The 231,264-nt window shown below is 45.0% G+C and overlaps 6 protein-coding genes, 3 long non-coding RNA genes and 1 pseudogene across 15 annotated transcripts; 4 read left to right on the forward strand and 6 right to left on the reverse strand.

Moving 5' to 3' along the window:
• Nucleotides 1-43,291: 43,291 nt before the first annotated feature.
• Nucleotides 43,292-90,361, reverse strand: FOXO1 (forkhead box O1). Its single transcript, XM_082216383.1, has 3 exons — nt 89,558-90,361; nt 48,466-49,821; nt 43,292-46,621 (listed from the first exon to the last, which is right to left on the reverse strand). Exons 1-2 carry the CDS (start codon nt 90,107-90,109, stop codon nt 48,475-48,477), a joined length of 1,899 nt encoding a protein of 632 aa, XP_082072509.1. The 5' UTR covers nt 90,110-90,361; the 3' UTR covers nt 43,292-46,621; nt 48,466-48,474.
• LOC309528875 lies at nt 47,867-112,043 on the reverse strand. The gene is made up of 3 exons (XR_014217948.1): nt 111,987-112,043; nt 48,096-48,169; nt 47,867-48,060 (listed from the first exon to the last, which is right to left on the reverse strand). It is a non-coding gene; the product is annotated as an uncharacterized lncRNA (long non-coding RNA).
• Nucleotides 112,044-114,010: 1,967 nt separating this feature from the next.
• MRPS31 (mitochondrial ribosomal protein S31) lies at nt 114,011-130,152 on the reverse strand. Its single transcript, XM_082216476.1, has 7 exons — nt 129,987-130,152; nt 128,131-128,427; nt 126,393-126,548; nt 120,045-120,179; nt 118,056-118,129; nt 116,484-116,627; nt 114,011-114,571 (listed from the first exon to the last, which is right to left on the reverse strand). The coding sequence occupies exons 1-7, from the start codon at nt 130,073-130,075 to the stop codon at nt 114,312-114,314; spliced, it is 1,155 nt and encodes a 384-aa protein (XP_082072602.1). The 5' UTR covers nt 130,076-130,152; the 3' UTR covers nt 114,011-114,311.
• A 270-nt stretch (nt 130,153-130,422) lies between these two features.
• Nucleotides 130,423-133,669, forward strand: LOC309528805 (WD repeat-containing protein 5 pseudogene; annotated as a pseudogene). The gene is made up of 2 exons (XR_014224689.1): nt 130,423-130,561; nt 132,289-133,669. The product of XR_014224689.1 is annotated as a WD repeat-containing protein 5 pseudogene (transcript).
• Nucleotides 130,423-154,615, forward strand: SLC25A15 (solute carrier family 25 member 15). Of its 2 annotated transcripts, none has more exons than XM_082216503.1 (7): nt 130,423-130,561; nt 141,210-141,338; nt 146,355-146,613; nt 148,179-148,316; nt 152,634-152,803; nt 153,542-153,700; nt 154,343-154,615. In XM_082216503.1, exons 2-7 carry the CDS (start codon nt 141,284-141,286, stop codon nt 154,462-154,464), a joined length of 903 nt encoding a protein of 300 aa, XP_082072629.1. In that variant the 5' UTR covers nt 130,423-130,561; nt 141,210-141,283; the 3' UTR covers nt 154,465-154,615. The 2 variants fall into 2 exon arrangements, with proteins under 2 accessions (XP_082072629.1, XP_082072628.1); XM_082216502.1 differs by lacking the exon at nt 130,423-130,561 and adding an exon at nt 138,836-139,001.
• Nucleotides 134,128-137,764, reverse strand: LOC309528858. Its single transcript, XR_014217927.1, has 2 exons — nt 134,650-137,764; nt 134,128-134,619 (listed from the first exon to the last, which is right to left on the reverse strand). It is a non-coding gene; the product is annotated as an uncharacterized lncRNA (long non-coding RNA).
• On the forward strand, nt 149,433-152,581 carry LOC309528889. Its single transcript, XR_014217961.1, has 2 exons — nt 149,433-151,205; nt 151,572-152,581. It is a non-coding gene; the product is annotated as an uncharacterized lncRNA (long non-coding RNA).
• Nucleotides 154,616-157,030: 2,415 nt separating the features above from the next.
• LOC309528764 (phosphatidylinositol 3,4,5-trisphosphate 3-phosphatase TPTE2-like) lies at nt 157,031-187,920 on the reverse strand. 2 transcript variants are annotated; one of them, XM_082216397.1, is made up of 19 exons: nt 187,685-187,920; nt 183,945-184,038; nt 181,413-181,490; nt 180,603-180,650; nt 179,488-179,649; nt 177,454-177,573; nt 175,189-175,288; nt 174,004-174,067; nt 172,183-172,247; nt 171,091-171,151; nt 168,427-168,508; nt 167,315-167,407; nt 166,127-166,184; nt 163,935-164,015; nt 162,624-162,729; nt 162,345-162,442; nt 160,764-160,862; nt 159,431-159,501; nt 157,031-157,331 (listed from the first exon to the last, which is right to left on the reverse strand). In XM_082216397.1, the coding sequence occupies exons 2-19, from the start codon at nt 183,992-183,994 to the stop codon at nt 157,229-157,231; spliced, it is 1,539 nt and encodes a 512-aa protein (XP_082072523.1). In that variant the 5' UTR covers nt 183,995-184,038; nt 187,685-187,920; the 3' UTR covers nt 157,031-157,228. The 2 variants fall into 2 exon arrangements, with proteins under 2 accessions (XP_082072523.1, XP_082072524.1); XM_082216398.1 differs by lacking the exon at nt 187,685-187,920 and adding an exon at nt 187,298-187,466.
• A 2,753-nt stretch (nt 187,921-190,673) lies between these two features.
• Nucleotides 190,674-204,340, forward strand: LOC309528804 (fibrinogen-like protein 1). Of its 2 annotated transcripts, XM_082216497.1 has the most exons (10): nt 190,674-190,814; nt 191,418-191,546; nt 193,609-193,655; nt 195,719-195,802; nt 197,328-197,538; nt 197,706-197,865; nt 198,819-198,916; nt 199,383-199,471; nt 200,381-200,571; nt 203,104-204,340. In XM_082216497.1, exons 4-10 carry the CDS (start codon nt 195,728-195,730, stop codon nt 203,282-203,284), a joined length of 1,005 nt encoding a protein of 334 aa, XP_082072623.1. In that variant the 5' UTR covers nt 190,674-190,814; nt 191,418-191,546; nt 193,609-193,655; nt 195,719-195,727; the 3' UTR covers nt 203,285-204,340. The 2 variants fall into 2 exon arrangements, with proteins under 2 accessions (XP_082072623.1, XP_082072622.1); XM_082216496.1 differs by lacking the exon at nt 193,609-193,655 and having other exon boundaries at nt 190,675-190,814.
• A 2,242-nt stretch (nt 204,341-206,582) lies between these two features.
• THSD1 (thrombospondin type 1 domain containing 1) lies at nt 206,583-223,709 on the reverse strand. 3 transcript variants are annotated; one of them, XM_082216345.1, is made up of 4 exons: nt 223,575-223,709; nt 217,249-218,187; nt 210,927-211,091; nt 206,583-208,235 (listed from the first exon to the last, which is right to left on the reverse strand). In XM_082216345.1, the coding sequence occupies exons 1-4, from the start codon at nt 223,630-223,632 to the stop codon at nt 206,833-206,835; spliced, it is 2,565 nt and encodes an 854-aa protein (XP_082072471.1). In that variant the 5' UTR covers nt 223,633-223,709; the 3' UTR covers nt 206,583-206,832. The 3 variants fall into 3 exon arrangements, with proteins under 3 accessions (XP_082072471.1, XP_082072473.1, XP_082072472.1); XM_082216347.1 differs by lacking the exon at nt 210,927-211,091 and having other exon boundaries at nt 217,516-218,187; XM_082216346.1 differs by lacking the exon at nt 210,927-211,091.
• Between the last annotated feature and the right edge of the window lie 7,555 nt (nt 223,710-231,264).

Below are 231,264 nucleotides of genomic sequence, written 5' to 3' on the forward strand. Positions count from 1 at the left end.
CCACAGTGCCACCCGCATATGCCACTTGTTAGAGCATTTTAATTTGAGCCACAAGAAAATGTGTAGAGAATTCTTCTGGAAGGGGTCATGTGTTTCTTCTGCCTCCCCGTTCAGTGCAGGATATGAGTCATCAAAGAGGTTTTGATGACGTTTTAGATTTAGGTGGTGCAGACTGAGGGCCAGAGAGCTAGCTGGAGCTCTTGAAGATTTCAGGCTGTCTTTTGAGGTGTTAAGTTGTGAGCCTGTAAATAAATGCAAATATTACAAAATGTCAGTCCCCTGGTTCCAAAAGAGACCAAATCCGTGTTGCCGGTGTTGTTGCTACATACTTAAAACATCTGAGGCACAGAGACATAAATTTACATAAAATAGGCATATGCTAATTTATGCATAATTATGCATTATTTATGCAAATGTACAATTTAAATGTCACAGGCGACAAGCCAACTCATTTTGCATCCAAATCGACCCAGATCAATCCCTCATATCACTTTTCACTCCACCCTAGGTCATAGCAAATCTGTTCTTCAGTTAATTTTCCACTAATTTATCTGCCAGCATATCCTGCTCCAAATCAATTAAATTTGCCTTTAATTACCCCATTCATTCGCTCCCAGATTATCTCTAGGTAAAGTAATCTTAAATAAATTTATTTCCCCAAATTAATATCTCACCCAGATAGCTCCTTCCGTTCAATTATCCCTGAATTCATTACTCAACCAGAACCACATGGGACAGTTAGAAAAGAATTTCCAGGGCCCACCCCTGACATTACCTCATCTGGGTAACTATCTGCAGCACTTCAAGTTTCAGGGTGCACATAACAATATAACACCTCCTGTCCCCCAATAATTTGGTCTCGCTGTCACACAGACCCAGTTCAAGAGGCAACATCTGTGGGAAGTAGGCAATGACGTTATTTTTAATCTGTCGAATTCAATCAGTTTTCTGAAATCCAAAATGTTATGTACTGAAGTTCTCACCCTGGGCCAGCAGGGGGATACTGTAGATAGTTTTCACTCAGGTCCACATATGCAAATAAGGGATTGAAAGTGACATTCAGTGATTGGATAGTTACAGAAAGTGGTTACAGTTGCATTGTAGTGGACCTCTATATAAGCAGGCTGACTGAACCCTTCAGTTTAGTTCTATTTTGGCCTGTGAATAAACAAGAGCTGTTTGAAGAATCGCTGTGTTGTCTGATATGTTCACCCACAACTTTTTTTTATATGAGCTGCCTTTAAAACAACTGGTAAGGTGTAGCTGTGAACCACTGAATGTAACATGGATTCCTGTGGCTTATTTAAAAAAAGAGAGCATATTCCAGCAAACCTGTTTTTTGTTTTGCCTTTACTGATGGTGTCCAGCTTCAAATTGGCTGAAAATAAAGGATTCTCAAATGATATTCAGTGTTTGGGGGACTTAAAGTGTATGCTGATCTGAATCAGCTTTGCACCAGCCTAAAGCGAAGTCATTTTGAGGAACTATAACGTGTTGGCAAGTTTCTAAAGCATCACTGCCAGTAACAGAAACCAGCCAGCTGCAGCTGCGGGGGGGGGGGGGTCAGACGCTGTGCCCAGTTACATCACTGTGTGGAGAGCAGCTGCCACTCAAACTACTGCAGAAACATGAACAAGGTCTCAGGTCTGGCCTACACATGTGCAACAGCAAAACGAGAGGGTAGAATGTACTCTACCGCTTTAGGCTGTGTGGCGTTACCTTTCTAAATGCTTCCCTTCGTTTAAACATACACTCCTTATAAATAGGAGGTAGATTGCAGGTGAGGAGAAGGCCCTCACTTCTTTGAGATGCTGTCAGATATTGTTTCCCTGGCCAGGAGCTCAGTGACAGCAGCCTAATAGCCGCATTTTTGCAAAACACATTCCCCTAATATAACACATTTTTGAATGCTATTTTCACTAATACGTGAATTTTAATGCACTCTTTAGTGTGTGTATATTCTGTTACAAAAGTTGGGTGCCACCCCCACTCCCTGCTGAACAATAGCAAGATCCCAGTGGGTTCCAGGCACTCGTCTGGGGGTCTGTGTTCCTTTGGAGAATTGAGACATGGTAGAGATGGTTGTAGCTTTAAGAAATATGGTTTCTCCACCTATTTACACCTTCACTCTGCATGGAGGGAGTCCATATCTTACAGCAAGGCCATTTCAAGAGGGGCTTGTCCCCCACAGCAGTGCAGCCATGGAATCCAAGGCATCTCACCCAGCCAACCTTCAGCCAGCCTGCCCAAGATGGAGCCCAGTCTTTTCTCTCCCTTCTTCCCAGAACGCCTTGCTCAAAAGCTCTCTTCTCCTGTCCCTTCAAACACTGCCCCCCATCACCTTGGCAACATCTGTCTCCCCAGGCCAAAGGATTTGTCTGATGTCCCATTGACACCTTTTGTCATGTTAACAGATTTGCTCTTCACCAGGCCAGCCAGGCTGGTTTGCATAAGTCAGCCCTGGGATTCCCTGTCTGGCACAGCTCTGCAGCTGGTATTTTCATCCATATCTCAATCAGAATTGTACCATTTATTAATTGCTAGGGTTTAGGGGGTTTCCCGCCCCCCACAGCTTTTTGATGGTGAAGAAAAGTTTCTATTACTACCAATGGAAGTTTCTTTCCTAGGACTAAACAGCAGCTTTGGGACAGGGTGGGGCAAGGGGAGCAATTTTCATGACACAATTTTCTGTCTCATATTTGAAAAAGGCAGACTGCTTTAAAAAAATAATAAGATTAAAAAAAAATCAAAGTCAACCCTATTGCATTCTTTTTATTGGCCTGAGTTTCTGCTCGTGGGTCAGTCTCTCTCTGTAAGCCTAGACTTTGCCTTTTCTCGTTTTCTACAGAAGTGTGGTTTGAGTTTCACAACCACTTGTATGAGGAAATGCAGTTTCTGTTTGCCCTTCCCCCAACCCTCCTCCATCTCCCAAGGCTCTGTCATAGGCTTTCATTTCTGGCTGCTAAAAATTAACCGGTAGAATTAATTTCTGGTGCACACTGGACAGGAAAACAAGATACCACTATGACCAGCTCCCCATTCCACCCATAATGGCAACCGCTGACATTCCATTCTTCTCAACCCTGAACAAGATAGACCTGGACTTTGGTGTGAATGGGTCAGCCCAGAGTCTTCCTTCAATGAGCCCTTGCAACAGTGATGGGGGAATCTGCAGCCCTCCAGATTTCGCTGGGCTCCCCCACCACTCCCATCAGCCCCGGCGAGCACCAATGTTCATAAACCTATTGGAGCCACAGCTTCCCCATCTCTTTCTTATGATGAGCCGGGAGGGGTAGCCACAAGCCACAGACCTTGGTTATTAGGTAATGGAGGCCTGTTGTGAAACCCCACCAATCAATCTGGAGGAGCATGAATTTAATGAAGCATACATACATAAGAGGGACGCAGGTGGCGCTGTGGGTTAAACCACAGAGCCTAGGACTTGCCGATCAGAAATTCAGCAGTTCAAATCCCTGTGACGGAGTGAGCTCCCGTTACTCGGTCCCTGCTCCTGCCAAACTAGCAGTTCGAAAGCACGTCAAAGTGCAAGTAGATACATAGGTACTACTCCGGCAGGAAGGTAAACAGCGTTTCCGTGCGCTGCTCTGGTTTGCCAGAAGCGGCTTAGTCATGCTGGCCACATGACCCGGAAGCTGTACGCCAGCTCCCTCGGCCAAGAAAGCAAGGTGAGCGCTGCAACCCCAGAGTTGGCCACGACGGGACCTAATGGTCAGGGGTCCCTTAACCTTTTTACATACGTACATAAGAACTGCAGACTCGGGAGTAAAAACACCACCCCTTCTTTCTCTTCTCTCCTTCCCTCTCTGCTTCTGTTTTTTTCAATAGCTTGCCTGAGAACCTTTGGAGAACTTGAAAACTTTCTCATGGCTTTATGACATATTAGTTCCTCCTAATAATGGCATTATAACACTGTGGCTTTGAGATTTTCCTCCTACCTATGGGCCATCATGTCTTCCTCCTCCCTTTTTTATGAATCCCATTGTGTGTTTTTTAAAATATATTTTTATTAAACAATTTTAACAAAACAAATTATCAGTATAACCAATTACACGCCCCTTTTTTATTCCCTCCCATCCCCCCTCTTCCACCCAACAATGACTTCCCTCAGCTCCCCTCTGATTTGTTTACACATATTATTCTCTGCATGTTATTAAATTGAACATATCATTGCCTTATCTATCATATATTCTACTAATAAATTTGTGGATGTTCATTCAAAACCTGCCAAGGAGTCCAAATCATTTTGTTGTCTTTTTAGATAGTTTGTAAAAAGTTCCCATTCTTCCTTGAAATCATGGTTGTCCTTCTCACGTACAGTGGTACCTCGGGTTAAGAACTTAATTCATTCTGGAGGTCCATTCTTAACCTGAAACTGTTCTTAACCTGAAGCACCACTTTAGCTAATGGGGCCTCCTACTGCCACTGCGCCGCCGGAGCACGATTTCTGTTCTCATCCTGAAGCAAAGTTCTTAACCCGAGGTACTATTTCTGCATTAGCGGAGTCTGTAACCTGAAGCATCTGTAACCCGAGGTACCACTTTAATTTATATGTCAACTTTGCCAATTTCGCATAGCTCATCAGTTTTTCTTGCCATTGTTCTTTCATTGGGATTGATGAAACCCATCTTGCATTTGAAGTATGGTGAGAGGACATGCCAGAACTCTGCCCAACCTCCCCGCTACCAGATTCATCCCTCAACCTATGAAAATGGAAACAGAGAATGCTTCACATAGCTGAATGCACTTAGAATCCAGGATTCCCATCCATGAAGAAGATTCTGAGGACATCCAACCAAATGTAAAAAGGACCTCGCTTCTTCCTTTCCTATTCAATGCGGGAAGTTTTTGGAGGCATTGAGGGGGGGCATTGATAGGAACACTAGTGGGGCACAGCTGGCATGCCACAGCCCATCCATAGTTCATCCCCACATGCTTTCTTCAAACTCTTGAATAGATCTATGGTTGAAGTGTTTGTTGTTGTTTAGTCGTGTCCGACTCTTCGTGACCCCATGGACCAGAGCACGCCAGGCACTCCTGTCTTCCCCTGCCTCCCGCAGTTTGGTCAGACTCATGTTTGTAGCTTCGAGAACACTGTCCAACCATCTCGTCCTCTGCTGTCCCCTTCTTCTTGTGCCCTCAATCTTTCCCAACGGAGTCTTCTCTTCTCATGAGGTGGCCAAAGTCTTGGAGCCTCAGCTTCAGGATCTGTCCTTCCAGTGAGCACTCAGGGCTGATTTCCTTCAGAATGGATAGGTTTGATCTTCTTGCAGTCCATGGGACTCTCAAGAGTCTCCTCCAGCACCATAATTCAAAAGCATCAATTCTTCGGCGGTCAGCCTTCTTTATGATCCAGCTCTCACTTCCACACTTCTCACTTTGTTCTGGAGGTCCGTTCTTAACCTGAAACTGTTCTTAACCTGAGGTACCACTTTAGCTAGTGGGGCCTCCCGTGGCTACCGCGCCACCACCACACAATTGAAGGGTTAGCAACCATAAAAATGGAGGCCTGGAATGTGATTCAAAACACTTGCAGAGGGGCTTTTCACTTCTCTGTTCCCAATAAAAGTGCCTTCCTTTGCATTGGAGGATATTTCTAAAGCTCTCCTCTGTGTATGCGTTTTGCGAGGGGAGGATGTCGGTTATCCAAAGTTGCTGACAAAAGGTGAAGACTCAAAAGCCCCAGTTCATATGCAAATTTCGATGTGCAGCCGCATGTTGAGATACCCTTTATTGAGCCATTAAGTGTGGTTCAAATGGAGGTGGGGGGGATGTTGAGCAGGCTTTCAGATATTCTTGAAAATGAAGGTTGGAATGGGGTGAGATTCTTTCGGTTTGAATTTTAACGTGAACCTACCTGATTCATACTTCCTTTGAAAGTCACATTTCTTTGAATTGCGTGACACAGTTCTCCAACCCAAAAAAAAAGCAAAGCAAAAATTAGGGGAAGCGCATACAGAAATGCATTGCATTAGATCAAACTGGCTGCAAAAAATGTGTATATGAGATGAACGTGGTTGCAAACATGTGCCCATTCAGAAACATGTGCAGAAACACACACTTTTTGTGCAGACTTTTAAAAAAGAATTATTTCAGCAAACAGGTGCAGAAATCAGTCAAGCAGAATTTAAGACTAGGGAAAGCAAGAGAAACCAAAATTTGTTCTAGTTTTTGCTGTAATTTTTACTGCCTGCTTTTTATTCCTACTGGCTGTTGCACCAGGGCGGAAGGAGGGAGGGTCTGAATTCTAATATCTCCTCATGTTTCCATCTCCCTTTGGGTTGTTGGTGGTTGTTTTTTGTGTTGTGTGTGTATATTCCCTAACCATAGTGTGCTAACGGTCAAGTCAGGAAAAGAAAATCTGTTTTTTCAGTGTATACTTACCGATAAAATGAGGTCTCTAATTTGCATCTGTGATTGTAGGAGTCAAACATGCAAATATTCAGGTGACACAGTTCTGCCACAGTCCTGTAACTGTTTTCCTGCCCTGATGCTTGGTATATAAAACAAAGCACTTAAGTAGTATTAAGAAATAATTAACTCTGAGCTTGACTATGCTGTAAAGGTAAAGTGACCCCTGACCGTTAGGTCCAGTCGCAGACAACTCTGGGGTTGCGGCGCTCATCTCGCTTTATTGGCCGAGGGAGCCGGTGTACAGCTTCTGGGTCATGTGGCCAGCAGGACTAAGCCGCTTCTGGCGAACCAGAGCAGTGCACAGAAACGCCGTTTACCTTCCCACCGGAGCGGTACCTATTTATCTACTTGCACTTTGACATGCTTTCAAACTGCTTGGTTGGCAGGAGCAGAAACCGAGCAACGGGAGCTCACCCCGCCGCTGGGATTCAAACCGCCGACCTTCTGATCAGCAAGCCCTATGCTCTGTGGTTTGACCCACATCGCCACCCGCGTCCTCAATGAAGTTAAAGTCCCCTTCCAGGGTCACCATGTGTCTGTAATCCTTCATTATTCCCAATCAACTAAAATCTATAAAGTAGGAGCTGAGTGTGTCTCGCGTAGTTACACAGCAGCAGTTGCATTTCCTGCAGCAAATGCATAAATGTAAACAACAGGTGTACCACAATGCGTCCAATCATGGCTTTGTGCTAGGTCTTGCACCTCCTCGGGCAAGGCTCTCAATTTCCACCTCTTCCTCCTACCTAACAATAGTCTTCCACATCATATGAAAGGCCTGGAAACGATGCCTTATGAGGAACGGCTAAGGGAGCTGGGCATGTTTAGCCTGGAGAAGAGGAGGTTAAGGGGTGATATGATAGCCATGTTCAAATATATAAAAGGATGTCACATAGAGGAGGGAGAAAGGTTGTTTTCTGCTGCTCCAGAGAAGCGGACACGGAGCAATGGATCCAAACTACAAGAAAGAAGATTCCACCTAAACATTAGGAAGAACTTCCTGACAGTAAGAGCTGTTCGACAGTGGAATTTGCTGCCAAGGAATGTGGTGGAGTCTCCTACTTTGGAGGTCTTTAAGCAGAGGCTTGACAACCATATGTCAGGAGTGCTCTGATGGTGTTTCCTGCTTGGCAGGGGGTTGGACTCGATGGCCCTTGTGGTCTCTTCCAGCTCTATGATTCTATGATTCTATATCTCGTAGTGTTTTGGAGGGATCCAGAGGGCTGCAGTGGGTAGGTTGGATCAGCAAAAGAAAAATTTGGTGTGCCACTGTGTGAGAGCCAAAGTATTTTCCACTACTGTAGTGCAAAGCCGTTATGGGATACAACACTGTTTGTTTGTTTGTTTGCTTGCTTGCTTGCTTGCTTATCACCCCACACATTCATCTTGGGGTGTCAATTCCAATGAAAACAGGAGCGAGAACTGCTGTTGTTCGCTTGTAAGTCTCATGTCTGGAACGGAAATCAGTCTAGCGACTACAGTCAGTATCTGCTGCTGCTGTTATTTTCAGTCCACAAATGATACATAAAGATATGTCATTAATGATGTGTTGGTCCACCCCCACCGCCAATTTGCACTCCATTTCATTTGCATTGAAACAAATGGTGTGGAATAACATACTGATCATGTTATTAATGATGCCATTAATTACGTAGATGTAGATAAGCTTTATTGTACTAGCCAAAGGCCGTGGCAAAACCCTGCAGACAGTATCAGAGAGACCATTAATTGTGGGGGGGAATTCCTGAAGCTGAGCTGCAGCAGAAAGAAAACAGCGCTGCATGTGATACTTACTGGGCGGAATGGAAATTGATGCTTTCTTACACCCAACCTTCAACACATTTGTGTTTTCAGGTGTGTTTTCGGGGGGGGGGACTGGCATAATTTCAAAAACAGATCAGAATGCAGAGTCTGCCTGTTGAGGAACCCCCCAAAAACATTTTCTTAAGCTTCAAGAATGTCTGCCCCACCCCCAAACAACACCTGCTGTCACCCCTTGGATAAAATGCAGGATTTATTTCCACTGCAGAAGGGGAAGGTGTCTGCCTGAGCTATTTCATACTCATAGCTCTGTTAGGGAGAATTTTGCTTTTCTGATTGCTATGCTAGCGCACATGGAAGTGAGAGCTGGACCATAAAGAAGGCTGATCGCTGAAGAATTTATGCTTTTGAATTATGGTGCTGGAGGAGACTCTTGAGAGTCCCATGGACTGCAAGAAGATCCAACCTATCCATTCTGAAGGAAATCAGCCCTGAGTGCTCCCTGGAAGGACAGATCGTGAAGCTGAGGCTCCAATACTTTGGCCACCTCATGAGAAGAGAAGACTCCCTGGAAAAGACCCTGATGTTGGGAAAGATGGAGGGCAGAAGGAGAAGGGGATGACAGAGGACGAGATGGTTGGATAGTGTTCTCAAAGCTACCAGCATGAGTTTGACCAAGCTGCGGGAGGCAGTGGAAGACAGGAGTGCCTGGCGTGCTCTGGTCCATGGGGTCACAAAGAGTCGGACACGACTAAACAACTAAACATCAAATGCTAGCCCACACTTATCTCATCACTGGCTTTGAGTTACTCCAAAACAGTCGTGATCTCCCTTCCTGTAGTCCTGCTCCATTGATCACTGCACATATTGTGTGGGGTCAACCTCTCCTTTTTCAACTTCCCCCCACTGCTGTCATTGCCCCCCACTGGTCCACAGTTCAGTTGGGTGGCTGCTTGCCTCGGTATCTTTCTCCTTTCTTAACAAATGTTTATTAATTTGTCAGGTTCCACATGAGGTAATATTTAGCCACGGTGGAATGGTTTTGACACATCACTGTGACTAACTGTACGGGAAATGAGCAATAAGGCGATTCGCTTGCTGCCAGAAAAGCAAGCTATATCCAGCCACCCTCATTGTATTCTAAAGTGGTTAAAGACTGGAAAATTTGCATGCATACTATTAGCAATCATTTCTCAAGAATAGAGCCAAAGCAAAACATACCGGAGGAGATATTGGTATTGGCATCAGAGACATCAGAGGTCAGGGATGTGAAGGACACCAAGCTATTACTTCAAAAATAGCCAGAAAGCTTTTTAGTGTGCATCATTTTTTGGAAGTAGCCGTACTGAGTTCAGTGAGGCTTATCCCTGCGTAAGTAGGCATAAAATTGCTTTGAGTACTCTTGGGACTTAACTTCCAAGTACAGGTGAAACTCAGAAAATTAGAATATTGAGACCCTTATGGAGGGTCTCAGTGATGGCTTTCTGCACAACTGTCAGGTCAGCAGCCTTCCCCATGATTGTGCTTCCTACTGAACCAGATTGAGAGACCATTTAAAGGCTCAGGAATCCATTGCAGGTGTTATGGATCGACTAGCTACTTCACCTTTTCACGATATTCTAATTTTCTGAGATTGTTAATTTGGGGTTTTCATCAGCTGTACCCCATAATCATCACAATGATAACAAATAAAGGCTTGACATATCTCGCTTTGCATGTCATGAGTCTATCTCATATATTAGTTTCACCTTTTAAGTTGAATTACTGAAATAAATGAACTTTTCCACGATATTCTAATTTTCCGCGTTTCACCTGTAAGCAGGTGTAAGATCAAGTTGTTAATGTTATTCAGGCCATCATAGTGATTGTGGTGGCCATCTATTAGAGGCTGTGTGCACATCATGCATTTAAAGTACACCCCCCCCCCAAGAATCCTGGGAACTGTGCTTTGTTAAGGGTGCTGGGAATTGTAGCTTTATGGGGGTAAATTACAGTTTCCAAGATTCTTGGAGGGAGGATATCTAAATATGCTTTAAACAATTCAATAACCAGCTTCCAAGGAATTTACCATGGTGTAAATGGTTAAACCACAGAGCCTAGGACTTGCCGATATGAAGGTCGACGGTTCAAATCCCTGCGATGGGGTGAGCTCCCGTTGCTCGGTCCCTGCTCCTGCCAACCTAGCAGTTCGAAAGCACATCAAAGTGCAAGTAGGTAAATAGGTACCGCTCCGGCGGGAAGGTAAACGGTGTTTCCGTGCGCTGCTCTGGTTCACCAGAAGTAGCTTAGTCATGCTGGCCACATGACCCAGAAGCTGTCTGCGGACAAATGCTAGCTCCCTCGGCCAATAAAACGAGATGAACGCTGCAACCCCAGAGTCGGTCACGACTTGACCTAATGGTCAGGGGTCCCTTTACCTTTATCTCAAATATATGGGCTACATAGCTTCTTTTCACTCTGATACTATATATAGAAAAATAAGATATATAAGTAACCAAAACTTATGTGAAGACTAAACCAGAGAAATGTGTGTAGAAGCGTTATGTTTTCGTCATTTATTCCAGTTACAAAAATCCTTCAGGGTGCATCATTTTTGGGATTTGTTGCCAGTGTAGTGTGAATCTTCCAGGGTACGTTGGAAAGCTCTCTCCCCTCTAAATGTGAGGGGAAACAAAGGCAGGCAGACACAAAGCTGACTGGACACTAAGCCGTTTAGGAGCAGGTTACCAAAGGGAGCAGCTCACCTTGTGTATTTCTGCTTGGCAACTGTGCATCTCGGATGAGGCCCTGCTGAAGGTACCACATGCCCAAGAGGTGTGCTTAATTTGTACATGAAACCAGGCTTTTAGTGTTGCCATACCAGCCCTCTGGAATCAGCTATTAGCTAGACAGGTGTCTGCCATCTTTATGTTTTGTTGCCTCCTGAAGATGCTTTTGTTTGAGAAGGCTTTACCCAAGGTGTGACCATAGGCGCCGACTCCATGGGGCTTGAGGGGGCTTGAGCCCCCTCAAAAAAAAATTTGGGGGGGCTCAGCCCCCCCAATAATCTCGGGCGCCCTTGCCGCCGTCCCCCGCCTCCTCCCCACCTGCTCCCTCCCCAGCCAGCCAGCCAGCCGCGCGCCCTAGCTGGAGAGCCCCGGCCGTCCCCCGCGAGAACAGGGGAATCCCCGGGGGCGGGGGCTTCTGCCTCTAGCCCCAGGTTTCCCGCATATCAGCTGTTCCGGAGCTGATTAATAGGCAGCAGCACGCTCTCCCCTATTCGCTCACGAGGGGGCGGCGCCACTTTATTTGCATATTCATGAGCTTATTTGCATATTCATGAGCTTATTTACATTTCACGAGCTTTCCCGGGCCCCCCCAATATTTTTTATAAGTCCGCGTCCCTGGGTGTGACCCAGTCGTTTATGGAATATTACCTGTACATCTCTATACATCAGAAGGCTGATCGCCGAAGAATTGATGCTTTTGAATTATGGTGTTGGAGGAGACTCTTGAGAGTACCGTGGACTGCAAGAAGATCAAACCTCTTCATTCTGAAGGAAATCAGCCCTGAGTGCTCACTGGAAGGACAGATCCTGAGGCTGAGGCTCCATTACTTTGGCCACCTCATGAGAAGAGAAGACTCCCTGGAAAAGACCCTGATGCTGGGAAAGATGGAGGGCACAAGGAGAAGGGGACGACAGAGGGTGAGATGGTTGGACAGTGCTCTTGAAGCTACCAGCATGAGTTTGACCAAACTGCGGGAGGCAGTGGAAGACAGGAGTGCCTGGCGTGCTCTGGTCCATGGGGTCACGAAGAGTCGGACACAACTAAACGACTAAACAACAAGCAACACCTGTACAAACTCCTGTTTTGGAGTTTGTAGGAATTCATTTTGTCTCTTGTGCACTACTTTGAGGGCCTAAGGCTGTGAAGCAGTTTATATATTTGTAAGATAAATAAAGGCCAGCAAGCCAAACTCCTCCAAATGTTTTGAAAGATATGGCTAGATTACATCTAAGATTTCCCCCCACAAGTTAACTAGAGATAGATATTTGTTTGTTAAAAGAGAGAGAGAGAAATAAATAAAAGCAAAGCATGAGTTGATAGCAACTTCTCCAGATTCTCTTCTTACTGTGCTTTGGCACAATATCAGCCCTGCAAATTTCTAGCGTGCTTCAGAGTTTTATTCTAAAACCTGCATTTCTCATCCAAATATTCTCCCTGCTTTCACACTCCCCTGCCACCCCCTAGCTCTACCTGGGTCACTGCAAAAAGTTCATAATTGTAGATTTTAAAAAATTGAACCTTCTCAGGAGCATTAAAAGAAGAAAGGTTGTTTCCTTTCGCCATGTGTCAGCAGAGCATGTAGTTAAGTCTCCTAAGATTATAATGAGAGAGGATATATTAAGCAATTACAGTAATAGCAACCTTGTTAAGAATGAGTTACCTGATATGAGATGGAAGCAATAACAGTGCGCTGCTGGATACATGTGCAGGCTTGTGTTGTTCCAGAGTTGAGCACCTGCAATTCACCCACAGGATTAACCCACTGAGTCCCAGGAGAAGCCCAAGTGGCATGTTTCCCCCCCATGAGCTTGTGACTAATTCAGAGCAAAAAAGTTGTGTGATGTTAAGCACCTCTGGAGCTACCACATTATATATATATATATATATATACCGCCAATCTCGGGCTTCGCTAGGCGTGGTGGCGGCGGCGGCGGCAGCGGAGGCGCTCTCTCTCTCTCTCTCTCGCCCCCCCTCCCTCTCCTCCTCCACCCGGCCGCTGCCCACAGAGAGGCGGGGCTCCGGCGCCCCCACGTGACCAGACGCCTCTCTGCTGCCCCTCCAAGAACGTTGGAGGCTATACACCACACCCCTCAACAGTATTTATAGGAACTCAAACACCAGATTCTGCTCTGTTCCAGTAACAAGAAGCCGAAAGCACCAGCCTGAAGATGACGAGTGAGACCTCGTCGAAACGTCGCACAGACACCCCGACTCTTACACGGGAAGACACCCGAAGACACCAAAACCTGCATTCCTGTACCCGTGAAAATCTACGAAAGCAATATATATATATATATATATATATATATATATATATATATATATGCAGGTTTTGGTGTCTTCGGGTGTCTTCCCGTGTAAGAGTCGGGGTGTCTGTGCGACGTTTCGACGAGGTCTCACTCGTCATCTTCAGGCTGGTGCTTTCGGCTCACCTCTACAAAATCTCGCTAAATTTCTCGCTAAGCAACTTCAGCCCTATGCAGAATCCATCGCTTCACACGTTACTAACTCCTTCCAGTTCATAGAAACAATAAAGAAGCAATACCTACATCCCGATGACCTACTTGTGAGCTTCGATGTTGTATCTCTCTTCACTCAAGTGCCCATTAATGAAGCCTTGACAGCCATTCAAAACAAATACAACCCCCCCAAATACATCCTGGACCTGACCAACCACTGCCTAACCAACACGTACTTCATCCACAATGGACAAAGATACAAACAGATAGAAGGAGCACCTATGGGATCACCCCTCTCACCGGTCATCGCAAATTTGTACATGGAACACTTTGAAACCAATGCTTTAGACAAGTCAGAACACAAACCCAAACTTTGGCTCAGATATGTTGACGACACCTTTGTAATTTGGCCACACGGGAAAGAAAAACTAGATAGCTTCCTCACACATCTCAACAGCCTACACCCCAAAATACAATTCACTATGGAAATAGAAGACAACAACCAACTCCCCTTTCTTGACGTCCTAATCTACAAAAAACCTGATGGCTCCCTAGGACACACTATCTACCAGAAAAAAACACACACCAACCGCTACTTACATGCACAATCACACCACCACCCTGCACAAATAAACTCCGTAGCCAAGACTCTCATCTCCAGAACCAAACGCCTGGCTGACAAAGACCACTTGACAACTGAGTTACAGAATCTCTCAAATGTGTTAATCGCCAATGGATACCAGAAAAACAGGGTTACGAAGCTAATCCAAAAAGAAACACCCCCCAAAAACCAAGACACAGAAGAAAACAATGGCATGGCCCTCCTTCCTTATATCAAGGGCACTACAGACAAAATCAGCAAAATCCTCCATAAACACAATATCAAAACAGCCTTCTGCACCAACCAAAAAATAGCCAATATCCTCAGAAACCCAAAAGACAAAATCCAGCTGGAAAACCAAGGGGTCTATGAAATACCCTGCAAAGTCTGCCCAGCCACGTACATTGGACAAACAAACAGACGAATAAATGCACGTATCGCAGAACACAAGAATGCCGTCAAAAAAGAAGAAAAAACTTCCTCTCTTTTCCAACACATGAAAGAAACAGGACACGAAATTAATTTTGCAGATTCCAAATTGCTCTTTAACATGGAACATCACCACAAGAGAATAATCATGGAAGCCATCGAGATAGAGAAACACCCTCACAACATGAACAAGCGTGACGACACGTCCCGCCTGCCAGACATCTGGAAATTAGCCCTCCCCACAAAAACCGACACCAGAACCAGAGGCACACAGAACGCCGTCTCCAATCAACCACACCAGACCCAAACCCAGACCCTCTCCACAGACATATTACAGACTCCATCCAGTAGCCAAACTATAGTGGCACCTCCGGATGCTGCACCCCCCTGCAATCCCTACACAGATCTGGCTGGCACAAGGCACAAAACCACAGCTCGCCCCTATACGCGAAGCCAAGCCAGAGCACAACTAAATGCAGCACAGCCATCTTCTCAGAAAAACTCTTCACAAGCTCAAGAGGTCAAGACACAAAAGCTTTAGCAACTAATCTACACTTAATGACCCACCCAGTGGTATTCAGAATATCACTCATGAAATCACTCAAGATATCCCTCAAGTAATTAAGGAACAAAAGAAGAAGAGGCACACTAATCTAGGAACTTCCTCTCTGCCCAGAACGTTGGAGGCTATACACCACACCCCTCAACAGTATTTATAGGAACTCAAACACCAGATTCTGCTCTGTTCCAGTAACAAGAAGCCGAAAGCACCAGCCTGAAGATGACGAGTGAGACCTCGTCGAAACGTCGCACAGACACCCCGACTCTTACACGGGAAGACACCCGAAGACACCAAAACCTGCATTCCTGTACCCGTGAAAATCTACGAAAGCATATATATATATATATATATATATTGTATATATGTTTGTTTGTTTGTTTTTTAACATAGCATTTTCAACAGTAACTAAACATACTTTTACATCGTATTCAATTTTTTTGACTTCCATCAGTCCTGTTTGAAAATTTTCCAATCTAATCTCTTAGTATGCATTTCTTATTTTCCCTATTACCATTCAAACTCATAACCAGTATCTCTATCTTTTTCTACTTTGTAGCACTTCGTATATTTCTCCTTACAAAACTTCTTGTAGTCCTACTAGCGTAATTTGTTGATTACAGTTGCTCTTCAAATAATTCATATACTTCTTCCAATCTTCTGTAAATCTCTGGTCCCGCAGGTTTCGAATCCTTCCTGTCATTTTGTCCAATTCTGCATAGTCCATTAATTTCGTCTGCCATTCTTTTTTTATCGGAATTTCTTCTTGCTTCCATTTCTGGGCTAACAATACTCTTGCCGCTGTTGTTGCATATAAGAACAGTTTGACATCTTGTTTATTAATGTCTTGGCCTATAATACCAAGTAAAAATGCATCTGGTTTTTTTAAGAATGTATATTTCAACATCTTTTTCATCTCATTATATATCATTTCCCAGAAGTTCTTTACTTTCTTACATTCCCATAAGTTCTTTACTTTCTTACATTCCCACCACATGTGATAAAATGTTCCTTCTTTTTCTTTACATTTCCAACATTTATTATTTGTCTTGTACATTTTAGCTAATTTCACTGGTGTAATATACCATCTATACATCATTTTCATCATATTCTCTTTCAAAGCATCACAGGCTGTAAATTTTATCCTTTCATTCCACAACCTTTCCCATTCTTTAAGCTGTATATTATATCCAAAGTCTTTTGCCTAGTGTATCATTACCGGGAGCTACCACATTTCCAGCACGTGTTCAGTAGGGCATTGGGATCAGGCCCCTTTCCTATTTCCTCCAATCTGTTTATTTATGAAAAGAGACCAGAGCAAGATTATCCAACATGGTGGTCTCTAGATGTTGTGAGACCCCAACCCACAACAGCCCCAGCCACCCAAGGGTGATAGAAGTGGTCCATTGGCCACCCCTTGGTCTGTCAAGACCAGGCAGGCAAACTTGGCCCTCTAGATGTTTTGGGACTACAACTCCCATCATCCCTGACCACTGGTCCTGCTAGCTAGGGATGATGGGAGTTGTAGTCCCAAAAACATCTGTAGGGCCGAGTTTGCCTATGCCCGGTCAAGACCATCATTTGTTACAGGGGTGGGGAAACTGGTGCCCTTCCGGAGAGGACATCAGCCATCCCATCTACAATGGTTGCTCTTGAAAAACGTTGCTTTGGGTGCAGGATTTATTCTTGTTGGCAGTGTGCTTTCCTCGGGTTAGCTTAGCTTTTCATACACTTGAAAACTGATTCTTAAGTACAGGGTTAAGTACTTAATTCGTTCCGGAGGTCCGTTCTTAACCTGAAACTGATCTTAACCTGAAGCACCGCTTTAGTTAATGGGGCCTCCTGCTGCTGCTGCGCCGCCGGAGCACAATTTCTGTTCTCATCCTGAAGCAAAGTTCTTAACCTGAAGCACTATTTCTGGGTTAGCGGAGTCTGTAACCTGAAGGATATGTAACCTGAAGCGTATGTAACCCGAGGTACCACTGTATGTAAAGTCATCATCATCATCAACCAGATCTCCTAGAGATCTGTCTACAATGCCATACACAGGTAGTTCCTTTTTTAAACTGACTACCCCCAATGCTTGGGGCTCTTGCTTTTTGCTCTTTGGTACCTCGGGTTAAGAACTTAATTTGTTTTGGAGGCCCATTCTTAACCTGAAACTGTTCTTAACCTGAGATACCACTTTAGCTAATGGGGCCTCCCGCTGCAGCCCCTCGATTTCTGCTCTCATCCTGAAGCAAAGTTCTTAACCTGAGGTACTATTTCTGCGTTAGCGGAGTCTGTAACCTGAAGCATCTGTAACCTGAAGCGTATGTAACCTGAGGTACCACTGTACATCCCTTGAAGCCCCTTCACTGCTGGCAGTACTGTTAGTCACCGTATACCCAGGAAGAAGGAGCAAATTTAGGGGGGACCAGAGTACAACTTTGTCAGCATACAGTAGGAATGGGGAGTCCATGACTCTCCAGAGCTTGTTGGACTCCTGCTCCTATCATCCTCAGCCAGCACAATCAGGGATGAAGGGATCTGTAGTCCAGCAATATCTGGTAGGCTACAAGGTTCCCCACGCTGGCATACAGGATGAAAAAGCCACAAATTTCCCAGGAAGGAAGATCCATTCAGGTGACTGAAGGGAAGTCACTCTGGAAAGGAAGAGTAGCAAGGAGAGACCCAGAAGGAAAGGGGAGACTGGGGAACCACATCTGTGTGGGAGATTAGCAGCCAAACCTAACAAATGCATATTCTTGCTAGTTAGCATGAGAAGGGGCTTAAGTCCACAGAGCTGTCTTGCTTATAGGCAGATACTCAGACCATAGAAATACAGTTGGTAGAGAGGGCTCTGTGTGATGTCATTTCCCCTCCTCTCCTGGAGAGGAAGGAGCATATAGTACTTCCTGTTCCTCTCTTTCTTCTTTTCAGCAGTGTTGGATGCAGACATGCTTCCTCTTGCTCCAGTCTGAAGCTGGTTATACGATAAATAGAAGTATTTTGCCTGCATAGTTTTTACTGCTATTGTTGCTGTGAACCAATGCAGGATTATAAAGTAAGCAGATATTTTTAAACCTAGCCTGATTCTTTGTTAAGTGGGGTAAAAAGCAGAAAGGCAGCTTGCTCAAAAAAAAATAATTATAACCTAATTCTAGTGCTTTTAATTTTGCTGCCAAGCATGGCCTTTTGAAACTCTGTTGAACCCACACATGTGGGTGGCTTGGAGGGATAAAATGCAATTAATATATCCTCTCCTAACACATTAAAACCTACCCTACAATCTGTCCTGCGGGTCAGATGCCCCCCTCCTGCCCTAAAAGATTGGGTTTGCAACTTGGATGTGTCAGGCGATGTACATTTAACACGGAAGGTCCAATTGGGTTATGTGGCACAGGATGACTTCCTTCAGCTGGTGCAACAACCACAGTCTGTCTTCGGCAGAGGTAGGCTGGCCATAGTTATCAGTGCTCCAAATTCTACTGCTGCAGTGTGCTGCTTGGAAGATTGTTTAGAAGTGTAGTTAGTCCAAATGCAGCTGCAAGGAGACTCTCTGGGACTAATCGGTGGGAATAAAGTAAAGGTAAAGGGACCCCTGACCATTAGGTCCAGTCGTGGCCGACTCTGGGGTTGCGGCGCTCATCTCACTTTATTGGCCGAGGGAGCCAGCGTACAGCTTCTGGGTCATGTGGCCAGCATGACTAAGCCGCTTCTGGCGAACCAGAGCAGCGCACGGAAACGCCGTTTACCTTCCTGCCAGAGTGGTACCTATTTATCTACTTGCACTTGATGTGCTTTCGAACTGCTAGGTTGGCAGGAGCAGGGACCGCGCAACGGGAGCTCACCCCGTCGCGGGGATTCGAACCACCGACCTTCTGATCGGCAAGTCCTAGGCTCTGTGGTTTAACCCACAGCGCCACCCGCGTCCCTATTGGTGGGAATACATATCACCAAATTTAACCTGGCAGCTGGTCCATTTCCAAGCTGTCCTGGGCCCATCTTGCTACTGTTTTGTAGTCAAGAACAGGTGAAGAGGCAGCAATAGCAAGGGGGAGATCTGGAGGCCTCTGGAGTTCATCAATGGGTGGAACATGGATTTGGGAAGTGCACAACTGTTGTGGCTCCTCACATGTGGCCCTGTTTCCACCACATTCTCCATGTGCCTCCTCTGCAAAAGGTCTGGAGCATGGCTATATGAAAATTGGCCTTTTCTGCAGTGGCTCCAGTTCATGGAATGCTCTCCCCAAGGGAGACTCACCTGGTGCCTTCATTACATATCTTTAGGCGCCAGGCAAAAACGTTTCTCTTCCACCAATTGGTTGGCAGGTTAACATTCTATGACTTTTAAAATGTGTTTGTGGAGGGATTATTGGTTTTGTTTTGTTTTTTATAATGTATTTTGTATTCTCATTCTCTATTTTTTTGTTGTGAACTGCCCTGTGATCTTCAGACCACAAATGGTGGTAATAATAATAATAATAACAATAATAATAATAATAATAATAATAATAATAATAATAATAATATAACAACAACAACACTTTACAGTATAATATTTATACTTCTCATAAGATACACACACATATACATAAATCAGCAGAGTGTTTGTTTTAATCAGAATCTCTTTGGCACAAAGTATGACATTCCCTTTTGCCAGCCTTATTATCTCTTCCCTTGGGCTTAGTCCAGGCTTCACAAATTTGCAGCCTTCATACTTTCATCAAACCACGACTGCCAGATCATCTCAGTCCCAGGGCTTTGATCCTAAGCACGCATCCTTGAAAAGTAAGTCTCGCTTGCAGTCAGTGGGACTTAACTGTTGATGAGTAAATGTGTTAAGCATCTGGTTGTGAATCAGCACTTCTTAAGTAAGGGAGAAGGAATGAACACACCTGAAGCTATGGCTGGGCACAGAGAGAAACTGAATCTATGCGGCAAATGCAGTCCTGCCCCCTTCAGAACAGAAATAAAGTAATCAAATTCTAATTAAGCACAACCGAATCGAAGAGCAGTGACGAACGTGTGGCATAGGAAACATGAACGATGCTGCTGGAGTAAAATTCCTAATACTTCTCCCAGGGATTAAACCCAAAACAGGAAAGTACCAACTCCATAAAATGTACATCCTGGGACCCAAGTGAATGGGTGAAGAGAAGAATTCGAAACAGCATAAGCCCATTTTTTAAAAGTAACATTTATAACTAAGTGCTGCAGATGTTGAATATTCATCTGCTATCCTGACCTACATACCAAAGCTAATGCGTCAGCGTTTTGCTGGATCCATGTGAGCAGACTGGTTATTCAGGAAATACAGTGTGTTTTTCCATAGCGTATATACAGTACAGTCGTTTCATATTACCTTCCAACCCTCCACATCCTATGCGACAAAAATGTGCAAGAAGCGCATTCGTTCGGAGAACAACCCAAGAAATGGGCTTCATAACAAAAATCACTTAGCAGTCCTAAGGCAAACTGTCTCTTGACTTGCTTGCACACGCCTTTGATCACTCAGGTAAGCGCCTGGGAAAACAATTTCTCAGGAGCAGATTCTTATGTGCACTGGCTGCACTATGCTGATCACACATTGGCACACGACGGTGTGTGCATTGCTGTGTAGCTTCCCTCACACACTCAGGAAAAATGCGGCTAACGGCTGGTAAGCACAATTTAAGGCTGGTTCACGTTGGAGCAACGTTCCTGCACAAACACTCCTGTCTGCAATCGAGCCTGTCTCCTCGCTCTGTCTCTCTAGCTGATGAATGCAGATAGACATCACGCTGCGGGGCAGAGGGGCAGAATCTTTTTCAGCCTGAGGGCCCTATTTCCCTCTGAGCAACCTTCTGGGGGCCACATGCAAAAGTCGGCAGATGTCCCGGTGCTGCACAGTAATCGCACAGCTCAAAGTTGGAGTTAATTCTACATTAACAAAAACACAATCTCCACAGACTTGGCTGATACATTTCAGACTGATATACTGTATTTTTCGCTCTATAAGACACACTTTTCCCCTCCTAAAAAGTAAGGGGAAATGTGTGTGCGTCTTATGGAGCGAGTGCAGGCTGCACAGCTTTCACTGAAGCCAGGAGAGCAAGAGGGATCGGTGCGCACCGATCCTTGCTTCGCTGGAGAGGCATTGCGCAGTTTCCCCTCTGCTCAGCGCCCCTTCAGCAAAGCGGGAGGAGAAATGGAAGGGGCTCCGTGTCTCCTGCCACTTTGCTGGAGAGGCGCTGAGCAGAGAGGGAGAGAATTTTTTTTTTCTTGTTCTCCTCCTCTAAAACTCGGTGCATCTTATGGTCGGGTGCGTCTTATAGAGCGAAAAATATGGTATCAGTGTATTTAGCTACTGATATATAACAATGTTGAAAACCAGATACCGCCCAACTCCAACAAGCAGAGGCAGGCAGCTTGCCAGGGCCAGCCCTACCATTAGGCAGAGTGAGGTAGCAACCTCAGGCACAGGTGTCAGGGCAGCAGCAGGCCTCATCCTTCCCCCTGGATCACTTAAACTTGCTCTCCTATGCCTTCCATGCTAGCCTGATGCCTTCATGTATAGTGGAGGATGTTGCTCCCCACCTGGGCAGGTGCTGTATGTAGAATGGGGAGGGTGTTACCTTGTCCGTCACCTCAGGCAGCTAAACCTTTTGAGCTGGCCCAGGGGCTTGCCGTGTGATTAGACTCCAATGAGGATTGTGCATTATTACGGGACATAAATTTCTGACTATTTGGGTGGAGGAAGTGTTTGTGTTTTGGAGATGGAAAACAATGGAATATCCTTAAAGAAAGTTATGGCTGGCTGGAACCCTGAACAGGCACACTTTTTTTGTTTAGTCGTTTAGTTGTGTCCAACTCTATGTAACCCCATGGACCAGAGCACGCCAGGCACTACTGTCTTCCACTGCCTCCCGCAGTTTGGTCAAACTCATGCTGGTAGCTTCGAGATCACTGTCCAACCATCTCGTCCTCTGTCATCCCCTTCTCCTTGTGCCCTCCATCTTTCCCAACATCAGGGTCTTTTCCAGGGAGTATTCTCTTCTCATGAGGTGGCCAAAATATTGGAGCCTCGGCTTCAGGATCTGTCCTTCCAGTGAGCACTCAGGGCTGATTTCCTTCAGAATGGAGAGGTTTGATCTTCTTGCAGTCCATGGGACTCTCAAGAGTCTCCTCCAGCACCATAATTCAAAAGCATCAATTCTTCGGCGATCAGCTTTCTTTATGGTCCAGCTCTCACTTTCATGAACAGGCACACTACACTTTATTATTGTAAAAATAAATCAATACAAAATATTATTGTAATAATATGAATGGTGCGGGAAGAGGAGAGGGAGAAAGAACACCATTTCCTCTGTCGTTGTAGGTCATTATGGGGTCACATAATGAGGCTGACCTCTGCTTGCATTAAGGACAGGCCAAAGAAAGTCCTTCGTTATACAAGGTACAATTAAACCTATCGAATTTGCTGTCACAAGATGCAGCGACAGCCTTTGGCTTAGATGGCTTTAAAACTGGATTAATCTTTATCCTCCATGGATTTGTGTCGGACGACAGGTATTCGTTATGACATCCATATGGAATGTACCTGTACAGGAGGGGCATTGGCTCTGAAGAATACTGGCGTATGTTGGGGACAAAGAGAGATCAGAAGGTGGTCATCACCTTCATGTTCCGCTCGTGAGCTTCCCAGAGGCATCAGACGGGTCGCTGTAGATAACAGAAGACTGGACTGGACCAGAAAGGCAGCCCTCACGCTCCTGAACTGCCGTATCAAAGCACTGCGGCCTCATAATCCTTGAGAAAAGGCAGCCAGACCAAACAAGTCAGCCTTTGGCAGTTTAATTTTACAGTATATCATTCTTGTTGATATAATTCACTGAGCAACCCACCAAAAAGGCAAGGTATTGCAAGCCACAAATGTAAGCTCCCCAAAATAGCCCGTCTGTTCCCGATAACCAAGAAAAGGAGGGCAGAATAAAGTGGGACTCGGGAGATAAAGAAATCTCCTCTTCTGGAACTGATGTCAAAGAGTAAATATATTCTCTCACGGTGGTGGTTGTCCAGGAACTACCCGGCTAAGATCTTACATGTCTGGCACGTCTAAACAAAACACTACCATTCCGAGCCACCTACTTTAAATAGCAAATGGAAGTCGGTTTTGGAGCCTGGAAAATGGTGCCGCCTCTGGTGTCTGGAGTTCATGTTGCTTCATGGTACTGCTGAGGTCGCTTGCAGACAAGTTGTTTGTTGACCATCCATGCTGATGGGTTCAAGTTTGATGATGTTGCCTACTTACTGAGCATTTGTTCCGATTTGATTGGGTGGGGGGGTTAGATGGTGATCCATCAAGACAAGTGTTATTTTGTGTATTGCAGAATACACAAAAAAGTATATATTTGCTGCAAAGAGACACAAAATTGGAGTTAGCTTCAGGGACGCCAGTGTTTTTTATTGCTGACCTTCACCTGACTCCAGCTCCTGACAACTGATTGGCAATGGTATTTCTCAGTCTCCCTAGAGATGGCAAAGATGGAACCTAGGGCAGGGGTTGGCAAAGTTTACCAGCCATGGACCGGATCACTCTCACGGAGATCGTTCGTGGGCCGGACTGGCGCAGAAGCGATTTTTGGCGTCTGGACATGTGCAGATGCAATTTCCGGTATCTGTGCAGATGTGATTTCCGGCGCCACTTGGCGATTCCCCGCCAGTTTAGCGCAGCGCGTGGGGGACTCGCCAAGCGAGCAGCTCAGTTCAGGGGCAACTTGTGGGCCGGTAAAACGGACTTCGTGGGCCACATCCAGCCCATGGGCCACACATTGCTGACCCCTGACCTGGGCCCTTTTGCATGCAAGACAGCTGCTGTACCACTGTGCTACAACTGGCCTACAACTGGAATCCCTTCCTTGTTGTGCCCAGGGTTTCCCTACCTGGCACTGATGACAAATAATAAACCTGTTTCTTGCTTGCTTCATGAAAGCTGACTTCATCCACCAGCGAGGAAGTGGTTAAAGTAAAACCAGGAAAGCTGTGACCCGTTGGAAGGGAATTTTCTGGTGCCTCAGGGCCTCAGGGGCAGGGCCTGTGATTCAGGACTAATCATACCAAAGCAGCACAGCTTTTCATTCTATTTCTGTGCCTTTCATGCAGCGCCGAAAAGGTTTCCGCATTCAGAAACGAGATACGAAATCATAAGTACACTTTTTCAAAATGTGCTCTGACTGTACGTTTGACACTAGGATTTCCTCCTGACTAAAATAGGGCTGTCCCAACGCAACGCTTGCGTGTCCGTGTTTGTGTTCCTGTGGAAAGTGGTTGCAGCAGGAGCCATATTTGGCGAGGGAGAGAACGAAAAGGTGGAGTTGCTCAAAGTGTAACTCTTGGGGAGAGGGGCAGAAGTAGGCAGTGCATCTCCTAAACGAGGGGAGCTGTCCCGAGTCTTGGTGCAAGAAAATTCCTCTCCATCGCTCCAAATGGGAAGGTTGTTGTTGTTTAGTCGTGTCTGACTCTTCGTGACCCCCTGGACCAGAGCACTCCAGGCACTCCTGTCTTCCACTGCCTCCCGCAGTTTGGTCAAACTCATGTTGGTAGCTTCAGGAACACTGTCCAACCATCTCGTCCTCAGTCGTCCCCTTCTCCTTGTGCCCTCCATCTTTCCCAACATCAGGGTCTTTTCCAGGGAGTCTTCTCTTCTTATGAGGTGGCCAAAGTATTGGAGCCTCAGCTTCAGGATCTGTCCTTCCAGGGCTGATTTCCTTCAGAATGGATAGGTTTGATCTTCTTGCAGTCCATGGGACTCTCAAGAGTCTCCTCCAGCACCAGAATTCAAAAGAATCAATTCTTCAGCGATCAGCCTTCTTTATGGTCCAGCTCTCACTTCCATACATCACGACTGGGGGAAAACGGGAAGGGGGACAACATTAAAGTCCTCTGGTATGCTTTAAGTAGTGATGGACAAAATCGTTCACTCCCGTTACTCTCAGCTCCCCACATTCCCACATAAGTTTTGGGCTTCTTGTTTTTAGAGCCTTACTGAAAATTCATCAGCGTTGTAGTGTGAATTTTTTCTCCTGATATACACGAAAGTATGCAATTTTGCTAGTTATATCCATTTCCCCAATATTCAGATTTCCCCAATATTCACATTTCCCCCCAAAAAAATCCCCCCCACAATTAATATAGATTTTTACGCACACTTTGCCTTATGACAGGCAACAACAGCCCTAAATGGCCTCGGTCCAGTATACCTGAAGGCGCGTCTCCATCCCCATCGTTCAGCCCGGACACTGAGATCCAGCGTCGAGGGCCTTCTGGCGGTTCCCTCATTGCGAGAAGTAAGGTTACAGGGAACCAGGCAGAGGGCCTTCTCGGTAGTGGCGCCTGCCCTGTGGAATGCCCTCCCAGCAGATGTCAAAGCAATAAACAACTATTTTACTTTTAAAAGTCATCTGAAGGCAGCCCTCTTTAGGGAAGTTTTTAATGTTTGAAGCTGTACTGCTTTTAATATTCAGTTGGAAGCCGCCCAGAGTGGCTGGGGAAACCCAGCCAGATGGGCGGGGTATAAATAATAAATTATTATAATATTATTATTATAACAACCACTTGGCGCATAGGTTGCGTTCCTCCAAGCAGGGGACCTGAACTCAGCTGTCATTTGTTTAAAAAAGTAAGTCGAGCAGACATTGTTGGAAAGCAGATTTGATTTATAATAATAAATAATAAAGCAAATTTAATTTATAATAATAACAAAGCAAACTGTGTAGGCAACGTTCTAAGGCTTATTAGGCAGTTATGGAGGTGCTGCTGGTTCAAATGACATTTAGTAATTTTATCACTGTTGGTAATTAATCAGAAAAACACGTGTGAAGAACTTCCTGTATCTTCCCTGCTCTCTTCCAGCGGGAGCAGCTTGCAGTGAGAGGAACAGGGGCAAAGCAAATAAACACATTTTGCTTTTAACACCTGTGTGACTGGCACAAATTAAAAAGGATAAGCATTTTCTAGAACGAAAAGACAATTATGGTGAAAGCATCACCTGCTGATATTCTGTATGTCCGACATCTTATTACTTTACTTTTGGATCCTACACTTCATCACCACAGCTTCTAACATTCTAAATGCTGGTTATTCTTATTACTATTTTACCAAGGACAAACTTTTTAGGATCTAAAAAAAGTTCATCTTGTTTTGTGAAAGGAAAAATGTGAACTGGAACGGTTTTCTTTTAGGACAGGATGAACTTGAACTTGTTCCTATAAAAAATGGACTTTTCAAGCATTGTAGTTATTATTTCTTCCAGCTCCACCAACCAGTGACTGCAACCCTAGACTTGGTTGAGAGGAAAGGTAGCATATAAGTACAGTGGTACCTCAGGTTAAGAACTTAATTCGTTCCGGAGGTCCGTACTTAACCTGAAACTGTTCTTAACCTGAAGCACCACTTTAGCTAATGGGGCCTCCCGCTGCCACGCTGCCGGAGCACGATTTCTGTTCTCATCCTGAAGCAAAGTTCTTAACCTGAAGCACTATTTCTGGGTTAGCGGAGTCTGTAACCTGAAGCGTATGTAACCCGAAGCGTATGTAACCTGAGGTACCACTGTACAATGAAGTACAGAAACCCTTCTGAAGATAGTGGGACTTAATTGTGAATAAACATTCCTAAGATGGAACATTAGCATGCTTTCTGAAGCTCTGTATAAATGTTATAAATATTATTTATAAAAGTTATAAAAGACAACTGAAGGCAGCCCTCTTTAGGGAAGTTTTTAATGTCTGATGCTGAATTGTTTTTAATATTTAATATTGGAAGCCGCCCAGATGGGCGGGGTATAAATAATAATTATTATTGTGCAAAGCACTGTTAGAGCACACACCTGCTCCGAAGCCATGTTCATTAAAACACAGCCAGTTCTTGAAAGAATGAGAACTTATCTGTATATGTTGCAAAGCCAGTATAGTAACAGAGCAACCAAGTTCTATGGTTTTATTTTATGACTCGCTATTTATTCAGCACTAAAGAAACCATGTGCACATTTCAGGAACTCTTGCTCAACAAAAATAATGAGTTTCATTCCTTGCACAATCCTTACGGGAGGTGCCCTTTGGTGCATCTTATTTTATGTCTTTATCTGCATTTTGTCCTTCATATTCTAAGGTTCTAGGAAAGCCTATTTCATACATGCACCCATAATTTGGATGCCGCCAATCTACAATTCGGACAGCTGGCAACATAGAAAAAATTGTATGTAACTGCAGCATAACAAATGTAGTCATAAACAATGAATAAAACATTGAAAAATACAAACCAAACTGAACAGTTTCCATATAAATCACAATATGTCCCATCATCACTGCCCAGGGAGGATACGTAAACTATGCTAACAGTATAAGCCTAGGAATGGATTGTCCCACCGTGCTCAATGGTGTGTACTCCCTATAAATGTGGTTGGGATTACAGCCTAAACGGCAAAAAGAAAATAAAACTGAGATGCGGTAGGCAGGCTAAACAACGAGGACTGGAGAGTAGAGGCATCTATCGTAATCCACACGTTTTTGCAAGCAATTTCCCCCAATATCGTGCATTTTTGTACATTATTTTGACAAGTACAGTGGTAAAGTGGTGCCTCGCAAGACGAAAAGAATCCGTTCTGTGAGTCTCTTCGTCTAGCGGTTTTTTCGTCTTGTGAAGCAAACCCATTGACGGATTAGCGCTATTAGCGGCTTTTAGCGGCTTATCGGCTTAGCAGATAAGCGGATAAGCGGCTTAGCGGCTTAGAAAAAAGGGGGGAGGGGAAAAACCGCAGGAACTCGCAAGACATTTTCGTCTTGCGAAGCAAGCCCATAGGAGATTCGTTTTGCAAAGCACCTCCAAAACGGAAAACTCTTTTGTCTAGCGAGTTTTCCGTCTTGCGAGGCATTCGTCTTGCGGGGCACCACTGTACCTCGGGTTACATACACTTCAGGTTACAGACGCTTCAGGTTACAGACTCCACTAACCCAGAAATATTACCTCTCGTTAAGAACTTTGCTTCAGGATGAGAACAGAAATTGTGCAGTGGCAGTGGGAGGCCCCATTAGCTAAAGTGGTGCTTCAGGTTAAGAACAGACCTCCAGAACGAATTACGTACTTAACCCGAGGTACCACTGTATTTGCATTTTAACATGCACTTTCTCCTAATAGTGAGAGATGGGAGAAGATGTTTGTATCGTCCAGGTGAGCGATTGGGAGGAAATGATGGAAGGGCGGTTTGTTTGTTCTTTTGGCTTTTCACTTGTTGGATTCGATTTCATTGTTGTTTAATGTTCCAGAGTTTTGCCGAAGTGATAATTTTACGGATGAAGAGATGTGCTGAGGGCTGAATGAGTGGGTGTGTCTTCAGGGTGACTCTTTTCTTTTTAATATTCCTGTGACTTATTTGCATCCGAACCTTCTTGGCTCTGTGAGCCAGATCCAAAGTTGACTGGTGGGCGGGGCCTGGTGCCTGCTGCAATATACAGCCATACCTCGGTTTACAGACACTTCAGGTTGCGTTTTCTCGGGTTACGGACCGCCGAAACCCAGAAGCACCGGAACGGGTTACTTCCAGTTTTCGGCGGTCTTGCATGCGCAGAAGCGCCAAATCGCACTTTGCGCTTGCACAGATGCGCTGCTGCAGGTTCTGAACGCGGGTTGTTATTTATTTATACCCTGCCCTCCCTGGCCAGAGTCAGGCTCAGGGCAGCTAACACCAATAAAATCACAGTAAAAACATAATAGAGGAAAAATTTTAAAAAATAAAAATACAGGTTAAAATGCCATTTAAAATGCAGCCTCATTTTAAAAGTAGCCAATAAATCAAGACCATAAGGGGAGGGAAACATAAGAGTCAGACTGAGTCCAAACCAAAGGCCAGGCAGAACAGCTCTGTCTTGCAGGCCCTGCGGAAAGTTGTCAAGTCCCGCAGGGCCCTAGTCTCATGTGACAGAGTGTTCCACCAAATCGGGGCCAGTACTGAAAAGGCCCTGACCCTAGTTGATACCAGTCTAACCACTTTGCGACCTGGGATCTCCAAAATGTTGTCATTTGTGGACCTTAAGGTCCTCTGCGGGGCATACCGGGAGAGGCAGTCCCGTAGGTACATGGGTCCTAGGCCGCATCTCTGAGTTATTTTGGGGGCATAGGAATTCATTCTTTTTTTTAAAAAAATCAAAATATAGTCCACAAGGTCTGAGGGGCAGTGGACCGGCCCCCTGCTGAAAAAGTTTGCTGACCCCTGGGTACACTCCATTGTCTCTCAAGTTTGAATTGTTGTGAGTTTGGGGCGGGTAGGCTGCTTAGGGATTGAGGGGGCAACTCCCATCTCTTGCGGGGGTGCAATTAGTGCCAGCACCGTCCGTTAAGAGTTTGGATGTAATCTTCGATACCTCCCTCTCCATGGAGGCGCAGATTACAGCTATAACAAAGGCGGCATTTTTTCATCTCCGCCAAGCTAAGCAGTTGGCCCCTTATCTCTCTCGCCCTGACCTAGCCACTGTGATCCACGCGACGGTCACCTCCAGACTGGATTATTGTAACTCGCTCTACGTGGGGCTGCCCTTGAGACTGACCCAGAAACTCCAGCAGGTGCAGAATGCTGCGGCGAGACTCCTTATGGGGTCTCCGCTGCGAGATCACATTCACCCGGTACTGTACCAGCTGCACTGGCTCCCGGTGGAGTACAGGATCAGGTTTAAGGTGCTGGTTTTAACCTTTAAAGCCCTATACGGCCTAGGACCCTCGTACCTACGGGACCGCCTCTCCTGGTATGCCCCACAGAGAAACCTACGCTCTGCAAATAATAACATCCTCAAGGTCCCAGGCCACAGAGAGGTTAGGCTGGCCTCAACTAGAGCCAGGGCCTTCTCGGCTGTGGCTCCAATCTGGTGGAATGCTCTGTCACAAGAGACTAGGGCCCTGCAGGACCTGACATCTTTCCGCAGGGCCTGCAAGACAGAGTTGTTCCGCCAGGCCTTTGGTCAGGGCGCAGCCTGACTCCCTCCTCTGGCAACCTGCACAGAATTTTGCTTAATCGGTTGCCATCAATTTGATTTAATTCATTTTTATAATGAAATATTTTTAGATTGTGTGACTATTTGACTGTTTGATTATTTGATTGTTGTTAGCCGCCCTGAGCCCGGCTTCGGCTGGGGAGGGCGGGATATAAATAAAATTTATTATTATTATTATTATTATTGTTTGAGTCCCTTCTAATTCCTGGATCCTCGGGGTGTAAGACTGTAGCTTTAGTACCTGCTGACAGACCGGTTGTGAGGATCCTTTTCCCCCTGCAGATGTGGCTAAACTAAAGGGATGATGGGAACTGTAGTTCAGGGCCATGAAGGAGGCCAGAAATTCCCCACACTTGATACACACACAAACACACTTACACAACCTAACAGTGATCTCGCAATAGACTGGAATAGTCACCTACTTTCCATGACCTGGCTACACCCTAGGGTGGAATGCGCAGAAGAAAACAAATCCCTAAAATAGCAGAAAAGCAAATCAAGCACTGCATTGGGTCATTCGGCTTTTAACCGCTAGCTGATGGGTGATTAAATAAGGAGAAAAGAGTTTGCTTTATACCTCTGCACGCCTTTGGAAGAAGCAAGGATTATTAAAAAATGATAGCAGTTGTGAGTAGAGAACCAGGGAGTGGCAGTGATTCCAAGCACATTCAACTCCAAGGTTGTGATATGCCAGGAAAAAAACAACACAATATTCCAAACATAGCAGAATTTATTGTTATTATTAAGGATTATAAATGATTTGAGGGAGTATCTATCTTTCTTTAACCGGCCCTTTGGAAGACACAATTAAAAGTAATAGTAGTAGAAATACCTAATCATAATCATTATTAGTTTATTTAATATATTTGCTATTGTTAGGGTTTTCAGATTGCCTAATTTTGCTCACGTGCAAATTTTTAAAAGTACTGATAGAATATGGAAAGAATGGCAGGGGGAGGAAGCCTGTACATTGTGACCCACACACTTAGGACATAAAACAGACGGTTAAAATTAACATGGAAATCAAACAGTATTTATAAAACCATTAACAGCACAGTTTGTGCTGTACAAGGGAGCAGCTAGGGTAGCCAAATGCAGAAGAGGACAGGACTCCAGCACCTTTAATATAGTTGCATGACAAGCTGTACCTACAGAAATTCCTGCTTTTACACAGCTCTTAAAGATCTGGGTGCCCTAATGATATTCCTCCCAAACAGTGCTAGCTTGGCTTTTCCCTGACATGCATGGATGTCAATCCCATGTGCCGCCTGCAGTCTGATATGTACAGTGGAACCTCTACTTGCAACCATAATCCGTTCCAGGGGTCTGGTTATAAGTAAAGCTAAAGGGGCCCCTGACCATTAGGCCCAGTCACGGACGATTCTGGGGTTGCGGTGCTCATCTCACTTTACTGGCCGAGGGAGCCGGCGTTTGTCCGCAGACAGCTTCCAGGTCATGTGGCCAGCATGACTAAGCCGCTTCTGGTGAACCAGAGCAGCTCATGGAAACGCCATTTACCTTCCCGCCAGACCGGTACCTATTTATCTACTTGCACTTTGACGTGCTTTTGAACTGCTAGGTGGGCAGGAGCAGGGACCGAGCAATGGGAGCTCACCCCATTGCAGGGATTCGAACCGCCGATCTTCTGATTGGCAAGTCCTAGGCTCTGTGGTTTAACCCACAGCACCACCTGCGTCCCTTTTAAAGTGCATTACTTCTCCCCAAAGAATCCTGGGGACCATAATTTGTTTAGGATGTTGGGAATTGTAGTGGGATGAACCACAGTTCCCAGCAGTAGCAGCCTGTACAGCAGCATAGATGCATCACCGCTGCTCTTGAGGCACGGGGAGCTCAGGACTGGGCTGGGGAGTCAATCCGACGTCCCAGCCATTAGATACCTAGGCTGCCCCCGCCTCTCCCCTCTCCTTCCAGTAAGCACCAGCAATGTACTGTGGGAGATCAGCAATACCCCACCTTTGCCGCCACGTGAGCCACTTACTGGTGCCCAGGTTGCTAGGGCTAGATGGGTGCTTTGAATGTGCATCATCAAATGTATTGTATGTTTGCAGCCTGCGTGTCTTCAGCAGAGGAAACACTGCAATTCTATGATTCGAGGGTAAAGCGTGAGACTCTCAATTGCAGGGTGAAAAATTCCTGCATCGCAGGGGATTGGACTAGATGATCCGCAAGGACCCTTCCGATACTACAGTTCTATGATCTACGCTTGTCATTCATTGTTGTTGTTTAGTCATTTAGTCGTGTCCGACTCTTCGTGACCCCATGGACCAGAGCACACCAGGCACTCCTGTCTTCCACTGCCTCCCGCAGTTTGGTCAAACTCATACTGGTAGCTTCGAGAACACTGTCCAACCATCTCGTCCTCTGTCGTTCCCTTCTCCTTGTGCCCTCCATCTTTCCCAGCATCAGGGTCTTTTCCAGGGAGTCTTCTCTTCTCATGAGGTGGCCAAAGTATTGGAGCCTCAGCTTCAGCATCTGTCCTTCCAGTGAGCACTTAGGGCTGATTTCCTTTAGAATGGATAGGTTTGATTTTCTTGCAGTCCATGGGACTCTCAAGAGTCTCCTCCAGCACCATAATTCAAAAGCATCAATTCTTCAGCGATCAGCCTTCTTTATGGTCCAGCTCTCACTTCCATACAGCACTACTGGGAAAACTATGGCTTTAAGAACCACAATTAAGAGCAGAACTTGCGCATCAACTAAACAGTGCAGGGGCAATTCTAAGTGGGCGACCTCCTCAGGCCCAATGGAGTTAAAAACTCACAACTCCAGATCTGCTTTAGGGAATCAGAATGTTGTTGAAAATGTGATTGCCCAGAAAATAAAAAAGAGGGTCACATTTTGTAATAAAAGCAATGCCTTCCCTCGGGGGGGATTTTATTCAGCTCCCATGAAAAATAAAGTGCAGTCAAAAATAGATCAAAGCGAGAGTCTCCAGGAGTTGCATACTTTGCAGATTGGTCATAGCTCTGCTCTTCCCAAATCAACAGCCAATTGGATTGTGGTTGCTTGAGACTGACCAAATTGCTTAGCCACACCAGGCATGCTTGTTTGGGGGGGTGGGGGTGAGATCAAATTCAAAGCATCTCGCAAAAAGCTTAAGTGAGAACCCGACAGCGGCAGAGAGACGTTATGTGTAGAACATCTGTTTCCACGTAATGTTTAACGCAGCCCCAGACCTGCCGGCTTTCTGCAGTTCTTGCATGCAAACTGATCTATTTTGCAGCAGTTTTGATCCGCGCAAGCAACTTGCTTTCCCTTTTCAAAAGGGGGAAGTCGCTCAGAAAAATTCTAAAGATTTCCCAGCCAACCAGGGCTGCGCCTACCCTGCCTGGCATCAGGCGGCCATCCAGGTCTGGGTGGTGTTTCTGCCCCCAGGAGGGGGCTCAATGGGGCCATTGTTTTTGCCCAAGCAGCTGCCCTCCAGCTTACAGAATTGGCTACCCACTGTCCGCCAAAGGCAGGCACTGCTGTGCGAGCTCTGAAGGGCAAGGACACAAAAGACTCTTTGGCCGAGGCTGTCTAAATGGCCAGGAAGGAATCTTTATTCACAGGAAAACCTTGCTGCAGTCTGAGCGCAGGAGAGGCTAATGTAACTGACTGGCCGTCCTCTGCTTTAACTCTGTTTAAAACATCTTTGTGGCTATTAGAAATGCTGGATTGGTATACTTAGGATCCTTCCTCCTGCAGTCTAGCTCCTTCTCCCTTTCCCCCTTTATTTTCTTGTTCAATTCCCTTCCCTTCCCCACCCGCTCCAAAACAAACCCCACTTGATCTTTTCCCCACATTCCTTCCTTGGAATGGCGAAACTCTGAGCGTTTTGTGTGCCCAGAAAATGTACCACCTGGCGTGACAATGAAGCTCCTTTCAGAATGCAAGCTGCCATTCATAGAATCATAGAATTGTCGTGTTGGAAGGGATCCCAAGGGTCATCTAGTCCAATGCAGGGATCTCGACTAAAGCATCCACGGCAGGCAGCCAACCTCTGCTTAAAAACCTCCAAGGAAGGCGAATCCACCACCTCTCACGGGAGTCTGTTCCTCTGTTGAACAGCTCTTACCATTAAAAAAATTCTTCCTGATGTTTAGTCAGAATTTCCTTCCTTGAAACTTGAAGCCATGGGTTCGAGTCCTAGCCTCTGAAGCAGGAAAAAACAAGCTTGCTCCATCTGCCTTAGATATTGGAAGATGGCTATCACGTCTCCTCGCATTCTTCTCTTTTCCAGGCTAAACATACTCAATTCCCTCAACCGTTCCTCATAAGGCTTGGTTTCCAGACCCTTTATCATCTTGGTTGCCCTCCTCTGCACACGTTCCCGCTTGTCAATATCCTCCTTAAATTGTGGCGCCCAGAACTGGACACAGTTTTCCAGGTGTGGTCTGACCAAGGCAGAATAGAACAGTACGATTGCTTCCCTTGATCTGGACACTTTACTTCTGTTGATGCAGCCTAGAATAGCATTAGACTTTTTGGCTGCAGCATCACACCGTTGACTCATGTTAAGCTTGTGGTCCACTAAGATCCCTAAATCCTTTTCACAGATACTACTGGCAATCCAGGACTCTCCCATCTAATTATATTATATAACCTGTGCTGTGATTATGAGGTTCTGTTATTTTGCGGTTGTTGCTCTTTATTGTTCAGAAGCTGCTATAGGTTCCACTTGAATGTAAAGTGGCATAGAAATGCAATCCACCAGTAATTGCTGTGTGTGGCAAAAGAGGACAGATTACAGCAATAGTTCCTGAACTGGGCAGTACCACTCTTGGGGGGGTGGCATAGAGGTAAGCGGGCAGCAGGGGGGCATTGCAGATGAGCCCCTCTGAGTGCATTGATCACTTATTTACAACTGACCGTGTTAGAGTCTGGGACACGGGTGGCGCTGTGGTCTAAACCACTGAGCCTAGGGCTTGCCGATCAGAAGGTCAGCGGGACGGGGTGAGCTCCCGTTGCTCGGTCCCTGCTCCTGCCAACCTAGCAGTTCGAAAGCATGTCAAACTACAAGTAGATAAATAGGTACCACTCTGGTGGGAAGGTAAACGGCGTTTCTGTGCACTGCTCTGGTTCGCCAGAAGCGGCTTAGTCATGCTGGCCACATGACCTGGAAGCTGTACGCCGGCTCCCTCGGCCAGTAAAGCGAGATGAGCGCCGCAACCCCAGAGTTGTCCGCGACTGGACCCAACGGTCAGGGGTCCCTTTACCTTTACCTTTATGTTGGAGTATAGATCAAAATATTTCCCTCGCTTCATATTTAAAGTTTTGCTGCTTTTATCACTTTTAAAGCTATTTCCGTTGGTCACTTTTGATCCTGTGTTCTCACAAGTCACAAGATAGCCGATTATTGATAATAGCTGTTGATTTTATTATAAATTAGTTACCGAACATCTGTGGTAGTTGAAGGGATAGGTGAAATTACTGTGAAATCAATGGTTGCTGTTTTGAATTTTACTGTGTTGTTATTTTCCTTAGTGTGTCGTTCAAACTGCTGTTCTGGATAGTGCTTTTTATAGGGTAGGGCAGGGGGCAGTGAGGATGAATTTATGGACCCAAGTGAGTGAAGGCTCAAAAAGGTTTGGGAACCACTGAATTACCTTGTCTGCCACACTTCTTCCACTTTGCATCCTTATTAAGGACCTCACTTAGAATACCACGTAAAATTCATCTCCAACTATGCTAATTTAAAAATTTGCCATGTTTCTCTTTCTTGCTGGTTTCTGACTTAAGGAACCAATGTGTTTCACTGAAGGCTGGTGGGAGATGTAGAGAACTGCTGGCTTTTATTTTATTTAAAAATGAGGGATCAGCTTTTTTGTGTTCCATCACTTTGGTAAAGCAGGAAGCGATAGGTTTAATTCTATTAAAACAAAACAGGCAAGATAATGAGATACATTTCCGAGAAATCAGTAAGAAGTCCTTATGCACAGTTAACTAATAAAGCCACATTCCTAAATAACAAAAGAAAACAATGGCTGATATATTTTGTGTTATGAATTTAAGGGGCCTGAAACTGAGATACAAATAGATGTGTTCTAAAACTAACCTGAGCTGCCAGAAGGAGACTCACTCACTGGACACTGGCAAGGTGTGAAAGCCAAAGCTTGTTATTTAATTTAGCCAACGAACTTTGGAGTCGAGATCGAAGCAAAGATTTCCCGGTTGCCCCAGATGGGTCATGTGCGTGGCTCATGAGTCATCACCGTGACAGTAGTGCTGACTCACTTGCAAGAAAACAAAGGTCTTTAAGTTAAAAGGGTGCTTAGATAGGAGGTGGCATCCCCCCCCCTTTCTGGCCCTGATCCTGTGATTTAGCAGGTGAATCATCCTTTATTTATATCTGAGGAAAGACTTCACCAGTTCAGAAAAAAGTGGCAACCCTAGAAGCTAAAGGGGGGCTACTCGGTTTAACGATCTGACAAATGGTTCCGTTCATCATAATAGCCACTAGGGTTGAGTGGCGGTGGTGAAGAGACCATGGAGAAAGATGGAAGAGCCTAGGTGTTCAGAGAGAGGCAGCTGTATATTGACATTTTTTAATCATGGAAATGGAAGATGGGGTGAAGGGTCAAGACAGGGAAAGAAGCAGTGAGAATATGCTTCTGTGTGTTTCCTAAACTTGGGTCTCCAACTACAGTTCCCATCATCCTTGACCACTGGTTCTGCTAGCTAGGGACGACGGGAGCTGTAGTCCAAGCTGGAGACCCAAGTTTGGGAAACACTGATCTATGTGAACCCAGGGGGTAGGGAAACTGTGGTCCTCCTGATATTGTTGGACTACAACATCCATCATTCCTGACCATTGATCATTTGGCTAGAGTTGAGGGGAGCCAGAGTCCAATAGCGTCTGGAGGGCCTTGGCTCCCCTCCCCATGATGGAAACCATTAGGACCTTTCAATATAGCAGTTCTGCATATCCTTTTTGGGAGGATTTGAGTAACAAGGTAACCTGCTAGCCTATAAGACAGGGGACTGGGCCACATGGTCTGTGGAACTCCTTCCAAACCTAGGATTCTGTGCCCATAGCTAATTGATACAGTGAATTGGTCCCACTCTGTGTGTGAGACCCATCGAGGCAAAAGCAGCCCATCGGCTAGCTATTATGTGACTTGCCAGGCAGTTGTCAATCTCAGTGGCATAGCGTGGGGGGTGCAGGGGGGGCCGGCCGCACCAGGCGCAACATCTGGGGGTTAGGGTTAGGGGGCGCAAATCCACGGGTTAGGGAGCGCAAATTACTTGCCTTGCCCCGGGTGCTGACAACCCACGCTACGCCACTGGTCAATCTCCTGTCCTGGTTTTGCTCTCCCAGACAGACTGCAGAAACCAGGTGGGCCATCAGACATGGCTGGTGTGATACAGATTGTATATGTTTGCGTTTAATGCACACCCCAGGACTTGCCGAGCTCTGTAAACAGCTCTTTTAGTGCAGCAGAGGGTGTGAGTGGAGAAATGAGATCATTGTTCCTTTAAACCTCACGAAAACAAAAGTCACTTTGAGATGATACCAGCAGGCTGTTGACATGGGGAGCGCCCATCATGCTTTTCGGCTGAAAGGTAAAACTAAGGTCAACTCACTAGGTCCCTTGCCTATTGTTGTTTCCTCTGCTCTGCTCCTGACTGCAGTTCTTTGCCCCTTCTGGCTCTCTCTTCACCTTGAAAGTGTCTTAATTTAAATACACATGTAGTAACAATGGAAGAGCGGCAAATGGAAAAGTTTCTCCCTACTCAGCCCTGTAGGCAGGAACAAGTGGCTGAAACAAAACGTAGAATGCCCAAGTTTGCTGAATGTATTGTCCATTAAAACTGGCCACATGCTGGGTCCCTTGCAGAAGCAACTACATGTGGATATTAGGAAAAGGTAAAGGGACCGCTGACCATTAGGTCCAGTCATGGCCGACTCTGGGGACTCTGGGGTTGCGGCACTCATCTCGCTTTACTGGCCGAGGGAGCCGGCGTACAGCTTCCGGGTCATGTGGCCAGCATGACTAAGCCGCTTCTGGTGAACCAGAGCAGCGCACGGAAACGCCGTTTACCTTCCCGCTGGAGTGGTACCTATTTATCTACTTGCACTTTGATGTGCTTTTGAACTGCTAGGTTGGCAGGAGCCGGGACCGAGCAACGGGAGCTCACCCCGTCGCGGGGATTTGAACCGCCGACCTTCTGATCGGCAAGTCCTAGGCTCTGTGGTTTAACCCACAGCACCACCCGCGTCCCTATCCATATCCACGTCCATATCCGCGTAATGTGGATATTACCTTGGAATTATTTTTATAAATGTTTATCAGATTATAGTTGGATGCAGAGGTGTAGCAGGGGAGCTGTTGCTCCAAGTGCAGTTTTTTGGGGGCGACGCTTTCCTCATGATGCCCTGCTCTGCTGTGACTGTTGCATGCTTCTCACACTGCTCTCCAGCTGGTGGGTGCCTTGAGAAAGACACAACAGCTCACAGCACTCGGTGAGCCCTGTGCCGTTTTTTTGCAAGCCTTGCAAAGCAGTCTTGGGCTTGCAGGGCACTGCAAGTGCACCCCTTAAAGCAGGGCAGTGCTGGCCAAGGCAGGCGGCGCAGCGTGGCCCCGCTTAGCTCCAGTGGACGGGAGTCGCTCTGGTGGTTTTTCCTGTCCCAGGTGCCAGCAGAGAACGCTCTGCCACTGGTTAGATAAAAATGCTCGGAGGAATCCACCTCAGCAAGCCAAAGAATTGATAACAGCCATACCCAGAGACCAAACAAATAGCAAGGTATGGACAATGGTCCAGTTTGCCTGCCACCTTTTTATTGTTTCTTAAAACCATAATTTAAAAAGCACTGTGGTTTAATGTGAATATTCAGCATGCCACTTACATGCTGTAGAAAAGTTCTGCTCCTCCTTTCTTACTGATGCTGAATTGTCGGGAAACAGGTCCCTGACGAGTGGCAACATTCAAATTTGAGCTCGTGGTTTCTCTCCAGACCACAAGTCCAGGGTTGAACGTCACGACAAGCCATACTCTAGCCTATTTCTGAGCAGTGTGGCAGGAACAGGAAGAGTGGAGCAAGAACTTTTGAGCAGTATGCACCAGCATGCTGTTTGTTCACATTAAACCATAGCTTGTTTTAAACTATGGTTTAATGTGATGTGTGACCAGGAAGTGGGTGCTGCCTTGTACTTTGTGGTCTGATTTGCAGGACATGGCAAGCCCAGGTATGACTTGCAGGGACCACACAGACCTGGGCTCATAGCGAAGCCCTCTCTTCGCTAATGACAAGCTGCAGCGTAGAACTTTCAAGTTCCCATTCTTAGAGCACTATACATGTGCAAGCTTTATCGGGGTTTTGGGTCAGAGTTTGTCTATTTTTTGCATGTGCAGAATTTACTGAAGGGAGAAAAGGGGGCGGGGCTTCTGAGCCACCTGTGCATTTGTAACTTTTTAAAGCTGTTCTTACTCGATTTTGTGCGTCACCTTGGGATGGATGTGAAAGGGACTTAATAAATAATAACACAAGAGAATTTGGGGGATCTTGCCTGTTCGAGATGGAGTTGCCCTCTGAGGGAACACGTAGGCAGCTTAGTTGTGCTATTGAAAACCTATTTGTCCATGGAAGCCACTCCACTGACCTCAAATAGTGGAGGAGAGATTTAATGCACAGAACTACTGAAATATTGAACATATTTCAGTTCAAGGGCCCCAGCTGCTTTTTCTTTGAATTTAAAACGTCCTGCTTCAGAATGCCATTTTGTAGGTGTGAACTTCATCATCACCTGTAGCACGCTTGACAATGAGATAGGCAAATCTCAGGGACGGGGAGGTGGAAGAGCTAGAAGTATAGGGGGAAATGTATGGAGAGGCATAGAGGCAGTGGGTTAGAGAAAGATGCATAGAGGTGCCTTGTGTAATCACAACCTACTTAAGAGCGAATGTAATAAGAGATTCTTCACCACCCTGAAGAATAGCATTTCCTTGTTAAATTCTATTTAGTGCTCATTGCACAGAGCTTTTGTAGGTGGCAGAATGCTTGTTGGAAAAGTGTAGTCAATTCACCCCCTAGCAGTTTATAAAATATCCTCTCGCACACAGTAAACTCCTATGCTGTGTAACAGTGGGCCTAAAACACGGGGAGGCAAACTAAGGCCCAGGGGGCGGATCTGGTCCAATCGCCTTCTAAATCTGGCCTGCGGACGGTCCAGGAATCAGCGTGTTTCACACGAGTAGAATGTGTCCTTTTATTTTATTTATTATTTAAAATGCATCTCTGGGTTATTTGTGGGGCATAGGAATTCGTTCATCCCCCCAAAAAAATAATATAGTCTGGCCCCCCACAAGGTCTGAGGGACAGTGGACCGGCCCCCTGCTGAAAAGGTTGGCTGACCCCTGGCCTAAAATCACTGCATTCCTGCCTATTTTGCAGAATATGTAGCTTTTGCATTTCTTTAAGGGGATCATTCAGATTGAGAATGGCTGGCTGATGTTCTCTTTTACTAAGCTAAGCAGCGTGCCAAAGAGCATAACATAGCACATAATCTTGTTCCCCAGAATTGGCTGGTCTGTAAATGGGGACTTGAAGCTTTGTGTTGTTTCGTTCTGCATTTTCCTGTTCAAGGCACGTTTATGTGGGTCACACTTGCGATTGAAAGGTTTTCACTTAGTCTCCTGTTAGAGAGAGAAAAAGGCTCTCACTGGACTTTCCATTTTTATTGGGGTGGTTTCAGTTTGAGAAGCTTTAGCCGCACAGAGAGCTCCTCTTCAGACGAAGATTAAACACAGTAGTTGAAGCGAGCTACTATTTTGTCAGGCTGAAGCTGAATGCAATGGGGAGGGGGGGTCCGGCTTGAAATCCAAGCGCTCTTTGAGAGGCAAGTTCGCCTTTTATTAATGAAGCAAAGGTTACTCCGTTAGAGAAGGGAGGCTGCTGGCAATCGCTACTGAACTCGGCTATCGGTAGGTACACTAAAAATGACTATTTGCTCCTGGAAAACAAGGATCTTGTCTCTGTCAGCCATCCCAGCAATGGCTAGGCTGGACAACTATAACATTACACAGGCTGCTCAACAGCTTAGTTGGTGCAGAATTCCTTAGTCCTTTCCCTAACAGAAATAACAAAACACCATTTCAACAGCTGCACAGGCTTTTTTCATGCCTGAAGGTGCTGCTTTTGTCTTTTAAAACCATGCAGAGACTGGGACATGCACACTGCAGAGAATCTTCTCTATGGATCTCTTTTTCCTTAAACTGGCAAGGGGGAATCCCATAAGGTAGATCAGCGGCAGGACAGAGCAGAGCATATTTCCATTGCTGCTTGGCTGTTGTGGAATGAGCTCCCCGAAGATGCAAATACCTTCAGGTTTTAAACTAAGGTGCAGACCTCTTTTTAAAGTTAGCTTTTGAGGACTAGGGCCAATTCTGTAGTGTTCAGTAATCTTTAAAAATGTCAAAACGTGTATGTGAGATGGTTGTATTCAGTCTCTGAGCTACCTGAGCTCAAAGAACACACAAATGGATACAGTGGTACCTTGGGTTAAGTACTTAATTTGTTCCGGAGGTCCGTTCTTAACCTGAAACTGTACTTAACCTGAAGCACCACTTTAGCTAATGGGGCCTCCCGCTGCCGCCGCAGCACAATTTCTGTTCTCATCCTGAAGCAAAGTTCTTAACCCGAGGTACTATTTCTGGGTTAGTGGAGTCTGTAACCTGAAGCATACCACTGTACATTTAAATGTAAGGCAATACTGTAGTTGAGTCATCTCAGATTTCAAGCTGTCAAGGAACACTATTATATACTTTTCCTACTCCTAAAAAGGTAGCTTCCCATTCCACGGAATTTGTGTCGGCAAGTGTGGCTTGTGTCTCTGCTCGGCTTAGCTGTCTGCTCGCTACCCCACTGCACGCACGCAGCTGGTTTCCCTTTGTGAAAACGCCAGCCGTGTGGAATCACCCAAACCTAGCTTGATTCCCCAATACCTCAACATGAATAGCAGCAAAACACTATTCTGAAGAACAGAATCCAGAATTCTCTAACTCGAGAGGTACTGAACCATATGGCCTTGTTGTTGCCATAACAAGCTACTCCCAACAACCATATTTTGCACACTAGCAAATTATCACAAGCTCGGCTGCCTCCAACTTCTCTCCTCGTCTTTAAGAAACTAGGAAGTCTCTGTATAAACTCTAATGCAGGCATAGGCAAACTTGGCCCTCCAGATGTTTTGGGACTACAGCTCCCATTATCCCTGACCACTGGTCCTGTTAGCTAGGGATGATGGGAACTGTAGTCCCAAAACATTTGGAGGACCAAGTTTGCCTATGCCTGCTATAATTTAAGCATATTTTTAATAGTGGATGTCATAGGAAACTGGTTTAAGAAGTGAGGTAGTCTCCTCTGCAGCCAAACACACAAAAGGAGCAGGGAAGGAGCTATAGCTTGTGGCACGTTCATATGCAAACTGTGGTATGTTGGAGTGGCCTGTTGTATCTGAATTGCGTGGCTTGTTTCTCTTTAGTGATTTCATTTTTCTAAGTCCAACAATACTTTCTGCTGGCTTGAGTGGTGCTTTCTGAAATAAAGGCATCCAAAGACAATGCATATCTAGAGTCCACATTTGGAATACATCATGCCAGCTGAGTTAGCTCACAGTGGCACAGTTGTACTGTTTACAATCTAGATTTCTACAGATTTCCAGACCTTTGCTTTGGGGTACTAAATGTCTCATATAGAGAAAAAGGAAAGAAGTGTGGAGGATCATGAGAGAAAGAGGAACACGAACAATCTTAAGTTTGGTTCAGTGAATGCAATTTTGGATTGAAATGTGGGACATCTGGGCTGAAAAATAAAGTACCGTATTTTTTGCTCTATAAGACTCACTTTTTCCCTCCTAAAAAGTAAGGGGAAATTTGTGTGCGTCTTATGGAGCGAATGCAGGCTGCGCAGCTATCCCAGAAGCCAGAACAGCAAGAGGGACTGCTGCTTTCACTGCGCAGCGATCCCTCTTGCTGTTCTGGCTTCTGAGATTCAGAATATTTTTTTTCTTGTTTTCCTCCTCCAAAAACTAGGTGCGTCTCGTGGTCTGGTGCGTCTTATAGAGCAAAAAATACGGTAGCTATTGACTTACTGCATAGCCTTTAGCAAGTCCCTCGCCCCTTAACTTCAGCTACACATATAGGTAATTCATATTTTTGTTTGTATATCTTTATAAAATAAATTAGGTCACTTTGCCAATGAAAGATGCCCAAGACACCACACAAAAATAAGCCACCTCACAGGATTGCAGTAGAGATAAATTAGAAGGGTTTGCACAAGTAACAAAGAAGCAGAATCCTTTATCAGCATACAAGTCTTCATATGAAAGACAACACAATTAAAGCAATATATATATACACATTTATGGCTTTGTACAAAGGATTATTTTATGCTTTTCCAAACATCAGGCACTCCCCACCCCCTACAAATATCCAAATGAAATTCTGCAGCATATAGCAGTGAGAATCCTCAATGTTCTTACAATTCACACAAACAGCATGCAGAGTATTTTCATGTCAGCAGTGCTGCTTATGTAGAAAGTGGGGGAGAGCAGAATGAGGGAGATGCCCCTCTATAACAAAAGTCCCGTTTTAATGCAGAGTTACATATTTATTTATTTTTTGCTTGCATGAACCACAGTATTACTTTTAGTAATTATAAAATACAAAAGAAAAATTACCTTACTTAAAAATTAATTTTAAATTAACAAGCCTGAACATTTCATAATGCAAACTGAAAATAGTTTAACAAAATAACACCAATCCAGTTATTGATCAAGTGCAAACTTAAGGTTGCAATCCTCGCACACACCGCCATGGAAGTAAGTCCCAAAGAAGTACCTCCAAGCAGATTTGTGCAGAACTGTGCTGTAAGACTGTAAAAGAACTGGTCCACTTTAATCATCTTTTCTCCTTTTCCTTGGGGATGCTCTGTTGAACTGTCAGCATTCAAGAATACATCTGATTACCATTTTAGTCAACTTTGTCAGTTTATCTAAGCCGAGGTCTCAGTAATGCAGGTAATTAATATAACACACAAACAATATATTACAGAATTAGAGCAGTTCTGTTGCAGAATACATTTCTCACAGACTAACAGAGGTGTGAAAAGCCCCAAACAAGGCTGCTTGGTATATATTAAAGATCCACACAGTCCACAAAGCCATCATTTACATTTTTAAATCTAAAGTAAGATCTATCGAGAAGCATATTCAATCCGCAGTTACATGATTTGTTGCATTATACCACCCCTTCGTTAATGTTTTGATTCCCTAGAAACTACTTAGCAGGATTTACTAGGCTACATAATTGGGAATCGCAAGTGTGGGGGGAGCCCTGTTGTACCAGGTCCCATAAACAACTGGTTGGCCACTTGAGAGAACAGGATGTTGAGCTAGGCGGGCCACTGGACTGATTCAGCAGGCTCTCAGCATTTTGGGTGTCCAATGTGCTAAGTACGACCTTTCTGCTTTCAGGGATATGCTAAACTTTGTGTAGGTAAAACTGAGCTGAAGACTGGATGAGACGGATGAATGTTTAAATAAGCTCAGGAATGTCTTTTCTTTGACCTCCCCACTCCCCTCCCAGGTATATATTATATATTAAATGTTTTGATGGGACACTAAGTCTCACTGGAATTCCTTGGGGAAAAGAAGCTGAGAGGGGCTAAGGGCAAGGAAACACATGCTTCCTGGCCAAAAGCAGGTTTTGACCACCGAAGGGACCCCTGACCATTAGGTCCAGTCGTGGCTGACTCTGGGGCTACAGTGCTCATCTCGCTTTATTGGCCGAGGGAGCCGGCTTACAGCTTCCGGGTCATGTGGCCAGCATGACTAAGCCGCTTCTGGCGAACCAGAGCAGCGCACAGAAACGCCGTTTACCTTCCCGCCGGAGCGGTACCTATTTATCTACTCGCACTTTGACGTGCTTTTGAACTGCTAGGTTGGCAGGAGCAAGGACCCGAGCAACAGGAGCTCACCCCGTCGCGGGGATTCGAACCGCCGACCTTCTGATCAGCAAGTCTAGGCTCTGTGGTTTAACCCACAGTGCCACCCAGTAAACATGTTGAAAGGCACATTGGGGACTGTACCCTAACCTCCACATGGATGGTTTATGGCACATGCTCATCACCCCTCACTCTCTTAAAAAACATCAAAGTATTCCACAAAACTTATCTAGTTCTGAAACAGGGACACAGTGGCTGGCTAGGTGTTACAGGGTTCCAGCTCCCATCTTCTCTGACCAACGAAAGGTGGTTGATAAACCCCAATGACATTGGTATGCCAAGGAGCCACCAAAACGATAGCTCACAATTTTGTATATTCTATAATAATTACTCGCCCCTATGTTGTAAACTTGCTCTCCTAAACCCCCTTCAAAGAGAGTAAACTGTGAGGGCTTTGAGGAAACGCCACCTAAAGCTATTGTGATTTCTATGATTTGAGACTGCAAAGTTAGTCGCTGAGGTTCTTTCCTGGAAGATGTGGTCTTATACCATAATGTAATCTAAAGCAGCTTCTGGCTCTTTGAATAAATAAGAAGAGGAGGCAATGGAAAAAGAAATGGCAGACCCTACAATTAAGAACAAGTGAAACTAAAAATGGATTTGCTAGAGCGACGTTAAGCTGAGAAGTTTTTGCTCCTGGAGTTACAAACATTATAAAACTCTAGTAAAATAAATACAAAAATGAGTATATGAATATACAAACCATTTAACAACACTTAACACTTTGGGGTAGTCAGTGTTAATTATAAGAAATAGAAGTTTTCTGTATTTATAGACCAAGAGATCACCTTTGTGCCAGGAAACCACCTCCCACCAAAAATTACACCTAAATGTCTTCTCTTTAGAAATCTTACACAGTGCTAATATAACCCCCCCCCAATCTAGTTAAAATACTGTATACAAAATGTTATGAATGTTATTAGGCATCTTGGATTCTGCAAGTTTTTAAGGAGCTCATATAACAAAGTAGAGATGTAAGAAAAATATCTATATGCCTATTACAAAAATTCAAGTTGATCAATAAAATTGAAATCAATCAGGAAGTCAGCCCCACAATAAATCTACATAATCAAACACATAGGCGACAAAGCAAAGCCTTCAATCTGCTCTCTGATTTGGAAGTCCAAATGGCCAACAACTTTGGTTAGATCATATTCCACGATGTGTTCTCCTACAAAATGTGCAATTTTAATACACTTAAGGCAGTTAATCCGGCTGTCTGCAGCTCTCTCTGAGTTCATCAGATCAAAAGATATATGGGATGAAAGTTATGAAGGTTTAAAACTATCACAGTATTAAAAGCTTTAACCTTTTCTTGGGTCAATGCAAAACATGATGCACAAGTATTTTCTTCGTTCCTACGACACTGTAGTGAGTTTGGCACTTCCAAATAAAGACATTTCCAATGGCACATTTCTTACCAATAGCAGCAAATAATATGCAAGTATCTTGCAAACATCCTGTACAGGAAAAATGTATCTGCTGCCAAGTCTGACAAGAGAAAATAAAATACAAAAAGAAAAAACAAAGAGGTTGAAGGACATCTTTGGACTTCCTTGTTCACTTCCTGCGGTCAGAGATGTCTGAAGTACTTTAAATTTCAGCCTAGGATAATGGAAAGAAAATACACGATGATGGAAAGGAAAGAAAAACATTCAGCATGCAAGACAAGAATGCATATAGTGGTATCCAAATACCTAAGAGAACCAAGAAGCAAAGAGTCCACTGCTTTATGGAACACATCCGTGTTTTATAAATGTGAGCCAATTTCAGTATAATATTGGCAAATCCATGTTAAATAAAATGTTGTAGAATTTGTTGGTCTTTTAAAGGACTTTCCTGGAAAGGACCATTCCTGGGTGAATACCTTAATGCATGCCTGCAGGCACATTTGCAAGCTTTTAATTCCCATATGATAGTCCATGCATGTCTTAGCTTTGAGCATCTTTACATTTCAACGCCCTTGTTAAGCCACACTTCATACTTCTCTTTTATACTCTACTGGTATAAAGTAAATGTATGACTCAATTGTAAACTGAGGCGCTTTGGGGTCACAAACTTTAATTGAGAACATTGAGGAATTCATACCTCAGAGTGACTGGTATAAGTTCACTCTTAGCATAATAGTCTCAGCAGATTTTAAAGAGCACAAATTTAAACTGAGTTACATGACAATTTGCCACCCAATAACTATATGATGCCCTTTGAAAAACCTCCTCCTTTGACATAGTGACTAGCCTCACAAATTGTAGTTTATCTCTTGGACACCTTCAAACTGTGGGGTTTCACCTAAGGTGGTAGCTTGTTCATGAATCAGCTTATGTAGAACAGCCCATTTCATTTTTTCATTTTTAAAAAGTTAAGAATAAAGAGCAAGACACTGTAATCTAAATAAGACCTTTGCCTTCACAACTCTACTACGGCTATCTCTGATTTCCAGTTTCAATTAACTTCCCTGAACCTCCCCCCCCCTCCCCGAAGCTGCTATCATATCACAAGAATCAGCATTTCATCTCTTACTCACTCTTCAGAAACACCATTCTTTGTTTTGTAAAATCAAACCCCTTCGTTCAACAAGGTAAAGCACTGTGTCAAACTTTCCCTTCTAGAACTTATCCCTAACACTACAAATTATTGCTTATTATCCTTGGTGTATATTACCTTCCCATTTCATTCCAATTTTGAATTGGAAATGTTTCTTCTGTGGCAGTTAGGGTAATCCACACTGGAAATTTGTCAGTTTGCAGAGAATTTTTCTGATGCCCTAGAGATTTAGCATGGTTATTTTACTTCTGTTTAGTAAATGAAAACGAAGGTTTTGACACTACCAATCTTGCCACCCACTTACTGTTACAGTGGTGCCCCGCAAGACGAATGCCTCGCAAGACGGAAAACCCGCTAGACGAAAGGGTTTTCCGTTTTTGAGCTGCTTCGCAAGACGATTTTCCCTATGGGCTTGCTTTGCAAGACGAAAACGTCTTGCAAGTGTTCCGATTTTTTTCCGCTTTCCCCCCCTTTTTCTAAGCCGCTAATCCGCTAATAGCCTTTTAGCCGCTAATCTGCTAATCCTTTAATAGACACTAAGCCTTTAATAGCCGCTAAACCGCTAATAGCGCTAATCCGCTAATAGGGTTGCTTCGCAAGACGAAAAAACTGCTAGGCGAAGAGACTCGCGGAACGGATTAATTTCGTCTTGCGAGGTACCACTGTACTAATGAACTCATGAAAAGGATTTTTTTCCCATGGAAAGAAATAGCACTGGAAAACTTCCCATCCCACCTCACTATACCTTCATGACAGAGAAGGGTACAGTATGCATAGCTTCTCCCATTAGTGGAAGAAGTCACACCTCCTGAATTCTGTCCTGCCATACACCTGCTGAAGGTACAGGAGCATCCTTTGAGTCAGGAACTGATAACCATGTTATGTATAAATAAAAGAGAACCAACCTTCCAACCTTATCCCGAAACCCAGCTGTGTGTTGTTGTCTTTACGCCATGCGACAAGCTTTGGTTAGGCAACACACTGTCAAAGTTAAAATCTAATGTTTCCCCATCCATGAGCTCATTCCGAATTATTGACTCCATATCACAGTCCAATCGTTCAATCGACATGTCATCTAAGTCACTGGGAAGCTTCTCCTGATGGAAAGAGACAATTCCCAGTCTTCCGTAGCCATTGCAGCTGTTCACAGTGGTATAAGGGTTTATGCTGCTCATCTGCATAGGGTGGCTCATAGGCACTTGTACTGAGTTTTTCGCGGCGGAGGAACGATTTAAACTCGATGCGTGAGACACAGTGCTAAGTGTGAGAGACAAGGTATGGCTGTTAACTGCTGGTGTTTGTTGGACATGTCCCTGGTGTGGGTGGACACTGGGGGAAATTAGTTTGTTATGGGCCTGTTGGCTGCCATAGGGTGATATTGCCGTGTTAGTGGCCATCAGTACATTCTGTCCCAGCACTCGGCCACTAGGCTGGGAAACATGAGTATCTACAGATGCCAAGATCTCATTGTGTGGAGGTGAGTCAGAAGTAAGCAACTCCTTCAGAAGGCCTACAGGGCAGTTGTATTGGCTGAGGTTTCCATAGCTTGGTTTACTATCTTGAAGAGCTTGCATGGGTATCTGCGACAAGGAGTTCATGCTGGGCTGAGCATAACTGTATTTCCTGTAGTCGGCACTGGGCGAACCTATACTTGTGTTGGATGAAGTATATGAATAACCGGGAGACTGCTGCATCATGGTAGTGGGTGGGGACTGGGTTGATCCGGTCAGGGATGTGTTAGGAGACAAAAGATTGAGGTTATCCAGGAGGTTCTCCATGTTTTCTGAACTACTCATCTCAGAAAGGCTTGGGAGAGTCGAAGCCATTTTGGTTGTGGATGGAGGGTAGACCATGGCGTGTACATCTCCTTCTCCAAGGTCATCTTGTTCTGGAACAATTGGAGAAAGCCTCCCACTGATTGTACTAGCATTAGAGCTGGTTCTAGGTCTAAAAGTGCTCCAGTTATTATCAAAGTCATCATTGCTGTGAGAGCTGGGGCTTGCAGGCCATTTTGAGAACTGTGTGCCTGAACTGTCACAATTTCCCTCTTGACCTGCCTGAAGAGCTGCTTTTTTCTTTGCAGCTCTACCTCTGCTTTTGGCAAACTTGCTGCTGTTGTCCATGGATGCAGCCCTTCTCCTGGGCGACTTGCCACTTTTGCCTCCTTCTGGATTGAGCATCCACCATGAGCTTTTTCCTGTTCCTTCGTTCTGTACTCTGATAAACTTGCTGTGCAGTGAGAGGTTGTGACGAATTGAATTCTGGGAAGGAGAAAAAAGTTGCAAGGAAAAAGGTGAGTCATACTTAACTCCGGTATTTTTCTTCAATTAGAAAGCCATTTCATCAAATGCATGAAAACTATTGAAATCCCATTTCCCAATGCAATAGTTCACTTATTGCCACGTGGTAGACACAATTGCTCCTTTGGGGTGGTATTCTACTAATAAGTCCAGTCAATGCAAGAATTTCTGCTTGTACAATGGGTTTCCACCCTTCTTCCCCGATTGTGCTCTTCAAAATCTAAAGTAGAATAGGTTGGAGGCATCAGGGGGAGGAGAGTGTTCCATTGTACAAGGAAACATCTTTGCACTGCCGGAATGATTGCCTTTAGCAGTACATTGGATTCCCCCCCCTTTTTTTAAAAAAAAATCTTTATTGAATTTAAATTACACACTTATACAAAGAATTTACAATCTCATACTACAAAAAGAAAATTAAAGAAAAAATAATTAAGGGGGGAAAATAAAATACAAAAAAAAAGAAAGAAGAAAAAGCAAATTTACGTACATTAAAAAACACTTAATCTTCCTAATTAATACCCATTGTTTTTAAGTAAAATGGGGGAAAGACTTCAACATCTCTGCTGTGAACCGTTCCCTGTTTAAGGAAGGTTTGTACGCATAGAAATGTTTTCACAGGATTGTAGAGTTGGAAGGGGACCCCCAAGGTCTTCTGTTTTTCAACCTCATTAGCTGTTTCTATCTATCCTTGGAATTTGAATGCCTAACAACTTATTTTACTTTATTTGTGCCAGGATCCAGTATTGTGGAAATGTGTGTCTACCATTGCCAAAACGGACTTTTAAAGAAAGTTACCTGTTCTTTACCTTGAAATATAATTCAAGGAAAGGTGTTCTATTTACCACTGCTGTATTGTTCTTAAAGGTTTTAAAACCCTAACGTCAAAGCCACCTCAAGAAAAATCTGTAATCCAATAATAATATCTATCCAATCAGCCCGGGCTGTTCTCAGAGCAAACCAAAGTCTGAGCATGCACACCATTTCATTATTTTGTTCAGAGAGCTTAAAGTGCTAAATGTTGGCCAAACAAACAGTAACCCCTTTATCCAAGCCATTATTCTCAAAAGTCATAGTGTACAAGTAAGCAATAATGAATTTCAGAGTAAGTGCCTCAGAATAACTGCTCACAGTATGAGTGAATTTACTAACACCTTATATGAATAATGAACTTTACACAAATTATAATCATAGAACTGTAGAGTTGCAAGGGATCCCATAAGTTTTTTTAAAAAACACCTTGATGCATTTTATATAAAGATAACCAAATGGCCTTTAAAAAGGATCCTTAATTTGCAGCTCCACTGATCAAGTTTCCCCATACCAATTAAAAGGGGTTCCAAACAATGTCAAAAAAGTAAATTGTCAGTTGATTAAAATAGATAACAAACAAGGACAAAGTCAGTACACACTGTTTTACCATGTATACTGCTACCCAAGGAATAAGTGTTGGGAGTAGCAGTGAAACATGCCCCAAACCTTTGCCTTCCAAGAGAGAAAATTAGCATTGGAACAACAGAGTTTAGAAAAACTGAATTTGTGGTTTATTACCAAAACTATACAGATCATTGGGAATTGTCTGGCAATTGTTCAGTCGAGTCAATAAAGAGGACAGGAAGGAGATGAGGATGGCTGAGAGATAGAGCAAAATGTGAGAGATCAATGAAAGCTGGAGAGAGGAGCTGGTGAAATATAAGAATATGGGACAATTATAGATGGCAGACAGACTTGCAGAAAGCTACACTGGCTTAGAGAAGGGAGTCAAATACAAGTGATGTTTTGCCTGAAATTGTGTCGCTAACTTGCTTGGCAAGTTAAGAGAGGCAAGAAAGGAAGCAGAACTAGAGATAGGAACCAAAGCACAAATACAACCTCTCCCACGGCCAAGAGGGCAGATGGTGCCTCTTCCTTAGGGGCCTGATTTGAATCTGAACTGCTGTCCTTTGTACCAGGACCACAGAGGTGTTTGGACTGTTCTTTATAGACACCCTGGCTCTTAGATAACAAGGTGTAGATTGTTGTCAAAAAGCACACACAAAAAAGCAGTGAAGGGGGATGAAGGGAAGACCAAGGTCCCCGCCTGAGCCTCGCATCATGCAAAAAAATTCCCGGGTGAATGCAATGAACACAAGCATTGACAAGCTACAAACTCCCTTGGAAGCCTTTCAAAACCAATGAAAAATAACGCACATTGAGGAGGTGAGGGGAAGCTGGGGGAGGAGAGAGTTCTAGCTGGAGAGTCCTGTTCTAGGCTCGGCAATATGTGGGAGGATATTTCCCCCTAAAACAAAGGAAGGAAAATGCATTGACAGTGCTAGGGCGTCTTTCTCATTCCTGCCATGGGAACCAAGTGCAAAGATGTGTGAACACTCTTTGGGAGGAAGTTCTTGACCTTAATGAGTGCAGGTGCCAGTGGATTTGGTGTTTTCCTTCTTTTTTAGGTCTTGGTGAAGCCAAGCAGTAGTTGTGCCAGGAAGCTTAATCTCATTATTATTTTGTTAAAAGCTTGGTGGGGCGTGCATGCATTCCAGAGTCCCCTGGCCTGCTGAACAGAGTGTTGGGAACTTCTCCTGTGGTGTGTGTTAATGGAGGACAGACAATGTGTATTGCAGCCATCTTTGCCCTGTTTGATAAGCCTCTGCTTAGTATACCTATTTCCATCAAATTGGTGATTTTGTAGGCAGTGCAGAGGAGAAATACTAAGATGACAGCTGTGCTTAACCCTCAGTATCAACATGAAAAAATGGATAAGAACACTAATCACTAGACCCACAATATTGGAAGGAGTCCATATAACTATAGCCCTGGCCTGAAGACCCAAACTCACACCTGTCTGGTAGCATTTTAAGGTACTCACATTAGTGTTTAAAGCTCTAAACAACCTCGGCCCCAAATCTCATTGTGTAAGCTTTGTAATATGATGAAGACACACCTCTTTGCCCTGGCCTTTGGCACCAGAGACTTTTTTAAGGACCCACCCTATTCTTCCTATTGTAAATTGTGTTACTTGTTTATTTACTATTATTGTTATTTATTCTTCAAAGGCAGTGTGTACCAAGAAAGAAGATTCCACCTAAACATTAGGAAGAACTTCCTGATAGTAAGAGCTGTTCGACAGTGGAATTTGCTGCCAAGGAGTGTGGTGGAGTCTCCTTCTTTGGAGGTCTTTAAGCCGAGGCTTGACAACCATATGTCAGGAGTGCTCTGATGGTGTTTCCTGCTTGGCAGGGGGTTGGACTCGATGGCCGTTGTGGTCTCTTCCAACTCTATGATTCTATGATTCTATGAAACCACCGAGTGAAGAATAGAGAAAGAAGAAGTAATACAGGAAGAACATAAAGGCACATCCTTGCACTATAAAAGGAAATGCTGAAATGAAAACAAGGCAGCTGTACAGAAGGACAACACATCCTGCACAACAAGCATGGAAGCAGATTCCCATGAGAAATAGGGTGAAGACCTCACAGTGCCTCTGAACTGGGAGTCCAAGACACAAGAGCACTGATGGCAAAAACCACAGATTGCATATACCTCAGCAAAAAGCACCTGTGTCAAGCAGCAACTGTATCCCAAAGGAACAGCCAATGAATACAAGATTTAACTACCACTGCAAAATAGCACAAGTATCCAAGAGTCTGGGCATCAAGCTCTTCATCAATAGACACTGCTGGCCAAACACTCTTCTTGCAGGAGCATAGTTGGAGAACAAGCTCCATGATGAGCTGTGAATGTCTGCTTCAAAAAGTACTAGTGGCAAAAACCACTAGTGGGGGACTATATATGATTTTACAGGATCATGATGATCACATCCAGCAGGTGCTCCCATGAATAATCCACCTGCTGGAAGTCAACCCATCCAGGAAGAAGACTAGGCACATGCGACCTTAAGAGGTAGGGAAGGATATTGAGTCGGAGGTGTTCGCTCCCAAGCAAAAGCAGTGAAGCAAGCATCCAGTGTTCTCATCTTAAGCCACATCTGCTCTGATTCAATGACACACTTTTAGCCCAAAAAACTGCCGGGCCCAACCTCTAGAAGCAACTGACAGCATAGGATCAGGTTACCTAAAGGATCACCTCCTCCTGGACCTACCAACCCAGATCTGAGATCTTCTTTGAAAGCCATTCTTCAGGTTTCCTCACCTAATGAGTTTCAGCAGATGGCTACAAAGAAGTGAGCCTTTTCAGTAGTGGCGCTCCAGTTATGGACTGCTCTTCCTAGAGAGGCTTACCTGAGACTTTTGTGTTTATAGAGCCAGGTGAAAACATTTTTATTTTTGAAGCTTATAAACTTTAAAAGATATTAAGGATAATTATGTTTTTAGGATCCAAGATTGGAAAGTTTTGATGCTGCTATGTTTTATTTTTTGTGCTTTTTATTCTGCATTTAAAATGTTACGGTTATGCATGGTTTTTTTCTATAATTGTGGTTCTCTGCCTGTAAGCAGCTAGAGAAAACTTTGTTTATAAAATGTATATCCTGTCTGATAACAAAAACAAACAAACAGTACCTTTGTTTTTACTAAAGTGCAAACTGCAAAACACATAGGTTAAGGATCAAAATAGATGGGTATCTTAAGCGTGTTTGCATATGAAGCAGGTATGTGTGTGGAGGTGCATGCTTTGCCCACAAAAAGGAGTCCCCTTTCCTACCTTCCTCCAAGTACAGTTACTTGGTTTAAGCAGTTTTATTATTGCTGTCATTGGAGCTCAATTGGGGAAAATCTGATTACAGTGGTACCTTGGGTTACATACGCTTCAGGTTACACACGCCGCTAACCCAGAAATAGTGCTTCAGGTTAAGAACTTTGCTTCGGGATAAGAACAGAAATCGGGCTCTGGTGGCGTGGCGGCAGCAGGAGGCCCCATTAGCTAAAGTGGTGCTTTAGGTTAAGAACAGTTTCAGGTTAAGAACGGACCTCTGGAATGAATTAAGTACTTAACCCGAGGTACCACTGTAAAAGCAACAGAGCACTGCAAGGTAAGGAAGAGGGAGGGATCAGGGATCAGTTCACATGCCTACATGCTCCTTCATGTGTGAGAAATACACCCCCCCCCCAATTATTGCTTTATATGCAAAGGTGCAAACATGTTCTTAAGATGTGCAGATGGTGCCCGCCGAGTCACTACGTTCACAGGCTTCCGCGCCTGTGATTTTAAGGGTCCCTGCGTCGCCGCAGCGGTAAGACCCAGTCTCTGCAGAGCCAATTCCCTCCGGAGCTCGGAGGGAATCCGCCATTAAGCGATGGCGCCAACCCGGAAGTCCTCGGAGTTTAAGATTTTATCTTGGCTGCTTGCTCAGAATTAAGGCCACTGCTATTCTACCCAAAAAGAATTCACAAGAAAGCAGTAAAACCCACTGATTAAAAATAAATAAGAGTGCTGTTTTAAAGTTTTGCATACTTACTCCAGAGCGTTAAGTGTTTATGATGAAAACAAGAGTTCTCGTGCGCATACATGTCTACACAGAACTTCAAACCTATCTGTTCATGGAAGCGTTTAGGATTTTGCAGAAAGAAGCTTCAGACTTCCTTAGTCATCAGAAAAGTTACAATCTAGTATTCTTATACCGAGGACATTCAAGGTCACTCATGGAGTAGCAAAGCCATCTCCAAATTCTGCCAACGACAACAACAAAGTTCCAAACAGGAAAAGGTTTGTAGCAGAGTGCCTGTTACATAAATTCCTGTTTTTCACGCAGCCAGGAGAGATTAAAGTAAGGATAATTTACTACTTTGCGGGGGGGGGGGGAGTGTGAAAGGGGTAAATATTGAAAAAAATTGTAGCCTAGTCAAACATGTTGTGTCTATTAAGCTTTGCCAAAAGCAGACGACATGACAACACTAGACTGTAAAACATTGAAACTCAACAGCTGGATGAGTGAGTACAGTCACAGGATTTAGAGGCCGGCATTTGTCAGCTGCTTTGTGTCTAGAAAGATTCTGCTTGTAGTGAAAAGTGCTGGATTTTAAACATTTAACTGCCTATTCTAAAAATAAGTTCAAGTTTTACTTCAAGGAAGGGGGGAAAAGACTCAAAGAGCTGTTTCGGATGCAACACTAAGCCACTGTTTAGCACAGGAATGGCTAATCTGCGACCCTCCAGATTTTGTTGACCTGCAGCTTCCACCATCCTTGGTCCCCTGGCCCTTCTGGCTGGCGCCAACACCACCTAGGAGACCACTTCGCTTTAGCATTACAAGAATGAACCTAGGCAAGCCTCAGGCTCGCCTTCCACTCCCCAGTATGGAAGGGGCTGAAAGCATACCTCGGCTGTTGCTCATGAAGCTGGCTTGTTTCAAACTGCAACTAAGATGAACTACAGTTTGGGATTCAGACACAACCCCAAACTGCAGCTAATCTAAAATGGAAGCCAGAGTTTCCCGTCTCTGCCCCTGGCCTGAGGTTGGCTCATCCAAGAGAGTTGCTGGGGCATGGCCAAACTGTGGGTCTTTTGCACTGGAGCCCAGATCTCCTGCCATCCACCATCTTAGATGTCTACCCAAAGACATCTGTGCATATACATTAGCAGATGTGTCATGGCCCTGTGCCCAGAGTCCTTTAAGTACCTAGCAATGCCCTGGGCTCATCCTTGCAATGCTAAACCACAGTTTGAATTTACATGTGACTAATTCCATTGGCCGGTTTCTTCTTTCCTGGGTGTATAACAACTTCATCCATTTAAAAAAAAGCTTTGCAGTGGTTAGTAATTTGGGCTCCAAATTTTGTGAACTTCAGATGGAAACTCTTTGGCAGGTGCACACATTGGTTCCATGTGGCTCCAGGATCCAAATGCTATTATCCGCTGCCCCTGCCATCCTAATCTCTCCAGACTTATAACTGTCCAACCACACAGCCACCAAAAGAATTTCCCTGCTACCCCAAAACATGTAAGCAGGCAACTGTGTATTAAACAGAGAACTTGGGGTGGTATTTGAGTAAGTTCTACTCAAGAGTAGACCTACTGAAATCAATGAATATGGGCTCATCCATAATTCCACTTGTGCCATACCTAGAAAGCATGGATCCCAGTGGTTTTCCCCTTGCCCCATTCCTTTCCAAGGGAAAATCTGCTTTTTAGATCGGAACAAGGGACAATCCGGGGAAAAGAGTGGGACAAGACAACATGTGGACAAACGCCTCATCAAGTTCATTAATTTCAAGGGGTCTACTCTGAGTAAAAGTTACTTGAATTTTAATTGTATAATTAATTTTGTGTGTAGAATACACTTATAGTATGAACAATGGGTTTATTTTTACTGTAATTTTATTTTACTTTCAAGTCTTAAAGAAACCAGTAGCTAATCTACTTATTTCATGGACTAGTGATTTTTTTAAAAATAGGATCACCAGTTATCAAAATATTCCAACAGCCAAGAAGAAGCTCATTCCCCAGACACAGTTATAGGACAGATAAATCAATAAGGCACAGTGTCCTCAACCTTTCCATTACCTCAGACACAAAGTCAAACATTATAAGGAATACTCCAATATGTCATTTCAAGTAGAGAGGAGGGCATTCGGCTTAACCTAAGCAGTGCAATGCCTTTGGATGGGAGTTAAGTGCATTTACTTTGGCCTCAATGTGGCTCAGCGGGCAACTACACAACCAGGGGTGAGAAAACGCAGGCTTAACGTACCATAAATCACTTTTGGCCAAACTACACATTACGTAAAAAAAACCTGGCTGCCACCACTTCATGTCTCCTGGTAATGTTTGGTAAAAGCAGACAGATGAAGTGACGTATCTGTCGCACTTCTCCTGCTTGGTGAACCACAAGCAAAGAGGGCAAGAGTATTGTGTTCCTCATATAGACGGAGGTGGCAGCTGTCATAGCTCTCTGTGGGTGTAATGTTGCCTTCCCATCCCAAAATCAGCACTTTCTCATGTCGGGCTCCTGCGCCAAGGGCGTGTAGGCAGTTGGGAAGAAAGACACACCGAAGAAATGAAATGAACAAATGTTGCTCCAAAACAGAAAAGAAATATATGAAAAAAGATATGGCCTACAGCTGCAGCAAACTACTATAGATTGCTGCAGAGAAGGTTCTGCTATTGTTGATGCAGCAATGCGGAAGGTAGGAAATCACCTTGGAAGATATGGGATTAATGACAATTCAAGAAGGGAGAGGCAACCTCTGGTCTTCCAGATGTGCTACACCCCAACTCTCTTCATCCCTAGCCAGATAACCAGCGGCCCAAACTGACTGACTGCTGTAGTCTAGCAACACCTGGAAGGTTATTAAGTTCTCCACCTCTGCGATATGTTGTCATTAAATGTGGATCTTAAAAGGGATAATGGGACTTCAATTGTTCAATATATACACTATCAAGTACAAAGCTTGATAATAGCATTTATGTTCAAGTAACGTATCAAAGAAGAATTAGTATTAGGACTGTGAGTCATTTTTAAAGTGGTGGAAGTTATCCAGCTAACAAGAAGTTTTAATGTCTGAGAAGGCAGGCATACTCATTTTCCATTTTAGTCATCCTTTTGTATTGTTTTGGAATAATTCTAATTGATGAACTGAACCACAGGCTTTGTTGTCCGTTTTGTTAATTCCGGGTTAGACTGGATATACTGACTTTGTAACACACATTTTAGAAACTTTCACTTTGTTATTTACTATATATAGGGCACAGTAAAAAGTTTTCAGAAAGGTACTCCGAAGTTAAGAAAATTAAGATTTTGTACACAGGTGGCCATTCATTAATTAAGGTTTCCAAGAATTCCTTTAAAAGAGCACCCCTCTAATTAGTCTAATACTTTTAAAGTCAGTTATGAACTGCATCTCTGATTAGTTGAAAGCCTGCCTCATTCTTTATTATTCTGTCCTATTTATAGTAGTATTTCGAGCAATTAGAAATTACAAGAGAAGAGAACTGTAGGGAGGTTTGTTTATTCTACATCTATACTGCACATTGCATTGCCAGAAGAGCTTCTACAGCAGAGCTTTCCAAACTGTGTGTCGCGACGTTAGTGTGTCGGCTGCAGTGTGCAGGTGTGTCACAAGAACATTCCCTGCTCTCCTCCCAGGGCTGGAAAGGAGTTAGTAAAACTGAATTACTGTGAAATGATGCATGTCTAAAAAGTGTGTCACCAATATGAAAAGTTTTGAAAGCTCTGTTCTACAGTTTTTATTTCATTTTTAAAATGTCTGCAGTGTTTTTTCTACCCAGGCACTTCAAATGAAAATGAAACATAAAACAGATTTAAAATAAAACAGAAGGCCTTGGAGCATTAAAAAGTAGCAATGGAAATGTATTCAATACCAGGAAGTAGCTAAAGTTGCCATTTCTAAACCAACTTACTTGGGAGAAAAACACATTGAGCTCAATGGGACTTACTTCCAATTATACATTTATTGGATTGCATTGCGGAAGTTGTTTTTTTTACCAAAGCTCAAGCTGTATAACATAAAAAGGCTTTTAAAAAAAAGACCAAAAGCAAGCAAAGCTAAAAATTGAAAGCTCAGCAGTACTGAAGTTTTATAACTTGGTGTGGAACGACAGAGACATTGCTCAGAGGTAGCACACAGCATTTCCATGGAGAAGGTTCCAAGTTCAATCCCTGGCATCTCCAGATAGGGCTGGGAAAGTCTCTTGCTGTTAGTCTATACTCTACAACAATCAACAACCTAGTGTTGTCCAGGTGTTTTGGACAGCAACTCCAACCTGCCCTAGCTTGCTGTGCTGGTCCCGAGGGTTAACCGTGCGGTGGGATCCGAGTCCAGACCGAGGTCGAGGGTGCAGTATGGAGGCTGTCCGTCAAAGCTGAAGCAGCAGGGTCCAAGGCAGGGAGTCGGGTGAAGTCAGGAACTCTGGCAGGAGAGCAGGACACAGTGCAGGCAGGAACAGGCTACCAGCAATGTTGCTCCCGCAACCTGGGACTGGGGCTGGCTGGCTTTTATCTGCCCTGAGGCATAGGGCGGCCCCGGTCCACAGGTGACTCGCCCCTCCTGGCCTGGAGGCGAGCACTCCTCCTGCGGGAACTTAGTTCCCTCCGCCTCTCTGCCCTGAGCCTCTGCAGCTCAGGAGAGGCTGGAGGGTTACCAGGCCCAGAGGCAGCCTCAGCGTCCTCTGACGGGGTTGAGAGTGGAGCACCTGCAGGGAAAGGGTCCTCAATCACCTCTGGAGCCAGAGCAGACTCAGCTGGTGCCTGCATCTGAGGATCCAGCACAGGTGAGGACCCTTCAGGCTCAAGCCCCAGCCCCGGCTCAGCTGGTTCTTGAGGCGGGGACTCCTGTGCAGGCTGGGATCCCTCAGGTTCAGCCTCTGAGTCCGAATCCCAGGCCATCACACTTGCATAGTCAATGGTTAGGATTCATGGCAGTGGCTGCCCAAAACCTCTAGAGAGCACCTGGCTGGGGAATGAATGTTGGTGTAGAGAATACCGATGGCCTGCAAAACGTGCAAAACAGTTATCCACACTCAGAGATAATTTGTAAGTGGGCCTCTTGGTAGAACAGCTTCCTCTGGAAAAATCTCACTCTGCACCACACAATATTTCACCTCCTGCAAAAAGTGGAACACTGGAAAGTGCAACATGCTACCCAGAGGTTATCAAGCATGGGGAGGCTCAAATGACCCAAGCCATTTAGAAAGAAAATCATACCGGGAATTGAATGGTATAAAATATTGTAACAAACCCACTGTGACTGTTCTCAGAAAGTAACACTGCAATGTTAGTTCACTTCTTTTTTAAGAAAAAGAACTATTTAAAGCAACTCAGTCTGATGGTAAAGGTAAAGGGACCCCTGACCATTAGGTCCAGTCGTGATTGACTCTGGGGTTCAAGTGCTCATCTCGCTTTATTGGCCAAGGGAGCCGGCGTACAGCTTCCGGGTCATGACTAAGCCGCTTCTGACGAACCAGAGCAGCACACGGAAACGCCATTTACCTTCCCCGCCGGAGTGGTATCTATTTATCTACTTGAACTTTGATGTGCTTTCGCACTGCTAAGTTGGCAGGAGCTGGGACCGAGCAACTGGAGCTCACCCCATTGCGGGGATTCGAACCACTGACCTTTTGATCAGCAAGTCCTAGGCTCTGTGGTTTAACCCACAGCACCACCCAAGTCCCTTATGGTACCCCTGATTAATTGGGCAACATATATATCTTAAAGAGGGATTCTCCATCCTCTCCCACATGAGGGAATGTTCTTCTAAGGTGATACCTACTATATACACCTGCGAGTATAGTTCTTGCTTTAGAATTTTTTTTTACTCATATGCCAAATTAACAGACTGATCAACTAAACCCGTATGATTCACAGATCTCTTTACTTAACTCTATCTAGTAGCTAAACACCACCCAAAACTCTAAGGTGCTTCTGGAAGATACAGGATTTCTATGCAAAGGGAATTCCACAATTACCCACTACGACATGCTCTTATTATTCAGACAAGCAATACAGAGAGCAGCCAATAAAGTGGTGTCAACTGATTTTATCAATGGCCTTTTCTTCTTTGGGGTGGGAGATCTCTGGGCTATCACAGATTTTATAGGTGAAACACAGTCACTTCCAAACTTGCCTGAAAAAGGACAGGAAGCTAGGGCAGCTTGTGAAATACTGTACATCACCCGCTCTATAACACACCCCTCACCAGTTTACACACTAAACACACAAACCAAGTTTACCTTTTTATAATATTTACATTTACAACGAGCAGCATACTAAAACTGCAGGTATTAAGAGGATCAGGGATCAAGGAAGCCAGTGGTTACACAGGGCTACAGAAGCTTGGTGTCTGATTATCATCCTAGCCTATGTAAACACTTTGAAAATGCCACTTGTAGAAGAGCTCTATCCTTTCTAACGTTGACAAATAAAACATCTTAGACTACTTTAGCCCAGGCTTTGTTGCTATTCAGTATTTCCTGCAACGCCAGAGTCATAAAACAGGAATGCAGCAGGCTTTCTGATGGGCCATGGGCCAAGGAACCTCCATTGTTTTCAATGGAGGCACGCTAGAACTGGCATGACACACTGGAAATGACACTGGAAGAGGCACCCTTTTTCACACTAACTCCCCCGTCGTCCCTTCCCGTCACAGGATGAGTTGTTCTCAAAAAATTCCAGTACTGTACTACTAACACCAAGGGGACACACACACACACACACACACACACACACACACACTATAATGAGAAAGACAGTGTCTGCTTCATTTTTATCCCACCCATCCTCCACGGAGCTCAGAGCTGACTTTGAAGGCTTCCTGCAGTACCACAAAAACTAGCTTAAAGTATATGAATGGGATAGGCAGCAACTAAGATCAAAAGGCTTGCAAGTTGCCTCTAGGAATTTATCAGTGCAGTGTATACAAGACTATATAATTCTATACAGCATTAGTAGTTTCTAACTGTTATTTTACACAAAGCGTTTATTTCATTGCTGATAAAACAGCACATTATCAATACTTTTAACCTGCTTACTTTAAAATATGACACCCCACCAGTGCATCAAGCTTTAAGAGTACAATTCTGCTTTTTAAAAAGTTATTTGTGGCCTTTTTCATTTTTTAATAAAAGATTTCCTCCAGTTTTCACTTCTTTATAATAATAAAAAAATCATTTGGCAGCCAATACATTTTCTGCTTCAAAATGTTTATTTTTGTTCCTTCAAGTTATTGTCTGCCTAGCCACAATTTCTTTCCAGGCAGCCAAAAGGAAATTAGTAGTATCAATTTTTTCCACTGGGGTGGACAGAAGGCAGTCTGCAGCCCTCAGTAGACCAGCCAAGATCCTGCTGGGATTTCAGTAAACAGTATTAGACTAGGATCTAAACCTTAGGTAGACCTATAAAGCAAGAGCACAAAGGCTTCAATCCTAAACACATCTACACACAAGTAAAGACTGTGCTAACAGGTTAGATAAGGTCTCAACCAGTGCTTTTTTTTTCTTTTAAAAAAATGTTTAGGGGTACTCTCATTTTGACTCAAGAAAATCACCGTTTTATAGTTCAAATCAGGAAAAATAAATACAGTAAATGGATAAAAGTACGAAGATTCACAAAATGTTTAGGGATATGCGTCCCCCTGCATCCCGCAAAAAAAAGCACTGGTCTCAACTAATGGAGAAATCCTTAGCAGTCACTCTTGCTTTGTAATCTAATACACCTCAGTGGACATGAAAGATTCTAGAGCAGGCATAGGCAACCTCGGTTCTCCAGATGTTTTGGGACTACAACTCCCATGATCCCTAGCTAACAGGACCAGTGGTCAGGGATGATGGGAATTGTAGTCCCAAAACATCTGGAAGGCTGAGGTTGCCTATGCCTGCTCTAGAGAACTCACAAGTTATTAGCCTGATTCTAGCTCAGGAGTCAGCAAACTGTTTCAGCAGGGGGCCGGTCCTCTGTCCCTCAGACCTTGTGGGGGGCCGGACTATATTTTGAAAGGGGGAAAATGAACGAATTCCTGTGCCCCACAAATAATCCAGAGATGCATTTTAAATAAAAGGACACATTCTACTCGTGTAAAAACACACTGATTCCCGGACCATCTGCGGGCCAGATTTAGAAGATGACTGGGCCGGATCCGGGCCTTAGGTTGCCTACGCATGCTCTAGCCCAATGCTCTAATCAGTAGTGACCATGTCCAATTTTTCTGGGCATAGTACAGTGTCTTTTATTGCCTGTAGTTGAGCTGTTTTGAGCCCATGTTGCACAAAAATATCTAAACCAATCTAGGAATATCAGCTGTTTTCCATGGGTTTTTCTGCAAATTGCTCAACAGCGCCAACAAACTTTGCTAGTAGCTGTAGTGACATCCGTAAGTTATTGTGTCAACAACACAACAAGACAATTTAATACTTTATGTATGATAAACTGGATACCATCAGGTTTTAGTACCATATGAGAAAGTACAATCAAACTTTTGGAAAACAGAAAACTATACCAGGACACAGGAACAGTCATGGTCACAAAACATTTGTGAACTAGTTTTATCTACCAATTTTGCATGGCCAAGGAGTTGGAAAGATGAACATCTTTTTCCAAATTAGGAGGAATATGGAGACACTGTTTGAAATCCAAGTTCAGTCACTGACTGATGGGCCATTTTCTAAAAATGAAGTCCTTCAGAGGATGAAAAGAAATAGACTTTGAAGTTGCTGATATTAAGCTAACATATAGGCTCAGTAGATAGTCACACTAGAAGTTCAGATGGTCTGTGCCCTTTAAAAATGAGGTAACAGTACACTAGAAGTGCAAGCTGTAGAAACCAGCTTATTTTTCTATTAAAGGTACTGCATGTTTGTCAACAGGAAAAGGTGCTCTAAACCTCTTTCACTGGGAGTCTTCCTAAAGTAAGATTAAACATGTGGAGCACTCTTACTATGTAAGCGGGACACACAAAATATCTTGCCAGGCAGAAACTCCTCTTGTCCATGGGCAAGTGAAGGAAACATAGTTTGGAAAACCCTGCATAGTCTAGAGCAGGGTTTCCCAAACCTGGGTCTCCAGCTGTTTTTGGACTACAACTCCCATCATCCCTAGCTAGCAGGGCCAGTAGTTAGGGATGATGGGAACTGCAGTCCAAAAACAGCTGGAGACCCAAGTTTGGGGAACCCTGGTCTAGGAGGAGGAGCAGGCGACCCTTTTGAAGATGATGGCAGCCTCCAAAAGTGGGCAGGGGCAAAGCAGGTCAGAGCACCTCTACAAAAAAAGATAAGATACAGGCAGCTTGCAAAAGCAGAGCTTAAGCCTGCAATAAACCAGATTTATTTGGTTTTTTAAAAAATAATCCACAGTTTGTAACATTAGCAGCTACAGTGGTGCCTCGCAAGACGAAAAGAATCCGTTCTGTGATTCTCATCGTCTAGCAGTTTTTTCATCTTGCGAAGCAAGCCCATTGACGGATTAGCGGATTAGCGCTTTTAGCGGCTTTTAGCGGCTTATCTGCTGATCGGATCAGCTGATAAGCGGCTTAGCGGCTTAGAAAAAGGGGGGGAAAGGAAAAAAAACCACCAGGAACTCGCAAGACATTGTCGTCTTGCGAAGCAAGCCCATAGGAAATTCGTTTTGCGAAGCACCTCCAAAACAGAAAACTCTTTCGTCTAGCGAGTTTTCCGTCTTGTGAGGCATTCGTCTTGCGGGGCACCACTGTAGTTTCAGATCTTTCGACATCTGACCTGAAAACAAAAGTCTCATGAAGTGACCACCATCCATCCCCGCTTACAGACACTTTATTTATTTCTCTTTCTGAGAGTTGATTGAAAGCTCTCCAACTCCTAGAACAGGCAGACAAATGTGCAGGATTAGGGGCCAAACTACAGCAACCAGAGAGTTATTCCGTAGGACACAATGCACTGCATTTTATGGTTGAGTCTTTGAGCTCACACATGCACCAGCCTGCCTGCCGGCACCTCTTCTTTTTGCAAAGGTGGCACTAGATCAAAATGGAGGTGCCAGGGGGCACCTGGCACTGCACTGAGGAAAGCCAAGGGTGGCAGGTAGCCAGCTGATTGCCTAGACTAGAGAGTTAACTTCACTAATAACCAGTACAAAATAGTTGACTTCAGGGACACCATTTCCCTTTTCGCACCAACGAGGTGAAGGATGTGTGTGCATGTTCTGCCATCCATCTTTCTCCAGAGACAATAGAGGTAAAGTCAAACCATTGGAGAATTACAGCGCTGGCTGTGGTTGTAGAGACTGATAGGGGAGAGAAATGTTTTACTGCAGGTGGGACAGATAAAGGCACCCGATTTTGCTGCTACAGGGGCACCATAATGTTTATTTTCTCTACACTCCTTCCAGTGGTCAAAGTTAAGGATAGATGCCATCTTTTAGCCTACTGACAGAGGTGATCACAGGAGCCACTGGTAGGGCATCTACCAGTGGGCTTCTCCACTATTTTAAGAAAAAAATGAAAGCACTATTTGAGTACTTGTTTCCACTAAATTTGTAAACTTCAGATACAACAGCAAACCACTTAATTCTGCCATCACACACACACACACACACACACACACACACACACACACAGTGTTAAGGCAACAATGAGATCTGTGGCAATCTGTACAAAATAGGTTTAAAATTAGGAAAACAGGTGTTCCAAAGCCAGTCACCCTTTAAACAGGCCATTAATTATCTTCCATCTGCTTCCTGTTGAATGTCAAAGACCCTAACGTTCACCTTGTTCAGCCAACCATGTATATTACTCTTGCATATATAATATAAGCAAATAACAGACCTATAGTCTCCTGAATTGTACTAGTAACCCCCCTACAGAAGCTAACATTTTAGCTTTCAAAGTTATCATTACCAATTTCTTGAACTATTTTTTTCCATTGTTGTATTTTCTTTGCCTATTCTTTGAGACTTAAGAACAATAACACACTGGATTTCAAACCATGAGGAATACAGTCCTTAAGAAAATTATAATAACCTACATGTAATATGAAGTTGCAAGCAGGAGAAAGTAGAGCAAAAAATAGGTTTATCTGACCAGTCAAACATTACAAGGTCTTTTGCAACAAAGAGAGATTAATTACAATAACTATGTGGCTGAGGGCTCCTGAGTATGTGCAGAGTTTTTCCAAGGTTAATGAAATTTTTCAAAAATGGGCATATACAAGCCTTCTTCATGCGGGGAGCACACAGAGCCTCCACAGATTGTGAATTGCTGCTCTGCCTTCTGGTGACCTTTGATCTAGACTGGAGATAAACAGCATCCTGCGTCTCTTATGTTTTGACCTGCCCCTCCCTTGCGATTTATATTTTCACCTCTTCCCTCAAGTGATTGTGACAGAGGCACCCGCAGAAACAGCAACTTATTACTACCCTGCCTTGCTGGAAGATAAAAAGGTGGGCTAAACCTAGGGTTGCAACATTTCAAAAACTAAAATTCCTGACACCCCCCCAAAGTTTTAGGAAACCACCAAAATTGTTGAGCTTTTTTTTTTTTTTAAAGAAGAAGAAGAAACAAAAATTGTTAAACGATTGAATTGATTTTTGGGTACAAACCTGATTTTTGCTGTTTTTTTTCCATCACATTGCCATACATCCGGGGTTTCCCTGACAGTTTGACAAAAATTCCATTTCTGTACCTGAAAACTAGGACATGTCAGGAATTTTCCTGACATAAGGCAAGGCTACCTAACTCTGGAAAAAAATATGTTCTGGGTGCAAAAGCCTCTGAGGAACAATCTGAAAGCTCTAACCAAGACCCACAGGGGAACTGTGCTTATAAAAGTATGGGATTTATGGGTTTAAATTTCAGAAATATGTGAAAGAATATCACTTTATAGTCTTACTAAGCTGTAAATGATGTATTTTATGAGTCAAAGTAGAAAGATCAGTTAAGGTTTGATGCAAAGTAAGTACTGTACTGTATATATTACAATTTCAATGGGATTTACTAATGAGTCAACCTACATAGGATCGTGATGTTAGTTTTGTGGCAGAACATCTGCGTCACAGTCATTTGAGGGAAGAGACGAACAGGTCAACCAGAAGGGAGTGGTTCTCAACCTGTGGTTCCCCAGATGTTGTTGGACTACAACTCCCATCATTCCTAGCCAGCATGACCAGTGGTCAGGGATGACCGGAGTTGTAGTCCAACAACATCCCACAAGTTGAGAACCACTGAGTTAGGACAGCAGGTGTATTATACTTGCTTCTTCTAGTATCTCCAAACTAGACCAAAGGTCATCAGAAGAAGGCAAGAAGCAATTCATAAGCAATGAAAGCCCTTTGTGCTTTTCTCACGAAGATGGCAACACTCTCAAGGTGCAGAAGTGTACCTTGGATTTGTCATATATGTCCACAGAATACACCAGAATAATCATTCTAGTGCCACATAATGCCTTACATTCAAGTCTTCACACCTGAGTAAAACTAGGTCATAAAAGCCATTCTACTACTGTTCTGATCCTGAGCATCAATGGTAGGACAAAAGGAAGTTATGCAGATTCCCTTTTATATTCATGTAAACCAGGTGGGGGGGACTCAGCTCATTTCCCCCAAACTATGCCCACCTGGCAGACAGCTGACATTACTCTGATGGGCAGATGACATTAGTTGATAGGTGGGATTCAATTCTGTGTTGTCTGCACCCCACAAGTTCACAACAGGGAGTTGGCGTGTGAAGCCAAAGCAACAGGATTTAACCCTGCTCATCAGCTTATCCTTCTAAAACCTCCACTCATCAGCTGATGGGAGATTTCAATCCTTCTGGATGCTATTTCTCCCTGCAGCTGATGTCAGCAGAATATAATGGGAAATTTCTTAGTTTCAACTTCCTTTCCTTCTATCCTAGATAAAGGTAAAGGGACCCCTGACCATTAGGTCCAGTCGTGGACGATTCTGGGGTTGCGGTGCTCACAGAATATGACAGGAGTAAAAATGTTTCTTCCTGAAAACCAGCTTTGAACTTTGTTGCTTGCTTCCATAGTGGAAATCAGCAGCCATTGTTAACACTTAATGAGAAAGAAAACAAAGCTGAGCTTTCTTTGGCTAGAATTTTAGGTTAATTATAGAAGTCAGTCGGTAATTACTCAATGAAAGTTTGGCCAGAACACTAAAGTCAATCCTCCAATTCTTGCAGGATTTTTCCAAGGCTACTGAGACAACCTCCTGTTGAATAAATAAGGCATCCTGCTCCATTTCCTCAGACACAGATTGAAAAAACTGAAATCTGAGTAGGGATCATATATACTTACTGCCTCTATTTAATGCATATTTTATTACCCTTGGTGAAGCAGAAAATATATATTATAAAGGACCTGAACTACAAAGCAATTGACAAGTTATATTTTTATTTGGAGAGCTCACTGTAGTTCAAGTACATAAGAACAACCCTAAATAAATTAGTAAAGGTAAAGGGACCCCTGACCATTAGGTCCAGTTGTGACCAACTCTGGGGTTGCGATGCTGATCTCGCTTTACTGGCCAAGGGAGCTGGCGTACAGCTTCCGGGTCATGTGGCCCGCATGACTAAGCCATTTCTGGCGAACCAGAGCAGCACACGGAAACGCCGTTTACCTTCCCGCTGGAGTGGTACCTATTTATCTACTTGCACTTTGAAGTGCTTTCAAACTGCTAGGTTGGCAGGAGCAGGGACCGAGCAATGGGAGGTCACCCCATCACGGGGATTCGAACCGCCAACCTTCTGATCGGCAAGTCCTAGGCTCTGTGGTTTAACCCACAGTGCCACCCGTGTCCTCTAAATAAATTAAGGCAGCATAAATGACCCCTGTTCAGGAGTGTGGCTATTGCCAGCTGAGCCGGCCTAAGCCTGGCATAAAGAAAACAAGGCTTTAAGATAAAGGCAAGTTCTGCCAGGTTGCCAGGTCACATGACTGTGCTGAAAGGAACTGCGATTCAGCACAAGTCCTCCCTGCCTAACCCCTTCCCTGGACTGCTGATTTTTCAAGGATTACACCTTTGTTCTGGGCTCACCCAGATGAGCCCTGGCTTAGCTGGGATGTGGTACCTAAGTTGGCATAGTCTGGTTCTGCTGGGATCTGGACAGCTGAGCCAGAGATCTACCACATCCTAACTCACTCATCCTGGAGCATCTTAGGTTTGGACCGTTCCCTTAAAGTGGTACCTGCTTAAACCAGCAGAGTGATTATAGCTAGGCTTCCTATTCCCTTCCCCCAGAAGCTCCTCCACTGTTACATACATTTCCCTAGTCTGAGTCTTAGTCTTCTCGGCAAATTACCTTAAGACCCTTTTCAAGAGCAAATACATTTTAATGAAGTCCCTGCCTACCTATAGTACTGTAAATCTGCACAGAGGTCATTTAATTTGATGGTCAGGACAATCTTTCAGAAATCAGAAGTACCGTATTTTTTGCTCTATAGGACTCACTTTTCCCCTCCTAAAAAGTAAGGGGAAATGTGTGTGCATCTTATGGAGCGAATGCAGGCTGTGCAGCTATCCCAGAAGCCAGAACAGCAAGAGGGATTGCTGCTTTCAATGCGCAGCGATCCCTCTTGCTGTTCTGGCTTCTGAGATTCAGAATATTTTTTCCCTTGTTTTCCTCCTCCAAAAACTAGGTGCGTCTTGTGGTCTGGTGCGTCTTATAGTGCGAAAAATACGGTATCTTGTTTGTAGCCCACTACAAGCAGCAGGTTACCCCTCACTTGGCACCCAAGTTGCTGTTCTAGTATCCCCTATTATTTTGCTTTTAAAGGCCTGAGGGTCAAAAGGTTCCCAGCAAGTCAGAGCTGAAATAATAAATGGCTTATTTTCCATCCTGGTAGAGGAAATACATCACGACCCATTGTGGTGCACTCACAGATGCTGTTTTTACAGGAAAGTGTAAAAATAACTGAATCAGTTTGCCTTGCTACTTGCAGTCAAACAAAGACCCTTACTTCAATTCATACTGGAAAAGAAAAGCATGTTTTCAACACATTCAATGAACTCAAGAAGGAAGCTATCTTAAGAAGGGAAAACATTAGCATGCTAATTATTTTATAAGTGGAAGAAACTTTGCAAAACATGCTTTGCCAGGGCTGCACGAGCCCATTGCTATAAAGCACCTTGTCCCTTATGTCTAAGAGAAAGCTTGGGTGTAGACTGCTTTGGCTTTTAGTAGGGCCTTTTAGTGTCGCTGAGCTTTTGCTGTTCCTCTACCTGCAAGAAGCACAATCAAAGGTGCAATCCTATATCCACCTGCTGCATTAACTCTGATAATAGTTTCAGTTGACATATAAAGCTCTACACTGAAAAACTGGTTCCACATAGCCCTTAATATGCTACTATATTGTCCAGCAATGTGCTTCCCCACTTCTAAGAGCCTTCTATAATGTTTAGAAATCAGTCCTGCTCTGGAAAGTTCCCCTGCACTGCAAATTTAAAGGTGTCGTCCTGCAAATTCTGTCAGTTTTATTTATTTCTGTTCAACAAAGATGAACAGCAATTAATAGCCCATTAGTCAGCTTCTGTTCCCTCTTGGAAGGGTTTAATTGCTGGCTTTCTTATATTATTATTTTCTTTTAGAGTGAAATCATGCTATTTTGCTTTTAAATCAATTAAAAAATACAAGGAAATCAGTACTGAACCCCACCCCAACCCCCAAGTAGGCTAATCAGCAATCAATCACTATTTCCCTATCCAGGCTGAGCAGGAAGCAATAGAACTGGCAGACCTGCAAGCCAAAAGCTTTAATTAAAGGTACAGTAACTCTCAAAGCTCCTGCACTGCTTTGTTTGTCCAGAATGAGTTTATTGTTTGTTTGCTTGTTTTTCTAAAAAAAGCTACTACAAATCGGTTTGTGGGGAAACAAAGCACTGGAATGCACAACTACACCACGATGCTCTCAGGGCAGATAAGGAGGGGAGAAAAGAACAAAAAGCAGCAAAAATACAGAACGTAAGAACACAACAAAACCGGTTCTGAGAGATCTGCATTGGCTCCCAGTACGTTTCCGAGCACGATTCAAAGTGTTGGTGCTGACCTTTAAAGCCCTAAACGGCCTCGGTCCTGTATACCTGAAGGAGCGTCTCCATCCCCATCGTTCAGCCCGGACACTGAGATCCAGCGCCGAGGGCCTTCTGGCGGTTCCGTCACTGCGAGAAATGAGGCTACAGGGAACTAGACAGAGGGCCTTCTCGGTAGTGGCCCCCGCCCTGTGGAACGCCCTCCCATCAGATGTCAAAGAGATAAATAATTACCTGACATTCAGAAGACATCTTAAGGCAGCCCTGTTCAGGGAAGTTTTTAATATGTAACGCTGTACTGTTTTTAACATTGATTGGGAGCCGCCCAGAGTGGCTGGGGAAACTCAGCCAGATGGGCGGGGTATAAATAATAAATTATTATTATTATTATTATTATTATTATTATTATTATTATTATTATTATTATTATTATGAAAGCCTCCTCTTATGTGTGGGTTGTGCTACATAAGGATCCAGACTTGGAAAATTTGCAGGTCAAGTGCAGAGTTGCATGGAGTGACACACACACACACCCCACTCCCACACAGGCAGTACTCTTGAGTTCATTGATGCATGGAATGGAGTGCCTGCTGTTCCTTGAGGCATTGGCCAATGCAAGGTGTATTCAACCAGTGCTCCAACCATCTTTCACTGTATCCTTGCTGCAAAGGTGAGAAAGGAATGCCTGGGGACACCGCCAGTTAAGCAGGTAGGGAGAGATTTGCACAGCAGATGCAGAGGGCAGGTGAGCAGGACAGAACCAGAGACAAAGTTGGATCCCCTGGACCACAGTGGAAAGGGGCAGTGTGGGGTCTCTAACACTGGATTGTCCAGGAATCTGTGGGTTGTACTCCGTTACAACCACTCACCAATTTTGTCTGCAGTGCTTTGCCTCCGTGCTGGAGCCTCCCGCTAGAGAGCTATTGCTGAAAGGTGGCGATTTTCCTCCACGTCCCAATGCCCTCTTCGCCTCCTCCTGAGGTTGCTTTTAACCTGCACCTTGCTGCCAGTGTTCGAAACTCCCATTGTTCTAGGCGCATTTTGCAACAGGAAATTTCACTAGTGCAAGCAGTTTCTGAGCTCTGGGTGCAATACTGCGCCTAAGATTTCAGATTAATACTGCAGAGTGGAAGGAAAAGAGGACTTTTTTCCTGCCTCCTCACTTCCAGCCACTCTCTGAAGACTGGAGAAGAGACCCCCCCTTAAGAATATTAGGGGGTGGGCAGGGGAAGGACTAGACCATGTGAAAAATGAACACAATATTTTAGCTGCAGTTCATTCATTTTCAGTTTTGTATTCTTGTTATTAAAAAAGCACGCCTAGACATTCCCTTGTTGCACCCATAACCTCGGTTTAAGGTGCCTTTCAGCTCCCAGCTTTCATATCAGAGTTTCTAACACTGCTTGTTGCTGTCCATGTCTGAGTACCAGCGAAGATTGTGGGGGAATAGTGGGGGCAAGGTGCAGTGCTTTCCAGCTTTGCAGTTGTGCTTAAGGAATCTTCCTCTATTTGGAAGGATTCCTTCAAAGTAGAACTATGAACTCTGATGAAGGCTGCATATTTTCAACATTTTCAAAAAGAAATGGGCTTTACTTACAATCACAAAAATATTCATGAGCGAGCTCTAGCATTTAAGCTCTGACACTTTTAATTTTCTGTTCGATGTCAAAAGTTTTGGATAATTTTCTTATTGTGTTTTGGGGTAATTTGTTCATTTTAGGTATATGATAATTACTCATTTTGAATTTTGGGAGCTTTAAATTTAATGAAGCAAATAAATTCAGAATAGAAACCCCCCAAACCACTATGGAGGCATAGTGAGACATTAGCCAAGGTTATTTTCCAGCCACAAAGGCACACAGTAAGCTTGTTAATATCTGCTTGGTGTGGGTTCCAATGCAAGCTCTCCTTTTGCTTTTGGAATTTTTCATTCTTCTTTCTATCCATACGTACACATTTATTTTTGCCACTACCCAGGACTGGCAGGTTTTGGACTTTTCAATTTGTTTATTTTAAAATCTTGTTAATATCACAATTGCAAGCACCTATCCACTAATATAGCGGGTGGCGCTGTGGGTAAAACCTCAGTGCCTAGGGCTTGCCGATCGCATGGTCGGCGGTTCGAATCCCCGCAGCGGGGTGAACTCCCGTCTTTCGGTCCCAGCTCCTGCCCACCTAGCAGTTCGAAAGCACCCTTAAGTGCAAGTAGATAAATAGGTACCGCTTTATAGTGGGAAGGTAAACGGCGTTTCCGTGTGCTGTGCTGGTGTCGGCTCGCCAGAGCAGCTTCGTCACGCTGGCCACGTGACCCGGAAGTGTCTCCGGACAGCGCTGCCCCCCGGCCTCTTAAGTGAGATGGGCGCACAACCCTAGAGTCAGACACGACTGGCCCGTACCGGCAGGGGTACCTTTACCTTTACCTTACCCACTAATATAAGACACAGTGTGCCATAGCACAGTAACTTCAACGAGAAATTGTGAATACCAGGTCATCTGGATCATTAAGTGGTCAGATCTAGCTTCTGCTTACAGCCCATACATACAACCCACAGGCCACAATGAGCCAGTGGCCAACTTCTGGTGACACCTCTCCCTTCTGATTCTGTCTCCCACGCCATTCGAAGGCTCCTTCGCTGTTCCCAACATTACGAACTTGTCAGCAGGGAGGCATGGAGCAATCTCAGTGCCGAAGGGAAGGGATCCTTAAATCTCCCATGTACCAAGATTGGGGTGGGAAAACAAGTGGATAGTTTTATTTAGGGGGTACACAAGAGCTAACTGAGGAGGGCAAGAGAGGGAGCTTATGTTCTGCCCACCCAGCCCCCACTGCCAGCACGTGCCTCTTGCTTACCCCCATCCCCTCTGGAGCAAAAAAGTTGTCCACCCTTGGCTTACAGAAACAAATGTACTAAAATAATCAGTTAATAAAGGAAACAATGGCGAAGAAAAGGAGGTATTTCCATCCAGACGAATGGCAGAAATACCTCATTAATGAGGCGCAGCATTTTCAGCATGAAACCGGAAATGGTGGTGAATTGTGAGCTAATCAGAACAAAGAGTGGCAGGTCTCAGGATGCGGTGTAGACTGAGCTGCCTTCTTATGAGACACACCCTGTGTAGCTCGGAGATAAGGAACAGGGCCTAGATGTTCATTGCCTAAGCAAACTGTGACATTTTCAGGTGCAAACCAGCAGCATCTGATAGTGCCTTTCAATTCTGTTGAACATCACAGTGTGTGGAAACACATAAAATATATTCAACACTGTTCTTGGTGGTTTCTTCCTAGCACTGGAAGTGCCTATCAACAGCTACTCTTTAAAACCATTACTGTCACAATGGGTATGTAGAATCAATGCATTCTTGCAATTGTAGGCAACAACAAACTAGGCAGTTCTGCTTGGGTAAAACCTTGCAAAGAATATGCTTTCCTGGAAATCTAAGGATTGGATTTCAGTCTTTTTATCTAACTTTTGTGACTGCAGGGGAAAATCTGAAGAAGTGTGAGCAGCATCTGCTGAGGAGCAAGGATAATTCTGTACTACTTTTCCTGATACCACTCTTCTTTTTGCCCTCTGCTATTCCTGACGGTGACAAAATGATCCAAATTTTTAAAATACTGGCATAAAATTGAGTAATGGTATAAAAGTGGAAGCATGGAAAGAGAATCCTTCCCCCACAAGCAAAAGTATGTTCTATTAGTCAACGTCCCCAGATCACCCCAAAATCATGCCAATTTTTTTTTTAAGTGTCAATCTACTTTTGCTAGAATTAATCTAATTTCTATGCCAGCGGTAGGTGCACAGACGAGAATATTTGTCTCCTTAATCTGTACATGCATTCCTACTATACATTCATCACAACTAACTTAATCAGCAGCTAAGACATAAGTAACTTTCTGTCAATGAATGACCATACACAGAAAAATCTGGGCTTTTTAAGGCTGCAACAGAGGAAGAGACAGGAAACAAGGCCACTCAACCAGCTATGCTGAGAAATCATATCCATTTTGCTCCTCTTCTACAATTGTTTTCTAACAAGCTGGTTGTTATAAGAACTTTGCAGCTTAAAGAGCTGGCACATGAGTTTGCTTGTTTTCCTCTTCATCCCTTTTTTCATGCATGTTAGACTGCAAGCCTGAGAACAGGGACTGTCCTGCTTGTTATTGATCCAAGGTAAACCACACAAGGAATCTTTACAGATGAAGAACAGGTTAACTTCTATATACAGTGGACGCTTGGGTTCCGAACGTGATCCATGCGGAATGCACGTTCGCAAGCCGCAGCGATTGCAACCCGCGTCTGCGCACGTGCAGGTTGCAATTCGGCGCTTCTGCACATGTGCAATTTAGCGCTTCTGCGCATGCGCGACCACCGAAACCCGGAAGGAACCCATTCCGGTACTTCCGGGTTTCAGCGGTCCGTAACCCAAAAAAACGCAACCTGAAGCGTCTGTAACCCGAGGTACAACTGTACATAAATATCCTGTATTGGAGTTTTACTTTGCACAAGAAAACAACCGACATGCGCAAGGTGTTTCCACCATCCAGTACACAAATTACTTAGAAACCACAACTATCCATTTCCAAAAGCACAGCCTCACCAGGCATTTAAAACACTATGATACCAATTTAACAGTCATGGCTTCTCCCAAGGAATTCTGGGAGCTTCCTACACTTGGCACTCCCCCTGAAGGAGCAAGCATGCAATCTGAGGGTGCTACTGGATGCAGCTTTGTAACTGCAGGCCCAGGTAGCCTCAGTGACTAAAAACATATTTTACTAGCTGCACCTGCACGGCGACTATTCCTGGACCAGGAGAGCTTGACCACTGTGGTTCAGGCACCGGCAACTTCAAGACTGGATTACCGCATACTTGCAATACCCTCCCTGAGTGGCTTCTCTTGTGCTTGACCCAGGAACAGCAGTTAGTGCAGGATGCTGTAGCACGATTGCTGACAGGATGAGACCTTGTCAACATATAACACCTCTACTAAGAGACCTGCAGCGGTTGCTGATTTGTATCAATTCATTTTTATTTTCTGCATTTTGGTTCCTGATTTGTTACCACGCAAAGTTCAAGGTGTTACTATTGGTACATAAAGCCCTGAACAGTGTGGAGCTGCCTTACTTGTCTTACTCCCTATGTGCCCATTCAACTTCTTCAATCTGTGGAAGAGGAATTTCTACAGGTGCCACGTAATACACGTTTGCAGTTGTAAGATCAAACTTTTAGTCTGGCAGCAACAAGACTGTGGAACTCCCTGCCTATTGACATATGTCTTTTCAACGCCTGCTTAAAGCATTTTCAAAAGGCAACCCTACCCAGATGCATAGTTTCTGACATGTTGCAATCTCTCCAATTTTAATGCTCTCCACATATTTTTAATAGTTTTCATTAATATTCCTAATACTTATTGTAAACCGCTTAGAGGTGTTATTACAATCAACTGGTACGTAATAAATTGTGTCAATAAAATAAATTAAGTTCCCCTTTTAGGGTTACAATTCCTTACGTTGTATAACAGTCAATGCTTCTTCCCAGGGAACTATAAGAATTGTAGATCTGTGAGGGAAATGCATGTTTCGTTACTACTCTCAGCACCCTCACCAAACCACAGAATTATTTTGGGGAAGCCATGACAGTTAGAGTGGCACAATAGTGCTTTAAACATGTAGTGTGGATGTGGTCGACTTCTCTGTGTAGTTATCAAGATCTTCCACCACTCAAACTAGGAGGCTCCTATTTGTTAAAAGGTTACCCCTTATGATAAGCTAAGTGAAATTGCAGAGTGAAGAAAAACAGGCAGTGTGTCCTCCTAAGAGCTCTATCCAACACAGACAACTTATTGGTTCTCCTTAATTGTACCAGCCAGATTCTATATCTATCTATCTATCTATCTATCTATCTATCTATCTAGGCTGGTCTCTTAGAAGACCAGTCAGCCCAGCCATCCTTTGGTTTCCCTACTTGTTTTCCTCCCAGACTTCCAGTTTCCTTGTCTGCCTGGCTCCTTGCTGCTCCCATGAATGTCCCTTCCAGCCTCTTCCAGATGGGCACCCCAGCTTGAACCTTTGTATACCATATTTGTGGCCCTGCTTCCATTTCTTTCTGAGTCCTCCTGTGAGATCTTCACCGGTGCTCTACCCCAAACCTTTCAGCTCTCTTACTCGAAGCACCCCATGTGTCCATATGTCTATTGCCCTGTGCCAACATCAATTAAAATCACAAATTTCAAAATGCATCTATGTCAAGTCTTTACGTTGCATTTAACCTGGTTACTAAAGGTAAAGGTACCCCTGCCCGTACGGGCCAGTCTTGACAGACTCTAGGGTTGTGCGCCCATCTCACTCAAGAGGCCGGGGGCCAGCGCTGTCCGGAGACACTTCCGGGTCACGTGGCCAGCGTGACATCGCTGCTCTGGCGAACCAGAGCCGCACACGGAAACGTCGTTTACCTTCCCGCTGTAAGCGGTCCCTATTTATCTACTTGCACCCGGGGGTGCTTTCGAACTGCTAGGTTGGCAGGCGCTGGGACCGAACGACGGGAGCGCACCCCGCCGCAGGGATTCGAACCGCCGACCTTTCGATCGGCAAGCCCTAGGCGCTGAGGCTTTTACCCACAGCGCCACCTGCGTCCCATAACCTGGTTAGTAGGGAGGAGCAAAATGAATGGGAGTGTTCTACATTGATTAGTTTCCTTGTAGCACCACTTAATTGCACTGAGGAAATGTTTTAAATGTCATGAGGAGTTTCTGTACTAGAACTCTTCAGTGAAGCTGAGGAGTTGCTTTTCTAAAATTACCTGGATGTGGAATTTAAATGGAGGGTTCACAAAGCATTTAAAATGCTGTTACATCACCAACCAACATTCTTCTCCTAGCCAAGGCCCTTCTATGATGTCTACTCATAAGTAAGTTCCAGTCCACAAAGGTCCCTTCTAATCTCATTGAAAGGTGCAGCCAGTTTTACTGCTTCCTGATGATTCAGATCAGATAAGTAACAAATAGCCTCTGATTTGACCCTTGAAAAGGCCTATATAATTATCTCAATATCAGTTTCTTTTCCCGTGGAGGTGAGGGCAGGTGATTTCCTCTCATTATTTTACCATTAAAATATACCGTAATTAGAGGTTGATCAATAACGCTCCCCACCATGCCAAAGAAGAAATACGGACATCTGGGGATCTGAGAAGCTATTCAAGGGTCAAATCAGAATATATTTGTCAGTAAATCCCCCAGCCCAGAACAGGAGACACCCCCCCAAAAAAAAACCACACACAACAAAAAGCAGATTGTGATCTTGTAAAGAAATGCATAGTAGGGATATCAGATTTGCAGGATTTCTTTAGCATGGCTGGTTAAAGTACAAACATTTAACCTTATTTAAATAATCCACTTTAACAACTGTGCAGTTACCAGCCCTTTGAAGGAAAGCAGCCAAGTGGCACAATGCATTTTCTTCTCTCTCTCCCCACACCCAGCAATACCTGAATGCCCATCTTGACGCTTCTTCCTATTCAGAGAAGCAGTGCTATTGCCACCATGTGCTCAACAAGGGCCTGGGCTCTGGCACTCTGCATCCGTGGGCTGGCAGGAGAGGGAAAAGAGGAAAACCACATGCAGTTGTCACATAACTGCAATGACCGCTACCCGCATAAAAACGGGGGGCGCCCTTTGCGTGGACGCGCGCAGCCCCTGGATCTGGAGCAGCTCCATCAGCATAGGCTTGGCTTCCCCTTCCCTCAGGTGGGATACCTGGAGGTCTCCGCCTACCTCAGTCAGCTGTCCAATCCCACCTGGGGGAAGCGTTGCCAAGGAGACCAGGCCAGGTGGGGGAGGGACACAATATAGGGAGGATCTTACCTGGGAATCCTCACTTGGCTCCAGAGCCAGGAGAGGGAAAAGAGGGAAACCGCATGCAGTTGTCACAGAACTGCATTATATCCCGCTAGAAACAGTGCAGTGGAACTATCCTGGATGGCTCTAAATTGCTGAGCAAGCACATAAAGGTAGCATCACTACAGTAGAAGGTAGCATGTGGGAAATGAGGAACAGTCAGAGGAAATAGAATGGGGAAGGTGGAGGCAGAATCAGGAAATGGTCTGAGGGCACAGGATGCAGCCATCTTACTTAAGCTAAGCAAGTTTGGGTCTGGATGAGAAACAACCCCAGAATCCCATGTATGCCATCTTGAGTTCCGTGATGGAGGAAAGGCAGAACTTAAGTCTACTAAATTATAATATTATTATTATTAATTTATTATTTATACCCCGCCCATCTGGCTGAGTTTCCCCAGCCACTCTGGGCGGCTTCCAATCAAGTGTTAAAAACAATACAGCATTAAATATTAAAAAAACTTCCCAATTGATAAAAAGAATAAAAAAGAAAACAGTTTAAAAATTGCCTCTGAACAATTATTGGATGCTGACATTAGTATTCATTCCAGTTCACAACCTCTTCAGTTTTTGTGTGTGTTTGTGTGTATATAAAATAGTGCTCGCCTTTGCAATTGCATCAGTACTGCATAAATGGCTGAAGAGCTCTGCAAGAACCTACAGGGCAAAACCAGAAAGATGTCATACAGAACAAGATCACCATCAACTGGAATTGATTAGATCATTACCTGAAGGCTGACGCAGTTCATCACCCCACAAACCACTGTTATTTATTTGTTGACCACGTGTTCGAAAACTTTCCTACAACATGTTCAGGAAGGTACACACAAGATTCTCTCGTTTCACCCCCAACACTATCCCTGCAAGACATATCAGGCAGTGATTTGCTCAAGGCCACCCACTTAACTGCTGTAGCACAAGAGGACATATAGAAGTGAACAGCCAGTGTCACAGGAATATTTAGGGTCATCAAGATAAGCAGAAAACACCATTCAAGATTTTCTCTACAATTTAGACTGATAAAAGTTTTAAACCCTCTTCTACAGAAAGCTGGGAGATAATCCGGGAAAGAAATTAGCAGGGGGTAAATTCTAGGGTCTCTTGAACCTATTGAACTACTATGTTGTCCCCATTTAAGGCCCCTGAATTGTGTTGTTGACTTCAGTTCTACCCATTATGACACAGAATGAAAGCTACTATTAGCACTGCAGCTTTTCAAGTTGTGCGGCAGCAGACAGGTGTTAAAATCACATTTGTGTCCTCATTCTAATTAACACCCTCCATCATGATTTCCAGATAAAGAGCAGTTTCCTAAACAAGACCGCAACTAACTTGTCAGCCTTATTCTTCAGCACAACAGCAAATAATACAGAAATATTATTCCTGTATTATTATTATTATTATTATTATTTGAAAACGTTCCTCTATTTTGTAGCTTTAGACTTATTCAATGTTCTGTGGTTTTTACTACATCGATAAAGAGGATGTAAAGTAACTTTGGAAAGCAGTCTAAGAAAATTAAACTCTAGAGATGTACAACTTATATTAAAATGAAGAAACATCACACTGTTTCTTGCTTCTGAAATCAGAAACAAACACTTCTTTGCTTTTCATCTGTTTTTCATATCTAGAAGGAAAGTGGGTATTTAATAACACATTCCTTATTCCAGCCTTGTGCGTAAGCCAGCATTAGCCTTGTAGCCACAGGCAACAAAGAACTGCTTGCAGGGAACTGCAGGGAATTCCACGCAGTAAGAGTAAGAGGGTTGGTGGGAAGACTGGCAGAGCAGTCTATTCCTCCATTGCGCACGCTCACAAGCGTGCACAGAAATCAAACAAGCTGCCAACAGAGGGCTAAGCAATTTCCCAGAACATTCTTACTAAACTCTTCAAACTGACTAAGATTCTGCTGTTAAATCTTAAAACTCCCTACAAGACTACCCCCCTCCTCTTGGCAGTATCTTTGTACTAAATCCTACACTATAAATATCCCACCTCAATGTAATGTGGGTAGACCAAGTTCCCTAAATTTTGGTTGGCCTTGGTTGTGAGTCATTTTGTAGTCACCACCAATGGCAACCACACGAGTAAGAACGTAAGGAGAGCCTGCTGGTCGTGCCAAAGGCCCATCTAAATCCAGAATCCCTAGACTAGGACTATGGAAGCCCAGAATCTGTGTGCAACAGCATTCTTCCCACCTGGGAAATCCCACCAGCTGGAATTCAAATTGTGGTATTCTGCCTCCAATGGTGGAGACAGAACACAGCCATCCTGTCTGGTTTCCACAGACAGTCTTATCCTTGATGTATTTGTGTACAGTAATCCTCTTTTAAAGCTATCCACACGGGCAGCAATCTCTATCTCTAGTGGGAGCAAATTCCATAATTTAAGTACGTGCCTTGTGGGAAAAAAGTACAGTGGTGCCTCGCAAGACGAAAAGAATCCATTCTGTGATTCTCTTCGTCTAGCGGTTTTTTCGTCTTGCGAAGCAAGCCCATTGACGGATTAGAGGATTAGCGCTATTAGCGGCTTTTAGTAGTTTATCTGCTGATCGGATCAGCTGATAAGCGGCTTAGCGGCTTAGAAAAAGGGGGGAGGGGGGAAAAACCAGCAGGAACTCACAAGACATTGTCGTCTTGCGAAGCAAGCCCATAGGAAATTCGTTTTGCGAAGCACCTCCAAAACGGAAAACTCTTTCGTCTAGCGAGTTTTCCGTCTTGCGAGGCATTCATCTTGCGGGGCACCACTGTACTTGTTCTCTCCCACTCTGGAGGCTAGGACCCAAACCAATGGATTCAAGTTACTGTACAAGAAAGGAGATTCTGGCTAAGCATCAGTATAACTTTCTGACAGTAAGAGCTGTTCAATGGTGGAACTGACTCCCACAAGAGGTGGCAGACTCACCTCCCTTGGAGGTTTTTAAGCAGAGGTTGGATGGCCACCTGTCATGTATGATCTAATTGAGATTCCTGTAATGCAGGGGGTTGGACTAGATGACCCCCGGGGTCCCTTTCCAACTCGATGATTCTATACTTTCCTTTGTTCTGAAAGTTCCAACATTCAACTTCACCAGATGTCCCCAAGTTCTAGTGTTATGAGACAGGGAGAACAATTTTTCTCTGTCCAGCTCCTCCACAATTTTATACACCTCTCTTAGGTTTCTTTGCCTTTTCTGTAAACATTAAAGCCCCAAATGTTGTTAAAACTTTCCTCTTAGCAGAGCTCCTTCATTCCCTTGTTCATTTTGGTTGCCCTTTCCAGAACCTCCTCTTTCCAAAGCCTTCTAGATGCAGAGATGGAAAAAGCAGGGTGCCCTATGCCCTCCTCTTTCTAAATTAATTTGTCATCTTCCATCAGTTTCTCCAAGAGCAGCATGTGCACAGCACATCTCCATGCAAGTTAAAGGAGTACAAGGCATCTGCCTTCAGTCAATATCTTGCTTGCAAGTTGGGGGGGGGGGAGGCCTGATCCAGCAAAGGAGGCAGCCTTTCCCACAACCTGGGGTATGACTTGTGTGATACATCTTCTACTGCTGTATAGTTTATTTCGAATGTGACTATGCAATGAGCACTTAGCAAAACGTGTTCACATGACATCTGCATATCCTGTTATGCAACTGCTCTATCTGCATCTTAATAAACCATAGAGGAAGGTGTGGTGGAGCTGTACCACTCACCTGACCTCCCTCTAGCTGAGTTGCTGCTATATACTGGGACAGAGTGCAGGAGAGGCAAAATAAATAAAGTGGTGAGGTCAGTGTGGTGCAGCCACACTGACACACCTGGGGGTGAGCAGCACATCCCCACCACAACTTCTGCTAATGTTAATAGCACAGGTGTACTGTGCAATTGTAAAGGGACGCGGGTGGCTCTGTGGGTTAAACCACAGAGCCTAGGACTTGCTGATCAGAAGGTCGGCGGTTCGAATCCCGTTGCTCAGTCCCAACTCCTGCCAACCTAGCAGTTCGAAAGCATGTCAAAGTGCAAGTAGATAAATAGGTACCACTCCAGCGGGAAGGTAAACGGTGTTTCCGTGCGCTGCTCTGGTTTGCCAGAAGCGGCTTAGTAATGCTGGCCACATGACCCGGAAGCTGTACGCCGGCTCCCTTGGCCAATAAAGCGAGATGAGCGCCGCAACCCCAGAGTCGGCCACGACTGGACCTAACGGTCAGGGGTCCCTTTACCTTACTGTGCAATTGTATTTCACTAGTACAGATGAAGTAGATATCAGTTATTCAAACCCTAATTAGAAACCCGCTATCAATCTCATCCCCTCTCAGCAGCCTGAAATGCAGGGACCACTAACGGACTACAATTCAAGGTTCTTGTAAACTACTCACTCCCTCAAAAACCTCCTCCCACTAGCCAAGCCTGCAATATGGAGATAACAATGAACTATGCCAAACCTACAACACTGACAGTATCTCTAAGCCTCACCCTCATCTTCAGTATAGGAATAACAATACTGGGCAGCTTACTTTTCTGTTCCTGGTACAAGACGCGTTTGCACAGCAATTTTTAAAGAAGAAACAACAACAACAACAAATGTTTTCCCATACAAGAAGACAGTTTGAAGGAGTATAAATGTATTGCTTTGATTCTACTTTGGGGTGGGGAAAACAATGCTGCCAAATCACTGCCAAGTCCTTGTTTCCTGTGAGCAGCTGTCACTTCTTCCACTCTAATGAGAGATATAGGCAAAGCGTCAAAAAGCAACCAGGAAACCCAGTTTGCAGACAAAGGAATTATCAGCAGAGCACTTTCTTATGTATATGCCTCTGGCATGTGCAGAAAAACATGCAGATGAGAAAAGGGATTCATTGCTCACTTCACACTGGGATTTAAAGACACTTGGAATCAATGGAAGATCCTCAGCACTTTGAGGTGTCTCCAAAGCCTGATGTGAAGCGAGAGACTGACTCCTCCCTTCCTGCAAGCTCTCCATAAAACCTATTAAATAAATAAAAATAGTTTGTCAGAATACTCGCAGGACAAGAAGGGTCTGTGTCTCCTGCCCAGCATAAAGTGAGAGATTCTTCCGTCTTTTAAAGTTATTTGCTGGGGGGGGGGGGAGAGAGAGAGACACAGAGAACGGAAGAGGACTCTCACTTTGTGTTGGGCAACCAGAGACAGCTGGCCCAGTTAAGATTTATGGCTAGCACCTGCCAAACACATTTATGGGCTCCCAAAACAGCATTGCTGCCAGGCTGGCAGCAACCATATTGCCATTAAAAATCATAATAACCAGGGCGGTGTGTGTTCTAGCAATGGGACCCTTTTCTTTTCAAATAGTGGTTATGAAAAAGGGTAGCTTTTCCTGATGTTTAGCCCCTTTCAAAAAAATAATAGAGAAATGCCAGTGTGCTTAAGAGTCACCAAAGAAGAGAACTCGGCCTCTAATGTTGTGGGGAGGGGAGGATCATACTGTCCACTAAACACTGAGAAAATGGAAATTTTTGGGCAACAGAATCAATTCCTTAAGGGTGATGTCAGGAGCCCTCATTACTGGAGAGTAACAAATTGTATTGCACAACCTCCCTTCCATTTAGAGGGGGGAAAATAAGAAATACCTAAAACTAATATTCAGGTATTGATATTCCGGTTTTGGCAACCAGTTATAATCCTGCCTCATTTTTCCATCCAGAGAAACAAGTAAAACTAGATTACTAGGATTTACTTAACCAGAATTCACATAAATGCCACTAGGAATGGAGAATTGTTTTTGACTAATGGTAAAAGACATAATAAATTTAAAAAATTGTCCAGTAGCACCTTAGAGACCAACTAAGTTAGTTCTGGGTATAAGCGTTCGTGTTCATGCACACTTCTTCAGATACACAAGCACAGAGGATTGCTAAGACTAGATTTAGTAAGTAAAATCACCAAAAGTACTATGCAGATTTCAATCACTGTACTTCCTGACAAGATTCAACTGGTGCAGATAACTCACAAACAGTATGACAGTTTAAGCAGACAGTTCTCATTGGGATGTGTTAGTTTTTGGGCTCTGGCCCACAAAAGCTTATCCCATCTACAGTGGTACCTCGGGTTACATATGCTTCAGTTTACAGACGCTTCAGGTTACAGACTCCGCTAACCCAGAAATAGTACCTCGGGTTAAGAACTTTGCTTCAGGATGAGAACAGAAATCGTGCTATGGCGGCGCAGCGGCAGCAGGAGGCCCATTAGCTAAAGTGGTGCTTCAGGTTAAGAACAGTTTCAGGTTAAGAACAGACCTTCGGAACGAAGTACTTAACCCGAGGTACCACTGTATTAACTTTTAAAGATGCCACAAAATATACTGTATAACCAAATGTGTTTTAGCATCCCTTTCTCCACCTCCCTTTACAACTGCAGAACTTAACAAAAAAGTACAGTGCTACCTCAGGTTAAGTACTTAATTCGTTCCGGAAGTCCGTTCTTAACCTGAAACTGTTCTTAACCTGAAGCACCACTTTAGCTAATGGGGCCTCCTGCTGCTGCTGCGCAGCTGGAGCAAGATTTCTGTTCTTAACCTGAAGCACTATTTCTGGGTTAGCGGAGTCTGTAACCTGAAGCGTATGTAACCTGAAGCATATGTAACCCGAGGTACCACTGTATAGAAAATCTTCTTAAAATAATTGTGGGGAGCTGCTTAACAGAAATCTAAAACCAATGCAATTTAAAATGTTAACTTCCGGGGGGGGGGTGTTACATTAAGTTAAGGGTTGGTGCTAGCTTAAAGGCATATAAGGCAGATGGTATGGGGGGCACCTGCCATCAATAGAAGAATAACCGAGGCAAGTTCAACTGATGACACCACAGGTGATACAATAAAACTGCAAGCAAGTGATGGAAGCGATAGGGCAGTGCTCTCATTAGAAAAGCAATCCAGTACATGACTAATCAAAAATCATAAAAGGGGCAAATTCTACTCTGACTTATTAAGGAATGCAACCATCTCAATGACTACTCCAGGTCAAATATGAGACAATATTACAAAGGACATCTACTTTGCTGAAAGCGTATCAGTGTAGGAAGAAATTTAAAGATTATCTAGCTAAATATTGTAATATAAGATAATTAGAAGGTAGTTGAAAGTATCAAATAGGCCTAGGATTAGAAGAAGAATGTTGTATATTAATATGGATTTAAGCCAATAAGAAAAGAGATGAAGATAGTAAATTGAAGGAGTTAATTTTATTAGCAAGATGATCTTAGAGAACTGTTACAAAGGAGTCACAATGAAATTCAGTTAGAGGGGATTTGAGGAAGTCAGATAACAATGAAAGTTAATTTGGATTTTGGAAGTAATAAGTGCTTTTATTTTTATTTCTTTTTTCTTTTGGTATTGTAATGTGTTTTGTTTTGTGTCTTATATATTTGTTATAAATGTGGAAAATCAATTTAAAAAATTGGGAAAAAGCACCTATCAGTGGAGAAAACAATTGCTGTTTATGATCATGCAAACACGTGCACTGTATCTTAGAGGTTAGCATCAAGCACAGCTCCTGTGAACTAAGTTAGGAGGTTCATTATGCTTGTAAGCAATAGAAAAACTACAAAGTATTTTTGTATCCGTCTAGTAAAGTTGCATAGCTTCCTAAGACTCCCACTTTTCATTAAAATAAACAGGCATTTAAAGCTCCTAGAGAGAAGCCGCAAATCTTTCTTTTATTTTGAATGCATCATTATTTCTAAGTCTGTATACTACAACAATTTGACAAAGGCAGGTTTCACATCAAGGATGAAAATGGCAGAATGCAAATTGTGTAGAATCAGCCAAAGTCTAGCTTTAGTTTGGCATCAATAAAGTGTGTGGCCATTACTTGTGCCTAATTAGACGCAGTCTACCAGCACAGGAAGCACTGACTTATGTAGCAATCAGCAGCAAATGCCTTGCTTAGCTTTACCATATGATAGTATTTACCTGGGTAAACACCTACATTTTATCCTAAGCCAGTAAAAACTATTTTTTCCACAAGGGAAAATTCATATGTACCAACCTGGCTATCAAATACTTGCAGCATTGTTATGTAAGGTAAATAACAGATGAATACATTAAATTCAGGGCTCTGCACATAAAAAAATTAAACCGCAGAAGTGTTGATATATGTAGCTTAATATTGATCACTGAATATCCGCTTGTGAACTCTCTCAAAGCTTCCCTATTCCCTCTTACTGAAACAGAAAATCTTCGGCAGGATTTATTGTATTTCTAAGTACTGTTGCTGGAGTTGCAGTCCAAGCAGCAGCTCAACAGAAAAAGATGTACATCATACGCAGTTAGCTTATCTGAAAATGGAAACTTGATTTCTAAAACTTAGCTAACACACGGCTAAACAGTCATGGCATTAACTCAGCCAATAATTGATTTCATATGTGGGGTACCAAGTGAAAAGCACTTCATTAGCAACTAGGGTTTTCGTTTTTTTCCTCTGAAAGAGTGGGGGAGGGGGTGGAAAGGCCAATACTTCATTTCCCTCTTCCAAATGAAATGCTACCAAATCTCATTGCCCCAAATGCAGCTTACTCACATTCCTCCTTTCCTTCTGGGGTTGGAAAGTGAAAGGATCACACAACACAATCAAAGAGCTGATTAGCACAGAGATTGCCAATTACTTATCCTTAGCATATTGGGTCAGTTATATGCCTCCTTTTTTATTTACAGTTATCTGACATCTATTGCCAATCTCCAGTAATTTTGCTTAGTGTATTAATTTAGATTGTCCTATTTGGCAATAAATAAATGCCAGAGAAAACCACTTAGCTACCTGTGCTCTGTTCAAAAATGTCTCCCCTAAGAAACCCCTTAATAGATCCCTCACTAGCCAATGAGCATTTCAGGGTCCAACAGATGTTATCCAGCCACAAAATAAATCAGCAACTTCCTCTGTAAGGAAGATTAAAAGGTTAAGTATCCCAACGTGTTTTACTTTATACCAGGGGATATCTACACAGAGATACGTTATTAGTAAATGAGTGTGTGGCAACTGTTTCCTTAGTAAAGTAAGTTTAGACTTTTTCAGACAGAAATTGTCCTATTCATTTATACTACTGTGTAGTCTCTCAAAGCAAGCTGTGCAGAAATTAACATGCATTTCCTGGCAATGGCTACCATCAGAACAGATTTCAGGAAAGCAGCATACAGTGGTACCTCTGGTTACGTACTTAATTTGTTCTGGAGGTCCTGAAACTGTTCTTAACCTGAAGCACCACTTTAGCTAATGGGGCCTCCCGCTGCTGCCGTGCGATTTCTGTTCTCATCCTGAAGCAAAGTTCTTAACCCAAGGTACTATTTCTGGGTTAGCAGAGTCTGTAACCTGAAGTGTATGTAACCCGAGGTACCACTGTATACATCTGTCTTGGTGAGACCAACTTAATAATGTGGGTGTGGAGAGTGTTTATACATAAACTTAGCAGTGCTTAGTTTATCTCTTGGTTGCTGTTAATATTGTTTTATATATTATAAAGGCCGTATTGATTTGTTAATCATGTGCTATGACTTTTGCTTTAATTCTGATGTTTAGCTTTAGTTTTGTTAACAGCTTTTTATAGATTGCGATTGTTTTACTGACGATTTGTTAATTATTCTATTTGATTTGTGCTGTATTTGTGATGTTCTATCATGTTGTTGTTGTTGTTGTTTGGAAGCTGCTTTGGTGTTCATTTGAATGAAAAGCAGCACAGAGTTATAATAAACCAATCAGAGGCAGGGTACTAACCTCGAATTTGTTCACACAACTAGACCCATCACACATTCAATCTGCTATCTATGGCTTTAGCCCAACAGAGCAACCAGCTATCTCCTCCTGAGCTGCCCCAGAGCCTCCCCAAACTCTACCCTAAGTAGGATCGAATCACCGTCACTTTTAAGGGCCTCTCAAATCTGCCAGAGGAAATGACACAGCTCGAACTGGCAGCCAGCTGTGCGCCGAGTTACACATCCAGCTCGACCAACTTTGACAAAGGCAGGAAGGCAGAAAACTATCTGGGGACCGGCCGTCTACTCGGATACACCGAGCGCTTAGCCTTCTCCCACGTCCCAGAGCCAGGGGGTGGGTGGCGGGTTCAGAAGAGAGGTCGAAAACACGGGCAACCCAAACCCCCTCGGCCTGGGCATGCCCTAAAGCGTCGGGATGCAAGTGGCGCAGAGGGAAAAGGCGACGCAGGCGGACCAGCCGGCAATTCCTACCCCCACCCCCTGCTTCCGCGGGTCTGCTGGGGTGGCGAGGAAAAGGGGAGGCAAAAACCCTGCAGCAATACCTTCACCCTCCCCTTTGCTGCCCTATCAACGCGGGCCGTCGAGGAGGGAGGCAGAGCTTGCACAGCCCGGCCACTTTCCCTTGCTTGCACGCCAAAGCAAACTTTGCAAACTTTTTTTTGCAAAAAAAATAAATGCAATCGCCCCGTTCTTCCCCCCGCGCGCCTGCTGACCTTCCACCCGGCGGAGCTGTTGCTGTCGCCCTTGTCCTTGAAGTAGGGCACGTTCTTGACCATCCACTCGTAGATCTGGGACAGCGTGAGCCGCTTCTCCGGGGCGCTCTCGATGGCCTTGGTGATGAGGTCCGCGTAGGACAAGTTGCCCCAGGCGTTGCGCCGGGACGAGCTGCTCTTGCGGGGCCCCGACGCCGAGGCCAAGGCCGGGCCGGACGGCGGGTGCTGCTGCGGGTGCTGCTGCTGCTGCGGGTGCTGGAGGCACGGGAAGTCCCCGCAGAGGCAGCCTCCCGGGGTGCCCGCCGCCTCGAAGCCCTCTCCGCCGCCAGCCTCCAGCAGGCTGAGCAGGTCTCCCCCGGGCGAGGCGCACAGGGCCGCGGCCACCCTCCCGCAGCGGGGCGGAGAAGCGGCCCTGGCCGGGGTGGGAGCCGGGGTCTGGCCCGGGCTGGGCGGCGCGAGCTCCGGACGGGGCAGCGGCCAAGTGCAGGAGCGCGGGCGAGGCAGCGGCTGGAAGTCGGGGTCCGTCTCCACGGGCTGAGGAGCCTCGGCCATGGCGGGAAACGAAGGAGGCGACGACGGCGGAGAAGGAGGTGAGGCGGCAGCAGCGGCGGCGTCTCCCCTCGCTCGGCCTCCTGTTGCGCCTCCGCGGAAAATGAAGCTCCCTCAGAAGCCGCGCTCGCCTCTCACTAGCGGGCCGGCGCTGACACAACAAGCGCCCTCGCTCCCGGGGCCGCCCCTTTTGCCCCCAGGCGAGGGACGCGGCCTCCAGGGCGGCCCGAAACGCCCCTGGAGGCGCTGCTCTGAGGCGGAGCCTGAGGGAGGGAGGCCGGGCGGGCCAGCGCAGCGCTTTCCCGCTCCCGGGAGGGGAAGCGCCCGTCGGTTTTGCTGAGGGGAAGGGCGGAGAGAGGCGCCCGCCACGGCCGGGGAACCGAAGAGGGCAAGGCCCGCCTGCTTGCTTGCTTGCTTCCCCGGCTCCGTCGCGCGTTGCCTTCCTACCCCTCGAGGAAGCGGGGTGGGGGGAGAGTACACGTGTGTGCGCTAACGTCGGAAGCGTGTGAGTGAGTGAGAGGCGGTGGGGTTAGGATGTGGTTGCTGCGGCCGTGGAAGCGAGCGAGATTTCGGCAGGCAGGATGCGAGAGGGCGGAGGGCGCAGCGGAATCCCGGGGCAGGGCACGCTGAGCGGGGAAGAAGGGGCGCTAGGGTGGGGTCCCCGGCTTCAGTTATCTATGGTTTATACTTGTGTTTACCCACGTCTGACTTCTTTTTTTTTCAATTTTTTTTATTGGTTTTCACAAAATTATAAACAAACAAACACATAAAACAAACAAACATAAATCATAACCTTATTAAAATTACACTTATTAACATTGTTAAGTGACTTCCTCGCTTCCCCTTGGTTGAATTTCATAATAGAGTTGGAAGAGACCACAAGGGCCATCGAGTCCAACCCCCCCTGCCAAGCAGGAAACACCATCAGAGCACTCCTGACATATGGCTGTCAAGCCTCTGCTTAAAGACCTCCAAAGTAGGAGACTCCACCACACTCCTTGGCAGCAAATTCCACTGTCGAACAGCTCTTACTGTCAGGAAGTTCTTCCTAATGTTTAGGTGGAATCTTCTTTCTTGTAGTTTGGATCCATTGCTCCGTGTCCGCTTCTCTGGAGCAGCAGAAAACAACCTTTCTCCCTCCTCTATGTGACATCCTTTTATATATTTGAACATGGCTATCATATCACCCCTTAACCTCCTCTTCTCCAGGCTAAACATGCCCAGCTCCCTTAGCCATTCCTCATTTCAATGCATATCCTTTTAACGGTTTTCCAAATCACAGTTCTTATAAAATTTAACTTGAATATTAACATCCTTAGATCTTAAACATATTAATTCATCACTTAACTTATATAAAATCCTAAGCCAATTAAGTATCTGCAAGCTGTTTTCAGTTAATTTAACTTAACATATTTAACTAAATAATCATTAAATTTAGTCCATCCTTCCTGATACTACTACTCCTTACCCACGTCTGACTTTTATACCACCCATCTTCATAGCTCCTTGGGTAGTTTACAGATGGTATAAATAAATCTTACTTTACTTTACTTATTTATTGCATTTATATTCCACCTTTCCATCCAAGGAGTTCAAGGTGGTGTGCATAATTTACCAAACCCCCCCCATTTAATCCTAACAACAACCCTATTAGGTAGGAACGATGGAGAGGCCATGAACAGCCCTTTGTCACCTAGTGAGCATGGCCAAGTAGGGATTGGACGCTAACCATTATACCACACTGCTCTTGACCAGTGCTGTTTTTCTAGAGAAAGAGGTGCCAGAATTCACCGTGAACACCTCTCTCGTTCTCTTAGAATGGCAGTGGCGCCCACCTGAGAGGTGCCAGAACTACATTCTGGTGCGTTCCAGCTGTGGGAAAAAGCCTTGCTCTGGACATACAGTGAAATAAAACTGCTGGCACATTTGCAAAGCTAAGCAAGGTCCAGTTTGGTTTCAAATTGGATGAGGGAATGTGTGTTGAGATTCCTGCAATGCAGGGGGTTGGCTTAGAGGACCCTCATTTTCCCTCCCAACTCTATGATTCTATTATTCTAAAACATTATTACAAATTAACAGTGCAACCAACACAACCAATGCAAACGAACTAAAAGCACACTAAAAACATGTAACTAAAAATAAAAAGGGGGAATTTTTTTTAAAAGCTCTTTAACTAGGGCCCCAAAGTCTGCAATCTGAGTGCTATACAACCCTCTCTGGGGAGGGCTTTTCACAGCTGAGGTGCCACCACTGAAAAGGCCCTGTTCCCTAGTAACCACCTGCCTCACCTCATTTGGTGAGTGACCACATTTTCCACTCGCTGAAGTTTCCTGACCGTCTTCACAACCTCCCTGAGCGCACATTACAATAGTATCAGAGGTCAAGGTGAGAATGACAGCAGGAAGATTGCTATCTTCCAGCAGTGGATGTAACTGGCTCACAGTAACCCTGTGTGACAGGTTAGGCTGAGAGAGTAATAGACAACTGGCCTAGTGAGCTTCTTGGCTGTGTAAAGATTTCAACTATATTTTCTTCCCCTTGCTTCATTTTTAAAAAGAATTATGAGTGTTCCACCATATGAATGTAAGGCTATGCACACTTAGCAGGATGAAAGAACCATAGAACTCAGGTTAACAGTGCAGCAGGTTGTGTTGCCATTGTGTCACTTTCCACAAAGGAAAGAAACACACACAAGTTCACACAAAAGAATGGCAGTTCCCTGGTTCCAAGCGTATAAGTTGCTAGCAGTTCCAATAATCACACCACACCTAGGTATGTGCTGAAGAAATGGGGAGAAATCCAGTGTTTTAAATGGCATCGATTGAACAGTTAATGGAAGCCTGTCCCCCTGTTCAGTGGCTTGGGGATGGAACCACTCATTTGATACTGAAACTATTAGCAGAGTTGGGCTAGATCATTTTGGTGGTCCTCTCTTGGAAATTGGCAGGCAACTGGAACCTGGATGGGTATTAAAACATTCCTGAGTTTACAGCTGCTGGCATACAGAAGTCCTCTCTGTCAGATGGTGTCAAGCAAACAGGAGACAGAACAGTTCTGGTGCAGACAGCCTGGACCCGAAAACTTTTTTATTTCTTTGTCTAAAACATTTATAGGCAGCTTTCCCGACATTCAAAGTGGCATACAACACTCAAAAAGAACACAATACAGTGGTGCCCCGCAAGACGGAAAACCCGCTAGACGAAACGGTTTTCCGTTTTGGAGGTGCTTCGCAAAACGAATCTCCTATGGGCTTGCTTCGCAAGACGACAATGTCTTGCGAGTTCCTGCTGGTTTTTTCCCTCCCCCCCTTTTTCTAAGCCGCTAAGCCGCTTATCAGCTGATCCGATCAGCAGATAAGCCGCTAAAAGCCGCTAATAGCGCTAATCCGTCAATGGGCTTGCTGCGCAAGACGAAAAAACCGCTAGATGAAGAGAATCACAGAACAGATTCTTTTCGTCTTGTGAGTCACCACTGTAATTAAAAAAGCAACAACTATATAAACAGCCCCCAAATTATTAACTCCGCAATCCCGTAACCATTTCCCTGGGTGAAAGCCCCCATGAACTTGCTTCTGAGCAGATATGTATAGGCTTGTGCTGTACATCAATGAAATGCCTGCCAATTATGTATTTTATCTTGCATGGAAAACAGCAAAACAGAGTCTTCCTCATGTAAAGACAGGCCGTTCTACAGCTAGGGTCACTTCCCAGTGGCTTATTGCCAGATGTCCAACACAATCTTCCTGACCCCCTTGCCCTATGTATCTACATGTTGCCCACATTGGGACTGTAATACAAAAGCAGGTGTTGTTGTTTAGTCGTGTCTGACTCTTCGTGACCCCCTGGACCAGAGCACGCCAGGCACTCCTGTCTTCCACTGCCTCCCGCAGTTTGGTCAGACTCATGCTGGTAGCTTCGAGAACACTTTCCAACCATTTCGTCCTCTGTCGTCCCCTTCTCTTTGTGCCCTCCATCTTTCCCAACATCAGGGTCTTTTCCAGTGAGTCTTCTCTTCTCATGAGGTGGCCAAAGTATTGGAGCCTCAGCTTCAGGATCTGTCCTTCCAGTGAGCACTCAGGGCTGATCTCCTTCAGAATGGATAGGTTTGATCTTCGTGCAGTCCATGGGACTCTCAAGAGTCTCCTCCAGCGCCATAATTCAAAAGCATCAGTTCTTCAGCGATCAGCCTTCTTTATGGTCCTGCTCTCACTTCCATACATCGCTACTGGGAAAACTGTAGCTTTAACTCTATGGGCCTTTGTTGGCAAGGTGATGTGTCTGCTTTTTAAGATGCTGTCTAGGTTTGTCAAAGCAGGTGTAGCCAGCACCAATTATGGGAGCAGCCAACTAATTCCAGTTTTGTCCCCATCCTCCTCCCTGCTGAATTCTGCAACAACACAACACTGAGAGTCATTAGGAGGAAGCTAGCAGGCACTGCCACCCTCTGGACCGGTTGTAAGAGGGCAGGCAGCAGGGCAGACTGAAGTTGATGGGACAGTGCTCTTTTTGCCCTAATGCACCAGCAGTGAAACATTTGCGAACTTAACAGGTAAAGGTAAAGGACCCCTGACAGTTAAGTTCAGCTGCAAACAACTCTGGGGTTGCAGTGCCCATCTCGCTTTACAGGCTGAGGGAGCTGGTGTTTGTCTGCAGACAGTTTTTCTGGGTCATGTGACCAGCATGACTAAGCCGCTTCTGGCGAACCAGAGCAGCGCACGGAAACGCCGTTTACCTTCCCGCTGGAGTGGTACCTATTTATCTACTTGCACTTTTTGGCATGCTTTTGAACGGCTAGGTTGGCAGGAGCTGGGACCAAGCAATGGGAGCTCACCCCGTTGCGGGGATTCGAACCGCCGACCTTCTGATCAGCAAGCCCAAGAGGCTCAGTGGTTTAGACCATAGCGCCACCTGCGTCCCTTTGTGAACTTAACTAATGGCCTAATACTAACTGCCTAAAATTCAGGCATGTTGCCGGATTGCATTTCTACATCTTTTGCACAGTCATAAAGGTTTCATTTCTTCATCTTCACTAAGCTGTTAACAGTACAGCGGTACCTCAGGTTACAGACGCTTCAGGTTACAGACTCTGCTAACCCAGAAATAGTACCTCGGGTTAAGAACTTTGCTTCAGGGTGAGAACAGAAATCGTGTGGCGGCAGCAGGAGGCCCCATTAGCTAAAGCGGTACCCCAGGTTAAGAACAGTTTCAGGTTAAGAACGCACCTCCAGAACGAATTAAGTTCTTAACCTGAAGTACCCCTGTACAAAGAATGGCAGTGGCTCCTCGTAAAATTTCACTCTGAAGGGTGAAGAAAGGTACTGTGACTTTCCAGGACAATTGGTATTTGTCAGGAATTAAACAAAACACCTGCAGAGAATGCTAGTTCTTTTGGCCTCTTCATCTCCAGCCCACCATTTATCTCCCTTTAAAGAGGACAAGGTAGCCTTTTCCTCACTCTTTGCCTAAGACTATTTATCCTTAGCTAAGAAATACTTCAATACAACCTCAGCACAGAGTGTTACCCTCCATGAGCAGTGGACCTTTGGCCTGTTGAGAGAAATACTACTATATTTCCCTTGCTGCAGAATATTGTTATTCAAACCAAAGTACAAGTAGGAGTCTTTGGGTACCAAAGTAAGCATACGATGTGCACATAAATGTAAGCAAGCTCTACCACAGCTCTCCTAACTTTCCAAGTGTAATTCCTGTGGTGGTCCCAGCAGGCATTTATCTGTTTCATATATAAGAGCCAACTGCCTGCAAGATCCTTTTGCGAACGTTTAAATCACCCTGCTTCACTTCTTTAAAGACAGTCTTCTGAAAGGGGGAGAAAGTGGCCAAGATGGCAGGCTTCCGTTATTTCTAAATGTCTGGTGGAGTGGGGATTTATATTCTCCAGTTGCTGTCTACTCACAAGGGGAGTGAAATATACTCAGAGTCGAAAGTGGATTTCATGCTCTTTATTCAGCTCATAGTGGTGAGGAGGAATGAAAGTCTCCTCAAAGTATCTGCTTTATATACATTATTTACACAATGGGCTGCACCTGATTGGCTAATTCCGGAATTCTCCTGTAGGCCAATCAGGTTGTGGATTCACTTCCATCCGGAGCTGGATTGGGTGGCTCCTGCAGACCAATCATCTTGCTGCATTGTTCTAGGACCAATCAGACTGCTGCATTTTGGATCCTATTTTTCTAGGACCAATCAGACTGCTGCATTTTGGATCCTATTCAACTCAGTACATAACAGGAGACAAGCTCCAACCTTGCTGAAGGGCAGCGAGGCTTTTCCTGCTGTGTTTTGCCATCTTTTGCAGGGGAAAGCAAGTAGAAGAACAGGCCTGGGCTGTTTATAGCCTAGTGGGCTTCCAAACGGAAGGACCGGCCCAATAAATGTTGCCGCCTGAGGCAAATAACAGTAGGTCATCCGTCTCCATTCCATGTACAAAAGCCAACTAAAATGGCAGTCAAATCTTAACTTCCGCACTGAAAACAGGACAGTGAGCTTTACTGCACCTGTGAGATGCAAGCTAGGAAAGGTGGTGAAATGTATACCAGGTGGCGCATACAGAGTTCTGTCCTTAAATGGGTCACTTCCAGTCCCTGCCCTCCAGCATCTATAATCTGGAGCAGCCACCTCACTCTGTCTAATCATATGGCTGGCCTAAATCTACAGGGGAAAACCCTCAGGAGGGAGATGCCACCACCGACACGCCCCAAAAAATACCCCAGCATCATAAAAACTAAGTGGCATGAAATGTTTGCTTCTTTTTTTAACAGTGCAAGAACAAAGAAAGCAATTGATCAATAATAAACAACATCCCAGAAGTCAAGGCAAAGAATGCATGGCAAAATGTCTCATCTTACATATCAAGAACATGAAAGGTAAAGGGACCCCTGACCATTAGGTCCAGTCGTGACCAACTCTGGGGTTGCGGCGCTCATCTCGCTTTATTGGCTGAGGGAGCCGGTGTACAGCTTCCGGGTCATGTGGCCAGCATGACTAAGCCGCTTCTGGCAAACCAGAGCAGCGCACGGAAACACTGTTCACCTTCCCGCTGGAGCGGTACCTATTTATCTACTTGCACTTTGACATGCTTTCGACTGCTAGGTTGGCAGGAGCAGGGACCAAGCAAAGGGAGCTCACCCCGTTGCGGGGATTCAAACCACTGACCTTCTGATCGGCAAGCCCTAGGCTCTGTGGTTTAACCCACAGCGCCACCAGCGTCCCTTATCAAGAACATTACAGATGGTTTAATTCAATGGCAGGTCTCCTAAATCTGACCTGCCAAACAGGTAGAGTATGTGGATTGGTACAACTTGTTATGAATACAACAAACATCTACAAATAAATCCTGCTTGATTAAACTTTTCTGGAGAATGTTTTGGTTATGTAAGCCTTTCTGCTTAAGATATATTTGAAATCATATTAAATTTAAGATATGAAGAATCTTCAAGCTCCCTTCTAATTTTTAGCAATTTCATGTCTGGCATATGCGAAGAAAAACGCAAGCAGATATCTGTGTATGACTTTGTTGCTCACATCCTCAATGATAGAAAAAAGACAGATTGCCGAGTAATGTTAGATAAGGTCCGGAACACTTGAAACCAATAAGGGTTAACTTGAGGGCAGTTCCACCACGTGTGAAGAAAAATGCTTCTCTCAATACATCTCCTTCAGCAGAGTATCGTTTATCTAATTCATCTGAACTGAAATCAGACACCATCTTTACATCACCTTAGTAACTCACTCTCTTAATAAAGTAGATGCAGAAAAAGATAGTTTTCCATGTCATGTAGCATTCCGTTGCTCTTCACTAATTTCTATACCTAAATCAGTCTCTCTTTGACTTGGTCTATAGCTTCTTCCATAAAGAAGGCTGATCACCAAAGAATTGGTGCTTTTAATTTATGGTGCTGGAGGAGACTCTTGAGAGTCCCATGGACTGCAAGAAGATCAAACCTCTCCATTCTGAAGGAAATCAGCCCTGAGTGCTCACTGGAAGGACAGATCCTGAAGCGGAGGCTCCAATACTTTGGCCACCTCATGAGAAGAGAAGGCTCCCTGAAAAAGACCCTGATGTTGGGAAAGATGGAGGGCACAAGGAAAAGGGGACGACAGGACGAGATGGTAGGACAGTGTTCTCGAAGCTACCAGCATGAGTTTGACCAAACTGCGGGAGGCAGTGGAAGACAGGAGTGCCTGGCGTGCTCTGGTCCAGGGGGTCACGAAGAGTCGGACACGACTAAACGACTAAACAACAACATAGCTTCTGTCCAAAACAGAGTTCATAGTTTAATTCAAGCAACCAGCGGCTAACAGTTGCCTCAGTTTGAAATTGTCCAACAACTGAGAGAGAAAATACTTTTTGTGTGAATTAGGAGATTTATATATGGCTAGAGTAAGTTGCTTGTCTCATAAGGACCCATAAACAAGAGCATATAGGTAAACATAAAGGTAAAGGGACCCCTGACTATTAGGTCCAGTCGTGACCGACTCTGGGGTTGCGGTGCTCATCTCGCTTTATTGGCCGAGGGAGCCGGTGTACAGCTTCCGGGTCATGTGGTCAGCATGACGAAGCCGCTTCTGGCGAACCAGAGCAACGCACAGAAATGCCATTTACCTTCCTGCCGGAGCGGTACCTATTTATCTACTTGCACTTTGACGTGCTTTCAAACTGCTAGGTTGGCAGGAGCTGGGACCAGAAGACGGGAGCTCACCCCGCCGCGGGGATTCAGACCGCCGACCTTCTGGTCGGCAAGTCCTAGGTTCTGTCGTTTAACCCTTATAGGTAAACATATTGGGGCCTAAATAGTGGTCTCAACTGCTGCAAAAGGGAACCTTGAAGCCACAGTTGTAGCCACACCCCTAGCGTTTGAACAGCTCGTAGTCAATGCTCCAAAACCATAATTGTTAAGGAGTTTAGTGATGGAAGGTTTATGATGGGTTTCTTGCCGTAAGGTAAGTCTGGAGACTTTCCTTCTCAATTAGGGACTCCACCTTTGCACATTTAATAACAGTGCTTAAACCATTCATGTTGCAGGACAATACTTTAAAGTTAGCCAGAAGAAATCACACTTGAAAGCTAAGGTTTGCATGTCTGACAACCCTGTACGAGAATATGGATGCCTGGAAAAGGTAAGAAAAATAGAAAACACAAACAACAATACTAACAATAGCGAGTAATAGCGAGCCAGTGTGGTGTAGTGGTTAAGAGTGGTAGACTCGTAATCTGGTGAACCGGGTTCGCGTCTCCGCTCCTCCACATGCAGCTGCTGGGTGACCTTGGGCCAGTCACACCTCTTTGAAGTCTCTCAGCCTCACTCACCTCACAGAGTGTTTGTTGTGGGGGAGGAAGGGAAAGGAGAATGTTAGCCCCTTTGAGACTCCTTAAAGGGAGTGAAAGGCAGGATATCAAATCCAAACTTCTCTTCTTCTTCTTCTACTCGCCACAAGCAAGGTGGCAGCCTCTATGTTTAAACTTGCGTGGCCCTTTTATTTCAGAGGGAATAGCCCCCAAGTGTGGTAACTGCCTCACCTCAATCAAACCGAAAGGAATCAACGCCTCCAAACAGCCCAGACCTATGATTGAACATGTCAACCATGTGCTGGAGGTGCACAGAATACAGTTGTGCAATCCTTTTTTTTATGCTGCACTTATACTAGACATTATGCGGTATTCAAGATGTAAAGCAAAACCACACAACCAGTTCTATTTTTCTTGTTCTCTTATAATGGCAATGGTGCCCACCTGAGAGGTGCCAGAACTGAGTTCTGGAAAGTTCCGTCTGAAAATAGTTCTGCACACAACCCGGGCTCCTAAAACAGCCTGTTTTTCACATATTGGGAAAAACGTTCCAGAATGAGAATCAGAAACCTGAAATGGCATTCTTCACATAGCCGGCCTTGCTCACTGGATAGCTGTGAGCAGAAGTCTAAGTTATTGGATCTCTTAGAAATGAGAAAATTAAGACACAGGGGGAATATCTTCAGGGTTTGTAGCAGAGTTGTGAAAGGTATAACAGAACTGTAGGAGATGTGGCCATGGTGGATCTCTGCATATCAAGGCATAGGTGTTATGTACTGAGTTGAAAAGGATCCAAAAAGCAGCAGTCTGATTGGTCCTAGAACAATAGGATCCAGAATGCAGCAGTCTGATTGGTCCGCAGGAGCCACCCAATCCAGCTCCAGGTGGAAGTGAATCCGCAACCTGATTGGCCTACAGGAGAATCCCAGAATTAGCCAATCTTGTGTGACCCATTGTGTAAATAATGTATATAATGCAGATATTTTGGGAAAACTTTCATTCCTCACTACTATGAGCTGAATAAAGAGCATGAAATCCACACTCGACTCCAAGTATATTTCAATATGCCACTCTCTTTCAGATTGGGGTTGGGGGAAGAATTACCACTGTTATTAGAGCCTCTTCTCAGTTTCTTTTATAATCTGTTTGTTCTGAGAAATATCAGAAGATGTGTGTGCTGTGCTGCACTGCAATGCCTGCCCAGCTGTCCTCTCTTCACGCAATTGCGCTACCCACCCAAGTGGCTGGTAACAGACAGGAAATTTGACTCATACAACTAATGCTCTGGCCTGAAACTATTCCAAGCCCAGCTCTCAAATGTGGTGGCCCACAAAGGTACGATTTGTACGCTGTGTAGTCAGGGCTGAGTCAAAATGCAAAAGGGGCAGCCTCGCTACCATACAGAATGTTAAGTTGTGGGTGAACATATCAGACGACACAGCGATTCTTGAAACAGCTCTTGTTTATTCACAGGCCAGAACAGAACTGAACTGAACTGAAGGGTTCAGCCAGCCTGCTTATATAGAGCTCCACTAGAACGCAACTGTAACCACTTTCTGTAACTATCCAATCACTGAACGTCACTTTCAATCCCTTATTTACATATGTGGACCTGAGTGAAAACTATCTACAGTATCCCCCTGCTGGCCCAGGGTGAGAACGTCAGTACATAACACAGAGAAAGAGGGATGTTGTCAGGTTGTGAGGTCAAAGAAAAGTGTGGCTTGACTTCATTAACATCGCTGTGCAGTTTATAAGGAAATGCAATGGAATCTGGATTTAACACAGAGAAGCAGAGATCTCTAGGCCAGGCTTCCTCAACCTCGGCCCTCCAGATGTTTTTGGCCTACATTTCCCATGATCCCTTGCTAGCAGGACCAGTGGTCAGGGATGATGGGAATTGTAGTCTCAAAACATCTGGAGGGCCGAGGTTGAGGAAGCCTGCTGTAGGCAGTGTAGAGCAGCCTTTCTCAACCATGGGTGCCCAGATATTGTTGGACTACAACTCCCATCGTCCCTGGCTAGCAGAAGAAGTGCTCAGGAATGATGGGGATTGTAGTCCAACATATGGGGATCCAAGGTTAAGAAAGGTTGGTACAGAGTCCAGATCAAATCTCGGGAAGAAACACAGGTACCAGAAGTGCCATTTAGTAAGCAGGGGGACATATCTCCCCATATCCTATGTTTTACTATGTTAATCCATCCCACACACTCCACCCATAGAACACCTATATTTCTGGTCAACTAACACTTTCAGCACAACATTTCTAGAAGCAACTAAATGGTACAACATTGGATACCAACGATTGCATGTTAAATGTTATGAAAAACTGTTAAATATATTTATTTTGTGTACACACACAAATATATGGCAAAAAGCAGCGGTGTATTTATGACTGCAACTTTTTGCACCTAATGAGAATTATGGAAATATTTTCAGTATAGATCACACACACATATCCCTTTGGCATGCACACCCAGTACATAATGTTGCTGACAAGGAAAAGAGTAGGCATACAAAAAAGGCGAATTCCTTGGATTCCAAGATCCAAGTTTGGGGCAAGTACTCTTTTGGTGAGAGAACTCCAGCAGAGATTTTAGATTACAGAATATGCATAAAAGTAAAGCATGGAAATACGGGCTGTTAGACTTTTAAAACATGCCCTTCTGAGTTCCTTCCAAAGTTTCCCCCTTCCCCTGGCACAGAAAAAGACCTTATATTGGGTAAGTTAAAATGGTTTACTTACAAACTCTCCAAAGGTCAGTTTGAGGTGCTTTTCCATACAGCATTCAGAAAAACCTGCACACATAGTAGAACTTGGCATAGTTACAGTCTTGAAAGTTCCTAAATTATTGGTGTAGGAACACAAGAAATAATGGCTTGTAAGAGCCATGTGGTCTGCACTTGGAGCAATCAGTTCAGACTTCTTTACAAGCATGGTTACCTCCCTCCCCAAGAGTGGCGCTGTGGTTAAAAGCCTCAGCGCCTAGGGCTTGCTGATCGAAAGGTCGGTCGTTCGAATCCCCGCGGCGGGGTGCGCTCCCGTTGCTCGGTCCCAGCGCCTGCCAACCTAGCAGTTCAAAAGCACCCCTGGGTGCAAGTAGATAAATAGGGACCGCTTACTGGCGGGAAGATAAACGGCATTTCCGTGTGCTGCGCTGGCTCGCCAGATGCAGCTTGTCACGCTGGCCACGTGACCCGGAAGTGTCTCCGGACAGCGCTGGCCCCCGGCCTCTTGAGTGAGATGGGCGCACAACCCTAGAGTCTGGCAAGACTGGCCCGTACGGGCAGGGGTACCTTTACCTTTTACCTCCCTCCCCAGGTGAGAGGGTGTGACCTAGTTAAGCCTTAACCCCTTCATGCATTAATTAGACTTAAGCATGTTGGTTATATGAGGTTGGTTATCCCACACATAATTGAATTGCTTCTGACAATGGTGTACTGAAACTGTATTTTACTTTCTGGGAACTGGTTCTTGTAGGAATGCCTTTTCAGATTTCAGCATGGGGATGCTGAACATCATAAACCCCTCAAAGCAGTTTTTTAAAGCTATGTTTGTTGTTATTGTAGTTACCTTTTTTTAAAAAAAAAAAGCTCATAACAAAATCACTCTTCTGTTTTAAGCATACATACTACCTCTGGATTCTTATTTGGTCTGCTTGGCAGTGAAACATCACTTATCTTATCGTTTATCTTATCACTGTACCACTTTAGTAAGTACAGATGCCTGACAGTAATAACTTATATTAGAAACTCTCAGTCTGACAGCTTTTATCCTTTTCTGGGTCATTCTGAATGTCATTTTCAGTATTCCGGATTCCAAAATAAATTGCTTAATCATAATCTGCAACTGTCTTTACTGGAATTTTGGACGGCATCACAAGACACAAACGCACAAATTTATCAGAAGAGCATTTTACTAAACGCCCAAGCATTTTACTATATGCCTTTTTGCCATTTTTACTTGAAAGTCTCCAAGAACAGCCCTTTGAACTTGACTGTGAATCATGCCCCACCCACTGTGAAATTTGAAATGGTGTCCCTGAAGAACCATGAACTACAGTGGTGCCTCGCAAGACGAAATTAATCCGTTCCGCGAGTCTCTTCATCTAGCGGTTTTTTCGTCTTGCGAAGCAACCCTATTAGCGGATTAGCGGATTAGCGCTATTAGCGGTTTAGCGGCTATTAAAGGCTTAGCGGCTATTAAAGGCTTAGCGGATTAGCGGCTAAAAGGCTATTAGCGGCTTAGCAGCTTAGAAAAGGGGGGGGCGGAAAAAAATCGGAACACTCGCAAGACGTTTTCGTCTTGCAAAGCAAGCCCATAGGGAAAATCGTCTTGCAAAGCAGCTCAAAAACGGAAAACCCTTTCGTCTAGCGGGTTTTCCGTCTTGCGAGGCATTCGTCTTGCGGGGCACCACTGTATGTGATCTTGTGATTGCTTCCTGCAGCAGTCATAGTAATGAGCTGAGGACTGATCTTTTGATTACTATGAATCAGATCCAGAACCTTTTGTTTATTTCACGAGCAGCAGCAGCAAGGGTGACCAGCTGGTGTGTTTTCGCAATGTGTTACTTTAAAGATGAATTCCACCAAGGGTAGTTGTCAGTTTTAGAACATGAATGGCATTCCAAGCTTTGTGAATCGAAACAGATAGTACATGGATGATGGAAAACTTTCACAGAGGTTTAAGGATAGGATGGTCAATGTGGCAGAACTATAGCAAAAGAACAGTGGACTGAAGAACAGTCATAGAATCATAGAATAGTAGTTCTGGAAGAGACCACAAAGGTCCTTTAGTCCAACCCGCTGCAACACAGGAACCCACAACCCATGGGCTACCGACTGAACTATTGTGTTTGAAGCTGTTAGAATTATGGGGGGAGCAGATTCATGCAAATAGTTTCCTGCCCAGTTCCTACTTCTAGCCCTAGGGGTAGCCAAATCTGACAATTTCAGTTTCTCTCGGTTTCTCATTTTTGCAGTCTTTAAGTTCTGGCTTCCACGTTTGCAAATCAGTTTCTTTTTTGTTTTTGTTTTTTAAATATTTTATTAAGTTTTTAAACACAAAATAAAAAGTAGACACACAAAATGTCTTCACCAAAAAGGTAACATACCAAAAAATAAGTACAAGTCTACCTACAAACAACATAGATAAAAGAAAATAAAAAATATAACCAACTGGACTTCCTCACATCTCCCTTACCCTGCATTGTTTATAATAAAAAATACCAGCAAATTATTACCTTGTTTCATACCTTATTTTGTACTTTTCAAATGTTAGATTTCTAAATTTAAAGTAGTTTTTGTCAATTATTTGTACCTTAAATTAAACATAATATTACTTTAAATTTCGACCTTATAACTTAATTTTCTGTATCTCGCAATTAACATACTGGAGCCATGTTTTTCTAAATCATGCAGTTTCTTAACATTCATACAGCTTGTAATGTTTTTGTAAATAGTCCTTAAATTTTTTCCAGTCCTCTTCCATTGTTTCTTCTCCCAAATCTCGGATTCTGCCAGTCATTTCGGCCAGTTCCATATAGTCCATCAGTTGCGTCTGCCATTCTTCCAGCGTGGGCAAATCTTGTGTCTTCCAATGTTTTGCAATAAGTATTCTTGCTGCTGTAGTAGCATACAAAAAGAAAGTTCTGTCCTTTTTTAACACTTTCTGGCCGACAATACCCAAGAGGAAGGCCTCTGGTTTCTTGGTACGTTTGCAAATCAGTTTGCCATTTCTTTAAAGAAGTCCTCGTGAAAATAAATTGGCATTTTAGGGCGAATTTCTCCTAAGATGCACAATTTTGTCTGCAATACACAGTGTGTTAAAAGGGGTGGCCTGCTTATTATCATCGTGACTTATTATTATAATATTTGTTCATTGCTTTTTACAAAATGTCTCCAAATGTCTCAAAGCAAAGTACAAAATATTGATACTCCCCAAAAAAGAGAGAGGTTCAAGTTACCTGAATCAGTGTGGGGTGATAGATAGGAAGGTTTCCCTTCTCTTTTAGTAACTACTTGTTGGAAAAGTAGATTACTTCCTTTCAGACGTTTACTTCCTTCCTGCTTCCTCTTCAAATTTACTCAGCTCAAGCCGGTGCAAGAACAAGTTAGCATGTGCTAATGTTAACTTCTTGGCTGCATGTAAAACCTATACTTAGAATGGCTTTGTTTGCTACAAGTAATAAACCTTAAGTTTTCTTTATCCTTTCAACCAGTAGTGTTTCAACCAGCCTGTTTCTTTCTGCACACTTTTTGCAGTATATTTACCAAACTCCAACTACCACCGCTTTGAACTGAGCCCAGAAACCAGTTGGTAACCAATGCAGTCAGTCCAGAATCGGTCTTATATCCTTGGGCTGTCTGGCCCCAATTAACAGTCTGGCGACTGACTTGCTGCAATGCTTTTATTATTATACTTATTTGGTAGACATATTTAAACTGCAGGTATACAAGTACAATTGGACGCGGGTGGCGCTGTGGGTTAAACCACAGAGCCTAGGACTTGCCGATCAGAAGCTTGGCGGTTTGAATCCCCGCGACGGGGTGAGCTCCCATTGCTCGGTCCCTGCTCCTATCAACCTAGCAGTTTGAAAGCACACCAGTGAAAGTAGATAAATAGGTACCGCTCCAGCGGGAAGGTGAACGGGGTTTCCGTGCGCTGCTCTGGTTCGCCAGAAGCGGCTTACTCATGATGGCCACATGACCCAGAAGCTGTACGCTGGCTCCCTCGGCCAATAAAGCAAGATGAGCGCCGCAACCCCAGAATCGGCCACGACTGGACCTTTACCTTTATGTCCATGGAGGGGGTCCCTTTAGCTTTATGTCCATGGGGGGAAAGAGGCATTCAAATATGGGTCAGCAGCCATAGCCATTCATCAAAATGTGGGGCTCTCTTGCTGAGGAAAGAGCTAGGCTTGAGACAGGCGAGAGAGCTCACAAACTTTTGGTGTTAATGCAGAGGGCAAACTAGTAGTGATTGTAGTGGCAGCCTTTTTTGTGTGTGGCTGACCCTTTCCCCTGTCAAATGGCAGCTTGGTTTCAACACAGGTTCAGCAGAACTGGTCTTGAATTCCAGTCACTTGGGTTTTGGTTTTTTTTGGTCCTGACATTGCAATTAGTGGATAGTGTACACAGCATCTTGCATGGTGCTCAGGCCGGGCCCTAAGCAGTTGCTGTGCAAAAGGGAATTTTTCTTTTTTTTCTTTGATTGATGTACAATAAAGAATTTACAGGACCCTTAAAAAAAAAAGCCAGTCCAAGACATTTTGCTGCCTGAGGTGAAAAACAATATGATGTCCCCTCCTGATTCCACATACAAAAGCCTGGAAATGATTGGCACCATATCTGAGGCAGCAGTCACTTTACACTGATTAACGGTAGGGTCGGCCGTGATCCTTAAATTCCATTTAGAAACACCTCCTTTAGGAGTAATACAACTGTACTTCGTTATTGTAAAGTTTTGTTTTCAATACTCAGATTAATTTCACATGTAGTTAGAATATATTTGTATGCTGATTTAGCACAGATTCTCTTTCCCTCCAGCAAGGTCTACATCTTTCAGGTTGTTACGAAGGAGACTTCACAGACACTTGCTGCGTCTGCACTTTTTCCAACCGAGTCATCATCTCTGAGCGGTAAATGTAGCCATCCTTACTGAAAATCTGAACCACTAGTTATATGTGTGATGAAATTGCAACATAAGCAGTTTTGCCCACTTGCCTTCCTTCCAAACACACAAAAGCAAGCAGACAGCAAGGAGGGTTTGAGAGATAGAGAGAATGAGAATAAGTAAACCTGACTAATTTCTAAAGTTTCTGGGTTTATATCTGGCAGCCTTCAATGCAAAAAAACTACCCTGTTGTACCAAATCTATTTTATGAAGTTATATGTGCTTACATGTCCACAATGAGCTTTCATCAAACACAACACAGTAGATCTATAGGAGTGCGGCAAGGAGTGCGGTAAGAGAAAGCAGCAAAAATTTGGTACAGTGGTGCCCCGCAAGATGAATGCCTCGCAAGACGGAAAACTCGCTAGACGAAAGAGTTTTCCGTTTTGGAGGTGCTTCGCAAAAAGAATCTCCTATGGGCTTGCTTTGCAAGACGAAAATGTCTTGCGAGTTCCTGCGGGGTTTTTTTCCTCCCCCCCCCCTTTTTCTAAGCCGCTAAGCCGCTTATCAGCTGATCCGATAAGCCGCTAAAAGCCACTAATAGCACTAATCCATCAATGGGCTTGCTTCGCAAGACAAAAAAAAGCTAGACGAAGAGAATCACAGAACAGATTCTTTTCGTCTTGCGAGGCACCACTGTACCTGCCTTTGGGAGCAGAAGTGCCTTCCCCTTGTGACACACAACCTATAGAATCAAGATGCTGCTATTATTATTATTATTATTATTATTATTATTATTATTATTATTATACACCACCCATCTGACTAGATTGCCCCAGGCCCAACCACTCTGGGCGGCTCCCAACAAAATATTTAAAACACGGTAAAACACCAACCAAGGATGCGGGTGGTTCTGTGGGTTAAACCACAGAGCCTAGGACTTGCTGATCAGAAGGTCGGTGGTTCGAATCCCCGCGACGGGGTGAGCTCCCATTGCTCAGTCCCTGCTCCTGCCAACCTAGCGGTTTGAAAGCACGTCAAAGTGCAATTAGATAAATAGGTACCGCTCCGGCGGGAAGGTAAACAGTGTTTCCGTGCGCTGCTCTGGTTCGCCAGAAGCAGCTCAGTCATGCTGGCACATGACCCGGAAGCTGAACGCCCGCTCCCTTGGCCAATAAAGCGAGATGAGCGCCACAACCCCAGAGTCGGTCACGACTGGACCTAATGGTCAGGGGTCCCTTTACCTTTACCTTTTAAAACACCAACCATAAAAAACTTCCCTGAACAGAGCTGCTTTCAGATGTCTTCTAAAAGTCAGACAGTTCTTTATTTCCTTGACATCTGATGGGAGGGCGTTCCACAGGGCGGGCACCACTACTGAGAAGGCCTTCTGCCTGGTTTGCTGTAACTTCACTTCTCATAGTAAGGGAACATCCAGAAGGCCCTTGAAGGCTGGTAATAATAATAAGAAACAAACACACACACACACAAATAAATCTGTTCTGATATGGCAGAACCACAGATAGGATAGACTTAACACAAAAAAGGACAGGTTTTGAATTTCTGCTTTGAAAATTCAGCTGAGCCATAAATTCATTCATGCAAGTATCTCTTGAGCTCAGTGAAACATTTTTAAAGTTTTTCATGGTGAGGACTGTGGAATGAGTGAGATAAGGGGAAACCCAGCCAGATGGGCGGGGTATAAAGAATAAATTACTGCTACTACTATTTATTATTATTGGAGATGCTAGCTACATTGATCAAAGTATCTGTGACACTTTAAATAAACCAAGTGCCCTACTACCAATAATAATAGTGCCCAACTGAAATAAATAGGTGTTGGCAGATATGTTTCTGGTATATGTTCCTGCGCACTGCCCCCACCTTAAGTTTTGCCAGACTGCACACTTGGTGGCTGCAATTCAGCTAGTGGGAGGTTATTCATCTTTCTTTCCCATGGTTTTAGATCTATGTTTGGCTCTTGTGAACTTTTTAGGGTTGACCGTATGTTTAAATACATAAATGCATTGGCCATGTAGCAAACAGGAAGAAAACATCAGTAAAGTAAATAAAAGAGCTGTGATGCATCATATAGAATTACTGCCACAGATTCCCCCTTACGAAGCTGAACAACAATTCAAGTTCTTCCATTTTAAAAAAAAGAAATGAATTGGCGTAGTCAGTTATGACATGTACTGTTTCTAGTTTCTTGTTTAAACATTAAAATTATTCCCACCTACAAAGGCACCTTGCACAGCGAGTCCCTTTTTGACTTTCCAGCATGACCAAATAGAAAAACAAATAATGAATGTGCTTCAAAACGTGTTAGGTGGAGTAATACTATAATGAATCTTCTGTGCATCAAAACAGCAACGTGACACCCTGGAAAATGCACACGGTATTAATGTTGTGTTCTCTGGCGTTTTCGCCTTTCCATATGGGCGAACCACATGAGGCCAACTGTTTTGCAACTTGATCTACCTTTACCTCTTGTGACTACACATGGCACCTCTAAAACAGATGAACCGGGTTTTCTGAATAAAATGTCTTATTCATTATTTATGAAATGCCTTACTGAGTTTCGGTCAAAAGATACCCGACGTGTTGGAACAACAAACGGAAAATAATGTGCTCAAACACTATTCGCGTGGCATTCCCAGAAAGATGCTTTCTGGTGTTTTGATTACCATGTCCAGATGGCAATGGTTTTCGGCCGAGCTGACTTGATAGGGGTTGGGGGGTGAAACCCGTGACCGAGATGTGCTGTGAACCTCTGGATCAAGGTTGCGAAGCTCCCCATTAAAAAACCAACAACCCCAAAACTATTAATAAACCATGCAATTGTTATTGAAATGTATTATTCAATTGGTTTGATGTTGTATGCTAAGAATGATCATGGATGAGATGATTGTGATATGCAACGGGTCAGATAAGTCATGTTACTGATACTTCTCTCTGATTTGGCCATGGGTCTGAGCAATTCTGACATGACAGGATAGTATGTGCAAGGGGCAAATCCATCCATGGTGCTAAAAATAAAATAAAATAAAATTCAAAGAATTAATGTGCATCATGAAGGTTGATGCATGTCGCTTTTCTGCATCTTTTTGCATGTACTTGTGTAAAGGTCAATAGACTCCTGACCATTAGGTCCAGTTGTGACCGACTCTGGGGTTGCGGCGCTCATCTTGCTTTATTGGCCGAGGGAGCCGGCGTTCAGCTTCCGGGTCATGTGGCCAGCATGACTAAGCCGCTTCTGGCGAACCAGAGCAGCGCACGGAAACAGCTGTGCTGTTCCACTAACTGTTGTCAAAGCCTATGTTGTCAGCCCCTACGGTTTCACCATCATTACTTGGGTATCTGTTTAGGGAGCTGCTATGGATTGTTCAACAACGTGTCAAAATCAAACTGTGGTTTATTATCCCGGCTTGTTCTCTAAGCCAACCGGAGTTCCCCAAGTTCGGATGCCATAAGGACTGCTGGTTGGCTTAAAAATAGGAACAGATACTTCCAATCTCCGTCTCAAGGCTGAGCCAGGGAAAAGAAGGGAGGGGAAAGCACACAAACCAGAAGCTGTTGCATAGAACATCAAACCAAACTTTTAATGATACGTCTGAACTGTGCCATTATGTTGTTTGGTGTGTAGCTGCCCCCTCCAATAAAATAGCTCATCAGAAAATTTAATCATGAATTTTAATGGTTGTGGTTTACTTGTGTTGGGTTATTCATGCTTTTGAAAAAAAAAAAGCATGCTCAGACTGGCTAGTTTTATTTTGAAAAAATTAAAAAGCATTTTTATGTCTCTAAACTGGCAGCAGTTTCCTGCTGAAAATGCACCCTCCATTCCTGTTTGTCCTCAAAGTGCTTTTTTATTCAAAACTGCAGGTATATTTTAGATCAAGGTCCTGGTGCATGACTGAGTGTGGGTCTCAGTCACATAAATCTACTGCCTTGTCCTGAAATTTCCTGCTTTGTTTACTTAATTTCTGTTTTTTCTCCTCATAACATATGAGGGATATTGCAACAGAGGTAACTTGTTTCGTGCTTGTTCTAGTGCTTTAGAATAACATTTTGCCTGCTTTAATCTGTTGTTTCCTCAGTTATAATAGGTTTGTGATACTGTACAGACCCCTGAAGTGTCCCTATTTTCCAGGGACAGTCCCGGATCTACAGAAGCCATCCCAGTTTCTGATTTGATCCCAGAATGTCCCACTTTTCCTTAGCATGTCCCTATTTTCATCAGAAAAATATTGGAGGGCATGGAGTTATGCGACCCCCGAGGAAATGAGATTTGTTGTTGTTTAGTCGTTTAGTCGTGTCCAACTCTTCGTGACCCCATGGAGTCGGTAACCTGAAGCGTCTGTAACCTGAAGCATATGTAACCCGAGGTACCACTGTATTTTTCTGCAGGTTGTAGCAATTGTCATATGCTGTGTGGTATGTGCTTTTTATTGTATTTTACTGTACTGCAATTTGAATTCTAGGGAAGGCAAATATGTAACAATTTGCCTTCCATAAAATTCAAATTGCAATATAATAAAATACAGTGTAAGATACTGAAAATGAAAAATCAATAACAGTATTTAACACGGACACATTGCGGAGCAAATAAATGAATCTCATGGACCAGTTTTGGAACTCATACTGAATATGAAAAATCAATAACAGTACAGTGGTGCCCCGCAAGACGAACGCCTCGCAAGAAGGAAAACCCGCTAGACGAAAGGGTTTTCCGTTTTGGAGGCGCTTCGCAAAACGAATTTCCCTATGGGTTGCTTCGCAAGACGAAAAAATCTTGCGCGTCCCCGCGGGTTTTTTCCGCTCCCCCCCTTTTTCTAAGCCGCCTATCAGCTGTTCCGCTGAAAGCCCGCTTAACAGCTGATCACGGAAAGCCGCTAGACCGCTGTAGCGCTAATCCACTAGGCTGTCAATGGGCTTGCCTCGCAAGACGAAAAAACCGCTAGACGAAGAGAATCGCGGAACGGATTCTTTTCGTCTTGCAAGGCACCACTGTATTTAACACGGACACATTGCGGAGCAAATAAATGAATCTCATGGACCAGTTTTGGAACTCCTAATCTAAGTTGTACAACAACAGACCCTGAAAATGCAATAATGTAATGTGGTCTGCACCGTAAATGTTCACTGGGATGGTAACCCCAGGGTGTTTCAGAAATAGTCTAGTTAGGCTGTGAAGTGGGTTAAATATTCAGCCGCTACAGAAAACTGCCATTCACCCTGTGGTTTCCAGGACAAATGGTGGCTCTCCGCTATTTTGTCTTTATTCAGTTTTTGGCCACAATGTATTTTAGATATATGTCTAAGTGTTCAAAGCATGATTATCCCTATCTCGCCAATGTGCCGATCCCTTCTTTTTAGCTTTCTGAGCAGCTATGTTATCCAGCGCACAGAAGAACAGTCATCTGAATATTAACAACTTGGCAACAGTTGATAAGTGTCCGTTTCTGCAGTCTATTCCCTTGTCAGAAGCACAGCTGCGCATTCTCAAAAACAATCCTACCAACTACCAACAGTCAGCAAGATAGCAAGTGCTGATAGCATACGCCTGTTATTTGCAGAGCGGTTCTAGTGGTGGGAACATAAATGAACATTTGCACTAACAGGTTTCTATTTGGTTTGCTGCTGAATTTGTTGCCACCAATGTTCCCTCTGGTCAGGCCAAGAAAGAAGGCATAAAGGAAGGCTTTCTATTTGCATTTATTTAATTAATTTATGTCCTACACTTCTTCACGAAGGAGCCTATCCCCACTCCTTTTAAAGTTTCCATACTAGCCCTTCCCAAGTTTTATTGTACTAGGCTTTCTGGGCTGCATGGATGATGATAATAATAATAATAATAATAATAATAATAATAATAATAATAATAATTTTATTTATATCCCGCCCTCCCCAGCCGAAGCCAGGCTCAGAGCGGCTAACAGCAATAAAAGTAACACAGCATTCTAAAATCAATATTCTAAAATCAAATGGCAACCAATGGGCTAGAGTTCTATGAGGATCACGAGGATACACTCCCAATGTATTTCATCTGGCTTTGAAGAAAATGCTGCAGAATTTAAGAGTTAAAAGCAGCTACCAAGGAACATGGCAGAGACTGGATTTTTTGTCAGTTTTTCCCCCTGACTCATTTTGTAATAATAACATCTCTTGCAGGTTGTTGTTCGATTATCGCTAGGTGTACTCTTCATTAAAGTCTGAGGAGAGGAAGCCTACGTCAAGCCTAGGAAAATAGATAAATGCTGACATCTTGTGGGAGAGAATATCACGATTCAACCCTTTTCTATTCCCCAGTGAAAGGGGAACCTTCAGAAACTGATTCATCAAGCAGCAGCAAGATGTCGAATTAAAGGAAGCGGTGCTGAGTTAATTCAGACGCTATCTGGATGTTTTGGTTTTTTTAAAAGAAATAATAGGGGCAGAAGTTGCTGTCACATCCTTCACAATTCAATTCTACCCCATTATCTTCCTATATACATAAAAATGTAAGGCTATCATCACACAGCCCCACTGGAGGATTTGTAGGGCCACATCTCTGTCCTGGAATTGCATGAAGTCAGGTTGTGGGAGGGGAGCAAAAGTGGTTTTAAATTGGGCTATTTGAACAACTGTGTTTCAAACAACAGGGATGAAGGGATACAGAGGAACTGTGAAGGCATATAGGGACTTGGGAGTTGTGATGGGATGGGACATTTTTGTGAGGTGTAAAGGGAGGAAGGGAGTTGGTATGGGGGGCTGGCAGCCCCTAGTTATTTTATACAGATATACGTATGTGTGAGCTCACACAGCTCTATTTCTTATATTCATCAGACCCTGGGGCAGCAAATTTTGATCAGAACCAGTTTTTGGCAAGGATGGTTAATTTGAATGAGGGTATTCAAGCTAAAGTTAAATCTAAGTGGTTTTACTAGAGTTTAAAGGAAAGGAGTTGTTTATGGCCTTCAAGATACACATACCATTCATATCTCACTGGAAGAAGTTTTATCAGTCAGGTTTATGATCTGAATACAAGCTGGACCTTTTCTGTGATCCACTTCCATGTCAACTGCATCAAAGATTATGGAGAACAATCTGCAAAAAGAATTACAAAGTGGTTGCCCAATTTTGGTATTGATGAAATGCTGACCACCATCTTCACCTAAAATAACAGCCATGACCAGCGGTTTTAATAATATATTTTTTATCAGTTCATCTCTTTTCCACATTAGCTTCTGTAAGTGTCCAATATGTATTTACATAAACGCGTCATTTTCTTTGAGAAGTTTTCACTTCGATTGATTCTCCATTTGAAGCAAGACTTCCTTCCGATGTGCTTCAATTTCCTTCAGCAACTCTTCCTTTTCCTTGAAGTAATTCCGGAACCATGCTATATGTTCTACCTTTTCTTGAACGCTTAAGTATGGGTTTTTGGAAAGTCCACAGGTTACAAGTTCCATGAAATGGCGAATTGATTCCTCCTTGGGGAAGTCTTCCAAGTATTTATCCAGAAATATGTGCTCATAAAATTCCGCATCATCTTCAAGTCCTAACAAAGTCAACCACAATAACTGTCAGATCACTGCAAAATTAACAGTTAAGCTGTTAGCCAGAAAATGAAAACAGAAGAGATTTAGTGGAATTTATCTTCCATATATACCGTCCCCTTCCTTGCCACCATTATTTTGCCCCAGAAAATGTTGAAATTGCAAAATATGTATAAGGTGGGATCCATACTTAGCCATACTTACAGTAAACTCACTGATTAATACCATGAATTCCATTGATTTCAGTGGAGCTACTCCAATCCATTTTATTGAGTCATGTAATTTATTCCAGTCACAGAACTAATTTGCTTCACCAAGAATTAAAGATCCTCTGACCAAGTCATGAAATGCCTATGAATTTTGTTTCGTTAAATCAATTTAGCAAAACACCAGAATTAGAAAATGCATCACTAAATGGCTTAAAATCTTAAGTTATCCATATTAATTGATATTCCTGAACTTTAAAAAGCCATCTTGATGTTTTAAGTCTTTTAAAATGCAAAACAGCTTTAAAATTCAGTGTAACAACTGACTGGTTAGGGGGAAGAAAGGCTTTTAAAGTATTTTGAGGTGAACCACTGCTCTGCTGCATTGCTCCTGGTAATTTAAATTTACTATGCTTCTACCAAGTATAATAAGATTATGGCCACGCTTGTGACTGAACTGCAAAGTGTATTTATTATTTGATAGGCCAGGCACGTCTAACAGGTAGATTGTGATCTACCGGTAGATCACTGGACATCTGTGGTAGATCACTGGCTCCCCCAAAGGAGCTCAACAACTTTGGTTCCCCAAAAATAAGCTTTTTTCCTTGCAGTCCTAAAAAGCAGGGCTTTCCTCCTTCCTAAAAACACTTTGTCTTGAACCCCTCCAAAAAAGTGCTTTCCTTCCTAAAAAAAAACTCAACAACTTTGACTTTTTCACTGCCAGTTTTTAACTTTGTGAGATCACAGCCTCTTGGGAGTTGGCCACCCCTGTGATAGGCCATCCCTTGGAAGTACTGTGTTTTCAGCTCCCTTTAATGAATGGATAGAAGATATGTACAAAGTTGCAACACATGAACCAGTTGCATACAAACGTAGACTTGCCATGGACAAATTTCATGATATTTGGAATTCATTTTTATAAACAGTGCATTAGGTTAAGTTTTGGTTAACTACAATAACCATCATGTAATGTTTATACAAGGGACGCGGGTGGCGCTGTGGGCTAAAGCCTCAGCGCCTAGGGCTTGCCGATCGAAAGGTCGGCGGTTCGAATCCCCGCGGCGGGGTGCGCTCCCGCTGCTCGGTCCCAGCGCCTGCCCACCTAGCAGTTCGAAAGCACCCCCGGGGGCAAGTAGATAAATAGGTACCGCTTACCAGCGGGAAGGTAAACGGCGTTCCGTGTGCGGCTCTGGCTCGCCAGAGCAGCGTTGTCACGCTGGCCACGTGACCCGGAAGTGTCTTCGGACAGCGCTGGCCCCCGGCCAATAGATGTGAGATGGGCGCACAAACCCCAGAGTCTGTCAAGACTGGCCCGTTCGGGCAGGGGTACCTTTACCTTTACCTTTAATGTTTATACTGTGGGGTTTTTTTTACACAGGTGGCTTTTTTATTCTATTCTTTTCATGACTTATTTGGCCTTGTACACTCATAATTTTAGACTTCATATTTTCCCATAAAGATTATAAAAACAAAACAAAACCTAGTATGAAACTTCCAAGGGCAATTCCTCACATCATTGATAAATTAGTATAGTACAGCCTTCCCCATCCTGGTGCCCTCCGCATATTTTGAACTACAACTCCCACCAAGCCCTGTGCTGGCTAAAGCTGATGAAGAGTTATAGTCCAAAATTTCTGAAGGGTACCAGATCAGGGAAATGGCAAAGAAAGCAAAACTGGACAAGCCAAGAACTTTTCAAGGCACATACCAGCTTCGTTGTTGATGGGAAATTCCCATAGTTTTCCCTCCTTAGTCCACTGTATCATCTCCTCAAAGCCATTCTGAGGTCCTTGCTGACAGACAGCTTCAATTTCTTTAGCAAGCTCCAGATCCCAAAGTGTTGGTGGTGTCACTGTTTATAAAAGGAAACAAATAAGCCAACAAGCCAACATTTGCCATGCAATTGCTGGTGGCTGGAGATGACAAAAAAACAATCAGGACTGCTAACTTTAACAAAACCTGGAAGAGCTGTAGTTCCAAAAGTCTGTTATAGCTGCTTCTTTGTGCTGCTGCAATATAAGCCCATTCAGTGCCAGAATTATGAAAACAAACTTATTCTCAGGCCATATTAAAATATCAGCACATGGCTTTTTCTCCTCATTTTCCACACAGAGTTGCCTGTACTTTACTGGTTGGATTAACAGAAATCACAATATTTTCAGAATTTGGCATGAAAGGGAATGGGTGTTTGCTTGATATCATTGTTACTATTATATGGAACAGGAGCACAATATAGAAAAAGTTGTCATATGCTTCAGTCCCAATGAAAGGTCCCCATTTTCTCCGAATTAGGTCCACGGTATCTAGTTCAACATAAATGTCAAAGGACTTAATTACCTGGAAACAAAATAATGTATCAGGAATTTCATCCTTCTCTCTTCTAAGAAAGTTGGAGTACAATTGGACAGTTCTAGTAATACAGATTTTGTGGATACTGAATTCCACATGTAAGCAACTGAATGTTGATGAGAGGCCCTCAGGAACCCCCCCCCCCAAAAAAAATCCCATCTAACCCCAGAAACAACCTTTACAACAACTTAGGATCAAATATTTGGATTCATAATAAATCATATATTTCTCCCCATTTCAGATTGGAGGAAAAACTAGTATTTAGCACTTCTAGACAAATTTTATACACGTTGTGTTAACTGTGTGCAACTAATATAAGAAAACTGGCAGCTTTCTTTGGCACAATCTATTAAATAGTAAAAAGTCCATTAAGTTCAATGAGCTCTATTTCTATTATGTACAGCCAGGACGGTGAACAACAGCTAACTAGTGGCTCACATTCTGAGCTCCTGCAGGTCCTGTGGACCAGGGTTTGATGAGGGCGAGACCGCCCACCCAACAATCACCTGTCAATCATTATGTCAGGTGACCCAACTTCAAAGGAAAGCGTTGCACGCATGCTCTAAAGGTGCTTCCAATTCTTCCTTTGCAGCCAGGAATGTGCAGTGTTACTGCAAACCCAGCTTTTTGTACCACATGGATGCGCAGCTTTCAGCTGGCCGCCCAAAACATACCAACGAAATCGCCACAAAGGTTGAGCTGCACACAAAGATTCACACACAATTATTAATTCTCTCCAGCATCAAAATTATTCGTTTTACAGTGAGGCAGCTTTGAGAACCAGATTCCATTAAGAAATTCGTCTTTTCTAAGCTATGGAGACATAGCACACAAGTCACTTCCCTAGGGCAACACTGTATTGCCACAGGTTGAATTTTGTTATATTAAATTATCTTGTTTGCTTTTTTGTTCCTACTGTTTTTCAACTAACCTGTTTCAAGTGCTTCTTCTGTTTCAGAAGTAGGAGTAAAAATATCAAGTCTTTTCCCTGAAAACAGTCCTTTTCTAGGTAAAAAAATAGGGGGGAAATCTATTAAAATAGCAATAATAGTGTCATAGTGTTCTGCCTCGGGTTCCACTGGGGATAGCACTGTTAATCTGTATTGCACAAACCCAGGTGAGTTTCTAAATGTGATGCCAGAATATGCACTTACTGAACAGCCTGTTTATACTACTTTGTGTTCCTGTTCTTAATGAATAAATCAATCTCCTAGCCCTTATGACTACAAAGATGCACTTGCAAGTGCACAGGCAATGAATGATGAAACTTCAAAAAACCAGAGGGCTTGTTGAATAAGAAGATTCCCAGTGGTTGAGGTCAGGATTCAACGGTCTACATTGTTCTGTACTCTCCAAACAAATGCAAGAAAAGTTATTTACCAAGACTAGTAACATTTCAAAAGTTTTTTATAAAATTGTATTTAGGCCAAAAGAGTGCTCCATGTCTCAGAGGTAGTGAGCCCAGAACTACATAGGAATTTGTTCTTATTTATATTTATTACCTGCCCTGAACCCAGGGTAACTCACAACAATCCAAAATTCAGCATGAAATAAATTTAAACAAACTAGTCACAGGAATAGGGTGGGTCCCCAAAACACATGTCTCATCTGTCAAAGGCCAAGTATTCATCATATGGTGGAAGGTACTGTATTTTTCGCCCCATAGGGCGCACCGGCCCATAGAGCGCACCTAGGTTTTTTTTTGGGGGGGGAATAAAGGGGGGAAAAATTATTTCCCCCCCCAGGCGCGGGGCTGGGGCGGGGGAAGCCTGAGCTTCCCCCAACCCCAGAACAGGCTGCTATCTGCAAGCCTATCTTCAGCGCGCCCCAGGCTTTGGGATGCAGGCAGCTCTGCGCAACCCTTGGGAGACCGGCGCAAAGTCACGCCGGGCTCCCTAGGGTTGCGCAGAGCTTCCTGAAGCCTGGAGAGCGAGAGGGGTCGGTGTGCACCGACCCCTCTTGCTCTCTAGGCTTCAGCAAAAGCCTGCATTCGCCCCATAGGACGCACACACATTTCCCCTTCATTTTTGGAGGGGGAAAAGTGCATCCTATAGGGCGAAAAATACGGTATATAATGAAAGTGGCAGGTGTACCTCTGTAGGGAGGGAATTCGACAACAGAGGAGCTGACACAGAGAATGCCTTTTCCTGGTCAACAACACCTAAACTTCTTAGGGCACAACCGCAGCAAGAATTTTGTTAGCGAAGAATTGGAAAACACAAGAAGTACCAACAGTGGAAGATTGGCAGATGAAGCTGATGGACTTTTCGGAGCTAACCAACCTGACTGGAAGAGTCCGCGACCAAGAGGAGGAGTACCAGGAAGAATGGATGAAATTTAAAGACTATTTAGTTAAATATGTTAAGATAATGTAACTGGAAAAGCTTGCAAATATTAGATAGGCTTAGGATTAAAATATGTAAGGATAGGATTTAAGATGTTTAAAGCTAAATTAGAAAGAATGAAAGATGTTAAGTGATCGAGTTAATTTTTTGAGAAAATTGATTTTGGAAAACTGTTAAAAGGACATATAATGAAATTCAACCAAGGGGATTTGAGGAAGTCACTTAATAATATTACCAAGATTCAAACAGGATGTATGTATGCATGTTTGTTTAATTTTTTTTGGAAAATTAATAAAAATAAATGAAAATAAATAAATAATCTTAGGGCATTGGAACTCCCAAGAAGGCCCCTCTCTGCTGATTTTAACACCCAAGGGGGGTTGTAGGATAGGTCTTTCAGACTAAATGCTCTGGATGTCATCTGATCTCAAACACAGAACAGTCCCTCCTATTCAGCCATCTTTCACTGAATGTGCCAACTGGCATTTGACCATCACCGTATAACCCCTTTTGAATGTAACAAAGATGCTTTCTACCAGGAAGTAGAATATGCCAAGGAACACTAGAAAAAGTACCTTCTCATTCTACCAGCAAGTGTTCTTTCAGGCATAAAACCTCGTCCATCATCATCAAACCGAATTTGATTGGTTGGGCTAGCAGCATCCCTTGTCAGTGGATTCCTCCCAATCTTCATGTTTGCAACGATGTTGCTGAAATTAAGATCAGTGTCTGTTAAGCAACATGCTCAGTACAGCCCAGCAATACTCTTTTCACATTATCTACCTTCCTGTGATATTCGGTTACGTTAAAAAACCCACACACACCCCATATCTCCCACCTGTTTCCCAGTTTAACAAAATAATTCTCAGTTTACAATATAATTAGGTAAAGGTAAAGGGGACCCCTGACTATTAGGTCCAGTCGTGGCCAACTTTGGGGTTGCGGCGCCCATCTCGCTTTATTGGCCGAGGGAGCTGGTGTACAGCTTCCAGGTCATGTGGCCAGCATGACTAAGCCGCTTCTGGTGAACCAGAGCAGCGCACGGAAATGCCATTTATCTTCCCGCCGGAGCGGTACCTATTTATCTACTTGCACTTTGATGTGCTTTCGAACTGCTAGGTTGGCAGGAGCAGGGACCAAGCAACGGGAGCTCACCCCATCACGGGGATTCGAACCGCCAACCTTCTGATCGGCAAGTTTTAGGCTCTGTGGTTTAACCCACAGCGCCACCCGCATCCCTACAATATAATTAGCCTGCACTAAAATGCTTAAGGTTACCATCCACACCCCTGAACCAATCACCCAAAGCAGCAATGTCACGGGGTGCTCCACTCCCTAAAAATCTTGCTAGAACTAGAACATGGATTTACTCCGCATGTCAACTGAGACATATAGCTGTTACAAGGGCATGACTTCTAAAACGTTTGGACTGCTATAGAGAAAGCCTTGCTCTCTCCCCCCCCCACCTCGATGTTTTGTTTTCTAACAACAGATCTGAAAAGGTGGAGAAGGAAGAGAGCATTCGTGGGAAGAATTCGTTTCCTAGATATGCAGATTGCAGACTTTGAAGGGCATTGTAGGTCAGTAAGAGCGTATTAGGAAGAATTCAGCATAGGGCTATGACAAACACAAACATTTAAGCTTGCCAGACAGAACAATACCCCCTTTCCTCCAACTGTGTCTTGTTCTGGAGATTCTCCCCATACCCCAGAACCAAGGAGTGTCATAGGGAGGGGGGAGGAGAGGGGGAAAGCCTTATTGCACTAGCAAAAGCCCTTGCTAGCAGAACTTGTTAATTTAATCTTGTACACTGAATTGAGAATAGATGCCAACAGATAATCGGTGCAGCTATGCATGATTTTAGATGAAAGTTTCCTTTTATTCACTGTCATCTACTGTAAAGGCCTTTAGCTACATACAATAAAACTGAATCACCAGTTCAGCTACATCAACGCAGTTTGACTATACACATACTTCCCATCTTCTGAGAAGAATTAAGAGCTTTACATCAAGCAAAACTTCCTACTCGTGAAGGAAGCAGCACACAGAACACTTTGAAACAGCCAATTCTCAAGTAGAGAAAGGGACCTAGGCTATATGTGATGGCATAGCTAGTCCTAAGCACTAGTCAACACATTCTCAAGGGTCATAAAAGTAAAACTGCAGGAGTGACAAGCAGGCAGTGCCTCAGGCTTAGGCTCCACCTGGCTGGCTGGTAAGACCTGTAAATTACTTCCCCTCCAGGTGAAGCAGTTCAGGTAGTTCACAGGCCCCCTCATCACCCAATTGTTTCCAGTCAACAACAGCATGCTGACTGCAATGGCAGCCGAGAAGTGAACCACATTTGCCACTATCACCACCATATCAAAACCTTGCTAAAACACTGGCTCCCAGTACATTTCCGAGCACAATTCAAAGTGTTGGTGCTGACCTTTAAAGCCCTAAATGGCCTCGGTCCAGTATACCTGAAGCAGCGTCTCCACCTCCATTGTTCTGCCCGGACACTGAGGTCCAGCGCCGAGGGCCTTCTGGCGGTTCCCTCACTACGAGAAGCCAAGTTACAGGGAACCAGGCAGAGGGCCTTCTCGGTAGTGGCACCCGCCCTGTAGAACGCCCTCCCACCAGATGTCATAGAAAAAAATAACTACCAGACTTTTAGAAGACATCTGAAGGCAGCCCTGTTTAGGGAAGCTTTTAATGTTTAATAGGTTATTGTATTTTAGTGTTTTGTTGGAAGCCGCCCAGAGTGGCTGGGGTATAAATAATGGGCGGGGTATAAATAATAAATTATTATTATTATTATTACTATTATTATTATTGCTATGAGCTCTGCGGCACGATCTGTGAGTTTCAGTGCAATATTCTGTTGCTCCTGTTCAAGCCATTTACTTTCTCATCTCACAATGGTAAAATGGGTTTCTGTGTATAGATGTGCTAGAGGAGTGATCAAGGGGGGGGGCGGAATAGGAGGCTCTGCACTTCCTTAATTCTTGCACAAAAATATGGGTGTCTGTGTAAAACATCCTACTGCTCCCTCAGTCTTCGCTGGTAGCAGACAGTAGCACACAAATGCAAGGCAGGATCAAGAATGAAATTGATTTAATGAAAAAAGATTTAATTGTGATGGCTGACAAAAGTAAGCAGACAGGGACTGAAAAATGCCTCCTCAGTAGCCACCATTTGTAGGCCAAGGTGGTCACAAGGTAGAAAGAAGTGGGTTTGGAGGCAGGGTTTCCTTTGGCGTGTGATTGCTAAACCACACACTGCATCTCTTCAGTGGGTATTTTGAGGGTAAGGGGGAGACTCTCCCTTCTCCTCCTTAGGGAGTGTGGGAGGGAGAAGGGCAATGAGGCCTACTGATGTAAGGGCCAAACCTTCAACAGACAAGGAGCAATTGCCTCTTAACACACAGTTCAGACAACTCCAAGTGAGACTGTAGCAAAAGTGTCAAGATCACAATGATCCAAGGTGGTTTATGATGATCAAGAGCTGTCTAGAACATCGGCCAGGATATGACAAGTATACAGGATTTAAATAAATACTTGGGCAAAGAGAATGATAATTATTTTATCTCTGACAGTAAGCAGATTGCAAACCACCCTCATTCTGAACATATACACACAAAAAGACTCTGATTTGAATATATTTGACAAAAATGTTCTTGGAAAATATTTAGAAAGAATACTTCTCCAGAAGTATCAGATTTGAATATCTATATGGCAGCAAAAGCCAGGATAGCACAGCCTGATGTCTGAATGCTTTCCTTACTCAACAATGAAATGAAATTCAATCATTTCATTAGATTCTGACTGTGGAAAAAAACAAGAGTGCTAGACTCTGCTCTTGTTGTTGTCATCACTTGTGGTCAGTGTGATGACCAAATCAGAAAAAAATCACAGTTAAGTTGACCTGGCAAGGATGGTACAGTTTGCTTCCTTCATCATGTCCGTGCATCTTTTTTGGCAGTCATAGTAACAAGAAGAGCAAACTCCTTTGAAAGCAGCTCTTCTTTCCTCCAAGCAAAATGTTACTGCCTTGCAACATGCCTCACTTTCTGTGGACAGACTAAACCTCTGAGCTGGAAGTCAACAAGATACATGTTACACGGACAAGGCCCAGATTTCTTGCTTGCGGGGGGGTGGGGTGGGATTCATCAGATCATTAAATCTGTCAAACTGGATCGTAAAGATCATAAATTTCTTGGAATAATAACTATCACCTTTAATGTGAAGGCTGGGACATTCAGGATGCCTCCTAAATTCTAGATTTTGTTTGTAATGAAGCTCAACCCTTTGATGTTTTTGTAAAATGATGCCATAATTTCCACTCACTGAGAGAAACCTCATTCCTCCTCAAAATTCTGCACTGTTGTTATTTCCATTTAGCAAACATTCAGTGCTTCCTCTTCTGCAAAACAAACTGATGGATGAAGACTCTGTAAAGCAGTGACACCCACTGGTAATACATGGTACTACAAACGGAGAACAGCTTAGCTATGATTTACTGGCAGAAAGCTCCCTTTCCAAATGGTGTTTTTCATTTGCTTTTTGTCCCAGCACTTTCCCTGGGTAAACCTGCATTTTACCACTGAAACAGAGCAAATGGCAAAACCTATTGCCGTTTGCCCTGATTCAGCAGTAAAACATGGGTTGTCCTACGGAAAGTGCAGGCCAAGGACAAAAACCAAACCAAACCGCTCAGACCATAGCTGTCAACCGTCCCTTATTTGGCGGGAAAGTCCCTTATCCCAGGGCTGTGTCCCGCTGCTGTCCCTTATTGATGATGTCCCTTAAATTTCCAGGGTTTCAAAGGAAGCAGCTCCTCTCCCTCCCTCCCTGCCGGCCAGGGAGGAGGGAGGCTCCAACTGTGTTGCTTGGCTGCGTTGCTCACCCAATAAGGAGTCTAAGAACGACTGGGGGGTGGCGCTTGCATGCCTTGTGCCGATCAAATCGGCCGCGTTGCCTGAGGACTCACATTTGCTCAGTGCTTCCCAGCGGAGAGGTGACGCTGGTTTTCCTTGCTGCATCCCCTTTGCTGGGGTGCTGCGCTATGGGAACCACCGCTTGAGGCTTCGTTTGGCTGCTGGCTGGGCTTTCTGCCTTTGGCTTGGGTGGGCTCAGAAGTTGAACATACCTGTGCTTGGAAAATCCCTTATTTTGGCTGCTGATCCCTTATTTTCAAATCTGTAAGTTGACAGCTATGGCTCAGACACAGGGCTTTTAAGTGTGGACCTGTGCCTGCGAAGTGTGGCACAAAAGGAAGTTCTGAATGAGCCCATAATTAAGAAGGTACAGCAGTGATCCCCTTATTTATATCTGAAAAGGTAACTAGCCCTTATGAAAGAGGGTTGTGCAATAGACCTAGCCTACTTGGTACTTAAAATGGGATTGGTGGATATTAACACAGCCACTGTTTTATTTGATAGGGAACTATAATGGAGAAGTGCCAAAAGATTTTGCTAAAAGGCAAATATTTAACTTGGATAAGAGCAACCAGTAGTGCCCAGTAACAAAACCTTTTTTATGCATCATTCTTATTAGACAGTTAGGAGGGAAATAAGAGAATTCTAATAAAATATGGGGATGTCATTAAGTTAGGAAACACTGCTATTATATCTTCCAAAGGAATAGCTTAAAAATTCTGCTAGCCTTTCAGGTGCCACAAGGCACTGTTATTCTTACTGCTAATATATAGTATCTGGACTGGAGATTAAAGGTAAAGGTAAAGGGACCCCAGACCATTAGGTCCAGTTGCAGACGACTCTGGGGTTGCAGCGCTCATCTCGCTTTATTGGCCAAGGGAGCCGGCGTACAGCTTCCGGGTCATGTGGCCCGCATGACTAAGCCGCTTCTGGCGAACCAGAGCAGCGCACGGAAACCCCGTTTACCTTCCCGCAGGAGCGGTACCTATTTATCTACTTGCACTTTGTGCTTTGAACTGCTGTTGGCAGGAGCAGGGACCGAGCAACGGGAGCTCATCCCGTCACGGGGATTCAAACCGCCAACCTTTAGATTAGCAAGCCCTAGGCTCTGGAGATTAGGCACTATTAAAGGGATTATCTCAAACTGGAAAAATTGAAATGGAATGAAATTTCATAGCACAAGTGTGGTCGCCGTGAGTGTGGAGAAAACCTGGAGCCAGGAGGAAAGAGATCTTGTAGTAGTTGCTTATAACTAATGGCTCTGAATCACCACTGTGATACGGCAGTTCACAAACATCATGCTTGCGACAGTTACACTTAAGACAGGAAGCAGCCATGGTTTTGAAACACTGACAAAGCTAGCCCATAAATTTATGTTTAAATGTTGCTTCTCTTGAATAGGTAAAACAAAAAATAAGATGTTTATTGCGTATTCAAAGCATTAGGGACATAGGTGGTGCTGTAGTCTAAACCACCGAACCTCTTGGGCTTGCTGATTGTAAGGTAAGCAGTTCAAATCTGCGTGACGGAATGAGCTCCTGTTGTTTTGTCCCAGCTCCTGCCAACCTAGCAGTTCAAAAGCATACCAGCGCAATAAATAGGAACTGCTGCGGCGGGAAAGTAAACAGCATTTCTGTGCACTCTGGCACTCATCATGGTATCCCGTTGTGCCAGAAACAATTTAGTCATGCTGGCCACATGACCCGGAAAAGCTGTCAGTGGACAAACACCGACTCCCTCGGCCTGAAAGCGAAGATGAGTGCCACACTCCATAGTCAAATTTGACTGGATTTAACCATCCAGCGGTCCTTTACCTTAACCTATTCAAAGCATCATAATAAAACCATAATTTCTATATATAAAGCCACTTATAGTCCTTCCTCTCCAAAAGCAGGGTGCACATTTTAAAGCAAAGATCAGCAACCTCCTTCACTTTGTTTTTTGACCAACAGTGTGACAAATATCACAATATACTATTGGGAACAGCATGTAGTTTGCAAACCTTATGTCAGTTACTTCTTCGCTTTTACGTGCATCAGTGACTTCCTTCTGCTTTTTCAGTAGTTGAACCAATTCTGAAACTGTCCTTTTCCTGTCAAAAGGGAGGGACGATGCAACAGCAGAGGCAGCTGCCACCAGCTCTGGATTGAGTGTTTCACTGTTGGAATAACAACAACAACAATTATTATTTATACCCCACCCATCCGGCTAGGTTTCCCCAGCTACTCTGGGAAGCTCCCAACAGATAAAAAACAGAATAAAACATCAAATATTAAAAACTTCCCTAAACAGGGCTGCCTTCAGATGTCTTCTAAAAGTCAGATAGTTGTTTATTTCCTTCACATTTGAAGGGAGGGCGTTCCACCGAGAAGGCCCTCTGCCTGGTTCCCTGTAACCTCACATCTCACAGTGAGGGAACCGCCAGAAGGCCCTCAGAGCTGGACCTCAGTGTCTGGGCAGAACGATGGGGGTGGAGACGCTCCTTCAGGTATACTGGGCCGAAACAGATTAAAACAACAGGTTGTATTTTTCCTTTGCTCATTGTTTCCCACATTGTATTCATATGAAAATAGACACAGTTAGACAAGCTACTGTGTAATTACTACATGTTTTCTAATACTGCCTATTTTTATACGGCTAATAAAGTAGGAGAAAGCATGTTTGGTGGACTCAAGTTTGTAACTACCTGCTAAAATATCAACATGATCCCCCTAGGCCAGGAGTTAGGGAACCTGCAACCTTCCAGATATTGCTGGACTGCAACACCTAACATCCCTGACTATTGGCTATGGTGGCTGGGGTTGATGAATGTTGAGAATCCAACAACAGAAGAGCTTAACCGGGACAGCTCCTTTCTGCACTGCTGTGGTAATGTGGGAGAAACCCACTCTCTTAGCTTTTTCACACACTAGCATTGCCAATATCTAGGAGGATAGTAAGCCGGTAAGATATAATCTAAATCAAATCCCTTATGAATACACAGTGGAAGTGAGGAACAGGTTTAAGGATTTAAATTTGCTGGACAGTGTGCCTGAAGAACTATGGATGGAGGCTCGTAACATTATACAGGAGGCAGCAACGAAAACCATCCCAATGAAAAGGAGATGCAAGAAAGCAAAGTGGCTGTCCAACGAGGCCTTACAAATAGTGGGGGAGAGAAGGCAAGGAAAATGCGAGGGAGAAAGTGAAAGATACAGGAAATAGAATGCAGATTTCCAAAAAATAGCAAGGAGAGACAAGAAGGCCTTCTTAAATGAGCAATGCAAATAGAGGAAAACAACAAAATGGGAAGAACCAGAGATCTGTTCAAGAAAATTGGAAATATGAAAGGAACATTTCGTACAAAGATTACCATAATAAAGGACAAAAGTGGTAAGGACCTAACAGAAGCAGAAGACATCAAGAAGACGAAGAGTCGGACATGACTAAATGACTAAACAACAACAACAAAGGAGGATAGTTCATAATGTATTATCTAGGACCAACAAAGAAGCAACTTTCTACAAAAAAACCAAAAAAGGGGGCATAAATGGAGGTCCCTTCTCTCAGCCTTTTACAAAAGTGGTTCATTCTGTCTGAAAGGGACAGAACTCATGTCTATTGTTCCCTTTTATCAAGCATTCCACATTTTCCTCTGGGAGTTGATAACATTCTTAGCTACACCTCCCAATGAATGTACTTTCCAAAATCCATGCTACTTATGGACAAAGAGAATGAGAGACACACATCCAGAGATTTACCTCTTAGCTTTGTCTTCTGTGGCTTTCTGGAACATGCTACTTGTACTCTCCATATTTTCTGGCAAGTTCGTTGTTTGATCCTTAACCTTCTGGGCTTTCAACATCTGGAACTTCTTCTTTGTACTGATTTCTACTTTCATTTCACTAATGATATTTAGCAAATTCTTCTTTGTGGTTGCTTGCTGTTTCTTCTCCTGGTTTGGTGAAGTCTCTGTATCTTTGATATTGACTGGAGGAGTAGGGTCATCTTCTTTGGTACACAAAACAGGGCTGGTGCCTAAGTACTTGTGCGTCTTACTAAAATGATATGGAAAGTGGGGGTTATTATTATTATTATTACTCATTTCTATACCACTTTGTATTTTTAATCTGAAAGGGGTTGACAACCTAAATTAAAATATCAACTAAAACAACAGGGAATAAAACATTACTGAAGAAAGTCAAATATAAAGCAACACAATTAACAGGAAATTAAAATATTTTATCTTGAAGATTTCAAAATAAATCATTACAAAGCTCAGAAATTCTATTGTACAACCTAATTCCCATGGCAAATGAAGACCTGGTAGCACCACGTACAACAAGACTGCAGTGCTTGAAGCACAGACTCAACCAACCCAACACGTTAATAGTGGAAGGCAGTGCAAGACCTTCTCCACTAGTAGTAGTAGAAGAAGGGTTTGGATTTCATATCCCGCTTTATCACTACCTGAAGGAGTACTGAACAGCGTTTCCCAAACTTGGATCTCCAGCTGTTGCTGGACTACAACTCCCACAATCACTATCTGGCAGCACCAGGGATGATGGGAACTGTAGTCCAAAGCAGATGGAGACCCGAGTTTGGGAAATGCTGCCCTTGTACAACATCATCATCATCATTATTGGGTGGCGCTGTGGGTTAAACCACAGAACCTAGGACATGCTGATCAGAAGGTCGGCGGTTCGAATCCCCGCGACGGGGTGAGCTCCCGTTGCTCAGTCCCTGCTCCTGCCAACCTAGCAGTTTGAAAGCACGTCAAAGTGCAAGTAGATAAATAGGTACCACTCCTGCGGGAAGGTAAACGGCGTTTCCGTGTGCTGCGCTGGTTCGCCAGAAGCGGCTTAGTCATGCTGGCCACATGACCCGGAAGCTGTATGCTGGCTCCCTTGGCCAATAAAGCGAGATGAGCGCCGCAACCCCAGAGTCGGCCATGACTGGACCTAATGGTCAGGGGTCCCTTTACCTAACTCTCTGAAGGCCAGCACACATTTTACAGCGGTGGGCATGTTTGCTGCATTTCCCTCACAAAAAGTATGAAGGTGGGGAAGACATGTTTCCTGCTTGGCAAAGAGTTGGACTCGATGGCCCTTGTGGTCTCTTCCAACTCTATGATTCTATGTATCTGAATACAGTGGTACCTCTGGTTACGTACTTAATTCGTTCTGGAGGTCTGTTCTTAACCTGAAACTGTTCTTAACCTGAGGTACCACTTTAGCTAATGGGGCCTCCTGCTGCCACTGTGCAATTTCTGTTCTCATCCTGAAGAAAGTTCTTAATCTGAGGTACTATTTCTGGGTTAGCGGAGTCTGTAACCTGAAGCGTATGTAACCTGAAGCGTCTGTAACCCGAGGTGCCACTGTATAGTATTATTAACAACCACAACAACATTATTATTATTATTATTAATAACAATAATAATACCCTGCCCATTTGGCTGGGCGGCTTCCAGCAAAATATTAAAATACAATATTTAAAGCTTCCCTAAACAGAGCTTCCCTCCCTCCTCCAATTTCTGTGCGCTGCCCACCCTCCTGAGGGAGAAATGTGGGTGTCCTCGGGAAAGGAGTGCCGAGTCTTCCCCCCTCCGCAGCCGTACCTGCCCCAAGGCACGGCCCTCTGCAGCCGGGCCCCCGGGCGAAGGCCAGCACAGAAGCTCCCGGGAAGGAGGACGCTCCTCCGCCACATTGTTCCCCAGAGCAACGAGGAGGCCGACGGAGCAGCCCGCTCCCCCACCACTTCCGGCCCGCTCCCGTCAACCGTCCCGCATCCTAAGCCACTTCCGGAGTAAAGCGTCGCCACGCTCTCATCCGTCCGGCCAGAACGCGCAAGCGCAGGTGTTCGGTTCCGTCGCTTAAATGAGCACCGCGCCGACTCCGCCGCCCGAGGGGAGTTTTGGGCAGTGTTTTTTTCCGTTTCCCGAAATGGGCAAAAGCGGGCATTTTGGCTGGTACGCCTTCCAAGGAATCTATACAGTGCAAGACTTCAGGGAGTTGGCATCACAAGGAACCAAGGTGCAAATCCTTTGGTCATGCCCTAAAGAAGACCTAGAGCCAAGCGTCCTATAAATCCGTATTTGGCTATTTCTTCCTCCCGTCCTTATGGGCATTTCGTAAATAGGGTGCTTTATGGATTCAGCACGCTTCCCCCTGGCGGCTACGGGCGGACATTTAGGTAAGTCGACCCAGTTTCTCGTCGCAGGTCATAGAATCAGAGGATTGTAGAGCTGGTAGGGACCTCGAGCGCATAGCTGTCAACTTATAGATTTGAAAATAAGGGACCAGCAGCCTCAAAAATAAGGGATCAGCAGCCAAAATAAGGGATTTTGCGAGCACAGGTTTGTTCAACTTCTGAGCCCCTCTGAGCCAAAGGCAGAAAGCCCAGCCAGCAGCCAAACGAAGCCTCAAGCAGTGGTTCCCGCAGCGCAGCAACCCAGCAAAGGGGATGCAGCAAGGGAAACCACTGTCACCTCTCCGCTGGGAAGCGCTGAGCAAAGGCGAGTCCCCAGGCAACATGGCCGATTTGATCGGCACAAGGCATGCAAGCTCCACCCCCCCCCAGTCGTTCTTAGACTCCTTTTTGGGTGAGCAACACAGCCAAGCAACGCAATTGTAGCCTCCCTCCTCCCTGGCCAGCAGGGAGGGAAGGAGGGAGAGGAGCTGCTTCCTTTGAAACCCGGGAAATTTAAGGGACATCATCAGTAAGGGACAGCAGCGGGACATGGCGCTGGGATAAGGGACTTTCCCGCCAAATAATGGACGGTTGACAGCTATGCTCGAGGGTTATCTACCCCAACCCCCTGCTATGCAGGAATCTCAGCTAAAGCCTCCATGACAGATGGTCAGACAACCTCTGCTTAAAAACCGTTCCACTGTCGAACCGCTCTTACTGTCAGAGGTTTTCCTTTCCTGCTTCACGCATCTCTTGCTCCTTCCCCGTCCTCCTCTTTCCTTTCTCTCTATACTGACTTGCCCTTCACTTGTTTATTTCCTTCCTCCTTTTCCTATTTTTACTGTTCGCTAAGGAGAGTTTGTTGAACATACTTCTAAGAAAACCAGCTTGTGCTGCCAGTGGGCGCATTTGTCAAGCCATGACAAGTCAGCAGAATAAGGCTGGGATTTTAGACTGAGAGAAAGTTCCGTTGAAATGGGTGGGAACTCCAGGTGAGCAAGCCTAGCATTGGTTTGCACCAGTATGGAAAAGCTGTGGCACAAGTTTGGGGAAATCCTAAGGGAGTGAAAATTCTGAATCTCGTCTAGATTCTCCAGAACTTTACAATTATAACCCACGGGGCAAGCCCCCTGACATTTCAAGGGACGGAAGTCACACAACTGCTTCCTATACACTACATCTTTAAAGCACACCCAAAGCACATTCTCCACCACCAAAGAATTCTGGGTACTGTAGTTTAGCCCTCACAGAATTACAATTTGCAGTAACTCTTAACAAACTACAGTGCCCAGAATTCGGGGGGGGGGGGACTGTGTTTCCAATGTGCTTTAAAGGCATGCTTTAGTATAAACACAGAAGACCTGCACAAAGCCACCGCTGCTACCGTCGGTTTTCTTCAAGCTGCAGCGAGCGCGGGTGCTGTGAGTGTGCGTCGCTTTTTCCCAGCTGGGTCCGTTCAGTGCACCTGCGCAAGGCCCTGGGTATCTCCTCTTCCTCAAGTGAGGTGCTGCTGCTGCTTTTCTCACCGAGCGCTGAGGTGAAGGCGCCGGTGGTGCCGCGCCTCTAGCCGTGCTTTTAAGGGAGCTCGATGTGGTGTACGTGGTTCCTTTCTCCCACCTCCCTATTCTAACTGCACAGCGACCATGTGACATAGGTCAGGCTGTGTTAAGTTGTGGGTGAACATATCAGACGACACAGCAATTCTTCAAACAGCTCTTTTTTATTCACAGGCCAGAACAGAACTGAACTGAAGGGTTCAGCCAGCCTGCTTATATAGAGCTCCACTACAACGCAACAGTAACCACTTTCAGTAACTATCCAATCACTGAACGTCACTTTCAATCCCTTATTTGCATATGTGGACCTGAGTGAAAACTATCTACAGTATTCTCCTGTTGGCCCAGGGTGAGAACTTCAGTACATAACAGGCTGAGAGGCAGTGACTGGGTCACCAAGGTCACAGCCAGTGAGCTTAATAGCTAAGTGGAGAATTTGCAGCTCTGAAGTTGCCCCAGCCCACTTGGAGACACACACCCTCCTTTGAACTGGCTTGCACTTCCATCATGTGAAGTGCCCAGATCCTGGCTTGCTAGTTTTCACAGCCATGGCAACGGAAGAGAACAAGCCAGATTCAGAATCAACCAAAACACAATCAACAACCTCCTCTTCAACCAATCAGGGCAAGCCTGCCCCTGTAAAACCAAACTATGCCCTGAAGTTCACGCTGGCAGGACACACAAAAGCTGTCTCATCTGTGAAATTCAGTCCCAATGGGGAGTGGCTGGCCAGTTCTTCGGCCGATACGCTTATAAAAATCTGGGGTGCCTATGACGGAAAATTTGAGAAAACCATATCTGGCCACAAGCTGGAAATCTCTGATGTCGCTTGGTCATCGGATTCAAACCTCCTTGTATCTGCCTCAGATGACAAAACTCTCAAAATTTGGGATGTGAGCTCAGGGAATTGCTTGAAAACCCTGCAGGGGCACAGCAACTATGCCTTCTGCTGCAATTTCAACCCACAGTCCAACCTCATTGTCTCAGGATCCTTTGATGAGAGTGTGAAGATATGGGAAGTCAAAACCGGGAAGTGCCTAAAAACCTTGCCAGCCCATTCTGACCCAGTTTCAGCAGTGCATTTTAACCGCGATGGCTCCTTGATAGTATCCAGCAGCTATGACGGCCTCTGTCGGATCTGGGATACTGCATCAGGACAGTGTTTGAAAACACTGGTTGATGATGACAATCCCCCTGTGTCTTTTGTGAAGTTCTCTCCCAATGGCAAATATATTCTAGCGGCAACGTTGGACAACACTCTTAAGCTTTGGGACTACAGCAAAGGCAAGTGCCTAAAAACCTATACAGGCCACAAGACGGAGAAGTACTGCATCTTTGCCAACTTCTCCGTTACTGGTGAAAAGTGGATCGTGTCTGGTTCAGAGGACAACCTGGTTTACATTTGGAACCTCCAAACAAAAGAGATTGTACAGAAGCTGCAAGGGCATACAGATGTTGTGATCTCTACAGCCTGCCATCCGACTGAGAACATCATTGCCTCAGCAGCTCTAGAAAACGACAAAACAATTAAACTTTGGAAGAGTGACTGTTAAAATGCTTTCAGCATCACTTCAGAGACTGCTGTATCTGTGTTGGTGTTTTTTGAAGACCCATTTGCCAGGAAACAAAATAAAAAATTCCTTCCAGTAGCACCTTAAAGACCAACGAAGTTAGTTCTTGGTATGAACTTTTGTGTGCATGCACACTTCTTCAGATACACTGAAACAGAAGTTGCCAGATCCTTCTATATAGTGAGAAGGTGGGGAGGGGTATTACTCAGAAGGGTGGTGGGAATGGGAGATTGGCAGATAGCTGAGATGAGCCTGTTGACGACTCTTAATGACTGTAATATCTGCCTATCTCCCATTCCCACCACCCTTCTGAGTAATACCCCTCCCCACCTTCTCACTATATAGAAGGATCTGGCAACTTCTGTTTCAGTGTATCTGAAGAAGTGTGCATGCACACGAAAGCTCATACCAAGAACTAACTTAGTTGGTCTTTAAGGTGCTACTGGAAGGAATTTTTTATTTTGACTATGGCAGACCAACACGGCTACCTATCTGTAACTGGAACCAGGAAACAAAACAACCTTTGAGAAGGTGATGTCTCCTAGTCTTGGCCCAAATAACTTCTCTCTTTGGCTTGTCTCCAAACTGGGCAAATATAGGGGGGGTTGGGGGGACGCGGGTGGCGCTGTGGGTTAAACCACAGAGCCTAGGACTTGCCGATCAGAAGGTCGGCGGTTCGAATCCCCACGACGGGGTGAGCTCCCGTTGCTCGGTCCCAGCTCCTGCCAACCTAGCAGTTCAAAAGCACGTCAAAGTGCAAGTAGATAAATAGGTAACGCTCCGGTGGGAAGGTAAGTGGCGTTTCCGTGCGCTGCTCTGGTTTGCCAGAAGCGGCTTAGTCCTGCTGGCTACCTGACCCGGAAGCTGTACGCCAGCTCCCTCGGCCAGTAAAGCAAGATGAGCGCCGCAACCCCAGAGTCGGCCACGACTGGACCTAATGGTCAGGGGTCCCTTTACCTTTTACCTAATAAAAAGGATCTGTTTTCTTTGATGAATTGGTGGCTTTTCCTACTGGGAAGCCATTTACTATTCTCTCCTTGGAGAATAAGATGACATTCTCATTGCTTGGAGGGAACTCTGTCTCCTAACAGCAACCACCACCAAGTCAAAAACTTAAGAAAGAAAGAATCTGGATATGTTAACGTTTTTAAAGAAAAAGAAAAAACGATCCAGGCGGGTAGGCCGTAGTACATAAAACTTTAAATAGAAGAGCCATGGTGGCAATTTTTTTAACGTGACCAAACAAGTGTTCTTTTGCCTTGCACCTCTTCACATTTCCCATGCATCCAAGTTTCCAGAACCTGTGATTTCTTTCTTTGTCCTTCTGTGTAATGCACCCTGTTCTTCATGCTCTCTGGTAGATGCTACTTGACAGTAAAAGTCTTTTCACGCTTTTCACTCCACCCCCACCCCAAATTATCTGTTCAACCTCTGTCTTGCAAAGTCCTTGCTTGTGGCTTTTTGTTTGTTTTTACTTAAAAAAGTATATTCTGGCAAATTTCACAAATTCTGTACAGTTATTTCAACGTAAAAAACAAAACAAAAATACATATTTTATCTTGGAAACCTCATTGTATGAACTTGTATTTGCTAATGGTATGGCTTTATTCTATTCCCCCCCCCCTTCCACATTGGTATATCCCTTTTCTACTCTTTTGCGTTTATCAATATTTTACACATTCTTCCCTTTTCTCTGCGCTTATCAGTATTTTACCATATGCACAATAAAAAAGTGGGATTCTTTTGTGAGGAAAAAAAGAAAGAAAAGAAAACCTGCATAAAAAGGTTCGTGGGTTTTTTTTGAGGCATGTAGGGAAGGATTATAGGGACATGGGTGGCGCTGTGGGTTAAACCACAGAGCCTAGGACTTGCTGATCAGAAGGTCAGCGGTTCGAATCCCCGTGATGGGGTGAGCTCCTGTTGCTTGGTCCCAGCTCCTGCCAACCTAGCAGTTCAAAAGCACATCAAAGTGCAAGTAAATAAATAGGTACCGCTCCAGTGGGAAGGTAAACGGCGTTTCCGTGCGCTGCTCTGGTTTGCCAGAAGCGGCTTAGTCATGCTGGCCACATGACCCGGAAGCTGTACGCCGGCTCCCTCGGCCAATGAAGCGAGATGAGCGCCGCAACCCCAGAGTCGGTTACGACTGGACCGAATGGTCAGGGGTCCCTTTACCTTTACCTTAGGGAAGGATTATTTGCAATATCCTGATCATGGTGAAAAATGCAACACCCCTCCTTTCTGCCTGTCACTGCTTCTTCCAGTTTGCATCAAACCAAAGAAATATCCCAACCGAAGGCAATTTTTGACACCTGGAGGCTGCACAAAAATAACCAGATATGAGGAGGAAAAGTGATAAAGGTCCACTTTGTAGAGTTGACCAGCACACTTGTGGGAATTAGGGCCAGGGAACGAAGAAGCCTGGCCAAAATTCGGTAAAGCACAAAATTAAGCACAGGCGTGGAGGGGTTATAAATCTAGGAGCCAGCCTTCAAGAAAGCATTGTAACAACAGGCCAAGTTTTTCTATGGGTCGCTTTCCTTTTAAAAGAGTTGCCAGAGATACAAATAATTAATAATGTTTCTTTTAGTGGCAATATAAGCTAGAGGAACTGTCCTAAACACTAACCAAATCTGTGGGCATAGTCATATAAAAGTTTAGCAGCATAGAGGTAACTGCATGGATGTTTAGCACTAATGCTGTGACTCTCTTCTCCTATTCCTTGAGGGTGGATTTTTTATTTTATTTTACTGTTTTCATTGTTCTATTTTCTGGAAAGCAATAAAAGATCATTTAAAAGTCAGATCAAGTGTATTTTAATGTTTCTCCTGAAGGACAAAAGCCTAATCTTGTTGAATCATGATTATGAACTGTATAGACTAGATTAGCACTCTGAAACCATGAAATTTTCTGTGAAGATCTTCACAAACAGAACCAGCTTTAAAGTTAAAGGTAAAGGGACCCCTGACCATTCGGTCCAGTTGTGGCCGACTGAGGTTGCGGCGCTCATCTCGCTTTATTGGCCGAGGGAGCCGGCGTACAGCTTCCGGGTCATGTGGCCAGCATGACTAAGCCGCTTCTGGCGAACCAGAGCAGCACACGGAAACGCCGTTTACCTTCCCGCCGGAGTGGTACCTATTTATCTACTTGCACTTTGACATGCTTTCGAACTGCTAGGTTGGCAGGAGTAGGGACCAAACAATGGGAACTCACTCTGTTGCGGGGATTCGAACCGCCAACCTTCTGATCGGCAAGTCCTAGGCTCTGTGGTTAAACCCACATAGTGTCTGTCAAATATCCAAGGTTTCGAGAGTGGGTTCACATACGTACTAGTGCAAGTAGTTAAATAGATACCGCTGCAGTGGGCAGCTAAATGGCGTTTTCTGTGCGCTCTGGATTCCATCACAGTCCTCCGTGTACCAGAAGCTGCATAGTCCTGCTGGCCACGTAACCCGGAAAGCTGTCTGTGGACAAACGCCAGCTCCCTCGACCTGAAAGTGAGATGAGCGCCACAACCCCATAGTTGCCTTTGACTGGACTTAACCATCCAGGGGTCCTTTCCCTTTCCCTCACATGCTACAGTTAGAAAGTCAAATTGTTATGTATTCTGTTTCACTTCCAGTTCAGGTTCTTTAACATTTTCTCAGCTCTCCAGTTTGGTCACAAGAGGGCAACTTAATTTTAAAATGCATGGTGTGGTGACTGTTTTCAACCCCTTTGAAACTGGTCCAGATACCTTGCATGAGCTGTTGCACTTGTAAGCAGTTCCTATAAACACAGCAATAAATAGTGAAGGGAAAATGTTTATTTTTAAGCACGGAGTTAAAGACCTGCACAACATACTTCTAGTACAATAGAAGTACAGTAGTTGTAACAAAAGCGGTGTAAGAACAATTAGAAAGGACACTGTCATTTATTAGTTATATGCTTACATGACAAACACACACTGCATTCTTTACGTATCCCACTTATTTTGTATTTGTATGCAAGATACAGTGAAACTGATGGGAATTAAAATAGATTAATAGCAAAATGAAAAGGAAGGCTGTGCAAGAAGCTACTCTTATGGGCACACTTTTTTTCCTTCCAGGGGGCAGGTTTTGAAAGCTGAGACCTTTGATGGATTGAAAGAACAAAAAACCCATTATGAAATGATGCATAATGAAATGGGGGAAAAAGAGTCCTTTCTGTTGGGGATAATTCAGGCTGAAATTCCCATGTGTCAAAAAAGGTTATTTATGTATGACACTACTGCGGCCTGTGTTTTGTCAGCCCAAAAATGGAAAACGAGCAAGGTCCCAACTAAAGAAGAATGGCAACTTAAATTGACAGAATATGTGCGGCTCGCAGACTTAATATATAGAATAAGAGAACAAGAAGAACATATGTTCTTCAGATGTCAAAGAGAAAAATAACTATCAAACTTTTAGAAGATACCTGAAGGCAGCTCTGTTTAGGGAAGCTTTTAACGTTTAATAGGTTATTGTATTTTAGTGTTTTGTTGGAAGCCGCCCAGATGGGCGGGATATAAATAATAAAATTATTATTATTATTATAATTATTATTATTATTAAAGATTCGAAAACCTTTATTGAATATATGGGAAATAACAGTGTGCCGCTGAAAATGCTGGCAGCATTAAGATAAATTCAACAGTGTAATTAAGTTATATTGGATGTCATGTAATATTTAATGCTGTACTGTTTTTAACACTTGATTGGGGGCCGCCCAGAGTGGCTGGGGAAACTCAGCCAGATGGGCGGGGTATAAATAAATTATTATTATTATTATTATGGAATACTGAATGGTATAGTTTTTATAAAATATGCAGGGATGTATGATATGTAAAATGAACCATGGAAAGGGAAGAAGGGAAGTCACTGATATCTTAAGGATGTAAAAATGAGTGCTTTAAATTGTAAAACAGAAAATTTAAATATAGATAGATAGATAGATAGATAGATAGATAGACAGACAGACAGACAGACAGACACACACACGAGAGGTTATGAGTGGGGGGCATCGCTTGGAGCGGAGACTCGGAGGCCTCTTTCCCAGCCCGCCTGGGCGTCCGCCTTCCTTCCCGCCTCCCGGGCGACTGCGGAGCCGCCGGCCAGCTTCGCCTCCTGGCGGGGCGGGCGTCGGGTTCCGCTTCCCAGGCCGCGCAGCAGCAGCTCCTCCTCCTCCTCCTGCTGCTGCTCTTTTTGCCGGGCGCGCGCCTCCAAAGCCGGCTGCTTTATAAAGGATCCGCGGCGGGCACCCCGAGGGGTCCGGGGCAGGCGATGCGGGCGAGCGGGGCGCGAGGCGCAGCGGCTGCAGGTAAGGCGGCGAGGGGGGCGCGCTGCTGCTGCTGCAGCAACAGCAGGCGCCCACGTGGCGCACCAGCCGGGCGCCCCTTGGAGATCAGCTGTTTGGAGAGCCCAGGCCGGGCGCGCATTTTCCGCCCGTGCGTAATCCCGCCTGGGAAGCCCCCGAGCCCCCTTGCGCCTCCCTGCCTCGCAAGGCCCCAAAACTCGCCCGGTGCCCTTGCTTTGGCAGCAGCAGGCGTGTCATTTTAGGGGATGCAACTTCAATTTTCTGCAAATTTCTCCGGTGACGGGTCATAAAAAATGAGGTTTTGGGTGCGAGGAATTCCCATCTGCTGTTATTTTGGGGGCTTGGCAAGACTGCATTTGATGAAGATGCACATAAAGCGCTTTAGGAAAACCAAGGATTTTAGTCTGACCTTCTGGCAATGCTAAACAATTATAATGTTAAATGATGATATTAAATGATTGCACTTGGCAATCATTTTTAACGACTTCTGTGTCCAACCAGATGCCTATGGAAAGTTGGGCATGAGAGTGATAGATAGGGGAGAACACTGAAAATTGGGTGTGTCATCTTACATCAGCAAAAAGTGCTTTTCACTAGTTCAGATCCACCCATAGGTATGGTATCCTTTTGGTTTTGGTAGTTCATTGAGATTGCAGTACAGTAGTAAGCTTCCCATCCGCTCTAAAGAGATTGCTGAGATGTTTTTCTGTTGGAATGGCAGCAACTTCCTAAACTGGTAAAGAGGCTAGAAATCCATTTTTTTGTGGCAGTAAAAGTGGTTTATTTATTAATAATAAAAAACAATAACTAATTGATTAACCAAAGTGGTTAATTGACTACATGAGCTTCCCCTTTCCATCCAGACATAAGACACTCCAGTCCTGGCGCTGGACTGATGGCGTTGATGGGGATAAAGTTTTTTTTTAAAATATTGAATGCTTAAGGATTGTACAACAATCTCTTTTTTTAAAAAAAACTGTTCCCCGCCTGTGGTGTTACTGGAAAGGACTTTCAAGTTTTGTTCTTTTGTTTTGCAGGCTCACTTTGGTAAGGGTTGAGAAGAGTTGATGCATGAAAATGTTCCCCATTGCACTTTTGCTCTTAATATGGCTTTGTCTGAATCATTTGATTTTGGCAATTCTTGCAGAACCAGCATGACTTACCTAGTACAGTGGTACCTCGCAAGGCGAATGCCTCGCAAGGCGGAAAACTCGCTAGACGAAAGGGTTTTTGGTTTTTTGAGTTGCTTCGCAAGGCGATTTTCCCCATGGGCTTGCTTCGCAAGACAGAAACGTCTTGCAAGTTTGTTTCCTTTTTCTTAAAACTGTTAATACAGTTGCGACTTGACTTCGAGGAGCAACTCATAGCACGTGGTGTGGTAGCCTTTTTTGAGGTTTTTGAAGGCTTTGGTGTTTTTTGAAGCTTTTCCAAAACTTTTCAGACACCGTGCTTCGCCAGACGAAAAAACCCCAAGACGAAAAAACTCGCGGAACGAATTAATTTCGTCTTGCGAGGCGCCACTGTACTTGTGTTTAAGTAGGTTGCATTAGGAATTAGAGCGATTGGGGGAAACACATGGGATTATAGGATAATGTTACTGCAGCACAGTTTAGTGTGTGCTAAATGCTTCCCTTTTATAGTGTGCTTTTTGTCTGTAATGTTCCTAATCTACCTAGATTGTTTATTTAATAAAGGAACCATACATTTTCACAGCCTTCTCCTGGTCCCCGAATCTTAATGAATTTTAAACTATCATATCCATGCTTACAATAATTTGTATAAGTATGTACACACACTCATGACAGGCCTAGATGTATGGGGATGACAACTGGATAAAGTTTTGAGTGTGTACGTGTGACCCTAGTGGGTTGTTTATATTGGTAAGATTCTTACCCTCAGCAAGGTGGTGTTGTCCCCCTGTCTCCGGTTATGGAGAGATTTTGGCCCACAGTGTAATATGTCATATGTTGTTGTTCACCTGAGGTTGTATTCACCTAATTTTAAGATCTGCTAAGGAACAAGTTTATTGTTATTATGTCCTGATGTGTAAAACTACAGAATTCAAAGAGGGTGTACTTTATTTTTCTCATAACTGTAAGTCTAAAACTATATCATACTAAGTCTTGTTTTATGTTTGTTAATCCTTTCATTCTTTCATTTGATGTTGTTCAATGTGCAGGCACAATCATTTTCTTCTTTTCACCCTTTTAGAGGTACCCATCATATCTCCCTGTGGGCTGCAGCAAACTTGATGATTTAGAGCCACCACAAAACCAGTGGGAAACATGAAAACAAACCCTGTCATTCAAGCTGCCATTGACCTCACAGCAGGGGCTGTAGGTAAGTCTGAGGAAATCCTATTTTCGCAAGATCCTTTAGAAACTGATAGCCCTTCTCCAGGTGACAGCAATGCAGGGCCTTAAACGTGCTGAGGGAGAGAACATGTTGACTTCACCATGCATCACCAGCTTCCGTTGTGTTGCTTTCCTTCAGTGAAATCTTGGCTATTGCTGAAAGGTAAAAGTGTAAACATGTCTGTCTTAATAGTTTTCCAGCTGTGGCTCTGAATTCATTTAGTGTTAGCTTTCATGAACATTTCAAAATACATCACAAAGAAAAGTTGAGCAATAAAGACAACCAGAGACAAGATAAATTTGTTTTCTGTGTTTCACGTTATTGAACCAATACAGGGTTAGTACACCAGTCAGTTGACCTCCTATTAGTCTGCAGTCAAATATTCCAAGAGTACTCCTGTGTAAATAGCATCTTACTGGTTTTTTATTTCATCAGGGTGTGTTTTATTTTATATAAAAGTGTTTTGTTTTATATAAAAGTTTCTCCCACTGCCTGCCCACTGTAACTGCAGGCATCTCCAGTCAGGAACCCAGCTGAGTGCCAGACTGGGAGCTTCAAGACCCGGGTTCAAATCCTCACTAAGCCATGTAGCTTATTAGGTGATGTTGAGTTACTGTCAGCCTAACCTCCTTCACAGTGCTGTGGTGAGGTTAAAATAAATCACAGGGGTTTTTTTAAGGTACCGTATTTTTCGTCCTATAAGGCGCACCGGCCCATAGGACGCACCTCATTTTTTTGGGGGGGAAATGAATTTAAAAAAATTATTTCCCCCCCCCCAGCCCTGGCTGCCGCCCCAAGCCTTGCGCTCACCTGCCCAAAGCACGGGGAGCCCTCTGAAGGGCTCCCCGTGCTTCGGGCGACAGGCTGCCGCCCCAAGCCTCGCGCACCCAGTGGGACCTCCTGCCGGGCGCGGGAGGCTTGCAGACACTCGCCCGAAGCAGGGGGAGCCCTCCGGAGGGCTCCCCGTGCTTCGGGCGACAGGCTGCCACCCCAAGCCTCGCGCACCCGGCGGGACCTCCTGCCGGGCACGCAAGGCTTGTGGACACTCGCGGGGGCTGCAGGCTGCTGCCCGCAAGCCTTGTGAGCCCGCGGGTACTCCCACCGGGCTTGCAAGGCTTGCGGATAGCTTCCTGAAGCCTGGAGAGCGAGAGGGGTCGGTGCGCACCGATGCCTGGAGAGCGAGAGGGGTCGGTGCGCACCGATGCCTGGAGAGCGAGAGGGGTCGGTGCGCACCGATGCCTGGAGAGCGAGAGGGGTCGGTGCGCACCGATGCCTCTCGCTCTCCAGGCTTCAGCGAAAGCCTGCATTCGCCCCATAGGACGCACACACATTTCCCCTTCATTTTTGGAGAGGAAAAAGTGCGTCCCATGGGGCGAAAAATACGGTAATAGCATTGTTTCACAAGAACAGCTGTTATTTTTTCTTTGAAAGTTAGCCTAAACATCAAACTTGCTGATGTTGCTTTTTTTGTTGTATCTTCCCTCTCCTAGCAAAAAAAAAAGGGCAACTGTTCTAGCAGTAAGTTGGGCACAGCTGCTTTTCACAATTGCTAGCTGCTCACAGCTCTCCGAGTTCAGAATGGCTTCCAAGAGCTGTGACTTCAGGCAGGGGCATAGGAAGATGGGCGGACCGTCCCAGGTGCCCTCACTGAGGCGGGTGACATTCGGTGCGCCCACAACTCCCAAGCTTACCCCGGGCTGTTCGGGTAAGGGGGAGCTGTGCCGCTTTGCCAGCAGTATTTCCCCCTTCCCCCTTCATTTTGACAGCTTGGGGGAGGCTTGGGAGTCGCGGGTGGGCGGTGCGCCGAATGTCCGCCATGGGCGGTTCGCTCTGGCCCCATAGGCGGCTTGCTCCACACCCGGCAGCAGTTCACACGCTACGCTCCGGCCCCCTGAGGGCCCTCCACACCACGCCCCCCCCATAAGTGTACCTGCCCTGGGCAGCGCAGGCCTATGTTCCGCCACTGACTTCAGGACGAACACTTATTTTTGGTTGGGTACATAGCTTTGCTCTGAGGAGCCTCCATGAGGCATGGATTTGTTTAGGGTGTGGGGATTTGTGTGGGCTGGCTTGGGGGAGCATGGTTTCATGGGCCAGGAGTGAAGCCACCACTATTTTCTCCAAATTCAACCACTCCGGGCCTTTGGCCTTAGGGAGACAGTGCCTCCACAATATAGGTCTCTATGCAGATGACACAACCTTGATGGCAGAAAGTGAGGAGGAATTAAAGAACCTTTTATTGAGGGTGAAAGAGGAGAGCGCAAAATATGGTCTGAAGCTCAACATCAAAAAAACGAAGATCATGGCCACTGGGCCCATCACCTCCTGGCAAATAGAAGGGGGGAAATGGAGGCAGTGAGAGATTTTACTTTGTTGGGCTCCATGATCACTGCAGATGGTGACAGCAGCCACGAAATTAGAAGACTCCTGCTTCTTGGGAGAAAAGCAATGACAAATCTAGACAGCATCTTAAAAGCAGAGACATCACCTTGCCAACAAAGGTTCGTATAGTTAAAGCTATGATTTTCCCAGTAGTGATGTACGGAAATGAGAGTGGACCATAAAGAAGGCTGATCGCCGAAGAATTGATGCTTTTGAATTCTGGTGCTGGAGGAGACTCTTGAGAGTCCCATGGACTGCAAGAAGATCAAACCTATCCATTCTTAAGGAAATCAGTCCTGAGTGCTCACTGGAAGGACAAATCCTGAAGCTGAGGCTCCAATACTTTGGCTCCAATACTTTGGCCACCCAGAGAACATTCCCTGGAAAAGACCCTGATGTTGGGAAAGATGGAGAGCACAAGGAGAAGGGGACGACAGAGGACGAGATGGTTGGAAAGTGTTCTTGAAGCTACAGCATGAGTTTGACCAAACTGCGGGAGGCAGTGGAAGACAGAAGTGCCTGGTGTGCTCTGGTCCATGGGGTCACGAAGAGTCGGACACGACTAAATGACTAAACAACAACAACAACAAGCCATTTTGCACCAATGTGTGTGCGCACTGTGCACTGGGAGGGGGGGATGAGGATTAGGAAAAAATCAGGCTGTTGCTGCCCACTGTTTTGCAAACACTGTTCAGAAGAAGCATCATATAGTATCAGGTTGTTATTATATTACATTTCTTACACGTGTCCCATCGTTTTTCTAAGGAGCTCAGGGCCTCATAGTGAGGCTATCCCACCCCCTGACAACGCTGAAGTACAGTAGTTCAGAGAGTATGTGGCTATTTAACTACAATGGAACCTCTGTTCCCAAATAACTCTGTTGTACATTACAGTTCTCGAAAGCTGAAACCCAGAAGTAAATGCTTCTGTTTTCGAATGTTTTTCACAACCCGAACATGCGATGTGGCTTCCACTGAGTGCAAGAAGCTCTTGCAACCCATGGGAAGCCGTGCCTCGGTTTTCAAATGTTTCGGAAGCCGAACGGGCTTCCGGAACGGATTTCGTTCAAGAACCGAGGTACCACTGTTCTGTTGGACTCAAGTCATTCTGGCTCTTGATATTACAGCTTTGCAGCATGTACATTTGTACTGAAAGGAAATTAACTGGTAGTATTCTGTGGAATAAGGGACGCTGGTGGCACAGTGGGTTAAGTGGGCCCCTTATCTCTCTCGTCCTGACCTAGCCACTGTGATCCATGCGACGGTCACCTCCAGACTGGATTATTGTAACTCGCTCTACGTGGGGCTGCCCTTGAGACTGACCCAGAAACTCCAGCGGGTGCAGAATGCCGCGGCGAGACTCCTTATGGGGTCTTCGCTGCGAGAGCACATTCATCCGGTATTATACCAGCTGCACTGGCTCCCGGTGGAGTACAGGATCAGGTTTAAGGTGCTGGTTTTAACCTTTAAAGCCCTATACGGCCTAGGACCCTCGTACCTACGGGACCGCCTCTCCTGGTATGCCCCACAGAGAAACCTACGGTCTGCAAATAATAACATCCTCAAGGTCCCAGGCCTCAGAGAGGTTAGGCTGGCCTCAACTAGAGCCAGGGCTTCTCGGCTGCAGCTCCAAACTGGTGGAATGCTCTGTCAAAAGAGACTAGGGCCCTGCGAGACCTGACATCTTTCCGCAGGGCCTGCAAGACAGAGTTGTTCCGCCAGGCCTTTGGTCAGGGCGCAGCCTGACTCCCTCCTCTGGCAACCTGCACATAATTCTGCATAATTGGTTGCCATCAATTTGATTTAATTAATTTTATAATGAAATATTTTTAGATTGTGTGATTATTTGACTGATTATTTGATTGTTGTTAGCCGCCCTGAGCCCGGCTTTGGCTGGGGAGGGCGGGATATAAATAAAATTTATTATTATTATTATTATTATTATTATTAAACGACAGAGCCTAGAACTTGCCGATCAGAAGGTCGGTGGTTTGAATCCCCGCGACGGGGTGAGCTCCCGTTGCTCGGTCTCAGCTCCTGCCAACCTAGCAGTTCAAAAGCACGTCAAAGTGCAAGTAGATAAATAGGTACCGCTCCAGCGGGAAGGTAAACGTGTTTCCGTGTGCTGCTCTGGTTCATCAGAAGTGGCTTAGTCATGCTGGCCACATGACCCAGAAGCTGTACGTCGGCTCCCTCGGCCAATAAAGCGAGATGAGCGCCGCAACCCCAGAGTCGTCTGCGACTAGACCTAATGGTCAGGGGTCCCTTTACCTTTACCTTTATTCTGTGGAATTAAGTAGTGCAGTGCCTATTCATTCTAGCAGTTGCTGTTTTTAAGTGTGCCACGTCGCTTTTTCTCAGTTATAATTTTAGCTCTCTCAGAAACTCATTTCATTTTGCTTTATTTGCTTTGTTTCATTTTTTTTTAACTGCCCTTCCTCTGTTAAGATTCCAGGATGGTTTACAAAATATAGCTGAAACAATATATTACTTAAGGAAACTTATTTAAAACCTTAATCCATATTTTAATAAGGGGCATTGGTGAGCGAAGAGATTAAATTTGTACCATCGCAGGGAGACTTCTCATGTTTGCAAATGATTGTTGTTGTTTTTTGTGCAGGAGGCACTGCCTGTGTGATTACTGGCCAGCCATTCGATACCGCCAAGGTGAAAATGCAAACGTTCCCTGCCATGTACCGAGGGCTTGTGGACTGTTTTGTGAAGACTTACAAGCAAGTGGGGTTTCGAGGCTTCTACAAGGGCACAACCCCGGCTCTGGTCGCTAACATTGCCGAAAATGCAGTGCTCTTCATGTGTTACGGCTTTTGCCAAAACATTGTGAGGAGAATCGTTGGACTAGACAGGAAAGCAGAGTTGAGGTTGGTGACCGTCTTTCCTCTTCCCTCATATACCATTCTTGTCACTAGGAGATGCTAAAAATAAGTATCAAAACAGGCAGGGCTAGGAGCACAAACCTTTTACTAGCTGCACAATGTATGGCTTGATTATTTTACAGTGGTACCATGGGTTAAGAACTTAATTCGTTCCAGAGGTCCTTTCTTAACCTGAAACTGTTCTTAACCTGAGGTACCACTTTAGCTAATGGGGCCTCCTGCTGCCGCCGCGCTGCCGGAGCACGATTTCTGTTCTCATCCTGAAGCAAAGTTCTTAACCCAAGGTACTATTTCTGGGTTAGCGGACTCTGTAACCTGAAGCATCTGTAACCCGAGGTACCACTGTATTGTGTTTTTTATTTTTTAAACTTCTTAGCTGCTTGGCACCTGAAGGTTCCAAGCAACTTGAACAAATTCCTATGTCCCACAAATAACCCAGAGATGCATTTTAAATAAAAGCACACATTCTACTCATGTAAAAACATGCTGATTCCCGGACCATCCACAGGCCGGATTTAGAAGGTGATTGGGCCGAATCCGGGCCCTGGGCCTTAGTTTGCCTACCCATGGCATAAGGAAAAGGGGGCGGCAATCATATAATAATACATTAATATTTTATATAACAGAACATTTATGGAGAAACAAAAGCAACATCAGCATATGAAGAAATATATTAGCTGTGTGTGATTCTGTTCTCAAACGTGTTTAACAGAGAAAGGACAATTAAAGGAGAGAGGATGTAAATGAAATTTTAAGATAATTGGGTTGTATCCAATGTTTGTCAGAGCGGACCCACTGAAACCAATGGAAATGACTAATTTTTGTCCATTAATTTTAGTGAATCTGTTTTGAGTCTTAGTTGGAATCACCCAAATGTAGCTTTATGGAATAAGTTGCGTCTTGTGGCTGGGAAATTCCTTACAGGTTTGCTAGAGGAGTTTGATAGGAAAGGTGTCAACCAGTGATACTTCGGTTATACCATATCGTGCCTGACAGCTGGGATGGACTACTTGATTCAGTACATCTCTTCCTATCCTGATTCTGCACTGGAAGCCAGATGCCCTGATCCTTGTACAGTGGTGCCTCGCAAGACGAAATTAATTCGTTCTGCGAGTTTTTTCGTCTTGCGAAGCACGGTTTCCCAAAGTCTTCAAAATCACCAAAGTCTTCAAAAACCTCAAAAAAGGCTACCACGCCGCGTGCTATGAGTTGCTCCTTGAAGTCACCCTGGGTATTAACGGTTTTAAGAAAAAGGAAACAAACTTGCAAGACGTTTTCGTCTTGCGAAGCAAGCCCATAGGGAAATTCGTCTTGCGAAGCAACTCAAAAAACGCAAAACTCTTTCGTCTTGCGAGTTTTTCGTCTTCCGAGGCATTCGTCTTGCGAGGTACCACTGTACTAACAGTGTCCCCTGCTTCTGTGTGTGGGACCACTCTGTTGTCATAAGGTGCTCCTCTGCAGGGAGAACTGGAACTCTGCATGGCCACCGCTGTGTTGCAAGTCAAAGCTTCTGACTCCCGTGTGCCAAACGCAATTTGTCTTTCTTGCAGTGACCTTCAAAATGCTGCTGCTGGCTCCTTTGCTTCTGCCTTTGCAACCTTGGTCCTCTGTCCCACAGAACTTGTGAAGTGTCGCCTGCAGGCCATGCACGAAATGCAGTTATCTGGGAAGATTGTGCACGGACACAAGTAAGTATCGTTTAGAACAGGGTGTGACGATCACACAGGGCCCCCGGACGTTTGACAGTCTATTGACCCCTTGCCACCACTGTGATTGCTTTCTTCGCTGCCACCAACCCTTTTCTAACGGGTACAGTCAGTTGTTAACATTAACAAATAATCAAGTTTATTTTTATAGGCATGAACAAGCTTATGGTTACAGTTAATTTTTCTTGGCAGTTTCTTAATCTTAGTTCCTTAACTGTCCTATTCGATCCTAGCAACTTCAAACTGATTATCCCAACTAACTACAGTGGTGCCCCGCAAGATGAATGCCTCACAAGACGGAAAACTCGCTAGACGAAATAGTTTTCCGTTTTGGAGGTGCTTCGCAAGACGAATTTCCCTATGGGCTTGCTTCGCAAGACGAAAAATGAAAACGTCTTGCAAGTTTGTTTCCTATGGGCTTGCTTCGCAAGACGACAATGTCTTGCGAGTTCCTGCTGGTTTTTTTCCCTTCCCCCCCCTTTTTCTAAGCCGCTTATCAGTTGATCTGATCAGCAGATAAGGCGCTAAAAGCTGCTAATAGCGCTAATCCGCTAATCCGTCAATGGGCTTGCTTCGCAAGACGAAAAAACCGCTAGACGAAGAGAATCACAGAACGGATTCTTTTCGTCTTGCGAGGCACCACTGTATCTGACTCCACCTAACAATTCCTCTCACTCTCTCACCACACAGCTTGACCAACACAGACTATTCCTCCCTCCTCCTTCTTCAACTCCCAACTCCCAACTGACTTCTACACAACTCTCCCTCTAACCCTAACTCCTCCTATCAGTTTCCACTGGCCAATCCCATCACACTCATTTTAACCCTTTCCTTATGACCCACCTAGGAGGCAAACGCCACACAGGGGTCATCAACCTAATGCCCACCGGCCATAAGTGGCCCATGGGGGTCATTTAACCGGCCCCTGGACCCCCGCCACCCACTCGGTCAGTTCCTGTGCACCGTGCTAAACCGGAGCAGAGTGGGGACTGCCTTCCACAACGCTGGCCGGCTTCCCATTGGCTGCAGGAAGCTCCTGCAGCCAATGGGAAGCTGTGCACACCTCCTCCAGAAATAGTGTGTGCGCATGCATGCGCGCATGCACTCCGGCCCGCTGTGGCGTCTGCGGGACCATGAACCGGCCCAAGCCACAAAAACTTTGCCAGCCCCTGGTTTAGAAGCTCCTGTCCAGACCAATGCTTTATGCTGTACTCAACGAAATCTATTAAGTACGCATGCCCCAAAGCCATTAACAGTAACACTTAACATTTCTGCACACTCCTTTTGAGCATTCAGACTGTTTCACATGCGTTGCCCTTACAACTATGTCAGTATTCTCGTCCCCCTCATGTTGCAGGTGGGTAGGTTCAGGATAAGTGTGGCTACTTGCCTAGCAAGTTCGCGGGAGAGGCTAGATTAAACCAGAGACATACTGGTTTGTAGCGCTGTTTCTTAGCCAGCAGTCTACCCCCGTTCTGACAGCTAATCCTTTGTACTGACAAGATGTCCCCTGCTTGTAGAGATAGTGCCCTTCCTGTTGTTGCAAGCTGCTGCTTCCGTTGGGCCAGCCTCAAAGACTCTTGTTGGTCCTTCCCCCTCTTAATATCCAGCCTTGCATATGCTTTGGCCCAATTCATCTCAGGCCTCGCACGCACTTATCCCCATCCCTTCCAGTAGCACTTTCCCCTCGAGATAGGAGCCTTTTTATGTGAGGGCATAACGTTGCTACAATAAAGGTTGCAACAACGCACAGAGCAGTGCCGGCTGAGCCGGATAGTCCTGCCCCAACCTGGCCACAGTGATCCATGCGACGGTCACCTCCAGGCTTGACTACTGTAATTCGCTCTACGCGGGGCTGCCCTTGAAGTTGTCCCAGAAACTCCAGCGGGTGCAGAATGCTGCAGCGAGGCTCCTCACGGGGTCCCTGCCATGGGAGCATATTCACCCAGTTCTTTTCCAGCTGCACTGGCTCCCGGTGGAGTACAGGGTCAGATTTAAGGTGCTGATTATGACCTTTAAAGCCTTTCACAGCCTAGGACCCTCGTACCTACAGGACCGCCTCTCCTGGTATGCCCCACGGAGGACCTTAAGGTCCATAAATAGCAACACCCTACAGGTCCCAGGCCCTAAGGAAGTTAGATTAGCCTCAACCAGAGCCAGGGCTTTTTCGACACTGGCTCCAGCCTGGTAGAACGCTCTGCCTCATGAGACCAGGGCCCTGCAGGATCTGATTTCTTTCCGCAGGGCCTGTAAGACAGAGTTGTTCCGCCTGGCCTTTGGCTTGGAGCCAGTTTGATTCCTTCCCCCTCTCCCCCCCCTTTCTTCCCCTGTGGTGAGGCTGCATTTTAATATTTTAATGTTTCAATATTTTAATTGTTGTATTTTAATCTTGTTTTTAAGTTGTATTCATTCAACTTGTTTTTATTATTCCTTGTTAGCCACCCTGAGCCCGGCCTTGGCTGGGGAGGGCGGGGTATAAATAAAAATTATTATTATTATTATTATTATTATTATTAAAGGGGTGTTGTAAAACACAGAGGTGTTTTAATAGCAGTGGTAAAGGAAGGGTTTAAATCAAGCGGGTGGCAAACTTATCTCCCCCACCACCCAAGGGACAACTTTTGACGGGTGGAAGAAGCCCTGCGTCTCCTCCCCTCTCCTCGGCTTTGGTACGCAGATGGAGAGCAGCTTGTCCCAGCTGAGCCCTGCTTGCAAAAGGATAATTGGGAGCTCAGTTTCAGCTCCAATGGTTCCTTGAAAGCAATGACCTCGCCTGCCCCACACCCAGCTCCCCCTACGATGTTGGGTGTGGTTGGAGAAAACCGACATCCAAGCCAAATTGGGACTTGTAACAAGGTCCAAGGGACGCGGGTGGCGCTGTGGGTTAAACCACAGAGCCTAGGACTTGCCGATCAGAAGGTCGACGGTTCGAATCCCTGCGACGGGGTGAGCTCCCGTTGCTTGGTCCCTGCTCCTGCCAACCAAGCAGTTCGAAAGCACGTCAAAGTGCAAGTAGATAAATAGGTACCACTCCGGTGGGAAGGTAAACGGCGTTTCCATGTGCTGCTCTGGTTCGCCAGAAGCGGCTTAGTCATGCTGGCCACAGGACCCGGAAGCTGTACGCCGGCTCCCTCGGCCAATAAAGCGAGATGAGCACCTCAACCCCAGAGTCGGTCATAACTGGACCTAATGGTCAGGGGTCCCTTTACCTTTACCTAACAAGGTCCATGGCCTGAGATTCTGCTGCCCTTGATGGCAAGCATGATCCTTCGGATAAAAGGCTGCCATAATTGCTGCCTGAAACAGAGTATGAATTGTTGCCGGCTCAGTCTTGGGGATGAGGCATCTTTGCTGTAGCTGAATTGCAGGCAAAGGCATGGCAGAGAAGTAAAGCTCAGAATTCCCCCCTGGCTGTTTGGCTTCCACAATGGCAAGTGCTCAAGAATCTCCTGTATGGGAATGGAACTATTTTATATATACAGAGTTGCTGCCTGGCCTGCATAGGCCCACATCCCAGTCCAGAAGCAGCAAAAGGCCCTGTGATAAGCTTGGACAGTTGTGTGTGTATATATCCCTGCCCAAACCACATTTTTGGTCTCTGTGGAAGCCGCCCAGAGTGGCTGGGGAAACCCAGCCAGATGGGCGGGGTACAAATAATAAATTGTTATTATTATAAGAGATGGTGATTTCATAAAGATGGGGTGTTTATTCAAGGATCCCCATGCATCTATCCTAATCATGGCAAGTTTCTCCCTTCAACAGGAGGCTGTGATTCACTTGTTCCTGTAGAGCAGTGTTTTCCAAACTTGGTTCTCCAGCTGTTTTGAGACTACAACTCCCATCATCCCTAGCTAGCAGGATGATGGTCAGGGATGATGGGTGTTGTAGTCCAGAAACAGCTGGAGCCTCGAGTTTGGGAAGCCCTGCTGTAGAGCTTGGCCTCAGATGTATCTAGAGCTCAGACTGCGACCCTTGGCACATCTTGCAAGTGCTTTGGCAACTCAAGACGAAAATTTTCATCTGAGATAACCAGTGACTGGACATTTGCTTGTCTAAATCGTACAAAACTACTGATGAAGCTGGACTTGATTCTTGAGGAACGGAAGCCTCTGATTTAATTTTCTGTGACTATTTTGTTATTTCACCATGTTCTAGGACAGGAGCTTGACGTTCCTAATTGTGCTTCTGCCAGCCTTGTGTGTACAAGGCCTTGAGCAAATGGCCCCCCTCTTTCAAAAAATAATAATTCACACAGTTTCCGTTTACGTAACTGTTCTGACAGTCTTGTTCCTCTCTTAGTACAGTTTGGTCAGTAGTGAAAGGTGTTCTGAAAAAGGACGGTCCCCTTGGATTCTACCGTGGCTGGTCCAGCACTTTGCTGCGCGAAATCCCAGGCTATTTTTTGTTCTTTGGAGGATATGAACTGAGCCGAACATTTTTTGCATTTGGAAGGCCAAAAGAGGAATTAGGTATGTTGTTTGACTTGTTAAGGGTGTTTAAATGAGTCTAAATAGTTCTGATAGAGCAACCTTCCATAGGTTTCTTTTTTACAGTGTTTCTAATGTTGGGAATGAAACTTTTCCAATCCTTCCATAAACGAATGTTTATGAAGTGCATCGACTTGGTTCTGCAGTCAGCCATGTTGTTTGAAAATACACTGATTGGCAATTTGGACAATTTCTTACGAAACTGGATTACTGGAATATATTTTTACATGTAGCACTAGTGATGGGGTGTTAAGAGCATGTGCATCCTACGTATATTATGGTTGTAGAGATGAATTCTACACTTGCTATTTGAGTTTTGCATTTGGTCTCACCTGCCCCAAAGCAAGAGCATTTGACAGAGGAAAGTGTTGTCCTCATTCCCTGCAATACAGCAGTCATCTCAACAGCTGGCTAGCAGCACACACAGAGGCTCAGCTGAGAGCACATCCCAAGAAAGGCCAAAGGGACAATGAAGTAGGAATGGAAAGACAGGTATCATACGATTAAAATTAACTCCCCATGTGTTCAATCTATATCTGGCTGCTGACCGTCCCTGGGAGATTTAATGCATCTTGTAGTGTTTGTGCATGTCGTGGCCCAATCGCTCTGTGTGTGTGTGTATACAATTTTTTTTTACACTACTAGAGTGAGGGAAACGGATGGATGTTTTGCTTCAGGTGCCGAGACCTCGTCTTAGCCCACCTCTGCTTGGTTTTGTAGGTCCTGTGGCACTGATGATCAGCGGCGGTTTCGGTGGCATGTGTCTCTGGATTGCTGTATATCCCATTGACTGCATCAAATCTAGAATTCAGGTTCTTTCCATGGCTGGAAAACAGGCAGGCTTCATGGTAACATTCGCAAGTGTGCTCCGGAAAGAAGGTTAGAAAATGAAACCAAAACCAGGGCTGTGGGACAGGGAATATCAAGGAACCTGTACTGACACAAATTGTGGACTATACCTAGAACTAAATGTCTTGTGTTCCATAGCCTTTCTATATTTGTTTTTATTTATTTATATATTCTCTATTACCTACTATTCTGTTATCTCTGCCTCTAATTCCTGCTAAGGCAGGCATAGGCAAACTCAGCCCTCCAGATGTTTTCGGACTACAGCTCCCACCATCCCTGACCACTGGTCCTGTTAGCTAGGGATGATCGGAGTTGTAGTCCCAAAACATCTGGAGGGCTGAGTTTGCCTGGTATTGAGCAGTATGGGTTGCATGCAACTAACTTTTACTCAAAGTAGACCCAGTGAAATTAATGGCTACAACTAACTTGGGTCCATTAATTTCAATGGATTTACTCTGAATAGCAGTATGTAAGCCCTCTGGGATAGCTAAGGCAGTAGAGCATGAGACTCTTAATCTCAGGGTCATGGGTAGTTTATACTATTCTATATATAAATAATGCCATTATTCCATGTTTTTAAAAATGCTATAGTTGCACCTAAGCTTTTAAGAATCGAGAGGGAGACTGGTTCCAAGCAGCAGCTTCTGTTAACATTTTAACTCTTATTGACAGGTGTCTTTGCCTTGTATTCGGGACTGAAACCAACTATGATTCGAGCGTTCCCAGCCAACGGTGCATTGTTCCTTGCCTATGAGTACAGTCGAAGACTGATGATGAACCAGTTTGATGTGTAATATTTTTTATTGTAGACTTAAAATCATTGGAAACCTTTATAGGTCATGAGAGCTGCTGCAAGAACAACAACAAAAAATCAAGTTTTAAAGATTCTGGTTTTATTTTTTAAACTGATGTTTTAAATAAATATGTTGGGGGTTTTTTTCTAAACTTTGTGTGGTTACTTGCGTTCAGTGCCTAGACAACTGCAGATAATAAGATCTCTTAAGAGAGCTTGGATGGTCAACTAATATAAGAGCTATACAAGCAATGCTGTGTTGGTTTTTTTAAAAAAAGCATGTTAAAGTAACACATTTAATTCTGTCAGGTTATAGTAACTTCCATGCCTTAAGACCATAGAAACACCTGTCCAGACGTAATCTGTTGGGAAGCCAAACAACATTAAGAATACTATACAACTGGCTTGGCCAATTTGCTTATGTGACTCACCAGCACTAAAAGGCAAGGTAAAAGTAAAAAGGTAAAGGACCCCTGGATGGTTAAGTTCAGTCAAAGGTGACTATGGGGTACTGTACTCTACTCGCTTTTCAGGCCAAGGGAGCCTGAGCAATGGGAGCTCACCCCATCACATGGATTCAAACTGCCGGCCTTCCGATTGGCAAGGCCAAGAGGCTCAGTGGTTTAGACCAGTGTTCCCCAACCTTGGGCCTCCAGCTGTTTTTGGACTACAACTCCCATCATCCCTCGCTAGCAAGACCAGTGGTCAAGGATGATGGGAATTGTAGTCCAAAAACAGCTGGAGGCCCAAGGTTGGGGAACACTGGTTTAGACCACAGTGCCACCCGCATCCCCATAAACCAGCACTAAACAGTAGCTAATGCATGGAAGCGCAAGCTGCCCCATATATGCTACCCCAATGTCACTGCTCTTATGTTGCTAGTGAAATCAAGAAAATGAACCCTGCAGTTAAGTGCAGTAGCCTATATTCACATCTGAGTTTTCTGTTTCGCTACAGAGTTCTACAGAGCAGTTTTGCTCCATCTTTTGTGTGCACACTTCTCAGAATATCTTAAATATTGCCTTTTCCTTTAGGAAGAAACAAAATAAGGGAGAATTACTGGTGTGTAAAAGTGGCAGAGAAAGTTTATGTCTTTTTAAAGACAGCAAATTTAATATGGCCTAAGCTGCTGTAAAGGGATACGGATGGTGCTGTGGTCTAAACCACTGAGCCTTGGGCTTGCTGATCGGAAGGTCGGCAGTTCGAATCCCCGCGACGGGGTGAGCTCCCGTTGTTCAGTCCCAGCTCCTGCCCACCTAGCAGATCGAAAGCACGTCAAAGTGCAAGTAGATAAATAGGCACTGCTCCAGTGGGAGGGTAAACGGTGTTTCCGTGCGCTGCTCTGGTTTGCCTGAAGCGGCTTGGTCATGCTGGCCACATGACCCGGAAGCTGTCTGGGACAAACACCGGCTCCCTCGACCTATAGAGCAAGATGAGCACCGCAATCCCTGAGTCATCCACGACTGGACCTAACGGTCAGGGGTTCCTTTACCTTTAAGCTGCTGTAAACCAGAGCCCACTTAGTACTGTCAAAAAACCCCCCCTCAAATTTGCTATCCTTCAGGTCAACTCTAATCCCACATGAGGTCTAGAATTCAGTAATCAGTTGGTTCCATGAGCCTCTTCAAGGACGGAGCAGAACGTTCCAATTTGACTGCTATTGCAATGGGTTGGGTAGGATGACTGGGTTGTATTCTGCGCCATTAAATCAGGAATGAGGAACCTGCAGTCAAGCAATAGCTTCAGAGCCACAACACTAGTCACATTCATTCTTGCTGGACTCACGGGACTTGCTGTTCCAACGTAAGACTCACTGGACTTGCTGTTCCAACGTAATCTAGCAGGCCACCATCTCTGCTTTAGAGGTAACCTGTAACCTTTAATAATAATATCAAATTGCTGAAGTCAAGTCCTTGAGCCAAACCTCTGGAGGCCTATGTGAAAGTAGCTTACAACAAGGCTCTGATGGTGTTTCCTGCTTGGCAGGGGGTTGGACTCGATGGCCCTTGTGGTCTCTTCCAACTCTATGATTCTATGATTCTATGATTCTAAGGCTGAGCAACTTCCAATTCCAAATAACAAGCCCAGGAAGGGAGTCCGCTGTGCAAGTGAAGTGGTCAGTATAACAATATAATGGCCGCTGTATCCCGAGCCTCCCAGTTCCAGGAACATCCACGCCACATCAGCAGAAAAAGGGAACTAAAAGCATTCTTTTCACAATGCTGGGATATTGTATTCCCAGCTATGACTAACCCCAGCGAGCACAGCCAATGGTTAGGAATTATGGGAGTTGAGAGTGCCAAAAATATCCAGTGAGCTGCAGGCTCCCCGTCCCTCAGTTTGATTAAATGAAAATTGCTGCTAGGATTAAATGGGCGAATCTTAACATAGCTGGTCAGATCTTGGTGACCGAAGCAACGTCTAATGGTCTCATTCAGAAGAAGACCATGCACTGTTCACATACCACAGAGTTTGTATTGAGATCAGCCACCTGAGAAGATGGGAAGGGGGTGGTAGAGTTTTAAACACTGGAAACTATTTTTCACATAGAGACACAAACAAGCTGACAAAATTAATTGCTTTAATCATTATAAGCAACACACACAAAATAGCTAGGCCAGCTCTGTGTTCAATATTCAGTTCTGCAATGTCCTATACAGACACAAATGAGATTTAGAAGGCAATACCATAGCAGAGCATCATGATCCTGGGAAGGAAATGGAATAGGAACTCGTGTTTTAAAACTTGCCACTGTTCACTTCTGGTTAGCATTCACCAAAGTGCAGCTCCACAGCAAAGTCTTCCCTGAAAGTCTTCCACATCCTTGGCTTGTGTAGGTTATCAATTTCATTTCTAGAAAGGTAAAGGCTGGGGAAAGGGGGGAGGGAAGCATTAATGAAGAGCATGTAAATCCATGCGCAGGGAATGGCACATGGTCAAGCATTTTCCTTCTGCGTTTGATCAACCTACGGTGGAGGAGGTCCCCACACCACTCAGAACCCTGGAGAACCTCACGTGGGACCTATGGCACAAAGAAGGGGCTCCCCCTTGCAGAAGTTACCACTCCCAATTCATGGGAGGTGACAGTGGCATAGCGTGGGGGGTGCAGGGGGGCCGGGCGCAACATCTGGGGGGGTGCGCTCGCACTCACAGCTCTCTGCCCCCTGCTAAAATCCATGGGTTAGGGGGCGCAAATTACTTGCCTTGCCCCGGGTGCTGACAACCCACGCTACGCCACTGGGAGGTGATAGCACAGCGCTCATCCTTGCCACCAACCCACCAAACCCTGGTATGTTGATCCAACACAGAAACTGAACACCTGAATAAGTCACATTGGAAATACAAAACGAAGTAGCTACTTGCAGAACACGGGAGCATGTACCTCATCTGTAAATGCTGTCTTCATCTCCCATTTTTAACCACACAATCCATTTTTAGCACAAAAACATGGCTGCCTCCCATTTGCTGGGGACTCATCCTCAAGCTTGTGCTCAGTCATTCTCCTAGCGTTGATGAGCTACAGTAGTAGTTGCAGCTATGAGGCAGCCATTTCTGTTCTGTCCTCCATTTCTCACCATTGTTTCCATTCCATTCCGTTATGCTATAGTTCACCTTTATAGCTCACCTCTCTCTCTCCACTGTGGCCAAAACCAATGTAATGAATTATGTGATCAATATCAATGAAAGAGACACATCAGAAACCATGCAGAAAATAACATTTGTGGACTAAGAACAATAGCAAATAGCACTTATATTCGCTTGCATGGTTTCTGTTCCTGACCTCGGATGAATGTGCACGTTGTGGCCATTTCTACTGTTTGTGATGTCCCTTGTTGCACCCCCAAAAAGAGAATGTACAGCTCATTCTGCTTTACGAGTTAATAGTGGATTTTAATTTGTTGTCAAGCTAGTGAAATTCTGCTAGCATTCTGACTCAGTAGACTCCCTCTGTCCCTTCATATATTACATAACATAAAGGTAAAGGGACCCCTGACCATTAGGTCCAGTCACGGACGACTCTGGGGTTGCGGTGTTCATCTCGCTTTATTGGCCGAGGGAGCCGGTGTACAGCTTCTGGGTCATGTGGCAAGCATGACTAAGCCACTTCTGGCGAACCAGAGCAGTGCACGGAAACGCCCTTTACCTTCCCACCGCAGCGGTACCTAATTATCTACTTGCACTTTGACGTGCTTTCGAACTGCTAGGTTGGCAGGAGCAGGGACCGAGCAGCGGGAGCTCACCCCGTCGCGGGGATTCGAACTGTCAACCTTCTGATCAGCAAGTCCTAGGCTCTGTGGTTTAACCCACAGCGCCACCTGCATCCCTATTACATAAAATGCTGGCCTGCAATTGGAAATGGGGTAGATAATGATTCCTTTCCAATACAGGGCGAGTCTGATTACATGCACCTGGAGACAGATGAGCAAGTGTTCGTATTCCTGCTACTTAAAAGTAGCAACATGCCTGCTTGATCTTTAATTTCTCCTACATCGTGTTTATCAGCAGCAATGGTACAGCAGTGAGCAATGAGGCCTCCATCCCTGAAAGGAAATTGATTTCTCAGTTCTTCACTCAACCAACTTCCTTTATTGGAGACTTGCCCAACAGTGCATTTCCATGTAAGAAAAACCTGCAGAGACTTGAACTCATGCCCCCTTTCCCAACAAGGCAGACAGAGTATTTTTTAGCTTGTATCTTTCTGAAGGCAAGTCCCCCATAGCAAATGACAGCCTCTACTTTCTTCTGTGAGGTCATGTGAGGGGAAAAGGTTGGTTGTTTGCCTTTTAAAAATATAACGCAGTCCCATGTAAGAAAGCAAAGACTTTCTGTTGCTGGTGGAGACTTGTATTGAGCCTATTTCTTCACATAGAAAAAAGTTTATCACACTCTGGTTCCCAAGCCAGCCAAAGTTTGAGGGCATCTTAGCTTTTGGCCACAGGCCTCTGATGTCGGTCATTACAGCTTACCTGTTGTCCTCTACAAAGGCTGTGTGGAACCAAAAGAAGAAAGCGCAGTCATCGTAGCCTTTTGGTATAGCCTGTATTTTAAAAGGCAAAAAGACGGAATGTTTAATACCTACTAAGCTTTGTATAGTGCTTTCCCATGTTCAAAATGTGTCACGTGAATTACCCCCCTGTCACAATCACAACACGTCCCAGAAGGCAGTTCTCTCTAAGCGCAGAGTACAGCCTAAAGCATGTCACCTAAGTCTTCATTGTGAGTTCATGCTACATACAATATTCGAACAAGGGAGACAGACTTCATTCTGAGCCACTACACCGGCTGTTTAATTTGAGATTTAATGTGATTTATTATATTTGGTGCTTGTCATTGCATCTGCCAAATAACTCATTCTCTGATACCTATTGACTGGGCCTTTTCTGTGTCAAGCTAGTTTCCAATACATGGAAGTGAGAGCTGGACCACAGAGAAGGCTGATCGCCGAAGAATGGATGCTTTTGAATTATGGTGCTGGAGGAGACTCTTGAGAGTCCCATGGACTGCAAGAAGATCAAACCTATCCATTCTGAAGGAAATCAGCCCTGAGTGCTCACTGGAAGGACAGATCCTGAAGCTGAGGCTCCAATACTTTGGCCACCTCATGAGAAGAGAAGACTCCCTGGAAAAGACCCTGATGTTGGGAAAGATGGAGGGCACAAGAAGAAGGGGACGACAGAGGACGAGATGGTTGGACAGTGTTCTCGAAGCTACAAACATGAATCTGACCAAACTGCGGGAGGCAGTGGAAGACAGGAGTGCCTGGCGTGCTCTGGTCCATGGGGTCACGAAGAGTCGGACACGACTAAACGACTAAACAACAAGTTTCCAATACAGTGGTACCTCGGGTTACATACGCTTCAGGTTAAGAACAGTTTCAGGTTAAGAACGGACCTCCGGAACGAATTAAGTACTTAACCCAAGGTACCACTGTATTAGTTGTTTTGTTTCCACAATAAACTGGGAATAAATCAAATCTTCCCTTCAATAACACCTCCTTTATTTTCTGAAATATCACAAGTCACATTCCATTTCTCAAGGTGTTCCTGCATCTTTAGTTTCATCATAGTTTTCAGGATTTAGATTCCACGGGGTCAAAAGGCAGGTTATAAAAACCAACAATTCCCTATCCACTTTTATAATTCTGAATTTTAAAGCAGGATTTAAATATCTGAAATAAATAAAGGCCAGAAGGTGTGTTTAACGAAGCGAACCTTGTGTTTGGGATGGGTCAGCAATGGCTACAGAGGACACAACTGCTGTGTGACTGAAATGCAAAAGATCCACAGTTCATTTACTTACAGATGAAGAAGATTCGAATCTGACTTTCACATCTTTGCTAACTACGGGACAGCATTCAAAAGCAATTACTACCCAGTCGTTTTCGCCATCGAAGAACAACTGAAAGTAGATGGGACATCTCATTCACGATGAAATATTCTTGTTACAAAATGCATGAACTTTTATCTACTGAATCAACTATAGCCTCCTACTGGGGCAGCTTGGCAAGTAAGGTCCCAGCAGCCCCCTCCCCAATGACCCAACTTAATTTGCCCTCTGAAAACTAATTTGGTCTGGTAACTTTCCTTTGGCCCCATTAAAACATAAAATTCTTGGCTACTCCTCAAATTGCCTAGCAACACTCCCTCCTGTTAATCTATTACTACTTAGGAGAACACAGATGGAAAGTAAGGGTCACAGGCACTGCCGTTGAGGGAAGATTTTAAGCACCTTATACTGCCAAATTCTGTTTAGCTAGAAGATGGACACCTTTTCTTCCATCCATGCTTTTCTTTTAAAATGTAAGGTATTTTTTTTGGGGGGGGGGATTCCTGCCTACCGCATTTCATCCCGTGTGTGTTATTCCTGTATGTCCCAATTAACAAATATGCTGTATTTATGTAATATATATTAACTGGGGGGCGGTGGAACCAATATGTGGTCATTGCTCCCCGTTTTGTTTAAAAGGCTGCCAGTCATAACTCCAGTTCAGAAGACGTGCTTAGCTTCCAGAAAATGTGTTAAATGACGCAGGAATGACAGAGTAGCTGGGCTGCTTGCCAATAATCTCATCCCAAGAGCACCTGTGACATCCATGCAATTTATTCAGAATGTGGCAGCTAGACTGGTGACTGGGAGTGGCCACCGAGACCATATAACACCGGTCCTGAAAGACCTACACTGGCTCTCAGTACGTTTCCAAGCACAATTAAAAGTGTTGGTGCTGACCTTTAAAGTCCTAAACGGCCTCAGCCCAGTATACCTGAAGGAGCTTCTCCACCCCCATTGTTCACCCTGGACACTGAGGTCCAGCTCTGAGGGCTTTCTGGCGGTTCACTCCCTGCGAGAAGCCAAGTTACAGGGCCTTCTTGGTAGTGGCGCCCGCCCTGTGGAAAGCCCTCCCATCAGATGTCAAGGAAATAAACAACTACCTGACGTTTAGAAGACATCTGAAGGCAGCCATGTTTAGGGAAGTTTTTAATGTTTGAGGTTTTATTCTGTTTTTAACGTTCTGTTGAAGGCCACCCAAAGTGGCTGGGGAAACCCAGCCTGATGGGCGGGGTAGAAATTATAAATTATGATTATGATTCCACACCATTATAAGAACAGCAGGAATGCAAGGGCCATTTGTGAGAAACACTGCGTTTTCCAAAATTCTAGAATGCTTCACTTTTAGAATGCTCAAAACATTAGCTCTGCTTGCATCAAAAGCATACCCCCAAAGCACGTCTAGCAAATTCACATTAATTATAGGGATTAAGTGATCCATCGCACAGAAAGAACCTTAAATATACCACCAGTTGCAAAAACTCTGGACAGGTAACAATTTCTTACACCAGCCACTCATGACAGGCTTTTAAAACTAACCTGGGAGTTCCTTACCTGGCAGTTTTCTTGGGTTGCACAAACACAATGAAATACCACTTGCTTTTCCATTATTATCTTCACCCTCAAATCACTCCCATTGCCTTTCCCAACTCCTAAAAAAAAGTTTTTTTTAAAGGTTAAATAGTGATAGCAGGACAATTATTGGGCTGACTTTCAAGGGCTGATGCTGAATTGTCTACTGCAAACTCTTTAAAAAGTAAACTTGCATCACAACAGAGGAAAGGAGGACATTAAATGCCACTAGAAATCCTACAGCATTTTAGCAGCGCTTACCATGGATAGCGTAGAGCTTTATGCTTTTTATTTCAAGTGGCCTCGCTTTTGGGAGCTGCAGGTTGTACTTCCATTTCAAGGTTGCGTAATACTCAACGTACCTATTCTGCAAAGATAATTTGAGCGCCCCTTGAGAAATAAGTGACAAACAAGCTACAGCATTTTGAAAGCTAAAAGCAAATCTCCCAACACAACCCTGAAGAAAGAGCAACCTTTTGGCTGCAAGAGAAAGTGACATTCAAAGCCCATCACTGCAAGCCTTGCCTTACCCAAACGCTCTCAAATCCTGGACTCATCATATGTTATAACACAGGTGTTAAGTTGTGGGTGAACATAACGGACGACTCAGCGATTCTTCAAACAGCTCTTGTTTATTCACAGGCCAGAACAGAACTGAACTGAACTGAAGGGTTCAGCCAGCCTGCTTATATAGAGCTCCAGAACAATGTAATTGTAACAACTTTCTGTAACTATCCAATCACTGAACGCCACTTTCGACCCCTTATTTGCATATGTGGACCTGAACTATCTACAGTATCCCCCTGCTGGCCCAGGGTGAGAACTTCAGTACATAACAACAGGGATCCCCAAACAAAGGCCCATGGGCTGGATAAGGCCCAAGGGACTCGTTTATCTGGCTCACAGCGACCCCCGCCACCCACTCTTACCGGCGCTGCACGACTGCCCACTTCTGGGTCGGAGGAGCACCGGAAATAGCTTGTGCGCATGTGCGTTATTTGCGCATGCGCAAGCGTTATTTCCGGTGCACATCTGGGTCAGAGGCCCGTGCACATGCACACAAGCTATTTCCAGTGCTCCTCCAACCCGAAAGTGCGCCAGAAATAGCATGTGCGCACGCCATGCGATTGCCGCTGGAGACACCGGCCCAAAGCGCAGTAAGTTTGTTGACCCCTGTTATAACACCAAAGTGTTATAGGTTGTTCGCTGGACTGAAGGCACTCTAGGCGCCATCCAGAAATGCAGGGGTATGCGAAGGGTGGTGCAGGAAAAATGGTCAGTTATAGAGCTAAATCGTGACATTCTGCAAATTGTGTTAATCCCTTGCTACGATACTGGTTCCAGTGTCTTTAACCGAGACGTCATTCCAGTAGCACCTTAAAGACCAACTAAGTTAGTTCTTGGCATGAGCTTTCGTGTGCATGCACACTTCTTCAGATTGCACACGAAAGCTCATACCAAGAACTAACTTAGTTGGTCTTTAAGGTGCTACTGGAAGGAATTTTTTTATTTTGACTATGGCAGACCAACACGGCTACCTATCTGTAACGAGACGTCATTGTAGACTCTTACCTGTGATGGAGTTTCAACACCCTGAAACTTGGAGCTTGTGCTTTCATCGGTTCTTCTTTTACCAAAGTACTGTAAACTTTCCTAAAAAAAAGGAAGATGATAACAGGTGTCACCATATCTTGTAGTGTTTTGTTTTAAACCAAGGAACTATAAAGTGTTATTTTAGAGACACAAGTTTGGAGGCCAAGTTTTCCCTCTGTTCAAGTTAGAGTGGGGCGGATTTTGCCAACTTCTTCTTTCATCTGCTCCCTTACTCCTTATCCCTACACCATTCCCACGGTTCCTCCAAAAGCAGGTTTTCAAGGGAGACAAGAGGCTGCAGAGTTAAAAGGAGCTGGGAAAGTCCACGTCTGGTGAACGTGAAGTTTGCTCCTGCGTACAGATTGGCTATGTACACATTAGTGGCTTATAACACAACATTCATCTCCAGAACCATTGGTTTTCTCTGATGGTATTGTTCTGTTTACAGGAAGATCTTCGATACGTTAGAGTCATGGGGGAGATTCTTTTGTGTCAATTGCTTGTTCCTAATGAAGCTCCTCTCCCACCATCTTCTATGCTGTTCAACGACCAGTATTACCGGGCTGGTTTCCCCTGCCTTGTCTCTTCCTGCAGAAATCCTCTTCGTTTCAGTTGTACACACCTGGGATTCGCTGTGCATTGAGCAAGCCTACAGCTCCCAAACTGGAGCAAAGCTGGCTTGGGGAAAATCACATTCAAAATGTGATACTTCAAAAGAAACTATGGAATGCCTGTAGTGTGTACATGGATTTTTCAAAAATAGGAGTGGAACCAGAGTAAGCGGTAATGTATGCACAGCCATAGTATTCGAGCCATAGATCCCACAACACTCGGAGGGGGGTGGGGAGAGGGCAAATTCACCACCTCCTTTTCCTCCTCTCCCAAAAGACACTGCTGGAATTTTTCCAGCAACAACCCTGGGGTTAAGTAACATGTTTACCAGTCAAATTTCATCATTTTCCCCATCTGAGAGCTGCATTCCTTTCTGAGCAATCTTCCAGGAAGTCACATGACAGTGGTAGGCAAGGCAGAGGCAAAAGTAGGTGGAGTGAAATACAGTGGTGCCCCGCAAGACGAATGCCTCGCAAGACGGAAAACTCGCTAGACGAATGAGTTTTCCGTTTTGGAGGTGCTTCGCAAAACGAATTTCCTATGGGCTTGCTTCGCAAGACGACAATGTCTTGCAAGTTCCTGCTGGGTTTTTTTCCTCCCCCCCCTTTTTCTAAGCCGCTAAGCCGCTTATCAGCTGATCCGATCAGCAGATAAGCCGCTAAAAGCCGCTAATAGCGCTAATCCACTAATCCGTCAATGGGCTTGCTTCGCAAGATGAAAAAACCGCTAGACGAAGAGAATCACAGAACGGATTCTTTTCGTCTTGCGAGGCACCACTGTATACTCAGAGTCGCAAAGTGATTTCATGCTCTTTATTCAGCTCATAGTGGTGAGGAGGAATGAATGAAAGTCCCCTCACAGTATCTGCTTTATATACATTATTTACACTATGGGCTGCACATGATTGGCTAATTCCGGAATTCTACTGTCAGCCAATCAGGTTGTGGATTCACTTCTATCTGGAGCAGGATTGGGTGGTTCCTGCCAACCAATCATACTGCTGCATTGTTCTAGGACCAATCAGACTGCTGCAGTTTGGATCCTATTCAACTCAGTACATAACATGGAGGAATCGATGCAAATTTTACCTTTGTACAGCAGGCTAATTTCTACGTACACTACTCTCAAAAATCCAGGCAAGCAAGAAAGGCCTGAAGGCTGTATTCAGAACCTGGGCCTAGGGCACCCCAGCTCTGGACTCGATCAAACATTTCCCTTGGAAGTGACAGAAAAAATTCCACATGGTGGTAGCAGTGTTTGCATACCGCTCACTATGTGGTTCAGCCAAATTGCACTGAGGAATGAGCCTTCGCTCTGTGCATTGGGCATTTCTGGCAATAGGGGGATGGTGCTATAAACAAGGCGCACGCCTCCTGCAACTGAGTTGAACCATGTATATAAACTTCAGGTTGTCATGCCACTTAAATGAATTGCCGCCCAGGTGGAAGACATTCTTCAGCATTCTCTGCACACAGAAAAAAGCCACTCTTTGGTCTTTGAGAGAATTAAAGCACACAAGTTCAAAGGGAAGATTTAACGTGTGCCATCGCTTTACGTACCTTTGCACTTTCAAACAGGCTGTTCTCAATAAGCCAGATGCAAATCATGGTGCCAGTTCTTCCTGCATTTTAAAAAAGGGGCGGGGAAACAAGACTTCAGAGGAAAGCCATCAGGGTTGGATTCAAGTTGTACTCAAGAAGGGAACCACTAGCGCATTCAGATTATGCTACGTAAGAGATGGCTCAGTCAGTAGAGCGTGAGACTCTTGAACTCACGACCCCAAGATTGAACCCCACATTGGGCAAAAGATTCCTGCGTTGCAGAGGGCTGGACTAGATTATCCCTGCGGTCCCTTCCAACTCTATAATTCTATCATGTGAATTACAAAGAACGGTTGATTGAGCTGGGGGTGTTTAGCCTGGCAAAGAGGAGACTGAGAGGAGATATGATAGCCTTCTTCAAATATCTAAAGGGCTGTCGCGTGGAAGATGGAACAAGCTTGTTTTCTTCTACTCTAGAGGGTAGGGCCTGTACCAATGGATTTAAGTTACAGTGGTACCGCAGGTTAAGTACTTCATTCGTTCCAGAGGTCCGTACTTAACCTGAAACTGTTCTTAACCTGAAGCACCACTTTAGCTAATGGGGCCTCCTGCTGCTGCTGTGCCGCCGGAGCACAATTTCTGTTCTCATCCTGAAGCAAAGTTCTTAACCTGAAGCACTATTTCTGGGTTAGCGGAGTCTGTAACCTGAAGCATATGTAACCCGAGGTACCACTGTACATGGTTAACTTAATTAAGTCGCAGTTTTTATTCCAGAGTTCCAACTTTTGAAGTTTTCCAACCCACCTTCCTTTAAAATAGCAGCTTTTAAGTAGCAAAATATAACCAGCTCTGAGTTCCTCAATCCAAAATTTTGAAGAGGGACCAAGAGCTGTGATGGACCAGGTAATTATTTGGACTGTAGCTCAGTGGAAGAACACTGAGCTGGGCTGGGAACGTGCCTGAAACCCTGGAGATTCACTTCACAGTCATATACTGAACTAGTTGAACCAACAAGTCTGACCTGGCAATAAGGCAGTTGCTCACCTCATTCTGCCTCAACTACCTATTTCAGAAAAATAACGGTGATCATTTAATACTGGAACACCAGAAGCTTTTGTAAACTAGAAACAGAAAACAAAACACCTTAAAAAAAAAAGTTCAACCTCCTTCAGCTCCATGTCAATGTTTCCACTAAAAAGGACTTACTTACCCTTGCCTCCTTTGCAATGTATTGCTATGACATTGTTTTCATCTTGTAACATCCATTCCATCACGCTACGCGTGAATTGGACCATCTCCCTTAAGGGCAGAAAGAGGAATCTCACTTAATTTTTCTTTTCTGAGATGTTCTGGGGGGGACCAGGGACCGAACACAAAATCATTTTATCAGAGCAGTAATAAGCCCTTAGCAGCTTGGGATCAGTTTACCTGAAAGGTTGGCTTGTGTATGTGCCCGACCCCTTTTGGTCTGTAGAACTTGTAATATTACAAGTGCCAAACAACATTCACAAGCAGACTGATCTTTTGTGGTGGCAGCTCCAGTGCTTTGGAACTTCCTAGTAAAAGTAAAGGGACCCCGACCGTTAGGTCCAGTCGCGGACGACTCTGGAGATGCAGCACTCATCTCGCTTTATTGGCCGAGGGAGCCGGCGTACAGCTTCCGGGTCATGTGGCCAGCATGACTAAGCTGCTTCTGGCGAACCAGAGCAGCACACGGAAATGCCGTTTACCTTCCCGCCGGAGAGGTACCTATTTATCTACTTGCACTTTGGCATGCTTTCGAACTGCTAGGTTGGCAGGATCAGGGACCAAGCAACGGGAGCTCACCCCGTTGTGGGGATTCGAACCGCCGACCTTCTGATCGGCAAGCCCTAGGCTCTGTGGTTTAACCCACAGCGCCACCCGCGTCCCTTTGGAACTTCCTAGGCCCTCACTAAAACACTTTTAAGAAGTTGACTGAAAAACATTATTCCAGCAAGCCAACTCAGACAATAATTTAGTTATGCATACTTGTCTTGAATTTGTTTTCTCTGCATTATTGATAATTTTATAATAATTTTTGGACATTGCTTAGAGATTTTTGAAAGTGATCCATACATAAATGAAAAACATCAACCAAGTTAAATCTCATCTGGCTTGGAAATGTCTTGTTTCAATGCCATTTACAAAAAAAACATTGGCACCGTGCTTTTTAATTTTCTCTGAATTGGTTTCTCATGGACTAGAGCCATTTGCGTTCTTCAGCTGCCCTGATGGGTCTTTTTATTTAATTTTTCTCTCCTTATATGCACACAGAAGCACCTTGAAATTATACTTACTCTAGAGTGGGAACATTATGGTCATCAATAAATATTCTCTCCACCCTGTAATGGAATATCTTCGGGTCATAGCCCTGTTCACCTGCAGGGGAGGGTATGTAAAATATTTTTATTTATTTTACAAAATGTATTCACTCTTTGATCGTAAATAGAACCACTAAACAATTTACCAAAAAAAAAGCCAATAAAAAACCAATCTAAAACCAGGTATTTAAAAAAATTCAAAATACAATTAAAATCAGCTAAGCTAAAAACGGATTAAAAACTCATGTCAGCTTCTGCATGTGTGGATATTGAGCATTTAAATCAACCCCAAACATCAGCTTTTTGTTCAACTGAATGCTTTGAGTGGGGTTAGAAAAACAAAACCACACCTGTCAAAAATATGTTGTTTCCCTCCCCTCAAGTGATGGGGGAGAAAGCACAGCCCCATTTCACAGACACAAAGTGGTTATTTCGAATTTACAGCTTCCATAGCATTATGGTGTTCACAGCTCCACTGTACCAAATTGGAAATGTTGTGTGTTCTGTCTCACAATGCTAAGCATAGTGGTTCATGGGGATGTTTCTTGTTAAATTTTCTTTATGTTTTTCATTAAATATCTACATAAGCAAACAGAAGCAAAACTTCTGGGGATCACTGTTACAGGTGAAGTCACCCAGGGAGGGAGGGACGAGTCTGTGAAATGTGGTTATAATAATAATAATATAATAAGAATTTATTATTTATACCCCGCCCATTTGGCTGAGTTTCCCCAGCCACTCTGGGCAGCTCCCAATGAAGTGTTAAAAACAATACAACCTTAAATATTAAAAACTTCCCTGAACAGAGCTGCCTTCAGATGTCTTCTAAAAGTCAGATAGTTGTTTATTTCCTTGACATCTGAAGGGAGGGTGTTCGACAGGGCGGGCGCCACTACCGAGAAGGCCCTCTGCCTGATTCCCTGTAACCTCACTTCTCGCAATGAGGGAACCGCCAGAAGGCCCTCGGAGATGGACCTCAGTGTCCGGGCAGAACGATGGAGGTGGAGACGCTCCTTCAGGTCTACTGGACCGAGGCCATTTAGGGCTTTCAAGGTCAGCACCAACACTTTGAATTGTGCTCGGAAACATACCGGGAGCCAATGCAGGTCTTTCAAGACTGGTGTTATATGGTCTCGGCGGCCGCTCCCAGTCACCAGTCTAGCTGCCGCATTCTGGATTAGTTGCAGTTTCTGGGTCACCTTCAAAGGTAGCCCCACGTAGAGCACGTTGCGGTAGTGGTTAAAAGTAGCAACAGTGAACTGCAAGGGCCTCTTCTTTTTCCTGGACTTTACTATTATTAGGGAGAGGCCCAGAGTCAGTACTTGCACCCTATAGTGGCTCCTTGCACCCTAGTGCCTCAGCAAGGCGCACTTGCTGCCTCAAAGCTAGGCAGTCAAGTCTACAAGCCACCATTTCCCACAAGGCCCCAGAGTTTTCTGAGGCATTGTGTGAAATTGTAATGCTTGTTCTCACACACCTTTGCAGTGCTGCTGCTACTTGTCAGGTTAACCCGAGGAAGCCCACCAGGAAGCACATTGCTCAGAGCTGGCCCTGGCCCTGACTGGGGAAAACAGGAATTAAGCAGTGTTTACTGCTTCTTCTTTTATTCCTGGAAAGGTATTTAGAAGCCACCCATCTTCAAAAGAAGCTCAGGCTGATGTACAAAATGCATAACACAAACAATAAAAACATGGCGCTAAAAAGAGATAGTAACAGCTCGTTAAAACGGTTGCTACTGAAGCACTGAAAAGTCAAAACAAAATTTAAAAATTCCTCTTTTTTATTTTGTTTCGACTACGGCAGAACAACACGGCTACCTACCTGTAACTAGAACTATGAAAAGTCAAGTACTTTTAAAGCCACACGCTTTATTTCAGAAAAGAGTTTGTTAGACTTGGTGGCCAAATCAGGCTCACAGGAAGCCCTTTAGTTGCCACTATGATGGACGGCATGAAGAAGTCATTTGAACAAATGAAACATTTAGTATAACCCAACTTTAAGCGATATGGAGATGGGGTGACTTAAGAGGTCAAAATGTGAAAAAGAGGACACAGATTGAAATTTAAGGCCGTTATGGTACCGTATTTTTCGTGCTATAGTGCCCATAGGACGTGCCTCGTTTTTTTTTGGGGGGGGAATGAATTAAAAAAAATTATTTCCCCCCCCCACCGCGGCTGCCGCCCCAAGCCTTGCACAAACCTGCCCGAAGCACGGGGCACCCTCCGGAAGGCTTCCCGTGCTTCGGGCGACAGGCTGCCGCCCCAAGCCTCGCACGCTAAGCGAGACCTCCTGCCGGGCGCGCAAGGCTTGTGGACACTTGCCAGGGCTGCAGGCTGCTGCCCGCAAGCCTTGTGAGCCCCCGGGAACTCCCGCTGGGCTTGCAAGGCTTGCGGATAGGTTCCTGAAGCCTGGAGAGTGAGAGGGGTCGGTGCGCACCGATGCCTCTTGCTCTCCAGGCTTCAGCAAAAGCCTGCATTCGCCCCATAGGACGCACACACATTTCCCCTTCATTTTTGGAGGGGAAAAAGTGCGTCCTATGGGGCGAAAAATACAGTATATGCTCAGAAGTAAGATGCCTCTTTTGCGGGTTTTATTCTATGCATAACTAAATTAAAAACGGTTTAAATAGGAGATGCTTACTGCAAAGGTTGTAGACTTTGTAGTGGCCTTCATGTTTCGTATCCAAAAACCTTGCAACTTCCTATAAAAGCAGGAGGAGATATTCAAAGGATGCCAGAAGCATTAGGACCCAATGATGAGGCAATGCATTTGTGAAACCCATTCCAGAATTCATGGAAGCCAATTCAAGCAAAATTGAGATCTCCCCATGTGCAAAGAGGTCTTCAGTGCCAACATATTGCTGTAGATGTGGTTGGATTCCAGCAATGTGTTAGGTTTAGCCTCAGCGGGGAGATTAAATACACATTAAGAACCAATGAAAGCAGAGGAAGTCAATGTGGTGCATTCCTAATCTTGTTGGACAACCATAAACCACTGCCAACATGGTCAATATTCAGAGATGTAGCCCAAACATCCTATGGACAGCACCATGTTGAGGAAGACTGGCTTAGGTAGACATCTAGGCAAAATTTAAGTCTACTGTCACCTCTACACCATACATTTAAAGCATGTTCAAAGCACTGAACACTTTCCCCAAAGAATGCTGGGAACTGCAATAGTTTACCCCTCAAAGAGCCACAATTCCCAGCACCCTTCACTACAGTTCCCAGGACTACTTGCGGGAAGCCATGTGTGTGTTAAAATGGATGGTGTGGATGTGACCAGACTTTTGAGTTGCCCTTAAAAAGGTAGTGCGGAGAAGAAAATGTTTAACGCCTGCAGCTTATTGGCTGATAATTCTAAGGCATAGCACACCCATTTTTGAAGGCCCAAAACAAATCCTAACTCTGACCCTCTGATCGTAGAGAAAAAAATCAAATACAATGCCAGCAGCCTGTCATCAGATCTGGCAAGGAAAGGAAGGAAAACAAATCACCACCAATTAAGTAAATATTTTAGTTGTTTATCTAGCTTCTAAGTCAATTACAGCAATCAAGATGTAAGTAAATTATCATGTTATCAAACCCTCAACCCAGGAACTTGAAGAAAGGGCGTATTTTCTCTAAAATTACAAGTGTGGAATAAAAAGAAAAAAAACGTATCGATTAAAAAACAACATGCCATATTTATACAGTGAGAACTAATTGCACCGACTTTCAGAATTTATGCTACCTTTATAGGATTCCTGTACCAAGACTGCTTCCCAGAAGATGGAAAGGACATTGCTATAACACGAGCTGAGAGATAGAAACACACACACATAAAGGCTGTAATAAGTCTAATGAGACAGCAACACATTTGCTGGTTCATAACTTGCAGTATTTCAGTTCAAAAGTATTTGTTTTCACAGAGATCAGACTTCTGACAGCTCAGGCGTTCATCCTCTTGAACCACTAGACTTTTATAAGTAAGACAATCTAAGAAGCTTCTTCTGTGCTATCTCAATTTCCCCCTTTAAATCCAACTTTAAAATAGCGTAATCCCATGGACCATTTGTGCACACAGTCGTGTAAGAATTTTATCCAACTCTTATAACATGAAGGGCTAAAAACACTCCTAAAGTAAAGGTAAAGGGACCCCTGACCATTAGGTCCAGTAGTGACCGACTCTGGGGTTGCGGCGCTCACCTCGCTTTATTGGCCGAGGGAGCCGGCGTACAGCTTCCGGGTCATGTGGCCAGCATGGCTAAGCCGCTTCTGGCGAACCAGAGCAGCGCACGGAAACACTGTTTACCTTCCTGCCGGGGCGGTACCTATTTATCTACTTGCACTTTGACGTGCTTTCGAACTGCTAGGTTGGCAGGAGCAGGGACCGAGCAACGGGACCTCACCCCATTGCGGGGATTCGAACCGCCGACCTTCTGATCAGCAAGTCCTAGGCTCTGTGGTTTAACCCACAGCGCCACCCACGTCCCTTCAAAAACAGTCCTAGTGGGGCTGAATTGTGTGGTGGTGAAGGACAGAATGGGGGAATTAAGCCCACCTGTTTGAATTCCTACCTAGCTGCCTTAAGCCTCTTAGACAACAGAGAGGCACACAGATGGAATTATATACATTTAAAGAGGTTTAAGATTCTTCACTGATGGAGACAGACAGGTTCTGGTATGCCTTTTCAGTCTTGGCTCCTTGTACATGGAACTCCCTCCCTCTTTGCCCATGGCCCAGCAGAGCGGAATCGGAACCCACAGCCTGCACACACAAGACCTAGACATTAGGGTAAGCAGACTACCATGTGACAGCAGTGAATGCTTTGTTTCCCTCCTGTTGGACCAGCACTCTAGCCTCTGCCAGGACCACTGGTCCACAGTACCATTTCACATTTAAGCAAAGTCTCTACTGTAGGTGTTAGCGCCGCAAGTCTGTCTTGTCATTTAGATCAGCAATCAAGAGCTACCATATTTTTCGCTCCATAAGACGCACCTGACCATAAGACGCACCTAGTTTTTAGAGGGGGAATGCCAGAAAAAAAATGTTCTTTAAAGGGAGCGCTGAGCAGAGCCTCCCGCCTGCATTTGCTCCATAAGATGCACACATAATTCCCCTTACTTTTTAGGAGGGAAAAAGTGCATCTTATGGAGCAAAAAATACAGTAATTCCAAGATGCAAAAGAGGAGAGGTGTGAGCGCAACTCGTATGACCACAAGGTCAAAGCCTGTTCCATTGGCAGAGTGGCAAAAGCAGCGTTTACGTGCCTCTAAGTGCCTTGGCTGTATGCGGTTAGACTTTAACTGCCCAGGACCATCTGCCTAGGCATTTATTCACTTCCTTCAGAGAAGCGATAACCAAGCAAAGATCACGCATTGCCATGTCTCCCCAGTTAGTAGCTGCCCCAGAAGCAAGGCCAGGAGAGGACAAGAGCAAAGGAGGCAGTGTCAGACACGCACACACACTTAGTTTTCTTCCACAATTCTTGGCTGCCCGGATCTCTCCAAGCTCCCATGAGAAAAGTTCATAATGATCAACTTCTTCCCTTTCACCAAGTTACTATACACACCAGTGACATACGTGAGGTCCAGATCAAAGCCATCTTTTGTGTAACGCCTTTTGTTTTCTGATACCTGCCAGCAACACACATAGAAGAAAATTAAAGAGGGAAGTTGGGAAACAAATACGCTAGTTTAGTCTGACAGATGTTACTATTTCCAAGGCTGCCCATAACGGCTTAAAAAAAAAAATTAGAACAGCAGCAAAAGTCTTAAATATAAGACAAGAAATCTGAAGTTCTGCACTCCGAATCATGCAAGTATGACTGATCTTGAATGTTCTACATTTTTAAAGCATTTCTATAAAGGTAAAGGTAAAGGTACCCCTGCCCGAACGGGCCAGTCTTGACAGACTCTGGGGTTTGTGCGCCCATCTCACATCTATTGGCCGGGGGCCAGCGCTGTCCGGAGACACTTCCGGGTCACGTGGCCAGCGTGACAAAGCTGCATCTGGCGAGCCAGAGCCGCACACGGAACGCCGTTTACCTTCCCGCTGGTAAGCGGTACCTATTTATCTACTTGCCCCCGGGGGTGCTTTCGAACTGCTAGGTGGGCAGGCGCTGGGACCGAGCAGCGGGAGCGCACCCCGCCGCGGGGATTCGAACCGCCGACCTTTCGATCGGCAAGCCCTAGGCGCTGAGGCTTTAGCCCACAGCGCCACCCGCGTCCCAAGCATTTCTATACTGCCTATTAATTAGAGTCCTTCAAGTCAACTTAAAATAGAAATACAACAATTAGATATTTTAATGTTGATATTGATTTGTTTATGTAAAACATATTGGGGATGTCTACTAAAGTGCAATACAAACTCTTGGACAGTGGTACCTCTGGTTGCGAACGGGATCCGTTCCGGAGCCCTGTTCGCAACATGAGCAGAACGCAACCCGCGTCTGCGCGTGCGAGTGTCGTGATTCGTCACTTCTGCGCATGCGCGTGACATCAGTTTGAGCGTCTGCTCATGCGCAAGCAGCGAAACCCGGAAGTAACCCTTTCCAGTACTTCCGGGTCGCTGCAAAGCACAACCTGAAAATGTTCAACCTGAAGCAAATGCAACACAAGGTATGGCTGTAATATAAAAAAGTCAAACAGAAACAGGAGCAGAAAGGCAAGCAGCCAAGATAACTACATGTGCCTCCCCCCAGGGCGAAAGACCTTGTGTCTCGCTCCCATAGTTGACAAGGCCCCGTGTTGCTTACTATCCTCCTTGTGAGCTTTTCCAGTCGTTCCTTCTCCGATGCCAGTCGAAATATTCGTATCAGAATTATAACCCTCAGGATACGAAAAATAATAACCGCTCTGGTGAAAAGGGAGAGAAAAAAGTGGTCAGCATAACAATATGAAAAGCTCGCAAGAGGAGACATGTTTATGTCTGTCTACAATGCACAGCATAGCTCCAGCTTCAAGAGTCTTTCTAGATGGAGGTGTTCATAGCCATGCCAGGTCAGTGTGCAGTCCTTGCAAACTGCAGAGAGTTATCAGTATGCTAAGCCTCTGTGACCAGATCTTATCATAAATAAAGAGCACCTGATGTTGTTTAAAAAGGTAAAGGGACCCCTGACCATTAGGTCCAGTCGTGACCGACTCTGGGGTTGCGGTGCTCATCTCACTTTATTGGCCGAGGGAGCCGGTGTACAGCTTCCAGGTTATGTGGCCAGCATGACTAAGCCGCTTCTGGCGAACCAGAGCAGCGCACGGAAACGCCGTTTACCTTCCCACTGGAGTAGTACCTATTTATCTACTTGCACTTTGACGTGCTTTCGAACTGCTAGGTTGGCAGGAGCAGGGACCGAGCAATGGGAGCTCACCCCGTTGTGGGGATTCGAACCGCCGACCTTCTGATCATCAAGTCCTAGGCTCTGTGGTTTAACCCACAGCGCCACCCACGTCCCTACCTGATGTTTAGGTGCAGATAAATAATCAACACCATATACTGAAAGCACTTTAAGGGTGCTGAGTGCTGTTAGGAGACCAGTCATTCAAAGAGCTAGAATATTGACAAGATATCAGTGGCTAGATAACCAATTAAAAAGCACAGTACAGTGGTGCCCCGCAAGACGAATGCCTCACAAGACAGAAAACTCGCTAGACGAAAGAGTTTTCCGTTTTGGAGGTGCTTCGCAAGACGAGTTTCCCTATGGGCTTGCTTCGCAAGACGAAAATGTCTTGCGAGTTCCTGCAGGTTTTCCCCCCCCTTTCTAAGCTGCTAAGTTGCTTATCAGCTGATCCAATAATAATAATAATAATAATTTATTATTTATACCCCGCCCATCTGGCTGAGTTTCCCCAGCCACTCTGGGTGGCTCCCAATCAGTGTTAAAAACAGTACAGCGTTACATATTAAAAACTTCCCTGAAAGGGCTGCCTTAAGATGTCTTCTGAATGTCAAGTAATTATTTATCTCTTTCACATCTGAGGGGAGGGCGTTCCACAGGGCGGGCGCCACTACCGAGAAGGCCCTCTACCTGGTTCCCTGTAACCTCCCTTCTCGCAGGGAGGGAACCGCCAGAAGGCCCTCGGCGCTGGACCTCAGTGTCCGGGCAGAACGATGGGGGTGGAGACGCTCCTTCAGGTATACAGGACCGAGGCCGTTTAGGGCTTTAAAGGTCAGCACCAACACTTTGAATTGTGCTCGGAAACGTACTGGGAGCCAATGCAGATCTCTCAGGACCGGTGTTATGTGGTCCCGGCAGCCACTCCCAGTCACCAGTCTAGCTGCCGCATTCTGGATTAATTGCAGTTTCCGGGTCACCTTCAAAGGTAGCCCCACGTAGAGCGCATTGCAGTAGTCCGATAAGCTGATAAGCCGCTAAAAGCCGCTAATAGTGCTAATCCTCTAATCCGTCAATGGCCTTGCTTCGCAAGACAAAAAAACCGCTAGACGAAGAGAATCACAGAACGGATTCTTTTCGTCTTGCGAGGCACCACTGTACACTAAATCTAACCAAATGAGGACAACATGATGGACAAGGGAAAGAGAAAAGCAACTGAAGTACAGGAACTGTTTTGTGGTTATTTTTTAAAGCTTTTATGGTTTTAAACCTCATGATATACCATTAAACAAAAAAGAACCACTCTTACACTGTAAAGTGCCCTGTGATCCCTGGAGGAAAGGAGGTATTATAAATTTAATGAAACAAATAAATTGCATGATGAGGTTTTGAACACAAATAAGAGACAGAAATGAAGCTGGAGAGGCTCAAAGGTTTGATGTGATCACAAGGTGCCTGTTAGGGGGCAAAATTTTAAAATTTATTTTTATTTGTTAAATTGATATAGCACCCTTCACCAAAAGATCTGATTACATTAGCAACCCCACTCAACATCCAGCACTTTTAAAAGCCAAATTATCCACATGCTTGTTTGCATTTCGCTTTCACCACCACAGAAGAAAAACGGACATCTTTGAAAGGAAGGAGGGAGGAGGGAGAGAGAGAAGGAAGAAGATTCTGCCCTCTCCTTGCCTTGGAATGAGGCTTATTCCGCTGAAGTCAGAGACGGCGTACACAAAATCGATCAGCAGCGTGACCCCGACAATGACAGCATCCAGAATATTTAGCTTGGATTCAAAGTACTTTTCGAAGCTGAAATGAAAAAGGGATCTGCAAAAGACAACTAGCAACAATGATTTAGCAGCAACTGCTCACTTTGACAAGTACAGTGGTACCTCAGGTTACATACGCTTCAGGTTACAGACTCCGCTAACCCAGAAATAGTGCTTCTTTGCTTCAGGATGATAACAGAAATCGTGATCCGGCGGCGCGGCAGAAGCAGGAGGCCCTATTAGCTAAAGTGGTGCTTCAGGTTAAGAACAGTTTCAGGTTAAGTATGGACCTCCAGAACAAATTAAGTACTTAACCTGAGGTACCACTGTACCTTGTAGACCACCTAGGATTATTCAACATTTAGCATATGTAGGGGCCTAAGAAGTCAATTTTGCAAGGAAACATTGGTCCAAGTATCGTGGTGCAGCGTATAAACCACGGTTAGTCCTGGAAAGCCATGTTCAGCGGAGGCCACTTGCAGGGGTTAGCAACAGGGCACCCATGTGCCCTCCAGAGCCTCCTATGGCAAGTGCATAAGGTCTCTGAGATTTCCCCCTTGAAGGCACAATGCACACAAGACTGTTCAGTCTTCCTGTTCCCATTTCAGCCTCTGCTACCCTGAACACACTCAGTGGCCTTGCCTTTTCCTGCTTTTCTAGATGTGACGGCCATTTTATGTTGTGCCATGCGGCCATTTTGTGAGTGTCATGCACAGCAAATTCCAAATGTGCCCCCTATCCCAGAAAGGTTGGGCTAAAGTAAGGTCTGCTCATTCCCAGAACTGGGCCTGTACACAAGAGTTACGAGAGAATGCCAATGTGAGCCATATGAGACTGAACGAGCCATAACACGGGTGCGCATCATATTGGGGGTAGGGCACCAAAAAGAATAGCTCAACTATGCACACTAAAAGCCAACTCAGATACAGTGGTGCCTCGCAAGACGAAAAGAATCCGTTCTGTGATTCTCTTCGTCTAGCGGTTTTTTCCGTCTTGCGAAGCAAGCCCATTGGCGGATTAGAGGATTAGCGCTATTAGCGGCTTTTAGCGGCTTATCTGCTGATCGGATCAGCTGATAAGCGGCTTAGAAAAAGGGGGGGAAAGGGGAAAAAACCAGCAGGAACTCGCAATACATTGTCGTCTTGCAAAGCAAGCCCATAGGAAATTCGTTTTGCGAAGCACCTCCAAAACGGAAAACTCCTTCATCTAGCGAGTTTTCTGTCTTGCGAGGCATTCGTCTTGCGGGGCACCACTGTACTGCATTCTGACAGTGCAGGATTTCGGCCGGTGCGGGTGGTTCCTTTGCACAGTGCGCTGAGCTGAGGGGATGCAAAATTGAGCAGGCCCATAATTTGGGGGCACAAAATATTGGCCTCGCACAGGGCACTGTATTACAAAAGATTAACAAAGTCCACCCTGGCATAGACAAAATGAGGCTAAGAAACAAGAGAAGGAATCTGTAAGCTTTGGGAAGGGAGGTTTCCAGAAGTGCAAAAATTCTTAAAGGGAAAAAAAACCTAAGGGGGCAAACCCCACATTCTCAAAAGAAAAAACACCCCAATACCCATGACCGATTAATTAGGAATGAGCATGCTCAGTGGCTACAGAATATTGACTGCTGGGGAAGAATAAAATGGGGGGAGGGGACTGAATCAGGTGTGTGTGTGTGTATAGAACATAATATCCTGAAAAAAGGTGGTGGGATTCTGAACGGCTGCAGTCAGAACAACAGGCTTCACTTGTTCTTCCCATTTCCTAAAGAACATTTTTTAAGCCTTTCTCCCTATTCCAGATGCAGTAAGAATACTGCTGCAAGTGGGTTTTATGGGGAACTTTCAGACCTCTCTGCTAGCCCTCTGAATGCAAGGTCAATGCCTTTTTCGATGAAAACTTATGCAGCTAAAAACACAAGAGTTTCACAGCAGCACAGCTTTACAATGGTTCCTGCTCTTACCCTTCAATGGACACTCGCAGGAGGACATCAAAGAGGAAGAAGAATGCTATGGCCAGAGAGATATTTCCAATCATGACATCAAGAGAGTGGTATTTGTGAGCAATCATTAGAGACAGAATCACAAGTGAGATGTCCACAAAAATAAGCACAATTCCAAAAAGCCTAAAACAAGCGAAGGGAATGGGAAAGAAAAGGAGAAAGACGGTCACTTCAAGGGAAGAATCATGCAAATGGAAATAAAAATAATTTCCCTTCATTGTAGTGCAAATATTACTCCTGGAAAAGGGATAGACAAATGTGCTTTTATGAAGACCTATTTAACACAATAAAGAACTGGGCAATCTTGGTCCACCATTTCAGCTTTGGTCTGTAGAGGAGTCCACGTGTTCAGCAGGCAGAAAGGTGTGGCAACTAATTTGCAGCTGTATTGCAGAACAAAGCAACTTACTAATGCAAGTATCTTGGCTGATCTCAGGTTTCCAGAAAACTGATATCCCGTTATGTGTTGTACAACCAGGAAGCAGACTTGTGTGCAATACAGTGGTGCCTCACAAGACGAAAAGAATCTGTTCTTTGATTCTCTTCGTCTAGCAGTTTTTTCGTCTTGCGAAGCAAGCCCATTGACGGATTAGTGGATTAGCGCTATTAGCGGCTTTTAGCGGCTTATCGGATCAGCTGATAAGCGGCTTAGCGGCTTACAAAAAGGGGGGGGAAGGAAAAAAAACCCGCAGGAACTCGCAAGACATTTTCGTCTTGTGAAGTAAGCCCATAGGAGATTTGTTTTGCGAAGCACCTCCAAAACGGAAAACTCTTTCGTCTAGCGAGTTTTCCGTCTTGCGAGGCATTCGTCTTGCGGGGCACCACTGTACAGATTTGGGCAAATGTTACTCAGCTGGAAACATTCCATATTGCAAGTGTTTGATGTGCTTAGAAATTACGCTTAAGCCACCGAAAGTTGGTTGGCTGGGAAAACGAATGAATCAAAGTTGCTTTCCTTAAATGAGAGCAATTTTCATGTTCGCAATTCTGTAAGTAGAAAGCTGTAAGGTATCAGTTTGCCAATCTACAACTGCCTTCCCATGCTTCACTGATGTTCATGTTGTGGTAATACTTACCTGAATCCAAAAGACATCACAAACTGGGAGACTTTTTTCTTTATTAGGCTGGTTCAGGGGGAGAAAGGGAAATTATTATTATTAGGACTATGATCAGAGTTTCAAAGAAATAGTAACTGAACAAATCAAGCCTACCAAACAAAAAGGTATTTCACCTGAAATATTTCTATCCTGCCCTTCATTGTAAAACAATGCCAATAAAACATAAATCATATACATAAAGCAGCAGCATATAAAACAAGGCACATAAATCACAAGCAAATGCTTAATTGCAATGCAACAAAAAAACACTTCTCAAGTCCGTAAGTAGTGGCAGCTATTTTTATAGCAGTTAAAGTCAGCGATTTCTGTAGTTCAGCTATATGATTGTGGCAATATGGACACCTGTATACCTACTGCATTCAAAGCTTTTCATTTTTAAAAACATTGCTTTTCCAGGGCTCCTGGTTCTAGGCTGTGATCCCATTACTGGCTTAAACTGCAACTAGGTCGTTCCTTTTCTCAATTTGGATCAAAGCTGGCTCGGGGAAAACACATCAGAATGCAGCATATTTCTCAAGGACAGATATGGATTGCGACCAACGTCACAAACCACAGGGGTGCAAACTGGATGCCATGCGGTCATTGAGCAGAAAAAAAAGGTAGAAACCTCTGCTATATAGGATACTGTTAAGTTTTGTGACAGTCGGAGCTGGCAAAACGAATACTGTCATTTCAGCAAGCTCAATTTAAAAAAGCAGAGAGAAGGCGACGAAGAGGTAATCCATCACTCCTACTTGTCTGGCAAATTTTTCTCAAAGTTCAACTCACTCTGTAGAAGAGTCTGATTCAGCCTCCTCTTTATCAGCACCATCGTCAAGATCCATTTCAATCTCCCTGATCCGACGTCTGCCACAGAATTAATTGGGGAAGCAGATATATTAACAGAATTCCTTCTTGCGACAAGAAATAAGAGCTCAAGTGATGAGGGTTAACAAGCAGTCAACAAGCTCACCTCCTCCCTGAAAGTTAACGGATTTCAGCAGTAAGCTTGTACCAGCCTGCGGTGAAAGCTTAGTGGAAAGCAGTTCTGTCAGATTCTCAATTTTACTGAGTGGAAGGCTACCACCACTTCACACCCATCTCTTTTCGCACAAGACTTCAAGCACTGGAGGCAGCAGATCAAGGTCAGGGATAGCAAGAGGCATGCGCAGAGAGGGCATTTTGTGGTGACCAGCCTTCTGCAGCATGTGACTTCTGCCGCAACCACACACTGCCCTCAGTGTTCGAAATTCGCCAGGCGCATTTTGTACCTGGCTATCGGCCACTTGCGACCAAGTGAAGATGTCTGGGCATCAGGATGGTGCCTGACATCACCACCATCTGAAGGTGTCTGCCTGGGGATCCCTTGACTGTTTTCACACACTTAAAAGGTAAAGGGACCCCTGACCATTAGGTCTAGTCATGACCGACTCTGGGGTTGCGGCGCTCATCTTGCTTTATTGGCTGAGGGAGCTGGTGTACAGCTTCTGGGTCATGTGGCCAGCATGACTAAGCCGCTTCTGGCGAACCAGAGCAGCGCACAGAAATGCCGTTTACCTTCCCGCCGGAGCGGTACCTATTTATCTACTTGCACTTTGACGTGCTTTCGAACTGCTAGGTTGGCAGGAGCTGGGACCGAGCAACGGGAGCTCACTCTGTCGCGGGGATTCGAACCGCCGACCTTCTGATCAGCAAGTCCTAGGCTCTGTGGTTTAACCCACAGCGCCACCCGCGTCCCTTTTTCGCACACTAGTACCACATTATGTAGAATTCTCTCAGTTATATTTTATCTGCACCATCAGAATAAATTTCAGGAACCAAGACGTCATTTCTGTGCAGCCTGAGCAAGAGCAGCAAACGACGTTGTAGTTAATTGTTGTCGCTTGCCCTTCACTCACCCCACTTCACTGACCTGCTCACAGCTGTGAAGAATATCCCTACATTATGAATGGTCCATGTCCCCATTAAGAAAAAGAGGTAGGAATAGGCCAACATATATGTGGACTGCACCTGGGTCAAGCAGGTTTTCCTCTTCAACTTTTCCAAGTTCTTAACCTAGCTCAAGGTCATCATCTAAACTAGCCAGATGTTGGATTGAGAATCAATCACAGTCAGTTCATCATTTGAAAAATAAGACCTTAGAGCTGCCTTGTCCAGAAATTTTGGTGACTGCAAACTTGGTTTAAGGAGCCATTTGGCAACTAGCTTATATATCTGAGTTTCTAACACTGGTTGACCCGCCCAGGTGCCCACTTGTGTGCAAGGTAAAGGTAAAGGGAGCCCTGACCATTAGGTCCAGTTATGGCAGACTCTGGGGTTGCGGCGCACATCTTGCTTTATTGGCTGAGGGAGCCGGCGTACAGCTTCAAGGTCATGTGGCCAGCATGACTAAGCCGCCTCTGACGAACCAAGGCAGCGCACGGAAACGCCGTTTACCTTCCCACCGGAGTGGTACCTATTTATCTACTTGCACTTTGACGTGCTTTTGAACTGCTAGGTTGGCAGGAGCAGAGACCGAGCAACGGGAGCTCACCCCGTTGCGGGGATTCGAACCACTGACTTTCTGATCGGCAAGTCCTAGGCTCTGTGGTTTAACAACCCACAGCGCCACCCGCCTCCTGTGTGCAAGGCAGGCAAGTGTTATCACAAATGGAATAGTATGCGAAGCGAAGTAAATTGCCAGCATACAAGAGTTTCCCTTCCCCTCAAGATTCATCAAAACAGAAGGTTCTGAGAGTTTTCAGGTGGTTCTTGGTACAAGATAGCTTTTGTCAGCCAAAGGCAGGCTGATGCTCTCCCCCACCTGGTGATTCAAGATGGGGAAAGTTCTGCTGTTTGGGTCTCTGGCTGCACATCTTCCCTTAGCATGGTAAGCACCAGAGCTAAGAGGTTGGGCAGACAGACTTTTAGGATACCAGCATGCAGATCTCGTCAGTCACCTTAAGAGCAACAGCAATGCCAGCAAATTAGGGTCGTTGGAAGAATATTTAGGCTGCAATCCCGAAAGGGATTATTCGGGGGACTTACTTTTAAATATGGAGAAGGTCAGTGCTGTTAGAACACCAATAGGGGAAAAATAAGGTGAACAGCAGAAAGGACTTAAGTGGACGGATTTAAGAGGTGTGATTTATAAACTTCAGGAACCACATAAAAGGGTTGAAGGATCTATTTGTGTTCTCGCACTATGATATGGAGTCACTAGACACACTTACAGCAGCTTCAGGGTCTTAACCCAGGATTTTCTGGTTTCTGCACAGAAAATACACTCACTTCTACTGACCAGCAATCTCTTCCCATTATATCCCATTCAGTTTAACTCACACTTGAGTGTCATGTGCCACCACATGTTGTCCATCTCTTTCAGTTTCCATTTTTCTCTTGTGGTTTTCGGAGCAAAACAAAACAGATGGTTTCCCTGTTGGGGCAAAACAGGATATCCCAGAAGTTGCTTTATATACACCAGGCTACAACCCTAACCCCATTTAGGTAAAGGTAAAGGGACCCCTGTCCAGTCGTGAACGACTCTGGGGTTGCAGTGCTCATCTTGCTTTACTGGCCAAGGGAGCCAGCGTTTGTCTGCAGACAGCTTCCAGGTCATGTGGCCAGCATGACTAAGCCACTTCTGGCGAACCAGAGCAGCGCACGGAAACGCCATTTACCTTCCCGCCGGAGTGGTACCTATTTATCTACTTGCACTTTGACGTGCTTTAGAACTGCTAGGTGGGCAGGAGCAGGGACCGAAAGACGGGAGCTCACCCCATTGCGAGGATTCGAACCGCCGATTTTTCGATCGGCAAGCCCAAGCAGCACAGTGGTTCAGACCACAGTGCCTGGGGGTTAAGTCTTACTTATTTTTAAAATCAGATCAGTGCTGGTTGGGGGTGGGGTGGAATTCATCAAAATGCAGTATTTCTCAAGAAGCTACAGAACAGACGTGGATTGCAGCTAATGTTGTCCAGTGTACGAGGCTTCACAAACCAGTGGTGGAAGCATAGAGGACGCAGAGTAAACAGGAGTGTACACACAGCCTGAACGGGACTACACTTCGCTCCACAGAGCCTCATTCTGCAGAATAACAGGATTCACACAACACTTTATGAATTGGATCAAAGAGCTTCGTATACATTTGCTCACCAACTCGCACATCATCCCTGCAAAGCAGGTCAAACTCATGACCACCACAATGCAAGCAACGAGGCTGAGACCCAGGAAGTAGTGGTTTGCTTCATGTCAGCCAATACTCCAGACCTGGCCAACCTATGCCTTGGCTGCATCGCTTCAAGCAATGGGGGCGGGGGGGGAATGCTCTGGGGATTTAATAAGCCTCCATACAAAAGGATTTTATGCATATAGAAAACTAACATGTCAGAGTTCCAGCCTAGATTCCTCCCCGATACAAGTATGTAATGGAGAAGGGTTCAAGTTTAGATTATGCACTAGAAGGGTTCAAGCACTAGATATCTGGAAGGAGTGGTGTTCATACAGAATGGTATTCATGTTTCATTTAAGCAATTCCCAACCTGTGGCATAAAGAGTACAAGAAGACTTCTGTCAATAAATGTTGGAAAGAATAAGAAAGTCCCTTGCAGCTAAATCCTGCTCAAGTTTACTCGGAAATAGGCTTGGGAGAGAAACACGGAAGCCCTTTGAAATTCACACTTCTCCCTATTTTGTGTTGCAGTTCTCCAACCAACAAACCAGTACAGAAATGTGTGCTTAAGACGGCATTTGTATGTTTTGCCGCATAACTTTCTAGGAGGGCTAGATACTTACTCCCCGGCCCCCTTTGTTTAAATGAAAGCTTTGGGACACCTGTGAAAGCCTTTGTGGGCACTATGACACCAGGCTGACAACCCCTAAACCACTGGGTAGCTCTAAACCATTGCGTAATTGTATTCAAAAGCCAGCAGTGGGAGCAGAGTAAATGGTAGTGTGTATTCAGCCTAGGTACGCACAGGACCTGCAACCTTAAGTTTTGTCCAAACCAATAAAAGGAGACTGGACTGTTACAGCAAGACACCTGATCTGCATTCAGTAGTCTTGAGAACATCTCCCAGTATGTGAAGACTGCATATTCCGTACAACAATTTCTGTCTTCTTGTGCTTGCAGAACCAGAGCCAAACCACAGGAGATGTAGGCATAAAAAAGTTAACTTCAAAGTTTGCAGATGCACAAAATATATTTTGGGGGAAAGAAAGCCCCAAACATAACAACTCAATGGCACAGAATGTTAGCTGGCTGAGTTGGGAGGAGTAACAGACAACTGGTTGAGAGAGGCAGATACATGCAAATGTGCATGTATGGTTTTTTATTTAAAATAATAATAACCACCTCATTCCGGGCAGGTCACTTCCTGGATCTCACCCAGAGATGGAAGACAGGAGAAGGCCAAAGGAAAAATAACAAGCTGTAGTTGGGAGCAAGTGAGTCCATATACCCCAACCCCAAAAATATAAGGGCAAATGTGGGGTTGTTGGGGAGGGGTAGAGAAACTCGGTAAGTCCGAATTGGAAGAGGACCTGCTGATGCAACAGGAAATCCTAATACACTATTTTTTAAAAAAACCAACCTGTTAAAGCAAATTACAAAGCAAAAGCAGTCTACTACCCCCAAATTGCTGGATGGGGCTGTTGCTGGAAGAGAGTAACTTACAGCAGCCCTGCAATGTAGTGGACACTGAATACTGCAGGTCAGGCTCCAAGTGTTTTACAACAACCTTTGGAAAGTATTGCAGCCTGGGCATGAAAGCTGAAAGAGTAGCTTACAACAACCACTGCTTCTATCCCCACATTTTCAAGAATCCCTGCAGTATAGGGAACTGTCTTATCCCTACAGCAGGTAGGCAGGAGGTGCTGAGAGAATAAGCTGACATGAACTGGGTCTTCAACTGGTGGGTGACCACTACTAGGTCACAGCCTGATCCAAGGTGGGTTGCAACAGCGTACAAATATTTGATTTGTTGTTGTTGTTCTTTAAAAAAAAATGAGCCTTCAACTGCACACTTGGGTTAAACGTGGGTCCCATGTCTAATTGAAGACTACTGGCTTTTACAACAATCTTACAGCACCTTTTACTCTTAATATTTCAGACCAGAGGCTATGCTCACTGCCCTTCCAACCTCCTCTCTTGCTAAACAAAGCACTGAATTGCACCAGAGAAGCTTGCGATGTTGGCACTGAGTTGCATACAGGTGGCTGTAGTCGTTCAAACCTTTTTAGGGGACTTTCACCTCCCCCCCCCTTAAGGACAATGGCGATAGATTTTGCACATGAACACAGACCCAAGTTAAGACTCCTCTTTCCATGCCAACGTTGGCTTTTGTCAAGGCTCCCCTAAAACACACCCAGGACAGAGGAAAAACTGCAACCTTTGGGGGCGTCCTTCTCCTACCCATGCCCCTGTGAGAACCAGCCCTTTCTTCGTATATCCTCCCCCTTCAAGAAATCATTTCCTTGGGACTTTCGGCCCATCTCCACCCTGATTACTCCTTGCCCTCGCGAAGGGACCATTTTCACAAGGTGTTGTTTTTTTTGGGTGGGCTGTGTCCGTGCTTCCAAACGCCTGAAAGTCACGACAGGGGCTTCTCCCCCCACCTAGCAAATTCTGCCTCTGCATAGTTAACGCAGGTTCGGTTTGCTTTCCCATCCCACCCCCAGAGCAATAAGTCATTTACCTCAGCAGGGGACAAGCTCAGCTCCAAAAATGAAACCCTTCCAAGGGGAAGGGGGGGGGTCGAAACTCGTGACCAGCAGGTAGGTGGTTGGGAGAGGGAGGGAGAAGGAAACGGGACCGGGGAGGAGGGAAGCGAGAGAAAAAGCTTTCCGCGTTTTTACGCACGCCTGAAAAGTTGCCCGAGCGCGCGCGGCAAGGAGACTGAAGGAGTCCTCTTGTGGGTCGAGGGACCGAGAACTGGGAGAAAAGAAAGCGCGGGGGGGAACAAAAGCCCCTCTTTCAGCCGCCGGGGAGGAATCCCTCGGATCTCCTCCAGCCGCGCGGGCGCAAAACCAAGGCGCAAAGAGCGCCGCGCGTTTGGAGAGGCCGCTGGGGCGCGTCGCCTCACCTCTCGCCTCCCGCGCGTCTCTCCGGCGCAGCGCTAAAGGCTCCCTGCCCGTCGCCTCAGGGCTAAAGGGAACCCGCCGAGCGACCGGCGGCGGCGGCGGGGAGAGCCGGGCGTTGCCAAGCGCAGCTTCATGCCGGCCTGGCGGAGACTCCACCTGATCCAGATTCGCGCCTGATTTATGGGGCCGGGGCGGCGGCGGCGCGGCCGGTCAGCCGGCGGGGGGCGCAGTCAACCGCGCCGGGTTCCAGCCTGCCTGGCCCTGGAACGCCGTTGCCAGGGCCACCGAGAGGCCACCATTATCCCGGAGCTGCTGCTGCTGTTGCTGCTCCTTGGCGCGCGATAAGGCCGCGTCCGCATTGCAAAAGGGCCAGCGCTTTGGAAGCGGCCTCCTGGAGCAAAGCCTGCGGCCTTGTAGGTCAGGCTTTCTCAAACTTGGGTCTCCAGCTGTTGTTGGACTACGACTCCCATCATCCCTAGCTAGCAGGGCCAGCGGTCAGGGATGATGGGAACTGGAGTCCAAAAACAGGGGGAAACCCAGTTTTAGGGAAACCCTGGTTGTCTGCAGTTGCCATTGTTTTGACACGCCAATTCAGTCTCTGAGTGATGGCAGATTCCCAGGGTTCCAGGTGCGCTTATCCAGCGTCCAGTGGCGTAGCGTGGGTTGTCAGCACCCGGGGCAAGGCAAGTAATTTGCGCCCCCAACCCGTGGATTTGCACCCCCTAACCCCCAGATGTTGCGCCCGGTGCGGCCGGCCCCCCCCTGCACCCTCCACACTACGCCACTGACAGTGTCTGTTTCCTTTTGGAAAAGAGGCACGGTTAAGACAAGACTGGAGTGTCTTTAGGATAGATGGTTTGCTTGCACATACAGTGGTACCTCGGGTTACAGACACTTCAGGTTACAGACTCCGCTAACCCAGAAATAGTACCTCGGGTGAAGAACTTTGCTTCAGGATGAGAACAGAAATTGCCTAACAGCGGGAGGCCCCATTAGCTAAAGCGGTACCTCAGGTTAAGAACGGACCTCCAGAACGAATTAAGTTCTCAACCTGAGGTACCACTGTATACACAACCCAGACGTTTGAGGTATTGCGACCCTGAGCTGCTTAAGGCTTTATAGGTCAAAACCAGCACTTTGAATTGGGCCTGGAAACCTGATTGGCAGCCAGTGCAGTTGGGCCAGGTTCATTGTAATGCCGTCTTGTCTCAGCCAGCTTCCACCTGCCTTCCTTTTTACTTACGTACTTACTGCCTGACAGCTTCCTCCTCTTTAGTCTCAGTTGTTATGTACTGATGTTTTCACCCTGGGCCAGCAGGGGGATACTGTAGATAGTTATGCACATGAAGGATCGAAAGTGACGTTCAGTGATTGGATAGTTTGTATGCAAATGAAGGATCGAAAGTGACATTCAGTGATTGGATAGTTTTAGAAAGTTGCAACAGTTACGTTGTTCTGGAGCTCTATGTAAGCAGGCTGACTGAGCTCCTCAGTTCAGTTCTGTTCTGGTCTTGGAATAAACAAGAGCTGTTTGAAGAATCGCTGTGCCGTCTGATATGTTTGCCCACAACTTAACATCAGTGTCGCCCCTTTTAAAACTCATCAGGCATGGCAAAACCAGAATCGGTGGAACCAGGGGTGAAATTAGGCTTTCTTTTATCTGGGCCAAAGACCCAGTTTGGCACACACACCCCATGCATATTTGCATAAACACACACACACAGGCTGGGAGCCTCAGTTACTACTGTGTAGGAAAACTGACCCTCCAAGTGTCCCTATTTTCCAGGGACAATCTTGGATTTACAGAAGCTGTCCTGGTTTCCTTTTCCTTGGGATGTCCCTATTTTCATCGGAGAAAGGTTGGAGGGTATGGAAAGATGCTCTTAAGTACTCGATCATTTGTGTTTGTGTGTCCCCCCCCCCCAATTTCTCCGATCAGATTTTGGGTGTGCATTATCAGCAGTTTCGTGTATTAGCCACGATAACTCAAATGATATTAGCATTTCTCTATTTGCTTTGAAGCAGTTCTCTCTGTCATTTTCTTTTTAAATTTTTTTATTATTAAAATAATTAAACATTAATACATACATGTTATGAATATACAAACATACATTTCATACAATCCTTAAAAATATTCATACATACCCACACTCAATCCCACAAATACTTCATTTTCCCACCACCATTCCTAACCCCTCACCCCACCCTTGTGTTAGACTTCCAATCTACTCAATTGCAATTTCTTTCCACTTCTATTACTTTCTTTCACATACTTTTAAACCAATTTTCTGCTTCTTTTTCTGTTACACATTGTTGTCCATCTTATTTAGTATTTCAGTATTTATAACGGAACTTGTTTATTCTAATAGGAGTTCTGATTTTTCCAATATAATTTTGCAAGTATCCTTTAAACACTTTCCAGTCCTTGTCTATCTTCTCTTTTGAGATCCTTCCAATTTCTCCCATTGTTTTGGATATATTGTAATACTCCAATAATTTGGCAAGCCACTCTGTTTTTGTCGGTATAATACCACTTTTCCAATTTTCGCAATCAATAGCCTTGCGGCTACTGTTGTATATAAATATAATGTCTTCTTCCTTTAGATTTCCTGGTACTATTCCCAATAGAAAACCTTCTGATGTTTTCCTAAATGAATATCTGAACATTTTTTTCATTTCATTGTATATTGTTTCCCAAAATTGTTTGATGTTTAAACAATTCCACCATATATGCATCATAGTACCTTTTTCAGTGTTGCAACAATGCAACTCTCTGTCATTTTCACAGTAAGGGTTCTCTCAAGAAATCTGTTCCTCTGTGCCATATCAGTATTTTAAATTACTTTTCTGTTGTCATCATCAAAGAAATAATCTTCCTTCCTAACATTTCAACTCAAGGACTCAGAAAATAAGAGTGGTTTGGATTCTTAAAATACTTTACAGTCAGCAGAGGGAGCTCCAAGTGTTCCTTTGTAGGTCTTTCAAGACATTTGGGGTTGTTTTCTTAGGGATAGATTTTTCTGCAGCTACATTTTTAAAGTTGCCATCTCTACTGAGGCTTAGAAAGCAAAATTCTTGTCATGCAGATCCAGACTCTCGGGTGCTTTGATGCATCCAACTATAACAAATGAGGTAAGCTTATATTTTTCACTTAAAGCCTCCTGCTGCATTTTATACACACACACCCCTGCAACAATTCAGTGTTAGTTTTAGCTCTTTAATGATTGCATTCTTTAGACATTAATGGAAGTGATGGGGGAAACACAAACCTGAAGCTTTCCTGAATTTTTCCCCTGCATTTTTGTTGTTGTCACTACAGTGGTACCTCAGGTTAAGTACTTAATTCGTTCCGGAGGTCCGTTCTTAACCTGAAACTGTTCTTAACCTGAAGCACCACTTTAGCTAATGGGGTCTCCCGCTGCTGCCGCGCCACTGGAGCACGATTTCTGTTCTCATCCTGCAGCAAAGTTCTTAACCCGAGGTACTATTTCTGGGTTAGCGGAGTCTGTAACCTGAAGCGTATGTAACCTGAGGTACCACTGTATTAGGAAACCGGGGTGCAAATTCTCCTAAAATTGCTAGCTCGTTTGCAAAGCTAAGTAGGGCATGGTCCAGTATCAAGTTGGATGGGGTACTGCGTTGAAGTTCTAGCATTGCAGGGGGTTTGACTAGATGACCCTTGGGGTCCCCTTCCAACTCTACAATTCTCTGATTCAACATGTATCCCTCTTGTAGCTATCCCTGAGGGCTAAACTATACAGTCGGCAGCAGACCCAGCTCTGGCAGCTCTTGATTTCTACTGGAGAGAGCTAAAGCAGTGACAGGCGAGAAGGACGTAATCTGTAGCAGAGAAGCAGCAGGCAGGTATTTTACCTTTCCATCATCTGTTGATTCTCCCCTTGCAACCCCCTCCCTCCCACAACTTCCTTCCCAGCCAAGGTTTATTGCCTTAAATCTTGTTAAGCTTCACGTAGAAGTCAAACACTTCTTAAATGTGGCTCCCTCTATTAGGGTCCTGCACTGACATCATTTATGAGCCCCTTCAGACGAGTGGGTCCGTCCCCCCCGACATATTTTTGGAACATGAAATTGACACTATGTTAGTGATTTAGTGGTGGATTTATACAGAACCAACCATGCACCGTTCTGCTTTATTCATTGTTCTGTGACGCTTCCCCTGTGCTTTCACATTCTTCCTATAGTGCAGGGGTAGGCAAACTAAGGTCCAGGGGCTGGATGCGGCCCAGTCGCCTTCTCAATCTGGCCCGCGGACAGTCCAGGAATCAGCGTGTTTTTACATGAGCAGAATGTGTCCTTTTGTTTAAAATGCATCTTTGGGTTATTTGTGGGGCATAGGAATTCGTTCATTCCCCCCCCCCCCAAGAAAAAATAATATATAGTCCGGCCCACCACGTGGTCTGAGGGATGGTGGACCGGCCCACAGCTGAAAAAAGGTTGCTATAGTGCAACAAAAGATGTGTGGTGTAGATTCAGGTAGGTAGTCTGACGCAGTCGAAATATATAATTATTATTTTTTAATGTCCAGTAGCACCTTAGAGACCCACTAAGTTTGTTCTTGGTACAGTGGTACCTCGGGTTAAGTACTTAATTCGTTCCAGAGGTCTGTTCTTAACCTGAAACTGTTCTTAACCTGAAGCACCACTTTAGCTAATGGGGCCTCCCGCAGCTGCCGCGCTGCCGGAGCACAATTTCTGTTCTCATCCTGAAGCAAAGTTCTTAACCCGAGGTAATATTTCTGCGTTAGCGGAGTCTGTGACCTGAAGCATCTGTAACCTGAAGCGTAGGTAACCCGAGGTACCACTGTATAAGCTTTCGTGTGCATGCACACTTCTTCAGATACACTGAAACAGAAGTCACCAGACCCACTGAAACAGAAGTCACCAGACCCTTATATAAGAGGGTGTGGGGGTGTGTGGAATATCTATGGCACGAAAAGTTACAGGATTTCTGCAGGAAGCTATGGGACATGTACCAATGAGGAATGGAGCTGTGTGGCCAGCCCAACAGTTTGCAATCACAAACAGTATTAAAAGCAGACCATCACAACAAGTCCTCATGAATGCACAACGAAAAGGACATCTGGAGGGGCCAGTGCTTTATTTATTTAAGGCAGGCATAGGCAAATCCGGCCCTCCAGATGTTTTTGGACTACAACTCCCATCATCCCTAGCTAGCAGGACCAGTGATCAGGGAGGATGGGAGTTGTAGTCCCAAAACATCTGGAGGGCCGAGTTTGCCTATGCCTGATTTAGGGCGTTTATGCCCTTCCCCTTTAGCAAAAAAAAAAAAAAAAAAGGCTCTCGGAGCAAATTACGAAAATCACTGCCCTTACAAAGAGGAGTTTAACAGCCTCCCTTCTCCAGAGATATGTGGTTCAGAAAGAGAAGCAAGCTCTGAGCCTAAGGCTTTTTAGGCTCTGGTTCACAGGCATTGGCCCTTGATGTCAGTTGACTGCTGAGATAGGCTGGTACTGCAATATTCTGGTGGTACTCTGGGAGCAAAAGACTAAGCCTGTGAGATTTCCTAGTGGAACCAGAGTTCCAGTGCCGTTGGCATTAAGGTGTTGGAGTAAGAATATTGGGCTCTCTAGTTTGATATCTTCCGCATGCATCCATCAGAATTACTTAACCTAGGACTCTGGTTTAAGTCAATGAGGATGCTCCATATCTAAAACATCTGTGATAATTGTTTACAAAAGAAGATTTTATGTTCTCCCTGGACACCTTGCATTATTGCCAAAGTCCTCTAATCTCTAAATTAAGATACTTTGCCTAAATCCAAATTGGTTTAATTTACATCTTGCTTTATTTCCTTTTTATATTATTTTAATTCATTGAAAACTACTATAGCAGGCTACTCCTTGCATATTTTACTATTTCCAACCTTCTAGACCTATTTTTTTTAGCGGAATCCAGAGAAGAGTGTCCTTTTAACTTCACACTCGGTTCTGAGGTCAGTGAAATTGCTGTTTTTCTGAAGCCTTCCCAGTTTTTAACCCCCTGGGTTGAGGCATGGGTGTAGCCAGGATTTTTGTTAGTGGGGAAGGACAGCCAAAGTTGTTGAGCTTTTTTGGGGGGGCAGACTTCCTTTAAATGCTTTTCACTAATTTTTGTGGATCTTGGGGAGCGGCAACTGCCAGCCTGCCTCCCCCAGGTACACCCATGTGACTAGGACTTTTGATTAAAACTTTTTAATGGGGGGGGGGACATATGTTATTAACCCACATTGCAGTCAGAGGAATGAGTGTGAATGCTAGAAGTTTTGTCCTGAACTAATACAAATTAGCCGTTATTATAAAATAGAATCATAGAATCATAGAGTTGGAAGAGACCACAAGGGCCATCGAGTCCAACCCCCTGCCAAGCAGGAAACACCATCAGAGCACTCCTGACATATGGTTGTCAAGCCTCTGCTTAAAGACCTCCAAGGGAGGAGACTCCACCACACTCCTTGGCAGCAAATTCCACTGTCAAACAGCTCTTACTGTCAGGAAGTTCTTCCTAATGTTTAGGTGGAATCTTCTTTCTTGTAGTTTGGATCCATTGCTCCGTGTCCGCTTCTCTGGAGCAGCAGAAAACAACCTTTCTCCCTCCTCTATGTGACATCCTTTTACATATTTGAACATGGCTATCATATCACCCCTTAACCTCCTCTTCTCCAGGCTAAACATGCCCAGCTCCCTTAGCCGTTCCTCATAAGGCATCGTTTCCAGGCCTTTGACCATTTTGGTTGCCCTCCTCTGGACACGTTCCAGTTTGTCAGTGTCCTTCTTGAATTGTGGTGCCCAGAACTGGACACAGTACTCCAGGTGAGGTCTGACCAGAGCAGAATACAGTGGCACTATTACTTCCCTTGATCTAGATGCTATACTCCTATTGATGCAGCCCAGAATTGCATTGGCTTTTTTAGCTGCCACGTCACACTGTTGGCTCATGTCAAGTTTGTGGTCAACCAAGACTCCTAGATCCTTTTCACATGTACTGCTCTCAAGCCAGGTGTCACCCATCTTGTATTTCTGCCTCTCATTTTTTTTTGCCCAAGTGCAATACTTTACATTTCTCCCTGTTAAAATTCATCTTGTTTGTTTTGGCCCAGTTCTCTAATCTGTCAAGGTCGTTTTGAAGTGTGATCCTGTCCTCTGGCGTGTTAGCCACCCCTCCCAATTTGGTGTCATCTGCAAATTTGATCAGGATGCCCTTGAGTCCATCATAGTTGGGAAGGAACTAGCAATAGACCGAGGCTTGCCTATTCCTAGAAGAGGGAGTGTATTTGGCAGATGCTCAGTCCACGGCTTCCAGAATCTCGGGGGCCCTTTCAAAAAGAACAAAATGTTCTTAGTTTGTTGTGACAACTGTGTTTTTTTCTTTACAACAGAAAGAACTTCCTTCACTCTCTCCTTGCTGCCTTCACTTTCACCTCCGTTCTTGTAGGACTAGTTCCCACTTTTGCTGTACACCTAAAAATGTAGTGTGCATAGGACACACACATTTGCAATCAAGTGTTAGATACTTAGAATTTGCAGCCTAAGTGAAGTAAGTCTAAACAGAAGCAAGTCGTGTTGAATTTAATTGGGCTTAGTCCCAGGTAGGGATGCAATGATTTGTCAATTTTGGTTTCTCAGGGTTGTTTTTTTTGCAGTCTTAAATTCAACTCTCCACATTTTGCAGCAGTTTACTTTTTTAAACAAAGAAAAATCCTCATGAAAACCACCTGCATTTTTGTCAGTTTTGAACAATATACACTTTTTGCTTAACATACTCATTTTTGCAAGCAATTTCCCATAATGTAATGCATTTCTCAACTGTTATTTTCACTAATACAGTACCTCTAATATACCTGTTTTTATAAACATTGCTTTGGGAATTCCAACACCATATTTGGGTAGGTGTGCATTTTGAAGGATAGCTGTCTTTCAGTTCGCATGTTGCTTCAGAAAAAAGTATAATGGCAATAGGGAAGGGATAGACGACCCATGATTGTCATAGCATAAAACAAGATGCCATTTTCCCCTCCAGCTCTAAAAAATGAATGCGATGATGATTCGGTGGCTGCTGCTGCTACTCCTGAAACCCTTTTGTTCTCCTGCACCTCGGCTTCTGGTATGTAGCAGCTTGTTTATTTTTTTACTTATTAGAATATTGATATTGCACCTTCCAGGACAAAATCCATCGCAAGGCAGCATCCAGAAAAAGTCGTACAAAACTTGTCAGGTCAACACTTTTAAAATCTACAAAGGAGTGGTAAAACACAGCAGCGAACGAAGATAAGGCCAAAATCAAAGCAAATCCTAAATAAACACTGTGAACTTGCCACTCTCCATGACAACATTTACAGCCGTTAGGTTCATATCTTTCCCCCCCGGCTCTGGCTAGTTCACCAGCTACAGCCACTCCTGGACGCGAATAGCCTGGCCACAGTTATCCACACCTGTATTAACCTCATGACTGCAATATTAAAATGCTATCTATGCAGGGATACCCTTGTAGACAGTGTAGAAGCTGCAGATGGAGTAAAATACAGCTGCCAGGCTTTTAATTTTAAGGCAGGATCGTATATGGCAGATCCTTGGAGAGTCACACTGGCTGCCTGTTTGTTCAAGGTGTTGCTACTGGTGCACCCTGGACCCCTGTGTTGTGCAGTGAAATTTGGACTGCAAGCTTTCTCCCTATAAGGAGGACAACCCTGAGAAATCTCCCCCCCCACCACCACCCTGATAAATATACGGGGAAAACTATAGAACACAACAAGCAGGGGCAGATTTAGGTTTGATGAGGCCCTAAGCTACTGAAGGTAACGGGGCCCTTTATATGTCCAGCTGTCATTTGGCAACAACAAAATGTCGCTGTTTTTTGTGTTGAATATATGCTATATGGTAATTTATGGACCTAATAGGTATCTAAAGCCATTTGCACATGTTGCCATGTAACCAGTCCATGCAGAATGTAGGCACCCTATATATAGAAATGAGCAAACGAGTGATATTTTAGGGAGCAGGCTAGCAGGTGGGGCCCAAGACTTACATCATAGGCGCCAACACAACACAAAACACTGTTCCTGTATGTAGGTTTTATTTGTTTTGTTTTTTATATTTTTGAAATATACATCGCTTTTTCCCCTTTAAATTTTTTTGGGGCCCCCAAGAAAGTGGGGCCATCAGCTATAACTTGTTTAGCTTATACGTAAATCCGGCACTGACAACAACCAATACCTTCCAACTCACCCTGACTGCAGTTGCATAAAAAGGTAAAGGTAAAGGGACCCCTGACCATTAGGTCCAATCATGACTGACTCTGGGGTTGCGGCGCTCATCTCGCTTTATTGGCCGAGGGAGCCAGCGTACAGCTTCCGGGTCATGTGGCCAGCATGACTAAGCTGCTTCTGGCGAACCAGAGCAGCACACCTTCCCGCCGGAGCGGTACCTATTTATCTACTTGTACTTTGACATGCTTTCGAACTGCTAGGTTGGCAGGAGTAGGGACCGGTCAACGGGAGCTCACCCTGTTGCGGGGATTTGAACCGCCGACCTTCTGATCAGCAAATCCTAGGCTCTGTGGTTTAACCCACAGCGCCACCCGCGTCCTGCAGTTGCATAAAAGGGACTGGCAATTTCCTTCTCACTTTCAGGAAAGGGATGACTGCCTGGTAGAAAACGGCAAACTACAGCAGAAGCTAAAAACACTCCAAGATTTATCCCAGCTATATGCACTGCAGCTGAAAGACCTCCTGGGGAACAACTACCACAGACAAAAGAGCAAGGTTTTCTCTGCCAAGAGGACCACACAGCTGGACATGCTTTTGCCCTTGACAAGTGGAAGTCTCTTAGTCTATAACCAAGGTAGATAAAATTTGTGGCAAGGTCTGTTCTTCTGAAAGGCTTGCGTGTTTTCTTTAATCTTTGAGACAGACATGCTCTTTATGGCCAGTCCCCCTTCTCGCATTTGCGTGTTTTCAGTCCTAAATTTGTTGCCATCCTACCTCTCCATCTTGCATTGCTTTGCTTAGATTGTGCAATGGTATTTAACAGCGGAAAGACAGAGAGTGGATACTACCGAATTAAACCTAGAGCAGAGAGAGAACCTTTCCTTGCCTTCTGTGACATGTCAGACGGAGGAGGGTGGACTGTGATCCAACGGCGCAGAAACGGAAAAGAGAATTTCTACAGGTGCGTCGCTGAGTGCAGTTAACAGCACACATAATGGTTTCCTTTTTAAATAATTTTTATTAAATTTTCTGTTTTACAATTTAAAATACTCATTTAAACATCCTTAAAATATCAATGACTTCCCTTCTTCTCTTTCCATGGTACATTTTGCATATCATAAATCCCTGCATATTTTACAAAAACTAAACCATTCAGTATTCCATTATTGCATCCATCAAAATTTATTTACACGGTTGAATTTATCCTAAAGCTGCCAATGTTTTCAGGTCACACAGTTGTTTCCCATATATTCCAATCTATGTTCTTCTTGTTCTCTTATTTTATGTTAAGTCTGCAAGCTGGGCGTATTCTGTCAACCTAAATTGCCATTCTTCTTTGGTTGGGACCTCGCTCATTTTCCATTTTGGGGCTAACAAAACACGGGCCACAGTAGCAGCATACATAAATAACATTTTTTTTTACACCTGGGAATTTCAGTCTGAATTATCCCCAACAAAAAGGACTATGTGGTGTTTTTTTTTTTCAATTTATTGTGGATTATTTCCCAATACTCTTTTACCCTTTTACAAGTCCACCACATGTGAAAGAACGTTCCGCCCACCTCTTTGCATTTCCAGCACTTATCTGTCACATAACGGTTTCCTTATTGCTGAGAATAGGGGAGACCATGACCTACAAAATTGGATGGTGCGCCATGTTAGGTCATACAGGCAGTGTCATACAGTTAGGTCATACAGGAAGTAACAACTTCATGGTGAGTGCCAGCACCTATTTTTCTAGCAAAAAAAGCACTGCATGCAGGTATGTGCAAATGTTTTGAGCTGAACCAAAATCAATTTGTTGCCTCTTAATGCCTTGTAACGCTTTGGAAAAGCACATTAGATAGCCAACCTGGAACCCTCCGGATACAGCTGAATAGCCAACCATGACATGTGTGTCTCTCCTCCTTGCAGAAATTGGGATGATTACAAAGAAGGGTTTGGACAGTTTCAGAGCAAGGGTGATGAGTATTGGCTGGGTAATGATAAAATACATGATCTACTACTTGAAGGTAAGGATCCTCGTTCTGTCTAGATGAATCTTTATGAAGTAATTTTAACCCTAATAAGCTAACTTCCCCTACCAGCCATTGAAGAGAAGAAGATCTTCCAATCTCTTCACTGCTTTCTTCCATCTTGATAGAGCCCAAAATATTGCATTTGAGCTAGATGTGATGCTAGAGGTATGTTTAGTGTCTCTTGTTGGCTTTAAAACAAACAAAACAAAAAAGTTTTAGTGCAGCCATGTGGGCTCCAATTTTATTTTGAAGCATGGGATGGGGCAAGAGGGGTTCTTAATGCCTTCTCCTTGATTACGGTGCACCCAAGACACATACACTGTTTTTCTCTCTGCATATAATTTGGTTACAGTGATGTGACATGCGTATAATCTGAAGGCACCAATAAACCCTTGCATTTCATTTGCAATACTGTGTGTTGGACCCAAGGGAGTTCATCATGACACTGTTTATGTTGCAGGAGAAAAATCATTGAAAATTGACCTGATGGACTGGAATGGGAAGAGACGATACGCAATTTATGATAATTTCCAGATCAAGAATGAGAGTGTGAGTCACTGGAGCATAAAATACATTTATCATGTGGACAGTAAGCCCGCAACATATGTGGGGTTTACAATCTAGGGATCAAACCTAAAGCCAAAATTGCATATAGTCAAAACATATTGGGTTCAATGGCTGGTGGGATTGCCAGAGTCTTTTTCCCCCAGTATGCCTGGCCCCTTTCCGCCCCATTTTGAAATTTATTTTATTTGTGAAGTGCGTAGAGCTAAATGCTCACAAGTTAAATGCACGTAAGTTGCTGGCGAGCAGGATAGAGGCTGGGGGAGAATATGCACATTTAAGTTAAAGATCTTGTGGATATAAGAACCAGAAGATTTTAAGACAGCATCACTCAGTTTGGGCTGCAAAGCAGGGAGGTTGTACACATATGAAAACTAAAAGCAAGAGTCTTATTTACTAAGTCAACATCTATCATGTCCCCCCCCCATCCATCTATTGCATGTATTTACAAGCCTCCTGTCACCAGTCAACAAACATGATATCCAGCAACCACAATCTGTGCACAACTGGAAAAAAGGAAAATGCCATGTGTGCAGAGCACGTAACACCCGAAAATTAATCCAGCCACATGATATGCATTACACCATGATGTGCATTATATCATGAAGGCATTAACTGTGTAAAAGTTGTGCAGAAAACATCTGCCCATTTTAGAGATGGGAACGTTAACACTTAAGAAATTAGAGGTGTAAAAAGGTTGTTTGTTTCAAAAGAAAAGCTGGAGCGATTATAACGCAGTCGCCTCTTTTTCTCCGAATCCCAGATGGAGGGGACAAACAACAGATAAGTTCTTTGAGACTTTCATGATGAAAAGATGAACAATTCTGCTGACTGACAGTTTGGGTTAACTGGCTACCTATACCTGACACCTAATAACATTTGTTTCTGCGGCAGAATAATTACCAGATGGGCTTTGGCACCTTTTCTGGGACTGCTGGAGACGCTTTGTCCGGAGGGAGCAACTTTGAGAGCCAGTGGTCTGCGTCGCTCAATGGGATGCCGTTCTCAGCTCCTGACAGGGACAATGACAGGTTCCTAACAGGGAGCTGTGCAGAAGAGAACAAATGTGGCTGGTGGTTTAACAGGTGAGTTGAGGGATGATTTAACTAGCCCTGAAAACCCAAATGAAGACCTGCCACATCTAAGCAGTTCTTCCTCTCTTGTGCATCTGCTCTGGATCGCCTCGGTCTGTCAGAGTCAGAGATAAATATGTGTATTACTAATTCTGGCAAGCCAGTACTGAGTTATATCAGGTTCAAATCGCCAACTCAGCTATGAAATCATCACTTTTCAGCCTAACCTGCCTCACAGAGTTGTTTGTGAGAGTGTAATAGGTGGGGAAGACCCATGTATACCAGCTTCTAGGAGGAAAGGCAATGAATAAATCCACACAAACCTTTACAGATGTCAACATCTTTAGAAAAAAATGACTGCTACTTAAAGGGATGCAAATGTCAACAAATGTTATTCATGTACATGAGAATTATACATCCAGTGCTTTTCTTCTAAAAAAAATGTATAGGGGCACTCTCATTTTCCTACTTATATTGAAATACTGCCCCACATTGCAGTCAGAGGAATGAGTGTGAATGCTAGAAGTTTTGTCCTGAACTAATACAAATTAGCCGTTATTATAAAATAGAATCATAGAATCATAGAGTTGGAAGAGACCACAAGGGCCATCGAGTCCAACCCCTTGCCAAGCAGGAAACACCATCAGAGCACTCCTGACATATGGTTGTCAAGCCTCTGCTTAAAGACCTCCAAAAAAGGAGACTCCACCACACTCCTTGGCAGCAAATTCCACTGTCAAACAGCTCTTACTGTCAGGAAGTTCTTCCTAATGTTTAGGTGGAATCTTCTTTCTTGTAGTTTGGATCCATTGCTCCGTGTCCGCTTCTCCGGAGCAGCAGAAAACAACCTTTCTCCCTCCTCTATGTGACATCCTTTTATATATTTGAACATGGCTATCATATCACCCCTTAACCTCCTCTTCTCCAGGCTAAACATGCCCAGCTCCCTTAGCCGTTCCTCATAAGGCATCGTTTCCAGGCCTTTGACCATTTTGGTTGCCCTCCTCTGGACACGTTCCAGTTTGTCAGTGTCCTTCTTGAATTGTGGTGCCCAGAACTGGACACAGTACTCCAGGTGAGGTCTGACCAGAGCAGAATACAGTGGCACTATTACTTCCCTTGATCTAGATGCTATACTCCTATTGATGCAGCCCAGGATTGCATTGGCTTTTTTAGCTGCTGCGTCACACTGTTGGCTCATGTCAAGTTTGTGGTCAACCAAGACTCCTAGATCCTTTTCACATGTACTGCTCTCAAGCCAGGTGTCATGGGATGACCTCAGACCAGTCACCATCCCTCAAACATAATTTACCGTACTTTTCGTTCTATAAGACGCATCTAGTTTTAGAGGAGGAGAACAAGGGGGAAAAAAATTCTCTCCCTCTCTGCTCAGCGCCTCTCCAGCAAAGTGGGAGGAGAAATGGAGCCCCTTCCATTTCTCCTCCCGCTTCGCTGAAGGGGCGCTGAGCAGAGAGGGAAAGCTGTGCAGCGCCTCTCCAGTGAAGGGAAGCCAGGGGAGCAAGAGGGATTGGTGCGCACCGATCCCTCTTGCTCTCCTGGCTTCAGTGAAAGCTGCGCAGCCTGCATTCACTCCGCAAGACGCACACACACTTCCCCTTACTTTTTAGGGGGGGGGGAAAGTGCGTCTTATAGAGCAAAAAAATACGGCACCTTACAAAGCTGGTGTGAGGACAAAATGGAGATGGGAGACCATGTGTGCTACTTTCAGATCCTTTGAGGAAAGGAGGCATATACACAAAATGATCAAAATAAATGGGAAGAGCATTTGGTCAGGAAAATGCAAGCAGAGCCAGCACAAATATAAAAACAAAGCACATTTTATATAGTTCTTACAATGGGAGGAAATTGTGGGTTTTACGTAAGAGGACAAGTTGAGTGGGGACTTCTAACATGTCAACAAAGTATTTAAAGTACATCATAAATTTAATTGGGTCTTAGCTTAGAAGAGCAGAAGGTACAGTGGTGCCTCGCAAGATGAAATTAATCCGTTCCGTGAGTCTCTTTGTCTAGTGGTTTTTTCGTCTTGCGAAGAAACCCTATTAGCGGCTTAGCGCTATTAGCGGTTTAGCGACTATTAAAGGCTTAGCGGCTATTAAAGGCTTAGCAGATTAGCGGCTAAAAGGCTATTAGCGGCTTAGAAAAAGGGGGGGAGCGGGAAAAAATCGGAACACTCGCAAGACGTTTTCGTCTTGCGAAGCAAGCCCATAGGGAAAATCGTCTTGCGAAGCAGCTCAAAAACGGAAAACCCTTTCGTCTAGCGGGTTTTCTGTCTTGTGAGGCATTCGTCTTGCGGGGCACCACTGTATTATCTTAATTTCAGATTTCCATATTAAAGTCTTAATAAAAAAATTCCTTCCAGTAGCACCTTAAAGACCAACTAAGTTAGTTCTTGGTATGAGCTTTCGTGTGCATGCACACTTCTTCAGATACGATATATTAAAGTCTTGTTAGCTTTATGCATTGGGGCCATTCTCTTGCACTTGATTAACAACCTCTCCTCCCCCCCCCTTCCACTTCCGCAAGATGCCATGCAGCAAATCTCAATGGGCAATATCACAGAAATGGGAAATACTCTGGCCCCTTGGACAACGGAGTGGTTTGGTCAACATGGCGGGGGCTGTGGTATTCCCTGAAACACACATCCATGAAAATCAGGCCTGTGTCCTTTGTGGATGGAGAGAGTGGAGATGGAGAAGCCGACTAATACGCCCCAACTATGCACCTGAGGAAAAGAAAAATATGACGGATCTGAGGGGTTTATATATACTGTCTTCAGCCTAAATCAGCTTATTCACAACAATAACCAGGCAGAGGGCCTTCTTGGTAGTGGCACCTTCCCTGTCGAACACCTTCCCTTCAGATGTCAAAGAAATAAACAACTCTCTGACTTTTAGAAGACATCGGAAGGCAGCCCTGTTTAGGGAAAAATTTAATGTTGATGTTTTGTCATGTTTTTACTATTTTGCTGGGAGCTGTCCAGAGTGGCTGGGCAAACCCAGCCAGATGGGTGGGATATAAATAATAAAATTATTATTGTAGTTATAACAAGTGACAGGAGCTGGAACTGTTGTTGTTCTGCTGTTCTCCCAGCAAATAAGCCATGCTCGAAGGTGTGGTTTTCATGTTACTTTCCCCCATGTTTAGAAATAAATACAGACTGAGGTGGATTGCTGAGAGATGGGAGGTATGGGTCAATCTGGCCTAGGAAGGAAGGAAGGAAGGCTTCACTCCAGGAAAAAGGAGCCCTCTCACCTTCTTTTGAAAAGACTGGCAAGCAGGTGAGATGTCTAGGTAGGGAGCCTGTTAGGGAAAACAACTGGATTCTGCAAGCCCTTTCTTTTACTTTCCATAGTCATGCTTTTCCCTCTGTAACTCAAAACATTTGCAATATTCTGATTTACTGCAAAGAATGAACCATTTTGTGATACAAAACAGAAAAGGGGTAGGGGGATAAAAGTTCAAACTTGCAAGAATGTAAGTTTATTTTTTGTTCACTGTATAAAGCACACCAGAACATTTCCAGTGTATGGGAGAAGCTGCAGTTTTGTTATAATGGTAAAACCTTGTTCTTGTGTTGGCAGTAACTAGGCATAGCCTAGCCTCCTGTCCTTCTCTGATTATAAGATGCACATCCTGTTCATCTATATTGTATTTGAGCCCACCTCTTAATTTGCCTTTTGTCTCCGATTTATTTCTCAAGGCGAAGGGAGGGGAGTGGTGAGCCTTGACTGACGCCTAATAAAGCAGAAGACTTGCTATACTATACATTTTCACATATACTTTTTTTTTAAATTGAGTAAATGAAAACGTGCTTTTACAATTCTAATAAAAGGCTATGAGGCCACTGAGGGCCGAGTATAGTCTTGGGGCTAGCTGTCTCGGGCTTCTGCTAAAATGCAAAGACACAGCGAAAACAATTCCCAGTAAATGTGAAAGTGATTAACTGCTTTGCAGTTACAGATAGGTAGCCGTGTTGGTCTGCCATAGTCAAAATAAAAAAATTCCTTCCAGTAGCACCTTAAAGACCAACTAAGTTAGTTCTTGGTATGAGCTTTCGTGTGCATGCACACTTCTTCAGATACACACAACGGGCAATATCACAGAATGTATATCACACACAACGGGCAATATCACAGTGTATCTGAAGAAGTGTGCATGCACACAAAGCTCATACCAAGAACTAACTTAGTTGGTCTTTAAGGTGCTACTGGAAGGAATTTTTTTATTTTAACTGCTTTGCAGAAATTTTTGGATGAAATGAAGGTGGAAAGATGTCACTGCAACAAAAGACAGCCTATCGCATACGATGCAACAAAAATAAAACGCTGCTTTATTTCCATCCTTGTCTAAAATTTGTATTAAAGCGTTAAAACCTTTTTGCTTCTGTGTATATTCTTAAGGCTCTCAGAAGGGAGAAACTTATAAGACAATCAGTCATTACGACAGAAGGTGCAAAAGCAAGCCCAAAATTGTAAACCGGGTAGAACTGATGGAGCGGTAGCTTCTTTGGGTATGGAAACGATTCACCTTCTGAGAACCATGTTTTTAAAGGCCATTATTCCCTGAAGCAGAAGATCACGTTGTTATTAGTCATGGAAATTATGACAGGCACCTTGCAAGATCTGAAAGCCTATCGGACAGGTATAGCTGCCATGATATAGTCATGTTATAGTCAGAAAACTTTTTCAGCAGGGGGCCGTTCCACCGTCCCTCAGACCTTGTGGGGGGGCTGGACTATATTTGGGGGGGGGGAATGAATGAATTCCTATGCTCCACAAATAACCCATAGATGTATTCTAAATAAAAGCACACATTCTACTCATGTAAAAACACCAGGGAGGCCCCGCAAATAACCTAGAGAGGCATTTTAAATAAAAGCACACATTCTACTCATGTAAAAACATGCTGATTCCTGACCATCCGCGGGCCAGATTTAGAAGGCGATTGGGTTGGATCCGGCCCTCAAGCCTTAGTCTGCCTACCCATGATATCGTGGTTTGTGTGGACCAGATCTTGCTAAGCTCATGCCCTCCAGAAGTTTTGTAGTAATGGGAACTTAGGTAGGATGAGGGATGATCTAGGCAATGATAAACTAGATGAATCTATGGACTGACTGGCAGCTTCCTAAAGAGATTGGTCTCATCTGATGGGCTACAGAATACTATGATGCATGGATGTCATCTTGCCAGTGCCATGCATAGACCCTTCTGTGACGATTAACATATGAGAGAGTGCTGGAGATGAAATAGTTAAAAAGGTTGCCCAGTCAGGACCCAGGGGAGTCAATGGGACTATAAAACCAGTTCTGGGAGGAGTTCGTTGGGAGTTGTTGGTGGGTAGTTGGTTGGTTTTAGTGGGTTGGTAATAGACAGGGCAGTGGGTTCTTGAGTGTGGGGAGGTAGAAGAGATAGAGAGAGGAAAATAAGACTAAGAAAGTAAAGAGCAACAACATTTGGAATGCCATAAAAGTTGGTTTGTGTCTGAAATAAAATACACTCTTCTTTATTAATTGAGAACCTGACTGAAACTGAAGTGATTTTACCAGGGAAGACCTGGTTGGTGGCAGCGGATTAGTGGTGTACAGATCAATAGTCTGTGAGACGACTGTACGAACGCCACACCTTCCGAGTCAACTAACAAGGTCTGTGGACAAATGAGAGGATGGATTCACAAGACAGTAGCTGCTGCAATCATGAAGAAGGGGCTGGGTCAACTGCTATTGACAGCACAATTTTTCTAGAAAAAGAGGTGCCAGAACTCACCACGAACACCTCCCTCATTTTCCTAGAATGGCAATGGTACCCACCTGACATGTGCCGAAACTAAGTTCCGGCAAGATCCGACTGGAAAAAAGCCCTGACTACTGGTATTCTCACAACTCAGTCCTGTGAACAGCTGTGTCAGGGAAAAGCAGCATGGAGAATCAGAGCCTAAGTTTTGTTTTCGAGAAGGCTCTGAGATACTTTGAACACGGAAGTCAAACTATGACTGAGTCACAGAGCTTTGCAGTGCAGAATAATTTAGTGGAAGCTTATTTATACATGTGAAGGCATCACTTCCCGCTTGCTGCTCTGAAGTGGTTGAGGAAGCAGGGGCAGAAATGCAAAATGAAACAACAGCTGGGCCTCACCCCCCCCACTATGAGATGGAATTTGACCGGTGGTGCTTTTAGAAAGCCCATTTGTTTTATTTTTGGCCACCATTCATACCAGCCCACAGGTTCTGTCTTGCTACAAGATGGCGGCAAGGCACTCAGAGCACCAAATGGTCAATGCTTAAGGTATTTAATCCACCACCTTCATCGGACGCAAAATACCCAGGCAGATCAATAGTTTGCTGTTCCAACTCAGCCAGACCAAAAGAAGTGTTGTCATAGAAGTTGTATTCAGGATCAGATGGGAAGCTCTGGCACTTGCTCCTTCTGTACTGCGTAGGGCTCAGAGTACCTCCTCTTTGGTGCCTATCTTTGAGAGCCACCACAACAGATTCGTTCTTCCAAGCATCCACGCGGCCCAGGGAAGGCCCTCTTACGTTTCTCTTCTGCTCTGATCTATCAACGCACAGTGCCTGGGCCACTGGTTGGCGTCCGGTGACCGAGTCTATTTTCTTCCCTGGGGGCTCCCATTTATGGGGGTTGTGTGTTCCGTAGGCCATTGATCCAGTGGTTAAAGGAGTACTATAATACAGCTCAAACTCTTCAACGCTCTCACTGGTGCTTTTAGATTTAGGCCGGTGCTCTCCTTCCGGGACACGACTCCACGTTCTGGCTCTGCCGCGGTAGAGGTGGGTCTGGCACGGGGTCAGGGTGGACATGCTTCTCTTCCGGAACGGCTTGGCTTTTCTGGTTTCGTGAAAGCTGGATGTTCTTCTGAACTGCGAACTTCTTGGGCAGACCCTCTCCGACGGCTCTCCTTGGTTCTCGAGATATCTAGGATGAGCTCTCCTAAGGAGGGACTGACAAGGGCTCAAGGTAGGACTGGCCTGAGGCAGCGTAAAATCCGCCCTAGAACAGTGCCTGTCTCCTAAGGATATGGGGTGGCCCGGGGGCTGCTCCAGAAAAGGAGACTTGATTCGGAACTTGCTTCCAGCTGCTGCCTCCTGGTTCTCTGTGCTCACAGAGCTGTCGAGCACCGTGTCTGTCAAAGGGTTCTGAGAAACGCGATAGACCTTGGTTGTTTCGGTGAGGCCTCTCTTCTTCATTTCCTTCAGCTGCTGTTGTGCAAGGCGGTAGCTGAAAATGGGGGGGATTATTTTCTGAGCTGCGGACTCAAAGCTTTCGCCAGCAGAAGCTCCTCCCCTTCCTCCTTCCGGAGCAAAATAAAGACTTCTCCGGGAGCTCAAGGGCATGTCTGGAGGTTCTCCAGAAAGCGAACAAGCAGCTTCCCCCTCAGAAAAGCTCTCTCGCTGCTGTCTCTCATCCTGGCAGATGTTCTCCTCGTCGGAGTTCTTCCGGAAGCTGGGCGAGTGGGTGGAGTCGCAGCGCACAGGGGAGTTGCACTTCTGGGTCCTGCAAAGCTTCCTCCATAGGGTGATCAGGACAGTAGCAAAGATGATGGATAAACACAAAGATATGCCAGTGACAGTTACTAGATTATTACTGGCTTTCTGGCCGTCTTCAGAAGGGTACAGTGGTGTGATGGGTACAGGTTTAGTGCCTGAAATGAAAGAGGTAACTTTGCTGAACAGATGTCAATTTACAAGGTATTTCCCCAAATACAAAACCCATGAAACAAAGGGCAAGAAACTGTTCTCCATCATTGCCAAGAGTCAGTCGGGGCCTCTAATTGAAAAGACTGCCACTTCTAGAGCAGCAAATTGCAGCAGGGCAGGCCAGGGCTCCTGTAAATGCTACATATAGATCCAATATTCTTATCACAAATGCCTTGATATTGGATCTATATGATCCGATACTCATACTTTCATTGGCTGAGATGTTGCCTATCATCTTGGTTGCTGCAGCTTGAGTTCATGTCTAGCCTTGATACCCTCCTCCCTTACTACTGCTTGGATTCAGCTCTGCCCAAACTCTGTCCAAACCCTACATCTCCTAGCCTACTTTATTCATTTATTTGTTCACTCAGTTTGTTAACTGCCCTCGTTAACTGGTTAGTATCCAGGGCAGCATACAAAAATGAATTTCAACGCCGAAGTTCAACAAAAGCACTTCAGACCTTAATCAATACTTTAAATAGCAACCTGGCCATCACTTTATAAAGGTAAAGGGACCCCTGACCATTCGGTCCAGTCGTGGCCAACTCTGGGGTTGCGGCACTCATCTCGCTTTATTGGCCGGGGGAGCCGGCGTACAGCTTCCGGGTCATGTGGCCAGCATGACTAAGCCGCTTCTGGCGGACCAGAGCAGCGCACGGAAACGCCGTTTACCTTCCCGCCGGAGCAGTAACTATTTATCTACTTGCACTTTGACGTGCTTTCAAACTGCTAGGTTGGCAGGAGCAGGGACCGAGCAACGGGAGCTCACCCCGTCGCGGGGATTCAAACTGACGACCTTCTGATCAGCAAGTCCTAGGCTCTGTGGTTTAACCCACAGCGCCACATGCATCACCTCAATGCAACCCTAAAAACAGAACTACACACATGAAGCAGTCCCACCCAGAAGATAAAGATTTACTGGCATATTGCTGAACAGATAGCAATGCTCATCACATTCCTAGGAAAAAGGTTCCTTGAACCTTCATGTTCTGTCTTTTGATCTGAGGAAGCCGCTGGACACAGTCCTTAAGAGTTTGGGGTAGAGGTAGCTTTAGGGTGGTGTGACCAGGGCAGTCGTGCTGGATGCCCCATTGAAGGGAGCACCAAAACAATGCTACAGAATAACGTGCGAGAGGTATGGGGGATGAATTTTAGTGTTGCACAAGGCGCCTCTGAAATTTGAGAGCCAAGAGTCTGCCAGGGTTTGGGGCCAAGGCACCATCAGGATACTGATGGCACTCCACTCTATTTCTCCATAACATCTGAATCAAGGGTGTTTGTGCAGTCCTTAGCCTGGTTCCTGGATACAATGGTGGGATGGAGCCTGAATCCTGGCAAGACAGAAGTGCTGTGGGTGAGTGGTTCCTGTGTTCAGGAAATGGGTTAACTGCCTGCTCTGGGTGGGGTTGCCCTTTGCCCAAATCGCTGGAGGCCCAGGTAGCCTCAATGGGTAAAGGTATAGGTAAAGGGACCCCTGACCATTAGGTTCAGTCGCGGACGACTCTGGGGATGTGGCTCTCATCTCGCTTTACTGGCCGAGGGAGCCAGCGTACAGCTTCCGGGTCATGTGGCCAGCATGACTAAGCCGCTTCTGGCAGAACCAGAGCAGCGCACGGAAACGCCGTTTACCTTCCTGCCGGAGTGGTACCTATTTATCTACTTGCACTTCATGCTTTTGAACTGCTTAGGTGGGCAGGAGAGCCTCAATGGGTACAGACACCTTTTACTAGCTGCACCCAGTATGGCAGTGTGACGTTTGCCCTCCTAGGTGTGTGGCATCATACTGGGTTTATAAGGAAAGGGTTAACTAATTGTAAAAGGACTAACCAATGGGAACCCAAGGGGCGGAGTTAATTGTGTATAAAGTTTAAGCATAGAGGGGTTTTGGAGAAGTAGGCAGTTAGAGTTAGGGTGGTTGAGAAGATGGTCTGGAGTTAGAAGAGACAGAGAAGATATGTCTGTGGGTTGGGCTAATCTGATGAGAGAGAGGGAGAGAATTTGTTAAGAGGCGTCAGTCAAACAGTTGAGATAATCAGTCAGAAGGTATTAGGAAGGTATAGGCCGGTAAAGAAACCAAAGTTAAGATAGTGCAGGAATATTATCTGAGAAACCATAAACTTGTTAAGGCTTATAAAATAAACTTGTTTATATGGTTCACTTTTAACAACTGTCTGGACTCAGTGTTTTACCCGAGAGTAACGGGTTGGTGGCAGCGGGGAAGCGAGCACAGTGGTGGCACAGGGATCAATAGACTGTTAAACGTCCGGGGACCCTGTGTGATCGCCACAGGCAGTTACAGCCCTTTCTGGACACGGAAAACTTAACCACAGTAGTTCAGGCATCGGCATTCTGCAGATGTGTATGTCATTCTTACATGACACCTTCACGTTGCGTGTCTGCCTATAAAACATTTCAGCTCTACCCTTGGGTCTTTTTCCTTCACTTCTGCCTGTCCTGAGGTTTCACAAAGACAATCGTCCCCACACAAAACACACTGGGATGGACATAGCTTGTATTCACTGCCACGAAGAGGTGAGGAGAATAATAATATTATTGCCATCTTATTTATTGCTATCCTGCCCTTTCCCCAGACTCACTGTGAGTGAGAATCCAATCTCAACATAAAGACTACGTACTAGAGCATTCCTCCAAGGAGCAGAGAGACGTTTCTTGCTGTCTCCCAGCGCAGCCTTGCTTTATAGGGAACGGGAAAGATGCAGGACATTCTCGATAGCGCTCTCGGGTGCCGTCCCCACAAGTCACACTACAGGGGCTCCAGGCCTGCCAAAGTCCCCAGGATCCTGCGAATACACAAACTCTGCATTACTGGAGGGATACATTCCATTAGAGAGACAGAAAATTGCTAGCCTTGAAAACGGGTACATTCAAATCTGACCCTCAGCCTTCTCTTAACAGGCTGATCCAGTTACGAGATATTAGCAGGCAGATCCAGCCTTTCAATCTCTTGCAGGGAGGAAGTTCTCCCGCACGCGAACAGGACTGTAAAATGAGTGCTGGATACAGCAGGAGGTGGCGAAAGCAAAGGACCTGGGTGATTCGCCACGATGCAGATAGCAGCCTTACACCAGGGATGGAGAACCTGTGGCTTTTCAGATGTTGTTGGACTACAACACCCATCATGCCTGCCCAATTTGCCATGCTGGCAGGGGCTGATGGAAGTCATCTGAAAGGCCACACAGGTCCTCCATTGCCACTGTACCCAAACTAGCTACGGGTAGTCACCTGAAGGGCAACACTTTCCAGGCTGAGCGGCCTTTTCTGAAAGTGTCTCTTTGCGGTGAGCTGACCATTCCACCTATCAAATATCACAGGCCTGGTTGCCAGGGGTAACAGCAATGCCTCTTCCGACATCTACCCTACGCACAGTGTGGAAGACAGATGCAGTCAGCCATGTATTGGCAAGTTCCTGCCTTTCATAAGCAAATGAGACCAAAACACAATAAACAGAACTATTATTGAACACAATACCTCTCAGAAAGTAGAGTGCTCATGAAGCACCAGGCACTCTGAGCAACAAACATATTGTGGCCCAACCCTCTGGGGAAGTAAGTTTTTGCCTTCGACCCCAGCTGCAGATGGTTTTCAGTATCCAGCGTGTGTCGCAATAGTCCTGGCTTGAAGATGTGAGGGCGTGACTGACACTGGGAACGTCTAAATTGGATAGAAGTCTCCACCTTGTGGGGAAATGAAGCATTCCGGTTGCAATTTGCCTTTCAATCCAAGGACTAGTTCAGTTCTTCACTTACTGACTACAGCATCAAGTGACAACATCTAAGTAGCAGCAGAGCAGTGACCTGGAAGCTGGCCACTGTTCTGTTTGTATTATGGGATGCCCTTCTGAACTCTGCCATACATAAAGCTGCAAACATCAGTTGCTTCGGATGTCTTGTAAAAACACATCTCGCCTTTTGCTTTCAGCCATTTCTTGTTGACTTTTTTACGCCCATAGGCCTATGCAGTTGTCTAAAAGGTCCCTAAATTAGCCAGTCATTTTAATGATTGATATGCATTGCTTTTAAATGTTTTTTATGCTGTTGTACACTACCCTGGTGTTTTGCAAGAGGATAGACTATAAACACTTGTAACACATAACATCGGACCCTTTTCATTTGTCTGGATTCTTGTTTCCATATGCCCTTGTACTACTCCTTCACAGGTTTTACGCTGTATTTTTGTTTGAATTCCCTTGTTTATGTTTTTCATGCAGATTTCAGAAATATTAAGTGGTATATAAATGCTTTAAAATAAATGAACAAATACATACATACATACATACAGTGGTGCCCCGCAAGACGAATGCCTCGCAAAACAGAAAACTCGCTAGACAAAAGAGTTTTCCGTTTTGGAGGTGCTTCGCAAAACGAATCTCCTATGGGCTTGCTTTGCAAGACAAAAATGTCGTGCGAGTTCCTGCGGTTTTTTATTCCTTCCCCCCTTTTTCTAAGCCGCTTATCAGCTGATCCGATAAGTCGATAAGCCGCTAAAAGCTGCTAATAGCGCTAATCCGTCAATGGGCTTGCTTCGCAAGACGAAAAAACCGCTAGATGAAGAGAATCACGGAACCGATTCTTTTCGCCTTGCGAGGCACCACTGTACATACATACATAAGGGTGGGCCATAGCTCAGTGCTGAGCCTAAGTTTTGTGTGTATTCCAGGTTCAATCCTTGGCAATTCATGTTAGCAGTAAAATACCAAGCAGCAGAGTGATCTCTTCCTGAGATCTTGGTGAGCCACTGCCAGTCAGAACAGACTGGATGTAAGGCAGATCTCTAAGAGCAATATTGACTAAATAACTGTGCAAGGATTACTGCTAGTACAATGGGATCTTCCCTGACCCCTCTGCATGTACACCAAAGCTGTTCCCAAATCTGAGCTGGAGGGTTGGGAGATATCAGGGGGAGAACGTTTTGTTGCACAAGAGAAATCCTTGCGCTTATGGAACAAGCAGCTTAGATCACTGTTGAATACAGTGGTAGCTCAGGTTAAGTACTTAATTCGTTCCGGAGGTCCGTTCTTAACCTGAAACTGTTCTTAACCTGAAGCACCACTTTAGCTAATGGGGCCTCCTGCTGCTGCTGCTGCATGATTTCTGTTCTCATCCTGAAGCAAAGTTCTTAACCTGAAGCACTATTTCTGAGTTAGCAGAGTCTGTAACCTGAAGCGTATGTTACCTGAGGTACCACTGTACAACCCTTGGTTCCTAAATTACATAAGCAAATGAGACCACAACACCACAGGTAGAAACTATTATCACCCAATGTCAACTCAAACACAATACTTCTCAGGTAGGGCAAATCACTCATTAAGCTTGCACACATCGTTAAGAAATTTTGAGTATGTATGTGTGGGAACCAGCCCCAAAGTCAGATGCTGTCTCTAGGTCAAAAGAGCGGCGGGTCAACACTGCTTCAGCCTCATCTGGACTGAGTTTCATTTGGCCCATGTGCCACATTAGCACCGTGCTAAGATGCTACATAATAAAGATGCAGAGGAGAAAAAGATGGAGGTCACAGGTGCGTTGAGGTCACCTGCACATGACTCTGCAGATGACTCCACCCAGACAAGATGGAGCCTCTGAATCAGGGATGGGGAACCTGTGGTGCTCTAGTTGTTGTCCTCCAACATCCCAGGCAGCATGGTCCATTGTCAGGTATGGTGCGCACTGTGGTCCAACAACATCTGGAGGGCCACTGGTAACCCCTCACGGCCCAAATAAAAGAACCACAGTCACCAGGCTCCATTCTCTGGGACTGATGGATGCAAGCAGAACACGTTAGTGTAGACTCCTAAACACACCTGTTGTGCTCCTCAGTAACACAGAGTCCTTCTTAGTTGTGCAACTGAAAGGTCTGAGATGCTGGCCAGTGAAAAGCCTGTTTAGGGAAGCTTTTAATGTTTGATGCATTACTTTATTTTAATATTTTGTTGGAAGCCACCCAGATTGGTTGGGGAAGCCCAGCCAGATGGGCGGGGTATAAATAATAGGTTATTATTGTTGTTGTTTCTCCCCTTCCCCGCTCAAGAAAAGCTGTACCTACAGCTTCTTCTTCCTGCTCAACTCATGGCCCCATCGCCCACCAGGACACATTCATTTTGCTAAGCAGCAAATGAGAGCCGAAGGCAGGTGGCTGATGGGACCAAAGAGAAAACAGGTGTGGAAAAGGTGACCTCACTTGAACAGGAGAAAATAAACAGGTGGATCTTTTTCTGACATGGAGATTAAAAATGGGGTGTGTGTGTGTGTCAACTGAGGAACCTGTGAAGCTCCAGATGTTTTTGGATTCCAGCTCTCCCCAGCCTCAGACAGCATGGTCGGGGGGCGGGGATGGGAACTGTAGTCCGACATCTGGGAGGACCACATATTCCTCATCCCTGTTTTACCATGGAATCGTAGAGTTGGAAGGGACCACGAGGGTCATCTGGCCCAACTCCCTGCAATGCAAGGAATCTGCATGCCACGCTGCTAAGAAGCACAGGGAACAGATGAATATGAAAAGATGGCACTCCCAGGCTGCACCCAGTGCTAATGAATTAGGTGGATTCTCCCGGTGGTGATGTGTCCTGTGCCTGAAGCTTCAAGGGATCTTGCCATGCCCTTTTTCAAAAGGAAGAGAAGCTAGAGATTAGGCAACAGGCAGCAACATAATCAGCGTCAGGAATGGTTTCTGGAGCAATTGTGCCAGCAGACTGCCCTGCCCTTCTGAAAGGAGGCTTGAACAAGCCTGCAGCAAGCCACACCTTTCCCAGCTAACACTCAATCAGCTGGTTGGAACTGACATTTTCCCCAAAGTGCAACCTCTGAATTGATAGCAACTGAAGCATAGAAACAAGGCAGAGCAGTGCCCCCCACAGCCTGCGTTTGGGCTCTGTAGTTAATCTTATAGTGCCCAGTACATGTGGAATAAGGGACGTGGGTAGCACCGTGGGTTAAACCACAGAGCCTAGGACTTGCCGATCAGAAGGTCAGCGGTTCAAATCCCCGCGACGGGGTGAGCTCCCGTTGCTTTGTCCCTGCTCCTGCCAACCTAGCAGTTCAAAAGCACGTCCAAGTAGATAAATAGGTACCACTCTGGCGGGAAGGTAAGCGGCATTTCCGTGTGCTGCTCTGGTTCTGCCAGAAGCGGCTTAGTCATGCTGGCCACATGACCCGGAAGCTGTACGCCGGCTCCCTCGGCCAATAAAGCAAGATGAGCACTGCAACCCCAGAGTCGTCCGCGACTGGACCTAACAGTCAGGGGTCCCTTTACCTTTACATGAGGAATAAGAGCACAGGCAATGCGGTCCCCCATTCCCTTAGGCAAATGTGATCAAGCATCTTCACAGCTGCCCCCTTATTACCAATCGCCTGGGTTACACGTTATTAGATGCAAAGAGCCTTGGAGTTCATTTCCTCCCAAGAACTCTGCAGGGCGAGCTAAGCTGAGAACCAGACGGGCTTCAGACTTTACACTGCAAGTGCCCTACTTGTGGCTTGCTGCTATAAATTGTAAAGGGGAGGTGCATGTCTCCAAACACACTGTGAGCACGCACCAAGGAGTCTTCTGACATTGGAACAGAGGAAGCTGCTGTACACAGTCAGGCCACTGGTCTGTAGAGCTCAATATTGTTCACATCGTCCAGCAGCAGCTCTAAGAAGGTAATCACAGAATGACAGAGTTGGAATCATCTAGTCCAACCCCCTGCAGTGCAAGAATATCCAGCTGTCTCTAAACGGGATTCGAACCTGCAACCTTGGCGTTATCAGCGCCTGAGCTATGGAGTCTTTCGCAGCCCTACCCTGGAGATGCCAGAGATTGAACCTGGGACCTTCTGTATGTGACCAGCGATGCTCTACCACTAAGTTACACCTTTCCGCCAAGCCCTTTTCTCTAAGGTTTGGGGACTGCCTTTCTGAGCTGATGCTCACAGTGGCTTGCCCGAGGCGATCTAGAATCCCTTTTGGCAAAGCAGGGAGAGGGCCTTCTTGGTTGTGGCGCCCTCCCATTGGAACACGGCCCTCCATCAGGTGTCAAGGAAACAAACAACTATCTGACTTTTAGAAGACATCTGAAGGCAGCGCAGTTTAGGGAAGTTTTTAAGGATTTATGTTTTTATTATGTTTTTAGATATGTTGTAAGCCGCTCAGAGTGGCTGGGGAAACCCAGCCAGATGGGCGGGGTATAAATAATAAAATTCTTATTCTTATCAGAATGAGGACGGGACGCAGGTGGCGCTGTGGGTAAAAGCCTCAGCGCCTAGGGCTTGCCGATCGTAAGGTCGGCGGTTCGAATCCCCGCGGCGGGGTGCGCTCCCGTTGTTCGGTCCCAGCGCCTGCCAACCTAGCAGTTCGAAAGCACCCCCGGGTGCAAGTAGATAAATAGGTACCGCTTACCAGCGGGAAGGTAAACGGCGTTCCGTGTGCTGCACTGGCTCGCCAGATGCAGCTTTGTCACGCTGGCCACGTGACCCGGAAGTGTCTCCGGACAGCGCTGGCCCCCGGCCTATAGATGTGAGATGGGCGCACAAACCCCAGAGTCTGTCAAGACTGGCCCGTTCGGGCAGGGGTACCTTTACCTTTACCTATCAGAATGAGACATGGCATTTTAGAAAACGAGCAAAAAGCTGAGATTAAACCAACCCCTCTCCACTACAAGAGGGGTTTCCCATAAGGTATTACAAACCTCTTCCCCGTCATCGCCTCCCATCCTTGTCACTTGCCAGCCTTTGTCTGGTCTCCCTGCTGCTCGCCTAGTTAAGGGGCAGTGAAAGGGCTTTATCATCGTGTTTTATGGGGGTCCTATCCTGTGCTCACAGCTCTGCATGGGGGGGTGGCTCACGCTGCAAATGCAATCATATTCCAGGCTCTACGAGGCACAGATGCACAGCATGCAATCACAAAGACATCTCATAATCCTTTAGGTTTTCAAATGAAGCCTTTCTCAAAAGGTAATACAGACCAACATTCCTTTGGATTAGCGCACATTCCCTCGCTCTCGGTGGGGCATTGTCTCTGTGCAAAAGGCTAAATTCAAAGCAGTATTTGTTTGCGCCCTCGTCGAACAATGTGCAGTTGAATTCTATCTGGCCGTCCTTTGGATTCGTGACACTCTCCGGCAGCCTTAACGCCCTCTGACCAGAAGGCCCAAGGTCTTTGAACACAGCAACGTTACCACCAGCAGAAGTGCAGGGAGGAGGAATGACAGAAACCACAACCGAAGACTCACATGTCACTTCTCCTGTCACGACCAGCTTGTACCCAAATCTGCGCACGAGATCAATAGGCCCTTCCGAAGCAATGACTGACTTGGTCTCTGCTGATTTCAGGAATACAGTCATGTAGGCTTCTTGGCCAACCAAGCGACAGTCAAGCGTCACCCACTGGGACTTGGCGAGAGAAAGCTCTTTGCTAGTTCTCAGTCCCGCAGTCTCATTCGAGATCTGTTTTCCTAGTTCATAGAAGCGGCTGGTCAGTATAACATCCAGAGAAACCACCGTCTTATTCACCGGACACAAATATTCGTCGGTAAACAGCCTGAGCTGAAGGGAAGACTCCACCGCTTCAGAAGTCCTCCTCAAATCAAAGTGGAATACAGGCCAGACAACACTCAGTGGGGTCTTCTCTCCGTTCCACTGGTTCTCAGGAGCCATTTTGAACCAGTAGTTCCCGGCACTCTTAAAATGGAAGCACTCAAAGACAACAATATCTTGGTCCTGGTTTTGAAGGAGCTGTTTTCTGGTGACAGTTTGATTGGTGCTGGCATCTATGAGCAGGATGGAACCATTTTTCAAGGTCACGTTGCTGTCATAATAATTCTGGAAGCTAACCGACACAGTACCATTGCTCAAGGCTACGTGAGTTGCTTGCTCCAAGAGGAGAAACTCCACTGCTCCAAGAACTGAAAAGAAAGTATTTGACAAGGTCAATAGTTGAACAGAAAGAAGGGGAGGAGATAGGCAGATTTAAGAGGTTTTGGGTTTTTTTTGAGGAAATCCAATGTAACCTTCACACTCTGCACTAAGAAGCAGCTCTCAAAAACATACTCAGTTTCAACCTCCTGGTGGTCAGTTACTCAGCAACAAGCAGATGCAGCTGGTTATAACGGGCTTTAGAAGCCTAAATTTGCCCAATTCATTACATGCATGGCTCCAGGTTACAGTACTACCGAATCCACAGCAGAAATGACTCTGCATGCTTTTGATCTCAATGCCTATCTCAGAAGACTTCCACATAGATATGCAAACTTTTAAAACAATATCAAACTTCTAGACAATGCATCCAAATTTGCTTACATGCAATTTTGTGAAGTATTAATAAAGGGAAATGTGTGAGAGAACAGGGAGAAAACGAGATTTTATTCAATCAGTGGTTTAGAAATGCAGTAACACTTTCTGAACCCCTTAGTATCTTATGGTCAACTGTACAGTTCAGCCTGACATGTTGGCCATGAATGGGAGGTGTTCATTTATCCCTATCAGCAAAATTTAACCCTTTCCAGCATTTCCCCTATGAACTCACCCCAGTATTTTAGTGGAGAAAATATACTGTTAACATTTTTCAAATATTTTGCTCCTCCCACAAACCTTACGAATTATCCCACATCTCCACCCCCGCAGTATTTCCCTTTAATATTCCCTAACATGGATATGATGGTGACAGCAACCACGAAATTTAAAGACGCCTGCTTCTTGGGAGAAAAGCAATGACAAAACTAGACAGCATCTTAAAAAGCAGAGACATCACCTTGCCAACAAAGGTCTGTATAGTAAAAGCTATGGTTTTCCCAGTAGTGATGTATGGAAGTGAGAGCTGGACCATAAAGAAGGCTGATCGCCAAAGAATTGATGCTTTTGAATTCTGGTGCTGGAGGAGACTCTTGAGAGTCCCATGGACTGCAAGAAGATCAAACCTATCCATTCTTAAAGAAATCAGCCCTCAGTGCTCACTGGAAGGACAGATCCTGAAGCTGAGGCTCCAATACTTTGGCCACCTCATGAGAAGAGAAGACTCCCTGGAAAAGACCCTGATGTTGGGAAAGATGGAGGGCACAAGGAGAAGGGGATGACGGAGGACGAGATGGTTGGATAGTGTTCTCGAAGCTACCAGCATGAGTTTGACCAAACTGTGGGAGGCAGTGGAAGACAAGAGTGCCTGGCGTGCTCTGGTCCATGGGGTCACAAAGAGTCGGACACGACTAAATGACTAAACAACAGGAACATGGATATGAAAGAAAGTTACAAGAGAACAGAGTTGACCTCTAACACAAAAACAGCCCTTAGTATTCAAAAGTCTTAAAACGTAATACCATTTGGAGATGGCTGTCAAGTGTTCCTTATTTGAAGGGACAGTCCCTTATTCCAGCGCCATGTCCCGCTGCTGTCCCTTATTGATGGATGTCCCTTAAATGTTCCTTAAATGATGTCCCTTAAATTTCAAAGGAAGCAGCTCCTCTCCCTCCCTCCCTGCCGGCCAAGGAGGAGGGAGACTCCAACTGTGTTGCTTGGCTGTGTTGCTCACCCAATAAGAAGTCTAAGAACGACTGGGGGGTGGAGCTTGCGTGCCTTGTGTGTGGCTAGTTAATGCAAGCTGAGGGGTTTTTTGAATGCTGGACGCCATTTTGTTGCACATGCTGCTGCAAACTTTGCAGTGCAAAGCCAGGCCGGGGAGCCATCTTAAGTTGAGGCTGCATAGGCCTTGTGGTACATGTGATTCAGATTCTATTCAGTTGAACCTCTGGTTACAAAGTTGGTTGGACAGTGTTCTCGAAGCTACCAGCATGAGTTTGACCAGACTGCAGGAGGACAGGAAGACTGGAGTGCCTGGAGCAGGTGAGGCTGCAGGTCCCTTATTTTGGCTGCTGGTCCCTTATTTTCAAGGCTGCTGGTCCCATATTTTCAAATCTGTAAGTTGACAGCTATGGATTTGGAAAGCTGGAAAGGCCTGAGGAACCTGGAGCACCTTCACTGTAATAAAGGACCCTGAAGTCTGTGGGTGATGAGCTCACCTGTCTACTTCCTTCCAAACTATTTAACCAACGGCGCAGGAAGAGAAGAATGCTTGGTGAGCAATTTCCCCACCCACCACCGCCTTTGAGCTCTGCAAGCCATTGCCATTCCTGCCTTCACCTTGACCCACTAATGTTTCATTTACATTGCATATTAGTTAAGATAAAAATGAAAGGGGGTGGTGGTCTCTGAAGCGGAATTCTAGAAAATACCACCCAAGTTGAAAAAACAGAATAATATGCTGCAGCGCTCTTTTTGAAGGCTTCTTTTGTGACAGAGCTTATGGATATTTCATTTAGCCGTCGCATCACAGAGAAAAAGAGAAGGGATTTAGACGCGAAAATTAAAACCGACAAAAGCCAGAAGCGAAGGCTTTGGCCTCCCACAAGGCAGGACCCTCTATTATCTATTCCCTGTGGCGTCTCACAGAGATCTATCCAGTTCAACATGCATAGAAGTCCAATAGGTCAAATCTGAGCTTTTGCAGCTGGCTTGATTCTGGCGGGGTGTGTGTGTGTGTCCAGATACATATATTCCTTTGCTGGAGGGGCAGAGCAGGGAATTCATGCTGATTTACACATCAGCGCCGTAATCTGGCTATTTGCCTGCTCTCACATGCTCATATAGCAAATGTGAAAGCAGGAACTGGGATCTGCAACAAACATTTGATTAATCGCTGAGGGTTGAGTTGCTTCAAATACCGTATTTTGCGCCCCATAAGACGCTCCGGCCCATAGGATGCACCTAGTTTTTTTGGGGGGGAAATAAAGGAAAAAAAATTATTTCCCCCCCCCCAGGTGCGGGGCTGGAAGAACCAGGTCGGGGAACAGTGGGAAGGCACGCTCTGCCTCCCCGCTGTCCCCCGAGCTTGTGGGGCTGGCGAGGGGCAGAGCTGTGCTGATCCCGGGATGGCAGGCAGCTCTGCACTGCCATCCGGAGTGGGGCGGGACTTAGCGCCCCGCTCCGGATGGCGGCGCAGAGCTGCGCTGGTCCCAGGACCGCAGGCAGCTCTGCGCGGCCACCGGGAGCGGGGCGGAGCTTAGTGGCCACCGGGAGCGGGGCGGAGCTTAGCGCCCCGCTCCGGATGGCGGCGCAGAGCTGCGCTGGTCCCAGGACCGCAGGCAGCTCTGCGCGGCCACCGGGAGCGGGGCGGAGCTTAGTGGCCACCGGGAGCGGGGCGGAGCTTAGCGCCCCGCTCCGGATGGCAGCGCAGAGCTGCGCTGATCCCGGGACTGCAGGCAGCTCTGCGCAACCCTCGGAGCCGGTCTCCCGAGGGTTGCGCAGAGCTTCCTGAAGCCTGGAGAGCGAGAGGGGTCGGTGCGCACCGACCCCCCTCGCTCTCTAGGCTTCAGCGAAAGCCTGCATTCGCCCCATAAGACGCACCCACATTTCCCCTTCATTTTTGGAGGGGAAAAAGTGCGTCTTATGGGGCGAAAAATACGGTACCTGTTTTGTTAATTTGCGGTGTGGACTAAAGCTGCTTCTGTTGACCCTCCAGGCTTACGGGCCCTGAAACTTAAACTGCATTAGTTTCGTAGTAGTTCCACCCCTGCTAGTGGGTGGTCACCAGGGTGACCTCTGAGTCTTCCCTGCTGTGGCAGCGATTAGAAGATGCCAACGAATTCCAGTAAGCTTCCTGAATGAAGCCTGGGGACCTCACCTGTCCATCATGGCAAATTCTAGGAAGATTGGGGCAGAGGGCTAATTCTTGAACGATAAGCATCAAACTGCAGCAGACCCATCAACTCTAGGGACTGTGGTGTTACTTGAACACCCAAGAGCTGATTTTCATGCAGTCCCTGGCTGGGTCCCAGAAGGGCAAAGCCCCACCCCAAAAAGCCAGCATCCAGCTGCACGGCAGCCAGTTCTGAGAAGGTATTTCAATCGCTGGGAGCTAAACAAATGTGTAGGGACACGGGTGGCGCTGTGGGTTAAACCACAGAGCCTAGGACTTGCCGATCAGAAGGTTGGTTGTTCGAATCCCCGCGACGGGGTGAGCTCCCGTTGTGCGGTCCCAGCTCCTGCCAACCTAGCAGTTCGAAAGCACACCAGTGCAAGTAGATAAATAGGTGCCGCTCCGGCGGGAAGGTAAATGGCGTTTCCGTGCGCTGCTCTGGTTCGCCAGAAGCGGCTTAGTCCTGCTGGCCACATGACCCAGAAGCTGTACGCCGGCTCCCTCGGCCAGTAAAGTGAGATGAGCGCCGCAACCCCAGAGTCGGTCACGACTGGACCTAATGGCCAGGGGTCCCTTTACCTTTAAACAAATGTGTAACTAATAACGAGTGCCAGAGTTTGGGTCCCGCCCCCCAATCCTTTCTCCCCTTTAGTGTCATGCCTTTCAGAATGTAAGCCTGAGGAGTGGGGCAGTTATTACTGATATCCGCAAGCTGCTCTGGGAGCCTTTTCCAGCTGAAGAGTGCATCAGAAATGCTATAAATAAGCATCAGTACATTATTTCCAGCCACGTAATGTGTATTTCTCAGCAATACCTCTTAATGCCGTCTCTGGTGTACTCTATTTTGGGTACATTTTTAAAAAACTGCGCAAAACAAAATTAGAGGGGGAAAGGTTGAAGGAGCTATGGTCTGGAAATGCTTAGCTTGGAGAAAAGGAAGGTCGTGTGAGAATCTTCAGTCACTGAAAAGAAAAGGAACAGCTTCTACTATGAAGGGGGGAAGGAAGGGAAGGTGTGTTAGAACTTGGAAAAAAGATGGTGACTGATGTCAGCTGATGGACGAGGTTTGGGGGGACCGGTCCAAAGACTAGAGGTTTCCCACCCGTGAAATAAAGGGTTGGCTGGAGCAAGATCTGACTTTCCAGCAATACTGCTGCAGAAAAACACAGCTATATTGAATAAACATTCACAATTTTTTTACTGATAATAATCAGCTAAACAGTTTGAGGATCTATACAACTTTGTAACATGCAGAAAATAGCATTATTGGAGAAACCAAAGACTGAAACTGGGGGGGGGGGTTGGATTCGGGGGGGGAGGAAAAATGGGGGGAAATAAGGGTATGTTTTCGGATAATATGTTTTGTTATAACTTTGAATAAAAAAAGAGAGAGAGAGAAACACAGCTATAGTCCTTTCCATCTTTTTCTAAGAAACTTTAGAAAGCTGTGCATAGTATTATTTACAGGTGCAAACAGATACGTAATTATTACACTTTATTTCCATTTCTTTCTTTCTTCTTCTTTTCACACCAAACCACCCATTTATAAGAGATTCCAAAATAACCATAGTCAATTGTCTCCAACGGCTTACATCAAATACTCACCATAATCACAGAACACGACTAGCAGTAGATTTGAAAAATCTTTCAACATCTGTTTCATTCTGATCAGAAGGGCTCCCTGTTCCTTTTATTCCTCATGTCCCTGTTCCAGGTCCAATGTCTGTTCTGTCTTTGCAACTACAGTAAAAAAACAAAAACCAGAGGATTTTTCTGAACAGCCTTTTAAGATTTGCCTCGAAGAGCAACACTCTGAAATTTATTTTGACAAACGTGTTTTCTTCTGCTCATTGGAGACACGCAACAGCCATTTCACCATGCTCTTGACTTCACCGAGTTACAATAATAGATGGTATCTCAAGTTTAAGTACAGTACTTGGATTATAAACGTGCTAACATGGATTTACACACAGAGTTGCCGCTTTTAGCAGCCTAGAATGACTTCACACAAACAGGCAATCAGGAAGAGAGACTCTTGTCACATAGAAGCTGGACTTTTCTATGCTCCTATCTGTGGAAGCAGAGAAGTAACTCTAACGTTTTAGCAGCTGAGAAACCAATTTAAATTGGTTGTATGAGGCAACTGACACATCGTAAAGACACATAATCCTGCGCATGAATGCTGCCCAGACGGTATCTATTATACCGATAGCCTGCTACTTCCATTGGTGCAAGAGCAAATAGCCAGACTGATTGTTTTTAAAGAGGGCACAATATTGCATAGATGTCTGGGTGGTTGATACAGCTCTGTATTTCTGGACCTGAGGCTGCAATCCTACGCATGGAAACCAGACTCACTGAACACAGCAGGGCTTCCTTTCAAGTCAACATGCATAGGCTTGCCACATGCAACTCATGGGTGTCTCATGATAGGACTGCCAACATACGTCTTAAAGCTTTTACTGGTGACAGGAGTGTAAAACGTTAGAAACTCAGTTATGTAAGCTGATTGCCAAATGGCTGGCACCTTAAACCTAGGTTACGGTCGCCACAACAGAATGCCTATGTGCTCCCCCCCAATGAGATTTATTATTGTTATTGTTATTCATTTCATTTTATTTTTAAAGGGGGGAAATCTCAAAGCAGTTTAGAACACTTTAAAACATCACATAAAGCAATCCAGAACAAAACAAATTCAAGCTTCAAAGAAAATATTTCAGATCTTTCCCTAAGTGACATTTTGCTTTCCACATATTTATTTACCTACTTATATTGCTGCCCTGTAGCAGAAGAACTCTAGGGAGCCAAGGTGGTGTATTGGTTAGAGTGCTGGACCCGGGAGATCAGGGTTCAAATCCCCACTCAGTCCTGAAGCTCACTGGGTGAAAAGTTGGGATATAAATGCAATAAATGAGCTCTTCTGCTTAAGAAAGCTGGAGAGGCTATCCAGATGAAGACATTAGCCGCCCACCTGGATCACAACTGAACCCGTGCCAGTCGCAAAACATACCTGGTGCCTAGCTACTTTTGAACACTGGGAGTGTAATGCTGTTGCAGCTTCAATCGAACACCACATTGACCTGGCTTCCATATTGATTCTAAGCCAAGTGATGGCTAAGTTTGTGCCCAAATTCATGGTGTCATGGGTCCCTTGGTTCTGTGAGGTTCTGCCATAGTTTGGCAGACCCACATGTTAGAGGAAGGAAGAAGAGAAGTGGACTGAGGGGGGGGGGCTTGAAGGCTGGTGTCCTGGGAGAGAAGTCTTCTCCTTGTGACTCAAGGTGTTGGAGACAGGGAAGCAGATCTGATGTTGCTCTCCATCATCCCTCCTTCAGAGAACAAGGTGTCGTTGGGGAAGGGGGAGGACTTCAATAATCCAGCAGGAGGGCCAAGTGGGAAAAGCGGAGCCAGAGACGCTGGAATCAGTAAAGCAGGACACAGTCTTGTTGCCAAGAATCAAGCAGATGCACCTGCCCAGGTGGGACACACACCTGACCCTGTGGCAGTCCCGTGAGTGAGCTCACTCCTGCCTCATCTTCGAAAACTTGGCAGGAGGGGTATGACAACCATTGGGACATCTTGGTTGCTTCACTTCGGTCCTGCATCCCTTGCCTTGCTTGTGTACCTCGGAATCCTGACTTCTGGACCCTGTGCTTGGTGCTGAGCTTGTTACTGTTATAACCTGAATAAAGTTCTCTTCCTTACTCTCGAGTAAGAGCCACTGTCACTGTGTTTTGGGATGGGACCACGAGACATAGAATGAAGAGCACGACAACCTCCTTCCTCCCCTGGTCCTGCTGCTGCCTCGCTACCCAGAGCTAAGCCACGGTTTGGTTTAGTTTTATGTGTGAACCTGTTTCGCTCGGCTACATTTCATGGTTTGTCTGAAACATGGCAAACCATGTTTGCACTGGTTTGCACCTAACGCTAAAGGCAAACCATGGCTTTGTTCTGAGTAGTATAGCAGCAATAGGACTGCAGGAGGAGTGAAGGGACTACTGTTTTCATTTCTTGCACTCTCTCTCACTTGTGCTTAGCACTGCATGCAAACTGTGCCAGAGTGTGACACAGCACTAGTGTCAGCTTTTGGCACACCCTGGCCTAGAAAAGGAAGTGTATATGAAAAACCCATAGTGAGACATTTCCCTGTGAACCATTATCTTTCCTTTTGCACAGAAGCATGGGTAGCAGGATGCTTCTCCACCGAATATTCTCTGTGAGGATTAGAGAAAAGTGCTAAAGAAGTATAAGTTACTGTTGTATTTTTAGCATGCCACAAAACCACACCACCTTAACCCTCTCAAGGGAACATGCTTCTTTTAGGATTACAGAGTCGAATTATTTCAATAGAGAAAATTGATGCACATAAATGCACAAACAGCTGTCAATCCCAACAGCAAATCTAAAGCTAGAATTCTGCTAGCCGTGGTTACAGCATAAACTCCCAAAGACCAACAAGATTTGTACTGGTGGTACTCAGGAAAAGTGAGGCCCACCCATTGTTTAAAAAGGGAAGTATGAGCGACACAGAAGGAAGGAAAGCAATCCACAAACAGCTCATGACTCTCTGACTGCACTGGGAAAAATCAGATACTGCTGCTATTGTAGTGAGTATCTGTCCACAGTATGAAATTGTACTGAAAACCGCAAGCCATCCGTAAATGAAATTTACAGGCGCACAGCCAAGATCTTACTGCATGATCCACACAAACAATTAAAAATGATATTGGCACATTAAAAAATACAATAAATAGGTGCCTCCACCTTTGTGGTAATGTGTGCAAGGATATTTGCCTACAAGACTGGCCAAATACTTGTAAGTGACTGTGCATTGGTCAAGGCAGTGAGCCCAATTCACCTTTAGAAAGACGAAAGTTGTTCCTCATATACAAATTCGAACGCACGCAGGTGTGGACTGCTATGTTCACATTCCAGCCTTACAGTGCAGCAAAGGAGTCAACTTCTAGGGACTCCAGCCCCCAAAATAAAAAAATGAGGGCATTCCCATTCAAATGGTGTGTGCGCACTGCGTCATTTCATTGATTATGTGGGGCGGGACTTACCTGGGCCCCAATAATATTTTATTCAAGTTGGCAATCCTGGAGTGCAGAGAAGATTTTCCCTCAGTGCGTTTCACAGCACATACATCAGATGGTATTGAGTAGAATGGGATGCCTTTACCTTATGCAAAAGGTGTGCACACCTTGGCTAGAGATGAATTAAAGGTAAAGGTAAAGGTACCCCTGCCCGTACGGGCCAGTCTTGCCAGACTCTGGGGTTTGTGCGCCCATCTCACATCTATTGGCCGGGGGCCAGCGCTGTCCGGAGACACTTCCGGGTCACGTGGCCAGCGTGACATCGCTGCTCTGGCGAACCAGAGCCGCACACGGAAACGCCGTTTACCTTCCCGCTGGTAAGCGGTCCCTATTTATCTACTTGCACCCGGAGGTGCTTTCGAACTGCTAGGTTGGCAGGCGCTGGGACCGAACGACGGGAGCGCACCCCGCCGCAGGGATTCGAACCGCCGACCTTTCGATTGGCAAGCCCTAGGCGCTGAGGCTTTTACCCACAGCGCCACCCGCGTTGAATTAGGAATTGCTTAAAGACTCCTATCAGCTGGTTTGAGGAACAACACTTTAAAAAGCAGTTATCTTATAACAGGATGCATATGCTTTTTGGATAACTTTGTGTGAATGCGGATTGAAAACTCAACACTGGAAGCACAATGAGTGTGTAGTAAACAGAAGTGTGAACACGGTATAATTGAAATGGAGAAAACAAGGACTAACAGCTAAAAATAATGGTGAAATGTGGACAAGCCCAAAGTGTGGGCACACAGCTCTGCAAATAAGGAGCTAAACTCTGCCCTCCACAAAGTGGCTTGGATAATCCCAGAACTCACCTATGTGACTGGAAGATACAACCATTTGCTCTCAGGTACATAAATGAGAGCTAATATCAACTCATTCCAGATCACTTAAAACAGAGTTATGATAGAATGGAGGTGGAAGCTAACTGCAGTGCAAGGAGGTGTATTTTTTTTGGAAAACGAGTAGACAAGAGGAAAAAAACCCAGTTATGTTAAATGGCAAATTAAAATACCTCAGAACAAACTTAAACACAGGCTAGCTGCTCTATACTGCAAAAGCAGGTATAATAAAAGCAGGTGCATAAAACACAGTCACAAAACCACAAAGCAGTCAACAGCAATAAAAAGAACATTAACAGCGCAATCCTGCACATGTTTCTTCAGCTCCACTGTTTTACGGGGAATAAGCTCCCTGGATTAGGCACTGCAGAAGTTGATTACTCCTCATAGCCCTTTAAGGAGCAACTGCTAGGAGCACATTTAAAGATAAAATCGAGGGTATTTTGAAAATGCTCGTTTCTCCCAGTTCCTAGAGCAGGAGACTCTTAACCTCAGGGCTGTGGGTTCAAGCCCCAGGTTGGGCAAAGAGATTCCTGTAGGGGGTTAGACTAGATGACCCCGAGGTCCCTTCCAACTCTACAATTCTACCAGTTTAACCAACCATTCTTTGTCCTTTTTATGGTTTGTTCTGTTCTTGTTTTCATTATGTATTCTATGTTTTTATTTTGTGAACAGCCCTGAGGTCTTCGGGTGCAAATCGGATACATATACAAATTTAATTTAAAAAAAAATTAAAATGCTTACCCAGTTCCAAGTATTTCTTCCTCTACATGAGAATTAAATCGTGCCAAATCTGGAGAGGGCATGAGGGAGATTTGCACGGCAACGCCGAGGGACCCCCCCTTCCTTCCAAGCTTGGCCGGCGACTCGACTCTCTTTGCCCCGACTCCAAACTTCCCTCTCCGGGGCCGTTCCCACGTGCAAGACGCGCGAGCTCACTTGCGCGTCAGGTGAAGAAGGGCTTTGGCGGCGGAGCTCGCCGACCAACTCTGGCCGGGCTCTCCTGACGGTGGGCGCGCATGTCCGGAGCCAGAGCCGCCGCCGCGCAGGGACTCTCCCCCGCCGGTGTCTCTCCCTTCCAACGGGCGGAGATGCGCCTCCCGGGCCGGGCGTGGCGCAAAGGAAGCGACGGGAAGCGCAGCCGGCTGGCCCGCCCTAGCGGAGAGCGCTGGCGCAGCGAGGGAAGGAGGGCGCGCAGCCCGACCGCCCCCAGGAAAGAGGCGGCCTTCGACGGGCTTAGGACGCAGCAGTCTCTCTCTCTCTTTTTTAATTGATATTTATTGGGGAATATTATTTTTTTTAAGTTACAAAAGAAAAACAAAGTAGAAAAAGAAATAAACAAGCCACTTCCAACCATACATATACAAATTCAAAATAAGAGAGAGAAAAAATACACCACAAACATTTAAAAACATTTAAGAACAAATCCATTATTCTCAACTCCTCAACTATCATTACCCTCTTTCCTTGACCTCCTCCTCCTCCCCTTCCTTGTATCCTGGTTGTTAATTGTCACAGCAAATCCTTTCCATATTTCATAATATTCTGTCATTACATTACCTTAAGCTATTTTAATCTTATCTTACTATAAAAAACCTTGAAACTTAAATCTTATTTTTACCAACTTCTCATAACCGTAACATTCTTGCATAATTCTTTAAACATTTTTACTAAAGCCAAGTAATTTCATTCCAACATTTTTCTAACATTCATCAATTTTGTAAAACGGTCCTAGTAGTGAAAAAAGGAAATAAAAACAAATCCAATCTTCATCCAGCGTCCCTTCCTCCTGGTCCCGGGTTTTGTCAGTCCTCATTATCCCATCGATCTGGCGCATTAACCTGGTATCCTAATATCCGAGGCCCTTAAGTCTCTTCCATGTCCCTTCCGCAGCTCTTCTTCATATTTGTAACTGTATTTTCCCTTGTCTCCTGCTCTTTTCACTCGTGGGAACTCCAGCTTAGCAATATTTTTGACCCTTCTCGACAGATCAGCCCCTTTTCCATAATCGACACTAAATTCCATGTGGTATTTAAAGACATGTTTCAAAATCCCTCCAAAATTGAGAGCCCCCACAATCCCAAACATCTCACGGCCCATTGCCAGACTTGAAAAGTCCAAACATCCCTGCATAGGAGGGTCTATCCAACCCCCCATTTCCAGACCAAACCAAACTTTTTCTTTCCATATCTGGCTAGGACGCAGCAGTCTCTACCTCTCCAAATACCCAGCGGGCGGAACTGGGTGTGCCACCTCCCTAGAAAGCAAATGTCTCGCCCCCTCGGTGAGGGGAAAGAGAGACGACAGGGAAATGCTCAGCACTGCCTCACCTTCAGAATTAATACAAGAAGCATTAGGGCTCATAGCTGTCAACTTACAGATTTGAAAATAGGGGACCAGCAGCCTCGAAAATAAGGGATCAGCAGCCAAAATAAGGGATTTTGCTGTTGTAAAGAGTTACATACATTGGTAGGATTGACAGATGCTGTCAATCCGGCACGAGGCGGTTGTGGCGCCGTCACGGCTGCTGAAGTGCCGCCCTTCTGCGTCCCTTCCCATCCCCTCCTCTTCCCCCTCCCTTAGGCTGCCTCCTCAGCTGCCACCACCTCTGGGCTCGTGGCTGGTGTGGGCGAGAGTCTCTCTCCCTCCCCCCCTCTCTCGGGCGGGGAAGGGCCGATGGAACTCCTTGCACCAGGACGACGGCGCCAGCGCGCACTCTCTCTTGCGCGGAGGACCCTGAGCCGCTGCTTCCCTCCCGAGCCGGGCGAGCATGAAACCCGGGAAATTTAAGGGACACCATCAATAAGGAACAGCAGCGGGACACGGCGCTGGGATAAGGAGTTTCCTGCCAAATAAGGGACAGTTGACAGCTATGTTAGGGCTGTGGTGGTTGAAGTCATATGAACCAATTCCTAGGGGCAGAGCATAGCTGTCAATGTTTCCCTTTTTTAAAGGGAAATTATCTTATTCCGAATAGGATTCCTCGCAAGAAAAGGGAAAAGTTGACAGCTATGCAGAGGTCCCTTCATCGCTCCCCAAAAAATGAGGGGCCCCCAAGGTAATGGCCATTGCCCTTCAAATGATGTGTGTGCCATCTTCATCTTCTTTGGCGATCACCTCGTTCATTGTCTTCCATGAACATGGTCTTAACAGTGAGTCCGTAAATGACTGTGGAGGCCACTTCTGGATCCACACGTCCTTCCACAGTGAGGACATAGGTTTCCGGGCAGGAGTTGATCCCAGTGAGGGTTTGCCACGCGTGTCTTTGTCTTGGCATGCTTCCTCCTGAGTCTGAGCATCTTTTAAGTCCATGACACCTTTGGTAAAGGCTGTTCTCCAATTGGAGCACTCGCAGGCCAGTATTTC

The sequence above is a fragment of the Podarcis vaucheri genome (assembly GCF_965113315.1).
Source record: "Podarcis vaucheri genome assembly, chromosome: 3".
Taxonomy (NCBI): domain Eukaryota; kingdom Metazoa; phylum Chordata; class Lepidosauria; order Squamata; family Lacertidae; genus Podarcis; species Podarcis vaucheri.

Excerpts from the sequence above, each read along its gene's own strand:
- FOXO1 (XM_082216383.1), bottom strand. The coding sequence starts at position 90,109 with ATGGCCGAGGCTCCTCAGCCCGTGGAGACGGACCCCGACTTCCAGCCG. Across the intron at positions 49,822-89,557 it reads ACAGCTCCGCCGGGTGGAAG|AATTCAATTCGTCACAACCT; the intron begins GTCAGCAGGCGC and ends TCTCCTTCCCAG.
- MRPS31 (XM_082216476.1), bottom strand. The coding sequence starts at position 130,075 with ATGTGGCGGAGGAGCGTCCTCCTTCCCGGGAGCTTCTGTGCTGGCCTT. Across the intron at positions 128,428-129,986 it reads AGGGCCGTGCCTTGGGGCAG|TAAGACGCACAAGTACTTAG; the intron begins GTACGGCTGCGG and ends ATATCATTTTAG. Across the intron at positions 118,130-120,044 it reads CTTGCTGGTAGAATGAGAAG|AAAAGGACTGTTTTCAGGGA; the intron begins GTACTTTTTCTA and ends TTTTTTACCTAG.
- SLC25A15 (XM_082216503.1), top strand. The coding sequence starts at position 141,284 with ATGAAAACAAACCCTGTCATTCAAGCTGCCATTGACCTCACAGCAGGG. Across the intron at positions 146,614-148,178 it reads GACAGGAAAGCAGAGTTGAG|TGACCTTCAAAATGCTGCTG; the intron begins GTTGGTGACCGT and ends TCTTTCTTGCAG. Across the intron at positions 148,317-152,633 it reads AAGATTGTGCACGGACACAA|TACAGTTTGGTCAGTAGTGA; the intron begins GTAAGTATCGTT and ends TTCCTCTCTTAG.
- LOC309528764 (XM_082216397.1), bottom strand. The coding sequence starts at position 183,994 with ATGGAAACTGAAAGAGATGGACAACATGTGGTGGCACATGACACTCAA. Across the intron at positions 172,248-174,003 it reads GGACCTCACGTATGTCACTG|CTCGTGTTATAGCAATGTCC; the intron begins GTGTGTATAGTA and ends TCTATCTCTCAG. Across the intron at positions 171,152-172,182 it reads GGTACAGGAATCCTATAAAG|GAAGTTGCAAGGTTTTTGGA; the intron begins GTAGCATAAATT and ends CTGCTTTTATAG.
- LOC309528804 (XM_082216497.1), top strand. The coding sequence starts at position 195,728 with ATGAATGCGATGATGATTCGGTGGCTGCTGCTGCTACTCCTGAAACCC. Across the intron at positions 195,803-197,327 it reads CTCCTGCACCTCGGCTTCTG|GAAAGGGATGACTGCCTGGT; the intron begins GTATGTAGCAGC and ends TCTCACTTTCAG. Across the intron at positions 197,866-198,818 it reads GGAAAAGAGAATTTCTACAG|AAATTGGGATGATTACAAAG; the intron begins GTGCGTCGCTGA and ends TCCTCCTTGCAG.
- THSD1 (XM_082216345.1), bottom strand. The coding sequence starts at position 223,632 with ATGAAACAGATGTTGAAAGATTTTTCAAATCTACTGCTAGTCGTGTTC. Across the intron at positions 218,188-223,574 it reads AGTCGTGTTCTGTGATTATG|TTCTTGGAGCAGTGGAGTTT; the intron begins GTGAGTATTTGA and ends CTTTCTTTTCAG. Across the intron at positions 208,236-210,926 it reads CTCCTTGGAGGAATGCTCTA|GCACTAAACCTGTACCCATC; the intron begins GTACGTAGTCTT and ends CTTTCATTTCAG.